The 288,358-nt window shown below is 43.3% G+C and overlaps 1 protein-coding gene and 1 pseudogene across 2 annotated transcripts; both read left to right on the top strand.

The window, feature by feature from the left end:
* Positions 1-51,386: 51,386 nt before the first annotated feature.
* On the top strand, positions 51,387-196,777 carry WNT7B (Wnt family member 7B). 2 transcript variants are annotated; one of them, XM_026702426.2, is made up of 4 exons: positions 51,387-51,884; positions 153,175-153,401; positions 186,039-186,310; positions 194,532-196,777. In XM_026702426.2, the coding sequence occupies exons 1-4, from the start codon at positions 51,814-51,816 to the stop codon at positions 195,009-195,011; spliced, it is 1,050 nt and encodes a 349-aa protein (XP_026558211.1). In that variant the 5' UTR covers positions 51,387-51,813; the 3' UTR covers positions 195,012-196,777. The 2 variants fall into 2 exon arrangements, with proteins under 2 accessions (XP_026558211.1, XP_087790344.1); XM_087934218.1 differs by lacking the exon at positions 51,387-51,884 and adding an exon at positions 67,409-67,555.
* Positions 196,778-245,808: 49,031 nt separating this feature from the next.
* On the top strand, positions 245,809-245,974 carry LOC113439661 (mitochondrial import receptor subunit TOM5 homolog pseudogene; annotated as a pseudogene).
* Positions 245,975-288,358: the final 42,384 nt, after the last annotated feature.

The raw sequence follows: 288,358 nt of genomic DNA, 5'->3' as shown, positions 1-288,358 counted from the left end.
GAGTCATTCACAACTTCTGGAGGCAAGTTGTTCCACTGGTTAATTGTGGGATTTCTCCTTAGTTCTAGGTTGCTTGTCTCCTTGATTAGTTTCCACCCATTGCTTCTCGTCCTGCCCTCAGGTGCTTTGGAGAATAGCTTGACTCCCTCTTCTTTGGGGCAGCCCCTGAGACACTGGAAGACTGCCTTCCTATCACCCCTAGTCCTTCTTTTCATTAGGTTAGACATACCCAGTTCTTGCAACTGTTCTTCATATGTTTTAGCTTCCAGTCCCCTCATCTTTCCAATCATCTTTGTTGCTCTTCTCTGCACTCTTTCTAGGGTCTCAACTTTTGTTTTTACACCGTGGCGACCAAAACTGAATGCAGGATTCCAAGTGTGGCCTTACCAAGGCCTTATAAAGTGGTATTAACACTTCATGTGATCGTGATTCTATCCCTCTGTTTATAAAATATACAATGTATGTGAATAACAATTTTCCTTTATTTTTTGAAATATTTTTCATTAGACCTTTTGGAGCTGCAATATAAACTGTACAGTTTATGGCCCATAAGTTAGACACACCTGCTTTAGAACGTGCATGTTATCTTTAAATCGAGTTGATATTTTATTGCATTCTTCGCTCCTGTTCTCTCTCAAATGGGTTGGCACTAGCTCAAACTCCCATTGATGAAATCTGAAATTGCATATTTTTTTTTGGCCCAACTGTACATCATTCTACACTTCCTTGTAGCCAGCTCCATGTGGACATGCTGAGACCTATTTTCCCAGACTGAAAAGATACTTTACCAGCTTGACACTGTCAAGTTTTGTTTGGGTAACCTATCTGATGGGATGAACGTTTCACCAAATCCTTGGGCAATTGCTTCCTCCCGATCAAGTAGAGAGATGGCGGTAGATTGGAAAGTACATAAAAGATAGGCAGTTTCTTGGCAGATAAGTGACTGAGTGAGCAAACTGTGAACATTTTATCATAAACCCAAAGGGAAGAGAAAGCAGAAGGGCCTTCAAAATTTCCCCATGGAACAAGCAGAAAATGAGTGGTAAGAAGGCACAAACTGTCCAAGGAATAAGGAACAAATAAATATATTACCATAATAGCTAAGTGGTACATAAATAGGCTTAGAAGAAAAAAGTGGCTGAATGAGAAACTTAGCTATAATAGGTTTGTTTTACTGTGTTATTCTACAGCATATTCTTGTGTTACTGCAAGAAAATAACAAGTGCCAATTATTAAACGAGAATAAAGCAGGCTGGAATTGCAAGTAGGCAGGGGTGGGATTCTACCAGTTCTCACCTATTCATTAGAACAGGTTGTTAACATTCTAAGCATTTTGGAGAACCAGTTGTTAGAAGAAATTACTGGCCTAATCCTGTAAGGAAGGCAGGAAGGAAACATTCTGGTGTTGCTTACAGAAGCTGCCTCTCCGTTAAGCCTTATTACATTCTTGGCAGGACTAGGCTTCCTGTCTCAGGAACATCTCTGGAATTTTTTTTCCCTTTCTTTTGCTGGTACTTTGCTTGTGTAGAGTCACAATTCAAAGTTACAGTGGCACTGAAAAAAGTGACATATGACCATTTTTCACACTTACAACTGTTGCAGCATCCCCACAGTCATGAGAGGCCAGGAGAGAAGATGCGTCCCTCGATGTGAGTGACATTGAGTTGGCCACGTCCAGCCAATAACATGACCACCAAGCCATGATCACCAACTAAGCCACGCCCAGATAACCGGTTGTTAAAAAATTTGAATCCCACCCCTGCAAGTAGGCATACCTCAGGGCACAACTGCGAGGAAGAACAAGCTGCTCCATTAAAAACCACCCTAGGATACAACTCCTAAAGAGAAGCAGGGTGGACAAACTCATGGATAAGAGTGAAAACTGGGGGAGAAAGAAATTTGATGAATTGAAAGACATCTTTGAAGAAGATGTAAATAAATACGTATTTATATCATACATACACATACACACATATACACTCCTCCACTTACAATCGCAACTGAGCCCAGAATTTATGCTACTATGTGAGAAATTTGTTAAATGAGTTTTCTCCCATTTTACGACTTTTCTTGCCACGATTTGTTAAGTGAATCCCTGCAGGTGATAAGTCAGTAACCCGATTGTTAAGCGAATCTGGCTTCCCCATTGACTTTGCTTGTCAGAAGGTCATAAAAAGGGAATCACTTGGCCTTTGGGACACAGCAACGGTCATAAATATGAACCAGTTGTCAAGCCTCTGAATTTTGATCACGTGAGTATGGGGACGCTGCCAAGGTCATAATTGTGAAAAATGGTCATAAGTCTCTTTTTTCACTGCCATTGTAAGTTTGAACGGTTACTAAATGAACCATCATAAGTAGAGGACTACCTGTGTACACACACACACATACACAAACACACGGTATATACATACACACATACATATAATTGTAACTGAATTTTAAATTTATTGTTTTAATATTTTATATGTTATTTTTATTGAAAGATTGTATAAGATTGAGTCACCTTTGGCGAGATAGGCAGCGTATAAATTTAATAAATATAACAATTAATAAAGAAATAATAGTGATAAAATGAATTAGAACATTGAAAAGGTAAGAAAACATGTCCAGCTACCTCATTCTATTCACATGTTATTCAGTATACTAAACATAAAAACTTATTGGTGCAATTCCCATGTTTCTGTAGAAAAATAATTGGCCATAAGACAAATTAAAATGGGATGTGGATTTTGTCACCCGGTTGTGATTGTCAATTACGATTTATTTTACCCCTCTGGACACTTCTGATACTCCAGTGGCTAATAAAATTCATATTGTTTTCAATATGAATTAACTGTGGTAGTTAAGGTTGACTCGAAGGAGATTTTTGCCTTTTAGGAAAGTCAGTGGAGAAAATGGGGGATGATTCCAACTTCGAATGTATTTCCAATTTGTATTCAACCTTAGAAATAAAAACATTACACAGTCATTAATTTGAATTGGAAACTGAACAAATAAATCAACATCCCATCAGCCTTCCATCATAGTGTATCTCAACCTTGGCAACTTTAAGAGAATTCCCCGGTCAGCCTGCTTTAAGATGTATGGACTTAATCCCCGTGATGGGATGTTGATTTATTTGTTTGGTTTCTGACTGGATAAGTATTGCTGTTCTGCTCCATTTGTTCAGCTAGAGAGCCTTTACACTTGTGCCGTGGAGAAAGGCAGTAGGTGAAGCTGAAGCAAAGAATAATAGATGTGGGCTATAGCAACCATTTAAAGATATGGACATGTCCAATTTAAAATATTAGGTAGAAATTCATTACTGTAGGAAATGGCTGTGGATGGTTGACTTGCCTGGGCCTGCATGCGTTTGATGGAATTTTAGGAGCAAATATGCTTTATAATCGAGGCTCCAACTTACATTAACCAGGAATGCGATGTGCCATTGAATTTGTCTCCCATTAATCAATGTCCAGTGAGAAGTTCTGGGCCAACATTCAGTTCGTGGAATCTAGCTTGCAAAGCTATTTGTATAGCAAGGAAATTGAACAGTGGGAATTTCCTTGAGGTCTAACAAACTTCTCTGAGTTATTTGACCCATGGATGTCCACAAGGGATCACACAACGTCATCACACAAAGGCCGAGATGTACCCACTTGGACCAAAGGACCTGAACCAAGAATGTAACCACAACATCGGTGTGATGACCCTGCAGCCTTGTTGCTTTTTTGGCAGGCACTGCCACACAGGAGCATCCATGGGGGCGGGGGGGCGGGGAAGCTGAAGTTAAAAGTGGGGGAGCCTCCTTCATGTGTTTATGGTCATCATCGTGACCTTTTGACCTTCCCTCCCCAGATGCGCCCCTATCGATGAGCCTTTGTTGAACATGATTCTGTTTGCCAGAAGACAGATTATGGAAAGCACTCTCTTAGTAAGTGACATGTCATTTAAGTTGGGAGAAAAATATTTCAGTTTTACTAAAGAAATCTGAAATGACATAAATTAAATGTAGTGCAATAAAGCTCCCAAGCCGGGAAAGCAATATATGGAAATAAAGTGGCATTCCTCCAAGACTTTCCTCCCTCCTTCCTCTCTGGCAACTTGACCAATTCTTCTGTTGGGCTGATAAAATTACCCCTGCAATTTCCTGTCTATCTCATTTGATTCAAGCAACATTTTAAAAATTAAAATAGAAAGAGGAAAGACTGTAATATTATAATTTGTACACATTTGTTAAAAGATGCTGGCAGCTTGGCCTAAAATCCACATTTTTTTGGCTGCTTAGTGATTCAGACTTATTTCAGAAGTGGTGTTTCTGGCTGCAACTCATCGAAGCAGCCATATCTTTTTCTGTGCTCACTCTGTTGCTGGGAAGAGTCTTTACAAACTCAAAAGAAGCTGCAGACATTCCAGAGATGCAGCTTCCTCAGTGATTGATTAAGATTCTTCTGAGAATTTTTGCCAAATGCATCATTTACAAATAGAGATGACGTATTTCCATAGTGCACTGACAGAACTTTTTTTTTAAAAAAAGCAACCCAGAAACAATGTTTTCAAATGGTCCAAATGATGGGTTTTTTCCCCCCATATTGAAACAAATTCACTTTTGTATCTCTGCTTTGAAAAGTCTTCATCCTAAAGTATTTATAAAACCAATTAGTTGTTTTGGGGATTTGGGAGCGCTAGAAGCAGTAAAGTTGGGGAAATAGAACATAGAATCACTATGTTGGAAGGGAACTTGGAGGTCTAGTCCAACCCGTTGCCCAAGGCAAGAGACCTTATCCTAGACAAATGGATGGCCAACCTTTTCTTCAAAACCTCCAGTGATGAGAAGCAAAATGCCTTCAAAAGAAAAAACAAACAAGAAAGTCCAGTTGCCTCCTGAAAAAAGCACCTTTGGGACAATCATGACCTGGATGACTAAGAATTTCTACAGACTTTTAGCTATACAATTTGGGATGAACACCCTTGGAATGGTGTGGGAGTAGGAATAGATTTCCAGAGGGAAAATTGCAGACTACAGGAACCATTTACACTACTCCGGTGAGGATACAGATAAACTTCCAGGTGGCCTCAACGACCCGCTAAAAGGATGCAAATGACAAGGTCTCTGCAAGGAATATAAATCCTTCCATTCCCCACCATCCTGTCAGATCTGAAGAAGGATGAGAAGCAAAACCTCTGCAGTTAGTACTGCTGAGCCAGGTACCACCTATTCCAATGGTAGCTAACCTTTTGGGGCTCCTGTGCCAAAAATTGTGCATGTGCTTGCATGCTTGCGCTCGTGTGCCAGCACCCAGAAGGCAATGCGTGCCCCCCAAAGCCTCCTACGCATGCATGCGCAATCCCCCCCAACCCCAACCCCTTATCTGCACTGTGCCTCACAGCTGATTTTCGGCTGTTCAAAACACTAGGCCTGTTTTGTCACTTCCAGTATTTCTGGAAAAACAGGAAGTGATGAAACAGGCCTAGTTTTCATCCTGAAAATCCTGCAGAAGCCTTCCTCAAGCCTCTGGGAGTCCGAAAAAGGCCTCAAACTGCCCAAAAATCAGCTGTGAGGCGCATGCATGCACAGTGAGGTAAATTTGCCTGCAGCTCATGTGCCGGCACAAATGGCTCTCCATGCCACCTGTGGCACGTGTGCCATAGGTTTGCCATTATGGACCTATTCTATACCTGTAGCATTTGGTTTTTCCTGCCTAAGTGCAAGACTTTACTTTTCTTTCCACTAATCTGTATCCTGTTGGATATAATTCGTTTTATATCACCCCTCACTCTTTCAACTGCTAAAACTTCTTAAATTCTACCTTCTGTATATTTATCATGACATAACTCCTTCCAAAAATAATTTAAAAGATGGCACTTCTGAAAATGCATTTGACCTCCAAAAGTTTTTCAATTATGCTAAGTTGCACTTTGAATCTCTCCATATGTCATACTTAAATTCCCAAGAAGTCCACTTAGAATATCATTTGTAATTTTTCCTCCTGTTTTATCATGATTTCTTGAAAAGTTATAAACTTTAGCTACTGTTAGTACCAGAAACTGGCACACTCTAGCTTTTATTTCAATCACCATATCTATCAAAAATGTTTTCCGCTGCTCTATTTTGAAACTTTTTAAGGATCCACATGCTTGTTTAGTTTTTGCTCTTCCTCTGGCTCACATTTTATACGGTTACATTTCTATTGTATGTGAAAACAGCCGCCTACAAAGCTATCATTCTGTGAAATAGCCTTTGCTTCCCCACCCTTCCGATTTCCTGAACGTTTGCATATCTTGGTCATTGAATGTTATCATAATTTCATTTGGAGCCGACTGATAGATGAGGAATCTGAATAAATAAGCCACACAAACGTTACAATTATTTCCTAAACAAAATCAACACCATCTTAAAAACACTTCCTTAAATTACTGGCTACACCACCGTTACAATAATTGCTATCAAACTGCTTCCTATTATTGGTAATCCATCTCTCTCATCTCTGTGGAAATCTTTTGGCCCATGCTTTCATGAGAAACCACTTCAGCTCGCAGGCCGTTTGCGACTGGCACCTACGGAAACCCCCTCTTAACTTCTGAGGCTGTCCCAGACACTTCTGTCAACATTTGAGGGTTTTCTAGCCTTAATTGTTCCTTTCAGTTCCTGCCCCCACATTTCTAGGAGGGTTAGGTCTGGATTGTGACTTGGCCATTTCAGAACAATGAACTTGGTCTTGATCCATTCTTGTGTAGACTTGTTTGTATGTTTTGGATCATTGCCTTGCGGTATGACTCACTTCGGCATTATCTGAGGGACAGATGGCTTGACATTCTCCTGTAGAATTTTCTGATACAAAGCAGAATTCACGATTCTTTTAGTGCCGGCAAATAACTGAGGTCCCAAGGTTGCAAATCTTTCTCCAACTCTGACAGTACCATCACCGTGATTGACAATTTGCTATGAGGTCCTCATTGTGGAATGTGGTGTTTGGTTTCTATCAGCCATAACAACACCCACGTAGCCCTCTATGTCCCACTTTTAATCCATCTGTTGTTACAACAACCTTCCAAAGGGAAATCCAGGTGCTTTTTGTCAAATCCGAGATGAGCAGCAATGTTCTTCGTAGTTAACCATGGTTTCCATCACACTACTCTTTTATAGTATACTCACCTGACTTACAGCCAGCGCTTTTCTGATGATGGAATCACGATTACTTACACTGGCCAAGTGTCAAAGCCTGGAGGTCAGCAGATGTAGTTCTAGATTCTCTGTGACTTTCTTAATAATTTTCTTCTATGCTGTTAGACTCTAGTCTAATGAAAGGAAGGACCAGGGTGGTGTGATAGCGATCTTCCAAAATCTGAGGGCATGTCACAGAGAAGAGGGAGTGGAGACAGTAACTTGGTCCTCAACACCAATAAGACCAAGGAGCTTATAGTGGACTATAGCAAGAACAGATCAGACATCCAGCCCTTGTTTATCAATGGAGACTGAGTGGAGCAGGTGGCCAGTTTTAAGTTTCTGAGTGTTACCCTAAAAGAGGACCTGACCTGGGGTGCCCACATTGCAGCCCTGGTCAAAAGGGCCCAGCAGAGATTATACAACCCGAGGCTTCTCAGAAAACAACAACTGAATGAAAAACTGCTGGTGACCTTCTACCTCTGCACCATAGAGAGCATTTTAACTTATTGCACCTCTGTATGGTTTGCCAATTGCAAGTGGCAGATAGGAAAGCACTCCAGAGGGTGAACTTCCTTGCCCAGAGGATCATGGGTTGCCCTCTCCCCTCTTTGGAAGAGCTTTATAGTTCCCACTGCCTTAAGAAAGTTCAGAACATTCTCAAAGATCCATCTCATCCTGGGCACCCTTTTTTTAAACTATTACCATCTCACAGATGGTACAGGATAATAAAAACAAGGACAAATAGGCTGAAAAACAGTTTCTATCCCAGGGCAGTAATTCTATTGAATTCTACTGTGTAGTGCAATATTAATGCAATATCAGGGGTTTTCAATTCAATGTATAGAATGAAGGCTGCGTGTTTGTGTTTATTTTCATAGTCATAATGTACATTGAAAATGGTATTTAAGTTCATTGTATGAGGTGCAGTGACAATCAACTAAACTAAACTAAACTAAAACTAATTTTCCAAAGCACCCAATGGCAGGACAAGAAACAAAGGATGCACATTAATTAAGAAGGGAAACAATCTAGAATTAAGGAGAAATTTCCTATCAGTGAGAACAATTAATCAGTGGAATAGCTTGTCTTAAGAAGCTGAAGGTGCTTCATCACTGGAGGTTTTTAAGAAGAGATTAGATAGCCATTTCTCTACAATGGTATAGAGTCTCTTACTCAAGTAGGGGTTGGACTAGATGATCTCCAAAGTCTCTTCCAACTCTGTTGTTTTGTGTTTTTCAGCAGTTGGATGACACAGAGAGTTACCCAAACAGCAGCAACACAATGTCTGACTTGCTCTTTCTCTAATTCCGCCCCTCGCCCCAGTTCTTGTCAATGATGCAACCAGACCAGTTGCCAAGTGCTCGGATTTTGATCGTGTAACCATGGAGATGCTGTGATGGTTGTAAGTGAGAGAAGTGGTCATAGGTCACTTTTTTCAGTCATGCTGTAACCTGGAACACCTGTTAAACAAAGGGCCATAATGTGAGGACTGTATAAAACAACCAGCTAATTGGAGTTTGACCTTCCCAAGAGAAAATTATCAGCCAACCAGGGCTGGCTTGCTAACTTCGATGATGAAAACGTTGTACGTTAACCACATTGAAACCTGCACTTTTCTCAGTTGCTATAATGAAGCTATTTATTCATTCATTTGTAAGGCAGTAGTTGCAGTGATGGAAAAAGACAAATATTTCTAAATGTGAAGATAGATTGGCAGCTGGGACAGCATGCTGTGGCTTACCTGTAAGGGACCAGAAAGGAGGACAGAGATGGTCTTGGAGTAATGAAAAGCCTCTTGCATCCTTCCACACACAACAAAGGAAGAAATATACAACATCGTTAACTCTATGCTCTAAAAAGAAACAAGTAACCTAAACCCTGGGACCTTGACCATTGGTGCATTTATTCAACCCAACAGAGGGAAAAATAGTATTTTTATCAGTTTTACCCCTCTCTTCCTTTCTCATGGGCTATAGCCATGATGGCAAACCTATGGCACACGTGCCACAGGTGGCACGCAAAGCCATTTGTGCCGGCACATGACCCGCAGGCAAACTTACCTCACTATGCATGTGTGCGCCGCACAGCTGATTTTTGGCCTCCCAGAGGCTTGAGGACAGCTTCTGCAGCCTTTGCAGGCCAAAAAACATAGGCCCGTTTTGTCACTTCCTGCAATACCGGAAGTGATGAAACGGGCCTATTTTTCAGCCTGCAAAGGCTGCAGAAGCTGTCCTCAAGCCTCTGGGAGGCCGAAAAAGGCCTCAAATGGGCTGAAAATCAGCTGGGAGGCTCAGTGCAGGTAAGGGAGGGGTTGCACAGGCATGCATAGGGGTCATGGGGAGACACGGGCATTGCCTTCTGGGTGCTGGCAGGTGAGCACGCGCACATGAGCACGCACACAATTTTTAGCACAGGAGCCCCAAAAGATTAGTCACCATTGGGCTATCAGTGTCTGCTGCTTGAGCAGGGGTTGGGCTAGAAGACCTCCAAGGTCCCTTCCAACTCTGTTATTCTGTTATGGCATAAGACAGGGACCGGCAACCTTAAACACTCAAAGAGCCACTAAGGTTCTAACTGGAAGCCCCCCATTCACTTCTGGAGCTGACCAGAAGTCCGGTTCCCCCACCATAGAGTCTCCTCCTAGCATGGCATCCTTTTTCCTCTACCTGTCCTAACTGAAAGCCCTATCAGTTGTGGAGCCAACTAGTGACAGGGAGCCGCAGCAGAGGCATGAAAGAGCCACATGTGGGTTGCTGATCCCTAGTGTAAGGGAATAAATAACGGTAAGCCCCAGTCAATCCTGAACACGTTATCAAGATGAATTAGCAATGTGAGATGTATTTCTGGCTGTATGAAGAAAATCATCTGAGTAACTGCTGTGAGGAAGACCTGCAAAGCAGTAATGGGATTCAATTTTTGTTATTACTGGTTCTGTGGGCGTGGCTTGGTGGGCGTGGCAGGGGAAGATACTGCAAAATCCCCATTCCCTCCCCACCCCACTAACCTGCTTTCCAGCTCTGTTCTCCTATGGAGGTCAACAAAAGAAGAGCCAGCCGATCAGCTGGGACTCAATGGGAGGCAGAGAAGAGATGGGGGCGGGGCCAGTCAGAGATGGGATTTGCTGGTTCTCTGAACTACTCAAAATTTCCGCTACCGGTTCTCCAGAACTGGTCAGAACCTGCTGAAGACCACCTCTGCTGCAGAGCCATCATGTCACCTTTCCCTTTTAAGGACCCCTGAATGGACTGAATCAGAAGCCAGCAAGAATTCTTGCCAAAAAGAAAGCAGGAACTGATACACTTTGCAGAGCTTTGGCTATGGTATATAGAAAAAATGATCTTTTAAAGTATATCTGGTTGGAAGTGTGTAAAGTTTTGGGTATTCTGAGTCAGTTACACTGAATAAACCAGTGCCTGATACAAATTTGCAGAGCTTTGGCTATGGTATATAGAAAAAATGATCTTTTAAAGTATATCTGGTTGGAAGTGTGTAAAGTTTTGGGTATTCTGAGTCAGTTACACTGAATAAACCAGTGCCTGATACAAATGACCACGTCAGAACATAGAGATACTTCTGGACTGCTGCAAAAGCTATGTGTAAAAGTGCTCTTATATATATATATATTATATATATATATATATATATATTTGTTTTTGAGGTTCTCGCGGGTATTTGTATGTGGATCTTTGGTTGTTCGGGTTTCTCCGCGTAAGATTCAAAGTGTCTGAGCAACGTTTCGATGAAGTCTCATTCATCATCATCAGGCCTCTGTCTTTGGCTCTTGCTTTTCAGAGTGATGTGAGGTTGCAGCTGCTTTTTTTTTTTTCTTTCTAACTGTCAGTGGGGTGGGATTTGAATGGGTGGGGGCTTGGCTGTGTTCTGATTGGGTGGGGGTGTCTTCTCATTGGTGGGGGGCCTGGCTGTGTTTTGATTGGTTGGGGGGTTGGCCGTGTTCTGATTGGCTGGATTTCTTGCTGCCCGGCTTGAGTTCGAGGTCGCGCTGCATCTCCATAGTTGGTGTCGGCTTGCTTCATGTATGGCTCGGAGGGGTTTGGAGTGGGCAGTGGTGAGGTTGCAGGTATTCGTCTGTTCATGAGGGCGGGTTTAAAAATTTAAAACTTTAAAAATACCAGAACTATTGCCAAAACCGAACACTTCAACAGCAGAATAATCAGAGAAGCCATAGAAATAGAAAAACGCCCACACAGCATGAACAAACGAGATGACACCTCCCGCCTCCCAGCCATTTGGAAACCCGCCCTCATGAACAGACGAATACCTGCAACCTCACCACTGCCCACTCCAAACCCCTCCGAGCCATACATGAAGCAAGCCGACACCAACTATGGAGATGCAGCGCGACCTCGAACTCGAAGCCGGGCAGCAAGAAATCCAGCCAATCAGAACACGGCCAACCCCCAACCAATCAAAACACAGCCAGGCCCCCACCAATGAGAAGACACCCCCACCCAATCAGAACACAGCCAAGCCCCCACCCATTCAAATCCCACCCCACTGACAGTTAGAAAGAAAAAGCAGCTGCAACCTCACATCACTCTGAAAAGCAAGAGCCAAAGACAGAGGCCTGATGATGATGAATGAGACTTCATCGAAACGTTGCCTAGACACTTTGAATCTTACGCGGGAGAAAACCCGAACAACCAAAGATCCACATATATATATATATATATATATATATATATATATATATATATATATATATATATATATATATATATATATATATAATATATATATATAAGAGCACTTTTGCACATATATATATATATATATTGTTCCATACCTCCAATGGATTCCCAACTGGGGGTCAGCTCTCCTTTCCCAGTTCCAATTCTGCTTTGCAAACTTTTCAAATCCTCCAAAGCTCCTTTTATTTCCTCTCCTTTTCCTTTTCTTTTCCATTGTCACCATACCAACACGCGGTTTCCCTTTTGGAAGGCAAGCTGAGCTGAACAGCTGTAGTATTGTAGGGTTTTTAAATATAATTTTGAATTTTAAAACCTTAAAACCATGATCTGCCTTCTGAGCAACTTATATTTTGCTTACTGTTTTTAAAAGGAAGTCTTTCAACTATAGCTACAGTAAAAGTAATACTAAGAGGGAAACAATTTGTGTAGGATTATTATTGTTTTTCATTCCAAAGATAAGAGCTCTGACTGTTCTTACAGAGGCAGGAGAATCAAAGAAAAAAAAAAGTGAAGATGGAAATCACACAATGCAAGATGGGACTTTTATGTTTTCCATGTTATTATTGATACACTCAGAAACTCCAAAGGCCTTACTATCTATCGTGGTTGCTATCTTGACCTTTTTTTTTTAACCAAATGCCCAAGACATTCTTATGCAGCAAGAAAGGACACAAGAAGAATGCCTCCAAAAACTCTAATTTTTTAAAATCATAAATCAAATATTTCCAAGATTATTGTAACATCCTGCAAGCCATTTTAGAGGTTTCCTGTATCTATTTGATAGACTCAGTAAATCTGCATGAAGAAATGAGTTTTCTAGGCCGGCCTCAATTGTGTGTGTGTACATATGTTGTGCATGGATGTTGATACTGTCTGTTTGTCTGTCTGTCTGTCTGTCTGTGACTTTTCTCCAACTTGGCCTTCCAATCTGAGCTTCTTCTTCTTACTCTAGACTTTTACTCCTGCAGGAAGCCTACAACCCCCATTTCTGCTGGGAACTTATCATTAAGAGCCGATGCGTCTCAGTTTCGCCTGCACCATAGGGAAACCAGGTCCTGTAATATACTCCAATTACTGGCTTTTGAGGCTGGTTGACGAAGGATTATCTTCTCTCACAGCTCCGGGGAGCTCCCCAGTCTAATCTTCAATTAGTTCAATTCATGGAGCACGCTGACAAGGCCAGCCACTGGTTTTCCCACGGCTTGCACAAACAGCCTTTCTTCACACCCCGCCATTCATCTTCTCCCCCTGCCTCTCCCAAACAATGCACAGATGGTCTCAGGACGGTCTGTTGCAAACTTATTGCATCTGGTCCCTTAAACCTCCTCTACAAAGAGGGAGCCTCGAATGCACGCCAAGACGGACTTGTTTCAGTAACAGCCGGCTTTTCTTCGCCGGAGCAAAGTTATTCACGGAGTCAGAAAACAGGTGGGTAAACAGAAACAACAAGCAACAAATCTCTTCGTCTCTTTCTCTCCCCCGTCTTCACTTTGTGGTTCCTTGCCAATAAGTCTGGAATATCCTCCACCCGCCCCCAAAAAGAAAATTCATGTTATCTTGCAACAAAATTCTCTCCTTTCAATTGAAGGAGGGAAAAAACCCAGGCCCAGGAACCAGACTCATATCCCCTTGAGTCACTGGCTGGTTCTGAATGCCCAACTTGAAGACTCAGGTGCTTGAGCAAATGTAGGTGGGGTGCTGGATGAACAGGGGCGCCCAAATCTGATGGGGTGTCCAATGGGCAAAACCTGGGAAAGGTCCACAGCTCCCCCTGACCTCAAGTCTTTTGACCTCCATGCTGATATATAGGGGACTGGAGACTAAAACATACGAAGAACGGCTACAGGAACTGGGCCTGGCTAGTCTAGTGAAGAGAAGGACCAGGGGAGACAGGATAGCAGTCTTCCAATATTTGAGGGGCTGCCACAGAGAGGAGGAAGGGGCCAAGCCGTTTTCCTGAAGGCCAGACAAGGAACAATGGATGGAAACTGAACAAGGAGAGATTCAACCTGGAAATAAGGAGAAACTTTCTGACAGAACAATCAACCGATGGAACAGAAGTTGCCTTTGAAAGTTGTGTGGGCGTCATCACTTGAGACTTTGAAGAAGAGATTGGACTGCCATTTGTCAGAAATGGTGTAGGGTCTCATGCTTGGACGGGGGGTTGGACTAGATGACCTACAAGATCCCTTCCAACTCTGATTATCTGTTATCTGATCCTGCACTAGGACCAAGGCCAGTATTTCTTGGCACTTTAAGATGGGTGGAAAGTTGAAGTCCGCCCACCTTAAAGTTGCCAAGCTTGGAGAAATAATGGTCTAGGCAGAGCATTGGGCAGTAGAGTTCAACCCAGAGGTGGCATTCAGCAGGTTCTGACCAGTTCTGGAGAACCGGTAGCGGAAATTTTGAGTAATTTGGAGAACCGGCAAATACCACCTCTGAGTAGCCCCACCCCCATCTATTCTCTGCCTCCCACTGAGTCCCAGCTGATTGGCTGGGTCTTCTTTGGTTGCCCTGCACAGGAGAACAGAGCTGGAAAGCAGGTTAGTGGGGTGGGGAGGGAATGGGGATTTTGCAGTATCCTTCCCCTGCCACGCCCATCAAGCCATGCCCACAGAACTGGTAGTAAAAATGTTTGAATGCCACCACTGGTTCAACCCTCCGTGGATCTATTGCTTTGGGATAGATTTGATTGGCATTGATTGGCTCTGCCGCCTCTCCCGCTTCCAAATGACTGGCCTGATGCAACATGTTGTCAAGGTCAAAATCTAAAGTCTCTCAAGTGGACTTTCATCCTTGATGAGTTGGTGGACAGATCCATGTGTGTGTGGGGTGTGTGTGTGTGTGTGTGTGTGGCCACAACAAGAACTTCTTGTCTTTTTGTCCCAATGGTGCTTTTTCAGGACTCTCTTGTTTGTTTTTTTCTTTTGAAGACGTTTCGCTTCTCGTCCAAGAAGCTTCTTCACCCTTTGAATGGTGTGTGGGAGTAGGAATGGATTTCCAGAGGAAAAATTGCAGACTACAGGAACCATTAGCACTAATCAGGTGACTCTGAAGACACAGATAAAACTCCAAGTGCTTCAGAGACCCACTAAAAGGATGCAAATGACCAGCTGTCTGCAAAGAATTAGATGAGAAGCGAAACGTCTTCAAAAGAGAAGAGAAGAAACTCCAGTTGACTCCTGAAAAAAAGCACCTTTGGGACAACTAGGACCTGGATGAGTGAGAATCTCTACAGACTTCTTGTCTTCTTCTTCTTCTTCTTCTTCTTCTTCTTCTTCTTCTTCTTCTTCTTCTTCTTCTTCTTCTTCTTCTTCTTCTTCTTCTTCTTCTTCTTCTTCTTCTTCTTCTTCTTCTTCTTCTTCTTCTTCTTCTTCTCCTTCTCCTTCTCCTTCTCCTTCTCCTTCTCCTTCTTCTTCTTCCAGGACGTCTTCTTTCCCACCTTTCCAATCTAGTCTATGCCTGTGAGATTTCTTAGGTTCCCCAACAATGTGAGTGAAGCTTCATCCATTATGTATGCGAGCAACATAGATGCAAACATATTGAGCAGGGATATGGGCAACTATGGCTCCTTTATAACTTGTGGACTTCAACTCCCAGAATTCCTGAGCCAGCTATGGTATGCTAGCTCAGGAATTCTAGGAATTGAAGTCCACAGCTCCTAAAAGCGGCATACTAGTTGCCTAACCCTGATGTTGAGCTTCAATCCCACCATTCAGACCGTGCCTTGGGGACATCATTGCCCCATCCAAGGATTTAACCATTCCAACTTTCCAATGTGGGTGACGTTTGGCTACGTACTCCTACTTAGCTGGGTCAAAATGGAACTGCCCCTTTCCAAAATGCTATAGTTTTGTCTTCCATTTGGCCTGATAAAAACACACACACACAAACACACACACACACACACACACACACACACACACACACACACACAAGGGTTTCATAATTGGAGCCCCCACGGCTTCGCAACTAGGCCCATTTGGCCCTTTTTTCAGGTTGCTCAACCTCAAGAAGAGTCTTTTGCTTTGTGGGCTTGGGGTTGTGTGTTTTCCGAAGGCAAATATTCCCACATTTGAGAGGGGGCAGCGATAGGCGTTGACCATCTGCCCACCGTAGGAATGCCAAGGCGGGACTGGCTGGAGACTCAGGAGGGAATGGGAACTCTCGCTCATTTGAATATTCATTTGAACGTGTGCCAACTTCAGGCGGAGATTCAATTAAAAACTGTAGCCCGGCTCAGGCTGGGGTGAAGGTGGGAGAACATTCAAAAGATACAAAGCCAAGCTAGTAAATAGGGCACATCTGATTTCCCTCCAGACAATCTGGAGTGCTTTTGAGAATGTATGCTGAAGTGAGAGTTCCCACCACCGCTTGCTAACAGCCATGCATCATTTTGGTCAGTTCTGCTTAATTTAACTTGGGAACTGAGCCTGAACGTTGAGAGGAAGTTGCAGCTAGTCGAAGGGGACAGACTTCAGAAGAGTAAACAGGCATAAAGAGGCACCGTAAAATAATTTACATCGATTTTAAAAGTGCACCGAGTCGGTAATTGTTCCTAGTTGCTGTGTTATGCCTAACGTTATTTTCCTTTGTGATGAAAAGAAACGGTTTGATTTTTCTTGTAAATAAATACAGCGTGGAGGAAAGAGACAGACAAAAAAATATTTCTAGTATCACACTATGAAATCTGCACTTTTTTTCCCCATACGATTTAGTTACTTCCTAATTGTCAAATATAAAATAGTAAAGAGTCACATGTGTATTAATGAGTTCGCCTTTCAATCATGCGATGAGAATAGAAGCTGCCATTATAAACCTGTGTTTGTGTGTCAACATTTGTTGGATGATGGGCACGGTGTTGTCGTGAAAGCCTCACCCCGTTCTCTTTGTATAACTGAATGACAGAGTTGGAAGGGATATTGGAGGTCTTCTAGTCCAGCCCCTGCTCAAGCAGGAGATCTTATACCCGTGATGGTGAACCTATTCCAGGTGTGCTGGAAGTGGCCCGCAGAGCCATCTCTGCAGGCATGCCAGCCATCACCCGTTGCTTTTCTGGGTCCTGGTGGTGCATGCATATGTGCCAGCCAGCTGATCTTTGCGCACGCAGGAGCATCAGAAACCGGAAGAGCAGCTCTCTGGATTTTGATCACGGGACCACTGAGAGATGCTGCAATGGTTCTAAGTGCGAGAACCAGTTGTAAGTCTGTTTTTTTCAGTTGTAACTATTGATTAGTCACTAAACGAACGGTTATAAACTGAGGGCTATCTGTACCTGCAAAGTAATGTCTTTTCCAGGCGTATATAGGCTGGGGCACCTGAAGAACTTCCAAAATGCCCGTAGAGAGATGCCATATTAACAATCCACACTTTGAACGTGGATTTGTGGCAGGTGGCCATTCTTCTTGGAGGCTTCGTAATGCCGCCCTTCTCCTTCCGGAAGAACTTCAGGGGAGCCCCTCCCCCATCCTCCCAATGCCAGAAGGCCAGCAGTTCGCCAGTTTGATCCTGACTGGCTCAAGGTTGACCCAGCTTTCCGTCCTTCTGAGGTCAGTAAAATCAGGACCTAGATTGTTGAGGGGCAATATGTAAACCGCTTAGAGAGGGCTGTAAAGCACTGTGAAGCGGTATATAAGCCTAAGTGGTATTGCTACCCTTGACATTTGGAAGAGCAAGCAATGAAAGTGTGGGCTGGATGACCTTGAGAGTGCAATAGATCCCAGTTGACTTAATTTTTGTTCTGACCCAAACCTTGTTCCACGGAAACAAACACGAAACGGAGGTAACAGCAAAACCTTTTCATGATTCTTTACGAAGTCCGTTCCTTCCCGGTTAAAAGGCTGTTTCAAACAAATTGTCTCTGATCAGAATGAGCCTTGCCAAGGTTGTGCAAGGCTGACAAGAACACTAGATAAAGTTGCCAAGAAGTATTTCAAACACAAAGAGAGTCTGAAACTAAGAGAGTCTGAACGTCAACAAGGCTTGAGTGCAAAAACTTCTTTGCTTCCTGCAAAGAACTCCAGTTTCTCAGCTGGCTCTTATCTCTGAAGGGAGGGGCCATTACCTTGCAGCCTTACTCCAGAGTCACCCGTACTGCTGCAGGTGCTCTTTCCTTCGAGCAGCCATGCGCGCACACGCACTTGGCACAGGCTCCTCGGAACCTCCTCATCACTGCTGCCAGCCTCCACAATCTCCAAAGGCAGCACTCCACTCCCTGATGGTCCTGGCCCCATCCCTGCATCACACTCAGGCCCCTCATCTGAGTCCTCACTCTCCGAGACCTCAGCCGTCCACACCTGCTGCCAGCGAACCACAACAATTTTGGATCAGTGTTAAAGATCCATAGCTTTTTCTGGGCTATATCTGTATTCTATCAAGGTATCAGGAATTGTGGATTTAGAGGCCATGCAAGGTGAGTAAAAGCAAAACAGAAACCTACATCTATTTTAGCAGCAATGGAGTGTTGATATCGTTGTCTGTCAACATATTGGGTGGGTTTTTTTTTTAAAGCGGCAAAAGAAGACTTTGGATTAATACGGTTAAAGGTCTTGGATCTGTTATAATTGCAATATAATTTCCAGTTTTCCTGCTTTTCTCCAAAGGGCATCAAGAGTGCCATTCAGTTGGATTCATTGAAAGATACTGCGTATTTCTCAACAAACTCTTCATCCATCCTGTGTTCTAGTCCTGATTTGCCATGGAGCTGCTTGTGTGAAGTTGGGTGCAGTTCCCCACTTTGGTGGAAAAAAAAGAGAAGCATATCAGGCAGCTCTGAATGCTCTTTATCACTAGATAGCAGTCATTCAAGTTATCTTCTCTTCTTTTAGTCAGATCAATGCATTCTTTTTGCTACTCTTGGCAAAATATTGGTTTCTCTGATATTTTTATACATAACTTTATTGCTGTCCTATCCCCTTCCTTCTTTCCTTCCTTCCTTCCTTCCTTCCTTCCTTCCTTCCTTCCTTCCTTCCTTCCTTCCTTCCTTCCTTCCTTCCTTCCACCACCATTCTTACTAGTACAGGATTGAACAGAGAAATACAATAAAAACAACAAAATACCTCTAAAACAAAACTTGCAATATTGTAAAGCGGTGCCTTTTGAGTCAGTGAAGTTGTTCAAATGGTTAAACATTTAAACGTCCATCAAGCCTCCAGACCCTGCATTTTCACGGCTGTTCGATAAAACACAGATTTAATGTTTAGCAAGGGGCACTTAGTGAGCTCTCAAAGACATTGATATTCCATATCTCGACCAAGTTTCTGATAGAGTATCCAAACAGGTTTGAGAAAACATTACCTCAAACTGCCTGGAATCCAGAGGGATCAATAATGCTCCCTGGGTGGATTAATCTCTTTGGTTTCCATCTCTGCAGATGGAAATATACTTTCTTTATCAGGATATTCAGCTACGAAATTTGTCTAGCATTTCTTTGGCCTTAATCAAATTTTTTCATACAGTCCAAGGTGTTTGACTTCACTCATTTCTAGCTTTCCATAACATCATAAATTCCTGCAGTATGAAATCATTTCCCTCATGTTTCCACTGATTTAATTCAATTTCCACTTATATAATCTCAATAGTAGTTAACAGGGGCTATAACAACTGGTAAAGAGGAGCTGTCTTTTGTGTTGCTTCTTCTGTTTATGATGCTCCTGGCAGATAAAACATTACAAAATATATTTTTTTCAAAACAAAAAAAAGGGCAATTGATATTTGTAAATTTTGGGGCCCTGCTATAGTCAGATATAGAGACAGCCAGCTAAGATGGTCTCAGTGAAAATAATTGTGGAACAATTCTGCGAAGTATCATTTGGCCACATTCATTTATTTATCGGTTTGTGTTTTTATGAACTGATATTAAAATCACAAACAGGAAAAAATAAACAATGTTAAAAAGAAAGAAAGCAACATAAATAACATAACACCCCATCCCAAAATATACAAGATCCATAGACATTTAAAATATCGCTGTTTCTGTCTCTGTCTCTGTCTCTCTCTCTCTCTTTGTCCGTGTGTCTGTGTGAGCTACGTGTATATAGTATGTGTGTGCGTGCATAATATTATCTATCTCATATAGTAGATATTATCTCATATAGTAGATATTATCTACTATTAACTACATTTTCAATGAAGGATGTTTATGTTCATTTTTATTATATTTAATTAATTTAAGTTGGTCAGTGTTTCCTTCATATGTTGCAAATAATACCAATTCTGCAGAGGACTCTTGAGCAGCTGGGGACATGATCTTCTGTCAGGATATAAGTCACCAGATTCATCTGATGGCCCAAGAGGAAAGGTTTAATAAGGGCATCCTATTGACCCAAGGATAGACAGTAAAGTCTGAGAGTCAATTGTTGCGTTTCCAACAGAGCAAATTCTATTAGCTAGCTGAGATCCTTGATCTACTGGCCATCAAGGATCTAGCTAGCTTGAAACGCAATGTGCATTCTTCCTTATTCAGTTTGAGCAAGGGCTGTGTAAGCCAGGAGCCCTTGGGTCTTGGTTTCAGAGATATTTCCTTCTCGGATTCCCCAATGGCAGAGCTTCTTATGTATTGGACAAGTTCTTAAAAATCCAAGAAGATCTTCACAGATGTGTCTGTCTTGAAAGTAGCCCAGATTGAGCTGTAAAGCAAAGTCAAACACCAGCAGTTAACCACAGGAAATGTTTATGACATTTTGTATTATGTCATAAAATGCTTTATGATCATTTTATATCATACAATGTTTTATAAAATTTGCTAAATTTCAATTCCAAGGGAGCCATGGGTGCTGGATTTTGGCTGCATTCTTTAAGTTAGTCCATGTGACTTACTTTGGTCGAAAAAGTTTTGTCCTATGATGCATAGTTTGGCCAAGTTAAAGGTTGCAAACGTGAGAGTTTTATTAGTATATAGATTAATATCTCTCAGCAGCTAGTAGACTACCTGTTCTGACCTAGGCTTCCCCCAAAAGCACTAAGCAGACTCTTTGTCCCGGCAAAACCCCTTTTATTAAACGAAGGTGAATTTCTTGCATTCACATTCAGCCAAAGTCCTGGCAAACAGTCTTTCAAGGGTCTAATTAGGAGCACAGACTTTATCCAACCTGGAGAGCTGCCAAGTAAGTATTTTCAAACACAGTGCTGACAAGGAAGGACCCAGCAGAGAGTCTCTGAGATGCACAGACAGATCTTCACACTGCTGCAGCGAACGAACGAATGGTTTCCTGCAAAAGCCCCTCCCCTTTGGCTCCTCTTTTAATCCCTATGGGAGGGGCCATTCACCGTTCACCTGTGGCCTTACTCCCACGTTGACCCTTAGTTTGTAATTGTTCTTTTCTTTTGGCAGCTCTGCGCATGCGCAGGCTGGGAACCGGCTCCAGCTGCTCTCCGCCTCACTGCTGTCCAACTCTGAAGGCAGCTGATAACTGCCAGCCTGCCCTGCCCCATCTCTGCCTCTGATGCAGAGCCATCCTCCCAGCCTTCCTCAGTCTCCAGGACTGGCCCTTGTTCCTCCCCAACCTCCTCACTGTCTGACACTGCTGCCAGCTCCGCTGACCGCCGGCCGGCCACAACACTACCATCGAAGCTTATTCTCACATCCACCCACTGTGGCACAAAAAATGTCCGTTAAGTATTTCTAGAGGAGGTTTTGATTGCACCATTTTAAGATGGCATTGTAAGTTGACTTATGGTCTGCAGACATCCCTGAGAGGATATGCCCTCATGAGTTAACCTTCCTTCAACACTCAATGCAATGGCACCTTAAATTTGCCCTTAGCTCTTCCAGCTTTAAAATAAAAAAATCTATCTTCGTCAGACTTGCTGTCCAAATGATTCACATTCCTGAATTTGGTGACTTGGTCAAAGGGAGGCATCAGCTGAGCTTCTAAGGAGTGATTCAGGCTGCAGCAGGCATGCCCCCAGTGACTGGCATTGCCTTCCATGGCCCTCTTGGCTTGGACTTGAAGTTGACCTCCATGGAGGCCTCTGCCCAGATAATGCCCACCTGTGTTTTGCAAAGTCCCATAGAGGCGTTTCATAGATTCCATATATACAGCATTCTTCTGCTCTTCTAGAAAATCAGAAGATGAGTTATTAAAAATATTTTATTAGTCCTTCAAAAGACCAATAAATCAGCCATAAAAAGCAACACTGATTTCCTTTATTTTAAAACGTGGAAAAGGATCCATTCATGATTCTTTCTTGGATGGGAATGCTAAAGGTTTTCCGCTGGTTTGCCAACATGGATGTTTGCAAGGCCACGATTTCTTCTGTATTACTTTGGAAGGGAGGCAGTCTCATTTAGCACATCCTAGAGAAGTTTTATGTATTTCCCAGGATGGTTCCAGAATCCAGATGCTACTGGCTGTGTCTTCTCACTACCAGTCCAGCTTTTCTCTTGCAGCCTTTCTAGACTGGGCAATTTGAGAGCTTATACAGACAGCAATCAAATAATATATGAGTCAGATCTTCCACCCCTTCAGCTCCACAGATACATGCATGTTCATTGATGGGATAGAAGGGAATCTCCCAAATCTAACCATTGTATCAATGTTCCACTGGTTAATTGTTGTTAACTATCAAGAAATTTATCCTTAGTTCTAAGTTGCTTCTCTCCTTGATTAGTTTTCACCCATTGCTTCTTGTCCTGCCCTCAGGTGCTTTGGAGAATAGCTTGACTCCCTCTTCTTTGGGGCAGCCCCTGAGATATTAGAACAATGCTATTGTGTCACTCCTAGTCCTTATTTCATTAAATTAGATGTACCCAATTCCAGGAACCGTTTTTTATATATTTTAGCCTCCAGTCCCCTAATCATCTTTGTTGCTCTTCTCTGCACTCTTTCTAGAGTCTCAACATTTTTTTTTACATTGTAGTGACCAAAACCGAATGAAATATTCCAAGTGTGGTCTTAATAAGGCATTTTAAAATGGCATTAACATTTCACACCATCTTGATTCTATCCCTCTGTTATTGCAGCCTAGAACTGCACTGGCTTTTTTGGCAGCTGCAGCACTGCTGGCTCATATATAAGTGATTGTCCACTAGGATTTGAAGATCCCTCACAGTTACTACTATTGAGCCAGGTACCACCTATACCTGTGATGGCGAACCTAGGGCCATTTGTGCGGGCACATGAGCCCCAGCCAAACTTACCTGCACTGTGCACGCGCGTGCCTCCCAACTGATTTTCAGTCCGTTTGAGGCAGTTTTTGCCCTCTGTGGAGGCTCGAGGGAAGCTTCTGCAGCCTCGGGAGGCCGAAAAGCAGGCCTTCTGGAAATACTGAAAGTGCGAAACGGGCCCATTATCAGCCGCCTGAGGTGCCCAAGGCTTTTCTCGAGCCTCCGAGAGGGCGAAAACAGCCTCCCCCGGACTCCTGAGACCCTCTGGAGGCTGAAAATGGCCACTTCTGGTATTTCCAGAAGGCCCATTGTTTGGCCTCCCGAGGCTCCCGAGGCTCCCCTCGAGCCTCTGGGAAGGCAAAAATGGCCTCAAATGAGCCAAAAATCAGCTGGGAGGTGCACGCATGCATAGTGCAGATAAGGGGGCAGGGCGGGGGTGTTGTGCACACATATGCAGGGGGGTGGGGCGCATTGCATTGTGGGTGCTGGCACCACACACACTTTTGGCACACCACAACAGAAAGGTCCACTATCACTGACCTGTACTATACCTGTGTATTGAGTTTTTCTTGCCTAAATGTAGAACCTTACCTTTTTTCGCCATTGGATTTCATTTTGTTAGACAGGGTCCAGTGTTCAAGTCTGTCAAGATCCTTCTGTAGCTTAAGCCTCTCTTCTGAAGTGTTGGCTATTCCTGCCAGCTTGGTGTCATCTTGGTACAACCTCCATCTTACCTTTTTTAAACACCTCATGCCACCTGGCACTGACTCCTGCCATTGCTTACCTGCAACGGCTCAGCCGTCTCCTGCTGTTTATCAAAAAATTATGGTGCTTCCTTTGATGAGGATCTCTCTTTAACTTTTGATGTTTTGATTCCAATGGTTTTACGGTGACCTTTTTTGTCCGTGAATGATTTGTTTGTCTTAAAATAACCGTTTAAAATCTGTGAAATTGCTGGAACCAGGTGAGTGCCCAACATGGAGTGATGTTCAGGGAGATAGAATATTGGTTTCAATGCTTCCAGGTCTTGTACATAGAATTTGATTTTTGATTACCTTAATCCAAGATTGCAGTCCCTGCCAAATGACGGTAATCTTTTGCCAGGAGGTGTAATCGCTCCCTGCCTGATGATCGTAATTCCAGACAAAATTCTTCTCTCTTTTTTTTAATGCTAAGTACAGTTTGGTTCCATGTCTCGTTCTTTGTTACCCCTGGCCAGGACTGAGACATGTAAACAAATACAAAACATTCCCAGCTTGTAAACCAGCCCAATTTAGCCTTACCAAGCAGGCGTGAAGAGGGTCTCTGCAGGATGCCCAACTAATCATTGGCTTGAAAAAGCGTTCCTGCTGAAGAGATGGCATCCCCATTGTTCTCTCTGCACACCGTCTCAATCTTTTCTTTCTCCTCCTTTGTGCACCCCCAGAACAAAGGTCTGACCAGGCTCGAACTGGGCACCGGGCCATGCGAACAGATGGGTAGAACGACATGGGCAGCCAGATGCCCATGTCTGCTTGGGAAGGGAGGGGATGCGGAGCAGAGTTAACTAGCCAGCTTCAAACGGCTCTCCATTCTTCTGAGCCCCTGCAGCCCAGAGGCAAAATCCAGACAGGGAAATCTGCCCTTGTGAGGTTTAAAAAAAGGAAAACCAATTCAGCCTTCACATGTGATAACAGCTAATCACTGTTGGAAGGGACCTTGTAGGTCATCTAGTCCAACCCCCAGCCCAAGCGGGAGACCCTACACCATTTCTGACAAACGGCAGTCCAATCTCTTCTTGAAAGTCTCAAGTGATGGCGCTCCCACAACTTCCGAGGGCAACTTCTGTTCCATCGGTTGATTGTTCTGTCAGAAAGTTTCTCCTTATTTCCAGGTTGAATCTCTCCTTGTTCAGTTTCCATCCATTATTTCTTGTCTGGCCTTGGAGTGCTTTGTAAAATAGCTTGACCCCCTCCTCCTCTCTGTGGCAGCCCTTCAAATATTGGAAGACCGCTATCCTGTCTCCCCTGGTCCTTCTCTTTACGAGACTAGCCAAGCGCAGTTCCTGTAACCGTTCTTCATATGTTTTAGTCTCCAGTCCCCTAGTCATTCTGGTTGCTCTTCTCTGAACTTTTTCTAGAGTCTCAACATCTTTTTTATAGTGTGGTGCAAAAGTGATGTACCTGTGGGCTGAGAAGTGCAGGAAGTCAACACCATAGCAAGGACAAAAGTTTAAAATAAGTTAGTAGGGAGTAAGCAGGGAGGAGAAAGAGGATTCCAAGCCAACATTAGACTGCTAGGGCACCACATCAAATACAGGCGGACTTCGATGTGCAATCATTTGCTTTTCAACCATTCTAAGTTACAACGGTACTGAAAAAAGTGATTTATGACCGATCCTCACACTTACGGCAGCTGCAACATTTCCAGACTTGTACGATCAAAATTCGGGCACTTGGCAACCAGTTCGCATTTACAATCTTTATAGCGTCCCGGGCCGGTTGCTATTTGCTTCAATGGTGGAATTCAATTTTTTTACTACCGGTTCTGTGGGCGTGGCTTAGTGGGCGTGGCTTGGTGGGTGGGGCATGGTGGGCATGGCAGGGGAAGGATACTGCAAAATCCCCATTCCCTCCCCACCCCACTAACCTGCTTTCCAGCTCCATTCTCCTGTGCAGGGCATTCAGAGGAGACCCAGCTGATCAGCTGGGACTGAGGAGGCAGAGAATAGATGGGGGTGGGGCCAGTCAGAGGTGGTATTGGTCGGTTCTCTGAACTACTCAAAATTTCCACTACCGGTTCTCCAGAACTGGTCAGAACCTGCTGAAGACCCACCTCTGGTTTGCTTCCTTCCCAACCGGTTTCTCATGAGCAAAATCAATGGAGGAAGCCAGTGAGTCACTGCAGTTGACACGTGACTTAACGGAATCTGGCTTCGTCATTGACCTTGCTTGTCAAAAGGTTGCAAAAGGGGATCACATGATCTCTGGGCACAGCAATGGTCATAAGTATGAGTCAGTTGCCAAGCAGCTGTATTTTGATTGCATGGTCATGGGGATGCTACAAAGGTTGTGAGTCACTGTGAGAAATGGCCATACATCACTTTCTTCAGTGCCGTTGAAACTTTGGTCACTAAATGAACTGAAGCGTAAGTTGAGGACTATCTGAACTTCTTAGAACTATATTAGAAGCTAGAGCTTAGAACTTCTATGGAAAATACTTCCTCCTAAGCAATGGTGTCCTGGATTCTGCTCCATCACATTATTTTAGCCTTGGTGTCAGAGGTGGTATCCAGCAGGTTCTGACCAGTTCTGGAGAACCAGTAGTGGAAATTTTGAGTAATTCGGAGAACCGGCAAATCCCACCTCTGACTGGCCCCGCCCCCATCTATTCTTTGCCTCCCATTGAGTCCCAGTGTCAGAGTTCCAGGGAAAATCCACTCCTGTCAGTAACTCTAAGACACACATCATCTCAAAGTACTTTTATTAGAATAGCACCTGGCACTTTCTGTGGAATTCCGGAACTAAAAGCTTCCCCGCTCCCCAACAAAGTCCCAACCTACAAACCACCCTCTTTTCCTTCATGACCACATCACATGAACCAATCCCAAAGTAAGTTCTAATTCTTCCTGCGCCATACTCTGTAACCTTGAATTATCAAACTAATTATATTTTGTCTACTAAAAGCTACTCAATTAACATCACCCCCACTCCCACTTTCTCCAAGACTATGTGGCAGCGATGTATTCCATCCTGACACACAGCTGATAGTTCTAAGAAGTTCATTTAGTCCTCAATTTACGCTTCAGTTCATTTAGTGACCAAAGTTTCAACGGCACTGAAGAAAGTGATGTATGGCCATTTCTCACAGTGACTTACCACCTTTGTAGCATCCCCATCATTGATTTTGCTTATGAGAAACCGGTTGGGAAGGAAGCAAATCAGAGGTGGTCTTCAGCAGGTTCTGACCAGTTCTGGAGAACCAGTAGTGGAAATTTTGAGTAGTTCAGAGAACCAACCAATACCACCTCTGACTGGCCCCGCCCCCACCTATTCTCTGCCTCCTGAGTTCCAGCTGATTGTCTGGGTCTTCTTTTGTTGCCCTGCACAGGAGTATGGAGCTGGAAAGCAGGTTAGTGGGGTGGGGAGGGAATGGAGATTTTGCAGTATCCTTCCCCTGCCATGCCCACCGCACCACGCCATGCCCACAGAACCGGTAGTAAAAAAAATTTGAATCCCACTACTGCTCAGTGTGCTGTGAAATTTGTCTGGAAACTTTGGTTTTTTTTGTTTTTTGTTTTAAAAAAAACTTCTTCCCAAAGATGAATTTCACTTGATCTGTTCAAATACTGAGTAATGGGTGGGAGGGAGAGGCCTGGGGAGACCCGGTTGTCTCTTTTTGAATTAGGCCTGTTGACCTATCTCTTAAAGGAGAGTTTTTCAAGCTGCTGCTTTTTAAAAGCTGGTTATTTAAGGCCTCTGGAACCCTTCCAGCACTCACAGAGCAAATGGCGGACATCTTGAGAGACAACAACCAGATGTTTTATGAGGAAACGGTCAAAGGGTATCTTTGCTCTTCTTTGGGGAAGGCGTATTTTTTTTCTTCTATGCTTTCATTTAACGTGCCAAACGTGAAAACCTTTTCTTCTTCTTCTCTTTCTTTTTACAAAATTGATGCATGAGCATCTTGTTTTCAGTGGGACGCTTAGCTCCTTCGTCCTGCAGACTCCAAAGAAAAGTGTTCAAACAGCCAATAATACCCCTTCCTTTAAGGCAGGGAGGGGGAGGGTTTCTTCTTCTCCTCCCCTCCACCATCCAGAGTTGCTTCTCTCCATCCAGAGCAGCAGGTACTGCTGAAGCCCGGGCTTTAATACAGGGGCGTCCCACCTTGGCAAATTTAAGAGATCTGGACTTAAAACTCTCAGAATTCTGGGAATTGAAGTCCATAGGTCTTAACTGCCTATGGAGATTCTCAATCATCCAGGTCATGGTTGTCTCAAAGCGGAGGTGGTATTCAGCCAGTTCTGGAGAACCGGTAATGGAAATTTTGAGTAGTGTAGGAAGTTAGCACCCAACCCTCTCCTAGAAAATTTAAATATCCTGGGAAATATTTAAAAGGCAGAATATTTCTCCTAAAAAGAGTAGAAACTCAAGAGCAGGAAGTCACCTCAGAAGCAGAAGCTCACCCCCACCTTTGTTAATGGGTGGGCCGTTAAGGCCTAGGCCAGAGTATTCTACATAACAAAGATCTCCAGGTAAAGCTATAGCAATTACTCAAAAGCCCTTTTCAGTAGATCATCATCCAGCAAGGCTCAACCAAGCCTGGAACTCAGGACAGCCTACAGAATTGCCCCTGCATGGCCTGATGGGAGTCTGACAACCAATCAGAATACAAGCTCAAATTCAAATCCCAAGAAAGGTTATAAAACCCAGGCACTCTCAGTGTATCAGCCCTTCTTGATCTTTTCCTTCACCTTGAAGCACGTGATCATCCTTTTCACTTTGGAGCTCCAAGCCATGTGGTCCTGCTGTCCACCATTAAACCATCTTTCCTAACAGCCTCCATGTTTCCAGTGTCTTTTACCCCACCTGGAACTGAACCCAGAAGGATATTTCTCCCAACAGTAGGAGAACCGGCCAATCCCACCTCTGACTGGCCCCGCCCCCCATCTATTCCCTGCCTCCCATTGAGTCCCAGCTGATCGGCTGGGCCTTCTTTGGTTGCTTTGCTGGCTGGGGAATTCTGGGAGTTGAGGTCTGCCAGGCTTAAAGTTGCCAAGGTTGGAGGCCCCTGCTTTAATTCAGCAAGGATACACTTTTAAAAAAACAAATCAGAAGTATTGTTTGAATTAAAAAGAAAAGAGGTTAGTTAGTCTTTAGCTTTTGGTCAGGGAAAGAAAGAGGCTTGGTAACGTTTTCAGAAAAAAATCAGAATTATTCTTTTTGTGGAAGAAGTCTGTTGCCCCCTTGTGGGGAAAAAAAACTGATCAAAAACAGGCCCAGTTGTTCGGCATTTTAGTGAGAAGCCCCACAGCCTTAACTTTCCTTTCCTTTCCTTTCCTTTCCTTTCCTCCTTTCCCTTCCTTTCCTTTCCTTCCCTTCCCTTCCCTTTCCTCCTTTCCTTCCCCTCCCGTCCCCTTCCCTTCTTTCCTTCCCTTTCCTCCTTTCCTTTCTTTTACTTTCCTTTCCTTTCCTTTCTTTTACTTTCCTTTCCTCACTATTCACTCTTTTAAAAACCCCAAAACTGGAGCTGCGGGGGAAATATTGAACGTATTTCAACTTCACAGCTCCATTAAAGGTGGAGTTTAGTTTAGTCGTGTTGTGGTTTGGTGTTCATGGTTTATTTTTAATGTTTATCCTCTTTTATCATCATAGCATGAAAAGATGCAATTCTATTAAATGTGTCTAATGCAAACATTATTCCAGTGAGTGGTGGGATTCAAATTTTTTTACTACTGGTTCTGTGGGCATGGCTTGGTGGGCGTGGCTTGGTGATCATGGCAGGGGAAGGATACTGCAAAATCCCCATTCCCTCCCTAACCCACTAACCTGCTTTCCAGCTCCGTTCTCCTGTGCAGGGCAACAAAAGAAGACCCAGCCGATCAGCTGGGACTCAATGGGAGGCAGAGAAGAGATGGGGGCAGGGCCAGTCAGAGGTGGTATTGGCCAGTTCTCTGAACTACTCAAAATTTCCACTACCGGTTCTCCAGAACTGGTCAGAACCTGCTGAATACCACCTCTGATTCCAGCACATATACAGGTAGTCCTCGACCAATGACCACAATTAAGCCCAAAATTTATGTTGTTAAGTGAGAAATTCCTGAAGTGAGTTTTGCCCAATTTTACAACTTTTTGTGCCACAGTTGTTAAGTGAATCTCTGCAGCTGTTCAACCCGGTTGTTAAGTGAATCTGGCTTCCCCATGGACTTTGCTTGTCAGAAGGTCTCCAAAGATGATCCCGGGTCACTGCATCCGTCATAAATGTAAATCAGTTATCAAACATCTGAATGTAAATCAAGGGACCATGGGGATGCTGCCACGGTCATAAAGTCTGAAAAATGTGCTTCTATGTATCTCCTGGCCCTTCTATCAGTCCCCCATAAATGAATTAAATTTAAATTTCACCATTGACAGGCCACCCAACTGCACAAGATTCTGGGTGGCTTCCAGCTTTAAAACCAAGAACCAATAATAAAAAAAAAACAAAAACAAAACATGGATGGTAGACATCATGGTAGACATCAGAGAAACCCATTAATAATAACAGATTAGAAGTCCCACAATGACTTATTACCCATCTATCGCAAGGTTTGGGTTAATAACCAGCTCTTCAGCAATATCCTCATCGTAGAATCATAGGGCTGGAAGATACCTTCAAGTCCAACCACCTACCCAAGGCAGGACCCCTTATAACATCCTGGTCAAATGGTTGTCCAACTTTTTCTTGAAAACCTCCAGTGATGGAGCACCTACAGATCAAGGAGGCAAGCTGTCCAATTGGTTAATTGTCACATAGAGCTCTGGGTAGAGGCGTTTTAGCAGAAGTCACACTTCCTGGGTTCTGAAAGAGAACATTGTTTAATTAAAGGAATTTGCAGTGTTTCTACTCTGCCTGATCTCTGTTAAACAGCCAGACAAGGTTAGAAATGGACAATCCCTCACATAACCAGGCCTTATGCCATGGTGATAATCAACACCTCATATTGTACCCAGAAGCCAAGTGGCAAACAATACAGCTGACAAAATAGTGATGCCACATGTGCATATCGTACCCTTTGCTACTTGTGCGGCTGCATCTTAGATCAGAAGTCACTAGTTGAAGCTTCTGAGTGATTTTTAAGGGCACCCCCACAATACTACTGTAGTCATTGCATAAAAATATATTCCAACACTTTTCAAGTAGGAGTTGATAGTCCAAAGTAGATTCCCTAGGTTGTGGGCTAGTTTTGAATAGAAATGCATTACCTGAAGCCAGGATTAACTTTTGGATTTGGTTTTTAGGGCTCCATTGTGCCAACTTTCATCTTCTACCTCTAACTTCCGGTTGATGCCTCTGGAGAAGAGGTTGTCTGAAGTTCTTCTTTCCTATTCATGAATAACAATTTTTCAGGATTTGGCCTTTACGTTATGGAACCAGCTTCAAGCTTTCTATATAGCATCCAATCCTAAGCTTTCTTAGGAGAGTTTAAAAACAGATTTCGTTCTTTCTTGTATCTTTTATTTGTAACTATTGATTGTCTTTGACATTCTGATGTTTTGTCTTTTGAGGTTTAAACTCATGTTGAAGAGGATGCAAAAATTCTTATAATACCCTGTGATTTCACTAGTGCAAATGAATATAAAATAAGAAAAAGAAATAAAGAAATAAAAGAAAAAGCTAAAAGCATAAGAAAGGAGGAAAGAAAAGAAAAAAGATACAAGTAGCTTCCTGTCTTATTTACAGCAATTAAAAGTACAATTATACATTTACCTCTTGCTGTATGGTTACGGCATAACTCTCCTCTTTCTATAATCTATCCTGTCTAATCACCAAGGCCATAAATCATAAGTTCATTTTTGTCTGTTTTACACAAAATGTCCATAAGGAATTTCCAGTCAGCAATAAAAGCAGATGTTGATTTTTCTCTTCTCAAAGAAGTCAATTCGGCCATCTCAGCAGGTTCATTCATCTCCACCAACCATTCCTTCAAAATGGATTGTCCCAAATTTTTCCAGCTTTGTGCGTACAATAATCTTGCTGAAATTATCATGTATGAAAACAAAGTTCCATAAGCTTTTTTTCCAACTGTCCATCGGTCACAAAGGAAAAACTCCTGGTCTCAATTTATAGATACACCCTTAAAATCCTCTAAATCAAAATCAGGGTGAAACCCGATTTTCCAAGCATGATAAAATGTTCCTCTTTGTTCATATTTCCATGATTAATTAATCTTTTCCCAATGGCAGTCATTGAACAAAAGGGAACGCCATGGTCATAAAGCGAACACCATAGTTGTTAAGTGAATCCATTCATTTCTACGGGGAATTTTTTTTTTACTGGAAAATGGCACAAAAGGCAAGAAACAGCAAAAAAAAAAAAGTATTATAAATCATGGTCATGGGGATGTGTGATTACGGCAATGTGGGTTCATTGGAACACAACAAAATGCTGCAATCAGCCATGAAAGTTTACTGTTGCCAAGAAGCCACAATGTGGCTAAGGGTGGGGTTTGCCACCATCAGAACCAGGTTGTAATTTGCTTTTGGTGGTCTGTCACAGCTTTGAACAGTTGCTAAGCTACCAGTCATTAAGCGAGGATTACCTGTATAGTGTCAAGGAATTGTCGCCATACAGGTACGGTAATTGTGCAGCTGGTGTCCAAATGGAGACAGAGATGCTGACACAAACCAGAAGTTTTATATAAATAAATATATTTGCAGAAAATATATTTAAAATTATATATAAACAGGAGCATCGTCAGCAGGGGTGGGCTTCAAAAATTTCAGCAACGGTTTCTCTGCCCGGTTGCTGGGTGGGTGTGGCCACGGTGGGCGTGGCCTAGTCAGCCTCCTGCATCATGTGGGGGGGGGGTATTTTCACCTTCCCCAGAATCCGGAGGCTTTCCTCAAGCCTCTGGGGTGGTGAAAATGGCCTCCTCCGGGCTCTGGAGGCCCTCTGGAGGCTGGAAACAGGCTTGTTTCTGGACTTCCAGGGCCCGTTTTTCCCTCTCCCCGAGCCTCAGCGCAGACCCTGCACTTACTTCACATCCAAAACAGGCCGCGTGGAGACTCCTGGGAGGGGTGGGAGGAGCAGACGGGCCCAGCCAGGGGTGGGATTTGGCAGTTTGCCATACCAGCCATAACTTTAGCAACAGGTCTGCCCGAACCCGGGCGAACCCATAGCAGCCCGCCCCTGATCGTCAGGTAAATCAGTATGGAAGAATATCATGAGGTAAATCAAAGCGCACACAGGGCATACACAGAGGAAAAAAGTGGGAAACAAGGAAACGCCCCCTGACTGCAAAACCATTGTTGCCCCAAAATCTATTTGGTAAAAATTAAAGTCCGAAAGACTCATCCTACCATTAATGTGGGGTCAATTTTCCTGTAAAATACTTTCTCAATTAGTAGCACTCCATAGTTATCACCCAATGAAATGTGTGGAACTAAAAAGATTTATTATCTTTTAATTCTTTGTTTGCCTTAGCATTGGATCAGTATGGGTGAAAAGCTATCTATTAATATGATAGATATTTCCTACCCCATTGTACAGATGTTGTGGACGTATTCCTTCTAGACGACATGTTGGGGAATATTGACTCCAATTTACAATCCAGTTAATTTTTAGTATTTTTACAATCTGAAAGGAAGAACCTGCTACTTTTCTGTCAAATCAATATTGAGCTGACACATGATGGAACTTTGGAAAATCTATTTTCCAAGGCACCCGAAGGCCAGACCAGGAATAATGGATGGAAACTGGTCAAGGAGAGATTCAACCTAGAAATGAGAAGAAATTTTCTGACAGTAAGAACAATCAACCAATGAAACTGCTTGACTTCAAAAGTTGTGAGAGCTTCATTATCAAGAAGAGACTGGGCTACCATCTGTCAGAAATGGTGTAGGGTCTTCTGCTTGGGCGGGGGGTTGGACTAGATGACCTACAAGATCCCTTCCAACTCTGTTATTCTGTTATTATATTACTACTATTAAAATCCCTTGACTCCCAGTTGCTCAACTCATAAGTCAACTACAAAAACCTCAGTTGCTGTATGAGGAACAGCTGTCCGGAGTACAAATAGGTGATCTTATGATCCCTCTTTTTTTCGAAGAAATTTCTCCAGTCCAAATTCATGTCTGGCTCATGAGCTTTGCCACAGTGCCATTCCTGCTGCTTCAGGGACGTCTAATTCAGCATCAGTCCTCACTGGCAAAATTCTGGCTTGGGAATTCTGGACATTGAAGTCCTTACATCATAATGTTGCTGAGGTTGAGAATAGAGGAAGAGACTTCCTGTTGTCACAAACTTTTTTTCTTTTTCAATAGATTTTTATTATATTTTCCACCAATACAAATCACATTCATATCTGTGAGTGTTTTGACATCGACACATATAAATCATCTTATACTTTATATACATCAACCAATAACTATTATCTCTATCTATAATTATCTCTATCTTATGTATTTATATATTTTACATATCTACTGGAACATTCTCTTAAGGTCTCTTAATTACACTAATCCATTCTTCTTATTTCTTATATCTATTTTCTAACCATTTATGCCAGATTGAGTAATATTCAGAGTTTTCCTTGTCTTTCATTTCTAGCGTTAGCATATCCATTTCTGCACATTCCAGTATTTTATGTAGAACTAAGTTTTCTGGAGGTGTGTTTGGTCCTTTCCACATTTGTGCAAAAGCTATCCTGGCTGCTGTTAGAATGTCACACTCTTTTTTTTTCTCTTATACATCACTATTCCCTACCCCAAACAGTTCTGAATTTTGGTAAACTTTATTTATTGGAAGTGCAGATTGGTAAAAATCAGAGTTTGACTTCCATTAGAACAGATTGTCCCAAACTTGGTGTTTTCCAGATATCTGGAGACAGTTCACGGACAGCGGCAGAGATGGTACCTAAGAAATATCAGAATGGTTTTTGTTGGAAGAAATATCCTTCTGGGTTCAGTTCCAAGTGGGGAAAAAGACCCTGGATTCATGGAAGTTGCTTGGTTTAATAGTGGACAGGACCACATGGCTTGGAGATCCTGGGGGAAAAAGGGAAGACAAGCTGAGAGTCCATGGGTATTATGCCCTCTCTGGCTTGGAACTTTCTGGGGCACAGGAAGAGTATCCTGATTGGTTGCTGTCAGAGGTCATAGCTAGCTTTGTAGGTTGTCTTGTGTGCTAAGTTTGGTTGAAACTTGGTGGGTGATGCAATGAAGGGCAATTAAATGGCTCTGCCTGAAGGAGGTAGATCTTTGTTATGTAGAATAGACTGGCCCAGGCCTTAACGGCCCATTAACAAAGGTGGGAGGGCTGAGTTTCTACTTTTCTTTTAGGGAAAATATTCTGCCTTTTTAATATATCCTAAAATATTCCATTTTTCGGGGGGGGGTGGGGTTTAACTTCCAACAGCGTCATGATCATGCAGTTGTGAACAACAATTTGAACCGCTACCAACACTGTGGATGCCCTTAAAACACCCACAGTGAACTAGAACTAGAAAATTGAGCTTCTTTGGGGCATGCATATGGTCTCAATATATCTGCAGGGCCTCTGATTGGAAAAAGGGGCAGTATAGACGGCATCGTTTTTTCCCTCTCCTTTGTACTCATACCCCCCCCACCAAATCCTCAGAATATAAAGCTGTAAGAAAGCGGGTAGCCTCCTTCCTTCAGAATGTCTCCGTGATGGAGGCTAAGCGGCCTTGCGTAACCCAAGATGAAGAATATCTAAGGCCAGCGGTGGTGAAAGGAAGATGAGCTGTTGAAAGCAAAATAGGAACCAAACGTTCTGCCAAGCAAATCCCCCGAAGGAGGTTTTTTTTTTGAGGTTTCCAAGGCCAGAAGAAGCTGTGTCAAGTCAGAATGGATGTGCGATTGCTGGAAAGCACCACTCGCCGTGATGTGGGAAATGTGCATTGAAATTTCCCGTGGTTTCTTGAAAAATGAATTGCAGCTGCAGTGTGTGTGTGTGTGTGTGTGTGTGTGTGTGTGCGCGCATGCGTGCAGTGTTTGGAATGAAATGGAAGACTGGGAGGAGGAAGGAGGGACTGATTCCTTTTTGACCTGTTTTACTGGGAGAAAAATTCTTCCAACTTCTAGGCAGAGTAGTGAAAAATTGCAGGGACCACCGGTTTCTGTTTGTGTCTTCTACTCAATTAAACATTTATATACCTCTGTTAAATATCCCAGGAGAGAATTCTGCTCATCCCAGATCACAACAGTTTTTTGGTTCTCTAGCAGAGTATTTTTCAATCTTGGCAACTTTTAAGATATGGGAACTTCCAACTCCCAGAATTCCCCAGCCAGCAAAATGCTGGCTGAGGAATTTTAGGAGTTGAAGTCCACACATCATAAAGTTGCCAAGTTGAGAGACACTTCTCTAGCCCATCTCTGTTTTTGCTTGCAAATCACATTTTTTAAACTCTTTTGACCGACTGGCTGTGGAGTTGATCTTCTGCAGTTGTTTCTTATCCTGCTTAATCTTCAATTTCTCCCAAAGTCCTTGCTCTTCCATGCCATTTTACATTTCCTTGTGGTTGTTTTGCCATTGTTATTACTAACCAGGTTGTGTTAGATCAAGCAAATGATATCTTACTAGTACAACTAGGTAGGAAATAATGTTTGGCAAATTTCAAGGGTGTTCTAGTGTGGACGAGTTTCAAGGAAATCAAGATAATGGCCAGGACCATACAATTCAAATCCTGGTGGCCACCATTCTGGCTGTTTTGACCCCTTCTGCAAATTCCTAGGTTTGAAGGGTACTGGAAGAAGAAAGAAACAAAACAGTTTCTTACAGAGGAAAGGGAAGGGAATGCCAGTCTATTATTATTTCTCTCCGCTAGATGGCAGCATTGCCCCAGTGGTCACCCATCAGAGATCTGACATGCTGGCTCTATGTCCACTAGGGGGCAAAGTTTCTCCCATTCCCAGCTGCAAATGTTTCTGGATTGTAAGAGAAATGCTCTTTATTGCAGGCGATTGCATCCCTGCCTCCTCTTCCCCGTGGCCATCCTCGTTCTCCCCAGTCTCCTCCAACTGGGACTGGAAGCATCTCAGTCCCTTTTTTGGGCCAGAACAGGAGCCCTTCCGTCAATTCTGCCTGTAACCCAAAATCCCGGGGCCTGTAACCAGAATGAGAATAAAACAAAACGCAATAACATGACAACCTTATAACACTAAATAAGAAAAACTCACTTGTTCAGTACAATAATAATAATAATAATAATTCCCTGCTGGGACAGAAAAACAAAATTCGTGGTTTTCAAAGACCTTCTGTGAAATGCTACTTTTGAACTAAGATGCTAAGATGCTTTGAAGATGGTTGGCAGGTAAGGGACTCAATTAAAAGAAAAGGAAATGTAAAAGAAACAATCAACACAATCCAGAGCATTGGCAACTTTAAGATATCTGGTCTTCAATCCTAGAAATCCGCAGGCAGTGTTTTGTTGTCTGGGGAATTGTGGGAGTTGAAAGCTGCACATCTTAAAGTTGCCAAGGCTGAGAAAAACTGCTCCAGCAGTCACCTCAAGGCCCTTGATGGATCTTGGTCAATCTTAGTAAGCGGGGTTGCTCCTAATTACGGCTTAAACGGGAGACCACAAGGAGATCTCAGCCTGCTAGAATAAAGTAAAGGTAAAGGTCCCCCTCGCACATGCGTGCTAGTCATTTCCGGCTCTAGGGGGCAGTGCTCATCTCCGTTACAAAGCTGAAGAGCCAGCACTGTCCGAAGACGTCTCCGTGGTCATGTGGATGGCATGACTAAATGCCAAAGGCACACGGAACGCTGTTACCTTCCCACCAAAGTGATCCCTATTTTTCTACTTGCATTTTTACATATTTTCGAACTGCTAGGTTGGCAGAAGCTGGGACAAGTAACGGGAGCTCACTCCGTTATGCGGCGCTAGGGATTTGAACCGCTGAACTGCCGACCTTTCTGATCGACGAGTTCAGCATCTTAGCCACTGAGCCAACACAAACCACAATATTCTGAAAGATGATTATACTTCCTTAATTCTGCTGATAAAACTCCATGAGTATGGTCACTATAAATCTGACACATGGGTGTTTTTAACCCATGTTTTTACCCACGTTTTTACTCACATTTCTAGTGGCTACTTGCAAAACAATTTGGGGAGGAATGAGGCACGCAGAACATAGCGTAGTGTACAGCAGTCTTTTCTAATGTCTTTCAGCAAATTTCTTTTGCCCTCAAATTGGTGTCTGCTGTTCTTTTGCTTGGTAATGATCATTGTTATGATATCAATATACTCTCACAGCAAATATTGCATATTATTATATCAACTGCAGTATCTGGAGGAAATAGGGGAGGGAGAAATGGACATCAGTAATAAATGGTATACATTTGCTGTGTTGTTTCAGTTCATTTCTTCAGTGAATTGCGTGCCACCTTATAACAGTTTAGCACAGCAGCCTAGCCTTCCAATTATGCTGCTGTTTTAAGTCTGTCCTTTAAAATTAATACAGGTAATCCTCGACTTACACACATTTGTTTAGTGACCTTTCAAAGTTACAGGTGATATAATGAAATATTCCTGTTGGGGATCTTACCTGAAACTTACAGTAAGGGGAAAGTATATTTGATTATTCATGCATTAACTGCAGCTAGAATTGATATTTCTACTGATGAAAATGTGATTAGAAAAATATTGGAAACGTTGAATAAATAAATTTTAAAAAAATATTGGAATATGCAGAAATGAATAGATTAACACTTGCAATTAAAGAGAAGGAGCAAACCTAATATTATACAATATGGGAACTATTTTATTGATGGCTAGAGAAAAAATATGAAAGCTAGAAATAGCTAATAGATTAGTGAAATATAGAAAATAGGTTTATAGAATTAAATATGTTAAGAAGAGGAGTGTTATAGTAATAGAGATATTATGTATATTAAGAAGAAAAATATAAGAATAGAGAATTAATACCAAAGTAATGAACATGGATGTAAATTTCAATTGTTATTGCACAAGTTATTTGTACCCAGAAGACACACTGTTAAATGGAAGTTGAATTGTATGTACCTTAAATAAAATAATTTTTTAAAAAAGTTACAAGTGATTTATGACTGTTTTTCACAATTATGACCATTGTAGTGTCCCCATTGTAGTATCATCAAAATTCGGATGCCTGGCAGCTGATTCATATTTATGACGGTCCCAATGTGATCACCTTTTGCAACTTTCTGGCAAGCAAAGTCAATGGGGAAGGCAGATTTATTGTATAACCATGTTATTAACTACTGCAGTGATTCCCTTGGCCATTGTGGCAAAAAAAGGTTGTAAAATGGGGCAAAACTCACTTAACAGCTGCCTTGTTTTGCAACAGAAATTTTGGGCTCAGTTGTGGTCATATGTCGGGACTACCTGTATCAGACATCCTGAACCAACAATGATTTTAGCTATTCAAAGGATGCTTCAATGCGTTTCTTCAGTTTTGGCAAACAGGTTCCAGAGGGATGGGACTATAACTGTGGAGCATTTAATTTCCCATGGGAATGGGGAGACATCCTCATCTCCACACAGGGAGCATAATGTATGTTGATCTGATGTCCCTGTAGAACTAGATGTTTTGGTGGATGTTTATGTACTAATGCTGTATATTGTTACGCTGTACGAAATAACCAGAATCTCTTTCTTCAGAAAAAAAAACACAGCTGTTACAGCAGGCAGAACTAACCAAAGTTCCCCCTTTCAACCAGGGTTGGGATTCAAATTTTTTAACAACCGGTTCTGTGGGTGTGGCTTAGGGGGTGGGCGTGGCTTGGTGGTCATGTGACTGGGTGGACATGGCTTGGTGGTCATGTTATTGGCTGGGCGTAGCCAACCCAATATCACTCACATTGAGGCATGCATCTCCTCGCCTGGCCTCTCATGACTGTGGGGATGCTGCAACAGTTGTAAGTGTGAAAAAAGGCCATAAGTCACTTTTTTCAGTGCCATTGTAACTTTGAATGGTCACTCCACACAAGCAAAGTACCAGCAAAAGAGGGGAAAAAAACTCCAGAGACGTTCCAGAGACAGGAAGTCTAGTCCTTCCAAGAATGTAATAAGGGTTAACGGAGAGGCAGTTTCTGTAAGCAACCCCAGAATGTTTCCTTCCTGCCTTCCTTACAGGATTAGGCCAGTAATTTCTTCTAACAACGGTTCTCCGAACTGCTTAGAATGTTAACAATGGGTTCTAGCAAATAGGTGCGAACTGGTAGAATCCCACCCCTGCTTTCAACTACTTCTTCTGCCTATTAGCTGTGAGTCTAGGTTCTAGGACAGCGATGGCTAACCTTTTTGGCAACAAGTCCCCAAAACGCATGCATGCACACACCCAAAATGCAATGTACAAATGCGCCCATGCATGCATGTGTGACCCATGCAGGTGTGTGCACCCTGACCTGCATGTGTGCTCCCTGCATGCATGCCCCCACATGTGCGCCCCATACCCTGTGCATGCATGCCTCCCATGCAGGTGCCCTGCCCCCATGCATGCATGCATGACCCCCAAACATGCCCCCCGCCCCTGCGCATGCATGTGCTACTCACATGGGATTCAAATTTCTTAACAATCTGTTCTGTGGGCATGGCCTAATTTGTGGGTATGGCTTGGTGGTCACATGACTGTGTGGGTGTGGCTTATATGTAAATATTGTAAATATTTATGTAAATATTGATTTTTTTATTTAAAAAAGAGCAACTTTTGCCCAAAATCAGGCAAAGCAGGCAGGCAGATTTAGTTGCTCACAGAATCACAGATTCACTCAGAGATCTATCTTTCTGCAATCTGCTACCTGAGTCTGCACTGAAAAATAGAAACTTCAGTCCTAAGGAAGGTTCAGCTCTGCTTTTAGATTGGCAAGAAAGCAAGAAATCCAAGAATTTCCTACTTTCTGGCTAATCTAAATCTCCCAGCACAGATGATAGTCAGAACAGGTGAAAAAGAAAAAAGAAAAAATAGCAACTTACCAAAAATTTAGCAATGGCACAACGAAGGCAACTTGGATGGTGCGCATGCCAGGTAAGGAGTGAGTGGGTGGGGTGGGGAGGAATGGTGCCAGCCAGTGGCACGATTTGTCAGTTCTCCAGACTGCACAGAATTGTAGCAACCAGTTTTATAGAACCAGGCTGATCAGGTGGTATCTCACCCCTGGTGCTACTCTCATGCATGCCTCACACATGCACGGCAGACACCCAAAGACCAGCTGACTGGTGGGAGGTATGTGCACACATGCATGACATATTGGAGCTGGGGCGATGGCTCTGCCTGTCACCTCTGGTACGCGTACCATAGGCTCGCCATCATGGTTCTAGGAGGACCCCAAATTGTGAATCTAGGCTCTAATCATGGGACCCTCAAGTCAAGGATCTACCCATCCAGGGTCGTCATCCAAGCAGACTGAGCATTGTACAATTTCTGGACTTCAGCTGGCTTCTTCTTGGTTCCCAACGCTCTTGGCTTGGCCCAGAGTGAAGATGAGTAGCTGAAGTTCGACTCTGAATGGCTTCATGGAACCAGGAAATATAAAACAGTGCCCAACATCTCTTGCAGGAAATCCAGAAATGCAAGGTGGCCAACAAGGGACCAAGGGGACATGCTTGAAGATCCTCCCCTGGTGTGATCTGACACCTGACTGTAAAGGATCTAAATAATTTGCTTCTTCCACAATCTCTACGGTTGCATTTGTTGGTTAAAAAAAATACCTTCAATGGAAGCAACTCAGAATACAAAAACAAAAATAGCGCATGTAAGTAAAAGCATTTATCTATGTAAATGTTGCATATCTCGATCATATTCATGATATAAACCTAAGAGAATGAAGGGTTGAATTCTAGATCACTCAGACTGGCCAATTGTCATTCTTTTGCTTCAGTCTGGCACAAATGTTAAAACGGGGTCTGCCCACAGGCCAACAGATAACAAAGATGCATCACAAAAGGAAAAATGCAGGGGGTGGGGAGAGGAAAACCAAGTCTGAAACAGCCAGATCATTCTGGATGATTGGTGGGGTCAAACTGTCTCCACCTTAACCTAAAATTCTTTGGAAGGGGGAGAGTCTTTGCTCTCCTGGCTACTGGTGGATTCTTCCTTTGCAAAATTCATCCCTGTCCCTTCAGCAATGATGATTTGATAACTATTTTTTACAAGCACATTTTGGAGTGCTGTACTTTAGAAAGTTGTTGTTTTGGATGAATGTAATTTCTTCTGCTGCTCCTTACTTATTGTACTGTGAATTTGTGGCCTGCAATTGAAAAACATTCATTTATTCATGGGTTTCTTTAACCCCTCCCTGCTGGACAGTTCCACCACAGCTGAAAATATTCCCTGTATTATATTAGAATTAGAATTCTTTTATTGGTCAAGTGTGATTGGACACACAAGGAATTTACCTTGGTGCAAATGCTCTCAGTGTACATATTAAATATTGCATTAAAAATTAATCAGTATTATGTTCTCATTTCTGCCAGGATTATTTTATTGAAATATCAACATCCCTATAGTTTCACAGGGCTGCAATAGCTGACTTCTACATCCTAAACACAATTTATCATGCATTTCACTTTTTCAAATTTATATCTGTATGCTAGCAAGTGTTAATACCATGTGAATAGAAGACTTCCTGCTTCCTGCAATGGGAACTCTGCTTCCCATTGGATAAAATTTCTTAAATTGACTTTATTTGTCAACAGGATCTCTGACTACAAAACCATTGTTGCCCCCAAATCTAACTGGTAAAAATTAAAGTCAGAAAGACTCATCCTACCATTAATGTGGGGTCAATTTTCCCGTACAATACTTTCTCACTCCATAGTTATCACACAATGAAATGTATGGCACTAAAAAAGATTTATTTTCTTTTAATTCTAATCCAATGCTTTAGCATTGGATCGGTGTGAATGAAAACACATTTATTAATATGATAGATATGATTATATACTTTCCTACTCTATTATACAGATGTTGTGGCCATATTCCTTCTAAATGACATATTTGGGAATGCTGACTTTGACTCCAATTTACAAACAGGGTTAATGAGCTGCGTTTTTAGTATTTTTATAATCCAGAAGGAAGAACCTGCTACTTTTCTGTCAAATCAATATTGGCCTGTCACATTGTCTTTCCTCATTTCAAATGAAGATTAACAGGAGATTTTCTACATATTCTCTTGTAATAGGAAACCAGAATCCTTCTCTCATTGCCCAGAGTTCCTCTCTGCAGGAGACGGATGGTTAAGAAACATGAAATATAAGTAAGTACAAATAATTGGCATATGAAATCTAACTGGGCACAGAGGTCAGTTTTGCTGGTGATCCTGTAGCAATCTCTTACAGATCCAGGTGCAGAATGTACGTGCAAAAGATCCCTGCATTTATTTCAAAAACCCAGGTGAGATTTTCTCTGGAGTTCCAACTAAAAAACCCTCTCATTTTTGGGCTTGAGCATCTCAGACATGTCAATGCAAGCAGAATAATTCTGGAAATACAGCAGAACATCTGGAAATGAAAGTCTAGATTGTTGTTCTCAACCATGGCAACTTTAAGACGTGTGGACTTTCCCATGCTGGCTGGGGGATTCTGGGAGTTGAAGTCCACATGATTTGAAGTTGCCAAAAAGAAAGGCTGATCTAGAGCTACCCACTAACACCACACATTGTGAGGCATTGTGCTAATGCTACTGAAACTGTGGACTCCGAACCACAAAAACTTTGCTCCAAGAAGTCTGAGATACCCTTCTCCCTAGCAAGATATTTTCCCATTGAAATAGATTTCTTATATGGATGAGGTGTGCGTATATGGCATAAATCAAGAAAAGAAAAGATCGAAAATGAGAATGTTTTTAAGTGGGTTTTTTTCCATTCTTTTTTCTTTTTCTTTTCTTTTTTGCTCTTCTGTCTGTGTATGTGTTGTTGATTTGTTTTTAATTGTAAAATTAATAAAATTTGTTTTTTAAAAAAGAAAGAAATAGATTTCTTACCTATATTCTGAGTGGAATGGTCCAGTTAGGGCTGCACCAGAGGTGGTATTCAGCAGGTTCTGACCAGTTCTGGAGAACCGATAGTGGAAATTTTGAATAGTTCGGAGAACCAGCAAATCCCACCTCTGACTGGCCCTACCCCCATCTACTCTCTGCCTCCCTTTGAGTCCCAGCTGATTGGCTGGGTCTTCTTTGGTTGCCCTTCATAGGAGAATGGAGCTGGAAAGCAGGTTAGTGGGGTGGGGAGGGAATGGTGATTTTGCAATAACCTACCCCAAGCCACACCATGCCCACCAAGCCAGGCCCACAGAACTGGTAGTAAAAAAATGTGAATCCCACCATTGGGCTGTACCATCTGGCTTTACGGTTAGTATATTTCAGATCCTTAGCGTTTATTTGTGTTTTAGTAGGAGGGAAGTTGAACCACCTTTTCCTGTGGCTTCTTCCCACCCTGCTCCACACACTAATGCTACAAAAGTTGTGGGGGTTTTATCCCCAGTCAGCCAGGAGTGTGTTCAGAAAATGGAGATTGGTCCTCGTGTGTTTGCAAGGCTTCTAGTTGTAAACATCTCCAGATGAGCGAGGGAGTGTTAAAAAAAAAGTCAAGATGGCTGCCACAATCATGTGATCGGAGTTCTGCCCTTTGGGGGGCCCAAGACATCAGAGCTAAGCATTTTCAGTGCCTCAGACCTGATCATGGTTGCGCAGGGAACAGTGGAAAATGACATTCTCATTAATCAGAGCTGTTTTTTTCTCCATGTCCTTTACTTATACCCATGTCAAATATTCTATACAGATATATTTATTTGGAACACTGGCTATTGCTAAGGCAGTTTTTAACTGAAAAATCATCTGTTTTCTCCAAAATGGCCATTTGAAGAGTACAGTATATTTGCACAAAGCATTTGATGATTTCTTTTTTTTTTTTACTGCTCCTGAAAATATCCTGTTTCCATTTCATTTGGGGTGGGGGAAGAGGGGGGGAGAGCGCACATCAGTAAATAAGAATGCTGATGATGACATCACAATAGCACATTACCAGTGAAACAGGTATATGAATGACTTAACCAGTGGTGGGATTCAAATTTTTTTTACTACCAGTTTCTGAGGGCGTGGCTTGGTGGACGTGGCAGGAGAAGGTTACTTCAAAACCCCATTCCCTCCTCACTCCACTAACCTGCTTTCCAGCTCTGTTCTCCTGTGTAGGGCAACCAAAGAAGACCCAGCCGATCAGCTGGGACTCAGTGGGAGGCAGAGAAGAGATGGGGGCAGGGCCAGTCAAAGGTGGGATTTGCCAGTTCTCCAAACTACTCAAAAGGTTCGCTACCGGTTCTCCAGTATTGGTCAGAACCTGCTGAATACCACCTCTGGACATAACCCAAGGGTTAGCTTTTTCCATCCTACTGAATAGGCTTGGGACTCCTTGAAGATCTGTCCCAGAATAGCTGAGGGGGCCAGAGATGTCTGGACATCTGCATTTCATTGCTCAGTTATCAGCACATGCAGAAAGATCATTGTCCTATTGTAGATGCGTTTTGTTCATGTTTCTAGCTTTGCTGGCTGAGGAATTCTGGGAGTTGAAGTCCACAAGTCTTAAAGTTGCCAAGGTTGGACACCCCTGTTTTAGAGCCATGCGGGACATGCTGTCTAGGTCCAAAATGGAGAGTTGTAGCATGAGGGCACCACCTACAGAAAGACAGGGAGGACTATCTTGATTCCTTCCCCCTCAGACGTTCCTGGTTGGAGGTCCTTATTCCCATAGACCCAACCAAATTTCTTCTATCACTTGGATAACACTCCTGACTACCACACTGAATGGTCCCACACTCCTCTCTCCTAGGATATAAAGGATGGAAGGGATATTGATGATTATCTAATAATACAACCAACTGCCCAGTGCTCTGCTCTATGGCCACCACCTTCATTTGGGTTCTAGGTCAACTTGGATGGCAACATAATATTTGGAGCAGGAAATTACTCAGCATGAAGTAGCATCCAGTTGTCAGGCTGGGAACTCTGAAAGCCAAGTTGGTTTGGGACTAGAAATTCTTAGGTCTGTAGGCTAAATGGAAGATGTGGGGAAGAAGGGAGGAAGAGGAGGAGGAGGGGAAGAAGAGGAGGAGGAGGAAGAAGAGAAAGAGGAGGCGGGAGAGGAGGAAGAGAAGGAGGAAGAGGAGAAGAAGGAGGAGGAAAAGGAGGAGGAGAGGAAGAGGAAGAAAAAGGAGGAAGAAGAAGAAGAGGAGGAGGGAGAGAAAGAGGAGGAGGGAGAGGAGGAGGGAGAGGAGGAGGAGGAGGAGGAAGAGGAAGAAGTGGAAGGGGAAGAAGAAGAGGAGGAAGAGAAAGAGAAGGAGGAGGAAGAGGAGAAGGAGGAGGAGGAGGAGAAGGAGGAGGAGGAGGAGAAGAAGGAGAAGAAGAAATCACTTGTAAGAGCATGCCCAGAATCTGAGTTTCTACTATCATATCCTATTTCATTGAAGTGGAAGATTTTGAAGGCACAAAGTTCCCTGGGGCAATGAGTAATGCTTGTATTGAAATTCCAGGGTGAAAGATGGTTTCTCCCAACCTGATAAAGAGAGCAAACCTGGGGCTAAGTCTTTAGCTCCTGTAAAGAGGAACAGAAGAAATGCTGCAGAACTCTGCTCCCATCACAAGCGTTTGCAGGATTAGCAGAATTTCTTTATGGCTGAGGCACTGGGGCTGGTGTGGCTTGGCTTCTTCCCTCTTCAGAGGCCTCCTTGGCACTTTCCCGAAGGGGAAGAAAGGAAAGAAGCAAAGCGAAGCCTCACTGCAGTTTGTTCACTCTAGTGAGGCAGGGAGGTTGCGCTGCCTCTTGAAGCAGATTCAAGGAGTCATTTTGCATGGATTTTTATTCCAAGAAAATGCCTCTTTGAAGAATTGCCCAGTTACCTAACCTTCCTTCATTCATGGATTCATCTATCTATCTATCTATCTATCTATCTATCTATCTATCTATCTATCTATCTATCTATCTATCTATCTATCATCTGTGTGTCTTGCCCTTTCTTGTAGTCTACCTGATTGCTTGGGAAAAGTGCAACGATCCAACGCCCCAGCAGAGTTGTGACAGGGGTGGTCTGTGTTATGTGTGTGTATATATCTATGTGTGTGTGTGTAGGTTGTATAACTATTTCCTTTGGAGAGTCCTGATTCTGAATGGATTTGTCAAACTGAACAACTGAACCAATTCAAACAGTCAAAGCACCCTTCTCTCATTCCCCTCCCCAAGTGATTTGAATTGCTTGGCCCAGTATGAATCCTGGCTGAAAGGAATTGACCTAAATGGATTATGTCAATGGAGGGTTCAAGTCAAATGGTTTGGCAGATTGAATCAAGTTGATATACCGAACAGACTTTGTCATCATTTCATCAACTGATTTTGTTCAATCCAGTTTAGGAGTGAAATGGTTCAGGGATGGTGAGGTCAACAAGTAAGCATGGGAATGTAACTCTGAGCATTTTTACACACTTAAAAAGCTAAACTGGGTTTGGGGTTAGAGATTTCAGGATTGCGGCCGCCATTTTGACCTTTTTTTTTAACTCTCCTGCGGAAATCCTTTTTGACCCCAGATCATGTTCTTTGCGCAAGACTGCAGAATTGAAGGCATGGAAGATATGCATGCTGCAGTCAGAAAGGCCAGTACAGAACAAACAAATCATTGATGTTCATAACGGGCTGGTCAAAAAAGTCAAAATGGTGGATGGTATGTTCAAAGCGCCATCTTTGCACCATCATGGCCAACATTCTAAGTTTTTTACCATGCCGTGCAACCCTGGAGCAAATAAAAGACTTTCCAGGACATTGTTGCTGGAAAGAATTCCAACTAGCCAAGGGAATTCTGGGAGTTGAAGTCCATACAAGTTGACAAAACTGAGAAATGCTGCTCTAGATTATGATCATATCCCTGCTTCTATGTTTTGTTTCCTTCTGTGATTCTTATCTTTAGTTAGAGTCTTTTAGCCCTTATTTTTTCCTTTTCTGATTATGCCCAATTTTGACACTTGCCTTGTGGACACCACCAAGCCTGGACCTTCTGACTCATTTCCCCGATTTCCTTCCTTCCTAAGTATGATGTTTAAGAGCAGGAGACTCTGATCCATTGTTGATGGGCAGCCTAGTGCCTTCCAGAGTTTTTAGGCAACAGCTGCCATCATTCGTCACTGTTGGGTTTATGGAAGTTGTAATCCAAAATCTCCTTGTAAGGAAAGTGTCTCAAAAGGTTAAAAGGACCTGCACATTTCAGGATGATTTCTGCCCACCGTGTTGCTTGTTGGTGGAGAACAAACCAGCCGTGCCAAAGATGGCAGCCACATGTGTGGACAATGTTGTCTTCAAGCACAACTCTATGGCCTCAGTTTCTCCTAGAGAAACCTGAAAACAAAGAAGATGCTCTGGGAAGGAAGTTTTAACTCCCTCGTCTTCCCAGATGTGGGGAAAGGGTAGATTTCTTCCCCGATTAATGTTTCCGATTGCGACTTAAATCTGCCTGGAGGAAAGCAGATCAACCTCTTTGCAATGGTCACTTATGCCCTGAAGTTAAGCTTGGTGGGGCAGCTCATGCCTGCAGGAAATGCCACCTTGAAGCCCTCTGGGGGTAAATAATGAGCAGTCACTTGGCTCCAGGATTTTTTTTTTATTTTTATCACTGTTCACACTTAGCTCTGAACAGCCACCTCACAGGGCATCCCTGGAAGATTACAAAGAAAGCCAGAGAAGGAAACTATCTTTATTAGCATCAACTCTATTTACACATCACCATTGGGTGGCTTGCAAAGAGGGGATGGCTGGCTGTAGATTGCACCTTATAACCACTTTGGCTGATTGATAAGATGCTTCCTGGTTAATCGAGAAAGCAGATGCTTTTAAAAGATGCGTTTTATTAGGAAGAAGCAGAAGCAGGCCCTTTTCTCAGTGAGGCCGCACGATCGAAGTGGGAAGAGGAGGTGAAATAGAAATGCTATGGCTATCTTGGTTAAGCAAAATACCAGAAAAATATGATAAAGGGAATGTATATTTAATATGACATGTTTTGACAAGAATTTTATTTGCACAATACTGGAAAAATGAGGAAACACCTACAGAAGAAGAGGTAATTAAAAAAATATTAGACTCTGCAGAAATGGATAGACTAACACTGAAGATAAAAGAAAAAGAAGACACAAGAATATTTTCGAACGTGGGACTCGTTTTATCAATGGTTGGATAATAGAGGTAGGAGCTAGGAGTTTAATATTGTTATGTAAACAAATGGACTCAAACACTAAGCACTTATTGTATACAAAGAGAATATATAGAGGTTAAAAAGAAAAAAGAAATGCTAGGGCTATCTTATTCACTGTGATCTTGTGAAAAAGGCCATTAACAGCAATCATCAAATCATTCAAAGGGCAGATTTTTGCAAAAAAGCAGAAGAAATGGTAGAACATACACTCCAGCTGGAGGCAAGAAGACTGCACAAACTGATTAAAAGCAATGATATAACATAGTCGCCCAAATGATTCACTGGAACATCAGTAAAAATTACCACGTGCCAGTAATGAAAAATAGGTGGGAACACACGGTACTGTGCAGTTGAAAATGAGCAGGTTAAAATATTGTGGGATTTCTGAATACATGACACTCCACATTTAACTGCATATGGAAGCTAACACCAGATAAAAAAATGACATGGACTTCATGTTGTTGTGTATATAATTATAATACAGGAAGTCCTAGACTTGCAAGAGTTCATTTAGTGACCGTTCATTTAGTGACCGTTTTTCACTGTTTTGCAGCATCCCCATAATCATGCAATCAAAATTCTGATGCTTGGTAAACTGGTTCGTACTTATGACCGTTGCAGTGTTCCAAGGTCATCCGATCTCCTTTTGTAACCTTCTGACAAGCAAAGACAATGAGGAAATCCAATTCACTTAACGACCGGGTTATCGACTTATCAACTGCAGTGATTCACTTAACAACTGTGTCGAGAAAGGTTGTAAAATGAGGCAAAACTCACTTAACAAACATCTCACTTAACAACAGAAATTTTGAGCTCAACTGTAAATTGAGGACTACCCGTACTAGACGAATGAAACAGTTAGTAGGTGGACCAGTAGACACATCCATAAAGAAGCTTCCAAAGTCCAAATAGCAGCTGGCCCCATGGGACTGAAACCGTATCTCTTTCAATGTGTATTGCTGGGCACATGAAAAAGGAGTGGGCGCTTGATCGCACCGCTGCAGCTGCCATCTTGACTTTTTTGCCCTCCCACAGATGCCTCTTCCCCACGTAATTCAGAACTGACTAATGGGAAACTGGGATTGCAATCTCATATTTTTAAGTTGCTGCACTATACTGCTGTTACTTGGTTAGAATAATAATTGGGACTCACCATGTTTGGTCCTTTAATTTATTAAATTGCAACATTCCTGGAAAGGCATTTAGGTTGATTTTTCAAAAAGGCTCTAATTAACCAGGAGATGGTGTGAAACTCTTTTTTTTAGAACCAATATCACCTCAGCTGTTGTGGCGGGAGATGCTGTTCTAAATGCGTGCTTTCTAATTCTCTCCACGTTCCTCCAAAAAAGGAAGTTGGTTTAGTTAGAGGCTGTCAGCTAAACCACACTGAGATTTATTTGGTTTTGGCTTATTTTTTGAATATAAATACCGTGCTAAATCATGGTTTGCTGAATAATAAGTCGCTGTTGGAAAAGCTGGATTTCAAAGCATATTAACTATAACTCTGGCTTACAACTCATTGGTAACCAATGATTTATGGCTTATTTTTGGCCAGCTATGGCTTATTGAACCATAGCTATGCAAATCATGGGAGTGCTGTCCTCTCACCCTCAAAGAGGCAACATGGACACAAATATGAAACATGGTGCTTTATAACAGCACAATTTGGACACAAATCCTGGTTAGTTAGTAAGCGGAACTTGTTTCCCGTAATAATCTCCTGTAGATTATTTTTAGGGTTTCAATGTTTTAATCACAGTTGTTGCTCCTTAATTAACTGTATTTGGTTTCTGTGATTTTTGACTGTATAAGGAGTCTGTATGAGGAGCCCAGAGTCATTGATGCCAGAGGTACATATATGTATGTATGTATGTATGCATATGTATATGTATACCTATACGTATACGTATACGTATATGAAGGTGGTGCCCATGTATATGTATATGTACATGTCTATGTGTATGTGTATGTGTATGTGTATGTGTATGTGTATGTGTATATATATGTATGGTATTCAGCTTTGTTCGGGTATTTTCCCACGTCATTATAGTTGTGCTTTTAAAGTTGTAGTGAGGTTTGGGCAGAATCTCATCTGCCATCAGGCTTCTGTATTGTAGCAATACACATATACATATACATATACATATATTTATACATATACATATACATCTCTCTCTCTCTCTCCAAACTAATCGGTGGGGCCTATTCTATCTGCAAGGGTCCTGCCACACAGAGGAGGGGTCTGCAAAGGGAACTGTTTGGCGGGTCTCAAAGGTCGGGTGGGGGGTGGTGGTCCCCCTCCCCTTCTGAGCTGTGGCCCCTTCGGGCCTGGGAAGCCGAGCGCCGGGAGAGCAGCTTTTTCCCACAAGCAGGGAAGGGAGCGAGGTGTGTCCCCGGGCGAAGTTTGCGCGCGGCAGCGGCGGAGGCGGCGGCGGCGGGGGGTGTTGCGAGGCGGTGCAGGCGGGAGCGCGCGGGCCGCGGGAGCGCCAAGCTTCCCTACCTGGAGTTTGCAGGTCGCCAGAGAGAGAGAGAGAGACGCGGTGCGGTTTACCTGCAGAAATACTACTCCCCCACCCCGCAACCCAGCCAGCCCGGCTTGGAACCTCCAGCCCCGCCGCTTTGCCGGGCCTGACCCCCCCCCTCGCCCCCCGCTCCTCACGACTTTGGGGCTTCTGGCTCGGCTCTGGAGGGAGGGAGCGAGGGGAGAGGAGGTCAGCATGGTTGGCACGGGCCCGCGCTGCTTGAAGGCTGCGGGGCTGCTACTTCTTCCCCTCGGGTCCACCGGAGAAGCCGCTCCTCAGAGGCTCCTCGCTGGGATTTAATCGGCCGAGGCCGCCGCCGCCGCCGCTTCCTTTGCTTCTGCCTGCCTCCCCTCCACCCTCGCAGTCCCGGCGCGCGATTTCGTTTTTATATGGCTCACCCCCCGTCTTCCTAGAACATGCACAGAAACTCCCGAAAGTGGATTTTCTACGTGTTTCTCTGCTTCGGAGTCCTCTATGTCAAATTAGGGTAAGTACTTCACACGGGGGCTCCGCGAGCCCGAATCGCGTGGGGTGTGTGTGTTTTTTTTGGGGGGGGTGGGTACGCGGAGGAAATGAATTGGGGAGCGGGGCTTTGGAAAGAGGCGAACCGCCCCGCCCCGAGTTTCCCCGAGTTTTGGTGGGAGAGGGAGAGTCGGCCCCCGGCCCCCCCGAGGAAACGGAGAGGGGTTGGGGGGTCTGAGGCGAAGGGGAGACCCATCGAGCTTCCCCAAGATAAGACTGTAAAGCAATTCTGAGGAAGGGGCCGCGAGGCGGCTGCGTTGCGCGGCTTCCTAATGCTTGACGGGAATCCTATAAAGGCTCCGTTCCCTCTGGGAGCAGCGGGGTTTGCTTTGGAAGAAAGGGGGCCTCGGGGAGAGAGAGAGAAAAAGCGCAGAGACTCGGAACGCGCCGCTTCAGAGGCTTCAGGTTTGCGCGCGATCCAGCCGCCTGGCTTCCCTTACCGCGCAAACGACAGGGGGGAAGTGGGGGGGGGGGAACCGTCCGCCTCTCAGCCACGAGGGGCTTCTTCGGAAGGAAATCGGGCTTGGAGTTCGGATCCCGTGCCGGAGCGCCCCGAGGGCAGGACCGAGAAAGCGGGCAATGTGTGTGTGTGTGTGTGTGGGGGGAATCGCGGCTTCAGAGCAAGCCGGGCTAGTCGGCGGCGTCTTTGGCCTTCCGAGGAAACGAGCTCCGGAGCGGCTTCGGCATTTGCAAAGGGAGCCCCCTTCTCCTTTTCTAGGAAAGGAAAAGCTCTCCCCACCCACCCCCCGGTTGAAAATCAGCGGCGGCGCGTGTCGTGTGTCCCCCCCGCCCTCAAAAACAAAAACGGGGGCCCGAGAGAGAGCATTTACGGTTTAGCACCCACGGAAGGGGTCGGTATTTTGGGGGAGGGGCGGCACGGGGGGGACGGGGACGGTCCCGGTGGCTGAGCCGATCGTCCGACTGCAGGTGCGCGCCTTGGAGCTCGCAGCTCCCGTCAGGCTTCTTCCAGGCTCCGCGGGGCGCCGCTGAGCTGCTTTAGGAAACCGGGAGGTGGCGAGGGGGGGGGGGGAGGGAAATCTCCCTTACGCCCCTGCGCGACCACCACCCCAGCCCCCTTTCCCCACGAGCGCCTCCAAATCAACCTGCAGAAGCCGCGAAGGGGAGGAGACGCCCTGCTTCCTGGGGAAAAGGAGGGTGGGCGAGACCGGCCGAGCTCCAGACCGAAGGGCGCCCCTAAGTGAGCGGCCGCCCTGGGGTTCCCCCACCACCACCACGAGACCCTGCCCTGCCCCGGAGTGGAGGGCAGCCCCTGTTTTATTTTATTTTATTTTTATTTTCCTTTTGCTTCTGGCGCTCGGACCGCCGTTTGGCTCCCTCTTCCCCTTCCCCGCGCCCTCGCCAGCTGGCTCGGTGCACTCGCCTGCCCGCCTTAGTTGAATTTCCACATTCCTTTGCGGCAGCCGAGTTCCTACCTGTACAGCTTTCGAGATCTCTGCCTCTCCTCCACCCCCCACAACTCTCCCCGCAGCCCCTCTCTTTTTTTTTTTTTTGGCAGGCTGGGGATTAGGGGGGTGTCCTTCCCCGCCCCAAGTCCTGGAGACATCCAGGGAACCAGGCGGTGGCATGGGCTGTTTGACAAGGGGCGCTTCCCACCGCCCCCCCCCCCACCCCTTTCCCTGGCTGGCCTAGCTAAAAACTGCTGATAAAATGGTGTTTGCCTGCCTTATTCCAACCTCAGTCCCAAAGGGATGTGTGTGTGTGTGTGTGTGTTTCTGCAGAATAAGGTCAAAAAAGTCAGGGTGGTGGACCCGGAGGTGGAACCAAAGTGCCCTCTGAAAAGGCAAGTGGTATTGGAGGAGGGGTTTTGACAGGCATTTCAATGGTGGGGTGTGTGTGTGTCATGCTTTGATCATGTTATGGCCAACATAATCTTGGATTTGTGGACCACCTCCCCACTCCTGTGGGAACCTCTGCCTGGCTTGGAAAGCCTCCCCCCCCCCTCCTCCGTTCCTAAAAATGCCCATCGAAAACTTCCAGATTGCCAGATTGCTTCGCTTCCCACCCAGTTCTGGAGGATATAGGAGAATAAACCGAGTTGGCTCTTTGGGAGATGGAGTTACTCAATCCCGGGTTCTTTTGGCTTGGAACCAGCTGTCTTCTTCTTCTTCCTCAGTCGGGATAGAAACATGTCCTGGGAAGTTTTTTTTGTTTTTTTCCTGCTGTGTCCACCTGATGCCAACAGCCTCTGCCAAACAGAAGCCCTTTGGCGTGCAAAAAAAGTAAATTGGCTTGAGGTTTGTTGCCCTGTTTGAATCCTCAAAACAACAACAACAACAAAAATAAATCCCCAAACCTTTGTCTTACTCTTTGAACCCAAGACAAATTAAGGACCAGTTCTGGAGAACCGGTAGCGGAACTTTTGAGTAGTTCGGAGAACCGGCCAATACCACCTCTGACTGGCCCCGCCCCCATCTATTCTCTACCTCCCACTGAGTCCCAGCTGATCGGCTGGGTCTTCTTTGGTTGCCCTGCACAGGAGAACAGAGCTGGAAAGCAGGTTAATGGGGATGGGGAGGGAATAGAGGATTTTGCAGTAGCCTTCCCCTGCCCCGTCCACCAAGCCCTGCCCACAGTAAAATGTTTTGAATCCCACCACTGGTCCCCTTATCTTTGTCTCTTCTTCCCCCAGGTGTCATCCCTGGTAGGTTCTGCAGGATCTGTTGCATTCATCAGAAAGACAAAAAAACCACCACAGGGCAACACAGCCCTGCCAGCTCAGCCTCTCTGAGGGGCCAGTCACATAGCAATAGCATTTAGACTTCTATACAAGCAGTCCTTGACGTATGACCACAAATGAGCCCCACATTGCTGTTGCTAAGTGAAACATTTGTTGAGTGAATTTTGCCCAGTGTTACGGCCTTTCTTGCCACCGTCGCTAAGCAAATCGTTGCTGCTGCTCAGTTTGTAACACGGTTGTTAAGCGAATTTGGCTTTCCCATTGACTTTGCTTGTCAGATGGTTCCCCAAAGGGGACCTGGCAGATTGCAACCGTCATAAATATGTGTCAAGCTTCCAAATTTTGATCACGTGACCATGGGGATGCTGTAATGGACATAAGTGTGAAAAATGGTCGTAAGTCCCTTTTTCCAGGGCCGTTGTAACTGAACGGTCACTAAATGAACTGTCGTAAGTCGAGGGCGGCCTGTACTGCTTCACAGTGCTTTACAGCCCTCTAAGTGGTTTATAGAGTCAGCATCTCACCCCCCCCAATAATTTGGGTTGTCATTTACTGACCTCGGAAAGATGGAAGCAGTGGTGGGATTCAATTTTTTTTATTACTGGTTCTGTGGGCGTGGCTTGGTGGCCATGGCATGGTTGGTGGTGGGCGTGGCAGGGGAAGGATACTGCAAAATCCCTATTCTCTTCCCACCCCACTAACCTGCTTTCCAGCTCCATTCTCCTGTGCAGGGCAACCAAAGACCCAGCCGATCAGCTGGGACTCAATGGGAGGCAGAGAAGAGATGGGGGCAGAGCCAGTCAGAGGTAGGATTGGCCGGTTCTCCGAACTACTCAAAATTTCCGCTACCGGTTCTCCAGAACTGTTGAGAACTGGCTGAAGGCCACCTCTGGATGGAAAGCTGAGTCAACCTTGAGCCGGTCCGGATCGAACATCTTGCTGTGGGCAGAGTTAGCCTGCAATACTGCATTCTAATCACCACAGCTCTTGGTGATGCCTTTAATTCTCCTTCCATTGCACCATCATGGTTCTGCTTTTTTCACCCTTGTGACACACCCACTCCCCAATACCAACTGCCTTTTCAGAGGGCAAAACTATCACCGACCACTCATCCTAACATAGGGCTGGGTGAAGACGGGCAGCGCTTGGACCACTGTGTTTAGCCACCCGTCCAGCTGCAGCCCCACTCGCACGACACAGTCACGAAGGTGCTCTGAGCTTTTTGCCTTTTCACCCAAGCTGACCTTCAGACCAGGCTTGTAAATTCAGAGAAAGAGTGGAGGATGGAGTGGAGGTTCAAAACTTTAGTGAGCTACACCCACAGTGGCATGGAAATACTGCCAGCACCTGGAGTCAAAACAGAGCTGACAAAATTAAAACAGTAAAAAAACAAAAACAAAAAAACCCACAATTCCATAAGCACCATGTTAGCAGGAAACCTGTAATGCACCCTGTAGGGCAAGGTTTCCCAATCTTTGCAATGGTTAACTGGGGAATTTTGGGAGTTGAAGTCTATATGCCTTAATGGTTCAAGGTTGGGAAGCCCTTCTATAGTGACAACTGAGCTTCTTCTCATTTGAGCTCCGGTGTGTCCCAAAAGAATGCTAAGCACATGTTTAAAAGTCAGGTCTGGTGCTTTTTTAAAAGAGTGCTGAACCCAAGTGCATAAACCCCCAAGACGTTTTGTGGACAAATACATTTGGGAAAGACGGGTGTAAAGTTTGGAACTAACTAATGTATGATAAGAGAAATAACACCCTGCAGTAGCCTGCAGTGGTTAATAGAAGCCCGGCAGATTTTAACTGCTTAGTGTTCCATCAACCACATTATATAGGAAATATTCTAGATTGTGTCTGTCAAATAAGATCATTTATTAAGTCGTTTGCAGCATTTGTAGTTTAGTTCCCGTTTTAAAAAAATAATAATCTCAGAACGGTTTCAAATAAAATTCAAACTATCCATTACAACTGTTGATAAAAGCATATGTTGAATAATATTTAACATTTCAAATAAAATAAATAGCAAAATAATGATAGAGAGAGGAACAGCAGGAGCAAAGAAATTTTGATATAGCACAGCAGCTTTAGCCGGTGGTCATAAATCTGAAACATGTTTCTGTGTGACACTGAAAAAACAAACAAAAAAACCCATTTTGTTACATTTGTCCATTCAAAGGAAGCCTACTTGTCTGTTGCATATTCTTGGAACATTATACAGAGAGTCCTCAACTTATAACAGTTCATTTAGTGACCGGAGTCCTCAACTTATAACAGTTCATTTAGTGACCAGTCGAAAGTACATCACTGAAAAAAGTGACTTATGACAGTTTTTCACATTTGCGACCATTGTAGCATTCCCCAAGGTCATGTGATCAAAATCGCTATTGCTATTAGTTGCATTGAAAAAAGTAAGTTATGACCGATCCTTGTACTTCCAACTATTGCAGGGTCCCCACGGTCCCATCATCAAAATCTGGGTGCTTGGCAACCAGCATATATTTACAACAGTAGTAAGGTTCCAGGGTTATGGGATTCTCCCCTTTACGACTTTTCCAGCCAGCTTCTGGCCAATTCAAGCAGCCAGATTCACTTAACGACTGCAAGTTCACTTAACATCCATGGCAAAAAGGTCGTAAAGTTGTGGATGTGGCTTACTTAGTCACTGCTTTTCTTAAAATCAAAAATTCTGGTTGTAAACTGAGGACTACAGAATGCCACTGTATACAGAATGGAAGCTATCCTCTTGGCTTTGTTTAAACTCTCCCCTCCTGCACAATAGGAAATCCTTACACGGTGTGTTGACGTGGGGAAAAAAATAGGGAAAAGTCCACCAGATATAAACCCTAACTCATAAATATATCAAATTGCTCACCTGGAGCAAATCTAACACAATAGCATTTATATATTGTTATGAGAAATACAGGTAGTCCTTGACTTACAACAGTTTGTTTAATGACCGTTTGAAGTTGCAATGGCACTGAAAAAAGTGGTTTAAGACCATTTTTCACCCCCAGCATCCCCATAGTAGTGTGATTTACATTCGGATGCTTGACAACTGGTTCATAATTATGACGGTTGCAGTGTCCAGAGGTCATGTGATCTCCTTTTACGACCTTCTGACACACAGCCGGTGGGAAAGCCAAACTTAACAGCCGTATTACTAATTTAACAATTACAGTGATTCACTTAACGAAGGAAGCAAGGAAAGTTGTAAAAGTTGGGGCAAAACTCACCATAACAAATTTCCCGTTTAGCAACATAGATTCTGGGTGCGATTATGGTCGTAAGTCGAGAACCACCTGTAAATGGACCCTCCTCCTTTCCCTTTGTGTAGCTAGAGACTCACTCGATTTTTGAGTGCATTAATCATGTTTGGGAGCTTCATCACAGGAAGCTTTCAAGAAGAGACTGGACTGCCATCTGTCAGAAATGGGTGTAGGGTCTCCTGTTTGGCGGAGGGGGGTTGGACTAGATGACCTACAAGGTCCCTTCCAACTCTGTTAATCTGTAATTGGTGGTTTCTCTCTAAAAAGCTACCTGGTATGGCTTTCCTCTTTATCTGGGTAGGCGTTGTGTTTGTGTTCACATTTGTTAATGAGCACACTGAAACAAATGGTGGCTTGCGTTTGTGAATCTTCCTGTGTGAACTTTTTATTTATTTATTTATTTTGATTTGTCAATCACTTAAAAGATAACAGGTATAAGTATATACATAGTTATGAATACATGAAATGGATACATATAAGAAAAATATAAAAGAAACAATAGGACAGGGACGGTAGGCACCTTGGTGCACTTATGCACGCCCCCTACAGACCTCTTAGGAAAGGGGTGAGGTCAATAGTAGACAGTCTAAGGTGAAAGTTTTTGGGGTTTGGGGAAGAAACCACAGAGTCAGGTAGAGTATTCCAGACATTGACCACTTTGTTGCTTAAGTCGTATTTCCTGCAATCAAGTTTAGTGCGGTTAACCTTGAGTTTGTATCTATTGTTTACTCTGGTGTTGTTATGGTTGAAAACTGAAATAGGTAGGACAGGTAGGACATTGCAATGTATGATTTTATGTACCATACTTAGATCAGACCGAAGCCATCGTAGTTCTAGGTTTTCTAGGTCTAGAACTGCTTGTGATCCATGTTTGCCACCTGAGACTAACTCCCCAAACAATCCAGACCTATTTCCAGACCAGAAAATTCATGGTGGCACCCAACCATTGCTGGGGCAATTAATCAAGTAATTAAGGCTTTATTACTGAGGCTGTATCTAAAGTTACAAATATCTTTGTTGTCTGCCTCTATAGTCCCACAAGAACCCAGTACAGTTTTAAATTCCGAGTCGGAGTGAGTAACTGGGCCCAAACTTCTCTTATTCTGCTTCTCCAAGACCAAATCGTTCACATCAAATATTCCATATTCAGTCCCAAATGCATCCTTTGGTAAAGACCAGTGGCTGATGTGAAACAAGCATGGAGGTGTTTCTGTTTCTGCTTGCAAATGGTCATCACCTGGCAGCACCGATTTCCACCTTTGCTCCCCAGCGTGGCTTTTTATCCCACTTTCAGAGGCAAGAGGGGGACCGGCTCAACCCTAACTTTACTGGTATTAAACGAGAGTTTCTGCCTGTATTCCAACACTGTCCAAGATTATATCATGGTGGATAAAACCTGTTAGCCTGTTTTGCTCCTTGAGTCTTTCCACACAGACATATTTCCAGGTCATCTAACCATAGTTGGCTTGCTATATCAGCCGTGAAGATAGACTTTACACCATTGCAGCAGTGAAGGGCTGGTGAAAGGAAACAATATTTCTAGAAGAAGATATCGGCTTCTTTATCTGGTGGCCTTTGTCTATCACAGAGCTCTCCAAACTGGGAAACTTTAAGACTTGTGGACCTCAACTTCCAGAATTCTCCAGCCAGCTGGGCAATAGATTAAGACGCATCCAGAAAATCACCAGGAGTTTAGACGGTTGGAAAAGGAGCTTCCAATTCCTTTTCTCCAGATTGGGGAAAAAAAAAAAATCAAATCACACTTCCAGAAGCATTGCTTTTTTAGGTAATCAGCTTGCCTAACTATGGTCGTCCTCTGATAATTCCAGGACACTCTGAAGTTGGTTGGTCAGTTGGAAAAGTTGCAAGTGAACTCCTGAGTTTTTGCAACCATTAGTTCAGTGTTTTTTTTCCCAGATTGCTCTCCGGGGAATTCTGGGTGTTAAGCCCAGCCTTTAAAAGTCATCAAGTTTGAAAAACACTGCATTGGACTAACATTGCTTTCCTCCAGCTATATCCATAGACCAAAACAAAAACAAAACACAAACACAAAACAACAACAACTCCTGCTTGAATTCCCCTGCACGGAGCAACCCCACTCATATCTTTCAGGTTTATTATTTTGCAACCCCACCATGAAAGGAATCTCTTCTCCTGCTCTTCCTATCAAGTAACTGGCAGATGCATCTGGAAGGGGAAAGACTTGGGTTAAATCTAGGGTGGGTTAAGGTAGCTAGAAGGTTGATTTCCATTTTTTTTAGGCTAGATTCTGCAAGGGCCCGAAAGTGTATGTATTTAAAGAGCTTGAGTGAATCTTATGTCAGGTTTCCTACCCCTGGCAGCTTTAAGATCAGTGGATTTTAACTCCCAGAATTTCTCAGCCGGCAAGATGTTGAAGTCCACATGTGTGAAAATTTCTTGAGGTTGAAAAACTGGTGTGTGTGTGTATCTATCTATCTATCTATCTATCTATCTATCTATCTATCTATCTATCTATCTATCTATCTATCTACCTACCTACCTACCTACCTACCTACCTACCTACCTACCTATCTATCTATCTATCTATCTATCTATCTATCTATCTATCTATCTATCTATCTATCTATCTATCTATCTATCTTTCCTTGTTTGCTATGAACTGGGATATTTTTTTAATTTAGTTTTTTGATTTCTCCTCTATCTCTCTTGCATAGATTATATAGGTTAAAAAGACCTCTCAGCTTCTTTCGCCATTCTCTCGTTTCCAAAAATCATTTTGCCCAAAGATTTCTCTGTTTGAGTCTGTCCTCTCTGATCGGTTAAAATCCAACTTAGAAAAAATACACAACCAAAGCAATCTTAGGTGAAATGTGTCCCCACCTTTTTCTGAACGATTATCAGGAATGGGTTTTTTTTTTTTTGAGGGGGGGGTCAAAAAAGTCAAGATGGCGCCACATCTGTGCAATGACGACCCTGCCCCATTGATGGCCGGCATTCTAGCGTTACAAAGCAGAAACCTGAGATTTCAAACGCTCTAAACTCTCGCCCTCTTTTCTTGGATCGCTGGCGTTTGAAAGGTCCGGGGAGAGGGATCCTCTTGAACTTGGGGCAGAAAGAAGAACGGGATTCCGGATTTGCGCTAGTTCTGCGCATCTTTAAGGAAGCCCTGAGTTGTTGTTTTTTTTTAGTCGGTTTAGTTTGGCGTTGTGCGTTGTGAAAGCGTTGTGTTGCGTTGTGTTTCAATAGGAGCTAAGGACCGGGAAAACTTTTTTTTTTTTTTTTTAATGATGCGCCTTGGAAGGACAACTGGAGGGAAACGATTCCCTGCGATCTCTGCAGAGGGATCGGCCGCCAAGCACCTGCGGGGCGAATAGGCGAGCCCCGAACTGGAGCATCTCTTACGCTCCCAGGCGGGACCCTTCCCGGGTTGACTCCTGGCTGGCCTCTGGGCGCAGCGCCCCCCCCCCCGCTCGCCCCTTCCTCGGGGCGACCACGAAGGAGACCATTCGGCCCGGAATGCTGTATCTAAACGATTGAGCGGCACATCAGCCAACCAACACATCAAGTAAACAACCAAACATTAAAAAAAAAAAAATCTAGGGATCGGAACAATAACCGTATATTCTATACAGGTAGTTTCCTCTTGGCTGCTTGCATGAGTTTCAAGCTACTGATCCGTCTGTCCCTCCATCATCGGTCTGTCTGCCTAGCTACCGAGCTACCTTGGGTTTTGTAGGTTTAAAGTTGCGGATTTTTAATGTTTTTTAATATTTGTAAGCCACCCGGAGTCAATTGGGAGTAAGTTGGGAAGCGATATAAAAGAATAAGTAACCTCCCTCCCTCATCTCCTTCCTTCCTTCTTTCCTTCCCTCCCTCCATCTCCTCCCTTCCTTCCCTTCCTTCCCCTCTCCCTCATTTTCCTTCCTTCCTTCCCTCCCTCCCTCCCTCATTTTCCTTCCTTCCTTCCCTCCCTCCCTCCCTCATTTTTCCTTCCTTCCTTCCTTCCTTTCCCCCATCTCCTTTCTTCCTTCCCTCCCTCCCTCATTTTCCTTCCTTCCTTCCTTCCTTCCTTCCTTCCTTCCTTCCTTCCTTCCTTCCTTCCTTCCTTCCTTCCTTCCTTCCTTCCCTCCCTCATTTTCCTTCCCTCCCTCCCTCATTTTCCTTCCTCCCTCCCTCCCTCCCTCCCTCCAACTTCTCCCTATAATATTTTTTCCATTTCCATTCTTTTTAATTGTGATGAGTTGGGACCCATTACTCTCCCTCAGCCCAACCTTCCTCACAGGTTGATTACGGGTTCATGATCCCGAATCGAAAGAGGTGATATCGATCTAATTAAAAGGCGCAAGTGGTTTGCTACGACTGCCTTTCTCCGGGATAGGGTTTCAACATCGCCTGCCCACTCCCGGATCTCCTGGTGGCCTCCCACCCAGTTTGGCTTCACAAGGCAAAAGGAGCTGACACTCTCCCTTTCCCCCCGCTGGAAAACGAAGAACCCCAGCCCAAGCCGGCGCCTTCATGATATCAGAAATGCCCTCCTGGGGGGAACCAGGCAAGTAAAGATAGAAGTCCCTGGTGAGGAAAGGCAAGAGGGGAGGGGGGATTCCTTGCGCGGGCGGGGGGGGGGAGTTTTGTCCCTGGCAGATGGCGGGATCGCTCTATCTACCAAAGATGTCTGCAAAACGTCTCAGCCAGCCAGTCAGCCGCTCGGAGTCGATCCGCCTCTGAAGCACAGCTTCGTAAGAGCGCCTGTTCTTCCTACAGAAAAAAAGAAGGGAGTCCAAAGAGAGGAGACCCGGAAGAAAGCCTCGCGCTGGATCCACCGGCTGCGCCAAGCCACGATGGCCAGAGCCACGACGGCGAGGCCGTCAGCCCCGGCTCACAGAGCAGGGTTTTTCCCACGCCGGCTCAGTCGAGGAGGATCCGGCAGCAGAAAGCAAGCCCCCAGCCGAGATGCTTTTGCGCAATGCGTGGGACCAGCCAGATAAGCGACCAGGCCACCCACCTCCCTTACTCGCAAGTCAGAACGGTCCTCCGTGGGCTTTCTGCAACTCCATCCCTGTTGGCGTGGGGAGGAGACGCTCATAGCAGGGCACGCAAGAGCCTCGCTCTCTCCCTTGGCCCGTCCCTTTCCCACGTGCGTTTCCCTCTTCTTAGATTCGTTGCCCTCTTTTGAGATCCGCCGCCGCGGGCCAACGGAAGCCGCAGCCTTCTGGGTTTGGTGATCCGGGAGAGAGATCGCCAAATCCGTTCCCAAATGCTCTTTCCTTCCGTTTAAACCCAATTTCACCTGCTCCCGTGCCTTTTAACACGCCTGCTGAGATCGTTGTGGATTATAAGACAGGACGGCAAACTAGCCAGAGGAGCTGGGCTCTCCCAGCACAAAATGAAGGGTCGTGGGAATGTGCGCGAGGTAGAGGCTTGCAGGACCTCTTGGAAGGGGGACAGTTGCAAAAACGAGGCTCTCTGGGAGTGTGGGCGCTGGGGTCCCGCCAGGCAAGAGGCCCCGCGGCGGGTGGGGGCGCGCAGGTGGTGTCGCGTGGGATTTCCTCGCGTCCGCCCCCCCCGCCGTCGCTTTAGGTGAGCATCAGATTAGATTGACCTCATGCAGTCGGTAAAGACCAATCAAAGAGCTGCTCTCCCTCCCCCCCAAAAAAGGAAAGAGAGTCTGCCCGATTTGGGGCGACACAACTGCATAATTAAGCCCAAAATGGTTCTGGCTGGGGATGATGGGGGATGTATTCATCCAAGGAGTTCCGGTCTTAAGGGAGAAGCCCCATCTTTAAAAGCCTTAATAAGGAATGATTTGGTTTTAATGGGGTTGCGGCTGAGCTACCTCTTTTAGCCAACGAGGGACAAGGTGCCTCTCTTTTTTCCTCTCATTTTCCCCTCTATTTTCCCTCTATCTTTCCCCCTCTTTTTCCTTAGTTTTTGCTCTGTTTTAATTTATTTTTTCCTCTACTTTTTCTTCTATTTTTATTATTTTCCTCCCTTCCTCCTCTATTCTTCCTTATTCTTATCGTTTTTCCCCCTTCTATTTGCCTCTTGAGGTGTTTCGAAGATATCGGCCCCTTTTTGCCCACGTGTGTGCCGTTCCTCGTGTGAACGAACTTTTCGCTCCCTGCCCAACCCCACAACTCGCCTCCTTCCCCACGAAAGGAGGCAGCTAACCCGAGAGACTCCGCGCTTTCCGAAAGCCTCGGATCGCCTTCTCTTCCTTCCTTGTAGAGAAAAGCACATCCCTAAAAGAAAAGGGCAATATTTAATCGTACTTATTTACAAACCGCCCATCTCACCCAAATGCTTCTGGGCGGCTTACCATAAATGTATTAAAAGGAAATCGAAATCGTAGTGAATATCGCCTGAGCGATCCCTGGAAGAGGGAGGGGGGGGCTCATTCCGCAACCCAAACGGACTGCTCGGGCAACGAACCGAGGGGGCTCTTCTTTCCCATCCGAATTTAAACGAAACAAAATCGTGCCGTTAGGCGCGATTCATCGCTTGTGAAGCCTGATTTTCCTTGCAATCCCTTCTGAGGGACTGGAAGAAAATGCTTCGCTCGGAAGCAAAGCCCAGGAAAGACTCGCGTGTCCGTTCACACACAATGCGCAGAGCCGGACTCGGTTTCGATTTGGGCGAGTTGAGTGGAAACCCCTGGCATTACGGCTGAACGGAATCTCTGGAACCGCTTCCACCTACTACCACGTAGATACAATATATGTGATCTGCTGGATAACTAGCCTTGGATTTCCCTTTTCTCGATTCAGACAATGTGTGGGGCAGTAAAATGGCTTAAGAGGCCGGGTGGCAGAATCATCTGTCTGTCTGCCTGCCTGCCTGCCTGCCTGCCTGTCTATTATCTCTCTCTCTCTCTCTCTCTCTCCCCCCGAAATACCACTTACCCATCATCACAAAATCTCCAGAATTGTAAAGCCTACAAATTTGAACTTTGGCACATATGTTCCTCTTGGCTTCTAGGTGCTCACTAAGAAAGGATTTTTTCCAAATGACCATCAGAGCATTAGTATTTCCTATATTATTATTATTAACACGCTCTGATGCTAAGGAGTTCTACTCCCCCTCCCCACCTGAAAAGAAATCTCTTCCAAATGCAAAACACAAGCAGAGGAGTTTTTTTCAGTTTTAGTTTCACAGCACCAAGCAGCTTTAGTACAGAACAGTTGAGCTAAGCCACGCCCAGGCTCCTTGCTGTCTCCTTGCTCACACAGCAAATACTCTTTCAGTTTCCAAACAGACCTCAACTCTCACACACTGACAGGAGGCTAGCCAGATGCATACCGATGGATGATGGTAGGCAGATGCAAAATCTTTTCCCCTTATTTTCCTCCCCCAAAACTAAGCCCGACCATATAGTTTCCTAGCGAAGCAGGGGTATCCAGGTAGTATATTAACGTTCTCCTGCTTCCTAACTCTAATCCCAACCAAGATTATTAGCTGCAGTAACCGGGCGATTTAGGAGAGGAGAATACGGTGGTTTTTCACTGACTTAGTTGTGTGAACGTGGCCAGTTTTCTTTTGGGAACTAAAGCAGAGCTGCTTTTTTCGGAAGGCGCGCGATCTTCCGAACGCATCTCCCGGCCGGGGCCTGGATCGACATTTCCCCTTCCTCCGGCTGCTGCGGGGTCGTTACAGAAATAGTGCAGGCCACCGGACCATTTTCTCCACTCCAGCCTTGGCTTGTGGGAAGAGAGTTCGGAGAACTCGGCTGTGGCTGCTTGCAGGGCGAGGGCGTTTAAAACACGCGACGGGGTGCGGTGCGAACCCGCAAAATATTTAAACCCAGAACTCTTAGGAATTAAAAAATAATAATAACCCGAGGTAGAAAGAGAGACATTTGATCCAAATTCTCCCACCAGGCGTTCTTTCCCAAGACTGGTCCAATTCCAAAGTCCGACTTTATTTAAAAAGAAAAAGGGGGGGGGGGAGGTTTGCCATGTGTGAATGCCCCAAGCAAGCGCTTTCTGGGCCCGCTAGTCAGCTGCTTGCGGATGATGGGGCGCGAAGTTGAGGATCTGGGCTGCCACGGAGCGAGCTGACTGATGCCTGACTCCGGCTTCATCTCCTGGTGGAAAGCGGGCATTCCCTTTCCCACTTCGCGTTCGTGTTTTTTTTCCCCCTTTCTTTTTTTGCAAGGTCCCGGAGGGGCCATTTTGCTCAAAAGGACCCTCCCCCATCACCTGACTGAACAGTTCAGGGGAGACGCATTTTGTGCGCTGCTCACCTGCGCCAGGCAGACCCGAGCCAGACTGTCAACTTCGCCTTGCGGAGGTGGCGCTTGCAGCGAGGAGGGAAAGGGATGGGGGGTGGGTGGGGAGTAGCTTTACATAACCAGAGTTGGAAGGGACTTTGTAGATCATCTAGTCCAACCCCCTCTTCCAAGCAGGAGACCTTACACCGTTTCTGACATGTGGCCGTCCAATCTCTTCTGGAAAGTCTCAAGCGATGGGGTCTTTGATCTGTTGTGATCTGATGCGATCGGGAGATCGGCAGCTCTGCCATCAGGGGCGATTCGCCCCACGCCCCCCCCCCCTCGAATCCGTAGCTGGATTTTGCTGAACTACAGAATAGCGACCGGTTCCTCTTTCCCACGGGCGGACCTTCCCCTCTTGAAACCCCGGTTCACCCCGGAGCACTGTCAGTATGATTCTGCGGGCGGGATTGAGCCCCTGCCCGTTTGGATACGGCGCAAGGCGTTAAAGCCATCATCCAGAAACGTCCCATCCTTTTCTTCTGGGGGGGGGCATGGTTTATATAGGGAAGGCAAAAAAAAAAAAGTAAAATAAAAACGCAACGCATGCCCTGAAACACGCGAAACCCTTACTCCGCAGGGAGGATGGTTCTCCACGTTGTGTCCGATTTACACAACGCGAGGATCCTGCGCGGGGGAAGAAAAGAAGCCACGTTTGCGCAACTTGGAAAAGTTTGCTTAGGAGTTGGCCGGGTTTGCCCGTTTGCAGGAGTCGCCCAGCCCCTTCCCTGCATTTAGGGTTCAGTCAGAGGCAGAAACTGGGGCGGGGGGAAGGGACGACCCAACAGATCGGGCGTGTTTGGCATCCACGCCACAGGCTCCCCGCAGGGTCCGCGCGACCCCTCGATGGGGTTCGCCCGTCTTCGATGGGGCGGGAGGGCGGAGGGGCGCGCGACAGCGGCTCGCCCAATGAAAGCCGCGGCCCAGAGAGAGAGAGAGAGAGAGAGAGGAGAGAGAGAGAGAGAGAGAGAGAGAAAGAGGGCGAGCGGCGGGAGCGCGCGCACGGGCTCGCGCCGCCACTCTGCCCTCCGTTTTGCTTTGGCTGCCCCTCCGGGCGGGAGAAGCCAGGCAGCCGCGCGCCTCCCGCAGCCCCCGCTGCCAGATGCCGCAGGCGGCGGCGGGGGCCCGGCAGTTCCCGGCCAGGCCCTAGAGGCGGCCCCGCCAGCAGCCGACCTGCCTGCCTGCCTGCCTGCCTTGCGCCGTTGCTCCTCGGCCGCCTTCCCGGAGGAGGAGGAGGAGGAGGAGGAAGAGGAGGACCTGGAGCCCGCCGGCGGGGCGCCCCGGCCCGAGGAAGACTCCGCCGGCACCCGGCCGCCCCACCATGCTCCTGCTCTCCCCTCGCCGCCGCCACCACCGCCGCCGCCGCCTCTTCCTCGCCGTCTATTACCCGCAGCTCTTCCTCCTCTTGACCAGCGGCAGCTACTTGTGAGTCGGCGGCGCGCCTGTCGGTTGGGGGGGGGGGCTGGAAGGGGGGGGGAATTGGGGTAAAAGGGGAACCCACCGCTTCATCCAGATCGGGCATGTGAGGAGGAGAGGGAGCGGGACGGAGGCAGGTGGACGGGGCTCCCCTTCTAGAGGGGCTACAGCGGGAGCGGCGTGCGGGCAGGTGATGCTTTCCCCCTTCCCGCTTGAGCAGGGGGGTTGGACTAGATGATCTCCAAGATCTCTTCCAACCCTGTTATTCTATGTTCTCTGTACAGCCCCCCTCCCTGTGCCTCAATTTCCCCTCCCTCCCCCAGTTCCCACCGTCGGCAGAGAGGGGGTCCCGGCCAGCAGGTGTCCCCGAGCGGAGGCACCGGGTTCCGAGCCCTTGAAGGGCCCTTTCCGTGGGACCCGGGGCTCGCCTGCCGTCCCTCTCCACCAAGTAGGCGCGGCCACCAGGGTTTGGAGCATCGGGGCCTTTGCCGGCCGGCTCCTCGCCTCTGCTAGCCTCGGGACGGTGTTGCCCGCGTGCGCAGGTGGAGGCCGGCTTGGCCTCGGCCAACGGGAGGCTCCAGAGTCGGGCCGGGGACCCCTCTGGAAAGGAGGGGAGGCGCTCCGGGTTGAAACGGGTTGTCCCGGGTTGCCTCGGGGAAATGCGGGAAACCCGCGAAGTTTCCTGACGCGGCTTTCGCGTGTCCCGCAACCCGGTTCTTGCTTGAGTCCATTGGCTGCATTCGCGCAACCCTGCATTCGCGGGGGAGGCGAAATCCTAGATTCGCAGGGAGGCCAAACCGTGGGGTGGGTTGTTTTATTTATTTTTTACCCGCCTTAGCAGGTGGCAAGGATTCATCCCGCCTCACCTGGTTCCGCGGGTTGTGTGAACGGCACAAGGGAACCGTGAGCAGCAAAGGATCGGCTTGGCAACCCCGCGCGGAGAGGTCTGGCCAGCAACGAAACGGCCACGAACCCTGCGCGGGACGTCGGCCCATCCAGATTACCCCCACCCCCAACACACACACACACACACACACACACACACACACACACACACACACACACACACACACACACACACCCTCGGGCACTTCTCCGGTGAACCGAGGTGGAAGAGGCGCACCTCCGCGAGGGAATTTCGCGAGCGCGGGTGGGTGGGTGGGGGTTCCTCGCGGGGCTTCCTTCGCGGCTGAGTTTCGCGGAGGGTTCGCAGCGTCGGCCGTTCTCTTCTCTCATCGCTTTCTCCAGCTCGAATCCACCCGCCTCGCGTCTTTTTTCCAGAGGCCCGGCCTCTTTCTCCTCCTAAATGAAACGCATATGCCTCGGAGCGAGGAGCTGGCTTCGAGAGTCCCGCGCCGGGTTCGCGCCGGGTAGCGGGCTCCTTGCAAATCGGCGCTTAACGCTGCCAGAGCTCCCTGCTCTTCCCCCAGTGGTGGGGGCTTCTGGTAGGAATTGGGGAGAGGGATATTACATTAATCTGGAAAGGGAGCCTTCCCTGTCCGTCCCCCCCCCACTCCTCCTCAAGATAACCCTGCCCGTATTTTCTTGAAAAACTGGAAGGAAATTGCTATCCTTCCCCAGTTTTCCTTGCTATAAATAGCTAGCCTCGTCTTGAAACAAAAGTTTTCTCCACCGCAGGCCAGATGCTGGTGGTTTTCCTTGCAGTGTGACATAATTATAAGGTTCAGAGGCAAAAGCTATGGAAGTAGAATAATAATCCCAAAGCAGCTTTTATTTCGAGCAAAATTTCGGGGGTGGGGTGGGGGGGATGGTTGGCTCTGGAGCCCGGATTTTCTGGAGCTGCATCAGTTGGTGGTGGGCAGACTAACCGCCCCCCCCCCCGCCCCCTTGTCTGATCCCTTTTCTGCAATGGACCTGGCGCTGATGGTCCCTAACAGCTTGGCAAGAGTCCAACCCCCCCCCCCCAAAAGACTTGAGATGCATTGCTAGGTGCTCCTGACCCCATTGCAAGGAGAACGGGAGGGAGGTGGACCCAGGGAGCACCTGCTGCTTTCAGGTAGAGAGTTCAAGGTAGAAGCTCTGTGGTTTCTTCCACTAACCCCAAACGCTTTAACCTCAGACTGTCTACTGTTGCACCCTTCCTAAGAGGTCTGTTAGGAGTGGGCATAAGCGCCCCTTATAGACTTAATGTTCCCTTTTATTCATATCTATTTCATGTATTAATAATCATGCTTATTCTTATATATATTATCAAATGCATGCTTGACAAAATAAATTTATATTGACCGTTTTGTAGTATTATTTGATTGCTGATTGTACCCTATGACTATCATTAAGTGTTGTGCCTTATGATTCTTGACTCTTCATGAATGTATCTTTTCTTTTATGTACACTGAGAGCATTTGCACCACGACAAATTCCTTGTGCGTCCGATAACACTTGACCAATAAAGAATTCTATCTATTTATCTAACTATCTATCTATCATCTATAAATAAATATTTAAAAAAAAAAACTTAAGCCTCGTGTTTGTGTTTGTGTGTGTGTGTGTGTGTGTGTGTGTAAAACCCCATCCATCTTGGAAAACTTATGAACCACTTGGGTTACTTTTCTTAGCAATGGTAAGCAAGGCGAATGTTCAGTGTCCCCGCTGAACCAGTCTTACAGGGTTTCCCTACTACTCTGTCTCTGCTTAGCTTTTCAAGGTCAGGCAAATCCATCTGGATGTCACCTAGCTGGACATTTTGTGGTTTTTTGTAAATAGGGAGGCTCTGATTCAAGTTTCAAGGACAGGGGTGACTGTCAACACACACACACACACACACACACACACACACACACACACACACACACGAATAATGGAAAGAAATCCATAAACGTTCCTCCAGTTCAAAGCGCTGGATTTTAGAAAGTTCTAGCAGGGCTTTGCAGAGGTTTTCTTGCACAAGGGGATGAAGGCCACACACCCCAAAGTAGCTGATCAATCCTAGATTCTCTTTTGGAGACCGTGTGGGAATCTTAAGGGGTGAAACAGACACCTTCCATCCCACAAAGCTTAAAGGCAAGATTTTATTCCTAAAGATCTCAAATAAAAGTAGAACATAAGAAAGGCCAAACTTTTGGGTTGTAGCCACTGTGTGGAAGCCCCCTTCAGATGCAAACAAGCAAATAAACCAAGATGCTGGGATGGGACTGTTTTACATCCCTCTCTCAAACAGTGTGAACTTCCTTTTTCCAGAACACCCATTGATGGGCTGTGCACTTTGGGCAAATGGCTGATTAGAAAGAGTAGAAGAAGCACCAGGTAGACCTCCGGTCCATCCAGTGGCACCAAAGTGTGCCATGGCATTGTTGTGCAACAACATCCTGGCCCACGTGATTCCATCAAGGCTTTTACCAAGATGCTGTGCCCACAGAGCCTCCGGGTGGTGGCAGAAGATGGGGGCTTCTGTGAAGTCTTGTGAGCCAGGATTCAAGATGAAGAATGAATTCTTTATTGGCCAAGTGTGATTAGATACACAAGGAATTTGTCTTGGTGCAAATGCTCTCAGTGTACATAAAAGAAAAGATATTCACCAAGAGTCAGGAATCATCAGGTACCACACTTAATAATAGACAGAGGGTACAATAAGCAATCAAGTCATACTAGGAAACAGTCAACATAAATAATAAGAATACAAGCGACAAAGTTACAGTCATACAGTCACAAGTGGAAGGAGATGGGTAATAGGAACGATGGGAAGATTAATAGCAGTAGTAATGCAGACTTTGTAAATAGTTGGACAGTGCTGAGGTAATTGTTTGTTTAGCATAGTGATTGGGTTCTTGTGTCTAGTTGTTCTGGTGTGCAGTGCTCTATATAGCGTCGTTTTGAGGGTAGGAGTTGATCTGCTGTCTCCCCAGTGGTGGCTACTGGCAAATTTATGTGACCCTAAGCAAAGTTGTCATTGGTATGTGTGTTGTATGTGTATGTGTGTGTGTGTGTGTGTCCATGGAAGATCATTTTTGCCACTTCTGAGCTGATATATTTCATTTTATTCTAAGGTCACCTGAGCTATTCTGTAGCAGCAAACATCTGCTTCACTGTAATTCATACATGGAACCGAACAACAACATGATGTTCTCATGTTACCTTTATACATTTCCTATTTCACCCAGGCTTCCAGAAGAGCCTTTTAAAGTGATGTGAGTAGCAATTGGATTCAATGGGTGTGAATTCTCCATTTTTTTCTGTGCCTTGTATGGGAACCATGGTCCCATTTTTTTCACCTTCCCTGACCACAGTTACTCTTTCGGCCCTGACATTTATACCCTAAAATATACTACTTTCTGTATCCCACCCTGGGAACTTTTAGGGCTGATGAGTGAAGCTAACATGTCGATTTTACCCAACTCTATTCAACACGTTTAGCTCATGCACGTCAAGTTTCCAAGTTTCCTCAATAATCAGTGCCCAATAAGGACAGAAATGCAATTCAGGTTTTTTTGAGGTGGGGATACAGGAATGGCTTTTATAATGAGCCATTTAAATGCTATAAATGTCTAAGGAGACTCTCAGGTCGTGGTTGTCCTCCAAGGTGCTTTATCTAGAGGAAACTGTACTTTCTTGTTTTTTCTTTGAAGACATTTCGCTTCTTCATCCAAGAAGCTTCTTCAGCTCTGAAGTTGCCTCTTGAAAAAAAAAAAAGCACCTTTGGGACATTTAGATGCTAGTAATTTTTTTACTCAGTTTTGGTTCGTTCACTCCTGCAATTAAAGATGCTATTGTATATCACCTTGCACAATTCGGAGAAAAGGCTTGGCAAATCTTGTAGATTGCCCATAGATGCCTTTAAGTATGGCATTCTATTAGTGACAGGCTATACATGCATCGCTGGGCTTTAACATCGCCCATCAAAATAAATTTCAATTAAATATTCTATATCTTAGTTGAGGCTGATGGTGCTATTTTACCTGGTTAGTGGACATAAGTTCTTTACAAGCAATGTAGTTTTTCAAAATAAGTGTAGAAATGAAAAAGATTATTTTTATGCTTCAAAAATGAACTTATCCTTAGAAGTGGGAAAACCTGGAGGTTATAAAGAGATTTGAAGAAATTTGTACACCCATGAGGATCACATACATCTTGCAAGCAGAAAGCAGAAAGGTGAGGTGTTTTGCTATTTGTCAGGTCCATCAATTCTCCCAAAATGAAATCTTACCATTCTTGGGGGAGTGGGAAGTGGCTCCTGTAAAATAGGAAACAGGTATTTATCAAAGATGTCTGGAAAAGATGATCTCTTTGGGTGTTGAATATTTCTTCTAGGGGGTTTTGGTTCCTCATAATCAGCCAGAATCCAGTTTCTTCTCACCTAAACTCATTATTCCATGTCCTACAAGTTGAAACCCCACCTCCCCCGGTGTGTGTGTGTGTGTATGTGTATGTGTGAGAGTGAGAGAAAGAGAGAGAGAGAGAGAGAGACAGAGACAGACTGAGAGAAATAGAGACAGAAAGAGAGACAGAAAAAAAAAGTGAGAGACTGAGGCAGAGAGAGACAGAGACAGAAAGGGGAGGGAGAGAGAAGGACTTGTGGAGGCAAAATGTTGTATCCAGCGCCTTTTCTTTTTCCTTTATAGGTCTTATTTTCTAGTCCCCTTGACCCTTGTTCCTTTCTTTGGGTCTGTTCCAATTCCTCTGGTTCCTTCTTAAACAGCAATGTCCAGAACTGGACACAGGATTTAAAAATGTCCTCTGATCAAAGATGTGTCTTCACTTTACATGCAATTTTTGGGTGACATGTCAATTACTGAATTAGTTACGGGTCGCATGGACATGTTCAGCCTAAGGGAGGTGCCAATCCTGGTTTCTCATTGCCATGTTCATTCAGATAAGTCCTTCATATCCAGAGAGAGCTTTCTTTCTTTCTTTCTTTCTTTCTTTCTTTCTTTCTTTCTTTCTTTCTTTCTTTCTTTCTTTCTTTCTTTCTTTCTTTCTTTCTCTTTCCTTCTCTCTCTCTCTCTTTCGATCAGAATTGCAACCACAAAACCATAGAATTCACCTGGAAAGAAAAATATAAGCTTAATATTTTTCTGGCTTAATTATCCAACCTTAGAAACACAAAGTTTATTTAATATGATCTGTTTATCCATACTTTATTTTACAAACTTTATGGGATGTATTTAACCTTTGCGTTGCACTGAATATAAACATTCCAGCAGGAGTGGTTGAATTAATGCAATATATTTTTACAAAGCACATGGTTCCATTCTGAAAACTGATGCAATTCTTTGGCCTAGATTTCTCATACATTATTTCCATGTCTAATGGAAAGTACCCTACTGAACTTGTGGTGTGTGTATGTATATGTGTTGTGGGCAACTGTACTTTTCCTGGTTAACTAATGGCAACCTTTGAAGATTAAAACTTGGCAGAAACTCCCTGTTTCCTTTTCAGGATCTTTTTCTGAGAGAAATGTAGTTTTCTGAAAGGAAACGAAGGCTTCTCCAGTTGTTAGACAGAAAACTTGAATGGGTTTGCAACTTGTTTTTAATTTGTATTTTTCTAGTCATTCCGTGCTGTTTCTAATCTACACAAGAAAGCCAATGTGTAATGTTTGATTAATAAATGATGGTGTAATAATATATTTTCTTTGGGACTGATTCTTTTTTGCTTATTGTTACTGCACACGGGTTTATGAATAGGATAATTATTTTTAAATTTGAGACCCTAAGTTATTATAAGACAGAATGGTTTGGTGGTGAAGGCTTGGCCTAGGAAAAAGGAGATCCAGGTTTGAAACTACTTTCCCTCACAGAAATTCCTTGGGGGACTTTGGGCTTCTCTCAGCTCAGTTTCCCTCCTGGGGCTGTTGTTCTGGGAAAGGAGAAGAGAGAGTACAGGTAGTCCTCAACGTATGACTGTAATTGGGACCAGACGTTCTGTTGCTAGGCAACACTGTCAAGTGAATCACACCCAATTTATGAGCTTTTTGTCATGGTTGTTAAGTGAATCTCTGCCATTGTTAAGTGAGTCACGGACAGTTTCAAAATTTTTACTACCAGTTCCGTGGGTGTGGCTTGGTGGGCATGGCAGGGGAAGGATACTGCAAAATCTCCATTCCCTCCCCACCCCAATAACCTGCTTTCCAGCTCCGTTCTCCCATGCAGGGCAACCAAAGAAGACCCAGCCAATCAACTGGGACTCGGGAGGCAGAGAATTGATGGGGCGGGGCCAGTCAGAGATGGGATTTGCCGGTTCTCCGAACTTCTCAAAATTTCTGCTACCGGTTGTCCAGAACTGGTCAGAACCTGCTGAAGACCACCTCTGGTCAGGCAGTAGTAAGCGATTCTGGCTTTTCCCATTGACTTCGCTTTTTGGAAGCTACTGGAAAGGTTGAAAGCGGGATCACATGATCCGAGGACGCTGCAACTGTTGTAAATACACATCAGTGAGCAAGCACCTAAATTTTGATTACTTGACCAAGGTGATGCTGTAATGGCCATAAATGTAAGGACTGTCCATAAGTCACTTTTTTCAATTCTGTTATAACTTTCAACAGTCACTAAATGAATGATTTTCTGCTATTTCAGTTCTGGGAAGAATAGCCTGACTAATAAATATCAGCTCTAATATAAGATAAAGGTTCCCTTTGAGAGGTGTGTCTTATAGTGCTAGTCATTTCCGGCTCTAGCGGGCAGCGCCTATCTCTGTTACAAAGCCGAAAAGCCAGCGCTGTCCGAAGATGTCTCTGCGGTCATGGGGCCAGCATGACTAAACGCCAAAGACACATGGAATGCTGTTACCTTCCCACCAAAGTGGTCCCTATTTTTCTACTTGCATTTTTTTACCTGCTTTTGAATGGTCATGGGGCCGGCATGACTAAACGCCAAAGACACATGGAACCCTGTTACCTTCCCACCAAAGTGGTCCCTATTTTTCTACTTGCATTTTTTTACCTGCTTTTGAACTGCTAGGTTGGCAGAAGCTGGGACAAGTAATGGGAGCTCACTCCATTACAGGGCGCTAGGGATTCGAACCGCTGAACTGCTGACCTTTCTGATTGACAAGCTCAGCGTCTTAGCCACTGAGCCACTGCATCCCTCCAGCTCTAATACAGATGTACATAAAAATACATAGTATAAAAAGGAATTCAGTGCAGCCTTCCTGGAGAGGTGAAACATTAAATGTTTGGTGGTGAATATTAATGGATTTTTGCAGGAGTGTCCACTAAACATGGCCCGCAAAAATTGAGATGTTGACTGCATTTTGCAATCAAAGCTCAGACAATTTCTTGCGCATGACTCAGATGTCTCAGGAAGTTCATACTATACAATTGCATGGAATTTTTTTTTTAAATTCTGCCTATAATGTTGTGCATTAATACTATACAGTGAGAGGTGTGTCTTAACTCATAGAAATCTATGAAGGATGTGTGCTACCGAAACCCATCAATCTAATGAGCTGTTTTCTTTAGTTACGTTAGCACACAACTTTCTCTCTGTTTCTCTACGCTGTTTGCCTCGGAATGAGGAACAGGTGGCCCATTTTATCCTTATCTTCTACAAAATGTAAATTTAACTTTGCTTGCACACGTGAACTTAAAGCCAGGAAGGAATTTTGCTTCCTTCATTAATGGAGAATGATCAGCACGCTTAGGAATTCACAGGCAACATAAAATGATATTTTGTGATTTAGCGATAATTGAGAAAACCTTGCCCGCCAAGTTTGTGTTCTATATTAACATTCTTGTAGACTCGCATTCTGATTGGTCCACACGGACCGCAACGTGATTGGCTGACTGAACTCCTGTGATTGGAGCGCTAAGAATCTACCGCGATAGGCCCAGCCGATCGCGGGAGATTCAAAGCGCTGACATTGGCCACCGAGCCGCCGGCTGGCTGTATAAAGCCAAGCGGCTCGCAAGCCTAAGACTGTTCCATTCTTTACGTGCAATAAAGAGCTGAATGTACACTTTCGAGTCTCGCCTCTCTATGTGAACCGATCTACCCGATCCAACAGTTTGATCAAAATGCTGAAAGAGAAGGGAAGGAAAGAGAGGGGCACAGGGAGGTGGGGTCCAAAATGTCAAGATGGTGGCCATGATGGCATGTGCAAAACACCCCGCCTCTTTTCCGGCATGTTTACAAAAAAGGTGAAGCATTAATGCACAACATTATAGGCAGAATAGAAAGTTGGGGCCAGAAGGCTTTGCAAGAAACGCAGGTGGGACCCAAGAACCAAACAGTGAATCTGTGCGTATCGCCAAAGGCAATTGCACAGGGGTAAGATAGGAATATATTCAATCCACGTCAATTCCTTGTCATATCCAGCTCAACAAATAATTCAAAATTTGATGGATGGATGTTAGGTTCTAAGCAGCAGGAAATGGACCATTATTTAACAACTCAAGTTGCGAGTTTGTTAGCTAAAGTTATTAAATGGCTACTTGGTGCCCACCTCTCAACCTGAATCAACATTCATGAGCTGATGGTTAGTCAACTTGGTCTAGCATAAGATTTGTTTTTAGAAGTTACAAATAAGTAATTAATTAATCTGTTGTATTTCTGTCTGAGCAGACACGTCCACTGCACTCAGAAAGATCTGTCAGTAGATCTCATGGACATTTCTTTCTTTTGCATGTGGGCATGCACACACACACACATACACACATGCACAAAAACACACACACACACACCGCTTTTGATCTCCCTTTGGAGATTAATTTGGCCCAGCCTTTTACTGTCATGGGGACAGCTATGGTAACTCTGCAGTTTCAATCACATTGACAAAAAGCAATATTACAGACTTTTTTTTAAAAAAAAATCAAATTGTAAAGGTGAATATTTCTGAGAAATTTGGGCATGCTTCATAAACATTTGTTATCCTTGCAGATTTCATACGATTGCAGCAAATAGTTCATTTATGCTTGTTTGTCTTTTGTGAGGTGCTATGAGAATAGATCTCTGTTTTTCTAACTCCAGAGAATTAAAGTGGATTGCCTCTGAAGTGATCGGAGCTGGATGAGATTATTGTTGGATTACACAGTAAAACAGAATAGAATTGGAAGGGACCTTGGAGGTCTTCTAGTCCAGCCCCTTGCTCAAGCAGGAGAACCTATACTGTTTCAGATAAGTGGCTGTCCAGTCTCTTAAAAACCTCCAGTGATGGAGCATCCATGTTTTGTAAACACAAGCTGTTCCACTGGTTAATTGTGCCCACCGTTAGGAAATTTTTCCTCAATTCCAGGTTGGTTCTCTCCTTGATTAGTTTCCAGCCATTGCTTCTTGTCTTGTCTTCTGGTGCTTTGGAGAATAATTTGACCCCCAACTCTTCTTTGTGGCAGCATCTCAAATACTGGAATACTGCTATCATGTCACTCCTAATTCTTCTTTTCTTTAGACTAGCCAAACCCAAATCCTGCAGCTGTTCTTCATATGTTTTAGTCTCCAGGCCTTTGATCATTTTAGTTGTTCTTCTCTGAACTTTTTCCAAGGCCTCAACAACATCTTTTTTGTAGTATGGTGACCAAAATTGGTTGCAGTATTCCAGGTGTGGTTTTTACTAGAGTTTTATTAGATTATCAGACATCCTTGGATTATTTTGAGATTGTTCTTGGAGTAGATCAAGTCTTGGATGAAATTTCCCGAGTGTTGGACTGGGGCTCCCTCAACTAGAATGGCTCCACTAGACAAGGCCCCTCATTTATACGTCTGTTTGGGGGCATTTAGCATCCTAATTCTCCCAAGGATTTCATTAACTGAATCTCTGCAAATAGTAACTAAACTGCAAAGTATACCATAAATCTGGCAAATCACCTACAAAAATGAATTTGTTGGATGCTTAACAAATCCGGTTTTGATGCTTTGCGCCAGACCAGGATTAACATTAATGCAGGGATGGGGCCAGGACCATCTGGGAATAGGGTGCTGCCTTTGGAGTCTGGCAGCAGTGAAGCAGAGGACCTAGGGGAGCCTGTTCCCAGTGCGCATGTGCACAGAGCTGCTGGAAGACTAGAGCAGCTGAAGCAGAAGGAGTGACTCGGGAGGGTGATTGCCGCTCCCATAAGGGATAAGAGTCAGACCTCAATGACGAAAAGCTTTGCAGGAAGCAAAGTAGTTCAATAGATTCCGAGTCCTCCTTGAAGCTCTGTGCACTCTGGTTGTTTTTTTTCTGGTACTTCGGTTGGTTTCTGTTATAATTAATTGAATACTTTGTTTTTTGGCAGCATTCCGCAGCAATGAAAGGTGTATGCGTACCTTGGGGAACTGTTTAAGATTAGTTCTGACTGGGAATGAAAGTAATTCCCAGCGCTGCAATAAAATAGGTTTTGCTTTTAAAACAAGTTTGTGTTTAATTACGTTTGACGAAGCCTGGGTCAGAACATTAGCATTGAAGTGAGATTCAAGTAAAGCAATTAGAGAGAATTTGAAGGAGGGCAGAAATGTTTTCCTTACTCCTCTGTTGTATCTCAGTCAGAAATAAGATTCCAAGGAGAAAAGTGAGTGTGTGGAAAGGTGTTAGCTAAGACATAATTTAGCCCCTTCCTGTCATTTCTTCTTTATCACATAATTTTCCCTGCTCACATGAAATTGTCATGCCAATAAACAACCGGAAGAGATATCTACATTTTGCAGAGTGCATAATTCTAGGTATGGGAGTCCCGGGAAGGTATCAGAATTGGAGAGAAGAATGATTAGTTAATGCTTAGGTTTTTTTTTCCCCCTAGACAAGGCATTTCGTTTTATTTTGTTTTTTTATTTTATTATTTATTTTATTTTAGTTATTTTATATATTTATACTTATGAATAAGTATATATTTATGGATTTATTTTAATGTTGTAAGCTGCCCAGAGTCATCTTGTGGCTACCTAAGCAGCAAACAAATTAAATAAATATAGATATTGATATAGATAGATGAATGGATGGATAGAGATATGATAGATAGATGTAGATATAAATACATATATATGATAAATAGATACGATAGATAGGTGATAGGTAGATAGATAGATCGCTGTGGATAAGTAGATAGATAAGTAGATAGATATAGAGAGCTATGATAGATAGATATAGATAAGTAGATAGACAGATAGAATAGAATAGAATACTTTTATTGGGCAAGTTCAATTGGACACACAAGGAATTTGTCTTGGTGTAAATACTCTCAGTATACATAAAGAAAAGATACATTCATTAAGAATCAAGAATCATAATGTACAACACTTAATGATAGTCATAGGGTACAATCAACAATCAAATCATACTAGGAAACAGTCAATATAAATCGTAAGGATACAAGCAACAAAGTTACAGTCCTACAATCACAAGTGGGAGGGGATGGGTGATAAGAAGTGATGAGAAGATTAACAATAATAGTAGTGCACACTTTGCTAATAGTTGAACAGTGTTGAGAGAATTATTTGTTTAGCAGAGTGATGGCTTTCGGGAAAAAAACTGTCCTCGTGCCTAGTTGTTCTGGTGTGCAGGGCTCTATAGCGTCATTTTGAGGGAAGGAGTTGTAAGAGTTTATATCCGGGATGTGAGGGATCTGTAGATATTTTCACAGTCCTCTTTTTGACTCGTGCAGTATACAGGTCCTCGATTGAAGGCAGGAGGGTAGTAATTGTTTTTTCTGCAGTCTTAATTATCCTCTGAAGTCTGTGTCTGTCCTGTTGGGTTGCAGAACCAAACCGGACAGTTATAGAGGTGCAGATGACAGACTCAGTCATTCCTCTGTAGAACTGTAAGATATGGACAGATAGATCAATATGATAGATAGATAGATAGATAGATAGATAGATAGATAGATAGATAGATAGATATAAGTAGGTAAATGAGTAGATTGATATAGATAGATAGATAGATAGATAGATAGATAGATAGATAGATAGATAGATAGATAGATAGATATGATAGGCAGACAAACAGACAGACAGACAGATGGGTTGTGAAATGCAGCCATCTCTGAATTGATGTCAGCTTGGTGCTAACTAAAAGCAGACTTTTGAGTTTTGTCCTTCATTACAAAATCAAGAATAAGATTAGGTAAGGAAAGTTTATGGTAAACTTTGTCATTCACCCTTCTCCTTTCCTGTGTATACAAGAAAGGACAAGATATTGATCTGGACTCTGAATTGCGCCTGTGAAACATTTTATTCTCTTCATGAGTTCCACCACAAACAATGTCGCCATCGTTGATTTGGAGAAGACCAGGCGCATTCCCCTGGGGGGCATCCTTTCCACACGTGCCCCTGAGAACACTTGGAATACTAGAACTGTGGGGAAGAGTTGGAAGAAAAATGGTGATGTAATTTGGCCATTGACCATAGATAAATAAAGAAATAAATGAAAAGAAGAGAGGGATGGTGTTGTGAAGGTGCCTTTGGGGCTTAGAAAACTTTTGGATTCTCTGGAATTCACCACAAGTTACATTTTCTTCTGTGAGAATAAAAGAAGGCTGGGAGGAGGGGTGTATGGCAGGGTTTAAAAGGGCTTAGCCTTGGGTGTGTTTGCCCGCAGGTAAGAAACGCAGATTTTTGACTCAGCCACTTCTGGACACTTAATCATGGAAGAATGCAAAATATTTCCTTACAGTTCAATCATGCATAGAGATTAGTTGAATAATATAATTACAAACTTCCCCATCTCCTGAGTTGACTGTGGCCTCTTTCACTTTTGGCCCTACCTCTTGCTGGGAATTATAGATAAGGAGCTCCCAGGGCAGGGGTGGGATTCAGTTTTTTTAACAACCAGGTCTGTGGACGTGGCTTAGTTGATGGGCGTGGCTTGGTAGTCATGTGGCTGGCTGGGCGTGGCCCACTCAATATCACTCACATCGAGCCATGCATCTCTTTGCCTGGCCTCTCATGACTGTGGGGATGCTGCAACAGTCGTAAGTGTAAAAAATGGCCATAAGTCACTTTTTTTCCAGTGCCATTGTATCTTTGAATGGTCACTGCACACAAGCAAAGTACCAGCAAAGGAGGGGAAAAAAACTCCAGAGACGTTCCAGAGACAGGAAGTCTAGTCCTGCCAAGAATGTAATAAGGGTTAATGGAGAGGCAGTTTCTGTAAGCAACACCAGAATGTTTCCTTCCTTACAGGATTAGGCCAGTAATTTCTTCTAACAACCGGTTCTCCGAACTGCTTAGAATCTTAACAGCCGGTTCTGGTGAATAGGTGCGAACTGGTAGAATCCTGTCTTTGAAAGCGTTCAGATGGATGAAACATACAAGGGTGCCTGTGGGCAAGGGAGTCGAGTAATTCAAGATGGTTGTTGCAGCAGCACTTGGGTAGCCCCAAATTTTAATTACGTGTGTTGCATGCCCATAAAAGGGGGCGAGGCTTCCGGTCACATGCTCCCAGGTGCCATTTTATTTATTTATATGGTTACGAATCTAGGTGGCATACAGCATGAGTGACGAAAACAAAATACAGGTAGCCCTTGACTTACAATAGTTTGTTTAGTGACCGTTTAAAGTTATAACGGCACTGAAGAATTGTGACTTGTGACTGTTGGTCACAGTTACGATCTTTGCATCATCATCATCATGTGATCAAAATTGCTTGGCAATTGCTTGGCAAAGTTGCTTGGCAACTGGTTCATATTTATTGTTGAGGTATTAAGATTTAAGAGCTGACCAGCAGCAGTAATAGCTGCCAGATGCTGTAATCTGGCTGATGCAATTGAGAATGATTCAGCATAGCATGAGCATTTCCCTTTAAGACTGGGGATGGGCTCTATCCCTTTAAGAGGTGTTTCTATAAGAGGCAGCCATTAGAGGACATGGTTCTCTTGCCTTGTGTCCAGAATTCATTGCAGAAGTTTCTCCGTGTAGAATTAAGAAGAAGTTTGCTTGTCAGGTATTTGCTGTTAAATGTCTAAGCCTCTGTGTAGTGTGTTTTGCTTCTGGGTTGTCTCATAATGGTAGTCACGTTGCAAACAATCTGACATTTATGAACATTACTGTGTCCCAAATTCAGGTGATCACCTTTTGAGAACTTCTGACAAGCAAAGTCAAAGGGGAAGCCAGGTTCATTTAACAGCTGGGTTACTAACTTATCAACTACAGTGATTCACTTAACAACTATGGCAAGAAGGGTCATAAAAGGGCGCACATAAGAAATGTCTCATTTAACAACAGAAAATTTGGACTCAATGTGGTCGTAAGTTGAGGACTACCTTTAATAGAAAGCTACATATAAACAAACATTCAGAAAAAAATGGTTTACAATAGCAAACATATTATTCCTTCAGCTGTCAATACTCATAGGAAGTTATCTTAAAAACCCCTCTTTTTCCTTGTCTTGTTTTTTCTTCTTGATTGACAGCTTTCCTTGTCCTTTCTCACTTGGTGCTGAAAGACCTCATTCAGTTGACGGTTTAGACATTTTGTCATTCAAGGTTTTAATTTTCCATCTTTCCCTGACTATCATCACAGCCTGTCAGAAAATCTTTCTCTTTCAAATGGTGACAATTTTTGGATGAATATTTGTGCTGAGTTCATTAGTGAAGAATAGATTTAAGGTTACTTATTAATTTAATAAATATTTATTAATATTTTATCAGTCCCCCAAAAGCTGATAATATTAAAAAAAATATTTTAACAGTTAAAATTCACGTGTATCATATGAAAACAAGCAATGAAAGAAAAGAACCAAAACATTGTCATCAAGGCACTAATAATTCCTGTAAACTAAAACTGCAGGTAGAAATTTTACCTCTGCCTTTGATGCAGAGAAGCAGTGACGAACATTTCTAGTAATTGAAATTAAGAAGGGAAAGTGCCATGGTGTATAAAGTGGATGAGAGCCAGTTTGGTGTAGAGGTTGAGGCATCAGTTTAGAAACTGGGAGACTGTGAATTCTAGTCCTGTCTTAGGCATGAAGCCATCTAGGGGGCTTTGGGCCAGACATTGTCTATCAGCCCTAGGAAAGAGGTGATAGCAAATCTTTCCTTAATCTTAAAGGAAAGGGAAAAAAAACAAAAGAATAAAAATAAACATGAAAAATCTGCAAAGCATGACATGGCCATCTTTGGTAGTTCTGTCTAAAATGTACAGTTAACCTGCTAAGAAGTACAGTATATAGTTTAATCACAAAGAAATGGAAATTACATTTGAATAAAACCTCCCCAAGGTGCTTTTTCAAAACTGAAGAAGCTTCTTGGATGAGAAGAAAATGTCTTCAAGAAAAAACCAAGAAAGTCCAGTTGCCTTTTGAAAAAGCACCTGTCATGCCCTTGTTAGAGTCAGACTCTGAGGGAGAGGAGGAACAGCCAACAGGTAGTGGAGGTGTGGCTCCAGAGGTTGTGGAAGAGGCTGGGGGGACACGCAGGGAGGAACCGAGAAGGCAACAACTTGGCTTACACGAGAGAGGAGGCGGCCATGATCCCCCTCATTGGTTGCAGCTGGGGAGACTAGTATATAAGAGAGGCGTTAAAACACAGTGTTGCCAGAAGCAAAGCATGTTTTATTTTGGGCTGAAGTTTTCTTGGTTGGAGTCCTTCCAACAGACTGTGCCCTGTTATCTCCTTGAAGTTGGTAATTACTTATCCTGGTCCGTTGTGGAAATTTCATCATTGTAGTTTGATTTTTTATTTCGCCTCTATCTGCTCATTAAGTTTGGACTGTACTGCTTTCTTTTGAAGACTATTTTTGAGTATGTTTTATCTCCAACTGAGAATGATTGAACAGTGGGGCCAAGTTGGAGGCATTAAAGGACATTTATTTATGTTTTGGATTTTGTTACATTTGTGTTACACTCCCGGTCATCACAGGACCTTTGGAACAACCATGACCTGGATGATGAGAATCTCCATAGACATATGATAAAACAGTCTTTAGTTGATAATTTCTTCAATACTCTTTGTTGCTACATTAATTCTTCAGTCAGTGCTGTACGTTAAGGATGGAGAAGAAAAGGGTACACACTAATCCAGTGTTTTTCAAACTTGGTGACCTTAAGAGGTGCAGAATTCCAACTCTCAGAATTCCCCCCCGGCCAGCATGCCCACAAATCTTAAAGTCACCAAGTTTGAAACAACTGTCCTAATCCCAGAATAAGGACATTGTAAATTTGAATAAAAACGTTATAAACTTGCATGTTTTCCATCCCTTTCTTAATAACTGCCTAATAAAAAGACAATTCCCAGGAAATAGGCAGTTCTTTCAGAAGAGAGGTGCTTATTTTTCTGTCTGACATGCTTTGAAGAGTACTTGCACGATGGAAGAGACTTCACAGTTGGCTAGGAGGGTTGGAACAAAATGTGGAAGATTAAACACTTCACCTAAATGCTTCTGATTTTCATGGACAAGTAGAGTACTGTTAGATGTCTCCCTTGGCTAGATCATGTTCTTAATAGCGCAAAGATACTTTTACACTAAATGGAAGGCTTGCAGCACTTAGACATTTATCTGGACAGCAAGAGAACTGATGTGGAAGCCTTCTGAGAAGGTTCCAAGGGAGACCGTGTTGTCCTTGGAGCTAGAAGGACTTACTTCAAAGTCTAGTGTTCTTGTGTGGCTTGGCCAACTCGCTGTTCCTTAGCTTCTGCCCCTGCTGTTTCCGAAGGCTTGGAGAAACGCAGATTCCATTCTCTGCTGTAACAGTGGGACTTCTGATGTAGCATGCTGTTTGGTGAGGAGGAGTCCAAGGAGGAAGCGAATTGATTGCAATCCAGAATAGTTCTGAGCTTGCCAACTGAAGTCATTCCTACTAATAGCTGCGGTTGATACCTTCCCCTAAAATTGGGGTTAAGAATAACAAATGGAACAGGCCCTGTTTGGGTTTGGGGAGTGAGTGGGGAAAACAGGTGAAGGAAGACTTTTGCCAGAGAACATTCAGAATAGTGAAGCAGTACCGGACATTGAACTCGCACAGCCGGTTTCTATAGCGTTCTTATTTTGCTAGGATAAGGAAGAGCAATTGTCAAATTCCTTAGCTCACCAAACGACTAAGATGCAGAAGACTTTATGGGATAGAAGACATCATGCTACCTGTAACAATTAAGGGTTGATCACGTAATCTGTGTAAGATGTCCGTAGCTTTCTCCTTTCCAGATTCCAGCTTTGATCTCAATGAGCTCTGTTAGGTGTGTCAGGGCACCTGTTCAGGTTTTTCTTAGGCTTCAATTGTGAAATAAAGTAGGATGAAAAACCCTGAGAACATGGTCCTGAAAGTTACGTAATTGACACTTTTAAGATCTGATTGGACAGCAATTTGATTGATCTGTTTCTTTGGACTGAATCATTCAACATCGCCTTGGTTCGGTTTAATGAGTGATTTGGTCTGTTAGAGGCTTTGCACATAGGTCAGGCCCCAACAACCAGGTAACTTACTTCAACAGTTACCTTTATAGTTTCCCACCTATTGATAGAAATCTTGCCAGACTAAAGCAAACTACTTGCACCATTAAAGATACACTCAGAGAATTGCTAGGGAGGAACTGCCTTAACTCTTTTCCCCAACCGAATTATCTAAACGTCGCTGTTTTATTTTTCCTCCTGAATGCACCTCCTCCCTTCTGGGAATCCAGACTACATTCCACTGCATCCAAGATATTTTTACTTGGAAAATCTGTTGACTTTTAACTAGGTTGATAACCAGTTAACCAGATAACCAGAACAATACATGAAATTCATGCTTTGGGGCTAGTTGGATATCTGTGAAGGCGTCTCTCAGTATCAATTTCCCCATATGATCACTAATCTGAATAATCAAAAACCATAGAATCATAAGCTTAGAAAGGACATTACTAATCCAATCCTGTTTATATTATGATTATAAAGTCACAATCTGTATGATGAGTATGATACAGATGCAGTCATAATTTGAGATGGCAACATAATTAATATTCAGCTGCACAATTTTTATTTTTCTTCTGAAAGTTGGTTCTCCGTGAAAACCTATAGATTTTGGCTACCTGTGTTTGTATAGATATGGCGGACAAATAGATGAATGTTGATTCAATAGGGAAAAATGGTTTTTGTTCAAACATTAGAAAAATAGCATGATTTCCTTTCCAGGAGTGTGAATCTCTTTGTGTTTTAAAAATGGGTCTTTTTACTCATAATACAAGAAATAGTCACACATTAACTATGTTCTAATTGTAAGGGAAGTTAGATTTAGCTACCAAAATTTTGGGGGGATACTGGAGGCAAACACTGAAGAAAGAAGGGAAATACAGGTAGTCCTTGACTTACGACCACAATTGAACCCAAAATTTCTGTTGCTAAGTGAGGCAGTTGTTAAATGAGCTTTGCCCCATTTTACAACTTGTCTTGCCAACATTGTTAAGTGAGTTGTTAAGTTAGTAACCAGGTTGTTAAGTGGATCTGGCTTCCCCCTTGTCAGAAGGTCGCAAAAAGGTGATTACATGATCCCAAGACACTGCAACGGTCATTAATATGAGTCAGTTGCCAACAATCCGAATTTTGATCACATGACCATGGGAATGCTGCATTGAGAATATATGTGCTGAATAAAACTCCACATTGGCGACAGGAAGGACATCTGGCCATTGAAACACTCTGCTAGCTCCATTCGGTTGCCCAGACTCCACCCCCGCAAGGGATTATGGAGTCATTAAAAGATGATGATGGCCATGGGGTTGCTACAATGATCATAAGTGCAAAAAACAATCATAAGTCAATGCCACAAAGTTGTAGCGACATTTTGGCAGAATCTCATCTGCCATCATCAGGCTTCTTATGATACAGAAGCCTGATGATGGCAGATGAGATTCTGCCAAAACGTCGCTACAACTTTAAAAGCACAACTATAATGACGTGGGAAAATACCCGAACAAAGCTGAATACCATACATGTAAGTACCCATGAAAACTTAAGAAAACATATGTATGTATGTATGTATGTATGTATGTATGTATATTTCATAAACATTTTGAATACAGTATATTGTCAGGGCACATCATTTACAGAAAACCAAAGAAAGAACAAAAAGGAATATTAACATATATACTAATAACAAAGGTAATAGTGTTACAGAATAGTTTTAGCTAGATTTCTCTTTATATTAGCTTACTAGCTCAATACCTGTGCTTTGATGCGAAACTATGTGGTCGGGCTTAGTTTTTGGGGAGGGAAATAAGGGGAAAAATTGCCTACTAGCATCCATCGGTATTCACCTGGCTAGTGTCCTGTCAGTGTGTGAGAGAGTTGCGGGCTGTTTGGAAACTGAAAGAGTATTTGCTGTGCGAGCAAGAAGGAGACAGCAAGGAGCCTGGGCGTGGCTTAGCCCAACTGTTCTGTACTAAAGCTGCTTGGTGCTGTGAAACTAAAATTGAAAATGAAGCTCCTGCTTGTGTTTTGCATTTGGAACACATTTCTTTTCAGGTGGGGATGGGCAGTAGAACTCCTTAGCATCAGAGCGTGTTAATATACGAAATATTAATGCTCTGATGGTCATTTTGAAAAATCCTTTCTTAGTGAGCACCTAGAAACCAAGAGGAACATACGTGCCAAATTTCAAGTCCATAGACTTTATAGTTCTGGAGATTTTGTGATGATGTGTGAGTGGTATTTTGCTTTTATATATATAGATTTGTCGTTCTGTTGGTTATATTGGCATATTGGTAATTATAAACCATCTTTATATTTGGTTCATACATAGCAATAATCTTTCTTCATCTAAGTTCTATCTCTTATCTCTTACCACTTGTAAAATCTATTCCATGTTAAGTAATATTCTGTGTCTTCTTTGTCCTTTATTTTTAACGTCGATCTATCCATCTCTGCACAGTCTAATATTTTCCAAATTACATCCTCATCTGATGGAGTGTTCTCAGTTTTCCAGTATTGTGCTGTTGGAAGAAATATGCTTCTGGATTTTGCACCTGGATTTTGATCAAATTAAAAGGAGATTGTTCACACCTCAACCCCGTGAGATGGGAAGTCAATCTCAAGCTAAAACTATTTTTATTGAGTTTAATTATAATGGCTGATTATGCTCTTGTGAATTGGGGAGATGTTTGTCAGAAGCTCTTCCCTGTATCGTCTGCCTGTTGTGGACTTAAATCATATTTCACCCCTTGTCACTTTGGTGATGGAGCTGGCATATTTCCATCAAACTTATTTTCCTCAGTTACCATATAGGCGGAAACACACGGCCACAAGCTCACCCAAATGAGCTTCCTTTCAGAGTTTCTAACTCATTCCAGAAAGTTTTGGGCAGGGACCCAAACGTTCAGAGGATTCAAAAATTAAGCATGACTTGCTAGCTTGAGTGGTGCAAAGCAAGAGAGTTTCATTTTTAATTTCCCAGCATAAACAAGGCAACAAGTGATTCTTACTTTGCAGGTCAGTGATTCTTACTTTGCAGTGTCTGGCCGCTGGACAATGTCAGGTGAGAGAGTCATATCACTGTGTTTCCTCTCTTAGAAAAGAGTAACAGAACCCAGGGTTATCTTAACACATGGGCCTGATGGGCACTCGCCTTTGGGCTTCGCGAGCATAGGGGCCCCACACTAATGTTAACCAGGGGTGGGATTCAAATTTTTAAACAACCGGTTCTGTGGGTGTGGCTAGGTGGGCGTGGCTAGGTGGGCATGGGCGTATGCCTGGGTGGGTGTGGCTTCGTTTTATTCAGCACCCGTAACTCCGTTTTTGGGCCTCCTGAGTCACAGGGAAGCCTCCTGGAGGGTGTTTTTGCTCCCAGGAAGGCAAAAAATGGAGTGTGGGGGTGCATGTAGCACTCCCCTCCCCCCACGTGCCCCTTTTTGCCCCCTGGGCCTCAGGGAAGCCTCCTGGGCGAAGCAGTGAGACAGCGAGGGGGATCCCAGCACAGTTGATTGTCAGGAGGAAAAAAGAAATACCTTAAGGAGTGACTGGGTTGGGGAGATCGCAGTCAACAATATCAGGCATGCGTGTGATGTCACGCCTGTGTGATAAGGACTGACTGGGAGGGGCGGGTGGAGAGGAGAGGGGCCAGCCAGGGGCATGATTTGCCGGTTGTCTGAACTGCACAGAATCGTAACAACCGGTCCTATAGAACTGGTCTGAACTGGTAGAATCCCACCCCTGATGTTAACCCTTCAATGCACCTTGTATCATATAAATACAGCAACCGATTTATTACATTTTACCGCATTTTTTTATTAATACTAACATGCAAATATACATAGGTATGTTTAATTTTATCGACCATTTACCTTTTTATATTCCTGTGAGTAGTTGTCGTAGGGGCCTCAGTACACTGCTTTGCCCGAGGCCCAGAATGGTTTTAAGATGGCCCTGCATCCAGGCAGGAAATCAAATATCTGGGAAATGGGTGCTGTCCTAGTTTTTGTGAATGCTAATATTTCTTGTGCAGGTTATTTTGTTAGTGATATATTGCAACAGAGGGAAACGATCTGCTGGTCCAAAGAACTAGAACAAGATCCTACCATTTTCATTTCACACAGTATTATATCCCAGTGGATAATTGGAAGACGAGACTTTTAAAGAGATCCTTGTTTGGAATTGCTTCATTTTTCTTGTCTCCGGAGTCCCAATGAATGCACCCTCTTTTGACTGCTCCAATCGCCTTTATCAGTCCCTCTTTTGAAGCCCTTTGTTTATTGCATGTAACTCAACCCGCTCTTTTGCTTTTCTGAATATTGCATAATACGTTTCTCCAAGGATATCATCTCTTTGCCTGCCTGGGACCTCTTCAGCGGCCATTGTTCCTTGCTCTTCAACACTATGGCACAGGCTGCCTTCCCTGCAAACCATCTCAAGAGATAATTGAAGTGATGAGTGATGCTACTTAATGCCGTGAAAGAATTTATCTCGACTTGTACCAGGAACAATTAGAGGTGGCTTGTGCCAAATTCAGCCCTGGCATCTTTCCACGGACTTTGCTTAATTACAGCAGCCTCTTCTCAGACTTCATAGCTTCAGGGAACTCTTTCCACGTTTGACATGCTTGCTGCACAATCCCCGCCGATGATTTTGCAAAGCCTCGCCAAAGACACAGCGAAGTTGCGCAGGTGTGTGAGCTGAGCTGGTTTTTGCACCATGTGAGCCAGCCAGTTCATGCGCTGGGTGAATGCCACTGCTGTTTACATTTGAGGCAGAGATTCCGCGGGTGCGTCTCAAAACTGGGCTTTATAGTCCCACGATCGAAGCTCCATCGTTTTAATGGTTGTCCCACTTGATTGGGAACACGTGGCTACCATTTTGACTTTTTTTTAAACCTCTACTGAAAATGCCCCTAATTTCTCCCCCTGAGATCCCCTGCTGCCATGGCAGAAGAAAATTCCTGAAAGTGTCACAGCTTATGAGCTTTTTCAAACTCTTCTTTTTAGCTCCTAGTTACTGTTAGAAGAAATATCCTTCTGGGTTCAGTTCCAAGTGGGGAAAAAGACGCTGGAAACGTGGAGGCTGTTTAGAAAGATGGTTTCCTGGTGGACAGGACCACATGGCTTGGAGGTCCGAAGTGAAAATCTTGATCACGTGCTTCATCAGAAGGGCTGATACGCTGAGAGACCCTTAGTTATATACTCTCTGTTGGGCGCCACCTTAGTGTTTCCTGTTCCTGTGTAAGAAATGTATCCCATTGGCTGTCAGACTCCCAGGGGCGGGGGTCTTAGCTGTATCACATGGCTTCACCTGAGTGCTGGCTGATGCAGTCTTCCCAGGCCAGGTGGTGAGATGGGTAGAGGCCTTTGTTATGTAGAATATTCTGGCCCAGGCCCTAATGGCTCACCCATAAGGTGGGGGGGTGAGCTTCTGCCTCCCCCCCTCTACTTCCCTTTTAGGGGAAATATTCTGCCTTTTTAATATTTCCCAGGATCTTTCATTTTTCCAGGAGGGGGTTGGGTACTAACTTCCTACATTACCTAACAACAATGTGACACATGGATAGTTTGACTGCATTAAGATACCAAGGAAATATATGGAGCCTCAGTGTTTTACTGTAAAAATTCATCCTATATGTGAATTCACTTACTGAACCTCCTTCTTTGGGGTGGGGGAATTAATCGCAATGAGCTTCAGGGAAGCCAGCCCATTGTTTCATAGATTTTCTCAAAAAAGGAAGCCAATTCAGCAGAATTTGGCTCAAAGTCTAATAGATTATACCAGTGTTGAATATCAGCTCTCTTTTAATAATAGTTGCTGAATATATATACATGTATTTTCCTTTTTGAGTCCTGCAAGCTAGTGTAATTGCAAGCATCCACTTATCAACTTTCAAGTTAGGATGACATGCAGGTGGTTTTAGAAAAAATCTCTACCATGTGACTTTGCCAAGAGAATGAGGAGAATTCCTTCCCATGTTTCTCTCTCTCCTAGAATTAACTGGGAACAGTCACAGAACTGTGATCTTTCCACCCTTTGCTAAATGGTCCATCCTTACTTGGTAAATGGCCACCCGCACCTTCTTCTGTGTCATGTATGGTTCACCTAGTAAGCACAGTGTCCTTTCTGGCAATATCATAAAGCATACGGATAATACCATCATCCGTGAAAATCAGTATGTGAGTTCCGAAAATGGTCCTCCTTGTTCCAAGAGACTGTTTTCTACTTCAAGTTTTGCTCTCTTCAGCTTTCATTGGCGATCCACATACTTCCAGCCCTGAGCTGACAGCTCCCCAATTCATCTTCTGGTAGATCTCATCATTCCTTTTGACCTATTTGGAGGAGAAGGACTATTTTGGATCATGGGGCATTTGCTAATTTCTTGATACGGATGTACCGTATTTTCCAGACTATAAGCCACTACTTTTTCCCCACGCTTTGAACCCTGCGGCTTGTACAACAATGCGGCTTATCTATAGATTTTTCTTCACTAACTGCCATCAGGGTGTGCAAAAACGTGATAGACGCAAGAGGTCAATGCAAAGAAGAAGACACTAGCGGTAGTTTTTGGCACGCTCGACGCAAGCAGCATGACACGCATGAATGCAAAATATTTTTCACACCCTCATCATGGAAAGTACACAAAGAAAAGCATATGATGAAGCTTTTAAGTTGAAAGCAATCGATCTGTCTATCCAAGGAAGGAAACAGAGCTGCTGCACGTAAGCTTGGCGATAATGAATCAATGGTGAGATGTTGGAGATGTCTGGCCACATGCAAAGAGCATTTTTCTTTTTCTGTGTAAATATCTCATTTCACAACGTATATATCTGCGGCTTATAGTCTGGTGCGGCTAATACATGTAAAAATATGTTTTTCTTTTAAAATTTAGTGGGTGCGGCTTATATTCCAATGCGCTCTATAGTCCGGAAAATACGGTATTTCTTCGCGATCAAGAAATTCCACTCCAAGTGGAAACTTGAATGTAGCAGTGAGAAGAGCTGGGTCTTGGGTTTAAAATCCATCCAGGGCAGGCATTGCCTACTTAACTCCAAACAATTAACACGTGTTTCAATTCCATGCTGAAGTCATGTTAAAATCTGTAATATTTGAATAGCACGGAGTGCATTGCATTCTGTTGCATACTATTGGAGTATTTTGGAGACGAATGTTTTCCATCCACAATGCAGTGTGGATTTACCATGTCAGGCCCTGTTTGTTTGGGTCCTTGCCATGACCTGCTTGGGCAACCTCTAGCCCTGAGTGGGCTGTTCTTCTTCCCCTGTATTTATTTCAAACTTGGCCAATTTGATCTAGCTGACAATCGGTTTGCCAATTGTGGTGGTGGTTTTTGTGATGTGGCCAGTTGCCCACTGGGAACTGGATTAAGATCATCAACAGATTCATAATTCCTTTGTCCACAAAACATCTGCCAAGTGTTAACTCTTCCCCCTCCTGCACTTTTCTGGTCACTACTGACTTGAACTGTGTTTTGATCAATGATAAAAGTTTCCAGAATCCAATGAGATTTGGTTTCCCAGAATACTTTTTAAAGGAAAAGGAATAAAACCACATTATATATTGTCTTAAAATTGTCTTTCATGTACTATTCTAAGATTATGAGTTAGCTTGGTAGGTGTAAGGTTCTCCCAAACTCAAAATATTTGGATTGTATACATATAGATGTCATAAACTGTGTCCAAGCAAGAAGATGATGTACATTGTTGACCCAGTTGAGTTTGGCCACAAGGAAGATGATATCTCAGTGAGTGGAAGAGGTTGTTTCCGGCTATGGCAAAGTCCATATTTCCCGCACATTGTCACAAACAAACAGGCTTAGCTCATGTCTGCCTCTGTGGTCAGCTCTAATGGAACCATGAGAAAGGAAAATCTGAGGAGTGGAGACCACGCTGGAAAAATAGGAGAAGCCAGAACCAAACCAGGGCCCACGCTTGACTACATAGTTACACTGAGTCAGAAGGGCCAGACAGAAGTAGGATACCAAAGGAAGAACATGAGGCACAGATGGTCTCACGAGATAGACACACTGTCTATTCAATACGTTGGACTTTCTGGCCAAGGTTCACATACACACATTAGAATACAGTAGAGTAGAGTAGAGTAGAGTAGAGCTGGAAGGGACCTTGAAGGTCTTCTAGTCCAGCCCCCTGCAGGAGATCACTACCATTTCAGACAAATTACTGTCTAACAGTCTCTTCTTAAAAACCACCCACGATTTCTGAAGGCCAAGCTATTCCACTAGTTAATTATCCTCTCTGTTCTGAAGTTTCTCCTTAATTCCAGATGGTTTCTCTCTTTGATTAGCTTCCAACCACTGTTTCTTGTCCTGCTCTCTGATGCTTTGGAGAATAATTTGACTCCCTCTTCTTTCTAGCAGCCCCTCAAATACTGGATTATTGCTATCATGTCATCCTAGACTGGCCATACCCAATTCCTGCAACCATTCTTCATGCGGTTTAATCTCCAGGCATTTGACCATCTTAGTTGCTCTTCTTAAGAGCATTTTTTTTCAATTAGCTACTACATCAGCTTTAGCATCAGATCCTCCCATGCGATGGAGCATATCAGCTGCTCAACCAACGTAATTTATTTTAATCAGTAGTACCACAAAGTTTGTTTTAAACATGTAGCGGTAGCTGGGTTCATTTAGATTTATAAAGGGAGGGGGGGTCTCAATTATACTGCTGTGCCCACCGTCTTCCACATTTTGGCACCGCAGATGCTCCCCGAATCACTCGAAAAGAAAATGTGTGGAATCTCCTAGTAATGACTGCATATTTTTTTCCTAGAGGAGGTAGGTTGATAATAACACTTCCTTGTAAGTGATCCCCAGTCTCTGGACATTTCTGACCAACTGAACATATAGGATTGTGATGACTGTTCCCGACTTTTATTTTCTCTCCTCCATTCTCCTTTTCTGCTTTATAAAATGATCTGAATTGGAATGGACATCTTGGAGGTCATCTAGTCCAGCCCGCTGCTCAAGCAGGAGACCCTATACTATTTCAGATAAGTGGCTGTCTAGTTTCTTCTTAAAAGCCTCCAGTGATGGAGCGCCCATGATTTCTGGCAGCAAGCTGTTCCACTGGTTAATTGTCCTCACTGTTGGGATGTTTCTCCTTAATTCCTGGTTTGCTTCTCTCCTTGATTAGTTTCCATCCATTGTTTCTTGTCTTCTGGTGCTTTTGAAAATAAGTTGACCCCCCTTTTCTTTGTGGCAGCCTCTCAAATACTGGAATACTGTTATCATTCCTTGTGATAGACAAATTCCTTGTGTGTCCAAACCACACTTGGCCATTCTATTCTATTCTATTCTATTCTATTCTATTCTATTCTATTCTATTCTATTCTATTCTATTCTATTCTATTCTATTCCATTCCATGCCATGCCATGCCATTCCATTGCACTCCACTCCACTCTACTCTACTCTAGACTCTAGAAAAAGTACAGAGAAGAGCAACCAGGATGATTAGGGGACTGGAGGCTAAAACATACAATGAACCGTTGCAGGAACTGGACTTGGCTAGTCTAGTGAAGAGAAGGACCAGGGGAGACATGATAGCAGTCTTCCAATATTTGAGGGGCTGCCCCAGAGAGGAAGGGGGTCAAGCTATTTTCTAAAGGGCCTGTATGCCAGACAAGGAATAATGGATGGAAACTGAACAAGGAGAGATTTAACCTGGAAACTTTCTGACAGTGAGAACAATCAACCCATGGAAGAGAAGTTGCCCTCGGAAGTTGTGGGAGCCTCATCACTTGAGCCTTTCAAGAAGAGATTGAACTCCCATCTATCAGAATTGGTGTAGGGTCTCCCACTTGGGTGGGGGGGGTTGGACTAGATGACCTATACGGTCCCTTCCAACTCTGATTATCTGTTATCTACTCTACTCTAATGCCCCCCCCCCCCAGTATTTCTTTTCTCTAGACTAGCCATACCTAATTCCTGTAACTGTCCTTCATATGTTTTAATCTCCAGGGCTTTAATCGTCTTTTTGGGGTTTGGCTTTTGTACATTTTTCAAAGTCTCAACATCTTTTGGGGATGTTGATGCATTGAAAAAAGCAGATACCCAACTAAGTGGGTATTTTTTGGATACTGACCTTGAGTGGGGTAACAGAAATGGACTTTTTTTTAACTATATTTGAGGATTTTGTCATAGGCATCCATCTGGTAGAAGCCAGAAAGACATCAAAACTAAGTTGTGTGCATCCTGACATTATTGGCATGAGGGTGTCATGATGCATTATCTTAATGTCTCTTTCTCTCCACTCCCTCCTGCAGACACCCATAGGTATATACTGCCAAAGTACGCCTGACAATGCTTCAAATATTTTCTACAGAAAGAAGACAGTTGCTATTTCCCTAACTTATTCATAGGACACTTAATGATTTCTTTCAGTTTGGTGTTTTGAGCTAACTTTATGGTTGCAGCCTATTGCAAAGGCTAGGGATAAAATAGCACTAGCACTTAGACTTATATACCGCTTTAGAGTGTTTTACAGCCCTCTCTAAGTGATTTACAGAGTCAGCGTTATTGCCCCCAACAATTTGGGTCCAAATGACAAAATGCGCATCATGACATTATCCCATCTGCTGGGACAATAATAATAAACACATCAGAAGAATAAAGAGGAGTTCGGTGAAAGAAATACCGGGAAAGCAATCAACACCTAGACAATTTCAGTCATTAGATACACAGCTGGAATAGCAGACGGGACTCAAGCACAATCAAAAGCCCTGAATAGGATGACCAGAAAAATAATGACAGTGAATCACACCCTTCGACCATGCAGCAACATTGACAGACTCTACTTACCAAGGAAAATGGGTGGGTGTGAAATGTTGCAAGTATACCAGACAGTTGAAGAAGAAAAAAGGGCATTGGAAGAACAGCTAAAGGAAAGTGAAGAAGATGCACTGAAGCTAGTATACCAGGAAGGCTTATTGATTACCAAAGAGACCAACATAGCCTACAATAAAAGACGAACTAAAGAATAGAAAACACAGCAGGCAAGGCAAAGTATTTTATGGCCAGTACATAAAAAACTAGCAGGGAAAACAGTTAACAGCAAGACCTGACAATGGCTAAGAACAGGGAATGTTACAGAAAGAGACCAAGGGGCTAATTCTGGCTGCACAAGACCAAGCATGGAGAACAAATCAGTGTTGTTATTCAGCCGGTTGACACCGGTTCAGGTGAACTGGTTGTTAAATCTCTCCCCCCTCTCTCTCTCTCTCTCTCTCTCTCTCTCTCTCTCTTCTCTTTCACACACACACACCACACACACACACACACACTCACACAGTGGATCCTGGGTGCTGCGCTGCAATGGACAACTGGGCAATGGAGTGGCTGGCGTGAGGGACGGAGAAGGCCACTTTCCTTTTCTTCTCCCTGCTCCTCCTCCTTCCTTCCTGTCAGCTGCTCCAGTGTCCATTTCTCCATTGCAGAATAAACAGTTAGCTGCTGTAAGAAAGGGATCACCCAGAATGACTATAAGCAACAGCATGACAAAGTAGCAACAATGGTGCATTGGAAGAGCCACAAGAAATTCTGCAAGCAAGAACTGGTGGGAACCACAAAATAGAAACAAAGTTACAGAAAACGAAGGCGCTAAACTGCTATGGGATTTTAGAATTCCAAAAGACAAGCACCTGCCATGTTATAGTCTAGGTTTAATAATTGTTGATAAGACATATTTTTTTATAAAGTGTACAACTGGGGTTGTTTTCTGTTTTATCTCTTCCTATCTAAAGTTGCCTTGACTGCTTGGTTTCAGGCCTGAAATAACATGAGCCTGAAGTTTCTTTATTTAAGAAGTTTTGGCATGTTGAGAGTACAACTTCATTGTATTCGGCAAATAGCAAATACCCTAAATTCCTACAGCTGTTAGAAATAAAATATTTTCTGTATACTCATTCATTCAAAGAATATTCACCATGCTTTTAATCCCCACAAAAAAGGTTTTCTATCAAAACCAGGATCTTCTGATGAACAGGGACAAACAGAGAAATCATTAAAGCTGGAAGTATTTTAATGTAAAAGGACAATAAAGGAAAAAGGGAACTTACTTTTGAAAAAAAGTAAGTCACAGACAGTTGACAGATGCCAGGGCCATCTTAAGAATATGAATTACACCAGGGTCTTCTTGTAGCTGCAATCTCTTTTGATACTTTTCCAGTATGGGTTATCCTCGACTTATCACCATTTATTTAGCAACCACTAAGAAAGGATTTTTTGAAATGACCATCAGAGCCTTAGTGTTTCGTATATTAGTATTAATACGCTCTGATGCTAAGGAATTCTAGTCCCCCTCCCCACCTGAAAAGAAATCTCTTCCAACTGCAAAACACAAGCAGAAGAGAGGAGTTTGTTTCACAGCAGCAAATAGCTTTAGTACAGAACAGTTGAGCTAAGCCACGCCCAGGCTCCTTGCTGTCTCCTTCTTGCTCACACAGCAAATACTCTTTCAGTTTTCAAACAGCCCTCAACTCTCTCACACGCTGACAGGACTCTAGCCAGATGAATACTGATGGATGCTGGTAGGCAGAGGCAGAATTCCCCCCACCCTTTATTTTCCTCCCCAAAAACTAAGTCCACAGCATCTTGAGGTCATGTATAATCATTACTTTTGAATTTCCCGGCTGGTTTACAACAAGCAAACTCCGGGTGTGGGGGTGAGCCAGACTTGCTTAAAAACACACGATCCACTTAAGAACTATGGCCAAAAAAGGCTGTGTTGGCACAGGGGTTAGAATGCAGTGTTGCAGGCTAACTCTGCCCATCGCCAGGAGTTTGATTCTGACAGGCTCAAGGTTGACTCCACCTTCCAAGTTCGGTAAAATGAGAACTTGGATTGTCGGGGACAAGATGCTGACTCTGTAAACCAGGGGTCTCCAACCTTGGCAACTTTAAGCCTGGAGGACTTCAACTCCCAGAATTCCCTAGCCAGCAAAAGCTGGCTGGGGAATTCTGGGAGTTGAAGTCCTCCAGGCTTAAAGTTGCCAAGGTTGGAGACCCCTGCTGTAAACTACTGAGAGAGGGCTGTGATACCACTGAAGTAGTTTATAAGTCTAAGTGCTATTGCTAAAATGGAGCGCATTAGACCCAATTAACAATTGCTTGCTTAACAACAGAAATTCTGGTCCCCATTGTGGTAAGTCGAGCACTTCCTGTACCACATTGTGGACGGTGGGCATCTAATTTAATACATGCTTCAGGCACACCATTGGAGGCCTAAACCTCAATTACCCCCCCCAAATAGAGATGGATAAGATGGCGTGAATGATGTTTTTAAACACGCGAGTTCTACCTTGTTAGAACTTCTCTTTTTTTGCTGCTTTGGGAGTAGATTGGCCTCCCATGGAAGCTGCCTGGCCTTCTCCAAACTATTCCTATGACTCAGGCTGGTCCTGTTTTCCCCAACTTTAATTTAAACATTTGCCCCTGCAATCTAACTGTTCTTCGACGGAATTTCTAGGCCTTTCCAAGCCAGCCCCCTCCCTCCTTTGCTTCCAATGTTCTGACTCACATTCTTTCTTTCAACTGAATAGTCTCTAGTTTCGGAATATGAATGCAGCCACCATGGCCAACAAACCTTTCCCAACAAAATAGCTACTGTATTTCATTGCGGCCTCAATACACTATCAATGCGCTATTCATAAGGTAACCTGGGAGGTTTTTTAAAAGGACGTTATCTAAATTAACCCCAATTGCACACTTTTTATCGACTTTCATGCGCCTGCCTGCGTATATAAATGTGACCGAAAGAAATGGGGATGATCTTCGAGCCAAGAAGTTGTTGTTGTTTTTTTAAAGGATTTATATTCCCAGATTGTTTTGAATTCTGCTGGCTTTCTCTGTTACCACGGGAGCTCCTGCTATCTTTTCAGGACACAAGCACAGAAAGCCTTTGCACAACAGAGAGAGCTGTGCATATACACGCTTCTGTTCTCTAGTATAAAGATCTGTGGAATATTGCCCAGAAGCATTTAAAGAGTGACTTTGCAGACTTCTCTCCAAAACCCTGCCGATCCAGGAAGGCATCAGAAAGAAGAGAGAGCTGCTATCTTAACCTGACTTTCTGCATCATTCTGTGAAGACTTCTTAATATGCGATCAGTCCTGAAACTTCTCATAATCCCACTGGAGATTATGTGCCTTTCTGCTTTGAAAACAGTTCGATTAGACTAGTGCTTTACAAACATGACAACTTTTAAGATGCGTGTGGACTCGCACTCCCAGAACTCTAGAAATCAAAGTCCAGAAATATTTCACAAGAAGAGTTCTCCACTCCAATACTCGTTGCAGAATACCTTATGCCACCAGACTCGAAATTCTAGACCTAGACTCAGTCCGATCTAAGTATAGTACATAAAATTATACATTGCAATGTCCTACGTGTCAATGAATACTTCAGCTTCAGCCATAACAATACAAGATCACACAATAGATACAAACTCAAGGTAAACCGCACCAAACTTGATTGCAGGAAATACGACTTCAGCAACAGAGTGGTCAATGTCTGGAATACTCTACCTGACTCTGTGGTTTCTTCCCCAAACCCCAAAATCTTTAACCTTAGACTGTCTACTATTGACCTCACCCCTTTCCTAAGAGGTCTGTAGGGGGCGTGCATAAGTGCAACAACATGTCCTGTCCTATTGTGTTTTTTTTCTTATACGTATTCATTTTATGTATTCATAACTATGTTTATACTTATACCTGTTATCTTATAATCGCTTGACAAAATAAAATAAATAAACCATAAAAAAAACCTCCCCAGCCAGCCATATTGACTAGGGAATTCTGGGAGCTAATGTCCACACATCTTAAACTTGCCCAGTTTGTCAAACCCTGGATGAGACTGACCTCTGGGCAACACATCTTCACTTCACAGCAACTTTAAATTCTTTCTTTTCCCAGCATGCAAATGGAAGGAGAACATAGGAGCCTGGGACTTCTACCGTGTGATACTTCTTGTTATTTCAGGAAAAGGAGAATTGATTTGTACTCTGTGTCCTTAAAGTATGCCTACCTAATGCTTAAATCTGCTATAGGTTTATATGGAACTGAACTTTTCCACAAGTAGAATGCTAAGCAACCAACTATGCATCTTTCCAAGGTTGTAAAATGAGGTCCCAAATTGTTGGGGGCAATATGCTGACTTGTAATCTTCTTAGGGAGGGCTCTAAAGCACTGCGAAGGAGTATATAAGTCTAAGAGCTATTGTTATTATCTTAGATAAAGCTAGCTTTTGTATATGTGATCATTACGTTGGGTCTAGATTTGAAAGTTTGTTCTGTGGAATTTCTTTTGTTGCATGATATGGCTCTGGTTAAGGCTGGCTTTCCTGAATAATCATATCACTTTGCAAAGATGATGAAGAAAAGATGTTTACAATATAGCTACTGCTAGGTATCTATTGCTAGTTTTACATGATTGTTGGATTTCAGATGGAGAAATAATAGCACGTCGAATAACAGGGCCAGAAGCTACTGGTTTTTACTACTGGTTCTGTGGGCATGGTTTGGTGGGCGTGGTGTGGCTTGGTGGGCGTGGCAGGGGAAGGATACTGCAAAATCCCTATTCCTTCCCCACCCCACTAACCTGCTTTCCAGCTCCGTTCTCCTGTGCAGGGCATCAAAAGAAGACCCAGCTGATCAGTTGGGACTCAATGGGAGGCAGAGAATAGATGGGGGCGGGGCCAGTCAGAGGCGATGTTTGCCGGTTCTCCTAACTACTCAAAATTTCCACTACCGGTTCTCCAGAACTACTCAGAACCTGCTGAATACCACCTCTGGCCAGAAGGTACCTTGGAGGTTGAGCAGGAGACTTTATATCATTCCAGACAAATGGTTGTCCATATTTGAATGCTCATATAACACATTACTTAAAAATAGCTGGCCTATGGTGGTTGTGTCCTGAGACCAGGAACTATTGGATTAAAATTAAAAATTGGATGCAGGAAATTACAGGATATCAACTTGAACTAAACCAGAACTCTTCTTATTAGGAATAATTAAGGATCAATACCCAAAAGAGATAAAATATATTATTTTACATATTCTAACGGCAGCCACGATAGCTTTTGCACAAATGTGGAAAGGACCTAACACCCCTCCAGAAAACTTAGTTCTACATAAAATACTGGAATGTGCTGAAATCGATATGCTTACTCTAGAAATGAAAGACAAGGAAAACTCTGAATATTACTCAATCTTGCATAAATGTTAGAAAATAGATATAAGAAATAAGAAGAATGGATTAGTGTAATTAAGAGACCTTAAGAAAATGTCACAGTAAATATATAAAATATATAAATATATAAGAGAGATGATTATATAAATATATAAGATAGAGATAATAGATATTAGTTGATGTATATAAAGTATAAGATGATTTATGACTATATGTGTTGATGTCGAAATGCTGTCATAGATATGAATGTGATTTGTATTGGTAGAAAATATAATAAAAATCTATTAAAAAAAATATCTGCCCTAAACTGAAGGAGCTTGATAAGGTTTTCCATGTCCCAATAGTGCTTTCTCTCTGGGCGTAAGTGTAGCCTTTTCAACTCTTTTAATATTGAGAAATTGCCAGTAAGAGCAACTTTGATATCACGTGAAGTTGCAAAAGTGGTGTCCACGGAATGGAATCAAAAGTTGCGTGTTCAGCACACGTGTTGTAGAAAATCATCGCCCACCCCCCAGAAGAATGAAATATTTCAGAGAATATTAAAAAAAAAGGGAAGAATATTATATTTCCCTAGATGAGAAATGGAGAAACATGTTTTGTTTTAAAGACAGAAAGCAGACTCAGCCTTTCTTAATAGCCCTCAGCAGATATTTTGTGCCTGTTAAGAAAGATTGGGACAGCTTATTCAGAAACCAGCCTGTTTCCCTGCCCCAAGCAGAAACTAAGGAGGCCAGGTTTGGTAATCCAGTCAGAAATATTGGTCAAGACAGAAACTCAGTTTAAGCAACAAACAAAAGATTGGCAAAATTAGGTCAGCCAAACACCTAGGATTTGCATTTCCTTTTCTGCCTATAGAGCCAGCTATGACTCAGGGGTAGGATGCAAATATTTTTACTACCGGTTCTGTGGGTGTGGCTTATTTTGCAACAGCACACCCCCCACACTCCATTTTGTTTGCCTCCTGGGCCTCAGGGAAGCCTCCTGGGTGAAGCAGTAAGACAGTGAGGGTGATCCCGGCGCAGCTGATCATTGGAACAGCTGATCATCGGGAGGAAAAAAAATAACTGTTTTTTTACTACCAGTTCGGCCGAACAGTAGCACTTTTACTACCGGTTTACTCAAACCGAGCCGAACCGGTAGAATACCACCACTGATATGACCCCTACATAACTCCTACATGACCCTATAGGAATCTATCAGCAGCCAATAGAATACATGTTTTTGCACAGGAACAGGAAGCTCAAGTGCAAAGCCCAAAAGAAGGTATAAAAGCCACCCACTCTCAACTCCATGTGTTCAGCTGCCCAGAACCACAAACCCACGTGGTTCTGCTTCATCAATAAACCATCTTTCCAATCAGCCTCCATGTTTCCAGTGTTTTCCTCCCAGCTTGGAACTGAACCAGATGGATATGTCTTCCCACAGTGTAATGATCCAGGATCCTCTTCCAGCCAGAGATTCTCCAACCAGGCTAACCTTTAGCCAGCTTTCTCCCAATCACAAAGACATGGAAAGAATCGCTAGAAAATGTCTGTTGACTTGAAAAACTTGACAAAAGGTTAAGTATTCAAACCCCAAAGTATAGACCAGAGACCAGAGGTATGCTTTATCCCCTGGTAATGCAATAAAAAGATCTTCTGGGTGTACATGGATTCCTTCTTGAATACTGTAACTAGTCTGGCTGAGTTTGTAAGCTTTTCTGCCATATCTGTCAAGGTTGAATTAAGGGATTAATGTCTGTAGCGCCAAAGTTTACAGGTATGCCTGGGAGAAGATAGGCAAGTGATTTTTTTAAAAAAAAATACTAAAACTAATCATGTTGTCATCCCAGAGAACACAATTCATTGTTGTTATGCTTTGACTGAAAAGTATTTTACATTTCTTCTGCTCTCTGTTCTCCCCTGCCCTTCGCTGTGTTTCTTTCACTCCTTCCTTCTACGCATAACACACCCACCCAGACATGTATATGCGTATGACGAGTGGGGAGGTGAAGGGAAACCCATCAACCTGTTACTACTGCACAACATAGCACTGTATTATTTTCCTAACATCTCTTAAGATGTTATTATTGGCCTTCTATGCATCACTCTGTTAAAATAAAGCACCTCAACTGGGATTCCCTTGATGCCAATCTAAACACAGTGCCCCAGGCTCATCTTTTAAAAATGTTGAAAAGCACAGGGAAATAAATTCTTGGAGGGCACGGGATAATGATTGATTGCAACAGCGTTGGAGGCTCTAGATCCAGATCGAGAGCTGGACGATCTAAATCCAGTGTTCCCCCTCACAGGCAAGTTTGAGACGTGTGGACTGCAACTCCCAGGAATCTGTAGCCTACTATGGCTATTGTTAAGAATTCTGGGAGATGAAGTCCACACATCTCAAAGTTGACCAGCTTGGGAAAGACTAGATCAAGATCAATCAACCAACGGAACAACTTGCCCTCGGAAGTTGTGGGAGCGCCGTCACTTGAGACCTTCAAGAAGAGATTGGACTGCCATTTGTCAGAAATGGTGTAGGGTCTTCCGCTTGGTCGGGGGGTTGGACTAGATGACCTATAAGGTCCCTTCCAACTCTGATCATCTGTTATCTGTTAAGATGATTCAGCTGTTGCTAGGTTGGTGTGGTTTTCTAGGATGCCTCTTCACAGTAATTAAAGATGTCTTTGTTCGAGATGTTTCTGTTTGGACTCATGATTTGAGGGGCCTGTTTTGGCCGCTACGGCATTGTCAGTAGAATTGGAAAATTGGAAGATTTGAGTGGACTCTTGTACTGTTTTTCTTATTGCTCTCCTCTGTTCTGGAGGAATATTTTTATTTATTTGATCCATATATGTACAATTAAAACGGCAGTAACACTACTTTGAAAAGTTAAGAAGAAGAAGATATGTACAATTAAAACGGCAGTAACACTACTTTGAAAAGTTAAAAATAATTTTTAAAAAACCCAATTTGTAATAGAGAGGATTCAACAATCAAAACCATATGTATAAGAGTAGCCACTGATATATTTTCCTGGGGCAGATTTCAAACTTTTGTTGAGGCATGCGTTTTGAAATGGTTGAAGTCCTTTGAAACAAAGCCGATTTAAAATTATTTCTCAAAGTAGAAAAGACGCACCTCTTGTTTGCACTGAATCTTAATGGAGGGACTCTTCCAAGCTTCAGGATACTAGAAGTGGGCTCTAGGGGATGTTTACTTAATACAGGGGTCTCCAACCTTGATAATTTCAAGACATGTCAACTTCAACTCCCAGATTTCAACCTGAGAGTTGAAGTCCACAAATCTGTTTGGACACCTCTGTCTTAATATACACTTTATTCTCTTGCATTTCCCCTGATTTTGGATCCTCCCTGCAATGTAAAAATTTGCCCAAAGCTTTTGTTATTCCTTCCTAACTATTGTGTCAAAACCTTGGTGAGAGTGAGAGTGAAGAATATGGGGGCTAGCAGACGTTTTCAAAGGCTAAAGCCAGGGATCGGCTTCAAAAATTTTAGCTCTCTGCCTGGTTGCTGGGTGGGTGTGGCCATGGTGGGCGTGGCCTAGTTGGCCTCCTGCACCGTGGCAGTGGTGGCATTTTTTCCCTCACTGGGCTCCGAGGCTTTCCTTGAGCCTCCGGGAGAGCGAAAACAGCCTCCCTGGGCTTCGGAGGCTCTCTGGAAGCTGGAAACAGGCCCATTTCCAGCCTTTGCAAACTTCCGGGAGGCCCGTTTTTCACCCTCCCTGAGCCTCCATGCACACCTGCACTTACCTGCATCCAAAACGGGCCCCATGGGGACTCCTGGGAGGGGAGGGGAGGGGAGGGCAGGGCCTGCCAGGAGTGGGATTAGGGGGTTCTCCAAACGGCACAGAATCTTAGCTAGGGGCTTTCCCGAACTCCTGCAAGTCCCCAGCAGCCCAGCCCTGGCTAAAGCTGCAGAACTGTCTCTGTGGATCTTCTTCTAAAAAGATGACATGATAGATGTCTTTCCTTGAATACACAACCAGTTTTTTCGTGTATTACTCTGTGTGCGTGTGCGCGTGTGTGTGTGAAAAATGAGCTTACAATCGGTGCAGTATTGCTCAGATAGCGCACTTAACTCTAGGGCAAACCAAGGTATTTTTACAACATAATCAGTAATGTAGATAATAAAAATACAGAGCAACTCCAATCTCAAACCATCACTGTTGGCATTAAAAGATGATGGAAATCAGTACTTATATGACTTTCCTCACAGGCAGCCGCTTTCGCGACAAACTATTTTTGTGTTGAATTTATGTTTTGCTGACAAAGAAATAAAGGGAGAACTAGTATAGATCTATTTCAAGCTATTTAGCTCTCATCAGCTAGCCATACCCTTCTGGGATTTGAACCTGCGCTACTTGCATATTAAGGTAAAGGTTCCCTTCGCACATACGTGCTAGTCGTTTCTGGCTCTAGGGGGCGGTGCTTGTCTCTGTTACAATGCCGAAGAGCCAGTGCTGTCCGAAGAGGTCTCCGTGGTCATGTGGCTGGCATAACTAAATACCAAAGGTGCAAGAACGCTGTTCCCTTCCCACCAAAATGGTCCCTATTTTTCTACTTGCATTTTTTACATGCTTTCGAACTGCTAGGTTGGCAGAAGCTGGGACAAGTATGGGATTCGAATCGCCGAACTGCTGAACTTTTTGATCGACAAGCTCAGCATCTTAGCCCCTGAGCCATCGTGTCTCTACTTGCATAACTTGCATATTAGGTAGATGTATTAACCTCTAAACCACAGGCTCTTCCTCATTTGTCAGCTACACCAGGGAAAAGATTTTTTTTTATCAGGACAACCTGGTCTACCTAATTATGGGATAAAGTAGCCTGGGTTCAAATCCCAGAAGGGTATGGCTGGCTGATGAGAGATAAATAGCTTGAAATAGAACTATACTAGTCTCTTTTTATTTCTTTGTTGGTAAAATATAAATTCCACGGACTACCTTCATCTGGTCTCCTGACATTTATCCTCACAGGAACTTTGTATTAGTATTAGTACCGCTTTATAAATCCTTAGGAAGGCCACAGCTGGAATACTACATCTGGTTTTGGTCACCACATTACAAAAAAAAAAAGAAAAAGATGTTGAGGCTCTGGAGAAAATGCAAAGGAGAGCAACTAAGATGATTAAAACATATGAAGAATGGTTGCAGGAATTTGGTTTTGCTAATCTAGAGAAAAGAAGGACTGGAGGCGGGGACAGGATAGCAGTCTTCCAATATTTGAGAGATGGCCACAAAGAGGAGGAGGTCAATTTATTTTCCAAAGCACCCAAAGGCAGGATAAGAAGCAATGGATGGAAACTTAATCAAGGGAAGAAGCAACCTGGAATTTAGGGGGAAATTTCCTAACAGTGAGAACAATTAACCAGTCGAAGAGATTACCTTCAGAGGTTGTTGGTGCTTCATCACTGGAGGTCTTTAAGAAGAGATTGGACAGCCACTTATCCGAAAAGTTATAGGGTACAGGTGTCAAATGCGTTGTGTTGCTGTCACATGACATTTTGTCACATGTTTCCCATTCGTGGAGCTGGGGTGGGTGTGGCCCACCAGGTTGTTATAAGGTCTCCTGCTTGAGCAGGGGGTTGGACTAGAAGACCCCCAAGGTCCCTTCCAACCAGTGGTGGGATTCAAAGATTTTTACCACCGGTTCGGTGGGCGTGGCTTGTTGGGTGCGCTTTGCGCACATGCACACACTTTGCATGCACGCACGCACCGAACAGGCATTTTGTGCAGGCGCAGAGGCATTTCAACTCACCTCCTGCAAGCCTGCACTCTCCCTGACACATCAGCAGCTGCTGCGCGGCACTTTGCTGTGAGTATGGGAGCCTGGGCGGGTGGGCCGAACAGCAGAGCAGTGGAGAGAATGGGTTCGGTCTCCACTGCTCATCGGCGCTAACAGCCCAGCAGAACCAGGCTGAACCGGTAGAATACCACCACTGCTTCCAGCTCTATTCGGATAGATTGATTGAGTTAGGGTGAGACAAGCTGCATTTCAGAGCTTAGTAGTCCTTTTGCCATAGCAATGTTATACTTCTCAGCGTCGTCTGTACTTCCATATCCTCCCAGCATGGGAAAAGATATGTGTAAGCGTTTCCTTGGGCGCAGGAGAATGCAAGACCATCTCGCCAGCCGATGGAAAAGGGTGTGCCAGTGTGAAGCCCTCACTGCTTTGGCAGTGTGCTTTTCTCATTGAAATGGGTCCTGACCCGTGTTTCATGGCAGTGAATCCTTACAGCCTAATTGTGCAGCAATTTGCAAATAATCTACAATTATGTGGCCACATAATCACATTACATACAGGTTCCTGCTTGTGAAGGGCAAAGCCACAAGGGAATTTCAGAAGGCTTGTGGCAAGGATGGCTTTCTGTCACTCTTTTGTTATTCTGGACATGTAAACCCACATAAGCAGCTCCTCTAGAAATAACCGAGAAACTGTGGAGTGTTTTGTTAATAATCTGGGCCTTTTCAGGCAAGGACGTCCATGAGGGGTGTCCAAAAAAAAAGTCAAGATGGCAGTTGGGACCATGCCCCTGTTGGAGTATGAATCCGAGGAGGAAGACAAACAGCTGACAGGGAGTGGGAGTGTGGCTCCCTTGGCTGTGGAGGAAACTGGGGAAGGGCAAAGTCCAGCTGGGCAGAGCAGGGAAAAGGTAGAACAAGGGAGGGGGAGTTCAGAGGAAGACCCAGGCTCATCCCCTCTTCATCCTAGGGCACACAGGGAGGAATGGAGAAGAGAGCAACATGGGTTGTGTGGCTTACAGGGGAGGAAAGGGCCCTGGTTCCCTTCATTAGGCACAGCTGGGAAGAGAGTTTAAAAGAACTGCATGCTGAGTGCGGCAGTTGCTGGGAACAAACATGAGTTTATCTTGTGTTGACTTTGATTATTTGTGTTCCTGGTGTCTTCCCAACCGTGTTGAGTTATTGCCATGCCTTCACATCTGGAATTCCTTCTCCTGCCCTGCCGGACTAATTACTTCATGTTGCCTTGATTGGACTTATAGTTACAGTTTTTGTTGACCACATTTTGGACTTGATTCTCTGCAGCCAAAGGCTGTTCCTGGGAGAGTTTTTCTCCAGCCAGAAGGTAACCAGGACATTGGGGGACAAAGTTGGAGCTAATAAAGGGACTCCTACTGATTATCTGACTGTGTTGCCTTTGTGCCACGCCCCTTTGGGTCATCACAAAGTCCTGCCTCCTTTTGATAAGCATCATGAGTATGCCACATGTAAAAAAAAAGGGGGTGGGTGGGCAGGGTTTCAATCTGACTATCTTGAATATACGATTCTCCCTCCTTCTGATGGATGTCCCTGTTTGCAAGCAAAGCAATTTGCTCAGCTAGCAATGGCTTGACAACAATGCGGGATTTCAGTCTTTGACCCCGATAGGAAACAATTGATTTAGCTGACACCAAGGCTGAATGTTGTTTGGCATCCTGTGAATAACCCTTGATGCGTGCCATTCAGAATTATCCACAGTTGCTCCTGTTTAACATGACAGTTTGCAATTGCTGAGTGTGCACTGCTGCTTGTGCGCTGTGTGTGCAGTGTGCTATGTGTGCACTGTTAGGTTCCTCGTTCCTAGTGTCAAATTTTACATTGTTCCCGACCTTCTGAAAAATAATGCTTACAGTAAAACTTCAGTGCATGCTGCCACACTAAACCATGCAGGATAGGTTAAATATGATCTGTGTACAGAGGTTCTATAACAAACGTCAAACAAGACTACCCCTTTTTATTGGAACACTTTTATTCCAAGTGATTGTGCATCTCATTCTTTGCAGGAACTGCAAAATAGGAGCTTTTGGTGTGATAAACTTACTAAATAGTAATGACGCTGTATGGATCTGTGCTGTTCTCTCAATATTCTGCGGTGTAGACATCTGTGTGTGATCTATTTAATCTAAAACCCATTCAAGGGGCTGGAAAGGATTCAGCAGCTATGGGCTTCTGGTACTTTTGACTAAATTTCACAAGCATTCCTCCAGCTGCCTTGTGAACTGATGCTATGAGGGGAAAAAAAATCGTCTCCTTATATAAAATATAGGCTCTCCTCCTCTGCTAATTGCCTGTGTGTTAGAAGTTAAACCGCAGCAAGCATGGTGACTCTGAGATTTAATAACAGCTCTGTGGCTCAAAATTAGCATCCTGAAGATTTCTCAGATCTCACTGGGAATGAGATTTTTTCCCCACAGGATGATAGTCTCAGCTACATTTAGAAGCTCTGCTTGGATAGATTAGGATGCAACTGGAAATAGAGGAAAGAAAAGAGCACTGGATGCAAGTATAATAACCAGGGCAATGTTATCAGGGATGCAAACACTTCAAGCAGATACATGTAGTAAGGCATCCTGGTTTGTGTCTGCCAACTATCGTGGCCTCTGTGGGTATGATATTCTAGCTAAAGGAAGGGCGGCTCAGTTTCCATTTTCCTCAGGGATCGGCTGTTTTAAAATCCCCAACCCCAGTTGTCATGCATCCACTGTCCCAGTGGTGGGCTGCAACCAATTTAACAACCAGTTTGGTGAGCGCGTGCTTTGAGCACGCATGCGTGCTTCATGGGTGCACGCGCCTAAGGCACTCGCACACAGTGCTGAAAATGGAGCGTTTAGAAGCTCAGCTGCTTACCTTCCAAGTCAGCAACAGTAAGTTGAACAGTGAGGCAGGGGGGATGGGGAAATCAGCTGTGCCCCGCAATTGAGATGAGCTAGAAATAAAGGACAAGATAGGGTGGATGGGCGGGGCCAGCTGATTGTCAGAACTACCAGTTCGCCTGAACCTGTCCGAACCGGCAGCATCCCACCACTGCAGGGGTCGCCAACCTTTTGGACCTCAGGGACTATCAAAGTCATAATTTTAAATCCTGCGGACCACTAATATAAATTTTGACGGACGGTGGCTTGCTGACATTGATGGGAAAGTCGGTCCCATATTCCAGAGCTGCAATAGTCACTGGACTGGACCTTGGTCATCCTGGAGCAGCTGCTCCTCCACCCGGGTGCACTGGCCTGCCATGGACTGGAGCAGCTACTCCGGGATGACCAAAGAGCCAGTCCTGTGACTCCTGCAGCTCTGGAATACAGGACTGATTTTTTTCCACCAACGTCAGCAATCCACCCCGGGCGGATTTCCTTCCCCACCGTTGGTCTTAACTTCCAGTTTCAGCTTGCGTGGCTCTACTCAAGGTTTGTGCTCAGCCGAAGGGTGGGGGGCAGCGGGTGGGTGGGTCATGTGGACGGCTCAGCCTTGTGTTCCCACCCAGCCTTTGGCGTGGGGGACATTTCTCTGTGGTTCACCAAAATTTTCTCGTGGACCACCAGTGGTCCCCGGCCCAGCAGTTGGCGACCACTGCACTACTGCACTATCCCCATCCTGCTGGGTAAAGATGGCAGATGAAAGAAGGGTTGGAAGCAGCATTTGAGAGAAAGAAGGCAGAAACTTGAGGTACCAGTGAGAAGATAATGGGGTAAATATTAAGCTACGGACTGATGGAGTCCATAAAGGAGAGACAGAGAGAAGGACAACAGAAGCACTGAGTGTCAGAGAAGAACAGGAGAACTTCTTCTACCAATTTTGGTGCAGAAGAAAAGACACAGAGCTTTGTTGGCTGAGGAATTCTGAGAGTTGAAGTCCACAAGTTTTAAAGTTGCCAAGATTGGAGGCCCCTGCTCCAGAGGATTTGAAAGACAAGTCACGGTGGCTGTGAGAATGGAAATGGAAGTCCTTTTCGAACTTTGACTCTCAAAAGGGACAAGAGAATATTTGTCTATTTATTTACAGTATTTATTTATGTATTTATGAAATTGATATGCCTCCCATCTCATTGTTAGGTGACACCTGGAAGCTTACACTATCATAGAAGAAAAAACACAAAACTTTAAATATTAAAAGTTAGCAAAAATGAGATAAGTAAGATCATAAATGTCCAGAAGCAGACTTTTTGAGGGGGGAACATATTCTTTATATTCTTAGAAGGATTATTTGAAAAAAAAGTATTTTTCTCTATATTTTGGCCAAGTGTACTTAAATTAAGCTGGTTGTTTCCCCCCCCTACTTTCAATTGTTCCAATGATATATTAACTTTAAAAGTAATTAATTTTATCACATTGTTGTGCTTTTAATTTGGGAGCAAACTTGGGATTTTTAAAAATTAGTTATAATAATAGTTACTTATAAGCAGCCTTTGTTATTTGCCCCAAAATATACACACTTTCTGAAATATATGTGGGTAATATTTATCCCATGAATTATAAATGGTGCAAAACATTCCTGTGGATAAGATGATATATTTTATAAATTTCATCCTTCATTTCATATCAGGAGAATTAAGCTAAAAACTGAACCAAGATCGAGGCCTAAACTAATCTCCTATTTATTTGCTTTTTGTGTTCTTTACCTGGGATTCTCTGGGCAAATTACAAAGCTTTATTTTATCCCTGGGAAATGCAAGGAGAATGTGAGGATAATTTGATCATCATCCAGAGTTCTCAGAAAGAACCATTGTTACTGGTATTCCATCTGGCTCATCTCCATTAACTTTTAAAAATTGCAAATATCCCGAGCAGTTCCAGGAAAATGTAGCGTTTATGACGCAAAGAACCTGTGGTCCAGGCCACATGCGTCGTTTGGCGAAACTTCATGCCCTCCTAAGCTAATTTCAGAAGGACTCTGGCAAGACTGACCTGGCCTCTCTTCATCCCTAGAGACCACTTGGCCAGGGAGGAAGAAGGAAGAAGAATCGGGGAGGCAGGGAAAGACCAATGGCTGACCTTGGGAGAAGCCCTCAGCCAAAGAAAGTCTACTTAGAGAACATTTGATTAAGAATTAAAAATGGTAAAGATGTACAGTGACACTAATAGTAGTATTATGGTGATGGTGGCCACTGGAATATTATCAGTTAGCACTCCTAAACCTGAATACTGAGGACTCATATGGCTGTGAACCTGAGAGAAAAATTAAGCTCTGTTGAAGAATGTTAAGAGGGCTTCGGAGGAGAAGGAGTTGATCACGCATATTGACCCTATCCCATACAACTTCCATGGGCATTTGGTCTCTCCACTTAGCTTCTGAATGGAGGCCCCAGTCATGCTTCCTAAAAATCTCATGTTAGAGCTAGATCCCATCAATTAGGTCATCCTGATGCCACCTTATTAAGACTGGTTGAGATGCAGGCGGCCACAAGCAATTAAACTAAAGTGCGTAAATAACTAGACTTTGTCTTCCCTGGTCAACTATTTTGAGACAGAAAGTAAATCTGGAGAACTTTCTTCTCAGCCATCTTCTTAAGCCTGAGAGGAATGCATCTATTTACCCTGTAAAAAATCAACTTAAGAGCTTTATGGTATGTAGCTGATTACAGTTGTAATTCATTCTGCAAAGGCATATCTATCTATCTATCTATCTATCTATCTATCTATCTATCTATCTATCTATCTATCTATCTATCTATCGTATCATCTATTTGTACCTATTATATCTATCCATCTATCATATCCATCCATCCATCCATCTAATCTATCTATCCATCCATCCATTATCTGTCTCTCTCTATCATATCTATCTATCTATCTATCTATCTATCTATCTATCTATCTATCTATCTATCTATCATCTATCTATCCATTTCATCATGAGCCTTCCAAGAGCCAAAGGAAGTTTCTGCTCAGAAGCAAATTCCACTTTTGGTGAGTTTTTGGAGGATGCTAAAAAAAATGCCTCTAGCACCCGTGGAAAGGGCCTTCTAGCTTTGCAAGAGAAGGTTATGCAGGATACCAAGGGCTTGAGATAGAATTGCTTCTTTTCACTGATGCCTGCCGAGGTTTTGGTCAACTGTCTTTAAGCAAGGTGCCTGCTCAGAATTTTCATAGAAGCTTCTCTGGCTTGTAAAGCAAGATGGCAAAAGCCCTTTGATATGATAAAGTACCACGGGAGAGGGCTGAAAGAAAGTCAAAATGGTAACTGCAACTGTGTGATAAAATCACCACCCTGTTAATTTCAGCTTAATTGTAAGCGCAAAAATATATATATATATATGGGAGAGGCTTCTATTGCATGACTCGAGCTGTCATCCACTTTTTGACGGGCTCTCCATGGATGCCCCTTTTAAATGCTGTTTTTGTGGGCCACAGAACCCCACAATTATTATTATTCAAAATTCCAGTCATTTAAGGGAGAATTTAAAATGAAAGGTCCTACAGAGAGAACACAAACATTATAATGTAACACCCCCCCCCCCCAAAAGACTTAATATAGGGTTTTTTTCATAAACCAATTCTAAAACTCCCTCTCATAAAACCTAGGAAAAGAAGCAGAAACACTGGAAATTGGAAATTAATTTAAGAGGTGGGACTTTGAAATTGCACACAAATGCAACAAAATGAAGCAAAATAAAAAGCTGTAGATTATTTTCTACGTGTTTGTAAACGTAGCAGTGTTGGAAGGATAATCCATCTGATTCAGTTCCAAGCCGGGAGAGAGGCTCTGGAAACAAAATGGAGGCTGGATGATGATTGGAAAGAAGGTCCATTTACTAGTGAACAGAACCACCAGGGTTTGTGGTTCTGGGGCAGCTGACAAAATGGAGTTGAGAATGGGTGGGTTTTTATACCTTCTGGATTCCTATGGAGTCATGTAGGGGTCATGGCTGGCTCTATAGGCAAATCCTAGGTGTTCGTCTTAGCTAATCTTGTCGACCTTTGGCTTGTGACTTATCTGAAGGTTCTCTCTGACCCAGGCTTTCTGAACTGATTAGCAAATCTTCATTTCCAAAAGCTGGCCTCCTCAGTTTCTGCTTGGAGATGGTTTCTGCCTCCCTTAAGATTTTTTTCCATTTCTCTTTTAGCGGAAATATTTTATCCTGCCTTTTAAAATATTTCCCAAAATATTTCATTCTTCTGGGGGAGGGGGGGCCTCCCACAGCAGAAATGGGCCCTCTCCATTTTTCCTGTTTTTCCCCCCAAAGATGTCTTCACAATGTCAAAATCTGCAAGATGGTAGTAGGCCCAGATTCATCATCTTTCAAACTTTGACCTCCCTTCTGGATGCCCTGGTCATAATGATATTGCCTTCCTCTTGCCCTCAGCCCTCAAAAGAGACACTATGATATAAGAAAGATGCTGAGAACCAACAAAATGTGCAGAGAAGAACAACGAAGATGAAAAGGAGTTTGGAGGCTAAATCATATGATGAGTAATTGAGGAACCTAGGTATGGCAAAATCTAAGCATATTAAAAAGTAGAGACATCGCCCTGCCAACAAAACTATGTATAGTCAAGGCTATGGTTTTCTCAGTTGCAATTATATGGCTATGAAAGTTGGACCATAAGAAAGGCTGAATGCCAAAGAATTGAGGCATTTGAACTCTGGTGCTGGAGGCGACTCCTGCGAGTCCCTTGGACTGCAAGGAGATCCAACCGGTCAGTCCTAGAAGAGACCAACCCTGACTGCTCTTTAGAAGGCCGGATCCTGAAGATGAAACCCAAATACTTTGGCCACCTCATGTGAAGGGAGGACTCCCTGGAGAAGAGCCAGGAACGATTGAGGGACAAAGAAGAAGAAGGGGACGGCAGAGAATGAGGTGACTGGATAGAGTCCCTGAAGCAGTCGGTGTGAGCTTAAATGGACTCCGGAGGATGGTAGAGGACAAGAAGGCCTGGAGGAACGTTGTTTGTGGGGTCATGATGGTCAGACACAACTTCGCAACTAACAAAAGGTGCGCCTAGTCTAATGAAGAGAAAGACTAGGGGTGATATGATAGCAGTCATCTAATATTTGAGAGGCTGTCACAGAGAAGAGGGTGGGGTGGGGTCAACCTATTCTCCAAAACACCTGAGGGTGGGATGAGAAAAAATGGGGGGGGGGAAACTCATTAAACAGATATCCAATCTAGAACTAAGGAGAAATTTTCTGATCATGAGAATAATGAATCAGATTTCCTTTAAAAGTGGTGGAGCTTTTTAAAAGAAGAGATTGGACAGCCATTTGTCTGGAATGGAATAAGGTCTCCTGCTCAAGCAGGGATTCGGATGAGAAGACCTCCAAGGTCACCTCCAACCTGTGATGACCCAAAGGGGCGTGGCACAAAGGCAACACAGTCAGATAATCAGTAGGAGCCCCTTTATTAGCTCCAACTTTCCCCCCGATGTCCTGGTTACCTTCTGGCTGGAGAAAAACTCTCCCAGGAACAGCCTTTGGCTACAGAGAATCAAGTCCAAAACATGGTCAACAAAAACTGTAACTATAAATCCAATCAAGGCAACATGAAGTAATTAGTCCGGCAGGGCAGGAGCAAGAATTCCAGACGTGAAGGCACGGCAATAACTCAACACGGTTGGGAAGACACCAGGAACACCGATTATCAAGTCAACACAAGATAAACTAACATTTGTTCCCAGCAACTGCCACACTCAGCATGCAGTTCTTTTAAGCTCTCTTCCCAGCTGTGGCTAATGAAGGGAATCAGGGCCCTTTCCTCCCCTGTAAGCCACGCAACCCACGTTGCTCTCTTCTCCGTTCCTCCCTGCATGCCCTAGGATGAAGAGGGGATGAGCCTGGGTCTTCCTCTGAACTCCCCCTCCCTTGTTCTACCTTTTTCCTGCTCTGCCCAGCTGGATTGTGCCCTTCCCCAGTTTCCTCCACAGCCAATGGAGCCACACTCCCACTCACTGTCAGCTGTTCGTCTTCTTCGTCGGATTCAGACTCCGACAGGGACATGACACAACCTGTTATGCTATGTTCTAAATCATCTTTTGTTGTATCAGCATTAAAAGGCATTCAGTCTTTCTTTTGAATCCCCACTGACCAAGGATTGCTTGAAGGGGTCTCAAAGCTCTTAAGCTTCATCTCCCAAGCCTTTGAGGGAAAGCAAAAGATGGGAACAGAATAAATAAAGGCAGGAAAAGCATTCAGGAATGGGCCAAATGGATCCTGGTTCAGTTTTCTGCGTATCAAAAGATGGATGGACCACCCTTTGAGTCAGCCATAGAGAAAGGCACTTGGATTCCAAGTTCTACTTCATCTCAATGGCTTCCACAGAATTTTCCCCTCTTGCCTTATCTTTGAGAAGCTGGGCTATGTGTCATCTCTCAAATTGCTTGTGGGAATCCCATCTGTTTGTGAAATGCAAACGTTTGAGAAAGGGGAAACCCAGTGTTGCCTTCAAGACCTTTGCTGACTTTCTCCCGTTTGCCCGTCTGCCTAAACTCTGGTTTTATTATTTGGTATTTCCAGTGTTTTTATTGCACGTAAACAAACTTACTCTGAAATGAAATTGTTTGGAAACGGCATTTCCTGCAAAAAGCAATAGTTCAGAGTTTCTAAGCAAACCACTAAATGATGACTTCATATTGCAGTTTACTGAAGACCGCTTCCTGCTTATAAATGGCAAGTTATGTCCGATCAGATCCTTAAAAACCCCAAAATAAAACGGGAAGATGCTGATTGTGAGATTTATTTTTACTAGTGCAACAATGAATTTTCACAAGGCTCAGCATTTTCACAGGAAAAATTAAAGACCTAAATTGTCTCCCATTCCCGCACACACACACCTACACACCTACACATCTTGCTGATGGCTCTCCATATTTTGCCACACCTGTTTCAGAGGGCTTAGGGTTTCCAGTTATAGTTCGAAGGTGTGTAAAACAGCTTTAACATCCATTTGTTTTGATGGAAATTATGGCCTGGAGTGGATGCACACCCAAGGGAAGGAAATGGGGCAGACAAATTCACAGACATCTAACATGTGTGCCTGAGTATGAGCCAGCGCTGTCTGAAGACATTTTTGCAGTCATGTGGCCAGCAGGATGTCACAGAGTGCTGATACTTTCCCACCGAAGTAATAAAGCATGCAAATGTGAGTAGATTAAATAGGTATCACTTCAGTAGCAAAATAACAGCAGTACCTTCCCACTGAAGTGGTATCCATTTATCTATTCGCATTTGCATGCTTTTGAACTGCTAGGTTGGCAGGAGCTGAGGCAAGCATGGGAGCTCAACCCATTGTGTGGGCTCAGGACTTGAACCAGGATTGCTGGCTTTCCAACCGACAAACCCAGCATCCCTTCCAACTCCGTTAAATCTTAAAAACAATCTGTTAAATCTTAACCTGCCATGCCACTGGAGGATGAATATATAAATCATTATTATCTGACTGTATGCCCAGCTTTTCCTGGTTTTAAATCTATGTAGTATCATCTGTTGGTAACTTAAGGGACAATTTGAGTAGAATGCTACCAATCAGCGGTGGGATTCAAATTGTATTACCGCTGGTTCGGGGGGCGTGGCTTGGTGGGCGTGATTTGCCTAACACCGGTGCGCAGCTTTCCTCATACCAGCTGAGACCTACAGTGCCAATCAGCTGAGAGGATAAAGAAGAGAAAAGCGCAAGAGCAGGTAGGAGGGCAGTCCTGCACTTTTCTTTTTCCTGTCAGCTGATTGTGGAGGATTTTTTCCCTCCCCTCAGCTGATCGTCGCCTTTTTTTTTTTTGCTAACAGTTCAGACGAACCAGTCTGAACCGGTAGCATACCGCCACTGCTGCCAATTCATAAATTTACAGGGTAAAGAGCGACTTAGAGTGGGATGTAACCCGGGGAGGTGATCTTTCTGACTCTATCCAGACATATCAAGAGGCAAAACATGTATTTTAGGCCACCCATTTTTAAAAATTATATACATTAATTTTCTCATTAATGCTCTTAGACAGTTGATGACTATAAAGGCCTAACATAGCTTACAGTCACAAGCCTTCTATTGCAGTGTGTTTACTTTTTCTATAGTCTGTTTTAATGCTCTTTCTTCTGCACTTTCCACGAGTTGAGGTTTTCACGAGATTCCTTGTCCTCTGAGATGTTGACTTTATGTCACCCAAGAGGCAGATATTCTCCCCCCCCTTATCCCTAGGGGGTCCCCCCATAAATATCCCCTTTGCTCTCCCCATTTGTTTCCAAATTTGAGGTGCCCTTTATTTTAGGTTACAAACTACCTTTGCTGAGCTATAAAACCGCTCAGAACTTCGGGTTAGTTATGTTGTTTGATGGACACTCCCCCCCACCAAATATTGGGCATTCTGTACCAATCTCTTTTATTTCTCTTTCTTATTCGTAATGCTGGTCTGTAATAAATAAATTTAAGCACTGTTGGCATGAGGGCAACATAATGATGTATGTGATATTGTTGTGGCTGGTATTGAATGTCTGTGATCCAGAGGTTGATGCTGTGACTCAGAAGGATTTTTCCCAAGTTTCCTTCCCTTTGAAAACAAGACAGACCAGAAAAAAAAAAAAAGGCTGTGAAAATATTCACAGTTAAATGGGTTTATTTGAGATTATTTTACCCACCTCCAATTTTACTTTCATCATTCTGGGAGAATGTGCGTGAAGAAACGAGTACAGGTACAGTCCTCGACCTACAACAATAATTCTGTTGTTAAGTGAGATATCGGTTAAATGAGTTTTGACCCATTTTATGACTTTTCTTGCTTTCGTTAAAGGAGTCACACGGTTCTAAAGTGAATCTGGCCTCCGCACTGATGTTGCTGGTCAAAAGGTTGCAAAAGGGGATTGCGTGGCCCAGGAACACTGCAGAGGTCATAAATATGAATCAGTAGTCAAGCATCTGAACGTTGATCATGTGACCATGGGGATGCTGTCATGGTTGTAAGTTTGAAAAACGGTCTTATGTTACTTTTTTTCAGTGCTGTTGTAACTTAAACGGTCACTAAATGAACTGTTGTAAGTCAACGACTACCTGTACTACCTGGCTTTCACTAAAACAATGGAACATCCTAAAAGTTATCTCAGGAGGTGGTAGCAGCCATCCAGATGACTTCGTGAAGGGGTGAAATTTTTTTTGCAGATAGGAACAGTTTGCAAAAATCATCCGAAGCTTCCTTGGTTTGGCTTGGCCTTTATTTTTCTGATAAAGCCATTGGAATACATGGCAATTTTCCCGTGGGTTGAAAGAAGAAACCAAATTCTGGTCATTTCAAGCAATGCTGAAATTATATAAATAAAGGTGGATGCTGAAAAGTGGGTGGGGGGACTGTTGTGGTTAGCCGGCAACAGGTGCGGACGGCTGAGGAGAGCGAGGACTCAGACTAGGGGCCCAGACCATTAGGAAGTGGACTGCTGCCTTCAAAGATTGTGGGGACTGGCAGTAGCTATGAGGAGATTCCTGAGGAGCCTGCGCGTGTGTGTGTGTGCACAGGGCTGCTTGCAGGAAAGAGCAGCTGCAGCAGCACTGGCAACTCAGGAGTAAGGCTGCAAGGTAATGGCCCCTCCTTCAAGAAGATAAAAGCCAGCTGTGAATCGGACATTCTTTGCAGGAAGCTGAGACGTTTTGAAACTTGAGCCTTGTGGACTTTGCGGTATCTTAGTTGGTATTTGAAGACTCTTGTGTTGTAAAATATTTCTAGGTAACCTTATTGGTTATTCTTGGCAGCCTTGCACAGTTTTGGCAAGGCTCGTGCTTATCAAAGTTAATTAGTTTGTAGCAGCCTTTTAACCGGGGATTCGTAAGAATCATTAAAAGGTTTCTGTTCCCTTTGGTTCGTGTTTGTTTTTTAGAAAAGGGTTTGGGTCAGAACAGGGACACAATGTAAGGCCTAGAAAGCTTTCTAAAATCTTCTACAGATAGTCCCCGACTTACAAACTTTTGTTTAGCGACCGTTTGAAGTTACAACAGCACTGAACAAAAACGCACGTATGACTGTGTTTCATGCTTATGACCGTTGTAGCATCTCCGCAGTCACGTGATCAAAATTCAGCTGCTTGGCAACTGACATGTATTTATGACAGTTGCAGCGTCTGGGGGTCACGCGATCCCCTTTTGCAACTTTCCAACAAGCAAATTCAATGGAGGAAACCGGATTCACTTAATGACTGTATTACTAACTTGACATCTGCCATGATTAACTTCGCAACTGTGGCAAGAAAGGTCATAAAATAGGTCAAAACTCGCTTAACAGCTGTCTTGCCTAATAATGGAAATTTTGGGCTCAATTGTAGTCATAAACCGAGGACTACTTGTATCTACTATACATTTTTGATTGACTGAATTAGCTACACTGAGGAAGAAATGAAAACAGAATAGCAGAATGCCTAGGTCAGCGATGGTGAACCTTTTTGTTGTGATGCGCCAAAAGGATACCGGAAATGCCAAAACAGGCCCATTTTGGGGGCTGCAGAGCCCCCCAAAGGCCGAAAAAGGCCTCCCCTGGGCTCCAGAGGCCCTCCGGAGGCTGAAAACAGGCACTTCCGGTATTTCTGGAAGGCCGGTTCTTCAGCCTCCCAAGACTGCAGAGGCTTCCCTTGAGCCTCTGGTAGGCCGAAAATGAGCTGGGAGGGGCACACATGCATAGTGCAGGTAAGCTTGGCTGGGGCTCACTTGCCCGCACAAATAGTTCTGTGCAGGGGTGATTTAAATTTTTTAACAACCGGTTCTGTGAGCATGGCTTAGTTGGTGGGCGTGGCTTGGTGGTCATGTGACTGGGTGGACGTGGCTTGGTGTCATGTTATTGGCTGGGTGTGGCCAACTCAATATCACTCACATCGAGGTGTGCATCTCCTCGCCTGGCCTCTCATGACTGTGGGGATTCTGCAACAGTCGTAAGTGTGAAAAATGGTCATAAGTCACTTTTTTCAGTGCCATTGTAACTTTGAATGGTCACTCCACACAAGCAAAGTACCAGCAAAGGAGGGGAAAAAAACTCCAGAGAAGTTCCAGAGACAGGAAGTCTAGTCCTGCCAAGAATGTAATAAGGATTAACGCAGAGACAGTTTGTGTTAGCAACATCAGAATGTTTCCTTCCTGCCTTCTTTACAGGATTAGGCCAGTAATTTCTTCTAACAACCAGTTCTCCGAACTGCTTAGAATGTTAACAACCGGTTCTAGCGAATAGGTGCGAACTGGTAGAATCCCACCCCTGGCTCTGTGTGCTACCTGTGGCATGCATGCAATTGGTTCGCCATCACGGGCCCAGATTATAACTAGTTTTCAATTGGAGAGATGTCTGTTTTCTTTATTTCTTTATATCTCTACCTAACTTTATCAACCCAATTGAACTGCCTACTTTGAATTGAGCAACTTTGGCACAAAGTCAAATTTTGCTTTTGTCTTGCTGAAAAAGATACCACCTGTCACTGGGTATGAAATCTGTCCTTGTCGTTATCTCAAAGGACAGGTTTCTTGGTTGTTTGCCCTCTCTAAGCAGTTTTACAAAGTCAGTGTATTGCTCCCAACAGTTTGGGTCCTCATTTTACCCACCTCAGAAGGATGGAAGTCAACCTTAAGCCTGGTGGGATTTGAACTGCCAAATTGCAGTCAAGCAGCAGTCAGCAGAAGCAGCCTGCAGTACAGCACTCTAACCACTGCACCACCAAGGCTCTATCAAGATTCTTACCTTATTTTCTTATTTTATTTCTTATTACTTTATTTCTTATTTCTTCGTTTTCATTCTTACCACTGTTTTATTAAATATTTAAAGAATATTCTTATTGTTTTTCCTATATTATAAGGGGTCTTTATCTGGTCATTCTCTTGGCCTGTCACTTGTTTAGCTTTAAATGCCTTCTCTATGTTGTAATCCATACTTTTTAAAAAAAATATATCAATATTTCTGATTTTATTATTTCTGGATATAGCAAGATCTGTTTCACATCTATCATTCTTTCATTAACAATAAGCTTAATCTTTAGACATAGTCTACCCATTAAAGCAGACATCACCACTAATGGTGATAATGTAGATATTAATTTCTGGCCCTATTCTTCAAAGATCTCTGATATTTCAAATTTTACAGTATATTGTGTCATTTTGTAAATACCAATCCTAATCAAAACCATAGGCATTGGGTTTTTTTCCCTTTTTGCCTGGAACATTCAGTCCCTCCTAACATCTAACTGAAATAATAAGGTTATTTACTGTTAAGACTGATAATATACAAAACAATTTTGGTTCCCATTAAATTATACATTGCAATGTCCTACCTGTCAATGAATACTTCAGCTTCAACCATAACAATACAAGAGCATACAATAGATACAAACTCAAGGTTAATTGCACCAAAGTTGATTGCAGGAAATACAACTTCAGCAACAGAGTGGTCAATGTCTGGAATACTCTACCTGACTCTTTGGTTTCTTCCCCAAACCCCCAAAACTTTAACCTTAGATTGTCTACTACTGACCTCACCCCTTTCCTAAGAGATCTGTAGGGGGCGTGCATAAGCGCACCAAGGTGCCTAACATCCCTGTCCTATTGTTTCTTTTATTTTTCTTTTATGTATCCTTTTCATGTACTCATAACTATGTATATACTTATACCTGTAATCTTATAATCGATTGACAAATAAAAATAACTAAATAAATAAATAGATAGATCAGATATAGAAATCTGGAGAAAAAGCTCAGGTCTCAAGGTTTCCCTTAGAACGTGTTGTAATTCTCAGATCTAAAAATGCCAAAAGAGCTAAGGAACAATGGACATTAGGCATGGATTTACAAAAAGGCACGAGTCTTTTTTTACTTTGCAGTGCAGAAGCATCTCTGTGCATTTCAAATATCGTCACCTTTTTAGAGAGATTCAAGTGACATTGATTTTATGTACTTGTTACAGAGCTTGCTAAGTGGGAAGCCACAACACTACAGTTTTGTCATTTATCAGACCTACATTTGGATATTCCGCAGCAAAGCCAAATTTTGCACTATTAATTTTGGTGCACTTTGTGTACTCATTAATGCAAGTTAATGGGCCTTGGTAAACAACTATGCATGTTCAGGATTTTAAGAAAATGTGCAGAACTTTGTTGTAGCTTGGAAAAATTTGATCATATCTTCGAGTTAAATTTACATATAATGGTATATTCAAATAAACTAAAGAACCTACCATTGAATATTCATGCCAGTATACAGGTAGTCCTTGACTTAAAATTATAGTTGAGCCTGAGAATTACGATCATAAATTGTGATGGTCATAAAGTGGATCATCATGTGACTGACCCAATTTTGCAACTTTTTTTTGCACCAGTCACTAAGCGAACCTACTGATCACTATGGGCAATTTTTGTCAGAAACTAAATGTTGGCTCCCAGCAAAAACCTATATTGCCATCATATGACTGTAGGATGCTACAAATGACTGTAATGACTGCCCAAAATGCAGTCTTGTGATCATGTTCTCTCTCTCACACTGTGTGTGTGTGTGTCTGTCTTGTCTGTCAGTCAGAACTTTGGAACCATTTCATTTCATAAGTATCTTTGGGGGATACGTCTATCATAACTTTTTGTAAGTTGAGGACTGCCTCAATTCCAGATTCTCAACTCTGCTATATGGAATCTTTCATTTGAATGTCCCAAAGACTCAACTGGACTTTCTTGTTTTTTCTTTGAAGATGTTTTGCTTCTCATCCAAGAAGCTTCTTCAGCTCTGTGGGGGGAATGGAAAGATTTATGTTCCTTGCAGACAGCTGGTCATTTGCATTCTTTTAGAGAGTTGTTGAGGCCGCTTGGTGATTTGCCCATATCCTCAGGTTCACCTGAGTAGTGCAAATGGGTGTAGAGCCTTCTTGGAACTGCTGAAAGGACTGGGTTGGTCTGTTTTAATCATACTGCATTCTTTTGCTCATGGCTTGTTGAAAAACTGAGTTGGCTAAATTCCCCACATCAGAGTAAACCACCTCTGTAGAACCGGTAGCTCTGAAGAGCAGCAGACATAGAATCGGTTCTATGTCTGCTGATGTTTTTGCCCACTCGCCTACCCAGGCTCTTACCTGATCTTTATTTCCTGATTTTTCAACTTCAGCTGCCGAACGGGGCACAGCTGCAGTTAAAAAAAACCAGGAAAAGAGGACTGTTTCAAAGGCTGCTTCTCGGCACTCAGCGTGCTAATGACGATTAACAGGTGCGTGGGGCTCCCAGCAGGCAGGGAAGCTCATAAATTCTGAACCGGTAGTTAACCCTGTTGTATCCCACCCTGGCCATAAATAAATAAAAACTCTAAACCTGATACAAATCAAACATATATTTTGGCTTAATGTGATATGTTAATTTCAAATAATGTTTTAATGGGACTTCTAATGAACTAACAACATTAATTTAAAAACCAAGTAGAAAATGTCCTGTCATAATTCAGCCTTGTGCCAATCATATAATGGTGTGGGGTTTTTTTCTTGTCTCTAAAAAAGTTATCTTGTCTTTGTGCTGCTTTGCAAGCCATTTTAATTTAGATTTGTATAAAGCCATTTGTTCTGGGGTATTGCTAGTGATTTGCCATAATTAGCTGTCAGAGTATATTCAGGAACTGGGATAGAGCTTAGTAATAAGGTCAGCCAATGAGAGCTGAATTGAGGGCTGAAACTTAAACAGAGAATCTGGGCGTGGTTTATCTCTGTTCTGTGCTCAGCTCTAAAGTGAAAGAGAAACTAACTTCCTTGCTGAAAACTAGAGCTCTGCTCTGAACCTGTAACATGTCTGCTTCTGTTTGAGTTTGCTCCATGTTGGAGAAATTCTACAACTGGTATTGTAAAATTAACTTTATATGTTTATAAAGAAGTTAAATGAAGCCTCAGCCATCTATGTTTACTTTTCTGGCACTGAATTTATGCCGCAATACTCTGAACAGTAGCTCACTCCATGGACACACTCTAAGTAGCTCTTGTCTTCTATGAATCAGTCACGAAAGAAACAAAGCTTTGTTAAATCTCTAAAAAGTTGTGATTCATACCACAAAGTAAGCTCCTTTTCTGATTAAAATCATAGGGCAGGAAAGAACCTCAGAGGTTTTCTAGTCCAACCCTTTGCTCAAGGCAAGAGTCTTATATAATCCCAGCCATCCAGTCTGTTTTGGAGAACTCCATTGATGGAACAATCACAACTTCAGATAGCAAGCTATTTCTTTGATTAATTGTTCTCACTTTCACAAAATTTCTCCTTACTTCTAGGCTGTAGCTCTCTCTGACAAGCTTCTACCCAATACTTCTTGTCCTGCCCTCTGGAGCACAAGAGAATCAATCAATGCCTCCTTCTCTGTGACAGCCCCTCAAGTCTTGGAAGACAGTCAACATGTCCCCCCTAATCCTTTTCTTCAACAGGCTAGTAATAACTAGGCCTCTCAAGCATTAGACAATTTAGCTTCCAGTCTCTTTGTTGGTCTTCTCCGAACAATGTCCAAGGTCTCAACATCTTTTTGTTTGTATTGTGTATTTTTGTATCCTTTCCTAAATTTGATGTTGAACTTTTGCTTATGTGTTTGAAAATGTTGGTTTTCTTCCAATACATCTCAAAGTCATTTGGATCAATCTCAAGTTTGTTACTTGTGCATTGTGCGTTAAGCTTGATTGACAAAAGCCCTAGAGGGAACAGCTCTGGACGTGCTATTGGGTCTCCTCGTGGCTCTGTGATCAAAATTCTGCCCTAAGGGGTTGCCAAAGGAAGTTAAAAAACAAAATAAAATCGAAGACTAGATTGTGGCAGGTGCTTGCATTGCTCTCTTCCCTAACCATCCCTGCTTGTGCATTTATTTACTTATGAAGTTAAGATTACTTCAGTCCTGTCTCAGGGCCACCTGAGGGATATTCTCACTCCTGTCAGTAGCTGTTCTGAAAGATGAAAGCAGCCAAACCAATGCTGCTTTTCCTGATTTCCCAATCAAGAATTCCTAATTTCCTACTTAGAGGAAAAATTAAAATTGGACTCAAATTAATGATTGGCCTCCTTACAAATTTGGCAGACCTAATCACAGACAGGTAGGAGCAGAACTGGCAGAGGGGAGAGTAAAGGTTAGGCTGTGTTGATTTCTGTCAGCTCTGCCATGGTTAGATAACACTTTAACTCAGCAATGGGGAAAGATCCGAAAACTCTGGATCCAACTCTGTATATTATATAAGTGAAGGTGATGGTAGGATGAAGACATTGGAAACCATCCTTATGGGACTTAGTAGAAAGAAGAGTGGATGTTGTTGATAGGAATCAAGATCAAGAAGGTGAATGTTCAGGTAGGCAGAGAACACAGGATTTTCTCAGACTGTTATAGAACTCTATAAGGTTGCTCATTGTCCATGCCACAACTGCCAAGATTTCATTAAAGATTTTTATCTCCCATCCCAACAATACAGTGGTGGGATTCAATTTTTTTTACTACCGGTTCTGTGGGCATGGCTTGTTGGGCGTGCCTTGTTGGGCGTGGTTGGGCAGGGGAAGGATACTGTAAAATCTCCGTTCCCTCCCCACCCCACTAACCTGCTTTCCAGCGCCGTTCTCCTGTTGCAAGGCAACAAAAGAAGACCCAGCCAATCAACTGGGACTCAGGAGGCAGAGAATAGATAGGGGTGGGGCCAGTCAGAGGCGGCATTCCAAACTACTCAAAATTTCTGCTACCGGTTCTCCAGGTAACAATATAATTGGATGAATCAACCACAGAGTTAATCAATAATGCAGAAACTTCCCACTAGAACAAGGGTGTGAAACTCGATTTCATTGAGGGCCTCACCAAGGTTGTGTTGACCTCAGGGAGCCGGAGTGGGTATGGTCAGCTCGATGTCACTTGTGTTGGGGGTGCCTGTGGTTGCCCAAGTGCTCTGCCAGTGAAAATGGGCTCCTGAGCTCCATTTTTGGCCGCAATGGTCTCCTGCAACACTCTGCCAGCAAAAATGGAGCTCAGGAGGGCTTCCCACGGCCCTCCTGAGCTCTGTTTTCACTTGCAGAAGCATTGCGGGCTGGTCCTTTGCTGTTTTAAGGGCAGCCCCATGGACCAGATCTAAGCATCCTGCAGATTTGATCTAGCCCCTGGGCCTTGAGTTTGACACCTCTGAATTTAGAAGGATAATCCCAATTCCAAAGAGTAAGTTCTGATGGGAATCCATTATGGTTCTGCAATCCAAGACCGAGTCTTTCCTGCATGTATCATAGGAATCAATTTGCAGTGTTTAGGTTGCCTTAGCCAGTAAGATAATCCAGAGAAATGGATTAGTTATCAGATCCTCCAGGAACTTGTTGTTTTTCAAGCAAAACAGCGATGGAGTCGAGCCGAGCGGGTTCCTTAATCTGCCCCTTATGCAACGTGATGAGAATGCTGTGGAATTTTTCCCTCCACCCCCCAGGGATGGTTGAAATTGTGAAGCATGACAAACCCAAGCAGATTATTTCACGGAGCCCTTCTAACAATACTTTTTGAGGGAAGCATGACGGTATCGTTTCATAATGCCCTTTCAGTGCAGGTATTCCAAACATTTACTTTTATTTGCTAATGTTACTTCCTGAACAAATAAACACGAGGAGCACCTACTGCATTTATTTCCTTCAGATCAAACACTGATCATTAAAACATTCTTGGAATAGTTCTCGTTAAGGGTGCGCAAGAAGTAGAAAAGATTGTAGGATGGAGCTAGTCAGAACCTTTTGCCAAAGGCCAGATTGTGCAATGCGGTTAGTTGACAACTTGACGCAAGCCACCGGCCTCACATCATAGCATTGCCTCGTGCCTGGAGGCTGAGATCCTGAGACTAAGAAATAGGGGGGCAATGGGAAACTGGGAGGACGGATAGAATATTTGGGTCAAAATCTGAGACTTGGTTTTAATCTGGTTTTAACTGCTTTGATTGCACGTTAGCACTATATTTGAAGTGTTTGTGGTAGAGGACTTAAAGGTCGCCCAGGATACATTCACTGCAAGCAACTCTGAAAAATAATTGTTTAGAAAAATGACAGATAAATGAATTCCTAATGGATATATTAAAAAGAAAAGCCACAGTTTAGGTGGAATGGCTTGCGGAGATCCCCTCTAGAAGCTAATCTAGATATACAATGGAAGCTTAGAAGGGATATTTTAGAACAGAAGGAAAATTGCTTTTCCAGGTACAAGTATAGATATAACGCCAAACAGATTCTTGGAGAGGTAGTCTCGTTATATGTAGGCCTACCCTAAGCCTAGTTTTCAGCCTGGGCAGAAATTGAGTTCTCCCTTTATTTTTCGGAGCGTTATCCTTCAAGTTGGTCTTCTCCCAGTCAATTAGTTAGGTGCCAGTGTATTAGACTTGACTCTCAGCCACGTCAAGGACAGCTGTCCATCATCTTGACCTATCTCTGACAATGATCTCTCTCTGAGGTCATTCCAGGGGCCTCCGGGAACTTGTCCAGCCGCCTTGCCCATTTTCCATTCCTTTCTTTTGCTGTCTTCAACCTTGCCAAGCAGAGTGGACTTCTTCCAGGTTCATCATCTGCTTCCATCTCCTGCCAAGACGATGTGAATTTTTCTTTTTCCCCTCACTTCCAGGGGGTAGTCAAGCCGTTCTTTGTTCCATGACTGGGCCTTTTAGAAGTCCACAGCACTCTCGGTAACTATCTGTAAATGCATACATCCAAAAGGTCCGTCTTCTTTCCTTTTCTATTTGCTTCTGGAAAACTCGCTGTTCAACTGCTCTGCTTTGCTTGCTGCTCAATTTGGCTCCTGTCTTCTGGCTCATTCTGAATTAAGTATAGTGTATCAAACCAGAAGCTTGTTTCATTAGGCAAGGCCTGTTCTCTGCTCTATTACTACTCCTAGGACCCAAAGGAATCTGGTCGCATCAGACAAACAGAGTTTTGTTAAAGATAAATGTTTAGTCTTGTAATAAAACGTGTTAGTCGGAAATGGTGCTACGAATCTGCTTCTGAATTTTGGTGACTGACATGCAGAGGTGGTATTCAGCAGGTTTGGAGAACCAGTAGCAGAAATTTTGAGTAGTTCGGAGAACCGGTAAATACCACTTTCTGACTGGAGATTTTACAGTATCCTTCCCCTGCCACGCCCACCAAGCCACGCCCACAGAACTGGTAGTAAAAAAAATGTGAATCCCACCACAGCTGACGTGGCTCTCTTATAATTTTCACCCTGAGGTCCTTTGTCCCACAGATTTGTTCTTCCACTCGCTCCTTTCGAGTCGTAAAACCATTTCAGTTGGTCCTTGGGGTATATCCTTTGAAAAAAGGGTCCTTAATTTACTGAAGCTGGCTGCTAAATGTATGCATTGATTTCAATCCGCGGCAAGTCCATCCTAATCCGAGCCTTACGGTATTTGCCTTAAATATTTCAGGCTTCAGATACAGAGGGCCAAGTTGGTTGTGCGCAGTGCTTTAGCGTCATTACATGCACAAAAAGCCAAAGGGAAATTTAGGATGAGGTTTTTCAGCAAGCAAATTCTATCCTAATCTTTCTCCTGCCCTCAACACCCAGACAGGGCTTTAGTCTCATGGTCAAATTTCCAACCTAAGTGGCGTTTGGAGGTTGACCCTCTGATTGGGTGGCCAGTTCATCAGAAAGCTTTCCTCTGACAATTGAATAAATTTGTCACAAGGGGGAATAGGCCTCGTTAAGGGGCAAAACCTCTGACCTCCTGATCTGACTGCATGTGTAACTCATTCAAGCATTAGGCCGGAGTGAATAATCTGGAAGGACATTTGATCCACCGGGAGGGAGGTTCAAGGCTACAAGAACTAGTATGTATGTATGTATGTATGTATGTATTTATTTATTTATTTATTTATGTCAATTGCTTACAAGGTAATAGGTATAAGTAAAAACATAGTTATGAATACATGGATACATATAAGATAATAAAATAAAAGAAACAATAGGACAGGGACGGTAGGCACAATTGGTGCGCTTATGCACACCCCCTACAGACCTCTTAGGAAAGGGGTGAGGTCAATAGTAGACAGTCTAAGGTTAAAGTTTAACGTGGAGGTGCTACATTTGTGTTCCTGCAGTTACATCTCAAAAAAAAAAAAAAGGTTGAAGAATTCCCAATTGGTCAATTTGTCTGTCCTGCCTGTAACACCCCTAACACACCAGAAGAAGATTTTCACATCCTTCATTCAGAAGCTAAAGTTTATGAAGGGACAATTATCTGGGAAATATCTGCAGCCTTGTCTGAACCCCCAGTCATTTCTAATGTTTGCATCGACTTGTTACTAAAAATGTGAACTCCCTGAGAATCCCATATTCCTTGCAAGGATGGTGCTTGCGGTCCCTCTATGATTCCTGGCAAGGATAATGCCTATTGTCTCTCTCTCTATGTTTTAGATCCCAACAGATTCCATTGTACAGATAGTCCTTGAGTTACAACCATTCATTTAGCAGCTGTTTGAAGTTACAATAACACTGAAAAAAGCGACTCCAACTTAAAATGGTTGCAGGATCCCCATGGCCACGTAATCAAAATCCTGAGGGCATGTGATCACCATTCCGACATGCAAAGTCAATTGGGAAAGCAGGATTGATTTAATGGTTAAGTGTGATTCACTTCAACAATTGCAGTGGTTCATTTAACAACCATGGCAAAAAAGGTCATAAAACTGGGTGCAACTCACTTATAACTGCCTTGCTTAACAACAGAAACTCAAGTCCCAATTGTCATAAGTTGATGGCGGATGGATAATTCTGCAGTGCTACACTAGCTGTGATTATCATGCAATTGTAGCCATCGGCTTTTTCAGCCCTCTTGCAAATACCTCATTTACATTTTTTTTACATTTTTTTTTATTTGTCAATCGCTTACAAGATACAGGTATAAGAATAAATATAGTTTTGAATACATGAGATAGATTCTTATAAGAAAAATAAAAAAAAACAATAGGACAGGGGTGGTAGGCACAATTGGTGCGCTTATGCACACCCCCTACAGGCCTCTTAGGAAGGGGGTGAGGTCAATAGTAGACAGTCTAAGGTTAAAGTTTTGGGGGATTTGGGGAAGAAACCACAGAGTCAGGTAGAAGTCGTATTTTCTGCAGGTCAAGTTTGGTTCAGTTAACCTTGAGTTTGTATCTTTGATAAAAATATAAAAACGTTTGTACCTCCGAATGGAATCACGTTAAGGGAAATGTTCCTTATTTATTTTTATTAGCGCTGCCTAGAAAGAGTAGGTTTCTTGGCAGCCGAACATCATCCCAATAATATCTCATGGCTTAAGTTTTAGAATGTATAATTCAAGAGAGTGCATTTTGCTGGCCAAAATGGGAAGGATCGTTTCAGAGACTTCGGTTTTACATAGCTGAACTCAAGTTGGTTCTCCAGTATTTTGGTTTCTCTAGCCAGACTGCATTCCTCAAGTTCCCTCTTCTTCCGAACAAGTCTTCTTGGCCTAAAGCAGAGGCCCCTTCCTTCTTTCCCTACCACGGGCAAAATATCAAATTTTTCACCCTTCCTCTGTTTTCCCTTAAGGTGATGCTTCCAAAGAGGGCCTTGCCTTGTCCAGCTTGTATCTTAGGTCCCTCCTGATTATTTCAGGGTAAATCTATACATCTCATGTCAACCGGTTTCATCATATAGCCACCAGATTATGCCAGAGAGAGGCAGTTTTATTGGGTGACTTCCAGACTGCAAGTAGAAAAAGAAGCTACCAAACAGGCTACTGGGCAGTGGAAGCCTGGCCGTGGGAAAGTCATCTGTTATTTTAGAGCTTGCTTTAGTTGCAGAACACAACATTGGGATTAAGCGGGCATACAGTTGCTCTCCGGCACTCTACAGATTAACAGAGTAGGAAGGGACCTTGTAGGTCATCTAGTCCAACCCTCTGCCCAAGCAGGCGACCCTACACCATTTCTGACAGATGCAAGTCCAGTCTCTTCTTGAAAGCCTTCCGTGGTGAAGCTCCCACAACTTCCGAAGGCAACTTCTGTTACATGCGTTGATTGCTCTCACTGCCAGAAAATGTCTCCTTATTTCCAGGTTGAATTTCTTCCTTGTTCAGTTTTTGCATATTGTTGGTGCAGATGAAAGTGAACCTCACAAAGACATCTCCCCCTGCTTAACTGGCAACTCAGCCCAAACTGGGGAGAAAAAGAAGAAAGGGAAAAGAAGGGACAACAAGTCAAATGGTTGACAAATCTACTTTTTAGGAAGGAAAAAAATAACAATCTCCTTCCCAAATATATATTTTTGTGTCAGTTATTGATTGATTTATCAGTTATTCAGGGTGCTTGGACTGTGTCAAGTTACATAAATGTAACAGACCAGAAGCTATTCCTTGTTCAATCAGCTTCTTGCTGTTTTATTTCCCGAAAGAAAAGAAGAGGTTTCTCTGTTTTTAGCCCACTTGATCAGATATTGCTACCTCAAATATTAGTTCTTTCAAGCTTCATTGGAAATCAAAATGGGGGCTATTGTATCAGGCATGTGGACCTTTTGAGGGTGCAAACTGGCTCCAAGAAGATCAAGTATATATTATTGTGAGATATTCTCACTGTCACTCTGCACCGGGGATTATTTCCCTTACTATAGTTAGGGAAATAATGCTTGGTGCAGAGTGACAGTGAGAATATATCACAATAAGGACCACCAAGTTAAATGCAGACCATTTCACACAAGTGGAGAGGCTGTGACAAAAAAACGGTGTGCGGCTTGGGGCAGTGGGTGTCCTTCCCCCTTGGGAAATCTAGGTGGATTATGGCCCAGCTGGAGTGGTAGATAATCTTCAAAGGCGGCCCCTCCACTGAGCACATGATGGCTGGGGTTGGGGTGTCTGGAGGCTACCGAGGCAGAAGAAATGGGGCATCCCTAGTTAGGGGATTACGGTTTGAGCTCGCTTAGCAGGTGGAAGGGGAGGGGGAAAGGACCCCTGGCTCAACTGGGAACTCTCTCTTTTTTTTTTGAGAATCGTGCCCCCCTTTCCCCCCTGAATGACACTTTCATGGCCACCCACTGCAAAGGCACCTGAGGGAAAGTTAAAATGGAGGCAGAAAAACACAATTGAAGCCCCACCCCTGTTTCACAGGTGGGGCTACCGATGTAAGAGAATCGTAAATCCAGCGTTAAAATAAATCAGCCATCTGAAGAAAGAACTGGCCAAATCAATTTTTGTTATGGTCATGGACCAATGTAAAGACCCAACGTTTTTATTATTATTATTTGTGTATTTGTTTGTCAAACATGTACAAGATAACAAGTATAAGTATGAACATAAACAAGAACAAAGGAAATAAATACAGATAAATGGGGATAGTACGACAGGGATGGTAGGCACGCTGGTGCGCTTATACACGCCCCCGTTAAGGACCTCTTAGGAATGGGGTGAGGTCCACGAGAGACAGTTTGAGGTTGAAGCTGTGAGGGCTTGAGAGGCTGTGACAAGAGTCAGATAGGGCGTTCCAGGCACTGACCACTCTGTTGCTGAAGTCATATTTTCTGCAATCGAGTTTGGAGCGGTTTACCTTGAGTTTGTATCGGATATTTGCCCGTGTGTTATTGTGGTTGAAGCTGAAGAAGTCGTTGACAGGCAAGACATTGTAGCAGACAATTTTGTGAATGATGCTTAGATCGGACCGCAGGCGGCACAGTTCTAGCTTGTCCAGGCCCAAAACATAACCGCAGTCTACTTTTTTTGAAGGATTGGGGAGGATGTTTGAGGCTTGGAAGCATCATTAGAAAAATAGTCTCTCTGTTACAACCTGAAGTGGTACAGTCCTCTCCCCTGGCCAAGGTTGGATAATCCAGAAGGCACCATAGGCTCACTGTCTAAGGCTGACCGAGCTCCCAGGGACCCTCCAAAAATGTTTACCCCCCCCCCCCATATCTCATACATCAGAAAAAGAAACAACTTTAATTGAGAAAATATTTGAATGTGCAGAAATGAATAGATTAACATTGGAAATTAAGAAAAAAGAAGAGCTGTATCCCTATGAAGATTCCTGTCATAACTTTTTATAAGTTATCAATTGCTATGTATAAATTAAACATAAATATGGTTTATAACTGTAAATATGTTGATGTGCAATCAATAGGATTATAAACAAGCCAACATAATTATAAATTTGGTTAAACTCATTCTGTTGTACTACTATTGTTGTTATTAGCATATACGTTACTATTTCTTTTCTTTTTTTGTTTCTTTTGTAAAATGACATGCCCGGACATCACACTGTATTCAAAATGTTTATATATAAATAAAAATAACTTGGACCAAAAACAAGAAGAAGAAGATTCATGGCATATACAGGTGGTCCTCGACTTACGACCACAATTGAGTAAGACATTTTTAAAGTGAATTTTGCCCCACTGTATGACCTTTCTTGCCTCGGTTGTTAAGTGAATCACTGCAATGGATAAGTTAGTAACCGGGTTATTAAGTGAACCTGGCTTCCACATTGACATCGTTTGTCAGAAAGTCTCAAAAGTTCATCCCATGATCTTGGGACCCTAGTTGCCGAGCGTCCAATTTTGATCACTTAGGGATATCAAAGCAGTCATAAGTGTGAAAAACAGTCGTAAGTCCATTTTTCCAGTGCTGTTGTAACTTTGAACGGTCACTAAATGAACTGTTGTAAGTCGAGGACTACCTCCAATTCTCCCATTCCCAGAATCTAGGCTGCCACACTGTTGATGCCCATGGAGAAGTGTGAGTCCACACAGACATTTGCACGTGTGGTCACAAACATAAGATGCTGTAACTGTAACCTTTAAGGGTGTCACCAAAACTTTGTCTGTGTTTGATGTGCAGTGCGTTTAACTTTTTGACCTTACCCTGAGGGTGTCTCTGTTGCACAATCAGATCCTACATAAAAGGGGGGAAAGTTAGTGATTTATATCCTCCAAGCAAGAGCCAGATTTGAAGGTTTTTTTTTGCAGTAAATCTGCCTGCTTACTCCTCTGGAAAATTGACGTTTACGTTCACTCTAAACTTCTGCCCTCCTCACACTTCTCTGCAGATTTGATAGGAAAAGGAAGAGTGAAGGAGTGGTGGGATTCAATTTTTTTTTACTACCGGTTCTGTGGCTTGGTGGACATGGCAGGGGAAATTTATTGCAAAATCCCCATTCCCTCCCCACCCCACTCACCTGCCTTCCAGCTCCATTCTCCTGTGCAGGGCAACAAAAGAAGACCCAGCCGATCAGCTGGGACTCGGGAGACGGAGAATAGATAGGGGAGGCCCAGTGGTGGGATTCAAATTTTTTTACTACTGGTTCTGTGGGCGTGGCTTGATGGGCGTGGCATGGCTTGGTGGACATGGCAGGGGAAGTTTATTGCAAAATCCCCATTCCCTCCCCACCCCACTAACCTGCTTTCCAGCTCCGTTCTCCTGTGCAGGGCAACCAAAGAAGACTCAGCCGATCAGCTGGGACTCAATGAGAGGCAGAGAAGAGATGGGGGTGGGGCCAGTCAGAGGTGGCATTTGCCAGTTCTCCAAACTACTCAAAATTTCCACTACCCAGAGGTGGTATTCAGCGGGTTCTGACCAGTTCTGGAGAACTGGTAGCGGAAATTTTGTGTCGTTATGGAGAACCGGCATATACCACCTCTGACTGGAGATTTTACAGTATCCTTCCCCTGCCACGCCCACCAAGCCACACCCACAGAACCGGTAGTAAAAATATTTGAATCCCACCACTGCTGCTACCGGTTCACCAGAACTGGTCAGAACTTCCACCTCTGCTTCCAACCCTTTACAAAACTAGCCCACTTCAGCTGTTAATGCTAAGGAAATGCATCTAGCCCTCAACTTACCGTCACAATTTCTGTGGCTAAACAAAGCAGTTGCTAAGTGGCCCGGTTTTATATCCTGTTTTTGTTAAGTGAATCACTGCAGTTGTTTAAATCAGGGCTCTCCAAGCTTGGCAACTTTAAGACTTGTGGACTTCAACTCCCAGAATTCGCTTCGCTGGCTGAGGAATTCTGGAAATGGAAGTCCACAAGTCTTAAAAGTTGCAAAAGTTGGAGAGCCCTGGTTTAAGTAAATGACAGAATAGTTCAGCGAATCTGGATTCCTCCCATTGGCTCTGCTTCTCAGAAGCTGATGGGGAAGGTCACAACAGCGATTGCAGGATCCAGAGATTCTACAACCATGGTAAATACATGCTGGTTGTGAAATTTTGATCATCATGGGGATGCTGTGATGGCTTTGAGTGTCCAGTTGTAAGTCGCTTCTTTCAGTGCCATTGTCACACTGAATGATTGCTGTATGAATGATTGTTAGTCAAGGACTACCTGTAAGCTTTGAGATAGCAAGATAGGATTTCCCTTGCAAGGTAGCAATGCTTTTAGGCTGGCAGGTATACATAGCTGTAAGTAAGTTCATGTTGAAAACTCTCGCCAGGATCAATCCTTCATTTATACTTCCCTGTGATGACCTGGGTCATGACACAAAAATAACCAAGTCACAAAAATAGAAGAAAGTCCCTTTAATGTCTCCAACTTGGCCTCAATGTCCAATTATCCTCGGCTGGATATCAAACTCTTAAAGAAAACAGTTTACAGAGGGAGTAAATGCAGTCTGCACCCAAAGCAAAGTTAATTCAAAATAAAAAACCCAACACACCACACTGAAGGAATTACTACGGCAGGCAAGGGTGATTAATTGCAGACTTCTACCAGATAACGCAGCAACCACAATTGGGAGGACAAGAATGCACGCTTTGCTTTCAGCAACTTTTCCATGCGCAGTTTGTCCTTTTAACCAGTCCTCCCAGCTGTAGCCCATGAAGGGCATCAGGACCCCTTCCTCCCCCGTAGACCACGCCACTCATGTTTCTCCCTTATCCACTCCTCCCTGTGTGCCCTAGGATGAAGAGGAGATGGGCCTAGGTCTTCCTCTGAATGCCCATCTGGCCAGTTTCCTCCACAACCACCGGAGCCACTCCCCTCCCTGTCAGCTGTTCCATCTCTCCCTCGGAGTCAGTCTCCAACAGGGGCATGACATTCCCTTTGCCCCTTCATACAAGGTCCCTCTTTCCTTCCTATTCCCGACTTTCAATTCCTTGCTTTCTTTTTACCATGTCATAGTTTGAATTGCCAAATTGGTGATAGGAAGGGCATCTGGCCAGTAAACACTCAGCTCCATTCAGTTTCCCGGACTCCACCCCGTAAGGGATTATGGGGTCGTTAAAAGAGGATGATAGTTTGAGTTGCCTTGTCTGTCTTTTGTGGATTACTTTGCTCTGTGGCAGGATTATTTTCAAATACTACGGAAGTAGGGATCATGTGAATTATCTAAAATTGCCCAAAGTTGTGTTCAAAACGGGGAGTCCTCACACCAGAGAGTTTCAAAATAGTTCTGGTTTCTTGGGATCACAAGACATCGGTGGTCTGAAAATTGTCAGAGATTGTTCTACGGCTCTATTGTGGTTTATTTAATACTGGAGCAATGTTGGTGTGTCTTTGCTGAAGTATATTATGGTGGTTAAGTATGTGTGTATGTATACCTTTGAATCAGTCTAATCCCTACAATTTTCTTGGCTAGATTTTAGAAGTGGTTTGCTCTTTCCTTCTTCTTCCCCTTCCTGGGGCCGGGAGAGAGAGTGACTAGCCTACAGTCACCCAGCTGGTTTTGCGTCTAAGGCAGGTATTGAACTCATGGCCTCCCAATTTCTAGTCTGATGCTTTTAACCTTTACTTCAAACCGGCTCTTTTGGGTGGGATTCAAATAAGTAAATGCATTTCTCGAAGTCTTCTCTCCAAATACCAACCTGGTCTAACCCCGCTGAGTTTTTTGAGGGCAGCCAAAGTTGGCTAGGGGGCTGCTATGGGATTGTCCCAGACAGAATATGACATAATCTGGTTTGTTTGTACACCACCCTCAAGGTGTGTGCACACCACAGTAGTGATCCAAGCTGAACGTTTTTCCCCTCATATTATCCTTCTTGTCAGGGTCTTTCCGACCTACCTGGTTGGACCAGTTCTATAGAACCGGTTGTTATGATTCTGTGCGGTTCAGAGAACCGGCAAATCGTGCCACTGGCTGGCCACATCCCTCCCCATCCTGCCCACTCATTCCTTACCTGGCATGCACGTCATCCAACTTACCTGTGTTGTGCCTTACCAAATTTTGGGTAAGTTGCTATTTTTACTTTTTTTTTTTGCCTGACCATCAGCTGTTCCAACTATCAGCTGTGCTGGGAGATTCAGATTAGTGAGAAAGCAGGAAATTGTTGGATTTCTTGCTTTCTAGCTCATCTAAAAGGAGAGCTGAACCTTCTTTAGGAGTGTCGCTTCTATTTTTCAGTGCAGATTCAGGTAGCAGATTACAGAAAGATAGATCTCTGAGTGAATCTGTGAGCAACTCAATCTGCCTGCCTGCTTTGCCTGATTTTGGATAAAAGTTGCTCTTTTGTTTATAAAACATTCAATATTTACATACAAGTTACGCTGTGAGTTAATTTTATGAGTTTGCTTGCAAGCAAATTTTACGTGACAGACTCAGGCAGCAGATTGCAGAAAGATAGATTTCTGAGTGAATCTGTGAGCAACTCAATCTGCCTGCCTGCTTTGCCTGATTTTGAGTAAAAGTTGCTCTTTTTTTAAATAAAAAATTCAATATTTACATAAATATTTACAATATTTACATACAAGCCACGCCCACCCAGTCATGTGACCACCAAGCCATGCCCAGTCCACAAGCCATGCCCACCCAGCCACATGACCACCAAGCCACACCCACAAATTAGGCCACACCCACATAACAGGTTGTTAAGAAATTTGAATCCCACCCCTGATCTGCCTTTATCATTTTTACTGACAAATAACTCAAAAGTGAATATCATAAGGAAACAAACAAAATGTTAAAAAGTTATGACATTTATGTCATTACTTATCAAGCGCACATAAATTATACTCAAGTAACCAAAATATATTGTACCATCCCCCAGGCTTTTGAACACCCCTAATGTTTGGAAGTTGAAAGTTGAAAAAATTGACACGCCCTCCCTAACGTACCTTCCTCCTCCTATTTTCTCACAACAACAACCGTGTGCGATGGGTTGGGCTGAGAGCAACTGGCCCAAAGTTAACCCGTTGGCTTGCATGGCTAAGGCAGGACTAGAACTCGCAGTCTCCTGGTTTCTAGCCTGGTACCTTCGCCATCAAACAAAAGTGGCTCTAACCTGTTCTGTGGAATTAAAGACTATCCCCCCAAAGCATAAGCGACCAAGATGATTAGGAGACTGGAGGCTAAAACATATGAAGAACGGTTGCAAGAACTGGGTATGTCTAGTCTGATGAAAAGAAAGACAAGGGGAGACATGATAGCAGTCTTCCAATATCTCAGGGGCTGCCCCAAAGAAGGAGTCCAGCTATTCTCCAAAGCAACTGAGGGCAGGACAAGAAGCAATGGGTGGAAATTCATCAAGGAGAGAAGCAACTGAGAACTAAGGAGAAATTTCCTGACAGTTAGAACAATTAATCAGTGGAACAATTTGCCTCCAGAAGTTGTAAATGCTCCAACGCTGGAAGTTCTTAAGAAGAGATTGGATAACCATTTGTCTGAAGTGGTGTAGGGTTTCCTGCCTAGGCAGGGGGTTGGACTAAAAGACCTCCAAGGTCCCCTATTCTATTCTATTCTATTCTATTCTATTCTATTCTATTCTATTCTATTCTAAAAGGGTTCATCAAGCTGCTCCCATCTTATCGCCAAGGAAATATATGGCAGCATTAAGCTCAACTCGAGAGAGACTTCAAATCGTTGCTTTTTCCTGCATTAAAAGAAACCCTCCACCACCAAATCACCTCTCCACCTCGAAAGTGCCTTCCCCCCCCACACCAGATGTGGAAAGAGTTTGTAGCTGTGCATTCTTCCCAAAACGCTGGTTTTTTATGGTAATCCAGTGGAAGTAGAATTGCTTTTTTAAGGAAGAGGCCTCTTACTTACCTCGAGACTCCTTCTGGGCACATTAGGGAAAGGAATGGCCCTTGCGAGAGACGATCGTGCTTAAGATGATGATCCTGAGATGTCCCAACATGTATCACAAGCAGGTGGAAGCCTCAGGGGCTGGCAGCTGTTCAGGCAGCTCAAGATCTTTGCCAAGCTCGGGTGGGGCAGAGGCTCAGGCCAAGGCTTCTATTCTTGTCAACCACAATTTTTCTCGCTTCTATTTGTTTTCCTGGAGCAGAATGACGAACTGCATTAACCGGCTGCAGGAGAAGGGTTCCTTGCTGGGAGGGCACCCTCTCTGTCATCGGTCCTCTGAATCGGGGAAGGGAGGGAGGGATGGGTCCCTGACAGCTTTGCAAATGAGGAAACCTTCCCAAGAAAATTCGGTAGGGGTTCTTAGTCATCCAGGTCAGGGGTCTCCCCAAAGGTGCTTTTTTTCAGGAGGCAACTGGACTTTCTTGTTTTTTTTCTTCTTATTTTGAAGACGTTTCACTTCTTATCCAAAAAGCTTCTTCAGCTCTGACCGGATGGTAGGGAATAGAAGGATTTATATTCCTTGCAAACAGCTGGTTATTTGCATCCTTTTATAGCAGTGGTGACTAACCTTTTTGGGCTCCTGTGCCCAAAATTGTCCATGTCCATGTGCTCGCTCGCTCACATGCCAGCACCCAGAAGGCAATGCACACCCCCTCTATGCCCCCTGTGCATATGCGCGCAATCCCCCCTGCCGCTGCCCCTTACCTGCATTGAGCCTCCCAGCTGATTTTCGGCCCGTTTGAGGCCTTTTTCAGCCTCCCAGAGGCTTGATAAAAGCCCCTGCAGCCCCCAAAATAGGCCCATTTTGTCACTTCTGGTATTTCCGGAAATACCGGAAGTGACAAAACGGGGCTATTTTGGGGGCTGGAGAGACTTTCCTCAAGCCACCGGGAGGCTGAAAAAGGCCTCAAACAGGCCGAAAATCAGCTGGGAGGCGAGCACATGCACAGTGAGGTAAATTTGCCTGCCGGTCATAATTATAATCAAAGTGTTTATAATAACATTCATCACAATAACATTAATACAGTAGTAACAATAATATTTTGTTTGTGAATTTTAACAAATTTCTATTTTAACATTTATCTTTTTCTGTCTCTTTCTTTCTAACCTGTTTTTATTGTCTAGCCATCGATAAAATAAGTCTCATGTCAAAAAAGTGTTTAGTTTCTTCTTTGTCCTTAATAGTAAGCATTAGTCTATCCATTTCTGCACATTCAAGTATTTTCTTAATTACATTCTCATCTGTCAGGATCTCATCACACTTCCTTTGTTGAGCATATACAATTCTAGTTGCAGTTAATACATGTAAAATCAAATATGTAGTCTCTTTATCATATTTTTCTAGTAGAATGCCCAATAAGAACATTTCTGGTTTCATGTCTCTATGCTGTTTTATCGTTTTTTCCAACCAAGTATGTGTTTTCGTCCAATATTTTTTAAAACTTGTGGACATAGATTAAATTTCAAAGATGAGGTCAACTCCATAGGGGTCAGTTTTTCAGGACAAGAAATACAAAGCTTCCATAAGTAACAATATTTTTCCCCACCCTTTCGCTCCCAAGATTACTCCTTAGAAAAGCATGACTGTATGACAGTAGATTCCCTATCCACCACAGCTCCATTCTTGTGTGTCAAATTGTATATTCCTGACTCTAAAATTGCTTCCCAGAAAATGCTCCTTCAAAGTTACGAACAACATTCTGTAGTGGGTAACATGTAATGTGGACCTCTGAAGATTTTTGTGGGCGAACGCATCCAGAAACAAATACAAAATCAGTATGGAAATGGTGGGTTGCTTTTGGGTGCATGTCGGGACAACAGTCCACGCCTCTTTCCCAAAAGAACACTTTTTGGCACCAAGCATGGCCCTTTGAATCATATGGGTGGACCTGTTGTCTTCAGACAAAATGTCATGAAAAATGGTGGGGGTCTGCTTTTCCTAGGTTCACCAACCGCTTCAAGATTGCAGATGAGCTTTGTTGAATGAATGATTGAATGCAATCCTAAGCTGCATTAACAGAGGGATATAATGAAGATCAAGGGCCTTCAAACTTGGCAAGTTTAAGACTTGTGGACTTCAACTCCCAGAATTCCTGAGCTGAGATGAATGGAGGAGGAATTCTGGGAGTTGAAGTCCACAAGTCTTAAAGCGGTCAAGTTTGAAGACCCCTGATCAAGATCAAGTGTGGCACTAATACCACTCTCTAAAGCCTTAGTAAGGCCACACCTAGAGTACTGCATCCAGTTTTGGTCACCGCACTATAAAAGAGATGTTGAGACGCTAGAAAGAGTGCAGAGAAGAGCAACCAGGATGATTAGGGGACTGGAGGCTAAAACATATGAAGAACGATTACAGGAACTGGACATGGCTAGTCTAGGGAAGAGAAGGACCAGGGGAGACATGAAAGCAGTCTTCCAATATTAGAGGGGCTGTCACAGAGAAGAAGGGGTCAAGCTATTTTCTAAAGCTCCTGTAGGCCAGACAAGGAATAATGGATGGAAACTGAACAAGGAGAGATTCAATCTAGAAATAAGGAGAAATTTTCTGACAGGGAGAACAATCAATCAATGGAACAGCTAAGCTTGCTTTCAAAAGTTGTGGGAGCTTCATCACTGGAAGGTTTCAAGAAGAGACTGGACTGCCATCTGTCAGAAATGGTGTAGGGTCTCCTGCTTGGGCGGGAGGTTGGATCTAGTCCAACCCTCTGCATGTGGCAGGAGATCCTATGCCATTTCAGACAATTGGCTGTCCAATCTCTTCTTAAAAATCTCCAGTGATGGAACACCCTCAACTTCTGGAGGCAAGCCCTTCCACTGTTTAATTGTTTTCACTATCAGAAAATTTCTCCTTAGTTCTAGGTTAAATCTCTCTTTAATTATCTTCTACCCATTACTTCTTGTCCTGCCTTTAACAGGGCATTTATTTTAATTTACAGTGCCTTTATAAACACTAGAGCAAGCACCGTTTTAAAAGGGCACAGCTGTGTCTCTGAAAGAATAGAGTAGAGTAGAGTAGAGTAGTGTAGAGTAGAGCAGAACAGAACAGAACAGAACAGAACAAAACAGAACAGAATAGAATTCTTTATTGGCCAAGTGTGATTGGACACACAAGCAATTTGTGCAAATGCTCTCAGTGTACATAAAAGAAAAGAAACAAGAGAGCATAACTTTTAAAAGCAGATATTGGCTTTTGACCCACGATGTGCCATTGATTGATGGAAGAGGCTATTTCTTTCTCTTTTCTCAAAATTTTGGCCCAGAATTTTTTGAATTCTGAAATTGGATAGGCCAGCAGACAAGGGAATACTTAACTGATGAATGGAGGGAGCTTCCCCAGTGAACTTCTAAAGGAGGCACACAGTTCTAAATATGGACCAAATTCAGTGAATGCACATGTCTTCCTGCAGGTGTTATTTTTACTATTTTGTGCCATTTTTGCAAATATGATGAAAGCTCCCAAAGCTCCAAAATCTCTCTTTTCTGTGTCTCTTCCAGGGGTGGGATTCTTCCAGTTCGCACGTATTCACTAGAACCGGTTGTTAACATTCTAAGCAGTTCAGAGAACCGGCTGTTAGAAGAAATTACTGGCCTAACCCTGTAAGGAAGGCAGGAAGGAAACATTCTGGGGTTGCTTACAGAAACTGCCTCTCCATTAATCCTTATTACATTCTTGGCAGGACTAGACTTCCTGTCTCTGGAACGTCTCTGGAGTTTTTTCCCCCTCCTTTGCTGGTACTTTGTTTGTGTGGAGTGACCATTCAAAGTTACAATGGCACTGAAAAAAGTGACTTATGACCATTTTTCACACTTACGACTGTTGCAGCATCCCCACAGTCATGAGAGGCCAGGCGAGGAGATGCGCGCCTCGATGTGAGTGATATTGAATTGGCCATGCCCAGCCAATAATATGACCACCAAGCCATGTCCACCTAGTCACGTGACCACCAAGCCATGCCCACTACTTAAGCCACACCCACAGAACCGGTTGTTAAAAATTTGAATCCCACTCCTGGTCTCCCCCCACCAACATCTCCAATCACGTCACCAAATTTCAGTCATAAAATTTCCCTTTGGGTGTTGAAGTCCACACATCTTAAATTGAGAAACACTGTCCTACAGTGGGAGACATGGAAGTCATGTCTTGAATTACAGCGTGGCCCCTTTCTCTTGAAAAACTCCTGTGGGGACCTGTGGACTCTCATCATAGGGAGCCTGAGTTAATGCATGTCAAGAGAATTTAGTGGACACTTTGGCCCTTATTTTAATTTGCATAACAGTTGAATGAATACTTTGAATAAATAAATTAAAATGAAGACTCCAAGTGCCTGGAAGGTGTTCAGTTTCCTTCATTTCACACTGACTATTCCTTAGGACAATTGATTCACTTCCACCCTTAGCTGTCTCACTAAGGGTTTTGAGGGGACAACATATTTAACTACAGTGGCCTTAACCAGTGGTGGGATTCAAAAAATTTTTACTACCGGTTCTGTAGCGTGGTGTGGTGGGTGTGGCATGGCAGGGGAAGGATACTGTAAAATCTCCATTCCCTCCCCACTCCTGGGGGAAGGTTACTGTAAAATCCCCATTCCCTCCCCACCCCACTAACCTGCTTTCCAGCTCCGTTCTCCTGTGTAGGGTAACAAAAGAAGACCCAGCCGATCACCTGGGACTCAGGAGGCAGAGAATAGATGGGGGCGGGGCCAGTCAGAGGTGGTATTGGCCGGTTCTCTGAACTACTCAAAATTTTCCCTACTGGTTCTCCAGAACTGGTCAGAACCTGCTGAATACGGCCTGGGGCCTTAACCATTTCATGTAAGCAAAGAGAAAAGAATAAACAATAATTCATCAGTGATGACGATTGGATGCATTTGGGAAACTCATAAGCCCTAGATTAGAGGGCAGGAGCCCCTTGAACTGTGACAAGGTGTGAAGCTTGCTGACAATGATTCAGGAACTGTAAGCAACCTTCACTGCTTCTCAACATTCAAGAGCCTGCTATTCCACTAAACCATCCAGTGTACATTTGAACCATTCCAGTTGGCTGCTATGAGCACAGCCACGGGTGTCAAAATCTACAAGATGGTGAACACGGCACGAGGCAGAATTCTGTTCCCCTTAAAAGATATCCCAGAGGAAATTCCACCATCCACATTGCTGGAAAAATCCTGTTTTTCTCGAAATCTCCTCCAGCCTTAAGTTTTGGGGAAATCCCAACATGTGCCATTTAGATGTAAGCTTGGGATATGTGCTAAATTTGTGCCAAGTGTCTTTTAGGTTGGAGATCAAACTAGTGAGGGGAAAAAATTGTGGAGGGGCCTCCAGCTCTGATGGCCATATTTTATGGTGAGGGCCACTAAGTGGAATGTAGCCTGAGTGATATGCATCCACGTTATAAAGTCCTCAAGTGCATGGATTGGACACCGGGGTCCTTTGATGCACCTATGAAACTTTTACAAAGCCCAAAGTCCTCAACGATAATTACCGCTTAGTTGGTTATTATAAAGGACATGTACATTTCAAATTGCCAAAGAACATCTGCATTTCAAATCCTCAATTTTCTGGATTGTTCACGGTGCGACTTAGATTTTCCACATCACAAGTGAGAATGCTGCCAGAAGCTGAGCCTCTAATTAAGTCTGTGGTGGCAGAGAACCACAAAGAATTGCATCGCTTTGCTACCGTAGTTTCCAGATGCAGCTCTTTGCAGGAAGACTGGGGCAGGTTGTAAACGGTGTCAGATCATTAAAGAATGCAAATAAACAACACCATTCAAATGACTGGGGTTTTTTTGGACAGTCAAAATGCTACGGGTTCAACCGCCGGCTTATTTGTCCAAGTCCTTCTTGGCTGGTGTCTCCCTGAGGAAACAGGGATCCTAATCTTAGACCAAAGCAGAAGCCATAAGCTGGAAAGTAGAAGGACATCATAAAAGCAGGGATGGGCTGCTGGGGGTTCACAGGATTGGAGAAACCCTCGAGCTAAGACTCTGCAGAGTTTGGAGAACCCCCAAATCCCACTCCTGGCTGGCCCCACCCACCCTGCCCAGGAGTCCCCACACAGCCTGTTTGGGATGCGGGGAAAAGCAGGGCGCGCACGGAGACTCAGGGAGGGTGAAAAACAGGCCTCCCAGAAATTCAGGAAGGCTGGAAACCGGCTTGTTTCCAGCTTCCAGAGAGCCTCCAGAGCCCGGGGAGGCTGTTTTCATCCTCCCAGAGGCTCAAGGAAGGCCTCTGGAGCCCAGGGAGGGTAAAAACACCCCCCCACACACACACACACCTGTGGTGCAGGAGGCCGACTATGGCCTCCATGGCCACGCCCCCCAGCAACTGGGCAGAGAACCCCTTGCTAAAAATTTTAAGGCCCACCCTTGCATAAAAAGTGATGCGTCGTTTGTATTAGTCACATTAAGCTGTAATTTTCCCCTTCTCTTTTTGAATATTGAAGGCATTGGGTCCATACCAGTTCCTCTTCATTCTTTGGGGTCCTCAATATGGGTCCTCAGAGATTACCTGAAATAGTTCTGTTGTTGTCTCCCCTAATTCTTTAAGCACCTAGGCTGTAAAACTCACCTCATCCTAGACACCTGAATTTGTTTAAGTTAGCTGTGTTATTTTTCATTGTCTCCTGGTCACTCCTAAACATCTTCCACTACAATGACCGTCAGAGAGAGAAGACAGACATAAAATTACCAGTTAATAAATTCTTCCCTCCTCAACACCCTTTTCCTCTTCTGTTTCTGGCATATCCCAAATCTCTTTCCTGATGTTCTTCTTGTTTGAGGTCTTCCTCAGGGGGTCTTTGATGCTCTGCTCATTCAGCCTATTGGTCTTTCTGATCCAGTCTGCCAAGTTTCTGGGCTCTGCCTTGCCTATTATTTTGATTAGAGGACATCCTTCCAGTTCCTATCCAGACTCGTGAGCTTGGATGCCGAGTCAGAGCCAGAACTGGAGCTAAGGGTGTCTCCTGAGAATGAGATTTTTTTTTTTAAATGTCAAGATGGCAGCCATGATGGAAGTCGCAACACATTTGAAAAACGGAGCAGGGCTTTTGACTTTTTTTTTAAACATCTGCACAGATGCTCCTGACTGAAACCACTACCTCCACCCCTGTAAATTCTTTTCTTTTCTTTTCATCGTTGCTTCAGCTCCGGTGATTGTTTTGAAGATTGAAGTAGGGACTATGGAGAACAGCAATATACATGCAGATGAAGTCAAATGCCAAATGTTTCCCTGCCAATTTTCAGTGATGTACAGATGCTTCCAAAAAAAAGAAAAGAAAAACCATTTGCTTAGGAATTCTTAATTAAATAAACCATCCAGTAGTGAGATTGTGTTTCTGATGTGTCAAAAGTATCACAGAAACTACATGGCAGCCCTTTTGCACAAAGATTCCATTATACCATGTTGTTTTGTTATTTTAATCAACCCTTGTACAAGAGATTTTTAAAGCCGTGTCAAGGGATTTGAGTGTTCTGTTAATGTGATCTGTGCATGGCTAACTTCCTTCAATCTACGCCTGGTACGCATTCTTTGCCAACGGTGATTGAAGCTTTCTGATAGGCAAATAGAAAGAGAAAAAGTTGTCTCTCGGTAATCCCTCAAAAAATCCATTCTGTGCATCTGCCGAAGGGATGCATCAATATTCTGGCTCGGTGACCACAGAACAACATGTATGTCAGCCACTGCCCAAGTTCTGTGGTCACTGAGAAAAGAATTCCACTCTAGTAACCTTTGAAGCTGTGGCTGGTACTTCTCCAGTATCCCAACCTGAGATCCCGTTAAGCAATTATGCTTGAGGTTGAACTCAGGATCTTCCTTGTGTAAAGAATGTGGTCAACAAATTATGAAGCTTTCATCCCTTCCTACACAAGACTAGCCTGTTATTACTGGTTTGATCTGATAAGTATTGCATTTGTGATAGTCACCCTGAAGAAAATACTTTGTCCTCCTCCTCCTCCTCCTCCTCCTCCTCCTCCTCCTCCTCCATCATGCCTATCTGCTTTAAACCACAGTGATATAAAAATGGCAAAATACAAAATCAGTGCAATCTCCAGCTTTTCATATCAGCATAGCAATAGTACTTAGACTTATACACCACTTCACGGTTTACAGAGTCAGCCTCTTGCCCCCAACTATCTGGGTCCTCATTTTACCAACCTCGGAAGGATGGAAGGCTGAGTTAACCTTGAGTCTGGTGAGAATTGAACAGCTGACAGTTGGTAGAATTAATCTGCATTCTAACCACTGTGCCGCCATGGCTCATTATGCATTTTGCATCCTGATTTCTGATGCAAGTATGTAAATCATGCGGCCTGGGTCCTGAGATCTCTATCCGCACTTTCATGTTCATCCACTTTACCCTTCCCCTGACTCCAAACATCTGGGCTTCATTCATTGGTCAAAACGATGGGATTTCAGCTTTGATGCTCTGCTCAATGGTGACTGTAACAGGAGGGAGATGAAGAACTATCTGATCAGGAATTCATCTGAAGAATTGACATAGGCTATAAAATATTGATAAGGCCAAAAGAAAGTTGATGGAAGGACGTGCACATCTACGTATTTTTATTTTTTTTTCCCTTGATATTTCTTTTATTGGTTCCTTGGCCCATTAAAACAATTCTTCCCATTATCTACATGGACACTGAGTATCCCTGCAGAAAATACTGTTTGCTTTGGCCAGGTCTTGGTCTTTTTATTGGCTAGTTGTGGGTAACAGCATGTAAGCCAGTATTCCCTGTTGGAAGCACAAAGTGGCCAATGGAAAAATGTACATCCAGATAGGTTCAGGCATGAACTGGAAATTCTTGGCACAGAAACCTTCTACTGTTTACCTGTCAGGTGTTTTACATATGAGATGTAGTATCTCCCATCAAAGATAAATTGGTGGTACGTCTTTAGGGATCTCCAAGAGGAGTCTTCTTTCTAGCTTTGTCTCTCAAACTAATTGTGATCTCTCCTTGATGATCCTACCGCTACCACTTCTCAGATTGATCTTTGCAATCCATTTAACATAGGGTGGCTCTTGTGAAGACCGCCCAATGTTTTCTCTGGATGTGGTCCTGTTGATCTATATATTCTAAGTCAAGGCTATCTGAATAACCCATTTAACTGTGGCCTGTCTGGCACAGAGTAGATTAAATTATTATTTTCTGTCAAGGGCAAGTAGTTATTTTCTTTTTTACCAGAATGACAATGTAAGAAAACCAATCCAGTATCAATGATAAAATAACTGGTGACTTAAGCAAGTAGACAGATCATTCTTAGACCGGAGCGAATCCTTCTTGGAGTCCATCTGAGGTCCTGATGATTCCAGGGACAGGTCTAGGTAGTTTTCTTGGCAAGAATAAGGAAGTGGTTTGCCATAACCTTTTTCTGTGCTGTGACTTCTTGGTCAGAGTTGTAGTCTTGGTTTTTCCTGATCTTTTTCCTGTAAACTCTAACCCAGAAGTATCCAGCAGAGTGCTTAGATCTGGCCTGGAATCTACCAGGAATCTAGTAGATCTGGCCTGGAATCTGGGCCTCTGCCAGTGAAAATGGAGCTCAGGAGGGCTGCATGCAGCTCTCACGAGCTCAATTTTTACTGGCAGAGGATTGGAGGAGGCCGTTGCAGCCGAAAACTGAGCTTGGGAGTCAGGGGTGGGCTTCTAAAATTTAAGCAACGGGTTCTCTGCCCAGTTGCTGGGTAGGTGTGGCCATGGTGGACGTGGCTTAGGCAGCCTCCTGCACCACAGCAGGGAGGGGTGGTTTTTGCCCTCCCCGGACTCTGGAGGCTTTCCTCGAGCCTCTGTGAGGGCAAAAACAGCCCCCCGGACTCCGGAGGCTCTCTGGAAGCCAGAATTAGGCTCATTTCTGGCCTTCCAGGAGGTCCTTTTTTCGCCCCCCCGAGCCTGTGCACGCACCATGCACTTAGCTGTATCCAAAACAGGCCACGTGGAGACTCCTGGGAGGGGAGGCGAGGGCAGGACCAGCCAGGACTGGGATTTGGGGGTTCTTTGAACTGCAGAATCTTAGCTAAAGGATCTCTCGAACCCCCAGCAGCCCACCCCTGTCGGGAGCCCGTTTTCGCTGGCGGAGTGCTCGGGCCACCAGAGGCATCCCTGACCCGAGTGATGTCAAGCAGGCCACCTCCACCCTGACCACGGCCCCCTTCCTCATGCTCCCTCCCCCAAGGTCAAGCACAACCCCTGATGTGGCCCTCAATGAAATCGAGTTTGACAGCCCTTCTCTGACTCTATCTGATCTTGCTCAGCTCTTGGAGACGAGCTAAGACCTCGCTCTACAAGCTGCTACTTAACCATGAAGTTCTGTGCCTGATCTTTAGAACACTGAGGGGCCTTAACAGTGAAAATCAGCTCTGGAGTTGTACCTGGAGACCATAATCTGAACCAGGGACACTGACTAAGAAGTAGGTACCTGGTTGTTCCAAGGAGAGTGGGTGGAGGAATGTGGCTCTGTTACTTGCACTCCGAGGCTCCTAGACATGCTTCAGATACTTGCTGTACACAGCAAGTTCTGTTCTAATTGAAAGCTGCCTTCCCTGCAGCAGCTCTTTCAAGGCCGTGCCTTGCCTGAATCGCTGCATTCCATCGTGGTTTTGTACGTGAGCCATCTTGAAAGGGTTCTCCACTGGCATATCTTATTAAGAGAGTTCATCAGCAACTATTATGTTTGCACTCCATTCGTCCTTAAGAAAGGCGGTGCAGTTGTGTTTTGGGCAGAGCTGTGATGCTTTGGCATTTGCTCCGCTTGCGTAAAGAAGTCGCAAACATTTATTCTCGGCTAATCACTGACATCAGGTAGGAAGGTGAGAACTGGATGTGCTTTAGAGGTTGGGAGGCTGGGTGGGAGGGAGACATAAGACGGAGTAATCTTAGGGACAGAGAGGCATTCTGTTATGAAAAACCAAAAGATAGTCAACATGAAACAAGTTCTTGCAGACCTTCCTATCTGCTTGATGGTGATAAAATTCCCAGCTTAGTGACAATCCTTCTGTTTGGCCTTATTTCTCTGGTTCTAAGTCTACTGTCACTACAACAGGGATTCATCTGAGATACTTCTAAGGACTGGAACGTTTGCAAAATCAGCAAAATCCTGAGCCTTGAGGCTTAAACTCCTGGGATAGTATCGTCACCGTCCCTCATGATGGTCTGTAACTCAGGGGTGTCAAACTCAAGGCCAGTGGGCTGAATCCAGCCCACAGGGTGCTTAGATCTGGCCCGAAGGGCCACCCTGGAAACAGTGAAGGACCGGCCTGCAGTGCCTCTTCCAGCAAAAATGGAGCTCGGTGGAAGGGCTCCGTTTTCGCTGGCAGAGGGTTGCAGGAGGCTGTTGCAGCCGAAAATGGAGTTTGGGAGCCCTTTTTCACTGGCAGAGCGCTCAGGCCACCACAGGTGCCCACGACACAAGTGACGCTGAGCTGGCCACGCCCACCCCGGCCCCTCAAGGTCAAGCACAACCCTGATGTGGCCCTCAATGAAATCGAGTTTGACACACCCTTGCTGTAACTCTTCTATGGACACCCCCCACAATCTTCTTGATTCCTTTATAGCCGCCATATCAGTTATGTCCCCTTTCTTCTCCGCGTTGTGTTTTTGCTGATTCAAGACCTGGCTAGGATGACACAAAAGCCTGTTTCATCACAGAGGAAGCAAACTATAGCCCTGCTTAATCAGCAGAAGAGTCCTGCTAGCCCAGCATCTCGTTTCCAAGAATTAGCTTCCCCCTTTGCCAGCAGCATTGTGGGATTCATACCCGCAACCTTATAAATGGAAGGTAAATGAACTGAGGAGAGATCCCACTGGGAGCCAAGAATCTGAATGCCGTTTTGGATCCGTTCAGGCCTGAGACAATGTACCACAGTATGCAAAGGGTTTAATGAAAATTATAAATGTGTCTGTTGCAATTACCGAAAATGCTTCTTTGACTAAACATTTGAGATGCTTTTCTGGACTGCTTGCAAACCATTTTCCAGGTCTGAAGAATTTGACTCTGAAATTTATGCTTACAAGCTCCTATTAATCATTCACCACTTCGTGTTTATAATAATGAGCATGAATGTTGGTCAAATAAAGCCATTCCCTGCTCTCTCTCTCTTTTTTCTGCTGTGGTTTAAAATTAGAAGGGACGAACTGCAGTCGTCCTGCTTTCTGCAGCCAGGCTGAGCCAAACCTTTCTATGCTCAATGCGAATTTCAGCTGCGCCGGTTTCCAAAACTCCAAATCAAAGTTTAATATCAGCTTCTCGTATCTCCTCACTTCCTCGTTTTATGGGCGACTGAGCCTGAAAGTGCCAACATTTTGTGAGGCAGATGGCACACGTGTTAAGTCTGGTCCAAGAGAACCAGGCGTTACCAAAAGTCACACAAGGCTTCCAGCACAACTGCCAGAACAAAGAGGTTGAGATAAGTGAGTATAATTATAGGAGCCATTTTACAGTCCTTTCCCTTCTGCAGCCAGCTGCTCTAGCAAAGGATATAGAATGAATGGCTTCCCTTAATTCTCACGCTGCTTTTCTGCTTTTCTTCAGAGCGTTGTCATCGGTGGTGGCTTTGGGAGCGAACATCATCTGCAACAAGATTCCAGGCTTGGCCCCACGGCAGCGAGCGATTTGCCAGACCCGCCCCGATGCCATCATAGTTATTGGAGAAGGGGCCCAGATGGGAATCAATGAATGTCAGTACCAGTTCCGATATGGCAGGTGGAACTGCTCAGCACTGGGAGAAAAAACCGTCTTTGGTCAAGAGCTTCGAGTAGGTAAGGTTCTGTGTAAAGTAATGCTCCATATTTGGCAATTTTGTCTTCTGCCTTTCTTTCTACTAGTTTTTTTTAAATCACAGTATTATTTGTCCTCTGCCTGCCTTCCTTCCTTCCTTCCTTCCTTCCTCCTTCCTTCCCTCTTCCTTTTCCGCGTCTTCTTCCTTCTCCTCTGCCTCCTCTTCTCTCTCTCTTTCTTCCTCTTCCTCCTCCTTTTCTCTTTTTCTTTCTCTTCTTCCTCCTCCACTTAATTTTTTTTTATTCAGGTGAATTTTTTTGGTAGGAGCTTTGAGGGATATTAATTTTAGAAGCAATGCTACAAGTCAAATATCTAAACTTATTCACACTTAGATTAGCTCAAATGAAACCAGTGAATTGACCAACATTTGTTATTCATTTTAGAGGGGCTGATTCTGCATATGAGTGAGATCCCTGTTGAGCATTACAGGCTCCACATGTGGCCTTGGGGCTGTCTCTGCTCTTGCTGGGGTTACTGCAATGTGGAACACGCCTTCCCTTGCTCAGAGAGTCTGCAAAGTGCTTGTCTTGAATGACTTGACCCATAGTTGCACCCATTTGAGCTTTATGACTCATTGCAGAATCCAGTCTGCCACCAGGACCAAAGGTTTATTCTTCCAAGCTTTTAGGCTTGTGCTGGAACCCTCCAGTGGTGGGATTCAAATTTTTTTACTAACAATAATGTGGGCATGGCTTGGTGGGCATGGCAGGAAAAGGATACTGCAAAATCTACATTCCCTCCCCACCCCACCCCACTAACCTGCTTTCCAGCTCCATTCTCCTGTGCAGGGCAACAAAAGAAGACCCAGCCGATCAGCTGGGACTCAATGGGAGGCAGAGAATAGAAGGGGGTAGGGCCAGTCAGAGGTGGTATGGGCCGGTTCTCTGAACTGCTCAAAATTTCCTCTACCGCTTCTCCAGAATTGGTCAGAACCTGCTGACTACCACCTCTGAACCCATCACTAGAGAATTTCTCTTTCTTTCCAGAATATGTGCCCTGGGCTGTTCTACATGTTGAATTTGTATTTATGAACCAACATAAACAACCAGGATCGTGGGAAAGGATGGGGTGCCCATAGGATGTGGTCAGATAATCAAGAAGGTAGCTAGAATGGTGTGACCAAATCGCTGCTTGTTTTTTATGTACACATACAACTCATTATCCCACTCAATAGTAGTAACTGTGAGAGGGAACTCAGAGTCCTAGTGGGCAATCATTTAAATATGAGCCAGCAGTGTGTCGCAGTTGCCAAAAAAGCCAACACAGTTCTAGGCTGCATAAATAGAGGGACAGAATTAAGATCACGTGAAGTGATGATATCATTTTATAATGCCTTGGTAAGGCCATACTTGGAATACTGCATCCAGTTTTGGTCATCACAGTGTAAAAAAGATGTTGCGACTCTAGAAAGAATGCAGAGGCTCTAGAAAGAATTCAGAGACTCTAGAAAGAATGCAGAGAGAAGCAACCCAGATGGTTAAGGGGACTGGAGGCTAAAACATATGAAGAATGGTTGCTGGAACTGAGCATGGCTAGTCTAGTGAAGAGAAGGACTAGGGGAGACATGATAGCTGTCTTCCAATATCTCAGGGGCTGCCCCAAAGAAGAGGCAGTCAAGTTATTCTCCAAAGCACCTGAGGGCAGGACAAGAAGCAATGGGTGGAAACTGATCAAGGAGAGAAGCAACCTAGAACTAAGGAGACATTTCCTGACAGAACAATTAATCAGTGGAACAATTTCCTCCAGAAGTTGTAAATGTTCCAACACTGGAAATTCTATTCTATTCTTTAAAAAGTTGCCATCATTACCATACCCTGTTGACACCTCTGAAGATGAGAGTGGGAAAACATCATAAGAAGAACTACGATTACATTCTCTAGTCCTGCCTTACATATAAGTAGAGATGATTTCTGGACCCAGTGCAATATATGCATGCTTAGTTAGAACAGTTTTACAAAATTAGGGATTGATGGCTATGAGTTACATCTCAACAAAGTTCTCGGATGTAACCATCTCATATTCAAGGTTGAGAAGCTAGGCATCACCCTTATCAATTCTTCTTCTTTGTGCCACTGCAAAAACCTTTTAATTTTTCCCCATTATTATTCTGTAGCAGAATAATGAAAGCTGTAAGACAAAAATAGCATATATCATTTCAGAGATATTTCCTTACCTAACCAGAGAAGCAGCATGATCACAGGCAGGCAAAAATGCAGTGGGCCTCGGAGCAATTTCTGACTTCCTGTAGGCTTCTCCATTGACATCAATTGTGGAAGCTGGCAGGAAGCATTAGAAATCATGGTTGCTTAACTGCAGCTGCCCAGCCAGCTAATACAACTGGTCTGAAAATCCTTGAAATTTCAGTATGGGGTGTAATGGATCCCAGATTTTGGACACATAAGTTAACCCATTTGAGACAACTTGATTCAAAAATTCATGCCCTATGATGCACTATTTTAGCTAGTTGAAGACTGTAATAGTATACACACACACACACAAACACACAATCTGCTCTCGAATCTGTTCTTTAACATTTCTGTAAAATTTCTTCTGCCTATGTACAGGGGCCTTTGTGGGAAAGAATCAAGAGAGTTAAATGTTGGCCACAACTGAACAATTGCACCCCTGCCCCTTCTTATGTGCGATGCGTGTGTGATACATGCAGAAAAAGCGGGAGGGCTTGATTACATGGTTGCAGCTGCATCCAAGAGTGTTGGTGGCACAGTGGTTAGAATGCGGTATTGCAGATTTAATTCTGCTGACTGCCAACTGCCAGTAGTTCAAATCTCACCGGCTCAAGGTTGACTCAGCTTTCTATCCTTCTGAGGTTGGTAAAATGAGGACCCAGATTGTTGGGGGCAATATGCTGCCTCTGTAAACCACTTAGAGAGGTCTGTAAAGCACTATGAAGCGGTATATAAATCTAAGTGCATTTGCTAATTGTATCTTGACTCTCACCCACACCTCTGTGGGAATTGATGAAGGTTGAACTGTTGGGTTCTTAATGTTGTCTGAGCTTGGTTGGCTTCTTCCAAACATCTGGTTATCAGACTAGGGAACTTCATCAGTGCAGGGGAGAGTGGGGTCCAATCTTGGTTGGGATGGGTTGGTGTGTTTTTTTTGATAATTCCTTAATTGGAGTATTGTTACTTCCCTGGCTGAAACACATCAGATATAATATTAAGGAAGAAACAATGCCCACCTCATCTCCATACAATAGCTATCAACACCTTTTGGTTAGAGTAAGGCTATTTGGAATAGTAGGAACTACTTGTAGATGATGGTGGTAATCAGATACAAGAAACAATATGAAGCAGCCTCGGTGGTACAGTGGTTAGAGTGCAGTACTGCAAACTTCTTCTGCTGATTGCCAGCTGCCTGCAATTTGGCAGTTCAAATCCCACCAGGCTCAAGACTGACTCAGCCTTCCACCCTGCTGAGGTGGGTAAAATGAGGACCCAGATTGTTGGGGGCAAAAGGCTGACTCTGTGAACCGCTTAGAGAGGTCTGTAAAGCACTATAAAGCAGTATAGAAGTCTAAGTGCTAATTGCTATTGCTAATATGATGGCTATTGCTATCCATTTGCATCTACTCAAAATTATTTTCCAAACCTGGTGGTGTCAGAAATCACATTCCATCTTCTACTTCAACGGTGATAAATGAGAAAACATTTAAGAGGGGTTGGCCATTATTTGTATATTATTCATACCTTGCATGTTTACTGTACTATTTAGAATAGATAATGAGGAACTTTTTATTAATGGTAATGAGTCCACAAATCCAATTATTGGAAATCTTCAACCCTGCATCTCAGTAGGTGTTGTTTGTACATTTTAAGCATTCGTTCAGTTGCCCCCATCCTTCACAACAATAGCCTGTAATAAAACATAGTTTGTGACCTTCATGACCTCGTCAAGGATTGAGGTTACCTGCACCCCAAATAGGGAAGTGGCAAAAAAAAGAGTGAGATTAAATACCTTTTGGAATATGGTGGCTACACATTCCCCTGTCCGTTTTGTGTTGAAAAGATTTGAACTTGTGGGATCTGCTTTGCATCTGGATTCATGCCTATTTGTACCTTTTCATTGTCTGTTTTGATACTCTGAATGGCTAGAAAACCTTTGCTTTTAAAAAGAAAAAAAAACCTGAAAACTTCAGGACAGAGAATTGCACAATAACATAACCTTCTTTTTCTATACTTGCGTGGAAGTTATTTGTCGTATATATAGTAGATAGACATATAGGTATGTCCTCTAGTTACGATCTTAATTGACCCTGCCCATTAGGGTTATGTCATAATTGCTGTAAGATTCAAAAACCAATTATAGGACTGTTTTGTGGTAGTCATTCAGTGAACCCATTGTTTCGCTATGGAGTGGTTTTGCCGAAAACCAAAGTTTGGCAAAACTGTTGTAAAACACGGACACGTGATCATGACATAATGCCAATAGCCATAAATGCAACCATAGAACATAGAACAACATAGTTGGAAGGGACCTTGGAGGTCATCTAGTCCAACCGCCTGCTCAAGCAGGAGAGTTTTTACCATTTCAAACAAATAGCTGTCCAGGCTCTTCCTGAAAGCCTCCAGTGATGGGGCACCTATAACTTCCGCTGGTTGGTTGTTCTCATTGTTAGGAAATTTCTCCTTAGTTCTAGATGTCTCCACTCCTTGACTAGTTTCCCTCCATCATTTGTTGCCTTGCCTTCTGGTCCCTTGGACAATAGTTTCCCTTCCTCATCTTTGTGGCAGCCCCTCAAATACTGGAAAACTGCTTGTTGCCAAATCACATGAAATGCAGGCATCAGAATTTTGGATCTGGTACGACCTTTTTCAGGTAGGCCTGAACTTTGAACTGTTGCTAATAGACTCGTCATAAGTTGATAACTATCTCTGCAGTAGTTTTAATATCCTTACTCTATGGCTCCATTTATTGAAGAGAAGGAGGAAGAGAGAGAGAGATCTTAAATCAAGTTTGACAATTTTGATAAATGAGAAATGATTTTACCTTTAAAATTATTATTCATGCTGGGATTTGTCCGTTCCTTTGTTTCACATTACATAGCATTGGCACTGGTATTTAACTGGATAAATACCATTAATGTCAAGTTAATGTTATGCTTATTTATTGCAAAATATATTTGTTTCTATTATGGGAAAGCTACCTTGCGGATATCTTTTCAATCTAATAAAAACATTGAGAATGTTAAGGAAGCCGGAAATAATTGGAGAGAGAGACAGAAAAGAGGACAATCTGGATAATTTTATAATGTAAGGCAGAAGCATGCTGTATTATTTTCTGAGTACTAAGAAAGCATATTTTGAATTGTACTGAAGCTGATTCACATTAAGGCCAGGCTGTGAATATTGGTCCCTATAAGTATTTTATTGTTGATGAGTAATAAAATGTTTTTCTGCAGGAAAACTTTGAGCAAGAAAGCACTTTTCAACAAGAAAATACAGAGGGATATTTTTATTAATCTCTCTATATAAAAGCGAAATACCACTCATGCATCATCACAAAATCTCCAAAACCGTAAAGCCTACAACCTTGAAAGTTGGCACGTATGTTCCTCTTGGCTTCTAGGTGCTCACTAAGAAAGGATTTTTCAAAATGACCATCAGAGCATTAGTATTTCCTATACTATTAAATGACCAATAATTCAAAATGGAGGCTACAACCACATGATCACAGCTTCCACCTCTACTTTTTTTAAGCTTCGTGACAAATAGCCCTCATAATGCTATGTGTTAAACATAAACATTTGGAATATTATACGTTTATTTCAAAGCAACCTCACAAGGACCAATAAAAAGCAAGTTTATTGTTAATGTGTTTGAACTTCAGAAGATTTGCTTCCAAGGGCCATCCTGGCTGGAATCAGTTTCGGCAAACCCATGATATGGCTCTTCTAGCACACAACTGAACCAAAGAATTCAGTTGAGTGATATGTGGGCCTTGTTCCCCCCTGTAGGTCTTTCAAATAATCTTGGGTGCACATAAGATGCGTCAAGACTCTTGCTGTGGTTTGCCGGCAGCCTGTGCAGACAGCAGCAGAATCGGATAGTGGGGAAGAACAGGGACCAGTCCGGGAGTCTGGGGAGGACTCGGATGAAGGTCCTGCGTCCAATACAGAGATGGGGCCAGGACCCTCTGGGAGTTATGTGCTGACTCTGGAATCTCCAGAATCTGACAGCAGAGAGGCAGAGGAACAAGGGGAGCCTGTTCCCAGTGTGCGTGTGCGCAGAGCTGCCAGAAGGCAAGACCAGCTAAGACAAAAGGGGTAACTCAGGAGTAAAGCTTGGAGGTGATTGCCCCTCCCATAGGTATAAAGTTAGTGCAAAGGTAGAGAAATCTTTGCAGGAAGCAAAGTCATTCTATGCAGATTAATCCTTGAAGCTCTTTGTGGACTTTGTACTACGGTTGTTTTTTTTAGAGTTCATTTGGCACTTTAGTTGTTGGCAGCCATTCAAAGGAGAGAAAGGTGGGTGCTTATCTTGAGGGACTGTTTGGGACTCATTACAGGCTGGGAATTAACATAATTCCCAGCGCTGAAATAAAATAAGAGTTGTTTGGACTAAGTGTGTGCTTAATTACGGTCTCAGGAAACCTCTAAATTTGTCCTGGTGTGGGGTCCTTGGTGCTCTCTGAGTTTGATGGCTTTCTTGCAGATGTTTCATTACCTAACTAGGTAACATCATCAATTCAACTCTGAGTTACAGATATTCTCTTCTATTGTCCTGGGTATGTTTCATGAATTCCCAGCTGATGAATGTTCAGTGAGAAAAAGGTATATGAGCAGCCTTATTTGTGGTGGTGCAGTGGTTGGAATGCAGTATTGCAGGCTAATTCTGTTGACTACCAGGGTTCAATCCTCACCAGCTCAAGGTTGACTCAACCTTCCCTCCTTCCGAGGTCGGTGAAATGAGGACCCAGATTCTTGGAGGCAATAGGCTGACTCTGCAAATCGCTTAGAGAGGACTGTAAAGCACTTTGAAGCGGTATATAAGTCTAGGTGCTATATTCTGAAGATAAATCAAGGAGTGGAATGAGATCTGGTAGAGGTATCCATAGGAGGGGTAAAAAAAGTCAAGTTGATAACTACAACTATAATCCAACACCTGCCCTTTTTACATGCATCTCTGTCTTTAATAATCTGAAAAGGCTGGGCTGACCATTGCAGTCCTGACAGTTTTCTCAAGCAGATTCTGATCCACCACAAAACTCATTCAGTGCATGATGATGTTCCATATTAGAGGCTACCAATAAGGCTTTGGTCTCATTTCCACTGTTCCTCTGGTGAATTGAATCCTTTCAATTTAGGAGGAGTGTGCTCTGCAAAATGTCCCATGCTTTGTACGAAAGAAATGGTTAAATCCCAGGTAGCTAAGTGTCCTATGGATTGAGCTACAATCTCCAGGATCCCATTGTGGCTGTTTAGTAGCCTGGAAGTTCTGGAAGTTGAGGTTCTATCACTCAAAGAACATGGGATCAGGAAGAGTTGGATCAAATTGGTCGTGTTTTAGAGCAGGCGCCTTTAAACTTGACAGCTTTAAGACTTCTGGACTTCAACTTCCAGAATTCTTCCTCCAGTCATGTTAGCTCAGGAATTCTGGGAGTTGAAGTCCACAAGTCTTAAACTTGCCAAATTTGAAGACCCTTGTTTTAGAGACACGTCCTTCATTAGGAAGATCCCTTCAACCACATTAGACCATTCACCCCTCTAGCTAAGAATAATCAAATGCGACTGGAACTTTTAAAGGAATCAAACTAATCCACATTTTGGTACAGACAGATCTGGACTAATGCCCTAAGACAAGGGTCTTCAAACATGGCAAGTTTGAGACTCATGAACTTCAACTCCTAGAATTCCTGAGCTAACATGACTGGAGGAGGAATTCTGGGAGTTGAAGTCCACAAGTCTTAAAGCTGTCAAGTTTGAAGACCCCCCTACCCTAATATATGAATCGGAGCAACAATTTTAGGTCTTGGCATTACTCTGAACCTAGCCATGTAATCCCCACCCCATCTAGAAATAATACCCAAAATTGCTGGGAAATTGCACTGAGGGGAAAATCCCAGCAGAAGTGAACAGGGGCTGTATGGGAATAATATCAATTGTGAGATGAGACGCGATAAAGGGCTTTTTTGGATAAAACCAAAGGCAAATTATCCTGCAAGCCAAAGGAGAACAGGCCTTGTTTTTTCCAGTTTGCCAATGTGTGCCAGTGCCAAATGATTTGCAATCTCCAAATTCCACAGAGGTGTCTCAGAATGCACAGCAGCATTTAGGTTTCTACCACATGCCATCCGGCACCCCAATTGCCAGCAAGTCGGGGCAATGAAACGATCCATCATGCGAAAGCACTCCCAAGTTCTACTCTGACATTGCTTTGAAGCTGTAAATTAGCAGAAAGCAATATAAGCCGTGGAATTATTGTCAAACAGTTTAGAAGCAGGGGTGGGCGGGTTAAAGGCTGACTTGCATAGCTCGCAGACAGAAGGTGATCTCGAGATGATGTTTTTGGTGATGAGATAAGATAAAAAGGTGACTTGCTACCGCGAAAGAGGAGGAGACACTCAGAAGGCACTGGCTGGATACCGTAATAAAACGCTCAAGATTCCAGCTTGCGTCTAGGTGCATTGCTGAAGCCACATCAAGAAGGATTTTTCTTCCTCCAGGCTGCTGGAGTTTCAAGTAACACGTCCCTCTGAACTCCGATGGCACATTTATTGAGCTGCAAGGTCAGCCAGGAAGCTACCTCTCCACATTCCATTCAAATCTCTCTCTCTCTCTCTCTCCTTCTCTAGGCCTGCTCTGAAAAAAAGAAAAAAGTTGCATGTATCTGCTACTATGGAGGAGCCAAGGGGGTCTCCTCATTTTTGACTGCCTGGTGTTTGCAACTCAAGGGTCACGCTAACCTTATGGCCACTTCTTACAAGCCACCTTTTCTTTCTTTCTTTTTTTAAAATAATTTTTACTGAGTTTTCACCTTTTGGGGCTCTATCAAGCCACAGGAATCACAGAGAAGAGGAAACTTCCAACATCAAGGCTGATGCTCTTCTTATCTTGCACTGCCCCGAAACTCACATGGAGGTTCCCTCTTGATCGCATTCTATATAAAACAGATTCTATATACATTTTTTTGCAGTTGTTTGTGGCATCGGTTATTCCATTTTTCTGTACACACACACATATAAAATTTACAATTACACTATTACACTTTTATGTTATCTTTTCTTTCCATTGTCTAACGAGACATACAGTTTTTCCCAGTCTGTATAGCATTCTTTTTCTTCTCTCTCCTGCACTTCCATTGTAAGCTTGTTCATTTGTGCGCAGTCCATTGCTTTCTTTAGGATCATATCGTCTGTGGGACTACCGTCTAATTTCCAATTTTGAGCATATATTATCCTAGCCACTGTTAATATATGTGTTATTAAGTATTCAATATCTTTAGAATATTCACCTCTAATTATCACTGGTAGAAATGTTTTGGGTTTCGGTACTATCTTTAAGCCTGTTATTTCCTGTAACTAGATCTTTTATTCCAAAATTTCTTTGCCTTTGGACAGGTCCACCACATGTGAAAGAAGGTACCTGCCAGCAATAAAACATTTCGTGCAAATGTTCTTTGCATGAGGCTGCCATTGTTCATTTGTAATTTTTCATCCATAATTTTCGCAATCTTCTAATTGTATACTGTATCCAATTTTTTTCATCCAGGACAAGCCACCTTTTCTGTTTGGGTGTCTCAATTCCAATATTTATTTTTGGATCAGCAAGACATCCCTAACAAGTTCTATGGAACCTTCAGCCCACCATCCCAGACAGGGGTGTCAAACTCGATTTCACTGAGGGCCGCATCCGGGTTGTGTTTGACCTCGGGGGACCAGGGGGGTGCATGGCCAGAGTGGGACGGCCCAACTTGACGTCACTCATGTCGCGGCACCTGTGGTGGACCGAGTGCTCTGCCAGTGAAAATGAGCTCCTGAGCTCTGTTTTTTGCTACGGTGGCCTCCTGCAACCCTCTGCCAGTGAAAACAGAGCTCAGGAGGGCCACACGCTGGCAGAGGCACCACAGGCCGGTCCTTCGCTGTTTCCATGGCGTCCCTGTGGGCCAGATCTAAGCACCCTATGGGCCGAATCCAGCCTTGAGTTTGACACCCTTGATCTAAGAGCACTTATTGTCCAGTCAGACTACGCAGGTAGTCCTTGACTTACCATTACAATTGAGCCCCAGATTTCTCTTGCTAAGCGAGGCATTTGTTAAGTGAGTTTTGCCTCATTTTTTGACTTTTCTTGCCACATTTGATTAGATTGTACACAATCAAAATTTTTCCCCCTCTGGAGAAAAGTCTTCAGAATGAGAGAATGTGGGTGGCTTCTTTCCTGCAGGAATTTCTCTCTTATCCTGGGCATGATGTCCTTTTCTTTCCAGACCCCAATTCCCCCTGATAGCAAAGGGCCCATCAACCTGGAAGATGTTGTAATCAGTGGTGTGATTCAATTTTTTTTACTGCCGGTTCTATGGGCGTGGCTTGGTGTGCATGGTGTGGCTTGGTGGGGGTGGCAGAGGAAGGATACTGCAAAATCCCCATTCCCTCCCCACCCCACTAACCTGCTTTCCAGCTCCGTTCTCCTATGCAGGGCAACCAAAGAAGACCCAGATGATCAGCTGAGACTCAATGGGAGGCAGAGAATAGATGGGGGTGGGGCCAGTCAGAGTCAGAGGTGGGACTTGCCGGTTCTCTGAACTACTCAAAAGTTCTGCTATGGGTTCTCCAGAACTGGTCAGAACCTGCTGAATACCACCTCTGGGTTAGTATTTGGATGGGAGATTGCCAGTACCTAGGCAGAGGTAGCCACTTCCATATTTGACCAAGTGAATGTATCTTAGAAATCAAACTCAGACTTGTTCCCTGGGGAATTCTGGGTGTTAAAGCACACTTCTTAAAATTGCTGAGGTTGAGAAACAATGACCCATATAATGTACAATGTCTTAAATTATCAATTGCTTTCAAATAACTTTCTCTCGGTCTACCTGAAGCTAATGAAAGATACAACATAAGCACTGGTGGGATTCAAATTTTTTCACTACTGGTTCTGTGGGCGGGGCTTGGTGGGCGTGGCAGGGGAAGGATACTGTAAAATTTCCAGTCAGAGGTGGGATTTGCCAGGTCTCTGAACTACTCAAAATTTCCGCTACCGGTTCTCCAGAACTGATCAGAACCTGCTGAAGACCACCTCTGGTTGTCACGTTTCATCTATATATCTCTCTCTCTGACTCTCTAAACATCTTCAGGTTAGCCTCCTTGATTCAAAGGAATCAGTTTGTTAACTGAGCTTGTTTCGCTGAGCATAAACTCAAAATAGTCTGTTGATACTACGCAATTACTCAAAGCACCTATCTCACTATCTTTTACGCCAGTTATTGTTGGCAACAGGCAGGGTTTTTTTAAACATAACTTTTAGGAATTACATAACATACATATAATCACTGGTTTATATTTTTAGAGTTTTGAGCTGGCAGGCTCTTTCCTTGTGAAACTCTGTTCCTGTTTGTCCTCCTGTTCATTTTCTGGGGTTGCAAGCTGCTGGAAATTGGACAGAGGGGTTGGACTAGAAGACCTTCAAGGTCCCTTCCAACCTAACTATTCTCTATTCTGTGTTCTTTTTCAACCTGTCTTGGCTGGCACGCAGTGAGATTTTGAAATTAAGAATATTCCTATCTTTGTAAGATGTGCTTTACGATATTTATCTCTGGTGGTTTAAAATGTTGTTGAGTACATGATTTTAAGATTCTGACTATTTTATTACTATTCCCTGAGAGTCTTGAGTTAGAAGTAAAAGATTCCTTCAAAATGCAGTAGAAGGTTTGCTCCTCTGAAACAAGCATTGAGTTTAATTAGTCCCAACAAGATCAATTTTGCAGTTCATTAATGAAATTTATCTGGAGTAAGCTAATATATTACTGGGTACATGTCTATCTTTCTATATGGCCTTTGTTTCTCCTCCCCCTTGTTTTAATCCTCAGTTGAATTTCATATTACATTAAACATTGGGGGCTTAGTGAAAATTGTGAGTAGTGGGCCAAAGGACTCCAGGTGAAAATCCGATACTTCCTCCTTATTACTAAATACAGAAAGTTCTCAACTTACAACTGTTGGTTTAGTGACTGTTCAAAGTTTCGACACCGAAGAAAGTAACTTATGACCATTTTTGACACTTATGACAGTTGCTGCCTTCGCCTGGTTATGGATCAAAATTGGGGTACTTGGCAACTGGCCTGTATTTATGACTGTTGCGATGTCCCAGGGTCACATGATTACCATTTATAACAGGGCTCTTCAAACTTGATAGCTTTAAGACTTGCGGACTTCAACTCCCAGAATTCTTCCTCCAGTCATGTTAGCTCAGGAATTCTGGGGGTTGAAGTCCACAAGTCTTAAACTTGCCAAGTTTGAAGTCCCTTGGTTTATAACCTTCCCAGCTGGCCTTCCTACAACCAAAGCCAACTCAGAAAGCCAGATTCACTTAACGGTTTAAAAACTGCTTAACAACTGTGGCTGTAAAATGGGGGCAAAAAACTCATTTAACAACTTCCTTGCTTAGCAGTGGAAATGTTGAGCTCAATTGTGGTCCATTTTGAGCGTTCTTTTTCATTCTTGATGCCATTTGATATATGGTGTGATGTATTAGATCGAATTGATGAACTTGCAACTAAGAACAATAATTTATCTCTTTCTGTTTTGTTGACTGTATTGTAATTTCTCCGTTTGATTGTCATGTGCTGCCAGGAGATATCGAGAGCTGGGTGGCATAGAACTTTAATAAATTATTATTATTGATCGCAATTTATACAGGTTGATTTATGAGCACGATGCATCCTGGAATTGTAGTCATGTTATCACAGGTCTGTGGAGAGGAAATTGCAACTTGAAGGATAGGTTGTAAATAGCTTCTTAAAGTCTGAATGGTCCTTAAATGACCAGTCGCAAGTTCAGGACTTTAGTACATATGTAATATGCATAGTACATATTATATATGCCCATGTATATGGGATATACAGTCAACTACATTTGTTATTATGCAGCACCACATAATATATTTAACACATAACTTAGAGTATTTGATGGTTGATAATTTATGTAAGGTTTTAGGTTTAATACCTGACAGGTAAGAGATATTAATCATATAAATTCTGCCATATTAAGGACAATTGAATTTATTTATTTTTCTTTTAAAATGACCTATCTCTTCCTTCCGATACTTCCTTGTGTAAATCATTGGAAAGATTGTCCAATCACCCAGGGGCATCAAAGACAAGATCCCAAAAGGGAAGACTGCATATCCGACCATGCAGTCAAAGCTTGCTCCTTCTTTATGTGTCTGATACATGTGAAACTTGTTTAAAAAGTGGGAGGGGCTTTGGCCGTGCTTTGCAGCTGCCATCTTAGCTGTTTCAACACTCCTGCAGTAGGGTTTGCTTTTCCTTAATGCAGATTTCCCAACCATGGCAACCTTAAGACCCATGGACTTCAATCCCTAGCACAAGGGTCTTCAAACTTGGCAAGTTGAAGACTTGTGGACTTCAACTCCCAGAATTCCTGAACTAACCTGACCGGAGGAGGAATTCTGGGAGTTGAAGTACACAAATCTTAAATCTATCAAGTTTGAAGACCTCTGCCCTACAATTCTATAGCTAAGGAATTCTGGGAGTTGAGGTTCTCCTGTCTTATAATAGCCAAGGTTGGGGAATCCTTCTTTTAAAAAAAATGATCATCACATTTGTGGATCCAAGAGTTACAGTGGAAGAGTCAAGACAAACTCTTTCCTTTCCATTCAAGCTCATGTCAAACAGTTGTCAGATATCCTTAACTGCTCTGTTCAGCCCTTCAGGAGTTAATTAGGCCATGCTGTCTGAATTCTGCTGGGTGCAGAATTTTTGCCTTCAGCACTTTGCTGTGTCGTGACTTGAACCGGAGCTGCAAAAGTCTTCCTAAGAAAAATAAGCAAGATATGTCAAGACCTGTCGTTCCTCACTATTAATGTTCAAGACTGGATGTCTTCTCCTTCCTGATTATTTATACCTCTGTAACTGTGAGAGGTGCCCTATGCAATAACCCCAAGGGAATGATGGGTTATGATGTAGTTAATATACTCTAATATTAGAGCAACAGCAGCCAGCAAGGACCCTACACAATACAGGTGTGACCTACAGCACATTGTCCTTCATTTTAGGATATCTATCATCATTCCGTTTAGTTTCTTCCTTTGCAGTTGCCCCAAATTACATGAGGACTATTGGCATGGGCATTCCAGTATAGCCAATCCAGTCAATATACATAACTATATGCCTAGAAAATATTAAAATATCCAAGCAGAGGGTAACACAAAATTAAACCATTGACTTTGGATTGGAGGGGGGGGGAGTTTGTTTATTTTTTTTATCTTGTGGGCAAATAAGACTTGGTATCATGCCCTTAACCGCCCCCTCAGAGTCTGAATCCGAGGAGAAGCTGAACAGCCACCAGGGAGTGGGAGTGTGGCTATGTTGGCTGTGGAGGAAACTGGAGAAGGGCAAAGGCAGGCTGGTCAGAGCAGGAAAAAGGTAGAACAAGGGAGAGGGGGTTCAAAGGAAGACCAAGGCCCACCCCGTCTTCATTCTAGGGCACACAGGAAAGAATGGAGAAGAGAGCAACGTGGGTTGCGTGGCTTACGAGGGAAGAAAGGGCCCTGATTCCCTTCATAAGGCCCACCTGGGAAGGGAGTTTAAAGGAGAACCAATTGGGAGGGGCATTCGTTGGGAACAAATGTTGAGTTTATCTTGTGTTGGTTCCTGTTATCTGAGTTCCTGGCATCCTCCCAACTGGTTTGATTTACAACTTTGTTACTTCATTTCTGGAACTTCGTATTTTGCTCTGCTGGATTTGTTACCTTATTTTGCCCTGTTGGATTTATAATTTAAAGTTTTCAGTTTACAATGTCTGGACTGGAATATCTGCAGCCAAAGGCTGGTGCAGGTTCATGGGAGAGTTTTTCTCCAGACCGGAAGATAACCGGGTCATTGGGGGCAAAGTTGGAGCTAATAAAGGGATCTCTATTTATTCTCCTGCTTTGTTGCCTCTGTGCCACGCCCCAGGTCATCACCTTTGGATGTATGCCAGTGAGACTTGGACTGTATACAGGAGGCGCTCTAGGCAACTGAAACACTTCCACACGACCTGCCTCCGCAGACTTCTGAGGATCCAGTGGCAGGACAAGGTGTCAGACACAGAAGTCCTCTCTAGAGCAGGCCTGCTGATGAAAGCCCAGACAGGCTGGGCAGGCCATGTTGCAAGGATGCCAGACCACCGCATCCCTAAACAGCTCCTCCGTGGTGAGCTGTCTCAAGGAAAGCGATCACAAGGAGGACAAAGGAAGTGATACAAAAACTCGTTAAAAGCCTCTTCCAAGTCCCTGGACATTGACATCACCTCCTGGGAAACCGTGGCACAAGATTGATTGACATTGCGCACGTTGGTCCACCAAGGCTGCCAGACATTTGAAGAACTACCACAGCTCAAAAGAAGCAAGCACTCTGCAAAGCCAGTGCTGCAAATGCTGCAACAATGGTGCTCGCACATGTCTGCCTGACATGTGGCAGAACATTCTGTGCCTGTATAGGCCTTACCAGCCACCTGAGGACACACTGTGGACAGCCCATAACCCCAAGGTTCTCTTCAAACATGATGGACGAACATCATTATCTTGTGGGCAAAAAAGCCCAGACTTGTAGCAAAAGGCTATTCTTGGCTGGGCATTGGCATTTACAGTCTGAAAACAAGCCAACTCGGGTGACTGGCTTGGTTTTTTTTTTTTTTTTTTTTTTGCCAGCAAGTAAGGAACAGGATATGTTTTTGCAGCATCTGAAGATGTGCAATCATGTATCATGATGTGTCACTTACAGGGGTGGGATGCTACCGTTCTTCCCGGCTCTATAGAACCGGTAGCTCTGAAGAGCAGCAGAACCAAACCGCTTCTATGTTTGCTGCTGTTTGGCCCACCTGCCCGCCCAGGCTCTTACCTGTCCTTTATTTCCTGCTTTTTCATCCTCAGCTGCTTTGCGCGGCACAGCTGTGGTTGAAAAAGCAGGAAGAAAGAGGCTTTTCAAACGCTGTGCACCTGCGCACTGCACTTTTCAGCTCTCCAGGAGGCACAGCTTAAGGTTTTTTTTACACGCATGCGCAGAACGTAGTCACTGAACTGGTAGTAGCACCAGTTGAATCCCAACCCTGTACACGGGAGATTTTTCAGTGACATCGTTGAGGGTGGAGCCTGCCATAACCTGAATCCCATGGACATTTATGTCTTTCTGGACATCCTCAGGTTTCTCTCTAAGTTGCTTATTTGAAGGGTGACCTTGCAATATCTTTGGTCTTTTGTAAAATGTGTGTGAATATTGTTGTTTGGGGGTAATGATCAGAGGTGGGATTCAAATTTTTTAACAACTGGTTCTATGGGTTTGGCTTAATTGGTGGGCGTGGCTTGGTGGTCATGTGACTGGCTGGGTGAGGCCAACTCAACATCACTCACATCGAGGCACACATCTCCTCGCCTGGCCTCTCATGACTGCAACAGTTGTAAGTGTGAAAAATGGTCAAAAGTCACTTTTTTCAGTGCCATTGTAACTTTGAATTGTCACTCGACACAAGCAAAGTACCAGCAAAGGAGGGGAAAAAAACTCCAGAGACGCTCCTGAGACAGGAAGTCTAATCCTGCCAAGAATGTAATAAGGGTTAACGGAGAGGCAGTTTCTGTAAGCAACACCAGAATGTTTCCTTCCTGCCTTCCTTACAGGATTAGCCCAGTAATTTCTTCTAACAACTGGTTCTCCAAACTGCTTAGAATGTTAACAACCGGTTCTAGCGAATAAGTGTGAACCTGTAGAATCCCACCCCTGGTAATGATAGTCCTCAACTTACAACCATATGTTTAGTGATCATTCAAAATTACAACAGCACTGAAAAAAGTGACTTATGACTGCTTTTCACGCTTAAGACCATTGCAGCTTCCCTGTACTCACACGATCAACATGCAGTTGCTTGGCAACCGGCGTGTGTTTATGACAGTTGTAGTATCCAGGGGTCATTGATCATCTTTTGTGACCTTCTGACAAGCAAAAGAAAAAAGAAAAATATCAGGGGAAATCAGATTCACTTAACAACCATGTTGGTAATTTAACAATTGCAGTGATTAACTTAACAATTTGTGGTAAGAAAGCTTGTAAAATGGAACAAACCTCACCTAAGGTTTGTTTAGCAAGAGTAATTTGGGCTCAATAGTGGTCATAAGATGAGGACTACCTGTACATGGAAATCAAAGAGAACTGCACTTGGGATAAAACATACTTCCCCAAGAAATATAAACAGAAACTCAAAGATCTCATTGGCTAATTTTCTACAATATAAACCCATCTATTTAAGTTGGTTTGTTTCTCAAAATGACCTGGCATTTGTTTGTAGTTCAATCAGAAACAATCAGAATAGAGCGGAAGGAACCTTGGAGGTCTTCTAGTCCAGCCCCCTGCTCAAGGGAGAATCAATACCATTTCAGATAAGTGATTGTCCAGTTTCTTCTTCCAGTGATGAAGCAGCCTCAACTTCTGAAGGCAACTTCTGTTCCACCGGTTAATTGTCCTCACTGTTAGGGAGTTTCTCCTTAATTCCTTAATTCCAAGTTGCTTCTCTCCTTGATTAGTTCCCATCCATTGCTTCTTGTCCTGCACAATTGCTGCTCAAATCCATGTCCTGCAATTGTAGATGATGGGCTGATCACCTGGTCCAGCTCTTGACACCGAACAGGAAATGCTAAATAATAGAATTACAATTCCAAGTGACAAGGGTAGCATTTTTCCTCTGCTTGTCTTTACCTCAACATCTGTCCTATTTAGTAAATCATATGTTCTTTAACCAAAGCGGTGTGTGTGTGTGTGTGTGTGTGTGTGTATGATTTGCAAAGCAACCACACAACACAACAGTCACTTTGCCCTCACACTCTACTAGGCAAATGTGCCCCAAATCTGGAAGCTGCCTAGGAGACGTTTATGCAACATTCAAGCACCGAACTGTATTTTATAAAAAGATTTATTATCTCAAAATACACAAAGGGCTGCAGATTAACATTACTTTCAAGAAAATAAACTATTCGGTGATCCATTTATTATGTTTAGTCAAATAAGGAAATCAGTAGCTGAAAAATAGCTTTACTCCAGCAGCGTAGCTGACAAATTAATTCCCACCCTAAATGCATTTTTATTATGGGTAGGCCTAGTTCTTTAGGAAAGGAGTCGGAAAGCTTTTGGCCTGGCTGTGTCACCACTGTAAATGATTTCTGAGGTCTCTGACACAATCAGGTGGACCTCAAGTGCAACCGGTAATTAGGTATAAAAATTAGACAAGGTCAAAGAATATCTGAGTGTCTACTTAACAGCAGCCAAGCAATTCCTGTATGTCAAGAGTTTGTCAGGAATTACTTGCTTTTTTTTTTCATACAGGCGCCATTACTGTTGTGGTACAAGACACGCTTGGCCCACCATACCAGAAGCATCTGAACGCCAAATCTGATTCAGTCCTCAGATATAAAGGCCTGTTGTTGCTAATAAAATGGGATGAGTGGTGTCCCAGATTGGGCAGGTTTTAAATAGAAAGAAGAACATCTGGCAAGGACATCAGGTTGGTGGGCTTAACCATGCAATCGGAGGCCTGCCTATTTAGGAAAAGAAGCAGATTAAAATTGCATAGCCCTAGCCCTCACCTCGACTACCTATGGAGATTCTCAGTCATCCAGGTTATGTTTGTTCCAAAGGTGCTTTTTTCAAGAGGCAACTGAACTTTCTGGTTTTTCTTTGAAGATGTTTCGCTTTTTATCCAAGATGACGATGGTCCCCCACCATCCAGACAGAACCGAAGAAGCTTCTGGAATGAGAAAAGAAACTTCTTCAAAGAAAAACCAGAAAGCCCAGTTGCCTCTCGAAAAAGCACCTTTGGAACCCCGTCTTGACTGTTTTCACATAAACACGCATACAGAGAGAACACAAAAGCACGCTCACACAAACATTTACACACACACACACACATACACGCGTACATAGCAATCACTTTGGAACTATCTTTGGTAATCAATACACTATTTCTGTATTTCCTGAAAATATTTCAAGAATGTTATACACTCAGACAGTAATTAGCTAACTTTTTAGAATATAATATAATCGTCAGCGGGGCATCCAGGAAACCGATTATTACTAATATTAAATTGTGTTCTCCATAGTTTCTTTCCTTGCCAAAGCAGCTTCTGGTTTTCTACCTAGAATACATTAGCATATATTAGTGCCTCAGGTACATCGTATGTAGAGTTCTCAAAAAGTTGTAAGGCTAAATTCGCATCTGATGTCGCCCCTTGAAATTTAATTTAACTCAAGTGGAAAGCCTGAGAAATGGAGTAGGGCAATGGTGAGTCACCTTTTGGGGCTTCTATGCCAAAAATTGTGCATGCACTTGTATGCCAGCACCCAGAAGGCAATGTGGGCGTCCCCCCACACCCTCTGCGCATGCACGCACAATCCCCCCGCCGCTGCCCCCTTACCTTCACTGCACCTCCCAGTGGAATTTTGGCCTGTTTGAGATCTTTTTCGGCCTCCCAGAGGCTTAAGGAAAGCCTTTGCAGGCTGAAAAATTGGTCCGTTTCATCACTTCCAGTATTTCCAGAAATACAGGAAGTGACGAAACAGGCTTATTTTTCGGCCTGCAAAGACCTCTGGGAGGCCAAAAAAAGCCTTAAACAGGCCGAAAATCAGCTGTAAGGCACGTGCATGCGCAGTGAGGTAAGCTTGCCTGTGGCTCGCGTGCCAGCACAAATGGCTCTGCGTGCCGCCTGTGGCACGCGTGCCATAGGTTTGTCATCACAGGGGTAGGGTGAAGCAATACAACATGGATTTCCAAGCTTCCATGTTCTGAGATGGGTCTGGAATATATTGAAGCAAAGTTTGAAAAGGCAGATTCCCTGTCATGAAATATTAGTCAAACATCGACCTTCAAAGCAGTTTCACAAATAAAAATAAACGCCTTCTTAAGGCAGCAAATTGCCTCAGGTGGCTGAAAGGGGCTTGGTAGGCCTACGAAATACTTTGTAGAGCTGGTGGCTGTTGCTGGTTTTGCTTCTGGAATTGTTACAAACAATGCCCAGCATTGCCACTTATTTTCCACCTCTGGAAAACACCGGGAGATGGAGGTGAGATGTTGATGTTCTCTCTGAACTGAAACAACCAGCCGATGACAGATAGCAAGTTAATTAAGCCTCTGCCAGTCAAAGCTCTTTGGAGGTGTGAAGTCTAACTTAATTCCGAACTTCATTCATTTTTCATCTTTCATCTTTTCAGCCTAATAGCCACAGCCTTTAACTTTGTTCTCTCTAGTGCTTCTCTTGAATCCTGCTCTGAGCAAATTCAAGTGTGGCCCCCAGATGACCATATCGGAACATACTTTGGGGTCAACCTTCATATTTTAAAGAATATTTTTAATAGTTTTTAGTAGTAGAGGAGGGAATAACACTGTAATTTCTTTCCAGTATCTCCTGGACTTTGCATTTCATTATATTGGCCTGTTGCCTTCCTTTCTTCCTTCCATCCTTCCTTCCTTCCTTTGTAAAGTTTATTGGCCACCAATTTTAACATAGAGTAACTCTGTGTAGTTGACAATCATAGAAAGATAAAATCTATACAAAAGCTAAAAAATATATAAATAAAATACTGTGAAAAACCAAATACTGTTATCTTTACAAACAAACATTGTTAGCAAACCATAGCTCTAACATATGTTGGTTTATTGGACATCACCCAATCGCTAAATTACAGTTGGACATAACAAAATGGAGCAGCATTGGTGTATTTTGTGCCCATGATAGTTTCTGCAGACGGTGAGTCTGGGACTGCTTGCCAACTGCTTTGCCCAACCTCTTAATGCCCTAGCAATTACAGCAACAACAATACAAACACAAATACACACACACACACACACACACACACACACAAACGGGGAGGGGGGAAACGGGGGCATTATTCAGTATTTCCAGAAAAGCAAGCGGGGAATTAAGAAAAGTACTTTTTATAGTTTTTGAATGTTTATTTTTAAGTTGGAGTTGCTTCCTACATTGTTCATTCAATTCAGCATAGACTTCTCATTGAATTATGAGTGTCTTTTCTTCATCTCTGCTGCTTCTGGCTTCAAAGCGATGCAAAAGGACTATTTCAAAAATTTATTGCAGTGAAACTGTTTAAGGTATTTGGCTGAAACTTATCCTTAACTCTTTCGATGGCTAATATCCTCCAAAACTATCTGTTACCACTGCCATCTTTATTCCATGTTCCAAGCTATGAGGCACCTGTAAGAATGTGGCTCTTTCTCCAAGGTTAGTACATATTTCAGTGAACTTTGAATCTCAAAGTGGCTTGAACTGAATTGATTTAGCTTTGAATATTCTCCTCTTTAAATCTCAGATTCTCCCATTAAGATTGAATTAGGACTGAGCTGACTGGGCTTGGTTTCTAAAACTCAAGGTGAAATATATATAAATATATTATGCTTTGGGAGTAGACATGATCCCAAATGCATCGTATGAGTAGAAAATATAAGTTGATTGCTCTTTTTTGTCCTTATAGTATATGACTTCGTAGTCAGATACATATTATCCAAAGTCGGCACTATGCTATAATGATAATTCTGATTTATCATAAAACGTCATACTTTTATAAAACTTTGTTCAATTCTTTTAAAGGAAACATATTGTTAATTTGTGGTAACACATAGCTAACCGTGGCTGATATAGAGAAAAAGTTAAGGAGAGTCAAGCTTATTTATTTTCATGGGCAGGGATGCCCACAGTGTATGGCCACAAAAATCAGTATGGCACCCCCAACAGCGTGACGGATGTTTTTGGCCTGTGATGTGAACACCCCTGAGGATGAGGGTGTGAACTAAATGTCAAAGTGGCACATGTGATACGTGTAAAAAGAAGTGGCAGTTGGAATAAAAAACACCCTGGGAATTGGGTCTAGAAGCACTCCAGGTACAGATCGATTCATCAGGAGCAAAGCTCAACTTGAGGTAATCTTTACCTTAGGGCTTGGGTCCCCCCCCCCCTCCCCCCATGTCCCAACACATAGAAAAGCCAATCTCGGCTAAGGCAGAGAACAAATTCAGCGGACATAAAAAGTATATGAAAACTTATCAGGGAAGCAGACAAAATATTCAGGGGTGGGCTTCAAAAATTTTAGCAAGGGGTTCTTTGCCCAGTTACTGGGTAGGCATGGCCATGGTGGGCGTGGCCTAGTTGGCCTCCTGCACCATAGCAGGAGGGGTGTTTTTGCCCTTCCCGGACTCCTGAGGCTTTCCTTGAGCCCCCAGGAGGGCGAAAACAGCCCTTCCAAGCTCCTGAGGCTCTCTAGAAGCCAGAAACGGGCCCATTTCTGGCCTTCCCGAACTACCGGGAGGCCTGTTTTTCGCCCTCCCCAAGTCTCCACGCGCGCCTGCATCCAAAACAGGCCACATGGGGACTCCTGGGAGGGGTGGGGCAGGATGAGCGGGGCCAGCCAGGAGTGGGATTTGGAGGTTCTCCAAACTGTACAGAATCTTAGCTAGGGGTTCCTTGAACCCCTGCAAACCCCCAGCAGCCCACCCATGAAAATATTAGAATGTGGCAACCTGGTGTGGTGTGCCCGGATATAACATTGATGGGGACTGGACATTGGACAAACTGTTTGCCTATTTGCAAAATGGACATAGGTGGACATAGGAGGGAAACAAGCCAAAGAGGGTCGGACAGGGTCCCATTTAGAATAGAATAGAATTAGAATTAGAATTAGAATTAGAATTAGAATTAGAATTAGAATGGAATGGAATGGAATGGAATGGAATGCAATAGAATAGAATAGAATAGAATAGAATAGAATAGAATAGAATAGAATGGAATGGAATGGAATGGAATGGAATGGAATGGAATGGAGTGGAATGGAGTGGAATGGAATGGAATGGAATGGAATGGAATGCAATAGAATAGAATAGAATAGAATAGAATAGAATAGAATAGAATAGAATAGAATAGAATTCTTATTGGACAAGTGTGATTGGACACACAAGGAATTTGTCTTTGGTGCATAGACTCTCAGTATACATTAAAAATAATAATCAAGAATCATAAGATACAACATTTAGTGATAGTCATAGGATAAGCAATCAAATACTAGGAAACACATAAAACAATATAAATCGTAAAGATATAAGCAACAAGGTTAGAGTCATAAGTGATAGGTAATATCTCTTATAGTCATAAGAGGTAAGGAATAGGAAGGATGAGAAGAAGAATAGTAATACAGTCTTAGTAAATAGTTTGACAGTGTTGTGGGAATTAGTTGTTTGGGGAGCAGAGTAGAGGAAAGGCCCTCACAAGGTTTGATAGAGGATATTCAGCCCTTGTACATGAAATCACCTCAAGATGCTCTGTAGAACAGCAGCCCCCCAATTTTTGGCACTAAGGACCAGTTCTGTGGAGAAAAGTTTTTCCACAGACTGGAGGGGGCATGGTTTTGCATGTTGCCTGCATCCTGTGGGATTCAATTTTTTTTTTACTACTTGTTCTGTGGGTGTGGCTGGCGGCCTGGCGTGGCTTGGTGTGCGTGACAGGTGAAGGTTACTGCATAATCCCCATTCCCTCCCCACCCCACTAACCTGCTTTCCAGCTCCGTTCTCCTGTGCAGGGCAACAAAAGGAGACCCAGCCAATCAGCCGGGACTCAATGGGAGGCAGAGAAGAGATGGGGGTGGGGCCAGTCAGGGGTGGGATTTGCCGGTTCTCCGAACTACTCAAAATTTCCGCTACCGGTTCTCCAGAACAGGTCAGAACCTGCCAAAGACCGCCTCTGATCCCGTAGATGGGGCTTTGCTTGTTTGTGCGGACCGGTTGCTGGCATGCCACGGACCGGTGGCAGTTCGTGGACCGGGGTTGGGGGGTTGGAGACCCCTGCTCTAGAAGGATAGTACTGTAAATTCCCTCTTCTGTTGCACTTGCTGATCTTTGAATAGCAAATTCTTGCTTCCAATATCTTTTTATTCTATTTTTAGTCAGGAAAAAAATCATGCTTTTCTCCACCGCTACCAGTTATTTGCTTTCTCTTCTCCATCGATCCAGGCCTTTTCTACAGGCCTGGTAATATTAACTACTGTTCAAACAGAAGCCCTTAGCAGGAGAGTTTGCTGCAATTTCTCTGACCTATTACCCAGGGGGATTTTCTGCAACAACACGTTTTTGTTTGTTTTTCAAGGATTAGTGGCAATATTCCACATACTACTACTGACACAACGAAACATAATCTGGATTCTCTCTCTCTCTCTCTTTCTCTCTCTCCTTCCTTCTTTCTTTCTTTTTCTTTTCTTTTCCCTCCCTCCCTCCTTCCTTCCCTTTCTCCCTTTCTCATTTTCTCTCTTCTCCTGCCCTGCCTCCTTGCCTTTCTCTTTTTCTCCCTTTCTCTCTTCCTCTCTTCTCCTGTCCTTCCTCCCTCCCTCCCTCCTTCCCTCCCTTCCTCTCTTCTCCTGTCTTTCCTTCGTCCCGCCCCTTTCTCTCTCTTTCTCCCTTCTCCTGTCCTCCCTCCCTCCCTTTCTCTCCTTCTCCCTTTCTCCTTTTTTCTCTTTCTCCCTTCTCCTGTCCTCCCTCCCTCCCTTTCTCTCCTTCTCCCTTTCTCCTTTTCTCTCTCTTTCCCTCTTCTCCTGTACTTCCTTCCTTTCTCCCTCTCTCTCTCTCCTCTCAGAGGCCTCTCCCCTCACCCCCAAATTTCTAAAAGAACACTAGGAATCAATATTAATCCTTTATGAATCCAACGCCCCGTAGCAGAGGGAGGGGCTGAGAATGATCTTTCCGTCACCATACCTGCCATTGGCACCATCAATTTCCAGCCATCGATTTGCTATTCTGCATTGATTTAGCAGCATTCCTCCATGCTTTGATTTTGTTAATCATTTTGAGGAGGCTAACAGAAGGTGAGGGGTGAAAAATTTTAAATGAAGAAAATGAATAAGTAACTTAGTACTTTCAGCCTATAATTTTGTATGAATAAGTCCCATGGAAACCACTGCACGTACTTCTGAACAGACACAAATATGATTTTGCACTGGAAATTGGACTCTTTCAACAAGTGGAAATGAAATATAAATTTGGATCTGTGGCTTAGTGCAGAAGATCTCCAACAATCCCACCCACTGCCCCCAGCTAAGAAATAATAATAACACCCTATAATTTTCCTTTTTAAAAAAAAAAAAAAAGCTCTGATTTTATGCATTTGTTTTTCTTCTTAGCTTGACAACATCTCCATGTCAAACATGAGTATTGAACGTTTGTTCATGCAGAATCTGGCAGTGGGGGCACAATCTTATTTTGCCTTATCCGTTTATAACAATCGTCTGTCCATCTTCATCTTCTATGTGTTGAATTTTCAAGATGGGCTGATTCCATCAGACTGAATCATCTTGTCTTCTAGATGAAGGAGCAATTCCCCGGGGGGTGGGGGGCGAGGAGAGGGAGGGGAGAGGAATCCCCATTTCTCACCTCAGGAAAATGCAAATGATTTATAATCGCCAGCAACATTGACATCTCCCCCTCCAGTAAACCACAACCGACTTCATTGATGGCGAACCTTTCCGTCCTCGCGTGCCAAAAGTGCAATGCACAGGGGGGGGCCCACGCCCTGTGCATGCACGTGCAAACTCCCCACACGCACCGTGCATTTCTGTGCATGCACGCGGATCTGCGCACGCCCGGCCCCCTGCACATGCATGGCAGCTACCCAATGATCAGCTGGCAGGCAGGCGGTGCGCACGACTGCGCAGTAGACCTGCTCTAGGGCTATGGCTCACGTACCGGTGGAGATGGCTCTGCACGTCACTTCTGGCATGCGTGCCTTAGGTTCGCCATCAAGGGACCTTCTTCTTGGTAAGCTAGAAAAAAGTGAGGTAGATAGCATTACCATAGGATGGTTAACAAACCGTACTCAACAAATACTTCTTAATGGTACTACGTCTACATGCAGAGAAGTAAGTAGAGGGGTACCACAAGGCTCTGTCTTAAGCCCACTACTCTTAAATATCTTCATAAATGACTTAGATGAGGGAATAGAAGGGGAACTTATGAAATTTGCAGATGATACTAAGCTGGCAGGAATAGCCAATGCCCTATATCTGTGATGGCAAACCTATGGCACGCGTGCCACAGGTGGCACACAGAGCCACTTGTGCTGGCACAAGGAGCTGTAGGCAAACGTACCTCACTGCACATGTGTGTGCCTCACAGTTGATTTTTGGCTGGTTTGAGGCCTTTTTCGGCCTCTCAAAGGCTTGAGGAAAGCTTCTGCAGGCTTCTGCAAGCTTTACAGGCCGAAAACTAGCCCCGTTTTGTCACTTCCGGTATTTTCGGAAAAACAGGAAGTGATGAAGCAGGGCTAGTTTTTGGCCTGCAAAACTTGCAGAAGCCTTTTTGCAAGCCTTTGGGAGGACGAAAAAGGCCTCAAACCAGCCAAAAATCAGCTGTGAGGCACAGTGCGGGTAAGGGGGCAGTGGGGGGGTGGGTGACTGGGGATTGTGTGCGCATGCATGGGGGGGCATGTGGTGGACGCATTGCATTGTGGGTGCTAGCACGTGAGCACGAACATGGAAACACGCGCACAGCCCAAAAACTTTAGCCACCACTGCCCTAGATGATAGGCTCAAGATCCAGATGGATCTTGACAGACTAGAGCACTGCGCCATATCTACCGGGGTGGGATTCAACCTGTGTTACTACGGGTTTCGTCGCTATGTTTTATGCGTGCTTTGAGCGCCTGTAAAATTTCTCATTTAGCAACATAAATGTCGGGCTCAGTTGTGGGTCATAAGTTGAGGATTACCTGTATCTTTGAATTTCACCCTACTTTGTCCTCTTCTTTGGGAAGACAGTCTCCTTACACTCAATGAGGCTTATTTTCAAACAGACGGTTATAAGAATTTCGTAGTGTGGTATAATCAGCTAGGGAACTAATTTTCTGAAGCGTTTTTTTTTTTTTAAATGGATCATTCTCCATCTTGCCTGGGTGCTACGAGATGTCCATTCAAGTGCACACACGTTCCTCACCCTTCCTTTCCTTTCCCTGCCTACGCATTCAAATGCTGCTCCTGCTTGTTTGAACTGTGGCGATTCCCTAACAATGAAGTTCATTAAATACTGCTGAACACAAAACAGGCCACTACAGGCTTACACCGAGGGCAGAAAAGAAGCAATGGGATGTGATGACGGAAGGAGGCCGTGGTCTCCGCTACTCTCGAGAGGCAAAATGCTCTAAATAACAGCCAGCACCAGGTCTGCATTGCACAAACCCCTCCAAATTCATTCTTTTCAAAAGAGTGAAAGCAGAGCATGTGGCACAGAAAGTCAAGATGGCATCGCAATTGTGCAATCAGCAGTGCTGTTTTTCACACATGTTGTCTCCCCACACTCCCCCCAGAGCTTGAGTGACATCATTATGGCATCATTATGACCAGGGGTGTTATTCAGCCGGTTCAGATCGGTTCTGGCATATCAGTAGCGGAGATTGTATACCGGTAGCAGAAGCGCACGTGCATAGAACCACACGTAGAACTGGTAGGAAACAATTTGGAAACCCACCATTGATTGTGACCTTTTGACCAGTGGTGGTATTCAAAAATTTTTACTACTGGTTCTGTGGGCATGGCTTGGTGGATGTGGTTTGGTGGGCATGGCAAAATTCCCCTTCCCTTCCCACCCCACTAACCTGCTTTCCAGCTCCATTCTCCTGTGCAGGGCAACGAAAGAAGACCCAGCTGATCATCTGGGACTCAATGGGAGGCGGGGCATAGATGGGGGCAGGGCCAGTCAGAGGTAGGATTTACCCGTTCTCCGAACTACTCAAAATTTCCACTACCAGTTCTTCAGAACTGGTCAGAACCTGCTGAATACCATCTCTGCTTTTTACCGCATACTATGGACAACTCTGTATGGAAAGATAATTTCCCCGAGTTTTGTTCTTTGAAGATATCTTTCCATCATCTGGAATAATGGTTCTAAGATGGACCCGATGAATGGGAGGTCTTGTTAAAGGATGTGAAAATCAAAAGGTATGTCATTGAAATGACCATAGTAATTAATTTGTTGGGTAGACTCTTATCTCTACCATAATAGCAATAGCAATAGACTTATATACTGCCCCATTGTGCTTAACAGCACTCTCTGGGCAATTTACACTGTCAGCATATTGCCTCCTCCCCAACAATCTGGGCTCCTCATTTTACTGACCTCGGAAGGATGGAAGGCTGAGTCAACCTTGAGCACCTGTCAGGGTTGAACTCCAGTCTGTGGGCAGAGTTAGCATGCAGTACTGCATTCTAACCAGTGGGTCACCGGGGCTTGTTAAAGGATGTGAAAATTAAAAGGTATGTCATTGAAATGACCATAGTAATTAATTGGCTTGTGAAGAATGGATGAGTCATGAAAAAAAGCAAAATATAGTTGCTTGGTTTTCCAGAAGTGCTTTTTTTTCATGAGGCAACTGGACTTTCTTTGGTTTGTATTTATGCTGGGGGACTTTTTATTGCCACAATAGCAGTTCTCTAGGGACCAAGCAACTGTCCTGAGTTTGCATCACACAACTTGACTAGATGTTCAGAAGAAAAGTCCAGAGCCCTTTATCCACTACCAGGGGTTTCAAACTCAAGGCCCACGGGCTGGATCCGGCCTCTAATATGATCAGATCTGGCCAATGGGACTGCCCTGGTCTACCCAATGCAAAGAGGAAAGATCAGGCCAGCGTGGCTGTCAGGATTACAGTAGTTACTCAAATTAAATCATGAGTCTCGAGCCACACTCCCAAAACTAAAAAGGATTTATTAGAAGTTAACATTCCAGCATTAGCCTGGGCGTAGCCAAGTCTGAGATACACAATTCACTGTTACCCTTGATCCTGTTTTCCCTCTCACCCCTCTGGGTGTATCATCCAACGAAACATGTCCAAAGCCAAGAGTCATCAATCATGCTCTCCAATTAGATTTTTTCATGGCAGAAGCTTCAGCCATCTAATCAGTCTTTGAAGAAAATATGAGTGGAATGTACTTTCAATTCCACACTGCCGCCTGCTCTTTGAAACTCCCCCCACCCCCTTCTTTCTGTTGACAACTATAAAACGTGTATACAAAATGTTTTATGAGTTGACAGTGGCTTCAGCCCAGCCTACCCAATACGAAGAGGAAATATGCCAGCCGTTTGGGAAGTGGTGTCAAGCTGGCCATTCCCACCCAATTGGCTACACCCACCCAGTTGACCCCGCCCCACCCCAAGGTCAACCAGACCCTGATGCGGCCCTCAATGAAACCCCTGACCTCTACCATGATAGCAATAGCAATAGACTTATATACTTCCCCATAGTGCACTCTCTGGGGGGTTTACAATATCAGTATATTGTTCCCAACAATCTGGGTCCTCATTTTACTGACCTCAGAAGGATGGGAGGCTGAATCAACCTTGAGCCCCTGTCAGGATTGAACTCCAGACTGTGGGCAGAGTTAGCCAGCAGTGCTGCACTCTAACCACTGGATCACCAGGGCTCCCACACAACGCATTGTCTTTGGGGATTATCCTTAGGTTTGTCATCTCCCCACCTTCTCTAAGGATTCTTTCTTTCTTTCTTTCTTTCTTTCTTTCTTTCTTTCTTTCTTTCTTTCTTTCTTTCTTTCTTTTTTTGTAAAGTCAGATAGGTTGAGAGAAAGTTATGCAAGGTAGGATTCTGAATTTCTCCACCCAGCTGATGACTTCACTCCGCAGTTATCCATATCATGGTATTAGAGTTAAGCAGAAACGTCCTTTGAGCAAAACCCATTTGCCAGAGTGAAACAGAGCTCTGCTCTAACGTTGGAAATGAACGCAAAGGTTTGGAAGAAGCAACATGGTTCAGACTGCAAGCAATCTGCTCCTTTGGGTTACTGAGGAAAGAGAAACGTTGCACGTTAAGTTTCCTAGACTCGCTCTCTGGTTTTGCTTGATGATCTCTGGGGACCAGCCGCAGTTCCAAAGCGGGGCGCTACTTACCGCTGCTGAACTGGATATATGATGTCGGAGACTTCAAGGCTTTGTTGGTGAGGTCCCAGAGATCATCAAGCAAGGTCCCAGAGGGTTTGGAGTGTCTTCTGTCTTCACTTGAACCTTATCAAAAGGGGTTGCTTAGCAGGGTGGAAAGGTTGATATTCAGACCACAAGCCCATAACTTCAGCATCCATCTCAAACTATATATTTTTTGTTGATTTAATTAGAGGTTTCATATACGGCTACACCCATGTTTCTAATATTTCACAGATTGGGTCCAAAATCCAGCTGCCTGACTGGAACACTCAGACGGTTTCCTCATCTTCGCATTGCAAACTTTCACCTCTCAGACACAATTCCCACCCTTTTCTGGAAGGGCTCCAGTTTTCAGAAAGCTCAGGCCTTACAGAAGGGGGGGGGGGCGAAGAGTTAAATCTGAAACTCTGACTTGGAAAGAGATCTTTTATTTGGCGTTTAATTTCTGGGTTAAGGATGATCACACTGAACAAGGATCCAGATGCCAGTAGTAGAATTCCTTCATCAGTTGCAAAGGAGAATAGCTCCATTATTCCAGGAGAAAGGCTGAACATCATCCAGACTTGGATAACATCAAGGAAGCAATCGGAGATAATATTCTGTGGAAATATGAATAAATAAATATCAATACAATAAATAAATAAATAAATAAATATTAAATATAAATAACATATTAATCTGGTGCTTTGATAGTGATCAAGAGCAAACTATTCATATGTAGATCAAGACAGCGAAGTATTTTCCAGTTTTTGATTTCACAAAAGTAATTGCAAGTTAATTTTAGAAAGTTGCGTATCCATCATTCTGTTCTCTCTCTCAAGGCAATCAGGGTAATATCAATGGTGGGATTCAAAACTTTTTTACTACCAGTTCTGTGGACATGGCAGAGGAAGGTTACTGCAAAATCTCCATTCCCTCCCCACCTCACTAACCTGTTTTCCAGCTCTGTTCTCCTGTGCAGGGCAACCAAAGAAGACCCAACCGATCAGCTGGGACTCAATGGGAGGCAGAGAATAGATGGGGTTGGTGGGGCCAGTCAGAGGTGGTATTTGCCGGTTCTCCAAACTACTCAAAATTTCTGCTACCAGTTCTCCAGAACTGGTCAGAACCTGCTGAATACCCACCTCTGGGTAATATAAAGCAAGTAAGCAGTGGAACACAGCGGTATGTCCTGAACATCCCTGAACATTTCTCTCTAGTGAATCTAACTAGTCAAACTGAAACTGACTGGGAGAAGGGTTTCTGGCCTCATGCCTGTATCTAACTGGCTCTCGGAGAGTATATTAGCCTTCTTCAAATACCTTGAAAAGGTGATGTATTGTTAGTCTTCTCAGATCAAATAGGAAACTCAACTAGATGAACTAATTCTACTTTATTGTAAGGCTACATTTAACCAAATCCTGCAAGTCTTTTACAACCCGAGGATTTAGGAAGGTCCTTTCTGAGTTTCTTTCTCTGCCTGTTATGAAGCTGTGGACTATATTCTCTCTTATAGATCCCTAGGAGGGAATGCTCTTTATCCGACAAGGTTGGGGGGAAATTCTGCAAGAGCATCACAATTTTTGGGGAGGAGGTAGTACATACTAGCGAGAAGCCTACAATAAGAGACTTCCCAGTCCTGAGCTGGATAGGGGAGGGAAGAAGAGGTTTAGGATAGTCACACCCTAGAATCTCTCAGTATGCATCTTGTAGGTTAGAATGGTATAACTTTAGTCTGGCATGATTCTGTCTATTACGTGTAAGCAAATAAAGGAATAGACTTGATAGGATTTTGCCATGTCATCCTTGGGCTTGGCCCTGTTAGTAGGCAATGCTAAACAGCCCTTCCCAGCCTTCATTGCTGCCCTCAAACAACTCAAATCCGAGTTTTAGGTCTACGCAAGTACAGTCGGTTCAGCAAGCTGACTGAAAATGGGATTGATCAGGTCTCCAAAACTGAACAGCTTTCCAAAGCCCCCCAATCGAATTGGGCAAGATAAGCTTTGAGCAAAAGATCTTCAAACTTCTTTCACAAGGGCCTTTTTCTAAATTGCATCAAACTGATCTCATCTGCCCATTTGGAAGTTTCATATTGAACTGAATAAAAAAGATGGTTGGATTCAATTTTTTTCTTAATTTATGGAAGCTTCCTCACCACTATCGCCAGCCCATAAGTTGGGCCAGTTTCAGGTAAGTGGATATCATAACTAATAGTGTAAGGCAGGTTTTTTCCACCTTTGGCCACTTGGAAGTTCTAAGAACGTCAACTCTCAAGATTTCTCTTCATCTCCCAGAGTTGAAGTCCACCCATCTTAAAGAAACACTGGTACAAGAATGAATGCTATGTGTGCTCCTAAAATGTGCAATTTTTCAAGATGTCCAAGGACTGAGTTTCTCGTGATCTTCCAGCTGATTTTTCCCCCCTCCCTTTTTTTTCTACGTTGTCCCCACAGGAAGCAAAGAAGCTGCCTTCACCTATGCCATCACTGCCGCTGGCGTCGCCCACGCAATCACGGCTGCCTGCAGCCAGGGGAACCTCAGCAGTTGTGGTTGTGACAGAGAGAAACAAGGTTATTACAACCAGGAGGAAGGGTGGAAGTGGGGAGGCTGTTCTGCCGATATCAGATACGGCATCGACTTCTCCAAAAGGTTTGTTGATGCCAGAGAAATCCGAAAGAGCGCTCGGAGGCTGATGAATCTGCACAACAATGAAGCCGGAAGAAAGGTATATTACACAGGAGAAGGGTGATATGGTTTGAGGGAGGGGAGGTCCAGGGATTGCCAAATTGGGAACACACATCTGGACAGTACGATTGCAGCTTGTACATGGATGGTTATGGACTGAATGATGTTCTGCTTGAGCAAAACAAGATAAAAAGGTTTTGTTGTGAGGAAATGAAAAAGGTCTCAGGGGCAAAGTAGATTTTCATAGGGAAGGATAGGTGTGCTCACACAGGGGGCAGGATTCAAATTTTTTAACAACCGGTTCTGTGGGCATGGCTAGCTGGGTATGGCTGTTTTTTCTTCTTCTTCTTCTTCTTCTTCTTCTTCTTCTTCCTCCTCCTCCTCCTCCTCCTCCTCCTCCTCCTCCTCCTCCTCCTCCTCCTCCTCCTCCTCCTCCTCCTCCTCCTCTCCTCTTCTTCTTCTTCTTCTTCTTCTTCTTCTTCTTCTTCTTCTTCTTCTTCTTCTTCTTCTTCTTCTTCTTCTTCTTCTTCTTCTTCTTCTTCTTCTTCTTCATTGTCCTCCTCCTCCTCTTCCTCCCCTCTTCCTCTTCCTTTTCTTCTTTCAGCACCTCCCCTCCATTTTTTTTGCCTCCTGGGCCTCCTTTTTTTGCCTCCGGGGGGGGCATTTTTGCTCCCAGAAGGCTCCTTGGGGCTCAGGAAGGCCAAAAACAGAGCACAGATGGGGGTGCAGCACTGCCCTGCACGCCCCTTTTTGCCTCCTGGGCCTCAGGGAAGCCTCCTGGGTGAAGCAGTAAGACAGTGAGGGGGATCCCAGCACAGCTGATCATCAGAATAGCTGATCATCGGGAGGGAAAAAAAAGAAATACCTTAAGAAGTGACTGGGTGGGGGAGAATGCAGTCAGCAATGTCGGGCATGTGTGTGATGTCGCGCATGTGCGAAAAGGACTGGGTGCGGAGGGGAGGGGTGGGCAGAGAGGGGCGGGACCAGCCAGGGGCATGATTTGCCAGTTCTCCAAACTGTGCAGAATCATAACAACCGATTCTATAGAACCGGTCCGAACCGGTAGAATACCACCCCTGTGCCCTGACGTGTGTGAGAGATACAGACAATGAGGCATTGGGAAGACTAAGGAAAGAAAGTGGTTGAGATGCTGGCAGTGGTGTGGATACTTTCCAACAGCTGGGGAGCAGCTTGCAAAGAAGCTGCACAGATCTTGAAAAGGATGCAGCTGCGTTAACACTTTGAGAACACCTTTGGCTCATGCATACAGGAACGTCATCCAGGTAAATACATGCCAGTTGCCAAGCACCCAAATTTTGATTACATGACTGTGGGGTATGTGTGAGGCCCAGATGTAAGTCACTTTTTTTTCACTGCCCTTGTAACTTCAAACTGTTGCTAAATGAATGATTGTACTAAGTTTGCTTATAACATTCTTGAATCTAAAAGACCTGGGAGTGCTTGACACTGACTTTTACAGGACTGAAGATGGAAAATCTGGAAATAGAGGGAGTCCTCAACTTACAACAGTTCATTTAGTGACCGTTCGAAGTGACAACCGCTCTGAAAAAAGGGACTTAACGACCGTTTTTCACAATTACGACCATTTTTGCAGCATTCCCCGTGGTCACGTGATTTACATTCCCGAGGTTTGACAACTAGTTCATATTTACGACGGTTGTAGTATCCTGGAGGTTAAGTGACCATCTTTGGCGACTTTCCAACAAGCAAAGTCAACGGCGGAAGCTAGATTCCCTTAACCTCCCTGTGACTCATTGAACAACTGTAGGGATTCACTTAACGAACGTGGCAAGGAAAGTCATAAAACGGAACCCAACTCACTTTCTTCCTCAGCAGCATAAATCCTGGGCTCAATTTTGGTCATAAGCAGGGGTGGGATTCTGCCGGTTTGGACCGGTTTGGGTGAACCCCGAGCTCTGAAGATCAGCTGGGAGCGAACCGGTTCGCTCCAACGATCGTGTGGGCTCACCCACCTGTCCCTGTGCTGTACTGACCTTTATCATCCCAGCTGATCAGCATGGAAGAGCGGAGTGCCACTCCTCAGCTGAGTTAACTAACCCAAAGTAACATAGCAGGTAAGGATTTTTGCAGTGCGGTTCACACATGTACAGTGTGCACGTCAGGTGCGTGCACGCACATCAGGTGCAATCACCAAACAGGTTGTTATTACCGGCAGCATCCCACTCCTGGTCATAAGTCGAGGACTACCTGTATTTACCTGAATAGCCTAGTATTGCTCAGTTCAAGGCCATGTCAGTGGTTTTGCTTCTGTAGAAAAAAACAGACTCAGGAGCTTTTGATTGAACCCAACAATTTTAAACATTTTTCTGTCTATTAACTGGATAAAAGTAGCTTGGGGTTTTGTTTCAGCCAGCATCTGGTTTGAAAATGAATATCTCCACCAGGAAAAAAATACAAAACTAGGGGGTGCCAGCCAAAGCTAACACGTGCAGAATGTTATTACTGGTTTTATACATTGTATTCTTAGGGTATCTCAAAATTATACAACGCTCGATGCCTAATTTCATAGGGAAGCAACAGGCTGGGATGCATCCTGCCTTGATACGGTATCCCCTAAATGAAAGGGAAACGTATTGTGACTGTTCCACGAGATGTGAGGGATGGAAGGAGGGGTTTTATGACGCTCTTGTTTCAACATCAGCTTTCACAAGGGGAGAGCTGCACAACTTTTTATTTTTTATTTTAAGCCTACTGAAAGAGGAAAGGTTCTGGAAGTCAGAAACTGGCCCAGAGTTCAGGATTTGGCTTCCAGTGAAGCTCCAAAGTCCAGAAAAGTTAATTTTTATGCTTATGGATCTTCAAAGACATTTTAAAACATCTGTCTTAAATGAGTCAAATTCTAAAAATCTTCATGGTCTATACAATGTAAACATTTATTCATTGTTGGCAAACTATAACTGAAGGCATTCCCAGCTACTGTATGGTCTGACAGCACTTTAATTCTCCATAACACAAAGTGAAAAAGAAAATAGTTATAAATACATAATATTTATTCAGTATGCTCGGCATAACAAGTTGCATACAGGTAATCCTCAATGTATAAGTGCAACTGAGCCCAAAATTTATGTTGTTCAGTGAAAATTCTCAAAAAGATTCTCAAAGGTCCATCTCATCCTGGGCACCCTTTTTTGCAGGATAATAAAAACAAAGGCAAATAGGCTGAAAAACAGCTTCTATCCCAGGGCAGTAGCTCTTTTGAATTCTGCTATAGAGTGCAATATGAATGAAATTTCAGGGGTTTTCAGTTCAATGTGTGGAGTGTGAAGGATGTGTGTTTGTGTTTATTTTCATGGTCATGATGTGCACTGAAGATGGTGTTTGATTTCGTTGTACGAGGTAAAATGACAATAAACTAAACTAAACTAAACTAAAAGGGCCCAGCAGAGATAATACTACCTGAAGCTTCTCAGGAAATAACAACTGCACGAAAAACTGCTGGTGACCTTCTACCGCTGCAACATAAAGAGTATTTTAACTTACTGCACCTCTGTATGGTTTGCCAATTGCACAGTGGCAGATAGGAAAGCACTCCAGAGAGTTAACGTCATTGCCCAGAGAATCATGGGTTGCCCTCTCCCCTCTTTGGAAGAGCTTTATAGCTCCCGCTGCCTTAAGAAAGTTCAAAACATTCTTATTAAAGATCCATCTCATCCTGGGCATGTGTGTTTGTGTTTATTTTCATGGTCATGATGTGCACTGAAGATGATGTTTGATTTCATTGTACGAGGTGCAATGACAATAAAGTAAACTAAAAACTAAACTAAAGTAAATTTGTTAAGTGAGTTTTGCCCCATTTTACAGTCTTTCTTAACACTGTTGTTAAGCAAATCTGGCTTCCCCATTGACTTTGTTTGTCAGAAGGTCGCAAAAAGGAATCACACGGCCCCAAGAGGCTGCAACAGGTCATAAGTTGAATGTTGATCACATGATCATGGGGATGCTGCAAAAATGGCCATGTCACTTTTGTCAGTGGCGTCATAACTTTGAACGGTCACCGAATGAACTGTTGTAAATCGAGGACTACCTCTATTAAAGTTCTCAGTGTCTTGAAAAGCAACATAAAACTTGAAGGCCCCAGAGTCCTAGAAAGGAGAACGTTTAGCCTTCAAATCTCTTTAGATCCTGTGTGAGGTGTAATCGCCTTGCCGTGTCTGTTTCCCAAGGAAGACATTGATTGAGTTGAATTCGGAGGCCACTAACTTTTCCAGTGTGCCATATCTATGTTTCCTGGGAAATTACATGGGAAAAACCCATAATGGAAATGTCATGCCACTATCGGAGTCTGAATCCAAGGAGGAAGATGAACAGCTGACGGAGCGGGACAGGGGTGGGATACTACTGGTTCAGCCTGGTTCCATAGAACCTGTAGCTGCAAAGAGCAGCTGACACCAAACCAGTTCGCTGTTTGGCCCACCTGCCCGCCCGGGCTCTAGGCTGTCCTTTATTCCCTTCTTTTCCCTCCTCAGCTGCTTTGCGCAGCACAGCTGAGGTTGAAAAAGCAGGAAACGAGGATTTTCAAATGTTGCGCACCCGAGCACAGCGCTTGTCAGCTGTCCAGGCAGCACAGCTGATGATTTCTTGCAAACGCTGCACACACAATTGTCCCCAGTTTGGAGAACCGGCAAATCACTCCACTGACTGGCCCCGCCCCTCCCCGCCCTCTCACTCTTTACCTGGCATGTGAGCCATCCAACTTGCTTGGTTTGGTAAGTTGCTATTTTACCTTTTTTTTCCCCTGACCATCAGCTGTTCTGCTCTGCTGGGAGATTTAGATTAGCTAGAAAACAGGAAATCCTTGGATTTCTTGCTTTCTAGCTAATCTAAAAACAGAGCTGAACCTTCCTTAGGACTGAAGCTTTTCAGTGCAGACTCAGGTAGCCAATTGCAGATAGATAGATCTCTAAATTAATCTGTGATTCTGTGAGCATAAGCGCACCAAAGTGCCTACTATCCCTGTCCTATTGTGTGTGTTTTTCTTATACGTACTCATTTCTTGTATTCATAACTATGTTTATCCTTATACCTATTATCTTGTAACCAAATGACAAATCAAATAAATAAATCCTCTGAGTTTTCTAGGAATAACTGAACATTGAAGCCTGTGAGATGGACTCATCCTCCAATTGGGACTCCCAGCCAAACGTTTTGGTCCTTTAAAAGATCCTTTCCAGATTTTCCTCCCAGTCCAAATTGGGAATGTTAAATCCTCCAACTCTGGGTCATTTTGGACAAGTTGGTTGCAACCCTTCATTTACTTTTCCTGTTCTTGGTTTCTTTCTCTCTTTTTGCCATGAACAAGGCCTGGGAAGTGGCACAGGCTCTTGTCATCATGGCCATCTCTCTCTTAACACACACACACACACACACACACACACACACACACACCCCTAGTGCCATTGCAGCATTAAATTTTGGCTGTGTTGATCTGGCCTAATAAGGAATTCAGGTGCTGGGGAATGAAGGCTTGTTAACCTAAATATCTTGAGACAAGAGAAGGAATTCCAGGTTAGCAGAAATAGAGAACATTGAGGAAACAAAAAGGAAAAAAATGGGGGTGTGGGGGGGGAACCCACCATAAAAGAACCAGGCATCCATAGGAGGGTTGAAAATAAGGCAAGGAGAAGGTGGCAGCCAAAGCTCTTCCCCTTTCCTGTGTTCTGTATTAACATACTCCAAAAGGTAAATTCTGATTGGTCCACACGAACTGCATTCTGATTGGCTTACTTGGAATCGACCGCGGTTGGCCGAGCCGATCGCGGGAGATTCAAAGTACTGTCATTGGCCGACGAGCCGCGAGCAATCCCTATATGAAGGGCTGCCGCGGCTCCAAGATCTTGTGCAGATCTTAACATAAACTAAAGAGCTTGAAGTGCACTGGTCTCGCGTCTCTGACTGGAACCAATCTACCCGATCTAACATCCTGCATCTGAATGGAGACGTTCTCCTTGGAGAAAAATCCCGGAGGAGCTTCAAAATAATCGGATTTGCTCCCTTGTCAGATGCCGTCCGTGGCTTGATTAGTATGGTCTCCCTTCAGTGCTGGGAAGTAATCTGTCTCGTAGATCTACCAATCTCTCCTATGGGAAACAGATATGTGCAGTTCATCCATCATCGGAGAGGATTTAATGCCAGCTCATCGCTGAAATCTGTGCTCAGAGCTTCTTGGCCTCTTCTCCCAATCCAGAAGTCTCACATATTCAAATATTGTGCCAGAAAAGTGTGGAAAGAGCAATATAACATGGAAGAGAGGGAGGCAGTGGTGGGATTCAATTTTTTTTTTTTTACTACCGGTTCTGTGGGCGTGGCTTGGTGGGCGTGGCAGGGGAAGGATACTGTAAAATCTCCAGTCAGAGGTGGGATTCGCTGGTTCTCTGACCTACTCAAAATTTTCACTACTGGTTCTCCAGAACTGGTCAGAACCGGCTGAAGACCACCTCTGGGAGGGAAGGGAGGAGGAAGGGAAGGGAAAGGAAAGGAAGGAAAGGGAGGGAGGGAGATAAGGAGAGGAAGAGAAGAGAAGAGAAGGGAAAGGGAAGAAGGCAGGCCATGCATTTCAATCTATCCAATTAAACCTTTCCAAAATGAGCACTTACTTAATCTATTTAATAATCACACTGCGTGGAAACAATATTATTGAATTCGTGGTTACACATTACAGTGATGGTTGTGGACTGTGCATGTAGTTCAAACTGGTGCCTTGCCATAGTTGCCCATAGCAACCGACTCTGTCTGGGGCATTCCTGATGAGGGTGATGCCATTGGTGAGCTCTGCAAAGGGGACGGGAAATGCAGTAGATCCTTCTTGTCAGGTTTATTATTGCCTAAAATGACTTCAGAATGAACCCAAGCTCTTGCTTTGCGCCGGAGATTTCCTGTTGCACGTACTTCAGGGCAAGTCCAGGAATTGGTCCGATTGCTCCCCTTGGCTGCCAGGTTTGCTACTGCAAAATCCTGGGAAACAGAAGGGTGTCTTTCATGGGCTGCACTGCGTTCCCAACTGTTGAAAATGTGTACGGGGAGAAAAAATGTACATAACGGGGAAAATGCAACCAATAATCTTACAGTGAAACATAAACTTAGGCCAATGTGGGCATCATGAATCAACCGGCGTTGGGAGTAGAATGCTTGGACTGACATTCTGAATGTAGTAACATAGAATATAGAAGGAGAATATAGATTTCCCCTCTCCTCTCCTCCCCTCCTCTTTCCCATCTCCCCTCCCTCCCCTCCCCTTCCCCTTTCCTCTTCTCCTTTCCTCTCTTTCTCCTCTCCTCCTTCCCCTTTCCCTTCTCCTCTCCTCCCCCTCTCCTCTCTTCCCCCTTCTCCTATCTCCTCTCCTTCCCTTCTCTCTTTTCCTTTTCCCTCTCTCCTCCCCTCTTTCCCATCTCCCTCCCTCTCCTCTCCTCTCCTCTCTTCCCCTTCTCCTATCTCCTCTCCTTCCCTTCTCTCTTTTCCTTTTCCCTCTCTCCTCCCTCCTCTTTCCCATCTCCCTCCCTCTCCTCTCCTCTCTTCCCCTTCTCCTATCTCCTCTCCTTCCCTTCTCTCTTTCCTTTCCTCTCTCCTCCTCCTCTTTCCCATCTCCCTCCCACTCCCTCCTCTCTTCCCCTTCTCCTTCTCCTCTCCTCCTCTCTTTCCTTTTCCCTCTCTCCCCTCCTTTCCCATCTCCCCTCCTTCCTCTTCCCCTTCCCATCTCTCTCTCCTTCCTTCTCTTTCCTTTCCCTCTCTCCTCCCCTTCCCCCCTCTTCTCTTCCTTCTCTTCCCTCTCTGTCTCCTCCTCCCCTCCCTTCCCCTCTCCTCCTACTTCCTTTCTCCTTTTCCCCTCCTCTCTTCTCCTTTCCCTCTCTCTCCTCTCCTCCCACTTCCCCTTCTTCTCACCCCGCTCCTCTCCTCCCCTCCTCTCCTCAATAAATAAATTGCATTGATAGGCTCAGGATCCATGAGAAGCTAATAAAATACTAGGCTATATTCCTTCCAGCTAAGAAGAAGGAATCTTGTTTAATTTCCATGGGTTTTAATGAGAAAATGATACAAGCCTATTCTCCAAATGAAATCGGCGGGATTTAAAATTGGTGGCTTCTTGACAGATCGCGCCACTAATATTTATAGAGGTTTTGTAACGTTTCATGAACTCTGAAGGCCCAACATTTAATATCCCCCCCAAGCAGAAGGAAAGCTGTAGCCTGTTGCTGTTATTTTGTTCTCCCTGTTTGCCTGCACAGGTGCTTGAAGGACGGATGAAACTGGAGTGCAAATGCCATGGCGTTTCTGGTTCCTGCACCACGAAGACTTGTTGGACTACACTCCCCAAATTCCGAGAGATTGGATATATTTTAAAAGAGAAATACAATGCTGCGGTGCAAGTGGAAGTGGTCCGGGCCAGCCGGCTTCGGCAACCGACCTTCCTGAAGATCAAACAGATCAAAAGCTACCAGAAGCCGATGGAGACCGATTTGGTCTACATCGACAAGTCACCGAATTACTGTGAAGAAGATGCTTCCACGGGGAGCGTGGGGACCCAGGGCAGGCTCTGCAACCGTACGTCCCTCGGGGCAGACGGCTGTGGCATGATGTGCTGCGGAAGGGGCTACAACACTCACCAGTACACCAAGGTGTGGCAGTGCAACTGCAAGTTCCACTGGTGCTGCTTTGTGAAATGCAACACCTGCAGTGAACGGACAGAAGTGTTCACTTGCAAGTAACCTTCAGATGGAGCAAACCTGAACGTGGACATAAAGCACCAACTTGGTAGTGTGGAACGAAATAACTACAGCATCATTTTGCACATTTTTCTTTCTTTCTTTTCCTTTTTTTGGGTGGGTGGGTGGGAAGGGCGGGGTAGAACCAATCTCTTTGTTTCTTACTAACACAGTTGGAAGAGCAATGCGTAATCTGTTGGCTAGAGTTGCTTTGATTCCATTAGTCCAAGGCAGTGGTCGCCAACCAGTGGGCCAGGGACCACTGGTGGTCTGTGAAAAAAATTTGGTGGTCTGCAGAGAAATGTCCCTCCCCAAGCACTCCCCCCAAAGCAATCAATTCAGGCTGCACAGGAACACAAGGCTGTGTTGCCCACATGGCACACCCACCCACTGGCCCCCACCCTTCGGCCGAACGCAAACCTTACCTTGAGTAGAGCCACATGAGCTGGAACCGGAAGGTAAGACCAATGGCGGGGGAGGGAAATCCGCCCCGGGGTGGCTTGCTGACGTTGGTAGGAAAGTCAGTCCCATATTCCAGAGCTGCCATAGTCACAGGACTGGCCCTTTGGTCATCCCGGAGCTGTTCCTCAGTCCGTGGCAGGCCAGTGCACCCAAATGGAGGAGCAGCTGCTCCGGGATAACCAAAGGGCCAGTCCTGTGACTACTGCAGCTCTGGAATATGGGACCGACTTTCCCACCAATGTCAGCAAGCCGTTAATCAAAATTCATATTAGCGGTCCATGGGATTTAAAATTATGAGTTTGGTGGTCCCTGAGGTCCAAAAGGTTGGCGACCCCTGGTCCAAGGGACCCGCGGGATGGGATGATGGAACTAGAATGCTGTTATTCAAGGTGTACAATTTTTCCTTTTGATTCCTCCTCCCTTTGCCCACTGCAGTCTGAGGTGTTGTAGAGTTTTACTCTTAGATTAAGTCACACATACAATACAAATAGACACAGATTCCAGAAAGAGATTTTCAAATTCAGGTTGAGCATCAAGACGCCTGATGGAAACATTTTTTTTTTCTATTTTAAAAAAAAGGACAAAAGGAAGAAAGAGGAATTGAAATGTTAAGTACAAAACTAAGATTCCAACAGTGTTGCTTCAACATTTACTTCTGAAAAAGAAAGGGAATAAAGTAGGGGAAAAGGGCAGCGGCTAAGACAAATGAAATGCGGGGTTGGGAGGAACTTCGACGATGGATTTATAGACAAAATAAAAGAGGAAATTCTGACAGCTCCCAGTAACACTGGAACCTTTTGAATGGACATTTCAGCAGGAAAAAGAAAAAAAGATTCTCTTATTTATGTTTTTAATATTATCAAAACTCTCTAAGCACTAACGGGTAGCCATGTCTTTACTTTGAACTAAATGTAAAATTACTGGAGCTCTGACTTCTTTTATTTTCATTTTGGGTACTTGGTTCTCCCTGATGTTTTTCAATGCTACTGATTTCATGGCACTCCACTGTTAACCAGACTTCTGTCCCTGGGCCAGAGGATCGTTCAGGACAGAGGAAAAGCAAACTGACAGTGTAAAATGATGGTTGAAAAGCCAGGTGACTTGGCTTCTCCCTTGTTTTGCTATTGAAAGCTGGGGCAGAAATAGCAATCACACCACAGAATGGGGCAACTTGCTGTGGCCACCTCGCCGTTGGGACAAGTCACCACAGCCAACTCGCCATGAGACAACTTGCTGCGGGACAATTTAACAATTCATTTTAATTATTTAAAATAAAATTAAAAAACTATTTTAACTTTTGTCATTCACATTTCATGTTGTCCCTCCTTTTCTAATGGTTCTGTCCACTATTTCTGCAGGGTGGCGCAGTGGTTAGAGTGCTGTACTGCAGGCTACTTCTGCTGACTGCCAGCTGCCTGCAATTTGGCAGTTCAAATCCCACCAGGCTCAAGGTTGACTCAGCCTTCTATCCTTCCGAGGTCGGTAAAATGGGGACCCAAAATTGTTGGAGGCAATAGGCTGATTGTAAACTGCTTAGAGAGGGCTGTAAAAGCACTGTAAAGCAGTATATAAGCCTAACTGCTTATTAGTGTATCTTTTGTCCCGCAGTGAGTTGTCCTATGATGAGTTGGTCATGGCTAGTTGTCCCACAGCATGTTGGCTGAAGAAAGTTGGCCGGGGCAAGTTGTCTGTGGTGGGGTGGCTATAGTGAGTTGGCTATGGCAAGTTGGCCATGGCAAATTGTCAGAGACCCCCTCTTGCTGATGCTAGACAAAGACAAGCAAGGATAATATATCCACAAAGGTGAGAGGGCTTCAAAAAAGTCAAACAGCTCTTAAGATGGCAACCATGGTCCTGCGTCATCTTGATTTTCCTGGGGATACGTTAAGCCTTATACAAATTTTCTTGGCTTATTGGGATGTGTATTCAGATTCCTCCTTTCTTGCAAGTCCTCTCACTGTTTGTGTCATTTTTCTAGGTCTGTGTGGTCTCTCTGTTGAATGGGGCTTTGTATCAAACAATTACATGCGCTCAAATTTCTCTTACAATCTTCTGCAAAGCTCTGAGGGTCTTCGTAGATTATGGAGATGAATTAGGGAGGAAGGTTTTTGTATAACGGTTACTTAATACCAGAAACAAATCTAGGGTTTATCCGGCAATTGATGACACTTCAGTGGTGAGGGGAGAGAGAACTTCATTTCCTTTGTGGGCTGTGAATCACCAAATTTAGTGACTTCTAGAGATGAGGAATGACTCCATTGCACATTATGTTATGAGGATGATATAAGGGGTCAGAAACATCAAAATGGCAATGCAACTGCACGATTCGTGTCCTGCCCCTTTTCAATATGGGATACATTTCATCTAAAAAAGGCTCCAAGCTTCAATTATGTCATGGTAGCCACAAGACATTTTTGACCCATTCAGGTGCCCCGTTTCCCCAAAAACAAGAGCTATCCCAAAAATAAAACTTAGCTTGATTTTTCATGTACACCAACATAAGCCCTACTGCCCCCCAAAATAAGCCCTAGTTAAGACTCCACCCACTCTGGGGTGCACACAATGGGGCAAGGTGCACAGGTAAAAATTTAGCTAGGGTGGAGCTGCCCTTCTACTTACCTTCAGATAGTGAGGTGAGTTAATGGAAGACATCCCCTGGAAATAAGACCTGGTGCCTTTTTTGGTGGCAAAAAAATTATAAGACCTGGTCTTATTTTTGGAGAAACACGGTGTATATTTCCAACCTTCCATTTTGAAAATAGGGTCTGGTGCAAGATACACTCCTGACTATTTGCTTACACTCTTCTCACTAAATGCAAATTCAGTTTGGATTGTTTGATGGACAGCTACTCCCTTAATTTATCTGATTCTCTGGGGTCTTCCTGCCATCACATGCCTTGTGATTCTAATTATTCCTTTTTTCAGTCTCTGCCAGCAATCACAGTTGGTATGAACTAGGATGCAGAGCAGGTTCCTCCCGCCCCCCAACAATTGCATTACAAATATCCTCAAACTGTGGTGTAAAATCTACTGTAGTACTGAGGATGCAAGGGAAAAAAAACCTTCTCATTCATTCTCCTATGCCAACGTTTCTCAACTTCAGCAACTGAAGGTGAGTGGACTTCAACTCCCAGAATTCTGCCAGCCAGCTATTCTGGGGAATTCTGGCAGGGGGAATTCTGGGAGTTGAAGTCTACCCACTTTCAAGTTGCCGAGGTTTGAGAAACACTATCCCACCCAGTTCACTTCAAATTTCTTACAGAGAAACGCCCCTTATTTTTCTCCCCTATAAACCCCAATTCGACATTCAGTCGCAAGTCATCCGTTGTGCGGCTGAATTGCCAGTAACTCAGAGGAAAGGGGCGCTTTTTTTGCCGTGTTAGCATTATTCGGCAATGGCCTTTTCTTATTGTTTCATAATTTCCAGGTTTAGACAGGCTTTTTATTGGCTCTTTGGAAGAGATTACATGCTAACCCCATGCCAGGAAAGCAATGTAAACAACAGTTGTTGAAGCACATGTTGCAGCTGCCGATGACTCAGTCGCACAGTAGAACAAGCTAATACAAGGCCAGTGTATTAGTCTGAGTCATTTTTAGTGACACAATTAATCTAACTAACGTTGACAGCATTAAACCATCCTTTTGCTTCCCCATAGACCTCTTTGTATATTGCTTTTGTTTTTTCATTTTTAAGGCATTTTCCTAAAACAATACAGCAGCCGATACAGAGAGGGTGTGCTTGTAAACACGTACGTTCTCCTAGGCAAGGGATGGAACTGGTAGTCGAGCCTCAGTCTGCTACTACAAACTTGAAAGCGTGACATTAAATCACATTAAGTCTTAAGCAAGTAGCTGCTACTGAAACTTCCTGCCTGGCATGGATGTCTCCAAAGAGAGAAGATTAAAAAAAATCAAGAATAGTTGAAACCCCATTGTTTCTCTTACATGTGGGTGGGGAAAAAAAACAACAGGACTTCAACCACCCAGTTGCAGCTGCCATCTTGACTTATTTGACACACGCACCCCTGGAATAAGTTCAGGAAGTTGTGTTGGAATCACTCAATACAACACCTTGTGGCTTCAAAGGTGATGATGTGGTTTTGGTTTTCAACTTCCAAGAGTTGATAGGTGCAGATCGGTGCTTTCCAACAATTCACTTAGTTCTTTGTGAATGTACAGTTAGATAAGCCAACTATATTTATCTGATCTGGATAATTTTAATCCATTCTATCACCAGATTGATGGGATGTATGGCTCAGAGAGGGCATCTGGTAGGAGGTCATACACAATATAAACAAAGCAAGTGTGTTTATAGAACAAGGAGAGCTGACCTGGGGTCAAATCTTCCTCAAGTCCTTATCTGCCGCTCTCTGAATCTTCCAAAAGTGTTTACCAAATTTAATCTTATTCCAATTGTAATTCATTTTAATTACATATAAAGGTAATAGAAAATAGGGCAATTTTTGCTGGAGTGCAGCACCCAAGATTTCATTCAACACCACTGTTGCCATCTTGAGATAGATGGCTAATCTATCAAATTTCCAAAGTTACCAAATTTCACAAGGGAGTCTTAAAATTTTAGAATTGGAAGGGGGCCCTTGATACATCCAGCTGAGTGTTTTCAAACTTGGCAACTTTAAGATGTGTGGACTTCACCTCCCAGAATTCCCCAGCCAGCATGCTGAGCTTCAGTCCGTGGTCTCAAAGAGTAAACGGAAACTACAATAAAACATTAGTGAGAGAACATTTAGTGCATGACTGTGAGTGGCCATGATTTAAAGAATTATGGGGACCAGATTCACACAAAATGCTATGCCATAGTTTTTAAAACATTGGCTTCAATCATAGAACATCTTTGTCCAAGTCACAATTCATCCAGATTCTGAAATGATTTATTTTTAATGTAGGAAGCTTAATCATGATCATTAGTGACTGTATGATATAACAATCCTTGAGAATAATTAGCAGATCTAGAGGAGAAATGATAATATAAGTGTGCTGCACATTTGTTGAGAAGCAGGCCCATAAGAGTGTCATTTATGTAGTGACATCACAGAAAGGAAGATAATTGTACATTTGCCTGGAACACATCTATGCCTGTTGGTAAATATCTCTTAGATCAAACCATCATTTGCTATCCTTGATTTCATGCCACGTATTTATGTCACTCCTGTGTGGCAGAAGAGGCCAATGGAATTTTAGCATTCTCAGCTCATAATTCAACAATTTAAATATAAAATGTGAAGCCGTGTGATGCCCCCAAATGCAATTATGAGCGTTAGAACAAGCTCATGATTTTTGCAGTCATCAAATATGAAGCTTCATAAACTTTCTGTTCCAGAATATTTAATTGCATTTTATTAGCATCTAGCAAAAATATTCAAACAACAGATACAAAGACTGAAATCACAGCAAAAGCTGATCTCCAAGCATTTGGAAAATATTTCACTGTTAAGTGATAATTTTGTGAAGCAGAACACGCAATTACAAAATTCATCAAATTCTCACATGGGGAGCAAAGTCATTTTAGTTGGTAGAAATATATTTCCCTTTCTTTTTTTAGGCAGTGTGGTTGCTCAACTTTGGTGAAGATTGTCATAGCAATTTTAATTCTAGATTCAAAGGAGTTTACGCATAAAAATGTCAGCTCCATTTGTAGAGATACGGGATCTCTGATGATCTTTCAAAAATTCTGGAAATCCACTTATGAATTGGCGCCAACAGTTAGGGGTACTTGCAGGAAAGAGCCTCCAAAAGTTTTTTTTTTTTTAAAGGCTGGGGAGCAGCTTCAATAACGCATTTCCTGGCTCATTTGGCCACACTCTATTGACCCTACTATCTACAGCTCATTCACAGGTTCAATCCCAGGTCCTCTTAAGACATCAGTCCCCAACCCGAATCCCTGGTCCGTGGACCGGTACCATGCCAGAAACTGGGCCGTGTAACAGGGGTGAAATTCAATTTTTTTCCCCCATCGGCTCTGTGGGCATGGCTTGGTGGGCGTGGCTTGGTGGGACTCAATCTCTAAAAGGAAGAAGTGGATGGGCATGGGCGGGGCCAACCGATTCAAATCATCCCGACCACCTGTCCCGAGGTGGTGCGAGGTAGTTGGATTTCACCCCTGCTGTGCAAACAAGTGAAGCCCCATCCGTGGGATGCAGGCAGCATGCGAATCCATGCCCCCTCCAGTCCATGGAAAAACCTCTCCACAGAACCAGTCCCTGGTGCCCACAAAGGTTGGAGGCCACCGCTCTTAAGACATCTATGAACAGGTTGTCAAGAGGGCAAATATGCTTCCATTCTGGTCAAAGACTGTAACCATAGTCAGATAGCGTGGTTACATCTTCACTGCAGATATTTCCAATCAACCATCATTAGCATCTTTCCCCACAATCATCTGTGGGTTTTTTCTTTCCTTCTTCCTCTCCCCCATTAAAAAAAAAAAAATCAATGTCTGAAAAGTATTAATCACCCCTACAGTTAAGCTGAACCCTCAAGAAGGTTCATCCCTTAGATCGGGAGAACTGACTCTTTAAGATCACAAGTTGCAGTATCATATTTCCAAACACAGTCCTATGGCACAAGATATTGTAAATATGCCAGTAATATTTGTGGAGGGTGGGTATTCACTTAAGTTATATTATGCTATAGCGTTTAAATGTCTACAGAAATTATTTTAAATTATTGTGAGCAACACTGAACAAAGTTGTGTGTATGTATGTGTGAATATTTACACAGCATTCACTGAAGTAGACTATCTCCAAGTTACATAACTTTCCTGCCTGCTCAAATTAATTCACCTTGCTGCAGAGCTTCACTTGCACTCTAATGCATGCAAAGTGTTCTTTTGTGTGTGTGCAACTTGTAAATGTAAAAGAGAGAGAGAGAGAGAGAGAATAAAAACAATGTACTGCTATCCCACAGAATGAACACCATGGCCTCTTGCAGACAGGACATACATACCATATATGTAACATATCCCCAAATTCATAGTATGTTGCATTAAACATGAAATAGCCCTTCCATTATCTAAACATTATTGTCGTCCCCAGAATTTGATCACATTTTCTCCTCCCCTAAACTTTATTTTAAGGGTTTACCCAACTGAAATTTCTTTTTACAGATTGACATGAATTTTCAGTAGGTTCTGAAATTTCCTCATACCGATAGGAGATTTTTAACGAAGGCTCCTCTAGGATCAATCAATGCCTGATGGGCCGATGAGTGACAGAAGCACATCAAAAGGAATGCAGCATCGATGACAATAGGAAACCATGCTAGTTGTGTACCAAAAAGATGAGAAACAGTCAATCTTGAGAAAAGCCCAACAAAGCTTGGTATCAAAGGAGTGGGGACCAAAAGGGGATGGGAGTGGAAGTGAGAGTGGGAGAAAGCCTAGGAAATGCCAGGTGTTTCCAATGTCACACTGTGATTTACAAGAATTAATGATGACAGAGCTCAGAACACTGTACATTAAAGAATTTCAAAAACATCTCAACTATGCTTGTTTCTTGGGACAGAGAACATTGACGTGAGAAACTGTTTTTAAAGGTGTTAAAAGAGTAAACACCAAGGGGCAATTTCACATTGGGTCCCAAATTTGAGGAAGTCAACTATTGGAGTTGGTTGATAATCCAACCACCTCCAACAGAGATCAAGTAGAAGCGGGGAGATCATATGTGTATGTAAGTATCTGGGACAAAATATTTGACAAAATGGCCTTTGTTTGGCCTATCTGTGCCTTTTCAAGTTTCAAAACACATGCACAAAATATGCATAGCATTAGCAGATAAAGACACAGATAGAGATAGATGTAGATGTCAAGAGAGAGAGCTGCATAGTTACACAACAGCAAGGCATTTGACAAAGTAGATCACAGCCTACTTCTTGGTAAAATAGAACAATGTGGAATAGACAGCACCCCCACCAGATAGATTCACAGTTGGCTGAGCAACTGCACTCATTGTGTAGACCTCAATGGAGCTACATCTACATCAGTGGTGGGGTTCAAAAAATTTTTACTACCGGTTCTGTGGGCATGGCTTGGTGGGGGGTGGCAGGGGAAGGAAACTGTAAAATCTCCAGTCAGAGGTGGTATTTGCTGATTCTCTGAACTACTCAAAATTTCTGCTACCGGTTCTCCAGAACTGGTCAGAACCTGCTGAATATTACCTCTGATCTACATGGAGGGAAGCATGCAGTAGGATACCTCAAGTTCCTGTCTTGGGCCCAGTGATTTTCAACATTTTCATAAATGATCTAGATGAGGAGATAGAAGGAGAACTCATTAAATGCAGACATCATTAAGCTGGGGTGAAATTGCCAACATGTTGGAAGACAGACACAAGATTCAGAAGATAGACTTGAGCATTGGGCCTTATCAAACAAGAAGAAGTTCAGTGGTGAGAAAATTAAGGTCCTGTATCTAGGCAGAAGAAATCAAATGCGCGACTATGTAGTAGGCAGCCCCTGGCTCAACAGCAGTAACTGTGACAGGGATCTACAGTAGATATCCTAGTGCAGGAGTCTCCAACTTCTGGGCCACGTCCCATTAGTGGACAGTGAGTTATTTGCAACTGGGCTGCAGACATGGCAGGCGAGCATGCTCACAGACACACATCCGCACTTGCACAAGCAGTGGGCAAGCATGCACATCATTTATGAAAATAGAGTTGCATGCATGGGCTACTTGCTGGCCACTTGCCTGGAATCATCCCCCCCCCCACTGGTCTGCAAAACCGGAAAGGTTGAAGGACTCTCTCCTAGTAGACCACCACATAACCTATGAGCCAGGAGTTTGCTGCAGCTTCCCCAAAAGCTAAAGCAGTCCTAGGCCGCATGAGCAGAGGGCTGGCGTTTACATAAGAAGTGACAGTATCACTCTACATTAGTGAGATCATACTTGGAATACTGCATCCAGATCTGGTTGTCACTGTACAAAAAAAGATGCTGAGCCCCCAGAAATAGTGCAGAGAAAGCAATACAGAAGCTAAGGCAGGGGTCAAACTCAAGGCCGCATGCGGCCCCTGGGGTGCTTAGATATGGCCCATGTGGCTGCCCTGGAAACAGCAAAGGACCAGCCCACAGGGCCCCTGCCAGTGAAAATGGAACCCACAAGGGCCACCCAAGCTCCGTTTTCATTGGCAGTGGGTTGCAGGAGGCCATTGCAGCTGAAAACTGAGCTCAGGAACCCGATTTTGCTGACAGAGCACTTGGGCCAAAGGTGCCCCTGACACGAGTGACATCAAGCTGGCCATGCCCACTCCACCTCACCTGAGGTCAAACACAACCCTGATGTGGTCCTCAGACACCCCTGCACTAAGGGCTCTGCAGGCTAAATCAGGGATGGGATTCTACCGGTTCTGTCTGGCTCGGTAGAACCGGTAGCTCTGAAGAGGAGCAGGCATAGAACCACTTCTATGTCTGCCGCGCCCACCCCTGCTGTCACCTGACCTTTATTTCCTGCTTTTTCAACCTCAGCTGCTTTGCACAACAAAGTGCTTTTTCAACCGCTGCACACCCGCACACAGCGCTGCTCAGCTGTCCAGGCAGCAAGCCGACGACGATTCACATGTGTGCACAGCATGCAAATAATAAATCACCAGTAGTTACACCGGTTGGATCCCACCCCTGGGCTAAACCATATGAGGAATGATCAAGTGCTATGTATCTCCAGCCTACTAAGCATAAGGTTTAGGGGTGAAATGATAGCTGTCTTCCAGTACTTGAGGGGCTGTCACAGAGAAGAAGGAGTGACCTATTCCCCAAAGCACCTGAGGGGCAGGGCAAGAATTAACAGGTGGATGATCATTAAATCATTAAACTGCTGGTGACCTTCTACTGCTGCAACATAAAGAGTATTTTAACTTACTGCACCTCTGTATGGTTTGCCAATTGCACAGTGGCAGATAGGAAAGCACTCCAGAGGGTTAACGTCATTGCCCAGAGGATTATTGGTTGCCTTCTCCCCTCTTTGGGAGAGCTTTATAGCTCCCGCTGCCTTAAGAAAGTTCAAAACATTCTGTATAGTCCAGTTTATTGTCTACAATTCCATTAAAATCTCCCATCATAACTATATTAGCATAGTCCAGTTCAATTATTTTCAGGAACTTTCAGAGAAGTTCCTGAGACAGGAAGTCTAGTCCTGCCAAGAATGTAATAAGGGTTAACGAAGAGGCAGTTTCTGTAAGCAACACCAGAATGTTTCCTTCCTGCCTTCCTTACAGGATTAGCCCAGTAATTTCTTCTAACAACTGGTTCTCCGAACTGCTTAGAATGTTAACAACTGATTCTAGCGAATAGGTGCGAACTGGTAGAATCCCATCCCTGGAGGTTACCCATGTTGGCAACACCAGTACAAACGAGTATGGCTTTGGTTTAAGTGAGGCCATCTCCATCTTGCCTTTTTTTTATCTTCCATGCAGGTGTCCCTGGGCCTTCCACCTATCCCATTTTAAGCTCTTTTTCAGATATTTGCCCAGAGATGGCAGGAAAATTATAGAAGGTTTTTCTCCTTTCCAGCCTTTTTAGGATCATTGGCCATCTAACAAGGATTGTCCTTCAGGAAGTGCTATAGTGTATAAGCTTGGTTTTATCTACTGCCTTGCCAACTCAGTAGAATCGCACACCTGTATCAACAATGTGGCTTATCTTCAGATTTGTGGGATGTTGTCTTCAATACTGCTCCACTGATTTTTTTTAAAAAAATGCTGCTATATATAAAAGTGAAATATCACTCACGCAGCATCACAAAATCTCCAGAACCATAAAGCCTACAAACTTGAAATTTGGCATGTATGTTCCTCTTGGCTTCTAGGTGCTCACTAAGAAAGGATTTTTCAAAATGACCATCATAGCATTAGTATTTCCTATGTTATTATTAACACGCTCTGATGCTAAGGAGTGCTACTCCCCCTCCCCATCTGAAAAGAGATCTGTTCCAAATGCAAAACACAAGTTGAGGAGAGGAGTTTCAGTTTCATAGCACCAAGCAGCTTTAATACAAAACAATTGAGCTAAGCCATGGCCAGGCTCCATGCTGTCTCCTCCTTGCTCACACAGCAAATACTCTTTCAGTTTCCAAACAGCCCTCAACTCTCTCACACACTGACAGGATGCTAGCCAGATGAATACTGATGGATGCTGGTAAGCAGAGGCAGAATTTTTTCCCCTGTTTTCTCCCCAAAAAGTAAGCTCAACCACATAGTTTCATAGCGAAGCATGGGTATTGAGCTAGTAGTTTATAAACAGGTTTTTGTCTATAGCAATCTTAATCATGTCTACCTGATTCAGATTGCTTGCTAAATATCTCATACTTATTTTAAAAACAAGTCTTGTTTTATTGCAATGCTGGGAATTATTTTCATTCCCAGCCGGTAAAGAATCTCAAACAGTCCCTCGAGATAAGCACCCACCTTTCTTTCTTGTGAAGTGCTGGCAATAGCAGAAGTGTCAAATGAACTAGAAAAGAAAGTAACTGAAGTACAAAGAGCTTCAAGGATGAATCTGAACTGAACGAACGATTTTGCTTCCTGCAAAGGTTTCATCATCTTTGCCTGTCCTTTATCCCTTGTGGGAGGGGCAATCACCTCCCAGCCTTACTCCCAAGTCACCCCTTCTGTTTCAGCTGCTCTTGCCTTCTAGCAGCTCTGCGCACACACGTACTGGGAACAGACTCCCCTGGGTCCTCTGCCTCACTGCTCCCAGACTCTGGAGGCTCCAGAGGCTCTGGAGGCAGCACCCCACTCCCAGGTGGTCCTGGCCCCATCTCTGCATCAGATGTAGGACCCTCGTCTGAGTCCTCTCCCGACTCCCTGACCGGTCCCCGTTCTTCCCCACTGTCCAATTTCACTGCCATCTACACGGCTGCAAACCACAACAGTCTTTATGTCCCCTTTGCGTTCCTTGTTTCTTCCTTGGACATAAAGAAACTTGTCATATCCTCCAGTGAACTCGACTTCATATGAACACAAACAGAACCTCAGGAAGCAAAATCGCCTGCTGGGATTTGCTGCAGTGGAGGGTGTGGTAACTATTAAGACATACCACTCCAGTGTTTCCAAGAATGAACATATTAGAGATTTGTGTTCCGTTGCTGGTGAATGAGTGCAATTCCATAGCGCAATTCCGTGAATTTGATTTGATAGGACATTTACTTGAACGCCAAACAAACCACATGGAACTTCAAATGCAGATTTGTTTTTTTTTCCCACCCCCCAAATCTAAACCTGTATTTAACTCTTGTCAAATCTAGGCCACTGTGCCGAAACCACAGAAGTCATTCGCTATGAAATGGTTGCTCGCCATAAGCAGTTTTGAGCCTTTGAGCATTTCTTCCAATAAATCTAAAACAGAATGCATAATATAAAACCTGCCATTACTTTTCTTGTCCTCGAGAACAAGTTATATTTTTTACTTTCTAAAACTTGGGTTCTTCTTTAGTTTCAAAGAGGTTCTTACTGGAAGTGTCCAACAGCTGCAAAGAACAAGAGAGAGAAAAATTCAGATCATTCTGTAACCTATTTTCTATGGAAGTTTCTTCAGGACACAACTGAAAGTGTAGAAGGATTTGGGGCATGACTCAAAATTGAGAGTCAATAAAGAAAAAGGGATCAACCTATTTTCCAAAGTGTCAGAAGACAAGGCAAGAAACAACGGATGGAAACTAACCAAGGAGAGAAGCAACCTAGAACTCAGGAGAAATTTCCTGACAGTGAGAACAATTAATGAGTGGAAGAGCTTGCCTCCAGAAGTTGTAAATGCTCCATCAGTTGAGGCATTTAAGAAGAGACTGAACAGCCACTTGTCTAGAATGGTATAGGGTCTCCTGCTCAAGCAGGGGGTTCGACTAGAAGACCTCCAAGGTCCCTTCCAACTCTGTTATTCTGTTAAATAAATAATGATGAAAAATAGGAGCTTCTGCAAGGTGTCAAATCAGCAACGCGGCAGGTGGAGTTTCCAGGCACCACACAGATACGAAAGAGGCAGGACTTTGAACCCAACTCCATACCTGCTGTCTTGCAGCTGATGTCCCTGATGAAACCTTTTCTAAACTTCCCGTATGAAAGTCTGGAAGTTAAACTGATGCTGCTGTAGTTTATTCCTTTGATTTCTTAGCTGCCTGCATTTTAGAAAATAAAGATAGAAACCTTGACAGAAAAGTTACTTTATGGGCAGATGATTAAAACAATTACAGGGGGAAATGCTGAACAAATCATCTTTAAACATTCCAAGATTAAAAGGAAGTCCTGAATTCCTTTTCCAAAGATGAAAAGGTGGGACCATATGTAAAAACACTCCAAAATTTTAAAGGAATTACTTTCTTATACGGAGTTGTTGTCTTATACAATCTGGACATCTGAGCAGTTCAGGCCTGAGAATTGTTTCTGACTATGTCCCAAACAGGGGTGAACCCTATGAAGGCCAAATTGTCCATGTAAAATATTTGGCAACCAAAGCAAAATGTTGGCATATCTTTTTGATGTGGTCCTAGAACAGTTTAGTTGATGCATGTCGTAGCAATTGAAATTTGCAACTTATTCTACAAAGCTAATTCAACATTAAGCGCATTGCTGTGAACAGTGATGGTATTCAATTTTTTTTTACTACTGGTTCTGTGAGTGTGGCTTGGTGAGCATGGTGTGGCTTGGTGGGTGTGGCAGGGGAAGGATCCTGCAAAATCCTCATTCCCTCCCCACCCCACCCCACCCTACTAACCTGCTTTCCAGCTCTGTTCTCCTGTGCAGGGCAACAAAAGAAGACCCAGCTGATCATCTGGGACTCGGGAGGCAGAGAATACATGGGAGTGGGGCCTGTCAGAGGTGGTATTTGCCGGTTCTCTGAACTACTCAAATTTTTCGCTACCGGTTCTCCAGAACTGGTCAGAACATGCTGAATACCACCGCTGGCTGTGAATATCACCCAAAGATGGACTTGTGTCTGTGGAGAGTGTGAGGGGCGGGAAAATGTCATCACACATCTCATGATGTCAAACAACATGACCCAAAACATTTGTGCAGTGTACGCATGATGACAGGATACACAACACACCATGGTGTCTTCTATTGAATACCGATGTACATCCTGCCACATCCATTTGGCTGAGGGAGAGTAATGGGTGGTGCACAAGGCATATTTATGCCAGCAGCAACATTTCTGTGCTGTCACATTTACTTGTGATGTTAGTGATAGCTGAGCATCAAGTGAGGCCTTATGGCTCAGCAGTTAAGATCCTAGGCTTGTCAGCTTGGACAGTCCGAGTTTGAGGCCTGAGCGTCCTGTGAAATATTGAAGTAGGATTCACATCGTAATACAGATGATTCTTAAAGTGAATATAAAGATAAAACCAGAAACTTTTTTGGGGGGAAATGGAACTTTGATGTTATATATGTTGTCGGCAGTAAGATTACTTTATGCCCCAAAATGGAAGGATGCTGTCATACCCCTGTTGGAGTCAGACTCTGAGGGAGAGAAGGAACAGCTGACAGGGAGTGGAAGTGTGGTTCCAGAGGTTGTGGAGGAGGCTGGGGAAGGGCAGACTCTGGCTGAGCAGTCAGAGGAGGACCCAGGCCCATCCCCTCTCCATTCTAGGGCACAAAAGGAGGAGAGGATAAGGGAGAGATGTGAATGGCGTGGTCTACTGAGGGAGGAAAGGGCCTTGATCCTCTTCATGGGCTGCAGCTGTGAGAACTGGTTAAAAGGACGGACATGCGTATGGGCCAGTGCTGGAAACAAAGCATGGAAATATCTCTAGTCTGTCATTCCTCTCTGAGTTTGGCGTCCTTCCCAGTGTGTGTTCCGATATCTGTGGACGTCTTCAAGCCCTAATCTTGCCTGGTTCCCTTAACTGCTTTCAGTGTGGTTTGTGTTCTTTTTACTCTTTATAATTTATAGGCATTTTTAGTTTAAACGGAATTTCCTCCTTTTCCTAACTGCTTGTGAGGGAGTTTTTTGTCTCCAGTCAAGAATATTTGGAGCTTTGAAGCAAAGTGAAGGAATAAAAGGGGCTTCACCTGTTTTTGTGACTGCATTTATTTTGTATCCCACCCTGGGTTATCATCTGTGATTCCCCACAATGGACCAATGGTTTATTTATTTTATTTCATTTTTTTATTTGATTTGTCAATCGCTTACAAGATAGTAGGTATAAGTATAAACATGAGTTAGAATACAGGAAATAGGTATGGATAAATAGGAGAGTAGGACAGGGATGGTAGGCACAATGGTGCACTTATGCACCACCCTTACAGACCTCTTAGGAATGGGGTGAGGATAATAGCGGATAGCTTGAGGTTAAAGGAGTGGGGCGGGGGTAGTTAGAGGATGTAACAACAGAGTCGGGTAGTGTATTCCAGGCATTGACTAATTGCTGAAGTCGTACTTCCTGCAATCAAGTTTGGAGTGGTTTACACTGAGTTTGTATCTGTTGTGTGCTCTTGTATTATTGCAGTTGAAGCTGAAGTAGTCATTGACCGGTAGGACATTGTAGCAGATAATTTTGTGTGCTATGCTTAAGTCCAACCGTAGGTGGCGTAGTTCAAGGTTGTCCAAGCCCAAAATTTCAAGTCTGGTGTTATAGGGTATTCTGTTGCGAGCAGAAGAGTGTAGTAGTCTTCTGGTGAAATACTTTTGGACTCGCTCAATTGTATTAATGTCCGATCTACAGTGCAGATTCCAGACTGATGAGCTGTATTCGAGTATTGGTCTAGCAAAAGTTTTATATGCCGTAGTTGCAAAAGTTGATGGAGTTAGCAGAGGTGGCCAAATTGTTTCTACTTAGAAACAGCTTCTGGACTTTGTGCTTGAGGTGGAAAAAAAAATGAACCATTGATTTTGGGTTTTACTAATTAGGTAGCTTTGTTGTTACAGAAATGGCTAGTTTATACTACTATGCAAAAGTAAAATGTTATTATCCTAATGCATCAAAGGAAGTCGGGTTTTTGCATTGCAAAGACTGAATAGGAGTGCAAAATATATTAATCCTAAACTACGTGAAACATATCCTGATTCTTTGTGTTGCTCTCCGTAATATGAATATAATATTAAAGTCGTGCTCATTCTACATTGCTCAAGCATGCAGAAAGGCCTAAGGCTCATTAGAGAAAACACTGTAAATGGAAATTACTGGATAAAATCCTTCTTCTTGGAAATAATTTTTAAAAAAAGATGAAGAAAAAAAATGGCAGCAATGCAGAAAGACAGGTTTGCTCTCTACGTTTGTTCCAACCGATCTGGCCAAAAGCCACCTCTGCAATTCAATCTGTTTCCAAAAAAGTTGGTTCACAAACTATCACGTAACAAACATGTAGATGCACATACACCTGTGAATGTGTGAATATGGTTGATTGGGGGATTAGATGCATGCCTGTTAAATATTCTGGAGCCTATCTGTAGCATAATATTGGGTGATACAGGCAGCCTTATAACCTGTATCACCTGACTTACAACCACAACTGAGCCTAACATTTCTGTGGCTAAATGGACACATTTGTTAAGTCAGTTTATCAGCTTTCTTGCCATAGTTGTAGAGAGAATCATTGCAGTTGTTAAGTTAGTAACATGGTTATTAAGTGAATCTGGCTTCCCCATTGACTTTGCTTGTCAGCTTACAAAAGTCGATCACATAACCCCAGGACACTGCAACTGTCATAAATTAGAATAGAGTAGAGTATAGAGTGGAGTGGAGTGGAGTGGAGTGGAGTGGAGTGGAGTGGAGTGGAGTAGAGTAGAGTAGAGTAGAATGACAGTGACAATGACAATGACAATGACAATAGAGTAGAGTAGAGCAGAGTAGAATAGAGTAGAAAAAATAGAATAGTGTTGTGGCTCCGGGCTTGAATTCAGCTCCTGTGATTGATATGAGTTCAAGTGAAGAGGTCATGGCAGAACAATATGAGCCGGCCTGGCTTAGTGATTGGACTGATAACCAGGATGAGGAGAGGGACGTGACAAAGGACGACAGACCTGATGTATTAGAATTGTCAGGACCTTTGACCTCCTCTGGTTCCTTATCTGATCAACAGCTGGGAATGGCTGAGAGGGAAGTTTTGAGAGAGTCTTCTAGTGGAGATGAGAACTTGGAAAATTTGTGGTTAAATGTAAAAAATAGAAGACGGTTGAGAAGGCAAAATCAGCTGGAGCGAAAGAGGAGGGCGAGTCAGTAAATTAGCACGTTGCCTCAATGAGTATAAAAGGACATAGCTGGGCTGGTACATTTTGCCAGGAACAAAATAACTATTTGAGTGAAGACGTTACAGCAAGAAGCTCTGAGGCTGGAGATTTAATGCCAGGACTGGTTTGCCGGACAGAGTAAAGATTTATGCTGTGGTTTCTGCCAGCCGTTATCTTGTAAGACGTCTTTCCGTTTGATTTAATTGTGAAACGGCTGCTTTCTGTTTTGTCCGTTTGAATTTCGAAGGGGAGTCATAACAGAATAGAATAGGAAATTGAATGAGAATAGAATAGAATAGAATAGAATAGAATAGAATAGAATAGAATAGAATAGAATAGAATAGAATAGAATAGAATAGATAGAGCAGAGCAGAATAGAATAGAAAAAGAGTTGAAAGGGACCTTGGAGGTCTTCTAATCCAACCTTCTACTTAGGCAGGAAGCCCTATACCACTTCACACAAATGGTGTCCAACCTCTTTCTAAACTTCCAGCGTTGGAGCATTTACAACTTCTGGAGTCAAATTGTTCCACTGATTAATTGTTCTAACTGTCAGGAAATTTCTCCTTAGTTCTCAGTTGCTTCTCTCCTTGATGAGTTTCCATCCATTGCTTCTTGTCCTACTCCCAGGTGCTTTGGAGAATAGCTGGACTCCCTCTTCTTTGGGGCAGCCCCTGAGATATTGGAAGACTGCTATCATGTCTCCCCTGGTCCTTCTTTTCATCAAACTAGACATAGTTCCAGCAACCGTTCTTTGTATGTTTTAGCCTCCAGTCCCCTAATCATCTGTGTTGCTCTTCTCTGCACTCTTTCTGAGTCAGAGTCAGTTACCAAGTTTGCCATTTTGCCATTTTGGTCACGTGGCCATGGGGATGCTGCAATGATTGTGTGAAAAACAATCATAAGTCCCTTTTTTCCCAGTGTCGTCGTAATTTTGAATCAGTGGTGGGTTTCCAATTTTTTTCCTACTGGTTTGGAGAGCACACTTCATGCGCTTCACGGACATGTGCACGTAGGGCTCAAAGACTGCTCACTAAATGAACTGTTGTAATTAGAAGACTATCTGTTTATCTTTACTCCAGGAGTCCATTGGGTACGGTGTCAAAAATCTGCAAAATGGTAAGTGTGCCCTTGTAACTGAAGCCCCTCTATTTTCCCTTGTTCATTGTCACAACACAGCCATGAATTAAACACACGGCTCATCATATCCATATACCGAGCCATGGTGGTGCAGTGGTTAGAACGCAGTACCACAGGCAACTTCTGCTGACTGCCGGCTACCTGCAATTTGGCAGTTTGAATCTCACCAGGCTCAAGGTTGACTCAGCCTTCCGTCCTTCCGAGGTGGGTAAAATGAGGACCCAGATTGTTGGGGGGCAATATGCTGACTCTGTAAACCGTTTAGAGAGGGCTGCAAAGCGCTGTAAAGCGCTATATAAGTCTAAGGGCTATTGCTATATCCGTCTCCAGAAACTCACACAGGGTCTGGTTAAAACTAATAATCCAGGCCAAATGAGCAAAGCAAGAGGAATTTCCATTTGGGTAGCAATCGCCTTCCTGCTAGGTTTCGGTGGGGCCTGTGGGTGTGAACACATTTCAAAGAAGAGTGCCTAAGAAAACAAGTTTCCCATCCATGGGAAACCATTGGATGCATCAAAATTTCACACAATTGCCAGTCTGGTCCCAACGTCATTTGATCAGCAGAGACCCCCTCACACCGAAGCTGCACCTTTACAACAGAGCTTCTTAAATATGAAAAGAACTCACGTGGGAAGAGCAGGAAATATAACAACCAGCTTTTCAGTGTTGGTGGGAAACGAAGTCAGAAATTGCACTCAGTACGGCATCATTGTTTCCTTGGTCAGCACTCCTGCTGGGCCCAGCAGACAGTTCTCTCTCTTTGACTCACTGCTCTTACATGTCCTCAAGTCACTCCTGCTTCCCTCGAGTGGTAACTGAGTCATGAGTTCAACACAGGACTTTGGGGCACCCTTTTTCAGAAGATCCTTCGGGAGCTGTTGCTTGAGGGACATATCCTCCTGCAAGGCAGCAGCTTTGTGACTTAGGGGAGGCTGCTGGACTCAAGGCTCCTGCTCAGACAGCACACAGAAGTCATGGCCAGAAGGTCCAAGGCACAGTTCCACCTGTTGGGGCCAGTTGTTGAGACCTGCCTAGGAGCAGATCATGGCCTCATTACTCCCGTTAAACATAGTCTTCTCCAGTCGTGTCTGACTCTAGGGGGCAATGCTTATCCCTGTTCCTTAGTTGAGGGTCCCAATGCTGTCCAAAGACCTTTTCCATGGTCATGTGGCCAGCAGGACTGTACCTATCTATCTATTTGCATTTGTTTGCTTTGTAACTGCTAGGTGGGCAGGAGCTGGAGTAAACAATGGGAGCTCATCCCATCCCATGGCACTCGGGTCTTGAACCCAGGCTGTCAGTTTTCCAAGCTGACAAGCTCGGGGTCTTTAACTGCTGAGCCATCGCACCCTCTTACCCCCATTAAGACTACTGTAATGTGTCTGCATGAGGCGGCTCTGAAAGATTATTCTTATTGTATTTAGTGTAGAATGAATACTCTCTGGTTTCCAATGATAGGAACATGTAGCATTGGTTTTGCATCCTGGTTGCCAGCCAGTTTCCAGATACAATTTGAGGTCCTGATTTTGATTCCTAAAGCCCTGGTTATCTGCAGAATCTGCAAACCCAGTGGTGGAATTGGAATAGCTTAACAACAGGCTCTCTGGCTGGGTAGGTGTGGCTGGTTGGTCATGTGAGTAGGTGGGTGATGTCACTCATCAGGCCCAGCCCCGGATCCTGGCCACTCACCTCAAAGCCAGAGGCAGAATTCAACCAGTTGGGGCTAATCCCACCACTGTCTACCCCTGCCCCTGTCCGTGTTTTGGCCTGTTTTTTTGGCAAATTTTTGGCCATTTTCAGGCCATTTTTGGGACTGTTTCCAGGATGTTTGGGGGGCAATTTTTGTCCAAAATGCCCCACAAAACAGGTCAAAAAAAGAGCGGGGGTGGGGCCAGCCAGTGGTGGGATTTGCTGGTTCGCCAAACTGCACAGAATCCGGTGCAAACCGACAGCAGCCCACCTCTGGAATCACCTATTCCAACTAGTAGAGGCCCATTTGTTGAAATAATTAGGAGTGGGGAAAACCCTGGTGAAAATCCCACATTTTCAAGAGGAGGGAGCTCCAATGAGAAAGTGCCCCTTTGCTTTGGCAGCGCCAATGCTTTGGCACAGCCTCCAGTGGACACCAGGCTAGCCTCCTCCCTGCTGATTTTTTTGGGAATTTGTTGAAAACAACGTTGTTTGGGAGGGAGTTGGAGCTTCTTATATGACTCCATCCTTTATTTTTAGAATTCTGATGGATTGTTGTTATTCTTGCTATTATTTCTTATATCCCAGTATGGTATTAACACGTGACCGTGGATGTTTTAAATTGTTTCTATTTATATTCTATGTAAGCCATCAAGAGTCATTTGGATTCAAACGGGGTAGAAGTGTGTTTAATGAATAAATTTAATAATTATATGTTTTCAGCCGTTGCTTTGTGGAGCTCTTGTCCCTCCGCCTGGGTTGATGGAAACTGCCCCCCAGCTGCCCTGAGAGGCACCTCTGAGGGAAAGTTGCTCTACGAATTTCTTTAAAATATTCCTGGTCAATTAAAAGCAAAGAGAAACAGAGATATCATCCATACCTTTAAACGTAAATCTATGAAAGGGGAAAGAAAATATGCAGTTTGGGCGTTTCAGATTGAATACTTGAAAAGGAAGGAATGAGGAAATGTCTTTGTGGTCGCCCATTTTCACTGCCTTTGCTATCCAATACATAATTATTACCAAGGAACATTTCAGCTATTTGGACAAAATAAGAGAGAGAGAGAGAACTTCTTACTGCTTGGGTGTTTTTGGTTCAAGAGTGATCAGTTTCAAGCAGTCAACCCAGGTGAAATTTACTTAATGACTAACCACTTCAAATATCAGATTTAACCGATAATCAGAGTTGGAAGGGACCTTGTAGGTCATCTAGTCCAACCCGTTGCCCAAGCAGGAGACCCTGAACCATTTCTGACAGATGGCAGTCCAATATTTTCTTGAAAGCCTCCAGTGATGAAGTTCCCACAACTTCCGAAGGCAACTTCTGTTCCATTGGTTGATTGTTCTCACTGTCAGAAAGTTTCTCCTTATTTCCAGGTTGAATCTCTCCTTGTTCAAGTTTCCATCCATTATTCCTTGTCTACCCTTTGGGTGCTTTAGAAAATAGCTTGACCCCTTCCTCCCTGTGGCAGCCCCTCAAATATTGGAAGACTGCAATCATGTCTCCCCTGGTCCTTCTCTTTATTAGACTAGCCATGCCCAGTTCCTGCAACCGTTCGTTGTTTGTTTTAGCCTCCAGTCCCCTAATCATCCTGCTTGAGAAGAGGAAGAGAAGAGTTGCGGCTGTGATTTTCGACAAAACAAGGAAAAGATTAATGTGTGGACTTCCTGGCTTAGAGGGGTGCAGCCTTTTGAGATCAGGGGTGCAACACATCCCCTTGTAAGAGGCATCAAAGCACTGAGTAATTCTTCTTTCCATGCATGTTCGGTTGGACGAATGATATATTAACAAGAGCAGCTACACTGTTTTGGACTATGAAGTTGTGTGAAGAAAGCTGAAGAATCTGGGAGTGAGGCGGTCATTTTGTTTTTCTATTCTAAGTGAATTTTTCAGACAATACATCTTCCCTCAGTTTAGAACAGGGATGTCAAACTCAAGACCCGCGGACCGCATCTGTTCCATAGTAGCAGGCTTGTAGGCCTGCATTCCTATTGGTCCGGAAAAGTCGGGCCGTGATTGGACAGAACTAAGCGTTCTGATTGGTTCTTATTCGGCTGCCGCGATTGGGTAAAACCAAGCGCGGCAAGCTCAAATGCATGTCATAGGCTGCCTAGCCGCAGCCAGCTCTATAAAAGGAGCTGCCTCGGCTGGGAGTTTTGTCTCAGTATCTGGTTTCCTAATAAAGAGCTGTTGTCACTATATCGAGTCTCGTCTCTCCTTGGGACCCACCGCCCAGACTTAACAGCATCCATCCTGCAGGATGCTTAGATCTAGCCCGTGGGACCGCCCTGGAAACAGCAAAGGACCGTGGGGCCTCTACCACAGAAAATGGAGCTCGGGAGCCCATTTTCATTGGCAGAGAGCTTGGGCCATCACAGGCGCCCCCGACACAAGTCACATCAAGCTGGCCCTGCCCAACCCAGCCCCCCAAGGTCAAACACAACCCTCATATAGCCCTCAATGAAATTGAGTTTGACACCCCTGGTTTAGAATACCACGGAGCTGCTTCTGTTTCCCAGGACACATCCGACAGTTTATTTTTTATCCAATGATAAAAAAAACTGAGTACATTTTTAGACAACCTTTTTATACATGTTGTAGGGAGCACAGAAAACAATACTACTGCAAGAATCATTTTGAAAAGACTGTTGCCTGATTTTTTTTTTTCTTTCTCTCACTTTTATCCAAACTGTTGAGCTGAAAATGTTGGCTAATAGGGCATCGCCACCCAGGACGACAATAAGTGCTTCTTCTTCTTCTAAACCCTTAGCAAAGCAACTTAGAAAAGTTGCTATTAATGTGCTGTAATTTTAAAGATTACATGCCCTTGATGGATTATTGTGGTCTTGAAGATTTGGAGGAATAGGTTTCAAAGGAATTCCAGGCCATAAAAAATTCCACAGAACTTTATCAAGCTCGATGTTTTTGACTAAAAGAATTGTAGGCTTCGCTTGGCTTAATTTTTAATGGCCTTGCTCTGAGCACATTACAGGAAGCAAACTAGCAGATACTATAGTAGCTTTCACCTTTATGAGAAATTCAGAAATGGTTGGTGCTTCTGTTATGTTGTTCTAACACAGCCAATATAGAATCACAATGAAGTCTTAGCATCCAAAGATAAGCCTATGTGGTCTCTCCCTTCCTTCTGTTTCAAATATTCATTCTGAGCAAATATGTGAAGTACTTGTTTGTGTACTTTGTTCCATTCATTTTCACTATAAACATTCATTCATTCCTATTAGAGTCACTTGTCTAGCTATATACAGTCCATGCAAATTTTAACAATGCCCCAGACACCTCTGCAAAAACAAATAAACAAACAAATAAACAATTACAACTTTTGGTTTCACTTCAAATTTTCCAGATCTTCTGCTATTATTTCAAAGAATGTAGTTTGGGCAATTGCAGAAAGACACGGAAAACCCTGTAATATTACTTCATTCTACTTTGTCACTATGAAAAAGAAATATGCACTGTTCCAAAACGATGCACAATACATTAGAAACATTTTAGTGTTAAAAACAATGCCCATTGCATGGACAATCTGTATTTATTTGATACAATATTAAATTGTATGGTTTTTTTAAAGTGGGGCTTTTTGAATAAGAGAATAACAGAGTTGGAAGGGACCTTGGAGGTCTTCTAGTCCAACCCCCTGCCTAGGCAGGAAACCCTACACCATTTCAAACAAATGGTTGTCCAATCTCTTCTTTAAAACTTCCAGTGTTGGAGCATCCGCAACTTCGTTGTTCCTTTGGTTATTATTATTATTTTTACAGACCAATGAAAACCAAAACTAGGACACCCGGCATCAATAGCAAAAGGTCCAACCCAAATTTAACCATGATAAGTCTTCTGTTGGAAGGCAAAACATAGATGGATGGATTAAAAACGTAGCAAGTTCTAAGGAATTAATAAAGATGTGGATTTTAAATTAAAACCAGCAGTTCACTGGGAGTGGTTTTTGCGCAAGGACTGTGAACCATCCAAAACTGGGTTAGTTCGAAGAAGTTGTACAGAAACACTAGCATTTCTTTCCTTTGGTTTCTTATTCTTATTGTGAGGGGAAGGTCTGGGGGTGATTGTATCTCATTAAGCTCCATTTTTTAATTAATTAATTTAATTAAGCTCCATATTTTGCCCAATCCTAATCCCTTCCCCTGTTTTAAAAACTGACAATTCCCGAGAGGTGAGTAAAACCTTCTCTAGAAATAATTGAGGAAATGCTACTCGATAGTGGGAGCAGAATCCCTTTTTTCCAGGTCTGATGTAACCACATATAAATCCTAACAGATCAAACTGCTTAGCAATGAAAGCAGGCGTCCTTGTTAAGTTAGCATTTTCCATTCACTACGCTTCCCTCTCGTTCTCTTTGTAAAGCTATTCAGACTTTACTGAAGAAACCTTCTCAGCCGTTTCGGGGTGATGAATGAGCCACGCTAGGGAAGAGCATCCTATGGGGAGTTCTTAACTCCGTCTTTGCCGAATGTCAGTGCAGAAGTCACCAAGCCAAAATAGGCTCTTTTCAGACTTCCTTGAACTCCAAGGTACACCCACACTTAAATGTAGTTTGATGAATGCATTTCCATCTTTTCCCCAGGTTTGAAATCAGTAAGGCTAAATAATTGTAAAAGCATGCTTTCACTGCAAAAGAAAATGCCCTTTTAATTAAAAAAAGTTTTGATTTCATGATGATTCTTCCAAATTATCTATCATCCATCTATCTATCTATCTATCTATCTATCTATCTATCTATCTATCTATCTATCTATCTATCTATCATCTATCTATCTCTATCCCTATCCCTCTCTCTATTACCTCTCTATTATCTGTCTGTCTGTCTATCTTCTATCTATCTATTTATCTATCTTTCTATCTATCATCTATCTATCTATCTATCTTTCTATCTATCTCTGTCTCTATCTCTATCTATCTATCTATCTATCTATCTCTATCCCTCTCTCCCTATCTCTCTCTATCTATCTATCTATCTATCTATCTATCTATCTATCTATCTATCTATCTATCTATCTATCTATCTATCTATCTATCTATCTATCTATCTATCATCTATCTCTCTTTCTATCTATCTATCTCTGTATCTATCTATCTATCTATCTATCTATCTATCTATCTATCTATCTATCTCTATCCCTATCCCTCTCTCTCTCCCCTCTCTCTCTATTATCTATCTATCTATCTATCTATCTATCTATCTATCTATCTATCTTCTATCTATCTATCTATCTATCTATCTATCTATCTATCATCTATCTATCATCTAAATTAGATTTGATATTGATTACAAAGTGAACTCTGTGCTGTGTAGAACAAACTAAAAGATATACATGTATAGGGAAATCAGTAAATGGAGATGATCAAGAATGAGCTTGGTAAAACCCTGACAAAGGAACTTCCATTTAAAATTAACATTCTAGTCCTCAGGAATATACAGAAAACACCCCCCCAGCAGACTAAGGGGCTCTGATTTCAGTCAGACTTCCTTTAAAGAAAGCCGGAGCGCTACATCTATGATTTGATCAGATTTTGTGTGGCCCTCGTACAAGACCATTTCTACACAAGTCTTCTCTAGAGCTGGCGCAAGAGAATCTCATAGCTTTAAGGCTTGCATCACTATGATTCAGAATCCATTAAGGTTCAGGGGGGGTGAAATTTCATCTTTGGGGTCCCTGCTGCGTATCTACTTTGAAATGCTTAAACCTCAACTCAACAGCACAGAGAATTATGGCGTGAAAGGATGCTTAGCTTCAATTCACCCTAGCAGCTAGCAATATTTAACTTGTGAAGTCATGTTTTTTGCTTCCCAACCTGTGTCGCAAATATGCTTGGGAACTCGGGAAGAAAGGAAAAAAATAAAGAAACAATGCCCTTATTCATGTAACATCAGATCCAGCTCCATGGAAACATGTTGTGATGACAAATACACACACACACACACACACGCACAGCAAGGGCACAAGTCACACTTAAAAAAGACAGGCAAAGGGGAAACTGTTAGTTTAATGAATAACGTGCATCAGTCTCAAAAAAGAAAGAAAAAAGGGGGGTGGGGGGGTAGAAAGAAAGAATACCTGGAGTTAAATATCCTTTAAAGTACTTCAAATCCATTTCAGCTCTGAACGGAGCTCTTCAAGGGAATAATCTTCCAGGGGTCTCCCTTTGTAAGATAAAAAGAAAAGGCACATTTTTTTTTTTTTGCACAGGGCAGAAATAATAACGACGCCATCAATAACCGACTCTTTCTTCAGATGGGAAAGCATAATATTTTTCTTAGAATGTAACAAAGCTGGTAAACAAACCATAATTTCTCTTTTTCAGCATATAACATTTCATACCGACTATAGGTAGTTCTCGATTTTCAACCATTCGTTTAGCGACCATGTGAAGTTATTATGCCACTGGGAAAAAAAGTGACTTATGATGGTCCTCTTATGACTGTTGCAGCATCGCCATGGTCACGAGATCAAAATTCAGCCAACCGACATGTAGCGTTTCCCCGAAAATATGACCTACCCTGAAAGGGGGGGGGGGGGGGGGGGGGGGGGGGGGGGGGGGGGGGGGGGGGGGGGGGGGGGGTGTGGGGGGGGGGGGGGGGGGGGGGGGGGGGGGGGGGGGGGGGGGGGGGGGGGGGGGGGGGGTGGGGGGGGGGGTTTTTTTTGGGTGTGTGGGGAAAAAAAAGGTTTTTTATTAAAAAAAAAAATTATTAAAAAGAGGGATATAAAATAGAGGGTAAGGGGGGGGGGGGGGGGAGGGGGGTGGGGGGGGGGGGGGGGGGGGGGGGGGGGGGGGGGGGTGGGTGGGGGGTTTTCCTGAAGGCCTCTGCCAGCAAAAAAGAGGCCAGGGGTGATGCGCGCAAGTAAAGTTAGTCAGTGGATGACATCCCCCGAAAATAAGACCTGATGCCTTTTTATGGATATATATATATATATATATATATATATATATATATATATATATATATATATATATATACATCTCTATCTATCTATCTATCTATCTATCTATCTATCTATCTATCTATCTTTGGTTATCGTCGAACACAGTACAGAAGCCTGATGATGGCAGATGAGATTCTGCTGAAACTTTGCTACAACTTTAAAAGCACAGCTACAATGACGTGGGAAAATACCCAAACAAAGCTGAATGCCATACATGTAAGTACCACAAAACTTAAGAAATATATATATATATATATATGTATATGTATATATATATATATCATTCAGCTTTGTTCAGGTATTTTCCACATCTACCTCGAAAACTTAAGAAAACAAATTATATATATATATATATATATATATATATATATATATATATATATATATATATATATATATATGAATGACAGAGTCTTATTTTGGTGGAAACACTGTATTTAGGATTGTTGCAGTGTCCTGCAGTCATGTGATCACGATTTGTGACCTTTCCACCTGACTTCCAAATCAATGGGGGAAGCCAGATTTGCTTAAAATCATATGATCCCCTTAACAATTGGAGTAATTCATTTAACAATCTTGGCAAAAATTGAAAAAAAATGAGTGTGACTCATGTAACAATCCCCTTGCTTATCAGCAGAAATTCTGGTCCCAAACAGAATTGTCACGAACAGGTAGTAAGCTGGAGAACATTTCTCACATTTTCACAAAGGAAAAGAAAAAAATTTTCTAGATCCACAACACTTATTTATTTATTTGGTTTGTCAATTGCTTACAAGATAATAGGTATAAGTAAAAACATAATTATGAATACATGGATACATATAAGAAAAATAAAATATAAAAGAAACAATAGGACAGGGACGGTAGGCACAATTGGTGCACTTATGTACCCCCCCTACAGACCTCTTAGGAAAGGGGTGAGGTCAATAGTAGACAGTCTAAGGTTAAAAGTTTTGGGGGTTTGGGGAAGAAACCACAGAGTCGAGTATTCCAGACATTGACCACTCTGTTGCTGAAGTCGTATTTCTTGCAATCAAGTTTGGTGCAGTTAACCTTGAGTTTGTATCTATTGTTTGCTCTTGTATTGTTATGGTTGAAGCTGAAGTATTCATTGACAGGTAGGACATTGCAATGCATGATTTTATATACTATACTTAGATCGGACTGAAGGCGGCGTAGTTCTAGGTTTTCAAGGTCTAGAATTTTGAGTTTGGTGGCATAAGGTATTCTGCAACGAGTAGAGGAGTGGAGAACTCTTCTTGTGAAACACTAGTGTGATAATATCTTAGAACTGCACTATATTTCATGAATAGGTGTTGTGCACTTTTAATGGGGGTGCCTGATTAAGATACCTTTGGATGTGAAGTAGGCAATCTAGTAATTTCAATCTACAAGTTTAGAAAGTTTTTTCCAATTTGCAGTTCAAAACAACAGTAATAATATATTATCTTTGTAATAGATAACAACTGGAACGCCATTGGCAAAAATCATCATTGGTCAATTGCAAAAAGCAGCTTTACTCAGAACAGCTTACATCCTGCGAAGATACCTTTAACATCATCTGCCTATCCAGGTCCTTGGGAAGGACTCGATAGGTAGACAAAAATGCCAAATCCTGCCTAAGCAACTGGCTGGCTGAATGATAAACCATAATATAATAAGTGGTATTATACTATAATAACTGGATAAGTATCCCAGGTGTTGCTAGTGTGCACAAAAGAAGGAAATATCCATGAAACTGTTGTACTGTTGATGGTATCTTGACCATTCCTCTTTGCATAATAGCTTCTTGGACTGTCCCAAAGGTGCTTTTTCAAGAGGCAACTGGACTTCCTTGTTTTTCTTTGAAGACATTTCACTTCTCATCCAAGAAGCTTCTTCAGCTCTGACAAGATAGTGGGGAATGGAGCGATTTATATTCCTTGCAGATAAAAGGATGCAAATGACCAGCTGTCTCCATTTTTGTATGTATGGGAATCCAGGAGGTTGTGTGGAACAAGAGAAAGGAATGCCTGTGAATCCAAGAAGGAACAGCTGGCACTCAAAGGTGATATTTTTTCAGATTTCTTTTGCTGAAGGACATTTTCCACCAGATTCTTTAGATCTTCTTCATCTTTCGATCTAATCGTTTGCTACTGGACCCTCCATATTTCACTCTCAAAATCTCTCCATCCATCTTCTTATCTCTTCTCTAGTGTTTTTTTTCAATACTGTTGAAATCAGTTTTCCTAAAACCTAGGTTGCATGTCTCACCATGTTCCCTTTTCATTTATCTCACTAACCCAGGAGATTGGAGTTCGTTCCATCCGAAGCTGCCATCACGTTTTGTTTGGTAACGATGAGACAATCTCACCTTTTCTTTCACCTTATTCTGGAAAATTAAAGTATCAGCAAGGCAAACAATTTCTGAGGGTTTCCTCATGCGTAATGCTAGAATTCCAATAGAGTCGAGTTAACCTTTGTCCTTCATCTTTGAAAATTATGACTTAGCATCATAGGGTCAGTTTCTCGCAATATTATTTTTCTTCTCTTCCTAAAATGCTTTCAACCGATGCTGTACGTTCAGTTTCACTGACTGCCTCCTGTAGATATTTGCACGTTTTACTTGTCTCCTTTTCGTTCTTTGGCTTTTCTTTTGAATTTTATAATTCAAAAATTATAAAAAAATAAAACAAAACTAATACTTCATTCCAATGTTTAATAGGTCTCATTTCACTAATTTTTATAATGCACTTTCTGTAATTGGAATGCTATGAATTTTAAGAAGCAATCATACTTAGGCCATTTCTCTTTCTCTCTTAATCATAAGCAATGATGTAATTCAAGGGCCTTCAAACTTGGCAAGTTTAAGACTTGTTGACTTCAACTCCCAGAATTCCTGAGCTAACATGACTGGAGGAGGAATTCTGGGAGTTGAACTCCACAAGACTTAAAGCTGTCAAGTTTGAAGACCCCTGATGTAATTACTAAAAGTTTAAATTAAAAAATTTAATCTCTCCACCCCCTTTCTCATTTTCCCTCTTTGGAGAACAATTAAGTTGATTAATGCAAGAGACAGGGCCTTTTCCAGATTGGCCCCACTTCTCAGAATAAGTTATTTTTCCAAATCCATTGGGTCCAATTTCCCTAATTTTTAAAAAAGCCCCCAAAGATTTATTTTCCACATGAATTATTACGATTAGCCTGCCCTGGATTATAAATAAGTTTGATTATGGTACTATTAAAAAATTCAATTGCTAGTGTTTCTAGATTTCATCGACACTTTATCATCCAATTTTTAAAATAAAATTTAATTGCTGTAAGTGACTATAGGGGAATTAACAGCCTTAAGAGTGGCCTAGAAATACTTCCAATAAATAAATATATAAATACATACCAGTGCCATCCATCCAAATATACTCTTTTTTTCTGTAACTCGTCAGTTCTCTGCAGTTCTTTTGAGTGTATCTAATGTTCTTTGTTTTGTTTTACAGTGATCAGCTCCTTCCTTCTATGGAGAGTCTCAGTCCTGCAGGTCATGGATGTCCCAAAGGTGCTTTTTCAAGAGGCAACTGGACTTTCTGGTTTTTCTATGAAGATGTTTTGCTCCTCATCCAGAAAGCTTCTTCAGCTCTGAGCGAAACATCTTCAAAAACAAAAACAAAGTCAAGTTGCCTCTTGAAAAAGCACATTTGAGTTCCTTCCTTCCTTCCTTCCTTCCTTCCTTCCTTCCTGCCTCCCTGCCTTCCTGCCTGCCTGCCTACCTTCCTTCTTTCCTTCCTCCCTCCCTTCCTTCTTTCCTTCCTTCCTTCTGTGATGACCCAGGGCATGGCAAAAAAGCAACAAAGTCACAAAAATAGGTAAAGTCCCTTTAATACCGCCAACTTGGCCCCCAATGTTCTGTTATCATCCACTGGAGAAAAAACTCTCCCAAGAACAGTTTTTAAAGGGAAGAAATTCCGTCCAAACTCAAAGTACATATAAATTATAAAGAAAAACCAACAAAAATCACACTGCAGCAATTAATGAGACAGGGCAGGATAAGGGGTTGAAGACGTCAAAAGATAACGAAACACACACTTGGGAGGGCGCAAGAACTCAGATAAGACTTGACAAACCAGAATAATTTCATGCTTTACTTCCAGCAACTTTGCCGTACGCAGTTTGCCCTTTTAAACAGTCTTCCCAGCTGCAGCCAATGAAGGGGAACAGGGCCCTTTCCTCCCCGATAAACCACTCAACTCACATTGCTCCCTTATCTTTTCCTCCCTGCGTGCCCTAGGATGAAGAGGGGTGGGCCTGGGTCTTCCTCTGAATGCCCCGCCAGACTGTGCCCTTCCCCAGTTTCCTCCACAGCCACCAGAGCCGTACTCCCACTCCCTGTCAGATGTTCCATCTCTCCCTTGGAATCAGATTCCAACAGGGGCATGACACCTTCCTTCCTTCCCTTCCTTCCACTTTTCCCTTTCCCTTATTTTACTTCCTTCCTCTTCCTTTCCTTCTTTCTCTTCTCAATTATCTTCCTTTCTTCATTCCTTCCTCCTGAACATCCAAGTGGAAAATTTCAATATCCTTATAAAATGTATCTCAGGGAAATTTCAGGCTCTTATCCATATGGACCTGTGAATGAAACAAGAATGTGCTTCATCAAAGCAATTTTATGAAGTCTCAGCCAATGCCCCTCTCCTGTAGCACACAACTCCCGCTTCAGCACAAAAAGAGGGATGAAAATTGTGTGAGGGTTTGGTGGTGACCGTCCATTTCAGAAGCCCCTCTGCCTGGAATCCCTGTTGTTGCAACCCTTTGTAAGCGGCATAGACCTACGAGCATGGCTGGTGGAGAATGGCTGGGGAAGACCTGGACAAGAGTCCTTTGAAAAAGGAAGACAACCGTTTTACCATGTGATTCACCCAATCCTGTAATCTGGGGTAGAACAGATTCCTTAAAAGTAAAAAATTATGAAATAGGAGGGAACGCTTCATCACCATCATTAAACTCAGAAAAATCAGAGAGGCGGCGAGGTTTCACCCAAAATGACTTGCACTGGTTCAGTGGAGAATTACATTAGGAAATGCCATCAGCCTGATTCAAGCACTTTTTGCTTTGCCCCAACTTAACTTAACTTAATTTAAGGAGGAGCTTCTGAACATGCCTCAGACCTTTCAATGAAATAAAATTCATTGTCAGTGGTTATATATACCTAGTAGCTCGATAGATTTATTTATTCACTTAGCATATGGCATACAATGTTTGGGAAATCATAATGCAGTCCTAACAGTCTCAATTGCTAGATCATTCTGTTCAGCACTTGTGTGCCTATCCTTGGTGGACCATTGGGGGTGAACTAATTTACGCCAGCTGACTAGTGGTACTCAGGTAGCTAGCTGTTCCGGGCTCCTTCACTAGTCTCGCCTTAACTCACCTCAAGTTGCTTTGCCCCATGTCTGGTCAGATCCAGAGGCAGCTTCCATTCTTTCGCACACACAAACGCGGCTACATTTTTTCCATCAAAGTGGTACCCATTTATCTACTCACAATATTGCACGGCTGGGAAGGGCAGGAGCTAGGGATTGAGTGATGACAGCGCAGTCCATCTCATGGAGCTTGGCTCGAACTACCAGAGTTTAGTCCATTTCTGGCTGGTGGTTCCAGCGTCATTAAGTCACCGTGTCCCAAGCTTGACAGAAAACCAACCTGAATCTAAACTGGTATGTATCAAACTCCCAACAAGAGTATAATATCCCTCACTTATTTTTCAGATCCACTCATCTTGCAGAGTCAGATCCCACAAAGGACCTTCAGGAAGCCATGGGATTTTTGGTGCACCTCCCTTTGCTAATGCTATTGGTCTGGGACTTGGTGGGAAAACTTTGGGAAATTATTGTTAGCAGCAGAGAAAGAAGATCATGGGAATAGAGGCTGAAGTCTAGCTTGAAGCATCCAGAACTAGGTGTCTTGGTGTTAAAACTAACTTCTTTCTTTCTTTCCTTCCACCCTTCCTTCCTTTCTTCCTCCTTCCACCCTTCCTTCCTTTCTTCCTACTTCCACCCTTCCTTCCTTCCTTCCTCCTTCCACCCTTCCTTCCTTCCACCCTTCCTTCCTTTCTTCCTTCCTTCCTTCCTTCCTTCCTTCCTTTATGCCTTCCTTCCTTCCTAATGCCTTCCTTCCTTCATCCTTCCACCCTTTCTCCTTCCTTCCTTCCTTCCTTCCTTCCTCCTTCCACCATCCCTCCTTCCATCCATCCTTCCTTCCTTCCTTTGTGCCTTTATGCCTTCCTTCCTTCATCCTTCCACCCTTCCTCCTTCCTTCCTTCCTTCCTTCCTTTATGCCTTCCTTCCTTCCTTAATGCCTTCCTTCCTTCCTCCTTCCACCATCCCTCATTCCATCCATCCTTCCTTCCTTCCGTCTTTCCTTCCTTTATGCCTTCCTTCCTTCCTTCTTTCCTCCTTCCATCCTTCCTTCCTTCCTTCCTTTATGCCTTCCTTCCTTCTTCCTTCCTTCCTTCCTTCCTTCCTTCCTTCCTTCCTTCCTTCCTTCCTTCCTTCCTTCCTTCCTTCCTTCCTTCCTTCCTTCCTTCCTTCCTCTCTCTCTCCTTCCTCTCTTCCACCTCCCAGGGCATCCACGAAAGCAAGGACTGGGTTTGTGCCTGGGGAGGCCATTCTGGGCTTTCCCAGCAGAAAAGAATGGCCAACCAAGCTCTCTGATTGGCAGCTGGGCTTTTTCCTCTTCCTGCGTGTGAAAAACATAGCAGGGAAGCAACAGAGCAGAAGTAAGAAGGGTTTTGTTAGTTGTCTGAAGCCCTGGGGTCCGGAACTGGATAAGTCCCGATATTATGCCTGGGTTGAGCAAAAATAAATCCATTTTGTTTCCCTACAAACATTTAGCCCGAAAGAAAGGGAAAAGAAAAGAGAGAAAAGCAAGGGAGAAAAAACAGCCCTGGCTGTCTGCGCGGCCTCCTTGCAAAGCTTGCATTGTGGAAGTGTCAGAATCATTAGCTCATTTGGCATATATTTCGCAAGCTAATGCTTCTCCGTTAATTCTCCCTGGGGACAACGTGTCTGCCTTCCAAAGGGGAGGGGGCAACTAGGCTGAAGAAAGCGGGGTGGTGAAAGCATCAGCGCAACAGCGGCAGCGACAGGTTCAATGGCGTTTTGGACCAAGAATTTACCGATGAAATATGATGACTGATACAAGCAAAAAAAAAAAAAAGGAAAGAAAAATACATACCTATTCTAATCCAATGTACCCAGAGACATGTGGGAGTGTTTAAAATGCCCTTAGACATTCTTTGGGTGTGGTTGAAATACATACCTTTACAGTAAGAGCTCTTCTACACCTCTGAGACAGAAAATAATAATAAAAAAGCGGTAGGATTCTGGGCATTCCCACTTCTGAGTGCAGATTGGAGACATTTTCAAAAATGAACCTTCCCACCCACCCCTTTTTTTAAATAGAAACTTATGCACAATAATTTCCAGTGTCAAAAAAAACAAAAAGGAAGCAAGATGAACAGTGTTGACACATTGAAGCAAGAGTCATTCCCCACCTTCAGGCCATAGGTACAAAATTCTCCCACCTTTCTAGAGGTGAAGGAGTACGCAGGAACAGATCTGACGTTCACGAAGTCTTCTGGATTTTCAAGGTACAGATACAGATAATTAGACTTGGAAGAGACCTTGTAGGTCATCTAGTCCAACCCCCCTCCCAAGCGGGAGGCCCTACACCAGTGGTGGCTAACCTTTTTGGGCTCCTGTGTCAAAAATTGTGTGCGCGCTTGCACGCTCACACTCACACTCACGTGCCAGCACCCAGAAGGCAATGTGCCCCCCCCATCCCCTACGCACGTGCGCGCTATTCCCCCAGCCCCCTCCCCACCTGCACTGCGCCTCACAGCTGATTTTTGGCCAGTTTGCGGCCTTTTTCAGCCTCCCAAATGCTTGAGGAAAGCTTCTGCAGGCTTCTACAAGCTTTGTAGGCCAAAATCTAGCCCCGTTTCATCACTTCCTGTTTTTCCGGAAAAAAATGGAAGTGACAAAACGGGGCTAGATTTTGGCCTACAAAGCTTGTACAAGCCTGCAGAAGCCTTCCTTAAGCCTCTGGGAGGCCGAAAAAGGCCTCAAACTGGCCGAAAATCAGCTGTGAGGCACACGCATGAGCAGTGAGGTAAATTTACCTGCAGCTCATGTGCCGGCACAAATGGCTCTGTGTGCCACCTGTGGCATGCGTGCCATAGATTCGCCATCCCAGCCCTACACCATTTCTGACAAATGGCAGTCCAATCTCTTCTTGAAGGTCTCAAGTGATGGCGCTCCCACAACTTCCGAAGGCAAAGGTGTTCCATGGGTTGATTGTTCTCACTGTCAGAAAGCTTCTCCTTGTTTCCAGGTTAAATCTCTCCCTGTTCAGTTTCCACCCATTGTTCCTTGTCTGGCCTTCAGGGGCTTTAGAAAATAGCTTGACCCCCTTCCTCCCTGTGGCAGCCCTTCAAATATTGGAAGACTACTGGGAGGCTTTATCTATGTCCACTTTTTCCAGACATTTTAGCCTCCTTGGCTCACTTTCTCTACTCTCTTCCTCTGCTTCCTTTGGGTCTTTATGGAGCTCCGTGTTGCACCTTCCCCGTATTGGAATATCCCATCAAAACCACCAGCACAACATTCAGAACCAACTTCAGAAAGATCTCAAAAAAGCCAAGATGGTGGCCAAGATCGAAGCACAATCTCCTTTTTCACACGTCACACATCAAATCACAAAAAAAGAAGAACGGGGCTTTCTTGGCATGCTCCTGGTGGCGCAGTGGCTAGAGTGCAGTACTGCAGGCTACTTCTGCTGACTGCTGACTGCCAGCAGAGTTCAAGTCCCACCAGGCTCAAGGTTGACTCAACCATCCATCCTTCTGAAGTTGGTAAAATGAGGACCCATATTGTTGGGGGTGGGGGCAATAGCCTGACTCTGTAAACCACTTAGAGAAGGCTGTAAAAGCTCTATGAAGCGGTATATAAGTCTACGTGCTATTGCTATTTTGGACTTTTTGACCTCTGGGGGACCCTTCTGAATATGCTGCTTTGCATCTCTGGTCCATGATCTACAATCTAAAAATAACAACTTTTGTTTTTTACCCTGTGCATATAATCCAGAACAGCTCGGTGCAATGGCCCAAAAAGAAGCACAGAAATGTATTGAAAATTACAGATCCCTGAGCCACCCTCTTCAAATCGAGTCTGTGCAGCAACAGGTATTCTCCCACCTTTCTGGAAGTGAAGGAGTATGCAGTATCCACTCAATTGTGCCTCTTTTCCACAGACACCCTAATATTTATGTTAATTGTCGAATCACTCCAAAAACATGAATGCAGTCCCTTCTTTTCTAAAAGAGATCTGGCAAAAAAACAAAACAAAACACGGCCATTGATCTTTGAGTCTGCATTGGTCTTTCTTGAAGGCCGATCTCCATCAGAAAAAAAAAGAAAGAAAAACAGCCCAGAAGAAGCTAAAACTTCAGATAGAAAGTGTTAATGTTGACTTGGTGGAAGACAGCAGCACAATGTGGAAACCACATAACATTCACCACAGGTCTATAAATCACACCCGATGCATGCTGAAACGCTTCCCAAGGCCAGCAAAAGAAGTCTACAAATCCCTCTGGATGAAGAATATCTTTGTTTTCTGACTTTAGAAGCGCATTCGCCAAACCAGGCATGATTCATATGGTTTCTGGTTTTGTACCATACCTATTATTCCACCCTAAAGAGTTTGGGACCTTCTGCACCGTGAATTGACATAGGAGTCTCTGCTCTCCCTTCTGAGGAAGATGCCCAGACTGGCTTTCAAGTCCATCAGCTCTTAGCACAGAAATACTCCTACAAGTCCAGCTTTTGACAACAAGATTTGCCCCTAATCAGATCCAGAGTAGCAACCAACAAGTGGTACCTGCAAAGCATCTTTCTATCACGCTCACTTTTAATGCTGGTTGCAAATGTAAACATGCACTCTAGGCCTGGCTTAACATAGCCTTGTAGACAGGCTTGTAGTCAAGAAAGCATGAATAATATGCAAACCATGATTTAGAAGCAGTGGTGGTATGCTACCGGTTCGGCCCGGTTCAACCGAACTGGTAGTAAAAAAAAAAAACCCTCCAATGATCAGCTGAGAGGAGAAAGAAGAGAAAAGCGTAGGATTGTTCCTCCCACCAGCCCCTGCACTTTTCTCTTCTTTATCCTCTCAGCTGATTGGAGCTGAAGGCTTCAGCTGGTGTGTGGAAAGCTGCATGCGCACTAGATGCATGCATGTGTAGGTGCGTGCTCATTAGGTGCATGTGCTTTAGGTGAATGTGCATTAGGTGCGTGTGTGTTAGATGTGCACGCACGCACAATCACCAAACCAGTAGTGGAACAAGTAGGATCCCACTGCTGTTTAGAAGCCAACTTGGAGCTAAGGCTTCATGCTTTGACTTCTTGAGAAACCAAGAATAATCACTTTCTGGGTTTCATACGATAGGAAGCAACAATTAAATGCTTAGGTCTTGGCAATTTCATTTCCCTTTTAGTTTATTATCTCGTTTCTGAAGGAAGGAACCGTGGGTGGCTTCAAGGAGCCTGTATATTGCCTGACTTCTTAGAGCAGGATTTAATGATCCAGCACACCCCAATTTACAAACAGTCTCTAAAAGACTAATGATAAAAGATTCCATCTTTCTAGCTATACACACCAAGGACATGTTTTTTCACACCAGCAGTGACATTTTTGACAGGACTCCAATAATGGCAGGGACATTCAGATCTAACTTGTGATAACCAGATAATTATCTAGACAAGGAAGCACAAATGCAGAGTACGTAAACATACAGCCACTTTCAATGCCCCCGATAAAGACTAGTGAGAAAAAATATTCTTCTCCTTTGGGACAGTGCAGTAAAAGAAAACCAAGGTTATAAAATATATATTTTGAAACATTTCACCCACCTGATCGCAAATTGCCAACTGTTTGATGTGATTATTAAGGCCACCATATTCTGTGGTAATTAGAAGTATCCTTGTACAAGCTGGGTTGTATATGAAAGATGTAGATAAGGACTCAAGGGAGGAGTATGGGAGGTAAGTCAAAAAGAGGAGAAGTGAAACTTCCAAGAGGATAAGAGATGATGGATAGGCAGGATTCTTCTTTTAAAAAAAAACACCAAGATTGACTGTATTAAAAATTAGAATAGATTAAAAACTTAGAAATAGGGGGAATATTGTTATACATATTTTTACATAACACATTTAAAGTGAATGTTAGAAGTTAAGATCAGATTTTGAAAAAAGGATGCTATCAGGTATGTTCAAAAATAATGCTATTACTACTAGGAGGATGTAGCAAATATTGAATAATTGAAAAATGAAGGATTATGTGCTGATACAGATATGTATAATAACATTAGATGATGTGAGTTTGATTTATGTAGTAATTTTCATTTGTATTAATATTACTTTTGTATCAAAATGAATGCCACACTGTCCATGAAATGATATTGATGTATGTTTAAAAATTAAAAAAAACTTCACAAAAGAAAGAAAGAAAGAAAGAAAGAAAGAAAGAAAGAAAGAAAGAAAGAAAGAAAGAAAAAAAGAAAAAAGAAAAAAAGAAACAAGTAGCCTAGCTGAGAAGTTCTTGTCTCTGGAAGGAACCTGAACATTTTTAATTTACCTTCTTGCTACGCTCAAGTCAACCAAGCATCAGATATTGAGCAACTGCCATAGGTGGCACGCAGAACCATTTGTGCCAGCACACGAGCTGCAGGCAAACTTACCTCACTGCGCATGTGTGCACCTCACAGCTGATTTTTCGGCTGGTTTGAGGCCTTTTTCACTTCCTGTAAGTGACAAAACAGGCCTATTATTCATCCTGGCAAGCCTCTGGGCAGCCAAAAAGGGCCCTAAACTGGCCGAAAATCAGCTATGAGGTACAGTTCAGGTAAGGGGGTGGGGAAGATTGTGTGCACATGTGCAAAAGGTGTGGGGGGGATGCACACTGCCTTCTGGGTGCTGGCATGTGAGCGAGCACGTGCAAGTGTGCACACATTTTTTGGCACAGGAGCCCAAAAAGGTTAGCCACCACTGGTATAGCCCATCAAGAAAGAGCCCCAATGGATATCTTTGCAAAGAAATGCACAGCTCCTTTTGTAGCCTGTATTTGACTCTGAAGCACTGACATAGATTTACAATTTAATTGCTGTTTTACCATAACAGGCACAGAAGCTTCCAGGCTTCTGGCACACAAGATGTCTTGCAGTGAACAGGTGCCTCCCCAGAGTTATGGCTTTAGCTAAAGTTTCTAAGCAGGCAGGATAGTCCACAGACTATAGTTAGAAAAAAAGGCAAGATATGTACAAATATTTTTAAAAAGCCACCAGAAAATTAGATAAGAAGCTAAAGGCATTTCAAGTCCTGTGGTTTCTTACTTCCTCCGTAAAAAGCACACAGGTGGGAGCACTGTATGTACAGGTAGTTCTCGACTTACGATCACAACTGAGCCAAAAATTTCTGTTGCTAAACAAGACAGTTGTTAAGTGAGTGTTGCCCCATTTTATGACCTTTCTTATGACAGTTATTAAGTGAAGCAATGCAATTCTTAAGTTAGTACCACAGTTGTTAAGTGGATAGCAATAGCAATAGCAATAGCACTTACATACCAATACACAGTGCTTTATAGCCTTCCCTAAGTGGTTTACAGAGTCAGCATATTGCCCCCAACAATCTGGCTTCTCATTTTACCAACCTTGGAAAGATGGAAGGTTGAGTCAACCTTGAGCCCGTGAGAATCAAACTGCCAAATTCTGCCAGCAGAAGTAGCCTGCAGTACTGCCTTCTAACCACTGCGCCACCACAGCTCCGACTTCCCCATTGCCTTTGCTTGTCAGAACATTGCAAAAAGTGATCACATGTGTTCTGACCAAGGCTTCCGAGACCGTAATTAAGCACACATTTAGTTAAAACAACTCTTGTTTTATTTCAATGCTGGGAATTATGTTCATTCCCAGCCTGTAATGAGTCCTAAACAGTCCCTCGAAATAAGCACCCACCTTTCTCTCCTTTGAATTGCTGCCAACAGCTAGAGTGCCAAATGAATTATAAGAACCCAACTGAAGTACGAAGTCCACACAGAGCTAATTAATCCAAACAGAACGAATGACTTTGCTTCCTACAAAAGTTTCTTCACCTTTGCCTGTCTTTTATACCTTATGGGAGGGCCAATCACCTCCAAGCCTTACTCCCTAGTCACCTCTGTTGTTTCAGCTACTCTTGCCTTCTAGCAGCTCTGTGCACATGTGCACTGGGAACAGGCTCCCCTTGTTCCTCTGCCTTGCTGCTGCCAGACTCCGAAGGCCCCGAAGGCTCCAGAGTCAGCACACTTCTTCCAGATGGTCCTGGCCCCATCTCTGCATTGGATGCAGGACCCTCATTCGAGTCCTCTCCAGACTCCTGAACTGGTCCCCATTCTTCCTCACTGTCCGATTCTGCTGCCATCTGCACAGGCTGCTGGCGAACCACAACATGACCCTGGAATACTGCAACTATCATAAATACATGCCAGTTTTGCCAGGTGTCTGAAGTTTGATCACATGACCATGGAGATGCTTCAACGGCTGTAAGTGTGAAAAAAACAGTCATAAGTCACTGTTTTCAGTGAAATTATAACTGTGAAGTGTTACTAAACAACTTATTGTAAGTTGAATGCTCTAGAAGGGTTGGTTCATTAAAGGCAATGTGACTTTTAAAGCAGCTGCGTCTCTTCTCAAGCTTGCATGAAACATTGAAACTGGGGTCTGAGAGTGTGTGCATGGAATCCAAAGGATTCCTCAATCATTGTCCAGGCAAACGGAGCTCGCATTCCCACTATTGTTCCAAAGTCTAAGTTGTAGAATAATGAATGTAAGTTATAGGAAAGGGAGAAAGGGAAGTCTTCCAGCTGAGCTCAACTCTTGGCAATCTCATGAATGTGTCCCCAATATCTACAGGTCGGTGAAGATGACAGAACTTGCTGAAATGGCTAAACTGACTTGTTTGATAACAAACAGTAACAACATTTTTCATGGACCATTTTTGTGGAACAGAAAAAAATGAACTTGTGATTTATTTATCTCTCTCTCTCTCCCCCCACCCCCCTCTCTATCTCTATCTCTATCTCTATCTCTACCTCTACCTATATCTATCTATCTATCTATCTATCTATCTATCTATCTATCTATCTATAATCTATTTATCATTTATCTAGCTATCATTTATCTAGCTATCATTTATCTACCATCTACCTATCTATCATTTATCTATCTATCTATCTATCTATCTATCTATCTATCTATCTATCTATCTATCTATCTATCTATCTATCTCTACAGTATCATATTTATCATATCTAACTACCTACCTATCTAGCCATCCATCTATCCAACCATCCATCTATCATCTATCTACTATCTATCTATCTATCTATCTATCTATCTATCTATCTATCTATCTATCTATCTATCTATCATCATCAAATCAGTGATGGGATTTAAAAATTTTTACTACCAATTCTGTGGGCATGGCTTGGTGGGCATGGCAGGGGAAGGATACTGTAAAATCTCCAGTCAGAGATGGCATTTGCTGGTTCTCCGTACTACTCAAAATTTCTGCTACCAATTCTCCAGAACTGGTCAGAACCTGCTGAATACCACCTCTGCATCAAATGTATAGGGCCACACAAGAAGTGACTCCGAGTGGCATTAAAAAACATATTCGATGATAAGATAGATTATAGAAGGAGAGGTTAAAATATAATTGTACTTATAACTGCTGCAGAGGTGATTGTAAACAACTTCTTCCCATTTTTTCTTTATATCCTTCTATTTTCCTTCTCTTCTTCTTTTTGCACTTCTAGCTTTCTTTTCCCCCTTTCTCTTCTTTTTTGTTTGTATTAAGTTATTATTATTATTGTGAAAAGGTTCAATAAAAATCAGACAATGGAGGCCTTTCCGAGAGAAGGGAATTTTTCCCTCATGATGTTCACTCTATACAGCCACCTGTCTGGGACGATTTTGTTCAGATTCTTGCACAGAGCAGTGGATTAAACTCAGATCTACTGGATCAAGTATTATTGAAGCATCTAGATGGATACCCATAGTAAAAAAACCACCTTTGTGTGTTGACAATATTTGTTAATCCTGGTGTAATCCTTGGAATTGCACAACTGTTAAGGAAACACAAGAGCTGGGTACCAGGCCAACTTTGACTTGTTTGGAATCAATCAATAATTTTAGCTGCGGCTGCTCCTTTTTCTCAAGGCAGAGGGGCGAAAACCTGGATGCTTTCCATTTGGCAAATAGTTGCTCTTGGCATCCAGCCAGACTGTCAACCCTTCCCACCAAACTTTGTGGCTAGGAAAACATAACATAACGAACATTTTCCCGCTGCTGGAAATTTTAGTGGCTGCCACTTTATCATGCTTTACTGCCTAATTGAATGTTCAGCGTACGAGGCCTAAGCATTTTCCTGGCACTCTAATTCCTTCTTTCTAAGGGTCGGTAGTCCTGTAGGAACAAACTATTATTAAACCACGGTTTCTGACCTGACAGATTAAGTAGTTAAGAACGAGGAAATTGGGCAGAAGGCACAAGCTGGCTGGAGAAACACAGTTTTTTAATTGGATTTGATTAAGCAAGATCTCGTTCTTTGAAAAGAGCCGTAATCCAAGACCCTTGTTCCTTAATCAGACAAACTCCGGAGGGAATGTAATGGGAAGGAGGACCCTGTACTCTGGGGAAACTAAAGCATGAAGGTTTTCCAGAGAAAGAAAAAGGGGAGCCCAGGGAGGTCAAAAAAGTCAAGAGGTCAAGAAGACAGCTCTAATTATGCAACTGAAACTGCAGTTGTTCTTTTTTTATGGGCACCACCAACATGTAAAAAAGGGAGTAAGGCTTCAGTTACATAGAAACCTTTTGACTTTTTTATGCCTTTGGGATAACCCTCAAGTTACAATCATTCATTTAGTGACTGTTACAAAGGCACTGGGGAAAAAAGTTACTTATGATCAGTCCTCATACTTATGACTGTTCCAGCATACTAATATTTACGTCATCAAACTTCAGGTGCTTGGTAACCAGCATGCATTTATGACAAATTACAGGGATCATGCGGCTGCTACTTGTTACCTTCCCAAATAGCTTCCGACAAGCCAAGATTTGCTTAACAACCTCATGATTCACTTAATAATGTAAGAGCTATGGCCAAAAAAAATGGTCATAAAATTTACCACTTACCAAAGGCCTTGCCCAGCCACAGAAATTCTGGCCCCAATTGGGTTCGCAACCCAAGGACTACCTGTGCTCCAAAACAGAGAAGGTAAAATGATAGTCAAGACAAGTGAAGATAGAGGCTGAAACCACTTTGAGACTTGAAGTCTGTGGAGATTCTCAGTCATCCTCAGTCAGGGTTGTCCCAAAGGTGCTTTTTTCAGGAGGCAACTGGATGTTCTTGTTTTTTCTTTGAAGATGTTTTGCTTCTCATCCAAGAAGCTTCTTCAACTCTGACTGGATGGTGGGGAATGGAAGGATTTATATTCCTTGCAGACAGCTGGTCATTTGCATCCTTTTAGAGAGTCATTGAGGCCACTTGGAGGTTTATCTGTGTCCTCGGGGTCAGGGATTTCCAAAAATTACAGACTACAGGAACCATTTTGGCCACTCAGGTGACCCTGAGGACACAGATAAACCTCCAGGTGGCCTCAATGAATGCAAATGACCAGCTGTCTGCAAGGAACATTAATCCTTCCATCTGGGACAGAAACGGTTTTGGTCACACTTTTGGATTATCTTTGGCGGGAGCAGGATGGGGATAGTGAATCCATCCTTGCTCTACTTGACCTCTTGGTGGCTTTTGATACCATTGACCATGGTCTGGGGTGGCTTCTGGGGATGGGAGTGGGAGGCCTTGTGCTGTCCTGGTTCACTTCCTTCCTCTGCGGCTGCTCTCAGTCAGTGTTGATAGGAGGGGAGAAATCCAGCCCTCACCCACCGCTTTACGGGGTTCCATAGGGCTCGGTACTCTCTCCACTCCTGTTCAACATTTATATGAAGCCACTGGGTGAGATCATCTGTCACCATAGACTGAGGTATCACCTATATGCTGATGATACTCAGCTGTATGTCTCGGCCTATGGTGAGTTAAGTGTTGCTGTGTCCTCCCTCTTGCAGTGCCTGGAGGCTGTTAGAGGCTGGATGGGGAGCAACGGGTTGAAACTAAACCCCTGCAAGACCAATTGGCTCTGGGTTTGGGGTTCGTTGGCTCAGGGAGAATTGCCACCTTTGGTCTTGGATGGCATGGTTTAGTTGAAATCAGGCAAAGGTTGCAGGTTGTCACCAAATGCTGTAACTCCATTTCATTCTGTTTTTGAATAAAGCAAAGCAATCAAACACACAGAAAGAAAGAAAAAACTGCCTTTCTTTGTCCTTCAAGTTCTCAAAACACCATATTGTGACATTACCAAGCTAGCTTCCAATCGCTGTCCTTTCAGTGGTGTTGAAAATGTATGGTTCCTTTCAAATAAAAGTCCCGAGACTCTTGGTGAAACAATTCTTTGTAAGTTTCTGCATTTTTGCAGAGATAGGTAACGACTCTTCCTTCATTGCTTATGATTTTGGTTTTCTCAAAATGAAAACCAGCGTAAAGTGGTTAGTCAATGGTTTGGGGGTGGGGGTAGAGCTGGAATAACCCATATAATTCGATTAGCCCTAGCAGAAATAAAACTGAGAAATGCAGTTTGTGGACGCTGCCGATACATGTCCGTTACAGTTTTAGATTAACACAATACAGATCTGACATTGTAAGGCACTAGAAGTAAAGGCTGCACTTGTGTTAATCTAAGTCAGGGGTGTCAAACTCAAGGCCTGGGGGCTGGATCCAGGCCATGGGGTGCTCAGATCTGGCCCGCAGTGCCTCTGCCAGAGAAAATGGACCTCGGGGCTGCAGGGGAGGTTGTACCCATTTTTGCTGGCAGAGCACTGCAGGAGACATCCCAGATGAAAATGGAGCCGGGGGTGGGGCTGCCTGGGCCACCACAGGTGCCCCAGACCAGGGGTGGGATTCTACCAGTTCGGACCAGTTCAGGCAAACCGGATGTTAAAGTTACATCTGGTTAGCCAAACTGGTATTTCAACTGGCCAGCTGGCCCTGCCCACCCCACCCTGCCCCTCCCAGGAGTCTCCACACACCCATTTTCGATGGAGGTAAGTGCAGGATCCACGCAGAAGCTCTGGGAAGGGGAAAAATGGGCCTTCTGGAAGTCCAGAAACAGGCCTGTTTCTGGGTTTCTGAGGGCCTCCAGAGCCAGGAGAGGCTGTTTTCGCCCTCCCAGAGGCCCGGGAGAGGCCTCTGGACCCTTGGGAGGGTGAAAACGGCCTCCCCTGGGCTCTGGAGGTCCACCGGAAGCCGGAGATAGGAAGTTCCTGTAGGCCACACCCATCATGGCCACCTGCACCCAGCAACCGGGCAGCGAACCTTTTGCTGGGATTTTTTGAATCACACCCCTGGCCCAGACATGAGTGACATCAAGCTGGCCATGCCCGTGCCCCTTGGTGAAATTGAATTTGACACCCCTGATCTAAGTGCAACGTTGGCATCAGCCAAAAGGAGTAGGGGAATTCCAAAATTGAATTTAAAAAAATCATTAATAATATTAATAATAAATACAACCCTGTGGTTTAGAGATGGCATTATAAGGCCATTTCTTTTGGGCTATAAAAGGGCTCAAAGCTGGAATGCAAGTCACCTGTGCCATATAAATATAAATGTTTTGCTTAGGGGTGACTGAGGATGTGGCATATGTAAGAAGGGTGGGGCCTTAGTCACTTGATTGTGGCCCACATCTTGGCTTTTTTGACAAACCCTCCCCAGAAATGGCCCCACTCTAAGGGTACATATAGAACTCCCCACTGCAGGCAAGACAGAGATGCATCAAATTCTTTGCTAACTAATTAAAATTCACAGATTTTTACAGAGGGCTCTCCAAACTTAACAAGTTTAAGACTTATGGACTTCAACTCCCAGGTGCCTTCTGGGAGTTGAAGTTCTCAAGTCTTAAACTTGCCAGGTTTGGAGAGCTCCATTTTAAAGAAATGGCCAAACTCTGCACAATACCAGTTACAATACCAGAGCTGCTTGACAATGAGTTGGATGCAGTGGTGGTATTCTACTGGTTCAGCCTGGTTCAGGTGAACGGGTAGCTCCGAGGATCAGCTGCTGGGCCCACCTGCCCATTTCAGCTCTATACTACCTTTATTTCCTGGTTTTGAAGCTCAGCTGCTTCGCACGGCACAGCCGATTGCTGCGAATCAGCTGTGGAAGACACAGGGAGCATGCAGGATTGCAGAAGAAAGTTAGTATCAAACCCTCTGCACATGTGCACATGCCAAGCCACATCCACAAAACCGATGGTAAAAAATTTTTTGAAATCCACCACTGGGTTGGGTGGCATATCAATCTAATAAATAATAACTCAGCATTTTACCTGACCTCAAAGGTAAAATAAAAATAACTAGGGTGGAATTGCATAGAATAGTAACTTTCTTGGAATGAATGAATGAATGGTTTACTCATATCCTTCCATTATTATTTTTGACAAATAACTCAAGGTGATGAATATAATAATCTGCCAAATATAATAGTCCGTCAAACAAGATTAATTCACGAGACAGTGATTAATGCTGGTGCCATGCCTGTTTAGGGCTGCTTCTTTCTCTTCCCCTAGTGGCATTGGAATTCCAGCAAATATCATGATCGATCAGAAACTCAACAGGTTCTCTGTCCATTTCCTAGAATTACACCTACTGGATGTTTTTTTTGTAATGGATGCTCTTAGTGCTGTGTTGAACAGTCTTTCAGGTATGAACAGAATATGTCATCGGTGTATTAAAAGATGTTTGTGGTCTCTGTTGAAGTGGCCACAGACAGAAACCTGTTCCAGCATGTAGGTGCTCAATTTCTCTTGTACACCAATGAATTTCTGCTGGTGTTAGGTAGAATTTGGTTGTTATTCCTAACTGGACATTGGGCCCACTATTTTTGCAGCTATAGTAAATTATGACTTTTTAGAATAACTAGGCAAGCAGAAATCATACCAAATCAGCTCCTAGCAAATTTGCACTCTGATTTCTCAAATTGTACAATAATTAACTTGTAGCCAATTATCTGGAAGGGGAAAAAAATTCAATTCAGCATTAGAATTCTAAGGTGGAAAAGGATTTAAGTAGAATTCCTGGAACCCTAAACTTTGAGGGTATTAAGGGTAAGGAAGTTATAGCTGTGAATAGATAAAGGATAATCAACATGAATTGAACAATTAATCAGTGGAACAGTTTTTCTTCAGAAGTTTTGGGTGCTCCATCACTGGAAGTTTTTAAGAAGAGGCTAGAAAGCCATTTGTCTGAAATATAGGGTCTTTTTATACAAGCTCTTGGACATGGAAGTACCTTTCTGACAGAAGTTCTATTAACTTAATAATAAATATTTTGGGATCCATCTAAAGACAGATGGCCCCTCTGACCTTTGTTGTGGCTGCTACTTTTCTTTAGTACCTGGTTGCAGACAGTGAAACTGCTAAAAGCTCATTAAATCAGTTAATGTTCCTTTCAGTAATTCCAGCCATTGCTTAGTAATCTTCTTCTTAATAGGTGTCTACAAACACAGACCTCTGAGGATGTGTGCACATTTGAGGCCAGAATGTCTCAAGCACTCCTCGAGTGGCAGGGCAATTCAAAAATACATTATTAAATAAATAAAACAGAATAAATAAAGAGCTATCCAAACTCACTTGACCACTTTGGAGAGGCTAGAGAAACCTCCGGCTGATTGCACACCCAATTTGTCTCAACCGCAGGTTGCTCCTTCAGGTTTCACAACTTGGTCCTTTTATGGCTCATTAGTGTTTTTGAGTCCTTTGAAAGTGTCAACAAGCAATGTGGGATGGAAGTGATCCGGAAGATATTGTGTACTTGGACTTTCAAAGGCTTTCAACAAAGGCCCTCACCAAAGACCCCTGAACAAACGTAGCAGCCACGGGATAAGAAGAAAAGTCCTCTTACAGGCCGGGAACTGGTTAAAAGAGGAATAAAGGGATAGGACTCGCAAGAGAAAGAGATTAGAGAACCGCATACAGCAGGGTAAAATCACTGCTTTTAAAATCATGTAATTGAGTTAGGAGATGGTCAGACTGGAGATAATTCTCTGTGTTGATGAACAGAAACCACCACGAAGACTTTCTCCATTACCAAAAGAATTGCCCTAAACCTTGAGGATTAAATTGGTATTATTGATGGGTTTCCCGTTGGCGCTTGGCTAAAGTGTTGTGAGGATGGAATGAAAAGGTCAGTTTCCTGCAGTCCAGGGATTCCCACATATACTAACTTGTCCTACCCAGAGGTGGTATTCAGCAGGTTCTGACCAGTTCTAGAGAACGGGTAGCGGAAATTTTGAGTAGTTCGGAGAACCAGCAAATACCACCTCTGACTGGCCCCGCCCCCATCTATTCTCTGCCTCCCATTCAGTCCCAGCTGATTGGCTGGGTCTCCTTTTGTTGCCTTGCACAGGAGAACGGAGCTGGAAAGCAGGTTAGTGGGGTGGGGAGGAAATTGGGATTTTGCAATAACCTTCCCCAAGGAGTAGGGAGGGAATGGAGATTTTGCAGTATCCTTCTCCTGCCACACCCACCAAGCCATGTCCACTAACCCATGCCAATAGAACCGTTAGTAAAAAAATTTGAATCCCACCACTGGTCCTACCCTACTTAGCTTTTTCAAAAGCAATCCAGAATAGAATGCTATCCTAGACACTATGGTTGAGCAAAATATTGGAAAGAAGGGTGAGAGACCTGTCCTTGACCCATTAAAGCAGCCATCTCTTTTGAAAGACCCAAGCAGCCATTTCCAAGTTCAGGAATTTCCATGGGTTGAGTTGTATGCTAGCAAGCCTTCCAAAGGAGGTGTTTGCTTTAATGCTTTCGGATGCCTCAACAGTTTATAAGTTGCCACAAGCTCACTTCAGGTTGGTGATAAACCCATCACATGCTTGGGGTATGTTCTTCCTGTTATCAACCTTCTCTACACACATTCTCAGAAGTGGTTTCAGATGTATTTGCAACATATAAAAAGCATGAGCTCAGCTGAAACGATTGAAAATTGTGTTCCCTCTTTTTAAACGGTCTACAAAAAAGAAAAAAAATACATTGCCACATTTGGATATATTTTCTTATATCCAGCATTTCTCAACCTTGGCAGCTTTAAGATGGTAGACTTCAATTCCTAGAATTCCTAGTCATGCCTGGCTGGGGAATTCTGGGAGTTGAAGTCTACCCATCTTAAAACTGCCAAGGTTGACAAACGCTGGTATAGACAGTCTGAATTCATGTACTGAATGCAACAGCTGAAAAATTTCTATCCATCCTGACATTTGAATTACATTTGAATGCCATGTTCTTAAAAGTTGATATTTTTTATACTTTTCAAAGTAAAATGGAAAGCATTCTATTTTTTGTTGTTTTTTGTTTTGTTTTGTTTTGTTTTTTTGGACCGAGGATCTGATTTTTGTGTGTATCGTGTGTAATTTTTCAAACCAAGGTTTGGCTGCTGCTCAAAGGATCCAGGTTTTTAGACACTCTGGCTGACTTCTCCACAATTCAAAAGTCCAACTCAAATGTTTGATGGCCATAAACACGTCTGACTGATGGCTGGGTTCTTGGCAAATTTGTAATCACATCATGGTGCCTTTAAAAGCTGTGCAAATAACTTGGTCACCTTTTCAACTATTCCTTTCAATGCTGTAAAGTCAACTTCTGACAATGAGTACCATAGTCCTTAAAATTTTCACTTTAAAACAAGAGAAGAACTCAGAATATATTAGTTCCCTAAGATCTGGAAATAATAAAATATTACTATTTTAATAATATTGGTAAACAATAACTTTACTGGGGTCAGTATTTAGAGATTCCAAAGTAGACTGTGCGAATTGCAATCACAAATTAGCTGTAATTTTAAAAAAATTGCAAGTAGCATTATAGTTCAGCTTTCCATACAATATTCCCTATAGTGATTAAAAAGGAAATGTTCTGAAGACACAGAGGTCAATTGTTCCCAACTTGTTTTGCCGTGGCTGTGTTTTCAAGATAGCAATAACAATAGCACTTAGATTTATATACCGCTTAGATTTATATTACATAGTTTACAGCCCTCTCTAAGCGGTTTACAGAGTCAGCATATTGCCCCCGACAATCTGGGTCCTCATTTTACCGATCTTGGAAGGATGGAAGGCTGAGTCAACCTTGGTTTTTTGGAAGCTTCTTTGGCCCAGGAGAGGAGCGTGGGTGAGCGTTGGGCACTTGACGGCAGCTGAGACCATGTTCCACCTTGAAGGTCTGGGGCCCAAGCTGGACCTGGAGGACCTGAGGCACAAAAAGCTCCAGGGCATTCCCTCTTCGATTCACAACTTCCACATTTACATAGCTGTGCTGTGCATCACTCCATTTGTTTTAAAGAAACTGGACAGCATATGATAGTAAGAGCTTTGAGGATTATATGGAAGATATACATGGAAGACCAAACTGGACTTTGAATGCATTTCTAAGAATGGACTATAGACCAGGGACTCCCTAGGCTAACAGATGGATCCTCAACATTTCCATATAAAGATTGTAGAGCACTTGAAAAAGTAAAATATTTTTCCATGTGTCAGGCTTTTTTCTAGCCTTCATGTTGGTGCAATCATGTTCTTATTCAGAGCTTATAATCAGGCCTGATTTCAGAAAGCTGCTAAATATGCATTGGAATGTAATAACTGCAGTGTTAATGGGGGTATTGTTGTCACTATATAGCAGTGATGGCTAATCTTTTTGGGCTGCTGTGCCAAAAATTGTGCGCGCACTTGCATGCTCTCACTTGCGTGCCAGCACCCAGAAGGCAATGCTTACCCCCTATGCATGCGCACACAATCGCCACCCCCCCACACCCCCGCTACCCCCTTACCTGCAATGTGCCTCACAGCTGATTTTCGGCTGGTTTGGGGCCTTTTTGGCCTCCCAGAGGCTTGAGGAAGGCTTCTGCAGGCTTTTCAGGCTGAAAACTAGGCCCATTTTGTCACTTCTGGTATTTCCGGAAAAACAGGAAGTGATGAAACAGGCCTAGCTTTTGGTCTGAAAATCCTGCAGAAGCCTTCCTCAAACCTCTGGGAGTCCGAAAAAGGCCTCAAACCGGCTGAAAATCAGCTGTGAGGTGCGCGCATGTGCAGTGAGGTAAGTTTGCCTGCAGCTCGCGTGCAGGCACAAATGGCTCTGCGTACCACTTGTGGCACACGTGCCATAGGTTCGCCATCACGGCTCTAGTCTATACGAATGAAAGAAAAGTGACACTTCCCTCACCAGCCTCCCACCCTCCTCCTCTGGTTTATCCTCCTGCATTTTAAAATCACCTCTTGCCAGTTACCCTTTGACCCGGCTGGCGCGCACAGATCCTCCAACTAAGCTAACAGCGGTGCCTCCTTCCTTTTGGCATGAAGTATTCCCTCACTCATTGAACCGGAAACTCCCCGACACTACACCAACACTGCACTATACAGTAGAATTCAAAAGAGCTACTGCCCTGGGATAGAAGCTGTTTTTCAGCCTATTTGTCCTTGTTTTTATTATCCTGTACCGTCTGCCAGGTGGTAATATTTCAAAAAAAAGGGTTCCCAGGATGAGATGGATCTTTAATAAGAATGTTTTGAACTTTCTTAAGGCAGCGGGAACTCTAAAGCTCTTCCAAAGAGGGGAGAGGGCAACCAATGATCTTCTGGGCAATGACATTAACCCTCTGGAGTGCTTTCCTATCTGCCCCTGTGCAATTGGCAAACCATACAGAGGTAAAGTATGTTAAAATGCTCTCTATGGTGCAGCGGTAGAAGGTTACCAGCAGTTTTTCATTCAGTTCTTGTTTTCTGAGAAGTCTCAGGTAGTATAATCTCTGCTGGGCCCTTTTGACCAGGGCTGCAATGTGAGCACTCCAGGTCAGGTCCTCTTTTAGGGTAACGCCCAGAAACTTAAAACTGGCCACTTGCTCCACTCGGTCTCCATTGATAAGCAAGGGCTGGATGTCTGATCTGTTCCTTTTATAATCCATTCTAAGCTCCAGAAAGAAGGAAGCATTTTCCAATATCTTGATGTTCAGATGGGTTGAGGGGAGCAATATTTTGTGCCAGAGGGAGGAAGATGCAACAGCAAGACATAATCATTGTTAATGGTGGGCAGTGACTGTGTCACACACCATGATGGCCAAATGTGGGCATTTAACAAGCACCTCACTGTCATTGCAACTCATTTGTGCAAAACTCATTTCTGATGGAACCCTACTCTTCGAGACCATGAAGAATGTGACTGAGTAGATGAGGTTGGCTTTGCTTTTTGACTCCTTGCGACTTTCTTGGAGCCATCCCAGCTTGGTCTCCCCTTGATTCTATTATGATCCTGAACAACCTTTCCAGAGCACTGGCACATTGTGACCAGAAGCAGAAATAAAACATTCTTTCTGCTGGTTTATTATGGCTGGAAGAAAAGGTCAGGGGTGTGGCTGGAGGCTCTGAAAAAACATTGGGAAAAAAAATGGAGCACTTTCGCCTGAAATAGCCTCTGATTTTCAAGGTTGCCAGTTCTGGCCAATAAAAATAGAAATCAGATCCAAAGCCAACAGGAAGATATTGCATCTAAGACAGACAAGGGAAAACAGGGCATAGAAGATGGAGGGGAGGAGGAGAGGCTGAGGGGAATAACAGCTGATGATGTCATCAGATGATCAGAGAAGAGAAACGCCGCAGGACTGTGGGTGCTTAGGAAAGAGCCTGCGAGAAGATGTCTTTTAAGTATTTCCATTCTTTTTGCAATTCAGTTTTCAAAAGCTCTGCAGCAAGGAAAAAAGAAGAAACTACTTGGCCTTAGTTAGGCTTACAATGCTGGGTCTCAAAAGGCCGCTTGGATTGTGCAAAAGCAATTCAATTTCCCAACCACTCTCTGAATTCCGTTTTTAAATACATTAATTTAATTTGAATTCGATTCCCATGCAGTCCTCTTGAGCCTGCTGAGAAATAGAAGAAACATCAAGCACAGCTGAGAATCTGTAAATATTTGCAATTAATTGCCCCTCTCCAGATCATCTGAACATAAATCTGACTAATGTTGTTTGACTAAATAATCAGAGGAGATACAATAGAGTGTAAAGCTAGATGAGAGAAAAACCCTCCAATTTAGGATCCTTTCATAGAACAACTAAATTCTGAACTATGTACATTGCTTGTTTAAAATTTATATTAGATAAATTTATGCTACCTTAAACTGGGTTTTTATTTTCGGAGACTTCATCTTTTTATTTTATAAATTAAAGGAATCCTGTTGATTCAAATTATATTTTCAGTTTTATTTAAAGAAAGTCTAGCACAGCTTCAGATTATTTCTAGGTGTCCTAAAACTGAACACACCAAATTTGTCTCTATTAAATAATATTTAATATATATTTATATTAATTTATTTGTAGATAGATAGATGATGATAGATAGACAGATAGATAGATAGATAGATAGATAGATAGATAGATAGATAGAGATAGAGATTGATATTTCATTTTGTTTTACCATGATATACGTATTGCCTGAGGGAAACACTATACACTACTTTGTGACATTTCACAAAAACCTGCAAACAATAAATCCTTATTTTATGTATTGGACCAACTGTACTGCCATAAAAATGAAGGTGCAAACTTTTGAATTCCTCAAGGCTTTTCATTACAAGATGTTCTAAAATTCGAGATGTGAAGGAACAGCCAGAAAAATCATCCAATGAGAACAATTATCTATCTTTCACAGGCTGTTTTTCCCCGTTAATGACTTTGAGTATTTTCTAGAGTCATCTCGCCACAATTGTGCCAAAATAACAGCAAGAAAGACACGGTCAGTTTGGTCTAATGGTTAAGGCACCAGGCTAGAAGCTAGAAGATTGTGAGTTCTAGTTCCACATTAAGCATGACAGCTGGATGGGTGACCTCGGGCCAGCCCCTGTCTCTCAGCCCAAACCACCTCACAAGGTTGTTGTTGGGAAAATAGAAGGAGGAACGAATAATAGGTACGTTCACTATCTTGAATTATTTATTAAAATAATAAAGGCGGGATATAATCAATAACTTTACCACTTTACCAGTCTAGGATATGAGCCATGGTGGTGCAGTAGTTAGAATGCAATACGGCAGGCTACTTTTGCTGACTGCCGGCTGTCAGCATTTCAGCAGTTCGATTCTGACCGGCTCAAGGTTGACGCCATTTATTCTGATCTTTCTGGATATATCCATAAGGTGTCACATGGACACTATATAGCCATGATGGCAAGCCTATGGCAAACGTAATGGCAAACATGATGGCAAACCCTTTTTGTGGCTGTTTCGTACCATCTTCCTGGACCACACAAAGCCCTTATGAGCAGAAGAACAACCAACACTGACATCCACTAAATTCCATTGAAGATGTTACTTAGCCTGCTAAGGAAACATTTGGAAACCAACTCACAAGCTCGGAGAACAAACCTCCATCCTCATCCTACACCTGAGCTACAAATATTCGCCATTAACGTAGACCATATATGGTTGGGCTTCTGAATATCCTGGAACTGGGGTGGGCTTCAAATTTTTTAGCAAGGGGCTCTCTGCCCCAATGACTGGCTGGGTGGGCGTGGCTGGGTGGTCATGTGATTGGGTGGGTGTGGCCAACTCGCTTCTTTGCCCTAATTACTGAAACAAAGGTATATACCAAAAAGTTGTTTATTATTTCGTGCATTTAATACTTAAATAAAAGACTGGGGGAAACCGGGCTTAATAGCAGTGACTGTGAGAAGGATCTTGGAGTCTTAGGGGCGTTTCTGGTGAGTGACGTGATTCTTATTATTTGGGAATTAATCCCCTCGGAGGCTAGTGGCTGTTATCTGATTTTCTCAATGGCTCTCCCTGACAAGTGCTGAGTGGATTGTTCATCTAGCTTGCAACACTTTTACAAGGTGTGAAATGCTCTTGGCTGAACGCCCAGAAGTTCTGTTAAGCCTATTAAGAGCTTTCCCTTGCTGCTTGTCTTTCTGAGGTTATTGTGGGGTCTCTGAGCCCCGCAGAGTCTTAGCTAGGGGATCTCCTGAGCCCTTGCGAACTCCCAGCAGCCGACCTCTGTCCTTGAAGATATAGATGTTCAGGAAAATATATGGACACAACAGTGTCAATCTACTCTGGCAGATGTTGCCATTAACCTATTGCCACTGGGAAGCTGAGTATGATGTAAGTTGTAAGTTGCTTTATGTAAGCTCTCACAGCTACTTGGAAATGGACATCATACCATTGTAGGTAAGCAAGCAAATACATAAATAAATAAATGTTTTTTTTCTCCCAACAGCTAGCCAACATTCCAGGCAAGAAATCATGCTCTGAAAGCTTTAATTTGGGCTCCATAAACTCGAGCATGGAAGAACTGGGATTGGAAGCATTGATGATGGGATGTACGCTATACAAATTAGTAGGTGTATATCCTAAACTATGGAAAATAAAAGATAAAAGTCATCCTGCAGGATCAGGCCATCTGGCCTAGTCATCAGGGTTCCCACACAATGCGTGTTAGAAGAAATAACCAAGGCACGAAGACAAGGGCCATCTGTTTTTACATATCACCAATGTTTGATCTCCCCACATACAACAAATACCCCTTAAAGTGCCTCTCATATATCACTCTAGAAACCTTTAAAACAAAAAGTTATCTATTGAGTTCTCTGAGCTTCCTTCTCTTCCTGCAGACATTATATTACCAACCTAGGTAACATCATCAGTGCACTGAAGTAAAGCGGCAACCAGAGATCAAGGAAAGAGGCCAACTGATGGAAACTCACCCTTTCTCGTCACCCAAGACCCAGATCAACAGGAACCAGTACTAGCTAGATCAACAGCAATCAAGTAAGAAACTCCACCCTAACCAAGACTACCAAATATAAAGGAAGGTTATCACATATAACTCATATCTCCTGCCAAGGACAGACAGTTGGACCTAGTGGTTAAGACACTAGGCTAGAAAGCCAGAGACTGAATTCAAATCCCACCTTAGCCATGAAAGCCAGTGACCTTGGGCCAGTTCCTCTCTCTAACGCCAACCTACCTCCTAGTGTGGATCTTGCGGGCAAAATAAAAGGAGGAAGATGTGTTGGGTATGTTCACCATCTTCAGTTATTTGTAAAAATAATAAAGCAAGATATAAATATATTATAAAACAATATATATATATATATTGTTTATATTAACAACCAGCATACCCCATTCTCCTCTAAACTGAGGAAGTTCCCTAATCTGGAAACAAAACATTTGGAAGAAAACACCCCAAATAATAAAACATCAAAACCTCAACAATTCAATCCTTAGCTGCATTCTCCAATATTTAGAAGTTGGAGACCAATATTCTCCAACCTCTAAATATTGGTCTCCTCTCCATATCTATGGAGATTCTCGGTCATCCAGTCATGGTTATCTCAAGAAGACTCCACACCCATTTGCACTACTCAGGTGACCCTGAACACACAGATAAACCTCCAAGTGATCCAGGGGTGGGATTCTACCAGTTCATACCTATTCGCTAGAACCAGTTGTTAACATTCTAAGCAGTTCGGAGAACCGGTTGTTAGAAGAAATTACTGGCCTAATCCTGTAAGGAAGGCAGGAAGGAAACATTCTGGTGTTGCTTACAGAAACTGCCTCTCCGTTAACCTTTATTACATTCTTGGCAGGACTAGGCTTCCTGTCTCAGGAACTTCTCTGGAGTTTTTTCCCCTCTTTTGCTGGTACTTTGTTTGTGTGGAGTGACCATTCAAAGTTACAATGGCACTGAAAAAAGTGACTTATGACCATTTTTCACACTTACGACTGTTGCAGCATCCCCACAGTCATGAGAGGCCAGGCGAGGAGATGCGTGCCTCGATGTGAGTGATGTTGAGTTGGCCACACCCAGCCAATAACATGACCACCAAGCCACACCCACCACCTAAGCCACGCCCACAGAACCAGTTGTTAAAATTTTTGAATCCCACCCCTGAAGTGTCCTCAGCCACTCTCTAAAAGAATGCAAATGACCAGCTGTCTTCAAATCCTTCTATTCCCTACCATCCAGTCAGAGCTGAAGAAGCTTCTTGGATGAGAAGTGAAACATCTTCAAAGAAAAACAAGAAAGTGCAGTTGCCTCTTGAAAAAGCACTTTTGGGACATATTGATCCGTCTGCATGCAATTATATTTATTTTTAAAATGGACCCTGCTTTTTCTAGTTTAAAATAATAACTATGTTGGCCATTACAAATATATTAGAAGCCAAATAATCAGTCAAGTTACATAATAAAATGGGCAGAAAAAATAAAATGGCAGTGGCCAATGATATATAAAATCAGGATGTATACTAAAACCACAATAAAAAAACCCACAGATCCCACTCAAAGCAGCTGGGATTTAAAATTTAAAATGGCCATTTACTACCAGAAGAACTCACAGCAGAGAAACCAACTTTCAGGGCTCAGGCTATTTCGGCCAAGATGGTCTCAGCAGGAGGAGGAAAAAGCATAGCCGAGATAAATTTTTTTGTCAACTTTGATTGTTTATATTAAGTCAACTGAATTCTTCTCATCTGAGTTATGAAGTGCCAGTTTCAGTCTGGAAGGTGCAGAAGTCTTGGAAAACAGAGGAATAAATGTATTTGAATGGATGGTTTTAATACATGTAAACCTCTAACATTTGTATCCTAAGATTTTGGGTCTCTGTGGCAACACTCCCTGAAAAAGATACCCCATCCTATTTTACATTCTTTAGCACTGATTGGGAGTAATGGAAGAAGCTGAGTTGATGCAAGGATGGGAACTGACCGGTATAACTATCGGTTCTGTTGCTCTGCGTTGCGCACGCATGCTACGTGCATGCAAGTCGCGTGAGTCGCGCGAGTGCAATTTACGACCTGCTGAGCTGCCCAGACAGCTCAGCAGCGCTGCGTGCAAGTGCGCAGCAGTTGAAAAAGCCCCTTTTCCCTGCTTTTTCAACTGTAGCTGTGTCGCGCAAAGCAGCTGCGTTTGACAAAGCAGAAAATAAAGGTCAGGTAAGAGCCCGGGTGGGCAGGTGGGCCAAAACAGCAGCAGACATAAAACCGGTTCTATGTATGCTCTCTGTCTGCTGCTCTTCAGAACTACAGAGGTGGACAGAATCAGTAGAATCCCACCCCTGAATTTATGCCCTGTTTTATCTTCCAGTATATGCCACCTGAAGCAGTCATCCTGTTTTGGTCTGTCAGCTGGCGGGATGTCCAACAGCCAAATCAGAGGAGGAGTTGTGGGAGTCAGGAACAGCATCAAGGCAACCTGAGAGCTCCAAGAAGGAACGGAGCAGAGAGAGACAGAGGCGGAGCCTGGGCCATCCATCAGCCCTCAAATGGAGAGTCAACAGCCCCCAGGTCGGGAGGTGGCTGATGAGGAAGAGGAGGAAAAGCTGGGTCCAGCGCCTGACGTGCAGATGCGCAGAAAGCAGAGGAGAGGAGAGCAGTGGAAATCCGCGAGCTGATCCTTGGGAAGGAAGAGCCGCCCTAGCGAAGCCCCACCCTAGCTCTGGGGATAAAAGGCAGGGGGCGGAGGTGAATAGATATGGCAGACAACTGTTTATCTCCCAGCCAGACGGACTTGTTAGCCTGCATTGAGAGAGGAACGTTTTGCCAGGGCTGCTGGCGCTCCTGATAAAAGAATCTTTGAGTTCTTCAGGGGATTTGTTGTGTTTGGGGAGTTGGGTCAGAAAACATCCCTGTGCCCAAAAATCTAGCCAGCCCTTCTGTGAAGACAGCAGGTTCTAGGAGCCGTTAATGTATCACACAAAGGAATATTTCAGCTTGAATCTTCTGCTGATGATCCACCTCTAGGCAGGTGACCCTCTCCTGCCTTCCCCCCAGGGATGGGATTCAAAATTTTTAACAACCAGTTCTGTGGACGTAGCTTAGTTGGTGGGCGTGGCTTGGTGGTCATGTGACTGGGTGGATGTGGCTTGGTGGTCATGTTGTTGGCTGGGTGTGGCCAACTCAACATCACTCACATCGAGGCGCGCATCTCCTCGCCTGGCCTCTCGTGACTGTGGGGATGCTGCAACAGTCGTAAGTGTGAAAAATGGTCATAAGTCACCTTTTTCAGTGCCATTGTAACTTTGAATGGTCACTCCACACAAGGAAAGTACCAGGAAAGGAGGGGGAAAAAACTCCAGAGAAGTTCCTGAGACAGGAAGTCTAGTCCTGCGAAGAATGTAATAAGGGTTAACGGAGAGGCAGTTTCTGTAAGCAACACCAGAATGTTTCCTTCCTGCCTTCCTTACAGGATTAGGCCAGTAATTTCTTCTAACAAACGGTTCTCCGAACTGCTTAGAATGTTAACAACCGGTTCTAGCGAATAGGTGCGAACTGGTAGAATCCCACCCCTGCTTCCCCGCCTCACTGATTATTTCTTAAATAGAATTGGTGTGGAGATAAAACACTAGAGGACAGCAAACACTATCAGCTTTTCCAGGTCTTCCACTTTGCAGGATGGAGTGGCCAAGGTTCAAAATGGATTTTCAGAAGAGATCACAAAGTTCCTGACATTTTGATGTCTCAATTTCCAATGCCAACAACACAAAAGTCAGAATTGGTCCCTTGATCCTTAGGTGCCTGATTGCCAAGAAAGCGAGGAAACCAACGATAGTTTTTACCTGGTTCTACTCAGGATCTGGTATAATTTGAATGAGGGGAGTTGCTTCACCCTTACTACAATGAGGCAGCTGTCCAAAGATAATACACCACGATGAGTTCTTGCAAAGAGATGTTGGGTTTTGTGGCAGGGGAACACTAGCAACCACAAGCTGTGATCTGTAAAAATCTTCCTCTTGCGTCTTTCCTTCTGGGCATGCTTCCACCAGTCACCCACGGCTGTTGTAAGTAAAAGTTGCAGTATTAAAGCTCTGGATTTTGGAAAGCAAAGTCTCGCTTTTATCAAAGAGTGAAGCAGCCTATGAATATTCAAGAACATTCTTCCTTCCACTGTATCTTTATTTGCTTTGAAACTCTTTAAAGCAGGGGTCGCCAACCTTTTAGACCTCAGGGACCACCAAAATCATAATTTTAAATCTCACGGACCGCTAATATGAATTTTGACTGACAATGGCTTGCTCACGTTGGTGGGAAAGTCGGTCCCATATTCCAGAGCTGCTGTAGTCTGGCCCTTTGGTCATCCCGGGACAGCTCTTCCTGCTCTGGATTATGGGACTGACTTTCCCACCACAGTCAGCAAGTCACCCCAGGGCAGATTTCCCTCCCCCACCATTGGTCTTACCTTCCAGTTCCAACTTGCATGAATCTACTCAAGGTAAGGTTTGCGTTTGGGCAAAGGGTGGGGGCCAATCGGTGGGCAGGCCATGTGGTCAGCTCAGCCTTGTGTTCCCGTGCAGCCTGGATTAATTGCTTTGGGGGGGAGTGCTTTGCGGGGCACATTTCTCTGTGGACCACCAAAAATTTCTCACAGACCACCAGTGGTCCCTGGCCCGGTTGGCGACCACTGCTTTAAAAGGTATCCGAAACAGGTCAAAGTTTTCTCCTTATAAAATTGCAAAGCATATTCTACTGAAATATATTCCCGATTTCTCTTTCTTTTTCAACTTTACACAAAGTTGCTTACCCCTTTCAAAAAAGGAAAGTATAACATGGGACGGGGTCAGTGGTGGGATTCAACTGGTGTAACAACTGGTTCAGTGAGCGCGCTCTTTGCACGTACGCGCAGTGTTTGAAAACTGCCCATTTTTAGCTCTACAATTTATCTTTTTCTGCAGCCCCAGTGAGTAAAAGAGCTGAGGCGCGGCCACCCACTGTGCCTGGCGAATCAGCTGAGCTGCAAAACATGGAAATAAAGAACAGGCTAGGGCAGGGATGGGTAGGCGGGGCCAAATGATCGCCGGAGCTACCGGTTCACCTGAACCGGTCCAAACCAGCAGAATCCCATCCCTGGACAGGGTAAAAAAAAAAAAAAAGTCAAGGTGTCAGCCATACACAGTACAAATACATAAATACATTAAATGAATTATTTGGCTCACCTAAAACACAAATAAACACCACCAGATATTTAATACGGTTAAAACCTGCACAAAATAGGAAAAGATGGACTTGAGTTGATGCAATAGCTAAGATGCTGACCATTCTGGTTTTTATTGTAGCCGTACCTAAAAGGAGGTATTTTTAGCTGAAGGAAGAAAATTGTATGTGTGAAGAGCCTGTTGCATTAGTTCCTATTTCCCAGGAATGGAGGGAAAAGAACCTTTGAACAGCAGATACGTCAAGGTAGCTGTGTTCACATTTGTGCAATGAAGAGTAACCTTTGATGCACCAGAGTGGTTCCATTGAACAATTTACTTACCCTACACTGGACTCCTAGCTCAGTTAAGCCATCATTTCCCCTCCTTTCTGCAACACTTGGTTCTTTGCAATTACAAAAGCCAGCTTGTCACTGTCATGCACAGATGTTTCTAATGTGGAGAGAACCATCTTGATTTTTTTGTCCACTTGGAGTTGAGTCCATTCCTCCTGGACTGGAGTAGGATTAATTCCCTCTCTACAAATCTAGATGTTTGCTTTGGTTGTTTGCTGCTCTGTTTAGTCCTGCTGTTTTTGTCAACCTTTGGTAGATGTCTAGAAGTTCTGCAAAGCACGTAAGACAGATGCCAAAATCCAGAATTCCTCACGGTGAACTTAATTTATGCAGGGCCTAAAATTCCACAGCAGCACAATCTCTTCCTTTCAAGAAATCAAAGCCAAAGACCAAGTTTCCACTGGGGACACTTGTGGTTAAGAAGTAACGATCTTCTTGGGAAAGCAGCGTTTCTCAACCTCAGCCAAATGCTTATGGAGACTCTCAGTCATCCAGGTCATGGTTGTGCCGAAGGTGCTTTTTCAAGAGGCAACTGGACTTTTCTTTGAAGACATTTTGCTTCTCATCCAAGAAGCTTCTTCAGCTTAGGATGAATGGTCCATCTGTGCTGAAGAAGCTTCTTGGTTGAGAAGTGAAACATTTTCAAAGAAAAAAACAGAAAGTCCAGTTGCCTCTTGAAAAAGCACATTTGGGTCAACCTCAGCCACTTGAACATGTGTGGACTTCAACTCCCAGAATTCCCAACCCAGCATGTCATATCAGGGGTTTCAAACTGGTGGCCCACAAGCCAGATGCATCGCACACTTATCACACGCTTATCCAGAGGTGGTATTCAGCAGGTTCTGACCAGTTCTACGGAACCAGTAGCGGAAATTTTGAGTCATTTGGACAACCGACAAATCCCACCTCTGACTGGCCCCTCCCCCTTCTATTCTCTGCCTCCCATTGAGTCCCAGCTGATCGGCTGGGTCTTCTTTGGTTGCCCTGCACAGGAGAACGGAGCTGGAAAGCAGGTTAGTGGGGTGGGGAGGGAATGGGGATTTTGCAGTATCCTTCCCCTGCCATGCCCACCAAGACACACCCACCAAGCCACACCACGCCCACCAAGCCACGCCTACAGAACTGGTTGTAAAAAAAATGGAATCCTACCACTGCACCCATCCCAGCTCCATGAAGGAGGAAAACGGCACGTGACAGCAACGTGACCTCTCGAGTTTGACACTGGTGTACTAGTTCAATAATATATTGGAGGAAAGCACGTTCTGTTTTCCTCTAACAGGTTATTGATTTAGTGTGTGGCATAAACATATGTGGACTTGGAATTCTCCAGGTAGCAGGACTGGTTTGGGAATCCTGGGAGTTGAAATCCACACATCTGAAAGTTGCCAAGGTTGAGAAGACACAGCCTTACTTAGGTCCTGTCTCATTTATTGCAAATGAGGTTCACCTATTTGGCAAATCAAAACCGACCTTCGCCTGCATGGCTCCCAGATTTTTAAAGACACTTCCTCAGAAACGGCCCCTTATAGCAGATATCTCCTCATCAGTAGTGGGATTCAAACTTTTTTACTACCGGTTTTGTGGGCGTGGCTTGGTGGGTGTGGCTTGGTGGGCATGGCAGGGGAAGGATACTGCAAAATCCCCATTCCCTCCCCACCCCACTAACCTGCTTTCCAGCTCCGTTCTCCTGTGCAGGGCAACAAAAGGAGACCCAGCCAATCAGCTGGGACTCAATGGGAGGCAGAGAATAGATGGGGGCGGGGCCAGTCAGAGGTGGCATTTGCCGGTTCTCCAAACTACTCAAAATTTCCGCTACCGGTTCTCCAGAACTGGTCAGAACCTGATGAATACCAACTCTGCTCCTGATATTTAGGAAATCTGTAACAGATATTCTCTCTTCTGCTTGACTTTTTAGTGTTAGGTCACTTGATATTTATTCGCTGGCTTATTTTATCTGCACTTTTAATTTTTCACAGCATGTTTTGATGTAAGTTTCTGGAAGCTCACCTGGGTTGCTTCTCAGGAGGGCTAGGAATCCAATACTATAAATCCATTTTAAAAATTTGAATCCGCTTTTCCCCATCTGGGAAATGCAAATGCCGAAATTCTCAGCTAGCATGAACCACTGGCAAATCTACTGGCCTCGCAGAAAATTCTGGGAGTTGGAGTCCCAACTTATTGGGAGGGGGACAAGTTGGGGAAACCACAATTAGACACCTGTTTGCAGTCCACAAAGGTTTGGTCAACCGGCATTACCTATATTAACCGAGCCTTCACATTCAAACAGAATAAGCCTTTAGGTCAGAGTCTCTGGGAAATAAACATCAGACAGGAAATGGTGTTGACTTTGTGCCCACTTTGCAAGCATCTGGATGGCCAAATCAGGAAGGTGAATGTTGAATGAGACGGGCCATTGGCCTAATTTGCTAGGCCAAGGGTCTTCAAACGTGACAAGTTTAAGACTTGTGGACTGAAACTCCCAGAATTCCTGAGCTAACATGACTGGAGGAGTTGGAGTTGTCTTAAAGCTGTCAAGTTTGAAGACCCCTGCCCTAAGCTCTGCCCATGTTCTTGTGATTCACATTGCTTTGGATTGTCCATGTTTGCTTCCTCGGGATTTCACTCTCCCGCTTGTTAATGCATTCAACATTTGTGTGTGTGTGTGTAAATAGACGTCAGCATTTCAAAGCAAGGTCAGCCTCCTTCCCTTCTATGCACACAGAGATGGAGGCCTAGGCCTTGGGTATGGCAAGCGATCACACGAGGGACTCGTTGCTACGGTTGGGTTGCACTGAGGTTAGCCTGATGTGTGCCTAGATGTCTTCCAAACCCTCATTAGTCATATGGACACACTGCAAACCCCATCTTTAAAACTGAACCTTGCTTTTAAATCAATTCATTCTGTGGTAGAAGCCGCAGTGGCAGCTGAGATTCTGCTGATACGGCTTTCAGTTGGCTCTTCATGAAAGCAAAGAGAAGCCTTTGGGGTGGCAAGGAAGAAGAGATATTAAGCAGAGGGTGGGTGGTGGGGGGGAAGGAAACATGGACTCCAGTTCTTAAGCCGAGTTGAATCAAACATAGCCCAAATGTGAGGAAATGGGAACGTGTTGGGGTCTTTCACTCCCCACCCAACTTGCGAGCTTCAGATGCTGTTTTTAACAAAAGGGTGCATGGAAATGGGATATAAAAGGGTCCCCAAGTGAATCTTGGTGTAGAATCAAGACCTTCCCAAAAAGAAGGAGTCAAGCTATTCTCCAAAGCCTCTAAAGGCAGGAGAAGCAGCAATGGGTAGAAACTAATCAAGAAGAGAAGCAACCTAGAACTAAGGAGAAATTTCCGGACTGTTAGAACAATTAATCAGTGGAACAATTTGTCTCCAGAAGTTGTGGGTGCTCCAGCACTGGAAGTTTTTAAAAAGATGTTGGATAACCCTTTGTCTGAAATGGTGTAGGGTTTCCTGCCTAGGCAGGGGGTTGGACTAGAAGACCTCCAAGGTCCCTTCCAACTCTGTTATTCTATCCAATTCTATCCTATCCTATCCTATCCTATCCTATTTTATTCTATTCTATCCTATTCTAGGAGGATTGTAGGAAGAGAAGAGAGCAAGATGTACGATGCATCAAATCCACGAATGATCCAGGAGAACAAAAGGCAGAATAACAGAGTTGGAAGGGACCTAGGAGATCATCTAATCTAACCCCTTGCTTCGGCAGGAAACCCTATAGCATTTCAGGCAAATAGTTGTCCAGTCTCACCTTAAAACCTTCCAGTTCTGGAGCATCCACAACTTCTGGAGGCAAGTTGTTCCACTGATTAAGTGTTCTCACTGTCAGGAAATTTATCTTGAGTTCTAGATTGCTTCTCTCCTTGATTAGTGTCCATTCATTGCTTCTTGTCCTGCCTTCAGGTGCTTTGGATCAAGGATCTCCAACCTTGGCAACTTTAAGACTTGTGGACTTTAACTCCCAGAACTCTGGGAGTTGAAGTCCACAAGTCTTAAAGTTGCCAAGGTTGGAGACTCCTGCTTTGGAAAATAGGTTGATTCCATCGTCTCCAAAGCACCTGAAGGCAAGACAAGAACCAATGGATGGACACTAATCAAGGAGAGAACCAACCGAGAACTGGAAAAGACCTTAGAAACTCGAGATAATAGTCAGAACTATATCTGCCTTGGAAGTGGTCCAAGTTGAATGTACAGCACAGTCAAATATAAGGAGTTGGTCACAGTCATAAAATGCTTTATGATCATTTTTATGTCATAAAATGTTATATGAAATTTGCCAAATTTCAATTCCACAGGAGTGATGGGTTCGGGATTTTGGATGCATTCTGTAAGTTAGCATATTTGAGGTACCTTGGTTGAAAAGGTTTTGTCCTACAATGCACCATTTCGCCCAAAGAAAAAGAAAGAGTAAATAAAAATAGCGAAAAAAGAAAAAAAGAGGAGAGAAAAACCACAAGGAAATGGATTCTGATCTTTTACAGCAGTAACAAACCAATTTATAATGTAACCTCCCTCTTTAAGATTACATCATCAAATCAATATTTATTTGTATCCCACCTTTATTGTTTTTACAAATTACTCAAGGTGGCAAACATATCCAGTGCAACTTATTCCTTCTATTTTCCCCATAACAACAACCCTTTGAGGTATGTTGGGCTAAGAGAGTATACCTGGCTTTCATGGTTAAGGCAGGAGTTGAACTCACAATCTCCTGCTTTGAATTCAGAGTTTTTCCATCTATGAATTCTGCCTTAATTTGACTTAAGAATGACATCATGCTTCCTTCGTGGAATGAATTCCAGACACAGCCTGGGCTAAGGCAACTCCACCCTTAGCACGTATTTCTCATGAGCATAAAGATCATCCAGCCCTAATCTTTGTAGACAAGTATCAATGCAGCAGTGCAACCCCTGCTAATCGGCATTTTAGGGCACTTGTTACCTTTCCTTCATTTCTGCAGATTGAGGAAATTACTGTTTTCATATTGTGCCCTTTGTATGTTGCTTTCAAAAGATAGCTCTTCAAATAAATTGTGAGATTAGAAATTACCATTACTGTATGTCTCGGGGCATCTGTAAAGCATGGGAAACTGGAAATCCAGGCAGTTCAAATGAATATAAAGGTTTATTGCAGGCTTATGTTCTTTACAAGAATCTGAACTACTAACGGTTAAAGCAAATTGGAGGTAGATAAGAATCAGTGGAACTCAAGGTCAGCTGGACTTAGAACTCAAAGAGATTCTAAACTGATGATGTGTTTGACCCCTCCCTCCAGCTCAACCTGGTAATGTCCTACAACATCTGTGTCCAAATACTCATATGGAAATATTGTGACATGCGAGTAGTCCTCGATTTACGACTACAACTGGGTCCAGAATCAAAGTGGTTTTCAAGTGAGTTGCACCCCATTTTATGACCTTTTTGCCATGTTTATTAATCAAATCACTGCAGTTGTTAAATGAATCAACTGTTCATTAAGTGAATCCGGCTCCTCCCATCAACTTTGCTGGTCAGAAGCTGGCTGGGAGCTTGGCAAATGGCAATCGCATGACTCCAGGTTGCTGCAACTGTTGTAAATATAAGCTGGTTGAATTTTGATCATGTGACTGCGAAGGTCATAAGTGTGAAGACCGATCATAAGTAACATTTTTCCCCAGGGCCATTGTATCTTCAAATGCCTGCTAAATGTTCTGACCCAAACCTGGTTCCACGAGACAAAGGTAACAGCACCACCTTTTACTGTTTCGTTTAGGAAGTCTGTTTCTTCACATCAAAGAGTCTCCAAACACCAACTCAGATATTCCAACGTCCACCAGCTTGACTATCAAACTTCTTTGCTTCCTGCAAAGAACTGCGGTTTCTCAGCTGGCTTTTATCTTCTCAGGGAAGGGCCATTACCTTGCAGCCTTACTCCCGAGTCACCCGTGCTGCTGCAGCTGCTCTTTCCTTTGAGAAAGAGAAGCTCAGGCTTCCCAGGAACCTCCTCATCACTGCTACCAGCCTCCACCATCTCCAAAGGCAGCGTTCCATTCCCTGATGGTCCTGGCCCCATCCCCGTATCACATGCAGGCCCCTCATCTGAATCCTTGCTCTCCGAGTCCTCAGCCGTCCACACCTGCTGCCAGCAAACCACAACACTAAATGAATGGTTATAAGTCAAGGACTGCCTGTGTGTCATAGATGAGATCAACGGCTACTGCAAACAGAAAAGAAGCCATCTGACATAAACCCAGATTCCTAATGCAACAGTTTAACTAATTTTGAAAGGTTTTTGAAACTTTTTAAACATTTCACCTCTTCCATTATGGCCTACAAAACAGTCACTGGAAGAACCTTTAAACAAGTGGCAGTGCGTTTTTGCAGGGCTGACTCACCAAGTAAACTGAAACTAGTCTGACTTGGATGGAGTTTACACAGAATCCTCCCCACTTAATTCGCCCTTCTAATTAGAATTTGGGCCCCCATCTCAATAATCTGAAAATAATCTGGTGCTTCAAGAAAAGACGAGGCTACTTTCTGATGTGGAAGGATCCAAGCAGAGGTGGGTATTCAGCAGGTTCTGACCAGTTCTGGAGAACCAGTAGTGGAAATTTTTTTTTTTTTACATTTTAACAACAAAAACAACAGATAAAACCATCTTTCAATTTTACAGTGTGTCGGTTGGGTACAAATAGCTTGTGCGCAAATAATATTATTATACATTTCTTACTTAATTATACTTATAAACCATTCTAATCAACCTTTTATATCACATTGTTCAATTATTATATTATCATTAACAATATAATTTTGTAATTGTTATCTTTTAAGAACATACCTCATCCTTACAGTTATATTCATTCTCTTACTCATTCAAGGTTAATCAATTATTGTATATTATTACTGTTACCACATATCTCAGTTTCTTACTCTTCTATCATTCTTACCATTTGTAAAATAAATCCCAAATCTTATAATACTCTTTTTCCTCCTGTTCTCTAATTGCCATTGTTAGTCTGCTCATTCCCGCACATTCCATTATTTTCCTAATTGTTTCATCCTCTGTCGGAATTTTCTTATTTTTCCAATTTTGTGCAAACACAATTCTAGCTGCTGTTAATACATTAATAATCAAATATGTTACCTCTCTACTATAACCTTCAGGCAAAATTCCCGATAAAAGTATCTGGTAGTGGAAATTTTGAGTAGTTTGGAGAACTGGCCAATACCACCTCTGACTGGAGCTGCCCCTATCTATTCTCTGCCTCCCATTGAGTCCCAGCAGATCAGCTGGGTCTCCCTTTGTTGCCCTGCACAGGAGAATGGAGCTGGAAAGCAGGTTAGTGGAGTGGGGAGGGAATGAGATTTTGCAGTATCCTTCCCCTGCCATGCTCACCAAGCCACGCCCACCAAGCCACGCCACGCCACATCCACCAAGCCTTGCCCACAGAATCAGTAGCAAAAAAATTTGAATCCCACCACTGAGTGCCAGAGAATTTGTGCTATAATTGACCGGTTTTAACAGAGAGCAATTGCTTTGACTAATCAAAAAAGGAATGGAAGGATATACTGTACTTTAATTGTGTGTGTGTGTTGACACACACATGCAATCTTCTCATCCACTGACTTATGTGGGCAACCATTTTTAGCTGGCCAAACCTCTTCAGCTATTAGCCCCAGTGCACCTGTGAAACAGCTGGATCTCATCTGGGGAAGGCAGGAATTTTGGAGGCTTTGCCAGCTTCCAAATGCCCCACCCAGACGATCTGAAATCCACAAACTACTTGAACATGTCAGAAAAGAAAGAACCATTTGACTCTGTGGGTTGGGAATATATGTCGTGTTTGGTCAAAATCTGACTAGAGAAGGAGGAAAAAAGGAGGCAGGGAGGCCACAGAGAAAGAAAAAAAATTCAGATTTTGTTAAAAAGTATGCCATTGGATCGGGACTGTTGTCAGCATGCATACCTGTCCATCACGCTATCCCCTACTGGGGGAGGGGGAGAAATATTAGGAAACTACATAAAAATTACAAAATTAGAGACAAGAGGCAACTAAGGAAAGGAAATAAAAGCCACACCCAGATGATGATAACTAGTTGGATCAGGGGTCTTCAAACTTGACAGCTTTAAGACTTGCGGACTTCAACTCCCAGAATTTCTCTTCCAGTCATGTTAGCTCAGGAATTCTGGGAGTTGAAGTCCGCAAGTCTTAAACTTACCAAGTTTGAAGACCCTGGAGTTAGATACTATCTTGTCATGGTGGCTTCTACGGCAAATCTGCCTCCATTTTATTCCCAGAGCAACAATTCTGAGGGCTTAGTGGGGCTGAGAGGGAAGGGTTGGTCACAGCTGACCTTGAGCTTGGTCTCATTGCTGTTGGGCCAGCCTTTCCCCTTTAGACCATATTGGTTTTCCACTCCATCCAACTCTACCTCATCGTGTCTTTATTCACCCAACCCCAATCATGACAGTCTTCTGGCCTTACAAGCCATTCTTGCTTTCATCACTTCCATACAAAAGACATCCACTGCCTTTTATCCCCTAAACTTTTCACCTCTTCCGGTTTGAGGATCTCAACTCCATCCAACCACAGCCTTCTCAGTCTTTCCCTTCCTCTCGCTCTTCCTTGATATATTGGTTTTGAAATTCAATCCTTACTCATTCACCCTACCAGATCAAACCGACCTCAGCGTTCTCCTTCTGTAGTGGCCACTCACTTTCACAATGAATCCACATTTTTTTCAGGCCTACTGCCTCCCCCCAATCGCAAGGCCGTTCTGCTGCCAGGAAAATGTCCAGGGTCACTGACAAAAGAAGCTTCATGATGGTGAAAGATGGACAAATGACCCCAGAACTCAAAGTAAAAAAAACTGTGTGCATATAAACAGACAAATATTGTAAACCCGTGCCCTTTCATTATACAATAACCCTTGTAACTGGAGATGTATTACAATATTCACAGCAATCCCACGAACTTAAGGATCTGAGGGGATGAGCTACAGTCCATAAAATACATAAAAGATAAAACAATATACCCTAAAGAATTTAAGCAGCAATAAGAGTATCGCAGCTCCACAAGGGGTCTGAATGCCAGCATGAACATCAGATGTTCTCCTGTGGATGAAAACAGGGGTGGGTTGCTACGGGTTCCCCCAGGTTCGGGCAAACCCATAGCTCATGTTATGGCCAGTTCGGTGAACCACCAAATCCCACCCATAGCTGGCTCCGCTCACCCCATCCCTCCTAGGAGTCTCCACGTGGCCCGTTTTGGATGCGAGGTAAGTGCAGGGCCTGTGTGGAGGCTTGGGGACGATGAAAAATGGGCCTCCCAGAGGCTCTGGAAGCCCGGAAACAGACCTGTTTCCAGCCTCCGGAGGGCCTCTGGAGCCTGGGGGAGACCCTTTTTGCCTTCCCAGAGGCTGAAGGAAAGCCTTTGGAGCCTGGGGAAGGTGAAAGCACCCTCCCACGGTGCAGGAGGCCGACTAGGGCAGTGATGGCAAACCTTTTTCTTGTGGTGTGCTGAAAGCGTGCACGTGTCGACACCCACAGTGCAATGTGCCCCCGCCCCCGTTGCATGCACATGAAACAGCCCCTTTTACCTGCACTGCGCATGCGCATGCCTCCCAGCTGATTTTCGGCCCGTTTGAGGCCTTTTTCGGCCTCCCAGAGGCTCGAGGGAAGCCTCTGCAGCCTCAGGAGGCCGAAAAACGGGCCTTCCGGAAATACAGGAAGTGCCCGTTTATAGCTTCCAGAGGGCCTCTGGAGCCCGGGGGAGGTTGGTTTTGCCCTCCAGGGGGCTCTAAAAAAGCCTCTGGAGCATTTGGACGGCAAAAAATGGGCCTGTTTTGGTACTTCCAGCCTCCCTTGAGCCTCTGGGAGGCCGAAAAAGGCCTCAAACAGGCCAAAAATCAGCTGGAAGGCGTGCACATGCACACTGCAAGTAAGTTTGGCTGTGGCTCGCGTACCCCGCACAAATGGCTCTGCGTGCCACCTGTGGCATGTGTGCCATAGGTTCGCCATCACAGGACTAGGCCATGCCCACCACGGCCACACCCACCCAGCAACCGGGCAAAGAACCGGTTGCTGAAATTTTTGAAGCCCACCCCTGGCTGAAAACCAATGGTATTGCCACCATCCCAGCTTCTGGGGGAAAGGTATTTCAAAATTAGGTACTATAACAGGAAAGACCCTTCTACATTATACATTCTTCCTTGCTCTAAGCCTCTGAGGGCCTCCCATCCCGAAGAGTTCTGAGGTGCTCTTCAAATATTGGCATGCTAAACTAGGATTAGGAAGTCCAAATGGTGGTTTATAGGCAGTGTTGATGATTATCTGGTCTCCAAAAGAGAAAATCCAACTTTTGCATCTCCTACAGCTTCAAAATCATCTTCCAGGGGATGCTGAGATATAGTACACCTGTAGGGCAAGTCTTGAGAACACCAAAAGCTTGAGAATTCATGAAACTTCTCAACTCCCCCTAACATCAACCTTTAGTAAACTTATACTGATTGTTAGATATGGATCAACTCTTGTCTAATGTAAGCCATAGTCCTTAATTGGTCTCTGTTCTGGGCTGATTCCAAAGTACCTTCTCTGCAGGCACAATCCAGGAATTTTCAGACATTTGCAAATATTAGTCATGGATTCATTTTGCTGATGACATGTCCTCAGCAGCTGCTGTAAACATTTGGAACGATGAGCACCCCTGAGGTTTCAATCCAAACCATTTTTTTTCTTTTTCACAACATGAAGTAAGTTGATTTTGAGCTTGTTTTTAGCTATTTCTTTAAGAGAAAGAAAGAAAATGTTCTTCTAAATTCCTTTTCTAGCCATTCTATTCTACCACTTCTTACAGTACTAGACAATACAATATTGATAGTAAAGACCTTCAAGTTTCTAGGTTCTATAATATCTCCAGACTTAAAATGGACATCTAACACCAACAATGTCATCAAAAAAGCACAACAAAGGTAATAGGAAAGATGAGAAGGATAATAGTGATAGTAATACAGCCCTACTAGGTAGTTTGGCACCCCGGGACATCTTGCGCCAACTCAGAAAGCTCAGACTGTTCAAGGAGCTGCTGATACAGTTCTACAGATAATTGAGTCTGTCATTTGCACTTCTATAACAGTCTGGTTTGGCATAGAAATCAAAGAAGATTGACACAGACTTCAATGGATTGTTAGAACTGCAGAAAAAACGATTGCAACCAGCCTGCCTTCCATTGGGGACCTGTATACTGCATGGATCAGAAAGAGGGCTGTGAAAATATCTAGACCCCTCACATCCTGGACATAAATTTCTTCCCTTAGGATGATGCTATAGGGCATCGTATGCCAAAACCAGACATTAAGACAGTTTTTCCTCCATGGTATCACTCTGCTAAACAACTAATTCCTACAACGTTGCCTTATGTCCTGGGATGCCAAACCACCTAGTAGGGCTGTATTACTATCACTATTATCCTTCTCATCTTTCCTATTACCAATTTCCTTAGCTTCTTATGACTATCACTTTGTTGTTTGCAATTCATGATTTATGTTCATTGCTTTTATTGGTACCCTGTTATAATTTGTTGATTGTTTAGTATCATATGACTATCACTGAGTGTTGACTTATGATTTATGATTGTATTTTATGACTATGATTATGGTTTATCACTTGTTGCTTATATGTATGCTGAGAGCTTATCCACCAGAGATAAATTCTTTGTGTGTCCACACTTGGCCAATAAAGAATTCTGTTTCTATTTATTTATTAAATCCACTCACCAATATCATTTGTATGAGAGTCAGTGGCTAAAGTTAAATAGTCATTGTTTTTCTCAATTGCCTCACACTCCAAATACTACTATTTTTTAACAGAGGCTGTAAAGCAGGAATGTTCAACTTTAAGACCTGTAGACTTCAACTCCCAGAATTCCCCATGGGGAAGACTGGACACCCCTGTTCTAAAGGAAACATCAGCCTCTGTAGTCTTCAAGACATCTGAGTGGGCTTCAGGCTAAATTCTCAAGGCAATTAGAATCAGTTTTTAGTCTTTATATCTCTTCTTCCATTCTGTCCCTTTCATTTTTCTTTACTGTTTAAGTCTAAGTCACTTCAATAGCAAATATGAACAAGACGAGAAGCTAAAAAGCTCCCTAGAAAATTGTCTATCCCCTGAGATGTACTAACATGGCATGTGGTCTATTTTTACTTTAAACTAATTAATTCTATCTTCTTGGTCATAAGTGCCCAGTAAGAATGCTTTTCCAAAAGCCTAAAACTTTAAGAAGGATGGACTTCAACTCCCAGAATTCCCCAGCCAGCTTTGGGAGCTCTGGGAATTGAAGTCCACAAGTCTTAAAGTTGCTAAGGTTGGAGAGTCCTGGACTAGACTATATAATCCTTGTGATTCCTTTCAGCTCCACAACTATGATTCTAAATAGTATTTTTTTTCATTATATTGATCACGGTCAATCCCATTAACAAGTAGTGGCTACATGGTTCTATTCAGCATTAGGATAAACAAAAATATTTTGCAGGAAAAATCTATTGAATGACAATTAAGAATCTCCAGATACAATATTTAGCACCTTTCATAAACAAAACTAACTTTGTTGTCCGCTTTGAGTTCCTTTGGCGACAGACAGAAATCTGCGATTGTGCACAGTTTCAGTCTGGGCTCGCCGCTGGAGCGCCCCGAGCTGGCTGGTTTCGGGGCTAAGCCACCCCATAGAGGTGGTGAAGAAGGGGGAGACTGCCAGCAGGGTTGAGGAGAGCCGCATCCCTCCTCCTCAGCTGGCCATTACTCCCTTTCCCGAAGGCGGTTGCAGCGGTGGTCAGAAATGGCCACCTCAAAGAAGAACTCGACCGGAAAAGAATGTGCAGGAGGAAGATAAGAAGTGAAAGTTTTGGCTGACCGGGTTAAATTGTAAAAGCAACAACTAAGGTACCCTGGAATTTAAACTTACAAAAAAATAACATCGTTCCCAAAGAAGAGTCTGAAGCAGAGAAGGAAAGGGAAAAGGGAAAGGTTTGGCTTTCTTCTTCTTCTCTCTCCTTCCCTATACTGACAACTAAGAGACTTAAATAAGATATTTGACATCAACAGGCAATTAAGCTGAAAATAAAACAAAATGTCAAAGGGATAATAAAGATTTCTGGACACTAATTTTTTTTTCCCCATAAGCAGGAAGGGAGAGAAAAAGAATAAGGGCAGGATCTGGAAAGAGGGAGGAGACTGCCTGGAATTAAAAGGAATCTACAGTAAAACTTCAACAAGACTTCTAAAAGATACATTTTAACTGAAACTTTGTAACTAAACAGTAGAACCCCCAGGAAGAGAAAGTGAAAAAAAAGCAAAAAGAAATAGCTTGTGTGTATTTGGATTACTTGGTGATCTTTGGATTCTTGGTTATTGCATTTGAATGACTAAAATTAATCAGGTGGTTGTTTAAATTTTTACAATGGCACTACTTCTGGATGAATTGAAAATGGAACTTAAAAAGTACAAAGAAGATGCACAAGAAGGCTTCGTTTTCAATTCTTAGAAATGGAGATTTGGAACTATGAGAAACAACAAGAAACGTCTGCAAAACAAGAAGACTGGGACAAAGAAGAAGCCATCTTTAATGAACAAGTAATTCTATGTGGGGAAGAAAAAGGAAATGGGGGAAAGAGAATGGAGAATTTAAGACTTAAAAAAACAACCAAAGAAAAGAAAAATAATTCAAAAAATAAGTATAATACTGGAAAGCAACAGAAGAGGGGAATATAGAAGAGAGAAATAGAGGTAGAGAGACAAGAGGGTAAAAAAGGGAGAGAGAAGAAGAGAGGGAAGAAGGAAAGGAAAAGAAGTTACAAAGGACTGGAACAAGATATAGAGAAACAGGGCCTATTTAGAGATAATGGGTGAAAATTAACTGAAAAAGGGATTCTGTAAAGGTACATAAGATTGTATTGTTATATTAGTAATAGAAATAACTTTAGAAAGTTGGAAACAATGTATGATTAAAATGAGGGATAAAATAGTTAGTGTAATTTAATGAAATGTTTGTGAATAAAATAAGTGAAATAAAATAAATGAGAAAATTGAATTAGGAAGGGACGGGAACCTTTTAATTAGTTAATGTTTTATAAAATATAAGTGAAGGGGGGGATTAATTATGGAAAGCTTATAACTGTTCCCATAGAAGTATGATATTTAATTAAAAAGTAATGTTAAAGAAGTTAAGATTTTAATGAATATTAAAATGTAGTTTAATATTAATATTTAATATTAATATTTAATATTTAATATTAAAATATTAAAAAGTGTAGAGGAGGTGGAGTGTGTATGTTTGTTAAAGAGACATGGTGTAAAAACTCAGAGGTTATAACACATCACTGCTCTTTGGAGCTGGAATATCTGTCTGTTAGATGCAGACCCTTCTACCTTCCATGGGAATTCAGTATTGTTATTATTCTTGCTGTTTACATTCCGCCAGACGCAAATGCAGATTTGGCTCTGGGCTTCCTGGGTGATGAAATTGGCAACTTGCAAAGCAAATTTCCAGATGCTGTATTCATTATTGCAGGAGATTTTAATCATGTAGATCTTCGTGTGGTCCTCCCTAATTTCTATCAACATATAAGGTGTGCAACTAGGGGATCGAACACCTTGGATAAGGTCTACACGAATATTGTAAATTGATACAGGGTATTACAACTACCACATCTGGGCCAGTCAGACCACTTGTCTCTGCTTTTAGCCCCAGAGTATATTCCTCTGAGAAAACAGGCAAGGTCGGTAGTCAAGATGGTGAAAAGCTGGCCAGAGGGAGCAATGGAGCAGCTAAAGGACTGCTTCGAATGCACAAACTGGGAAGTTTTTGATCATCCTGATCTCAACGAACACACAGCTGCAGTGCTAGGGTATATGGCACACTGTATTGATACTGTTACAGTGGATAAACGAATCCGAGTGCATCCTAATCAAAAGCCTTGGATGACCAGGAAGGTTAGACGCTTGTTGTACACAAGAAATAAGGCTTTTAAGTCTGGGAATGATCTAGATTATAGTGCTGCAAGAACAAACTTGAAGAGAGGTATTAAGCAAGCTAAGGCCGAATATAAGAGGAGAATTGAAGACTGCTTTCTCAGTAATAACATGAGGCAGGTTTGGCAGGGGGTTCAACAACTAACGAACTATAAAGCAAAAAAGGTCTCTTTGGATGGTAGTGCAGCGGTGGTTGAGGAGTTGAACAATTTTTTTGCTCGATTTGAGATCCATCAAACTGAAACTGTCCCTTTGCCATCATTTACTCAGCAGAGCCTCCCCTTCATTGTGAATGAGCAGGATGAGGCAGACAATGAAGGCGGTTAATTCCAGAAAGTCAGCTGGGCCCGACTCAATTCCTGGTCGTGTGGTAAAAGATTGTGCTGATCAGCTAGCTGGGGTGTGGACTGAAATTTTTAATCGATCCTTGACACAAAGTGTGGTTCCTGTGTGTCTCAAGGCTTCCACCATCGTTCCACTGCCTAAAAAGTTGCCCACAAATGGTCCTAGCGACTATAGGGCAGTGGCACTAACTTCTATCTTAATGAAGTGCTTTGAGAAGCTAGTTCGAAATCATATTATCTCCTGCCTTCCTGATTCCTTTGATGGGCTTCAGTTTGCTTACAAAGAAAATAGATCAACTGAGGATGCAATTATTACTGTGCTTCACATGGCCTTATCCCATTTGGAAACACCGGGGAATTATGTAAGAATGTTGTTCGCAGATTTTAGTTCTGCTTTCAATACCATCATACCGCACAGATTAATAGCCAAGCTCAAAGATCTAGATTTTCCAGATTCTATTTGTTTATGGATATTGGATTTTTTAACAAATCGTCCACAAAGAGTTAAACTGAATGATTATATTTCTACTGTCAAGACACTTAGCATTGGCACTCCACAAGGTTGTGTCCTTAGTCCACTACTGTTCTCCATTTATTCATCTGATTGCACAAATAAACATCCCAACAATAAGATAATAAAATTTGCAGACGATACTACGCTTGTAGGACTTATTTCTGGGGATGATGAGTCTGCATATCGGAATGAGGTATTACAGCTATCCCACTGGTGCAAAAATAATAATCTTCTATTTAACATTAAGAAGACCAAGGAGGTTATAGTGGACTATAGGAAAAAAAGAGCAGACATTCAGCCACTGTATATAGAGGATGTTCGTGTGGAACAGGTGGTTGAATGTAAGTATCTTGGGACCATCATTACAAATGACCTGACCTGGAGTGCAAACACCGCTGCTTTAATTAAGAAGGCACAACAACGGTTGTATTTACTAAGGATTCTTAGGAAACAACAACTGGCTGAGAGTCTACTGACTACCTTCTATCGGAGTTCAATTGAGAGTATATTATCCTACTGTCTCTGTGTATGGTTCTCGAGCTGCACAGTGGCAGAGAAAAAGGCAATTCAGAGGGTGATTAAGATGGCCCAAAACATCATTGGCTGTTCACTCCCCTCTTTGGAAGAACGGTATAGGAATAGATGTAAGAGGAAGATATTTAATATATTGAATGACTCCTCTCATCCGGGACATCAGCTCTTTGAACTATTACCATCGAGAAGGAGATTCAGGGTATTAAGAACAAGGACGACTAGATTTAAGAACAGTTTTTATCCAAATGCAGTTTTGAGTTTGAATGCAGGGTCATAAGATTTTTGTGGAATTTAATGGCTGAGAGTAATGGGGTATTTACATTTTTAAATTGTATAGAGATTATTGTATAGTCTGTTGTGTTTAATTTTATTTTTTCTTTCAATGGTGTTGTCCAGTTTTACTTGTGGAAGAGCACCTCATTTCGTTGCACCCGCTTGCGAGTGTAATGACAAATAAAATTCTTATGTCTTATGTCTTAAGAATATTAGCATTAATGATAGAATTGAATTGGAATGGAATGTGTTGTTTTAATTACATATATTTATAATTTTTTTTAAAGAATATAGTGTGTATTTTAAGAATGTACCAAGCAGAATCCAAATGTAAGTTATGTATTATATTGAATGTTATAACTTTAAGGTATATATTGAAGCCTAAATAAGAGTTAAATGGATAAACTTAAAAGATATAAAGGTGTCATACTCCAATCAGCAACTACAGGAGAAACTTTGTTTAATGAGAAAAGATAATAGATAAATGAAAGAGGACAGACAAAAAGTATAAATATAATGATTTGAATTGAGATGAGATAATTAAAATAAAGTTGAGAAAATTAAAAGAGGGGAAAAGCTACATAGAAAATGTAAAACAGTAATAAGATATGGAATAGAACATAAAAATGAGCATGAAATTGAATTTGTGTCTGTACGAAGAAATGTAACCCAGGATTACGCTACTTTCAAAAAAGATGTTTTATTTGTATTGTTTTTGTGAAAACTCAAATAAAATTTACAAAAAACCCCACAAAAAACTAACTTTGTTTTTCCCTACAAGTTATTCAATACAGTAAGAGTTACATGAATAGCTATGTTCTTGGAAGACCTGAATTTCTATGCTCTTAAAAAGGGCTAAAATAAGGATTGAAGCTTGAAAAAAAGTACGATTAATCTTCCTGGGTTTTCTTTTCTTTTTGCTAACCCTTGAAGCTCAAAGAAAGTAATGAAACCTTGGTGTTAAAAAATGCGAGCCTAGCGAAACGGTCAAAATGAGACAATACAGAAGGCATACAAACCAAAACTCTCTCTGCTGGGGGAATGAAAACAACTCAATAAATAGAAATGCCTCATTGACATTGATCAGTGTTATTAATCCACAGCAGGAGAACAATTACACAGAATGCACCCATTAACGAAGTACAAATTTTGGCTCTAACGTGCCTGTTTTTCATTTTAAAAAAAGTTGTGTTGTCTACTTACAAAGAACACATGTTCTTCCACTATCAGGATATGCCTAGACCTCATGAAAGCCTAATGTGAAAGGGGTAACAGCCAACACATAATAATTTTGAGGAAGAGGTTGGGGACTCTGCATAAAATATGTAGTTTCTGGAATGTTGCTGTATCACATAAAGCCACAAGCTAGAATATTGCTTTATTTCTCTCTCACTTCTCAATTCATTAGCAACCTCAATTCCTACACTTCTCAACAGCCTGTCGGCTAAGAACTTGGAAACTTCTTCTCAGTCTTTTCCTCTTACGTTCTATTCCAGCAATCCAGAAAGTCCAGTTGGTGGGGATAATAGTTCAACTGACTTCTTCTGGATTTATTGAGCCATCCCCTCCTAGATATTTCTTGAGTACAATCCTGGGCATCTTGCTGGAAGTTTTGCATAGAATTCGCAACAGGAGAAAGTGTCCTCTCATTATCTAGTCTACCGTCTTTGGATCATGATGATGCTTGATGCTCAAGTGGCAATATTTTGAACAACTTCACCGTTAACCTAGTACCGTGATGATGAACCTTCGTTACGTATGCCAGAGGTGGCACGCAGAGCCCTCTCTGTAGGTCTGTGTGCCATCGCCAGCTGCTCTTCTGGTTTCTGACACACACATGTGGACCGGCCAGCTGGCCTTCGGGGCATTGGAGCACCGGAAAATGGCCTGAAAAACAGTCATTTCGGGGCCTTTGGGGGGCCTTTTTCAGGCTGTTTTCAGGCCGTTTTTGGGGCAAAAAACGGCCTGAAATGTCCCAGAAAACAACCCCAAAACAACCTGAAAAAGCCCCCCAAAACTGCCCCAAACAGCCAAAAAACAGGCATGCATGCACCGGCCAGTTGGTCTTTGGGTTTCCAGCGCTCCAGCACATGCACATGCACCAGTGGTGGGGTTCAATTTTTTTTACTACCGGTTCTGGCTTGGTGGGTGTGGCAGGGGAAGGATACTGTAAAATCTCCAGTCAGGGGTGGTATTTGTCGGTTCTCCGAACTACTCAAAATTTCCACTACCGGTTCTCCAGAACTGGTCAGAACCTGCTGAAGGCCACCTCTGGCATGCACGCATGTTCCGGTTTGGGCACTCGGTGCCAAAAAGGTTCGCCATCACTCACCTAGCACTATTGTAATCTGACCTTTGAAAACCAGATGGATAATTAGAATTCAAAGTTTGGCCGCATGAATTGGCGTGATGTGTAGTCAAAAATTAACACAACAGCTCATGAATTCAGCCATGGGCCATTAGCTATTAACTGCTAGATATCCTCTATCACAGGAGTGTCAAACTCAAGGCCTGCAGGCCAGATGCAGCCTGTGATGTGGTCGGATCTGGCCCACAGGGCCGTCCTGGTTTACCCAACATGAAGAGGGAAGATCAGGCCAGCGTAGTCTCGGCCCGGTCTACCCAATGTGAAGAAAAAAACATGCCAGCAGTTTGGGGAGTGGCGTCAAGCTGGCCACGCCCACCCAGTTGGCCACACCCACCTAGTCAGCCACACCCACCTGGTCCCCCCGATGTCAACCACAGCCCTGATGTGGCCCTCAATTAAATTGAGTTTGACACCCCTGATCTACATCAGCTACATTTTGTGTACCAGGGATATTATAAGAGAACAGGATAAGAAGCACATAGCCTTCATGTTGTTGCCATCTAAATGTACAAGGAAAGGGGAATAGAAAGGGAAAATATTGCAGTTCTTCTCCTTTGTTCATAAACATATGGACTATTGGAGATCAAGTATTTGCTACGATGGTAAACCTGCCAATCTAGTTTTCCTCCTGATTTAATATCTAATTTTAGACAGCCAATTCCACATAGGTGAGTCCACATTTTTAACTTGATGCTGTGGAGGAATCCTGCTCCTAGGTGTGTGGTTGTCAACCAGTGTGTGGCCACACAGGTGTAACTTCAGGACATCTTACTTGGTTAGAAAGGGCAGGAGGCCCTCACGTTTTGCAAAGCTGACATTCCACATTTTGCAGCAGACACACAAACACTGCAAAATGCACCAGATCAAAATCTTCTAACTGTGAGATTAGGACCCACTCATCCTTGTCTACATAGGGGCTGAGCTTCAAAAATCTTTTTACCACTTCTTTCTGTTCACCTGTTGGGATTTATTTCCATTTCATTTTAAACTCTCTCACTAAAGAATAAGTCCCATTTCAGTGGAAATGCACTTATTTTTGCATTAATCTCTATGATATCTCTCAATCTCTTTGATCTATCAATCAAATATTTCTTTTTTTTAATATACTTGATTAAACTTTTATTATATTAAAAACATAAAAAAGAAAAAAATATATATGTTACTCAACAACAGCAATTTGTGGTGATTCTCTTATGACAATAATTTGTGCATTATGTACAGATATTAAATTATGCATAATTATATTCTTATTTTATCTATTACTTATGGTTAATAACTATCTATCTTTAATCTATCTCCGTTCTATCCAGTTATACCATTGTTCCCACACCTCATAAAATATCAATGTTTTTAAGTCTTTTAAACTCAATGTTAATTTGTCCATTTCTGTGCAGTTCATAATTTTTTATATAACAAGTTTCTCTGAAGGAAGGCATGGCTGTTTCCAGCATTGAGCAAAGGCAATCCTGGCAGCAGTTAATATGGGTAATAGTAAGTATTTTGTATTCTTTACATATTTTTTTTGAAAATCCCCAATAGGAAGAGTTCCGGTTCTAGATCTAATTGTTCGTTTGTAATTTCCTGCAGCCAATCTTTGATTTTAAGCCAATATTTTCGAGCCTCTAAGCAGGACCACCACATATGGTAGTATGTTCCCTCTTTTTTTTTTTTACATTTCCAACATATGGGACTCATTTTAGGGTACATTTTCGCTAATCTCTAAGAGAGTAAGTGCCATCTGTAGAACATTTGTATGCGTTTTCTTTATAGGCTGCTCATTTTGTTATCAAATATTTCTTATGGTCATGGACCAACATAAGAAGGGAGGAATACAAACTAGTTAATTTAAAAACATTTTTAAAGGCACAAACACACACACACACACTTTTTCTTTTTACGGCCCTGTAGTCTCTTAATTTGGGGTAGGGTCAGGGTGACTGAATGTTGCTGAGCATTTATTGGCCAGCTGCCCTTCCTGACGCCTACACAGAGTTGACAGCAAATATTTTTTCTTTGCGCCCTGATACAGAAACATCTGTCACTGCCTAGAATTGAACTCTCAGTCTTCCAAGTGGCTTCCCCACTAGGCCACCACATCGCTCATAAACACTGTAAAAAGTCTTTTAAAAACCCCTATAAAAATGGTAAAACCTAATTATTAATTGTTTGTACTCCACCCTCCTTATGCGGACTATGACTGTAATAAAAATTTGATCGATATAGTGTCATTTATTTATTTTATATTCCACATTTAGTATTTGTCTTTTTTTAAAAAAAATTACTGTCACAATGAGGCATATCCATCATGAGGGAAAATATGGGCGAATGGATGGTTGACCATAATCACTGATATGCACACTGTACAACTTCCAGATAAATCTCCAAAATGGTTTAGAAGTCCCCAAGTTTCATTTTGAGACAAGCTGCTTTAGATGAAGGCATAAAACTGTCTGATTTAGGAAACTTGTGTTACTGAAATCAGGGTGCTTGTACTTTGTGTATTAGATTTGTTGGACTTGATTCTCCCCCCTCCCCCAGCACTGATTATCTGGGTATCATTTATGTCATTTTATATATTTTGGAGAAATCAGCTGGATCTGGGATTGGCAGACAAGCAAAAGCAGAATGAAGTAGTTATCTACTTTTAAAAGCTTTCTTCAGGAAGCAAAATGTGAAATGGAATCATTAACAAAATTAGCAATTGCCCTCATCCTTGGATTATCCTTAATAATGAGAAAGAGAAGAGGAAAATGCCCTTTTAAGATTGGCTGCCAAGAACAACCCAGATGACAGACTGGAAAAAAAAATCAAACCAAATTAACATGCCATCGCTTGTGGCTGAACCGCTATACATCCCTGGCATTTTGCTTGTGTAGTGATTCCATTGGTGTTTTGCATTGCATGGCAAAAGCATTGGTTTCCTCAGAAAAGAATGTGCCAGATGGTGCATCTGGAGAGAAGAACAAGCAGCCTCAAATGATAAAAATGAGGATTCTGAGGCACGTCGGCTGGCTTTCCAAATGATGACACTCCTCACCGCCTTTCTGCTGGAAAGAAAAGGTCATTCTAAATTCAGTTGTAAGACCAGCAAAGGCTTACACTTTTAAGATGTGCTGGGTCTTCTTTATTAGGTTGAATGATGCTACACTCCAGATCTGGAGATTGATACTGGATAAAGCATACAGATCTGACCTGTCTACTAAGACCTAGAGCAGGGGTGTGATGACCCAGGGCATAAAAGCAACGAAGTCACAAAAATAGGTAAAGTCCCTTGAATAACTCCAACTTGGCCCCCGATGTCCAGTTATCATCGGCTGGAGAAAAAACTCTCCCAAGAACAGTTTTTAAAGGGAAGAAATTCAGTCCGAACCCAAAGTACATCTAAATTATAAATAAAAACCAACACAAACCATGCTGCAGCAATTAACGAGGCAGAGCAGGATAAGGAATTGAAGACTTCCAAAAGATAACGAAACACAGACAGTTGGGAGGACGCCAGAACTCAGATAAAACTTGACAAACCAAAATAATTCACGCTTTGCTTTCAGCAAGGAGCTGTGCGCAAACACCCTCTTTATCCCGTTTTCCCAGCTGCAGCTAATGAAGAGAATCAGAGCCTTTTTCTCCCCTGTAACCCATGTTGCTCCCTTATCCATTTTTCCCTGTGTGCCCTAGGATGAAGAGGGGGTGGGCCTGGGTCTTCCTCTGAATGCCCAGCCGTACTGTGCCTTTCCCCAGTTTCCTCCACAACCACAGGAGCCACACTCCCACTGCCTGTCAGCTGTTCCACCTCTCCCTTGGAATCAGATTCCAACAGGGGCATGACAAGGGCTGTCAAACTCAGGGCCCGCAGGCCAGATCCAGTCCATGGAGTGGGGCCACCCTGGAAACAGCAAAGGACCAGCCCGCAGTGCCTCTACCAGTGAAAATGGAGAGATGTGGCCCTCCCGAGGTCCATTTTCACTGGCAGAGAGTTGCAGGAGGCCGTCACAGCCAACACAGCGCTCAGGAATCCATTTTCGCTGTTACAATGCTTGGTCCACCACAGGTGCCCCCAACATGAGTGACATCAACCTGGCCACACCCACCCCAGTTATTACCTTTTCACAAATGGTTCAAAGCGGTGTTACCGTATTTTTACACCATAAAACGCTCCTGACTATAAGCTTTAGAGGACGAAAACAAGGGGGAAAAAAATCTGCCTCTGCCTCCCAGGATCCATTCATCCAGTATTCCGGTATTCATCTGGCTAGCATCCTTGCAGCAAACAGCAAACAGCCTGGTCAGCTTCAGCACGTTATCACAGCCCCAGCAAATGGCTCGTCAGGGCTCTGCTCTGTTGCAGCCACCACCGGTCAACTGAGCTGAGCTGCTGCCACCGCCAGCGAATGCTGGAGCCTTTGCTGCCAAGTAGCTGATTGGTGGTTGGATCAGCCTCCCAGAATGCTGGAGCCTATCGCCGCCCATTTGCTGTGGCCTATTCACTGCCCACCTGTTTGCCGCCACCCAGTCACCACCAATTGCCGCCGCCCATTTGCCGCCACCCATTAACCAACCCCTGTCATCCCCCCGCCACAATATTCACTCTGTAAGATTCACAGACATTTCTACCCACTTTGAGGGAGAAGGGAATTGCATCTTATAGTGCAAAAAATACGGTATGTAACTGCATATGAACTGTGATTGTTGCCAGCTACTCACGTAATGATTTGTTGTTGCTTTTCATGCATTTTGTTATGGGCTTTTTTCAAGATTTACCTTTATTTTAGTAGTATTATATCGTAAATGTTTTAATGGATCTGATCATATTGTAAGCTGCCAAGTGTCATAGGATTACAGGGGTGGGGTGACAAATTTCAAAAATAAATAGACACTCTGTCTCTCTCTCTCTATCTCTCTCTTTTTGGAACAGAAGCCAAGAAGGTGTTACACTAAGAGGCAGAAGCCACAGCTCATGTAGCCAAGTTTACGCCTTTTAATGAAATGTGTTAGTTTGAAAAGACAATACCAAATTCCTCCTGATTTTTGGCTATCATAGACTAACAAGGTTCTTCTACAACAGATACAAAAGGAAAAATGGAATCCATTTTTTTTTCTTTTTTTTGAGTCTTTGATGCTTCCTGACCTTGTTTGCCTGCAGATGTTTCATTACCCAAGAAGGATAAAAACATCTGCAAGCAAACAGCTTACTTCAGAGAGCACTAAAGACCACACAGTTCAATTGTGAGTGACAGAAATTCTCTATTTTTACCCCTGTTCTTGCCTCATTAAACCCAAATGTCTGTATAGGAAAGGATCAGCTTCTACCTGGCGATGTCTTTCTATATGGCTTTGGAGGTGTAGAAAGTTAGCACCCACCCCTCTCCTAGGAGAATGAAATATTTTGAGAAATATTTTAAAAAGGCAGGATAAAATATTTTCCCTAAAAGAGAAATAAAAATCTTAAGGGAGATAGAAACTCAGAGACCCAGTTCCCTGCCCACAAGCAGATACTGAGCTGAGGCCAGCTTTTAGAAATGCAGATTTGGTGATCCATTACTCCCTGCACCAAGGTCTGAGCAAAGCCACAGTAGGAATTGCCCAGGGGTGCGATTCAACCAATATAACAAATGGTTCGGTGAGCTCCACACACACGCTCCACGTTAAAAAAAAAAAAGCTAATACTTACCTTCAACTGCAGCTGAAGAAAATAGCTGAGGCGTGGCAAACTGCTCTGCCATGTGAATCAGCTGTGCTCTAACAAGAAGATATAAAGCACAGGAAAGAGTAGGGGCAGGTGTATGGGCCCACATGATCCATGGAGCGAACTGGTTTGGAGCCAACTGATCATCAAACAAGGGGTTTGCCTGAACCGGTCCAATCTGAGAGAATCCCTGGAATTGCCCAACAAATCCCTTCATTGCATCAGCCCAAACTTCGACCAAACTTAGCTCAGACAAACTCCTAGGATTTATACATGGCCCCAAGGGAACCTGACAACAGCCAATAGAACACACGTTCTTGTACAGGAACAGGAAGCTCAAGTTCAAAGCCCAAGAGAAGGTATAAAAAACCCTCACTCTCAACTCCATGTGGTCAGCTGCCCAGGACCACTTATATGCTTCTGCTCCATCAATAAGTGGACCCTCTTTCCAATCAGTCTCCAGCCTCCATTTTCTCTCCAGTGCCTTTTTCCTGGCTTGGAACTGAACCAGATGGATATTTCTTCCAACAGAGGGAAGGGTCATGAAACAGCTGTTGCAAAGGTTGAGGTGTCACAGCCTATCAGGGAACTTAAAAGGCAACCATAACTTGCTTCCAGCCCCTGGCGACCCCTTTCAGCTTCACAATGAAAAAACAGGTTGTGTTCTAGGATGTTGAGCATGAAAAACAATCCCCATCATTGGTTCCTGCTTTCTTCTGCCCTTAACACTATTTGTAATCCAGAATGGTATATTCAGAGAACCTACTGCTTCCTTGTTTAAGTATTTGAATGACTCAATTCAGTTTTTAAATCTTCAGTGTTAACAGCATAGGTTAGGCTAGACACTAAACAAAGAAACTAACCGGCTCTTTACTTTTTAACTGTTAATACTCATAGTTTTGGTATTAAAAGGGGGCTGATAGGGTCCGTTTTTTTCCTTTTTCCCCAGCAAGGACTTTGGAGGTGTATTAATAATGATTTTATGCCATGTTTTTATCATATTGGCATCAATTGACACTAAATTAAGCTAGCTCATGGCTCATTCTGAGAGAACTATGTATCACATTTCAAGCTGGATATTGAAATATTTCAATGTAGGAACAGGTCAAGTTAACAATTCTATTTATTTTAAGCCCAAATACTTTTAAATGTACCATGATAGCCCTCATACTAGAATCCTTTCTGCTGAAATGGGCTTTAGCATATCTGAATAAGGGACACAATCCAATTCAAATACAACCTGTTCAGGCCAAATACTGGAAGAGCAGATTTGCACTGGGTATTTGGTGAAACTTTTATAGGAGTTGATACATAGTTTGTCTACAATACCGTTGCATAGCCCTGGGGGCGGGGTTTGTTGAAAAACGAGTGTACAAACTCATAAAAGCAGTCGCATCCTTACTCAGGCTCCTGGGTATATTCTAGCCAGTGATGGGGTTCAAATAATTTAGCAACCTGTTTGCCCAGTCAGATTGGCTGTTGTGTGAGGCATGGCCCACCCCCATCCTCCAGCTCCACCAAACATGCAGGACAAGCCTCCTGCGGCTGCCAACCGGACACTAGGCAAATCGGTTGTTAAATCCCCCCTCCCCCGTGCGCTATCAAAGTGTACCCTGGGCACTGTGCTGCAATGGAGAAACGGGAAACGGAGCAGACAGCATGAGGAAAGGAGAAGCAGGGAGAAAAAAGAGGGAAGGTAATGTTCTTCTTCCCTCACACAGGCCGTTCCATTGCCCATTTCTCCATTGCAGCGGATCCACTTTGATAGTGGGGGTGGTAATTTAACAACCAGTTCGCCTGAACCGGTGTGAACCGGCTGAATACCACCACTTATTCTAGCCTTCAAAATCATGCCAATGTTCACTGCAGTGATAGTGACCTCAGGCATTTCGAATCCGATCACCAACCTCACAAGGGCCCATAATCCTGGATTTTACTCCTTCCTTGGCCAGGTTACTGTATCTACACCTTGCATACACACAAAAATATGTATATACATGCATGCCTGCAGGTTCTACTCTTTCCTCTGTAGAACTTCAAAGCAGGGGGGAAAATGAGCACAGATCATACATTAGTGGCTTGGAAAGCAGAGAAAAGTAAGGAGACAACGTGAAAGTGGCCAACTCAATCTTCAAGCTGGTCTCCACAGCAGTTTTCACCTCCTCCTCCTCTTCCACCAAACACACACACACGCCCTTGAGAAACTCCTGTCCCCAGCATGACCCACACATTTCCAGCTGGCAAAGCCTCTCCTGGCCTTCCCCACCATGTCAAGAAGGCAACTGCAGAGAGCACGTCGAAAAGGAAAATATCTGATCAACCTAACTTAGCTTCATCATAAACAAAGGCAAACTAAATAACACAAACATGTGGAGCAGAGGAGAAGGAGGAGGAGAAAACCTAAACCACTTGAAAAGCCAGGAATGTTTCCAATAAAGGCCCTCACTGAAATTCAGGAACCCAAAACCCCCAACAGAGTGAAATTTCCCCCAGCCTCCTTCCCATCTCTGATGCTTGTTCCATCCACTGCCAACTCTGGGTTTCACCATCTTGTCCCTTACCCCAACTGTTGTGGTGTCAGTAGGAGTATGAAACGGCTTGGCTGTAACCACCAAAGGGAGCTTTCTGCCTAGCAGCAAAAGGAAGTCAGGAGTTCTCCAGAAGTTGCTCAAAGTTTTGGGGGACAAGCAGGGCTCTGGCCTGGAAGACACCCACAGGCTGAAGATGTTAAAGGGAGTAAGAAATAATGTGGCTGGGTTTCCCCCTGAGAGAAAGCTGCGAGGAGAAAGGCGATGAAGCACAGCTGGAATGGCTATTTCAGAACAGGACGGGGGGAAAAGCAAGTCAAAAGCCCACATCATGGAGAAGAAGCCTGGCCTCTCTTAGGCTTCTTATGCGCCGAGATTCTCTTTCCTGGCTCATTATAAACAATTAGTCATGGCCTCCAACCTGTTTGTCTTGGAAACCTCTTCATGGTGTTTTTTTTTCCTTGTCTCGCAACGGAGGTTGCTGCTGAGATGAGACACTGGAGGGCAGGTTTCCTTCTTATTCCTTGAATAAACCATCAAGGCCCATCCCTGCTGTGCAAGGGAGCAAAGCTAAGGGGTTCCAGGATGTACACATAGGCGCATGTTTGATTGAGAGAGATGCTGGGCAGGGTTGCTTTACAATTTATGCTCTGCTTCAAGCAAAAGGTTTTCTTTGGTTGGCGCTGCCTAACTAGGTAGATGCATGGGACTTGGGACTTTGTCCCAAATACTTGACAGAGATCTCTGGGCCAAGGGCATTAGTCAAAGAAGTCAAAAAAATCAAGATTGTCACTGTGCATCAAAGCCCTATCCCTTTTCATCCCCCTCACTATAAAAAATGGGTGGGGTTTTGATCATGTGATCGGAGCCACCATTTTGACTTCTTTAACACCCCTTCCCCGTGAATGCCCCCACCTGGACTATACAGACAACTTCCCATATTGTGAGAGCGCCACCCAAGGCAGGGATGCCTCATAGTGTTTGCCACCTGAACAAAATCCACAGATATTGAGAGAAGTGGCCAGATTCGTGCCCATTTCCCAGTAGAGCGGAGAGCCGTGGAAAATAGCCTGGAAGGGAATATTTAGAAGCTATTACAAAAAGAACAATGGTAAAAACACTCCTTGAGTGAGAGAGCCGTGATGGTGCAGTGGTTAGAATGCAGTACTGCAGGCTAACTCGCTGTTCGCTCCAGGAGTTCGATTCTCACTGGCTCAAGGTTGTCTCGGCCTTCTGTCCTTCTGAGGTTGGTAAAATGAGGACCCAGACTGTTGGGGGCAAAATGCTGACTATTGCGCCTTGGGAGAGGAGAGGGCATTAGGAAGAGGCTCAGGTTCCTTCCTCCTGATTCAAGGAAGTATAAAAGTGAGAGCAGTTAAAACACAAGCAGGCTTGCAAGACTAACACCTAGCTCAGTAGAGTCTACTCATCGTAGGTGGGGGCTCAGTTTCAGAGGTGGCATTCAGCAGGTTCTGACCAGTTCTGAAGAACCGGTAGCGGAAATTTTGAGCAGTTCTGGGGAACCGGCCAATACCACCTCTGATTGGCCCCGCCCCCATCTATTCTCTGCCTCCCATTGAGTCCCAGCTGATTGGCTGGGTCTTCTTTGGTTGCCCTGCACAGGAGAACGGAGCTGGAAAGCAGGTTAGTGGGGTGGGGAGGGAATGCAGATTTTACAGTATCCTTCCCCTGCCATGCCCACCAAGCCACACCCACCAAGCCATGCCACGCCCATCACGCCACGCCCACAGAACTGGCTGTAAAGTTTTTTGAACCCTACCACTGGTCAGTTTCCTGATCTGATTTACTTCATAATGCTGACAGTAAGTCATCAAGGTCTATTTAAGGCAGAGGTGTCCAACTTGATTTCATTGAGGGCCGCATCAGGGATGTGTTTGACCTCGGGGGTGTGGGGCATGGCCGGATGGGAGTAACCAGGTGGGCGTGGCCAGTTTGACATCACTCATCAAAGCTCTATTTTCAGCCACGACGGCTTCCTAAGCTGTTTTCAATGGCAGAGGCACCTCAGGCAGGTCCTTCGCTGTTTCCAGGGCAACCCACAGGCCAGATCTAAACACCACGAGCCGTGAGTTTGACACCCCTGATTTAAGGCATCTTAAGATAAAATAAGTGAGACAAATTGTTTGGGGCTTTTTTTTTCTCTCTCTTTCATTTAATCATGTCTGATTCTCCAGTTTTCTTGGCAAGGTTTTTCAGAAGTGCCTCCTCCTTAGGATTGAGCAAATGTGACTGGCCCAAGGTCACTCAGCTAGTCCTGTGCCCAAGAGGGAGCGGGGAATAGAATTTGTGGCCTCCTGATTTCTGGGGTCTTAACCACTACACCAAACTACCTGTCGGGGTAAATTTAATAGACTTTCAAACAAGATTAATTCAGGAGATTCGGATCAGATCCTGAAACTCATCCAGTCAGTGGCTGCCTTTGACTTCCTTTCTCTTGGATAGAAATGAGAAAGAAAAAAATAGTAAAATAATAATAAAGAAGCATCATATATGGCCTGAAATCAGGACTTCAGATTTTACCCAGGTGCTCTAAACAATTAAAAAGTAAGGCTAATGAGGATATAATGTAAGTTTGATGTTGCTGGCTTGTTTGTACTTTCATTTTAATTGGGTAAGGGTTGTGAGTCCTTCAACAAATGCAACGACTATTGTTCTAATAACCACGAGCTCTGATAAAATGTGAAACCTTCACAACACCGTTCACTTTTAAGATCATGAAACATTTAAGATTTTCTGTCTTAACACGTATTGTGTTTTGCAATGCTCTGGGGTCGCAAAATGGCTCTAAAGTTATTTAAGGCTTATAGGACTTGTGGAGAACAACTGGATGTGAAGACTCTTCATTCCTCGGGATAGCCAGTGGCCAGGTGGTTAGTTCTCCGATGATTGCAGAGTTTGGCAGGCTACAGAAATCTCAAAGGTAGCAAAAGGAAGAAAGATACAGGATTTTCTCTGCTATGAAGACAGTGCCAAGGAAATACATCAAAGAACAAGGGCAATGGGCAAGAATTCTATCAATGCGATTATATTTATGCCAGGGTTTTATGGTCAGAACTTGAAAGAGTATTGCTTTAAAGAGTCAGAATACTTCTTATTTGCAGCTACAGTGGACAACTCCTCTTCCTTAGGACAATAGTTGTCATTGACAGGAGATACAGAAGTTCCTCTAAACAGAGACAAGCAATAATATTGGTTGCCAAGAAAAGAATGCAATGAAATGACAGAAAAAGATCAGAGATGGCTAGGAATTTTCTTTATGCTAGTTCTAAAAAGCAAAGCAGATTTCTTTGTGATGTAATTGGCTCTGCGATCAAGATTAGAGACTAACAACCAAATTGTTGACACACCTGGACAAAATAGGAAAACATATTTTTTTTCCCCAGCATATTCCAGATGAGAAAGTTATGAGAGACCTGTTTGTTTGCTTGTTACCCTAGGAAACAAACATTATCTGCCCAGAACAAATGGCATTCATAGGTTCTCATCTGCTTTCTTGCCCTTGACGTATCAAACTTCCCAAGCCTAGGATAATACTTATTAAGAAAAAAGTATAAAATATTTTTTCCCCATGAGATCTCTGGTCCCAAACTAAAGGTGTTTACCAGGGGAGAGGATGCCAAAAAAAAAAAAAAAGGTACTACAGCTCTGGCAAACAAACCTAATCTATAAGAAATGTGCTTTTACTCCTTTATCTTGATCATAAAAAATCACCTAGATTATGTGCACCTTTGCTCATACTGGCCTAGTTAAGTCAAAGATGAAGCAGAGCTGCAGTATTTAATTGTTATTGTTAAATCCTGCAAAACTTGGAAATGAAGAAGGAACACTAACAGGAGAGGTCGGACAATCACTTTTTGGAGGTTGGTGCAAATAGTTCTCCAGCTCCCTGTAAAGCAGGAGCGTCAAACTCGATTTCATTGAGGGCTATCTCAGGTCTGTGTTTGGGTGGGGGGGGGGGCATGGCCAGGATGGGTATGGCCAGCTCTACGTCACTCGTGTCGGGGGTGCCTGGGGCGGCCCGAGCACTCTACCAGTGAAAACAGGTTCCCGAGCTCTGTTTTCAGCTGTGACGGCTTCCTGCAACCCTCTGCCAATGAAAATCCCAAGCTCCGTTTTCACTGGTAGAGTCACCATGGGCCGGTCCTTTCCTGTTTCCAGGGTGGCCCCATGGGCCAGATTT

Source organism: Pseudonaja textilis, chromosome 5 (genome assembly GCF_049901715.1).
Source record: "Pseudonaja textilis isolate UNSWEBS1 chromosome 5, rPseTex1.2, whole genome shotgun sequence".
Classification (NCBI taxonomy): domain Eukaryota; kingdom Metazoa; phylum Chordata; class Lepidosauria; order Squamata; family Elapidae; genus Pseudonaja; species Pseudonaja textilis.
This window is presented reverse-complemented; position numbering and strand designations above follow the sequence as displayed.

What these genes read in the sequence shown, in the direction of transcription:
- WNT7B (XM_087934218.1), top strand. Translation starts at nt 67,452, where the DNA reads ATGCTCCTGCTCTCCCCTCGCCGCCGCCACCACCGCCGCCGCCGCCTC. An exon ending in TGGTCAAGAGCTTCGAGTAG is followed by an intron (nt 153,402 to 186,038) that starts GTAAGGTTCTGT and finishes TTGTCCCCACAG; the next exon opens with GAAGCAAAGAAGCTGCCTTC. An exon ending in ACAATGAAGCCGGAAGAAAG is followed by an intron (nt 186,311 to 194,531) that starts GTATATTACACA and finishes TTGCCTGCACAG; the next exon opens with GTGCTTGAAGGACGGATGAA.